Below are 288,358 nucleotides of genomic sequence, written 5' to 3'. Positions count from 1 at the left end.
GGACACAGTTTGGGCCGTGACAGATATGGTATTGGCAGGAAACCCGGCGGAGCAGGTGTCGGCGGGACCCCCAACAGGACAGGATCTGGTGTCGGCAGGACCCTTGGCGTAGCACGTGTCGGCGGGACCCCCAACAGGACAGGATATGGTGTTAGCAGGAAACCCGGTGGAGCACGTGTCTGCGGGACCCCCAACAGGTTAACCCTTTTAAAGGATTTACACACATCTGCCCTATTTAAAACAAAAGGGCAGTGTAGCTCCTGGTCCCTCTGTACCTCCACAGCCCGGCTGCTCTCAAAGCGTGCAAAAAAACTGTTTAGCTCATCTGGGAGAGATGCGCACGCAGACACTCCCGCAGCACCCCCCGCTGCTCCTTTGTAGTCAGTCATTGTCCTTAGTCCCGCCCACATATTCCTAGTGTTACAGCCTTTGAAGTCAGATTCCACCTTGTCTTTGTACTGTCTCTTTGCATTTTTAATTGCTCTCCGGAGATCATACCTAGACTTCCTGTACTCCTCCAAATCTCCCGCTGTGTGCGCGATAGTGCGCGCTTTCAGTTTGCCGCGCACCTCACCGTTTACCCAGGGCTTTTGATTTGGGAATGTCCGTACAGAAACCTTCGGTACCACGTCATCGATGCATTTCCCAATGTAGCAGATGACAGTGTCCGTGTGTGTGTTGATGTTATTGTCCTCAAACACACTCCAATCCGTGGATGCAAAGCAATCCTGCAGTGCTGAATCTGACTCCTCGCTCCATCGTTGTACTGTTCTTGTAATCGGTCTGTCCCTTTTAAGTTTCTGCTTGTACGCAGGCAACAACAGTAGTGAGATATGGTCTGATTTGCCGAAGGGAGGGCGAGGGAGAGCCTTATATCCATTCCGGAAAGGGGAATAAACATGGTCCAGTATGTTTCCCCCGCGCGTCGGGAAGTTGATGTGTTGGTAATATTTTGGCAAAACCTTCTTCATGTTGGCGGTGTTGAAATCTCCGGCCACAACGAACGCCGCATCTGGCCGTGAAGTCTCGGTTTTATCAATAATCCCAAACAGCTGATCGAGTGCCGTGTTGTTGTCGGCGAGTGGCTGCGGCGGGATATACACTGCTGTTATCACAACAGATGTGAATTCCCTCGGCAGATGGAAGGCCCGACATGAGATCATGAGGTGCTCTAGCTGTGCGGAACAGTCCGATGAAATAATCTTCACATCTGAGCACCAGTTGTTGTTAGTCATTACACACACACCGCCTCCCTTACTTTTCCCCGAGTTTGCAGTCCGGTCCTGACGAAAAATAGAGAATCCATCAGGGGCAATGGCGGAGTCCGGGATAGCGGGGTTGAGCCAAGTCTCAGTGAGAATTAACACGTTACAGTTCTTAATGTCCCGTTGAAAAGCAATCCGGCTTCTGAGTTCATCTAGCTTATTTTCAATGGATTGAACATTAGCCAGAAGAATACTCGGAAGAGGGGGCCGATTCTCTCGTTTCCTCAGTCTGACCAGCAACCCGGCCCGGCATCCGCGCTTTGTCCTCTTCTTGCGTCTCTCAGGTAGAACAGCAACAGGTAGCCATGGTGAATCTCCATTGTTTGTCGGAGGGTTATTATTGTCCACGAAGTTTCGCAATTGGAGAAGTTCCTCTCTGCTATATTGTATGGCAGAGTAGGTGCGGTCGGCTAGCATGTTGCGAACCATGTTAAAAGTAAAACGGCAAAAGTAAAAAAAATATGTACAAAATACGAAAATGGGCAAAGTTGGAGAGGAGCACATAGACGATGCGGCCATCTTCACCGGCGCATCTATCATCAATTTGATTGGCTGACGCCTCCGCCTCAGCTTCAAAAGTAGAACATTGCTCTACTTTTGCAGCGAGCACCGCAAGAAAAGCTACGCTTTGCTCCCAGAATGCAGTTTGGCGAATCGTGACGTCACCCCATTCAAAGTGAATGGGCAGAAGCGTTGAAGCGTCAACGCACGCCGCCGTGTGTAGGGGCCGTAACCGTGGAGAAGTCCGGGCTGCGGCCGATAGAGCACACCCTGACGCGCTTGCCTCGCAAAAAAGTGTGCTCAAAAATAGTGCTGAGGACTCCTCTGCGTCTGCCCATAGGCAGACAGGGAAAGTCCGCAGCCCTGTATGGGTTCACTATGCACTCTCCCTCCTGAATCCCTAAAGAGCACGGGGAGAACGCAAGTGCCCCCTATGTCCCCCCACTCAGCCACTGACCCTGTGCAGAGTGTGTAGGGACTATAGTATGGACGGCTCTCCCCCTCCTGGACCGCTGCTATGAAGCTGTGATACTCTCTGGTGACCCGTTCCGCCGCAAAACTCCCCATGAATGGAAGATTTGCCCATGGAGGATCGACACAGAAAGGGCCGATTATTTACTGAGGTACCTGAACGCACAGCCTCACGCTCTCGCGCGCTCCACCATAATGCTGTTCTCACCACTACGGTAAACAGCATTAACCGGAGTTTTTATAGGCGTAGTGTGTTTTTACTAAGGTCCCTGAACGCACCGCCATGCGCTCTTGTGTGAGTGCGGGCTCCGCCATAATGCAGCCTTTACCACTACGGTAAACTGCATTAACTGGAGTCTTTGCTCTAGGCGTAGTGTGTTCTCTGACAGCAATACGCCGGCCATAATGTCCCTGTAACCGCATAGCGCTTTCCTTTAGATAGCACTCCCTGCGGTTCATCCCTCTTATCTGCGCATGCCCACTAGTCACCTCCTTTACAGGAGCTACAGCTGGGGCAGCGAATGGGGAATTTGTACGGTTAACATTGTGTGTAAGTGTAGCATTTGTGAAAACAAAAGACACCTAGATTTGGATACAGATCAACCTCATTTTTATTTAGAAAACGTAGTGATCTGTGCATTGTACAGGGAGGAGGCGGGATTCGCACCTCTCGTCCCGGGCGGAGAGATTTTCTCCCCCCGCCAGACAGCTCCGTAAAGACGGAGCACTCCACCCGGCCGCTCTCTGCTGCTGCGGAGCCTGCCGGGGCTGGGCAGCCCGTCCCCGTGAGTGCCGACTCCACGCCGGTTCCACGGGGTGGGCCGAAGAGGTGGAGGGCGCCGCTGGCACGGGATCTCCGTGCCGGCACCTCTCCCTTCGTCTCACCGTCGCGCTGCGCTCTCTCGTCTGCAAGCCTGTGGAGGAGCGCGCGCCGCAGTGACTCTTCTCTCTACTGAGGTCTTTGAACGCACCGCGGCCCGCCCTCAGGGGAGGGGGGCCGCGCGCGCCGTCACAATGCCCTCTCTTTGAAACGGACATTTATGGGGAAAAGTGGAATTTGTGGAGAGAGATGACTCTTACTCTGGGATAAATGCAACTGTGTTTACTGAATGCATTTTCCCACACACACACCACTCCAGAACTAGAGTTTACAAACGTAAAGCACCGTTCTCCTGCGGAGGTCCCTGAACGCACCGCGGCCACTCTTACGAGGGCCGCGCGCCCACGTATTAACGCTGTATTTCCCATTCAACGGTGAAATGCATTAATCGGAGCTATACCAGGCAAGGTGTGTTTTCTGACAACAGCACGCCGGCAATAGCGTCTCTTGAACCCGCACAGTGCTTTGACAGCACTCGGTTTATCCCACTCACGTGCACATACCCACCTGCTGGCTCCCTATACTGGGGTTTACAGCAGAGGCGGGGAGTGTATGACAGTGTTTCTTCCTCTGGGGATGGGCAAGAAGCAGCCACGCTGCGATTACTCCTTATCCCGTGAGCAAGGAGATCGATCCAAAGAGCCCTTCCGTAAACACGGGGGCTCCCAGGAGATCAACACGGTCCTCTTTGGAAAGTGCCATGCGGCGTGATATCCCAGGGACATCACACGGCAGGCAGCGGCGGCGGCCTGTGATGAAGTAGGGTCGCCCCTATATCATGTGAAGCCACCGAGCACCGGTCCCCCAAAGGGAACCGGGCCTGGGGCAAGGCCCGTGGAGCAAGCTACTTATTCGGCCTTGCGGCCCAATAATCGCTCTGACCTTGTGAGGCGGGGGCATCTCTAGCAATGAGCGAGTAGCCCACACACCCGCCGCCATGATCATCATCCAGGGAGAGTACAGCCCTGGGCGGTGGACTTCCATGGACGCCGGACCCGGAAGGAATGGCGAACGTGAATTGCACCGCCTCGGCCATATCCTGGTCCCCCACACTCGAAGCAGAGGTGGTGGGGATCGACGCCCGCTATTTAATCCAGGGCATGATTTCAAAAAATACTCGTTTTCTTTCTTCCTTTCTCTCAAATAATACGTCTCGGACTCAGTGCTAGGCTATCACCTCCGCTCGCTGAAGAGTAAAGGATGGTGGTCAGGAGGCGAGGCCTCCTTTTATACGGAAGTGAGATGCGCACGCATTCAGGTAGGCCCGCCCCGGGGCCGGCTACGTCTATAGAAATCTCAGTAGGTGAATGCTTGCATGATAAGGTAGTACCCATAGATTCCAGTAGAGGGCGGAGCCTGTGAGAGATATAACCCTCTTTCACTTCATCAGATCGCTGCAGCATCAGGAGGCAGCGGGACTAATAACACAGCAGCCTCAAGTGCTGCACCAGAGCACAGTGTCTTTTACGCACCGCCTTATGTTTACCTTCAACAGATCAGCTAAAGAGCAACTGGGCTTCTACATTAAAACCACAAACACATCAAGACACATTACACTGCTAGATTATTTAGTGGGAATGCTGATACAGCATTCCAACTATATGTTATGCTACGGACGAAAAGTTTATTATTATTATTCCGTCCAATTATTTTGTCCGTCTTCTCCTCCCACATTCAACATCGCAGAAACTCCGTTCAAACATCAAAACGTTCAGCCTGGTCGGGAATCGACTGCTATTACTTTTATCATTCATAACTTTCATAATTCCAGAGATACATCCCATAATACATCCCATTTTTAACCATTGAAGTCTATGGAGATATTCTTCAGACTTCAACAAATCTTCATGCGACTTCAACTGCTAACTGTTCATTCATACTTTCACTCAGAAACCTCATTCCAACTTTAAAATGTTACACATCTTCCTGACATTATTCGTGTAACACAACTTTTAAATCTGATTCTTACTTTTAGAGATATTAAACATTGTTCAGACCTTGTTAAAGAGGTTTTCTTCAGATTTTAATATTAACTAGAGTGCGTGATGTTAGCTAGAGCAGGGGTTCCCAACCTTTATTGTGCCAAGGACCGGCAGATACATTAAAAAAAAATCGCGGACCGGTTGTCAATTTTAACTGATTTTAATATTTACTCACCACCAGCAGGTAGCAACAGAGGCTAATTGTATGTAACAGCCTGAACAAATACTAGAACAATATGCATCCAAAACATATTAACAAAGTTTAAAAAAGAACCGGTGTTGTTTTTTGGTTTTTCGGAAAACCAAAAAACCGACGTTATTCAGTTTTTAAACCAAAACGGGAAAACAGATAAATCAACGTTTTGGTTTTGTTTGTATGATTTACGGATAATCCAGTGAATGCTGGGAAAACGAGGAGAAGGCGCATTATGAAGGAGATGTCCGGTCGCCAGTGTGTGTGTGTGTGTGTGTGTGTGTGTGTGTGTGTGTGTGTGTGTGTGTGTGTGTGTGTGTGTGTGTGTGTGTGTGTGTGTGTGTGTGTGTGTGTGTGTGTGTGTGTGTGTGGTGTGTGTGTGTGTGTGTGTGTGTGTCACTGGCATTTGTTTTCAGAAGATATTATGATAGTGTCGTTCGTTCCGGTGCACTCCCGACAGCATAGCACTACATCGAGATTAAGATTAAACTAATTTATTTTGGGAACAGCCGCATATGCCGGTGTCGGACAGACACAAACACACCGAACACACAGAGCTGAGCTGAGCAGAGCACATACACACACACATCATGCGCCTTGGTGACTGACTGGACATATCCTTCATAAAACTAATAAAAGGGGGAGTAATCGGGCAGTTCGATGTGTGTAGATGTGTGTGTGGTTAACACGTAGCAGCCTGCAGTCACTCTTAAACTGTTCTGATTAAGTTAAACACAGCGAAGGCGGTGCGTAAAAAGGCACAGCTCTTTACCGAGTATACGTCCCGCTGCCTCCTGATGCTTCAGCCATTTCATGAAGTGAAGGAGGTGTTCCTTCTCTAAAGCAGCTGCGGGCAGCAGATACCGTGAGAGTCCCGGACATTAATTCATAGATCAAGGCAGACTGGTTTACTCTCCTGTTTTGCCAATCCGGTGCTTAAACAAATAGCTCCCTCTACACTCCTGGCCGACATGTCCTTAAAATGAAGTCCGAGTTTGAAATATATCTCAAATAATGTATGCACCACCATTTCCCCACATAAACATAACAGTCTGCAATCAAACGGTTGTCTCCTGTGCGCTCCTCTTCCTACTTGGCGCACCGGTAACATGCTCGTGCGCACAAGAGGCTGAGACCTTAGGCTGAGCCGCCGAATCCCTCGGAACATCATAAAAGCCATTTTCAACGGTTTTCTGGTGAAAGATTAACTAGCTACTGGATGAAATAATATGACTGGTGGCATAGGTGCGAAAATTAAACACTTTTTGAAAAAAATATTATGATAAAATATTTTTATATATTTATAATTCTGCAAATATTACGATAAACTCACAGCTATTTCGCGGCCCGGCAGTAACACCTCCGCGGCCCGGTACCGGTCCGCGGACCGGGGGTTGGGAACCCCTGAGCTAGAGGGTAGGAAATCTTGAAATTTCCCTTCATATTTTTTTTTAAAACTGCCATAATTCCCAAACCCTACATTCCTGAGACATAATTTTTCATGAGAAACGTAGGAAAACATATCGTAGCTTGAAAAATGACAAATAATTAAGCAAAAATAATTAAACAAAATGCCTCTTGAGGGCATGAAGTGACAAAAACGTTCAACATGTCTCCATTAAAGCCCATTGTAATTTCAGGCAGATATTTCCTCACAGCAGCAGCCGCACACCTTTAGTTAAACTGCCAAAAAGGCCACATTATTAACCCGAAAGTACACAAAAATTACACTTCAGATACTCAACTTCCTTGACATGCTTCACGTTTTGAAATTTCACAGATATCTGTTATCGTTCTTCCACAAAACGTTCACATGTAACAGGTTCATCTCTCATTCAGAACAATGAAACCTTTGATCTTGTCATAGCTCGTTAGCTCAACTATAAACACCTGTGTAATGGAACACGATGATGTCATCACTCCAACTGACAGCAGTCAGTTCTAACTGCTCTCTCTCTCTCTCTCTCTCTCTCTCTCTCTCTCTCTCTCTCTCTCTCTCTCTCTCTCTCTCTCTCTCTCTCTCTCTCTCTCTCTCTCTCTCTCTCTCTCTCTCTCTCTATTCAATTCAATTCAATAAGCTTTATTGGCATGAATGTCAGGTGAACAATATTGCCAAAGCGTCAAGGATAATACAATTCAATAAAATTGATAAAAATACAAATACAATTCATTCATTAAACAATTTACAACAATATATTATTACAAAAGCGCAAGTATCAAATGTAAAAAGAAAGAAAGAAAAGAGACCCATGAAGTAGAGGAGTAATCAGAGTGAGCTGTGAGGAACAGCTGTTATGTGTTGTTGCTGTCTCTTAGGCTGTGACATGCGCTCACATATTTCGCTGCTTCTATGCTGCTGGCACTATTTTCTCCAAGTACATGTTGCATTTTATTCTGGTCAGACAGTGATTCAAAATCTTGGAGTTTACATGTTATCTTTGTAAAGAACTTTGTTCTAATGTCTTGGTATGTTTGACAGTGCAGCAGGAAGTGTTGTTCTGTCTCCACCTGTCTCTGTGGACAGAGCTGACACAGCCTCTCTTCTCTAGGCAGCCAGGTCTGCCTGTGTCGGCCAGTCTCTACGGCCAGGCTGTGGTCACTGAGTCTGTACATTGTTAATGTCTTCCTCAGTTTGGGATCAGTCACGGCGGTCAGATAGTTTGCCACCGTGTACTGTCTGTTTAGAGCCAAATAGCATTGAAGTTTGTTTTGGGTTTTCGTGGTACATGTCCAATAGTTGATGTAATTTTCTTTTGCTTTAGCTATGATTTGGTTGGGCCAGATTGTGTGAGGGCTGTCCTGAGGCCTTGTCCTGTTAGAGGAGGTGAGCCTCAGCACCAGCTGGTTGAGGGGACTCCTCTCTATGTTCTCCTCTTGGCAATGGAGGGCTTTGTAATGGTAGGAGTTGGGATCACTGGTTTTTAGGTGGTTGTAGAATTTGACTGCTCTTTTTTGTATCCTAATTAAAAGGGGGAATTGGCCTAGCTCAGCTCGGCATCCATTGTTGGGGGTGTTCCTGTGGACTCTCAGGATGCTCTTGCATATCTCCGCATGTAGGGTTTCTATTGGGTGTTTGTCCCATTTATCAAAGTCTTGATTTCCAAGGGGACCCCACACTTCGCTACCATACAGTATGATTGGTTCTATTATTGAATTGAATATTTTGAGCCAGATTCTAACAGGTATATCTATATTTGAAGACTTTTTGATAGCATAGAAAGCCTTTCTTCCTTTGTCTCTGAGATCATTAATGGCCAGATTGAAATTTCCTGTTGAAGTAATTTTGAGTCCCAAATATGTGTAGCTGTGTGTGTGTTCTATGTCAGTGGAGCCCAGTAAGAAGCGGTGTGGGTTCCCCTGACCCCTGGGTCGTTTCTGGAAGACCATAATCCTGGTCTTTTCCAGATTAACTGTCAGGGCCCAGGTCTGACAGAAGCTTTGCAGATGATCCATTTGCTGTTGTAATGCCTCCTTAGATGGAGCTAGCAATATTAGATCATCTGCAAACAGGAGGCATTTAATTTGTGTGTCAGAGAGGGTGAGTCCAGGGATATCGGATTGTTCTAATGATTTAGCCAATTGATCAATATAAATGTTAAATAGGGTGGGGCTGAGACTGCAGCCCTGTTTCACCCCTCTACTTTGGGGGAAGAAATCTGTTTCCATATTGCCAATTTTCACAGCACATTTATTATTTGTATACATTGTTTTAATGATATCATATGTTTTCCCCCCTACACCGTTTTCAATCAACTTCAGGAACAGACCGTTATGCCAAATTGAGTCGAATGCTTTTTTGAAATCTACAAAACAAGAGAAAATCTTCTTATTTTGGTGGACATGTTTATGAATGAGGGTGTGGAGGGTATATATATGGTCTGTAGTCCGATGTTGTGGTGTAAATCCAATCTGACTCTTGCTCAGGACATTATGTTCACTGAGGAAGTCTTGCAGTCGGCTGTTTAGGATGCTGCAGAATAACTTCCCCAGGTTGCTGCTGACACATATGCCTCGGTAATTGTTTGGGTCAAATTTATTTCCATTTTTAAATATTGGTGTGATGATTCCTTTGCTCCAGATGTCAGGGAAATGTCCAATGCTCAGAACCAGGTTGAATAGTTTCAACATGGCAGTGTTGAACTTATGGCTGCTAAATTTCAGCATTTCATTTAAAATGCCATCAGGACCGCTGGCCTTCCTTGGTTGTAAGGGCCTGGGTTAGAGCCAGGAGCTCTTCCTCAGTAATGTCATAGTCTAAAGGGTTCTGGTTGTCTTTAACGACTGATTCTAGAATGTGTAGTTTGTTGAGGAGATCATTTTGGGCCGAATTCAGTGTAACGCTACTATACAGGTTTTCAAAGTGTGTTTTCCAAATGTCCCCATTTTGAATAGCCAGTTCTTCCTTGTGTGGTTTGCTGAAAGAGTGCCATTTCTTCCAGAAATGATTTGAGTCAATGGACTCTTCAATGATTTCAAGTTGGTGCTGCGCATGTTGCTCCCTTTTAGTTCTGAGTGTTCTTCTGTATAGTTTCAGTGTTTCCCAATATTGGAGGCGGACCTCAGGATTGTCAGGTTGTCTGTGTTTTTGATTTGATAAACGTCTGAGGGTTTTTCTCAGATGTCTGCAGTCTGTATCAAACCACTTTTCATTGGCTGACTTTTTTGATTTATGATATTGTGGTTTTTTCAGATTGGATAAATCTGCCACATTGTCAAAGATGCTGTTAATGTCCCATACAGCCTGATTCAGGCCATCATTACTGTGGGGATATGGGGTGGATAGAAAATGGTCTAATTGGGATTGAATTGTTTGATGTCTGATTGCTTTCTGGTAGTCGTCCTTGCTATTGTTTGTCCATCTATAAGGTTGTTTTGTATAGTTCAGTTTACTGGGTTCTGCTGCGTGAGGGTCTGTTACTGTCTTTTTAATGTAGAGTGTAATTTTACTATGATCAGATAAGGGTGTTAGGGGGCTGACTGTGAATGCCCTCAGACAGAAGGGGTCGAGGTCTGTGATGCTATAATCTACTGAACTATTGCCAAGAAGAGAGCTGTGTGTGTAGTGACCAAAGGAGTCCCCTCGAAGCCGACCGTTCACAATGTACAGGCCCTGCGTTCGGCACAGCTGCAGTAGTTGCTGCCCGCTTTTGTTGACAGTTTTGTCAAAGTTGTTCCTGTGGGGATGCGAAGGGAGGGGAATGCTGATTTGGCCAGGTATATGTTTGTCTCCCTGTGGGCTAATAGAATCTGGTTCTATACCTGTCCTGGCATTAAGGTCCCCACAGATCAGTACACTTCCCTGGGCCTGGTACTGATTGATCTCATCTTCAAGAATGGAGAAACTATTTTCACTATAATAAGGTGATTCTGATGGGGGGATATATGCTGTACACATGAATATGTCTTTATCCATGGCGACCACCTCTCTTTTTATTTTGAGCCAAATAGAAAATTCACCTTTTTTGATTAATTCTATTGAGTGTACAAGTGTGTCCTTGTACCAAATCAGCATTCCTCCTGAATCCCTGCCCTGGGTTACTCCTTTGAGTTTGGTGGATGGGAACACTATCTCTCTATAGCCTAAGGGACAACCAGTGGAAATGTCTCCTCTACTCCAGGTCTCCTGTAAAACAATCACATCTGCATCTCCTAACTCTTTGGTGAAGTCTGGGGTCCTGCTCTTAAGGCCAAAAGCAGAGGACCTCAGACCCTGGACATTCCAACATGAAATAATAAATGATCTAGATTGCATTTAACTTAAAACAGAGAAAGATTCAGAGCATTCAACATTAAAATGAGATAAACTCCCAAATCTCTGGTTGTCAATAAATAGATTAATTTAAGAACACATTAGATATATGGGATTTCAATATACGATAGATTTAACAATTTTACATAACATTTTTTTTTTTTTTTTGTTGTCTACTGTATGCAAGCAAGAAAACAAACAATGACTACTGATTGTCTACTGTGGTACCTGGCCTATCAGGTGGGAGCAGAGCAGGCTGAGCATCTGCTGGATGTCTCTCAGCTCGTCGTGTGGGGGGGTGTGGGTGGGTTCAGCGACATGGGTGGTGGTGGTAAGGGTTGGGCCTGCTGTTCTCTTCACTGCCTGAGCATAACTCAGTGGGTCAGGGTGTAGCTCCCGTCGCTGTGGTTGGGGTAGGACCCCTGGGGACAGGAGTGGTTCTGGCCTTGCTTGAGGGTAATCATAGCTGCCCTGGTGGGATCTTAGTGGGGCATGGTGTGGAAGAAGATGAGGATGATCTTGTCTCCATGGGTGTTGTCTGGGTGGTGGTCCAGTGGGGTGCCTTTCTGGTCTAAGGGGGTTTTGGGCCGGGCTGCTCCTTCTGCGGGGTGTGGATTGGTCTCTATTGAGAGCGACGTCTTTCAGTGTCCGGGCGAAGATGGGGACTGTGTTTTTATACAGATGGACGTGGTCGTATAGACAGTTGATATCCAGGGTGGGGTGGTGGGCCAGGTGGACGTTGGGCCTCAGGATACAGTCTCTGGACATGTTGCTGTTGACCCTGTGGATGGTGTCGGGGTGGAGGTCTTTCCTTGGTAGCAGGGTTGACATGACCACTCTGCTGTTGGGGAAGGTGGTGGAGGCTTTCTCTATCACTCCTCTGAGTGACTCTGACACTCTCTCTTGCTGGCTCCTCAGGTCGTTGGAGCCAGTGTGGATGATGATGTGGCTTGGGGATCCCAGCTGCTCCTCTGACAGCAGGTCCATGGCATGTTGGGTGTTTGGACACCAGATTTTAGCCACTGTGTGGGTGGGGAAAAGTTTATTTTCATCAATGAATTTGCCATTGGAGTCGATGAGGATGACAATGTCTGGCTTCCCTCTCTGCTGTGCTGGTCTGGAAGGATGAGGGGTGGTGTTAGTCTGTGGGCTAGGGGTGGTGTTCATCTGTGTGATGGGGGGAGATCTGGGAGTTGGGTTAGCATGTGGGCTAGAGATGGAGCTGGGGGTAGAGGGTGGCTGCTGAGTTGGAGGGTTCTGGCTGCTCTCAATGGGGGTCACAGGGTTCTGGTTGTGGTCTGGGTGTGAGTCCAGCTGCTATTTCAGGGCCTGTGCAACTCTCTCTGTCTCCTGAAGCTCCTCAGATAGAGTAGTCAGTTCTCTCCTGTAGCTCTGTCTCTCTTCTCTCAGCTCCCTCACCTCCTCTGTCAGAGTGGTCAGCCGTGCCATGTGACTCTCTCTGTCCTGCTGCAGCTCTCGAACCTCAGTCCTCACGGTGGACAGCTCTCTCCTGTGGCTGTCTCTGTCCTGCCTCAGCTTGGTGAGCTCTGTGCTGATGGTAGAGTCTTGCTGGACCGTGGTGTCCTGGGTTGGCTGTTGGCTGATCAGCTCTCGCAACTGTACGAGCTCTCTCTCCAACTCTGTGAACTTCACCTTCAGGTCAGTGATGGTGTGGTTCAGCGGGGGGTCCTGGGCCTGTTCTGGGCCGGCGGGTTCCCTCTCCTCAGGGTCAGCAGTGGGGCAGCCAGAAGTGGGGGTGGTGTCTGTCTCTGGCAGGGTGTGGTTGTTCTCAGTGGGGGCAGATTTCTCCTGTTGGGCCCGTTCCTTTATAAGGAGAAAGTCCAGCTCAAATTGTGTGAGGTTCCCCTGCACCATGACAGTCCCGTTCTTGTACATGTTGACTGTTGTCATGACAGTGTCTGGGTCTTCTACCTCTTTAATTTTTAGTTTCCAGCCATTGCAGATCCCCTCTTTCTTCACAGAAGGGTAGTGGGCACTTATGGCGCCGTGCCATGCTATTGGCTGGTCTGTGAGGAAGATCAGATTGCTGACTTCTCCACTCTTGTACAGGTCAGCAAAGAGCGTCTCTGGTCTATCCTTCAACTGTTTTAATTTGTATGCCTTCCTGGCACTATCATTTTTGACCTCTTGTGGGAATACAAGAGGAACAGCCTCTGTACAGGCTGTGGTTGAAGCCATGGGGCTCTGCTGCTGCTGAACTGCTGCTGTTGTTACTACTGAATTCCTCTTCTTAGCTTGGTGTTAGTTAGCTAGCAGGACAGTTAGGCTAACCGTCAGTTAGGCTAACCGTCAGTTAGGCTAACCGTCAGTTTGGCAGTTGGTTGGCAGTTGGTTACATTCTCTGTTGGGTTCTTCAGTTGAACAGTGTTGTTAAGCTCAAGGGTGTAACTTTGGTTTGAGAAGTGGGGGGGACACAAAACAGGGGTCCTCGGCAATGAAACATTTTCTCAATTTAATTCCATTTCCTGCCTTTCTACAAATATATTAGGGACTATAGTGTTAACAAATCCAAGAAAAATGTGTAGTGTATATAATGAGTGTGCACACTTATCTAGTATCCTTTCCATGTGAACCTGTTTTATTTGAGATGACCTTACCTCCTGTTGGGGGGTCCGGGGGCATGCACCCCCGGGAAGATTTTTGTCTTTAAATTGAAGTTGAATGCATCAATCTGGTGCACTTTGAGGGCAACATTAAGAGATGTATGGATACAGCTCTCAACACTCAAATGAAACAGAACTGTATATATTTCAATAATCAAAAAACCATTATAATATGCTCACAAGCAATAACACATCATTGATAAACTCCTCTCTATATCTTTATTTTACCTAGTCTGCATTCTTTCTTTTTATTTATGCATATTTGACTAATCAATCCCCTTTCAAACTGTGTTTTTTATTTTTGTACTGACCTATAGTACACATTGGAAGGATTTCTTAACTTATTTTATATACAACTAATATTACATAGATGGAAATATTTGTTTACAGAGATGACCAAACCGTTTGAGACCCACTGAGATAATTTAGACTACAGTTTACAATCGAATCCCTCAGAGAGTCCTTTAGCTCACTGAGCGGACGTGATCTCTCTCAGTCACCCAGGAGAGAGCTCTCCCTCTCCTTACTGTTGAAACAGTTTATAATCTCCGTTAGCTCCGAGCTAGCACCAGATGCTAACAACAACCCACGTAACTCTCTCAGTCTCTCTCTCTGTCCCTCTGTCTCTCTCTCTATTTCTCTCTCTCAGTCTCTCAAAGTCCGACAGGAGAGAGCTCTCCCTCTCCTTATTGTTGAAACAGCTACTAATCTCCGTTAGCTCCGAGCTAGCACCAGATGCTAACAACAACCCACGTAACTCTCTCAGTCTCTCTCTCTGTCCCTCTGTCTCTCTCTCTCTCTATTTCTCTCTCTCTCTCTCAGTCTCTCAAAGTCCGACAGGAAAGAGCTCTCCCTCTCCTTATTGTTAAAACAGCTACTAATCTCCGTTAGCTCCGAGCTAGCACCAAATGCTAACAACAACCCCCGTAACTCTCTATGTCTCTCTCTCTTTCTATCTCTCTCTCACAAAATGCGCTCGTGCCACACACACAGACGCTCCTCCGTGACGAGGACCGCTTGCGTAAAAAATAAACACATTTGAAAAGTGGGGGGGACACAAACGGGATTTTGAAAAGTGGGGGGGACATGTCCCTCCTGTCCCCAGTGGAAATTACGCCCATGGTTAAGCTAGCAGGACAGTTAGGCAAACCGTCAGTTTGGCAGTTGGTTGGCAGTTGGTTGGCAGTTGGTTGGCAGTTGAACCGTATTTTCCCAAGTTTCTTGCCGTTTCTTGCCGTATCTCTTTCTTTTTTTGTTTCCAGGTAGGTCAATCCGTTCAACAGGTGTTTCTTCTTATCATTTTGTCAGAAAAGTTTAAGTTTATCTCATTTTAAAAATAGAAAAGTTGAAATCTGCAGGAGCTCATGATGATGCTGCTGCTTCAGGAGCTCATGATGATGCTGCTGTTCTCATCAAATGCGCTCTCTCTCTCTCTCTCTCTCTCCTCTCTCTCTCTCTCTCTCTCTCTCTCTCTCTCTCTCTCTCTCTCTCTCTCTCTCTCTCTCTCTCTCTCTCTCTCCGGTCCATGCCTCAACAGCTCTACGCCAAATCTGAAATCTCACCATATGCCGTTTCCATGGAAACCCCTATCCCTCGCCATAAAACACGATGTCCCTTTAACTCCTATGAAAATGTTCAAAAAGTGCTCAAAATTCACATGTGTGCTAACAGTCTATGGGGGTTATTCCCTATCTTTATTCAAGAGCGTGGTATTTAAATTTGAGAGCATACTTTATTGATTTCTTTCCCTCAAACCCTGTCCTCGCACTCAAATAGTGCCTGCTTGCGCTTAGATTTGCTCTGCTTCTGCTCAAACTGTACGCTTGCACTCAGATATATTGCTGCTTACAGATTTCCTGTGTTCCAGCTTAAAACCTTCTCCTCGCACTCAGGCTGTTTCTGTGCGCTCGTGAAATGTCTGCTCTCAGATTTATTCTGTGCGCGCTCGGATCTTTTGTGCAACAATCCTGTCAAAATCCCTCAACCAATAAGAGGCCAGGTGTCCTTGCGGGTGCGTTCGCTTTACTTATGGTTTATAAACTACCGCCCTCCACGGCTTTATCACATTTACTTCACTTGTTTTTTTTGGGGGGGGGGGTAAGCACAGTTAGTATATATTTATAAAACGGACAAGTCAAATCAAGCAATCTGATGTTTCTTAGCCGTGATATAATGAGCGTATATCCCGGGTATAATTGTAGTTACTTTTCACAAGTCAGTATCCCTCCGCGTCTGAGAAAAGCTACAACCAACAGCTACAACTGTTACATTACGTCCGTTACGAAACTAACTAACAAAGCTTAAGATGGAAACATTTAAGGTTAACTTCGACCTCCGGGGTGGCCTTACTATGGAGGAGTGGATTGAGAAGTGCCTATCTCCAGAAAAAAAAAGCACCTAAACGACGACAATGCTGTCTGTCTAATATGTTCGCTAGCTGTTATTTTTGTTGCATAGCAACCACCTCGCACTATGTTTTGTGCAGAAGGCAACGGAGGGACTATTTTATTTTGAACATCATTATTTAATAATAAAAACTATTTAAATTGGAGTGTGTATTTTTCTATTATATTGCCAGCCACACGTGGTAACCGTTTTATAAATGCAATAGCTCACTTCAGGCTGTGATATATGAATATCTATATACAATAGGGGGTTGTCGACCCTCCGCTTCGCGTCGGGCCGAACCAAGCCGTAGCACACCGTGCTGGAGCAGAACAACAGTCTGCAGGATCGCTGTCCAACATGGAGCAAAGTCAAGGACCCCAAGTAAGTTTTTTTTTGTTTTTGTGTGTGATATCGTTTTATTTGCCATACTTTTTACGCTGGCAAGGGTGTCGTGAATCAACCACGTCAGGTCTTGCTCATTGACAGCTGCATGAACTAACATGGCTATTAACGTTAGCTTAATAGCCATATTTTAAATGGCTCTTAAATACACGCAATACAGTAATCGTAATGTATGCTTCTGTGAGTTTCATTGTCCCTTCATCCATGGGTGTAGCGCATGTCCTGTTTAAGTTTAATCAGTGTGGCTACATAAAAGACTTGCATTAATAATTAGGGATGCTCCGATTGATCGGCCGCCGATCGTTATCGGCCGATATTCACTCTTAATAGTGTGATCGGTGGTCTCTATAAAGGCCTACCCCTGGAACAACATAAACTAGGTATACATATGTTTATTCTTAACTGTCGGATGACGGTCTCTCATTACTGGATCAGTGAGCTGCATGAGATACTGACGGGCTGTCAGGGGAGAGAGAGAGAGGAGCGCTTCCGTTTATTTCTCCCGTGTTATTATCCAAAGTTAATGTAAACTTGAATAATGTACTTCATTTGAATGTAATAATTATGTTGGTTGTTGTTTGTGGAAGTGCATCATGTATGGAAAAATGAATCTGAACTTTTCGATCCGTTACGATATAAACTGAAGCATTATAAAAATGAGCCCCATTAACTGAGTTTTAAACATCACTTTAAATGGAAGATCCCCATAGCCCCCACCCACCCTATGATCGGATCGGCGATCGGTAAAAAACCCAAAAACCCTGATCGGAGCATCCCTATTAATAATGCACAATCCTACACCTACAGAGAAGCACCATCGAAGAGGTGGCAAGAAGCCTGGTTTCTCTGCTGGGCAGCCAGCTACAAGCTGGCAGTCAACAGCATTCAGCACCGCAACAGCAGTCAGCACCGCAACAGCAGTCAGCACCGCAACAGCAGTCAGCACAGCAACAGCAGTCAGCACCGCCGCATCCTGGAATTCAACATGAAATGGCCAGGTTCTGTACATGTAGCATTCACCTACTCGGTGCATTATATGGTTAAGACAACCAATATGTATCATTGAATAACTCATGTTTTAAAATTAAGATTGGGCCTAATGAATATGACTTTATGTAAATCCACAGGTCATTTCCAGGCTACTTCTCAAAAGCGCCTGCAAGGGGAAGAAAAAGATTCCGGTCTCCCTGCAGGGTGGTCGCTAGCAGTGGGAAGACTGTAACCCTGCAGTTCTATCTGTTGAAGGGAAACACAGACAGGACACCAACAGCAAGCAGCGAATTAACACTCCTCCTTGCTGGGATGGGGAGTCGCACCATCACACTACCCGAGTCTGCTGACCACTTTGAGGTAAATTAAGCCCACCTGGATTCATTAACTAGTGTGTTTTTGTACAAAACAAACTTTAAGAATCGAAAATGTATAATGTGTCCTTAATATTTGAACACGTCTACCTAAAATGTGGTGTATACCCTCATGCAAAGCTTTCAAACATAGAATATGGATGAAAGGTGTACTTCTTTCATATGATGGGTGTATTGTGTTTTGTACAGATTTCAAGACTCCTGACCAGTCAGTACCCGAAACTTGAGACTATATCAGGAGGCTGGCTGCTGTATAAAGCCCTCGGTATTGTAGATCTACAAAAGCTATGTACTGAATCATTTATTTATGTTTTTAGTCTTCATTTATTCAGTTATTGCTTGTTTCAGGTGGATCGGGACAACGCAAACTCTCAGTTATCCCCCCAGAAACTGAAGGTTATAATGGCCACTTTCTCAAAACTGTGACCGGAGGAGGAAAGAACACAATATACATTCTTCCACTCCAGGATGAATTGGATACATCCCCTCTTCCTCCAGATGCAAATGAGTTTCAAAAGATGCCTAAGGCGTCTTGTAGAGTCTGTGGATCTTGCATGCCATTACAAGTATTGGCTGCGCATGTGAAGTCCTGTGTGGAACAGCCATCATCAGGAGATGACTTTGATCTTCATGGAGGGGTAATTCAAAATTTGACCAGCTTTTGATTGTTCTCATAATTTATATATAATATATAAGTGTAAAACCTAATACCTTTGTTTAGTCTTCCCCTGAAGTGACAATTGTTGCTGAGTCCATTCCACCAGAATCTACACCAGGGACCAGTAATACCATGAGACCAAATTTGGTAATACAAACACATTTAATACCAGCCTATAAAGATACAATTGTCATGCAACCAATAGCAATTATTTAATTAATGTAAGTGGTTTTCTTGTCTTTCCACGTTACTGCGTTTGCATTTAGGCTGCCTGTCCAGTATGTCTGATTGAATACCCACTGGATTATTTACAAGTCCATGCCAGCTCATGTGGAGACAGGTGAAAATAAATACATCATTTTTTCTCTGTAAGAGATAAACAGAAAATGTCTATTTGCAATGTGTAACATTTTAAATAAAGGACAGGATCATTACAAGTTAAAGTACTCAATGGAGAAAATTGTGTGCAATTAGTATATATAACATAATTTAAGCACTGTTCTGACTGGTTATTTTGATCTCATTAGAATCTGAATAAAAAGTACAAATTCTGGGAAGCATTTAGTAATTCAACAATACAGAGGCTCCCCGGTAATGTTAATTGTGTTCCCTTCTACTGTATACTTCTACAGCAACATAAAGGCTTTAATGGAAACTCTTTGCAATTTACATTCACATGTACATAATGGTAATTTGTAATCCTTGTGTAATCATGTTTTACTTGACAGTGTGGAGGAAACGCCCTCCAGGATGCAAGATGCCTCTAAATCAACTGAAGATGAAATTGAAAAGTATGTTTTCACTCTACATTACATTTTGAATAACAATGAAAAAAAATCACTGCTACAGTACTCCAGGCATCATCAAAAACAAATACATAGCTTGTATTTACCTATATTCATGTATTTTAAGTTGTTATTACACTTTTACTGTTAAGGATACATGTAAAATATTGATGTCATTTATTAATTGGACTGAAATATTTTAGAAATGCATGCAGTATCTTTGGAAAAATAAGATGCACTGAACAGTTTTTAACTATTTCTATAATGTACTGTATATAATTACCAATACATCTAGATATGGTTGTATCACTAGCCACCTCAATCATATCACATTCAATCAAAAATGAATTAATTTTGGCCCTAAAAGTGATATGCTGCACCGTACCCAGCCCTACTGTTTGTACCCAAGTGTGGGTCATAGCATCTTTAACTCGTCATTGACTTGAGTATTGAATGAGAGATTTGAGATTTGACTAACACTTATTTTCCTTTCCTTTTCCCGCTCTTTAGTCTTGATGATGTTATCCAGGCAATTGCTGATGCAGTATCAACAGAAGGCAAAACCTTTGACATCACAGTGTCCCGCCAGAACATGTTGGAGAGGGGCCTCGTGCAATGGCAGTGCCAAAAGAAAACATCCCCAACTAACCAACTGAAAGTCATCTTTTTAGGCGAAGCTGGTATAGATACAGGGGCTCTCCGTAAAGAATTTCTAACAGGTATGTGTGTAGGATAAAAAAAAAAGGTTATGCCATCAGAATAATTTGATGGTTCTATAGTCACATAAAAGTTCTACTTTAAATATTGTAGTTATGCAAGATGTCTGATTGTGCATTTCATCAGGAACGTTAATGTAATGCATAATTCTAATGTCTAAGGAATGGTGGCGGGCATTGAAGAGCGGTTCTTTGAGAAGGGCACCCATGGCAGAAGACCCAACTATTCACTGTCTGATTTAGACAAAGGCCATTTCAGGTATGTGCTTTATGATCCATTTCAGTGTCTGGTATCTGAATTGGGTTAATCTGGGCAACCATTGACTACTAATAATATACTTAAACCTGCAATTCGCCAACTTGGGGGCAGCAGAAAATAACTGGCATATCACCTTTTTAAGTTGATCATTTTTCTGTCCACCTGGTGAATGTAAGTCCTACACTCATTTTAGCGCTGTTTCTGCTCTCTACCAACTCCTGAGGGAAATATCTGGCTCTTTAGCTGCTAAATGCTCTACTAGCTCACCAGCTAGTCTGCAGCTAACTGTGTGTGTTTGCCATTTGGTGCTGAGCAGGTAGTGTACATTAGCCGCGTTCACACCGGAGTACTTTTCACCGTACTTTTCGCGTTTAGTTCCGTGAGTACCCCTTATGTCGCGTTCACACCAAAAATCGTACTTAATCTCGGGTACTTTTACCCCCATTTTTAGAGCCCGCTGGGAGAGCGTACTTTTCTGTGGGTGAAAAGTGCCCCAGTGCTGATTGGCTGGGCGAATTGCAAACCACGCCCGTACAACTGTGAAAATGTTGTGTGGAGACGCCATTGTTTTTCCTCGCTACAAAAACCCAACGCACCAACGGAGCGTTGGGTTTGTTTTTGAAAGCAGTTATGGCAAGCATCAAGAAATGATGAGGAGGTGTCGGCGCTTCTGGAGATCTACGCCGAGGACGCGACCCAGGGAATGCTACTGAAGCCAGTTCAGTAGCTTTCACTCGACCTGGGAATCGTGCACAGCCGGCTAAAAATAAAGAAACTCAGGACTACAAACGGCGGATTCAGTGGCCAACGATGACTACCACGACGAAGGTAAAATCAACTACATGCACTGGGGTTTTAATCTGCACAATAATGGTCTCAGATGTACTTTTATTTGCTCAGTAGATCAAGCTAGCCATGCTAGGCTGAATAGGCTAACACCGGCCCCGAGCTAGCTACATCTAGCTAGCTAGATATTCTCGGCCGCTATGAAAACGTTTTGACTTGTGAATAACTGTGCAGTGTTTCTGTAATTTGCTTCACTAACTCATGGCACTAATCGTCTGTTTCAGGCGAGGATGGACAACTCTCGGGATTGGAAACAAGCGAGCTTTGCATTCTAGATCACAGCGCTTGGTCGTCCTCCTTACCAGCAACCAAACGCAAAGGTACACACACTGTAACTTTGTCTTGAAAGAACGTTACGCATCGAACTGATGTTCACAATCATGTTTATTTCATAATATTCATCATATTTTATGTTTAACTTGCCTCAACAACATTAAACAAAGTTCAAGCATACATGAAGCACTCTTCAAAAAGGAACAATCCTCCGTGTTTGAACCTCTTAAATCGCTGCATAGCCGATTTATTTGGACTGGATTATCCCAGAGAGGCCAAACATTCTTTATAACACAGTTTCAGATTTGTGAAACCGTTAATTCTATTTGTGAAAATACAAAAAAGAGAGATTTTAGTGCTTTTTCGCATCCTGGCCACATTAGACCAGGTCCTGATCTAAAACCACTATACCTAGACTCATCAAATCTGGACTGGATTATCCCAGAGAGTCAAAAGATTCTTTATAACACAGTTTCAGATTTGTGAAACCTTAATTCTATTTGTAAAAATACAAAAAAGGGAGATTTCAGTGCTTTTTTACATGTAGACCACATTAGACCAGGTCCTGATCTAAAACCACTATACCTAGACTCATCAAATCTGGACTGGATTATCCCAGAGAGGCTAAAAATTCTTTATAACACAGTTTCAGATTTGTGAAACCTTAATTCTATTTGTGAAAATACAAAAAAGGGAGATTTCAGTGCTTTTTTACATGTAGACCACATTAGACCAGGTCCTGATCTAAAACCACTATACCTAGACTCATCAAATCTGGACTGGATTATCCCAGAGAGGCTAAACATTCTTTATAACACAGTTTCAGATTTGTGAAACCTTAATTCTATTTGTGAAAATACCAAAAAAACATTCCCAGTATGTTGTAAAACTACATGGCGACTAAACAGATCTTGTATCTTGCTTATTTTCCCCTCTTAGGAAAGCGGACACGGGATGCGAATTTCTTTGACACCGCCCAGGCGTTGGAGGACCGGCGTGCCGTGGTGAAAGAGTCGATGCACGGGGATCAGATGGTGCTGTTCACCAAGGCCCAGGAAACGGAGGACAAGATGCTCACCAGTTCATTTTATATTATTGTTATTACTGTTATTATATAGTCTTGATACAACTGACACTTTATTTTATATTGATAATGTTAATTTACATGTACAACTTCTATTTTATTTACATTAAAAATGTGAACTTCTATTTACTGTTAAACAGATCCTGTAGCTTGCTTATTTCTCCTGACACTTTATCTTTAGTGACCGTAGCATCCTATACATCACATGTAAGTGATTATTCTGATACCATCATGTTTCATCGGTTATAAACTGGCAAAGCTTTATTTGTCATTTATTTATCATCAATGTTGCAACCTTGTGGAGGAATGGCAGGGGCACATACACAAATATGATAATTTATATAATTTTAAATATTATTTGACCTAAAACTAAATGTTTTTATGATTGTCCTCTGAGGAGGACATGGGGATTTGCAAACTTTTAATTCCCCCCCCATTTTACACAACACAAAATGGAGTCCACTATGGGCCGAAACTAACATGTATGTTTATGGCAGACGGATGCAGTGGGTCTCAGGAAGATAAATAATAACGGTGGGTTTGCTGCTGAGCCTATTTACTGTGCATACAACACACCTGGCACAGTTTATTGTTATTATATTGCCACACTGTACACTATTGTAATGTTGCCTGTCTTGACTGGAAAATAAAAGAGAAACAAAAGCACTGTACAAAAGATCATCTTTATTGTCAAAATGTTTACAATTTACACGCTGTTCAGATGCCTCATAAAGCTGGGTCGCCGGTAAGGCAGTCCATTCGTCCCTGTACTCATTACTTTCACAAAGGTTATGTAATATGCAACATGCTGCCACCTGGAATGTGATCTTGTCCATCTTGCAGTCGTTTCTTTTCATCAAGCACCGCCACCTGCCCTTCAGTCTGCCAAAAGTGTTCTCCACCACCACTCGTGCACGGCTTGTTTTGTTATTGTACGCAAGTTGCTCAGGCTGCATTAACTCCGTTACAAAGCTGTATAACATGAGCACAAACAGCACAACTTCAGTCGACTCCATCTCCATCATGTCTGAGGTCGGAAGGTAAACAACAGACGCCTAATGTACAGCGAGTGGGTGGGCGTCGCAGTATACGCGGGAAGTTTTTCTTCTTCTTCTCTTGTTTTGCAGCGGATTGCAAACAACTTTAAGGTGCATACCGCCACCTACTGTACTCGCCGTGAAGTGGCCTGCCAGTAAAGCCAAAGCAGAAGAAGAAGAAGTGACGTCAGCGGCTCATTTGCGTAATCTTCCCTCAGGGAAAAGTACTCCGGTGTGAACGCGATCTGTACTAAGTGCCCTGGGGTTAAAAGCGCCGGGGCTCTTAGTGCCGGAACTAAGTACAGGAAAGTACTTGGTGTGAACGCGGCTATTGGGTTTTGAGAGCTTTTTCTCTGAAAACAGCTGCAGCCAAAAACAACACTATGAGTACGCTGAGAGTGAACCCAAACACTGAGCTGCAAGAGGAAAGTTCCGTAGAGCTCTGGGGAATTTAGGAGTTGTTGATAGTTTTATCTCTGCGTACATCACTACGAGCAACAACAACCAGGTACATACATTTTTAAAAAAGCACTTGTGCCTTTGTTGTTTTTTCAGGACTGTGGGAGAAATAATGGCTGCCAGCTTGGCCCAAGGAGGACCAGCTCCGAATTTCCTGATGCCTTGGTGCTACAAGTTCCTGTGCACTGGGTCCCTGGACTTGGGAAACTTGGACAAAAGCGATGTGGGAGATGATCAATATACTGATCTCTTATCAAAAGTAAGAACATAAACACTTAGTTGGCAGCCTAACCTTAATTACAGCAACATTACTGACCTGACAGTTGCAGTCTTTGTAACATGAGCCTTTCTTGACATAAAAAAAGCAAAGACTAATCATCAGTCTAGATCTGACAAAGCACGGAGACAACCATGATATGATCACACTTTCTTGATCACCAGGAATACAATTTTAATTTCAGGTGGAGGCAGCCACTGACACAACAATTCAAGTTCTCACAGAGGAGATCTTGAACTGTGGTTACACAGGATTAATCAGCTTGGAGAAAAAGGGAGAAATAATCCGGTATGTTGGAGATGTTGGTGCTTAATGTATTGTTTCAGAATACAAAATGTGTGTGTAATGTGTATGAATGTTTATAGATTTGATCTAAAAAAACATAAAAGCTACAACTCCACATTTTGGCATCATCACCTGACAACATGGTGAAGCTATAACAATCCCTTTTTCATTGTGGTCTACCATTTAACCATACTCCCACTGAGAAAAATCATTATGTCACTGTATTATGTATATGCTCTGGTCATTATTGCCCGACCTTGCCATTGTGCCATAATTGGGTTCCATGTTTTGGGGATAAAATGGCCTTTTTTTAATGAAATACCCCAACCTTGGTTAAATTAATTGTATTCCCTAATAAAACATTACACATTACATTCCCCATAAAGTCATAAAGTTTTACGTATTTTGTGATTAATCATGTTTATTTTTGTTTTACATGTTATGTTGTTTGTATTTGTGCATGTGTGTGTGCATGTCATTTATTACAAAAACAGTGCTATTGTCCTGCATGCAAACCTGAGGCTGTTCCCGATTCTGCTGCAGATTAAGGATGGCTTGAACCTGTATGGCTTGTGCAATATCATGGCCAAATACCCTGATATCTGTCAGCCTTTGTTTGTACCAGGGGTAGAAATGACAGTAAGTGCACCATAGATACAATTTTAAGATTGTAGATTGAGTTGAAATGGTGTGCTCTGTGTGTGTCAGTTAGTCTGAAATGCAAGAGTGACAAGTGCTCAACTCACTTGTTTTGTGTAGATCAGACTTCTTACACAGGAAACTTCAACGTAATTAAATACCAAAAGATAGGAGAGGTAGGAGAACTTATCTCCAGACAGAGTATCACTTCAATGGGATCGCAAACCAGAAAAACATTTGCATTACTTGGGGATGTGGCAGGATCAGTGTTAGAAGTAAGTATGATTGCAAGGGTCACATTTTATTTGAATAAAATACAATTTTAACCTCTCCCTCAGCACAAACACAATTCCAAAATTGTGGAAGTCAGCGTATGTCCTGCCTCTACTAAAAGGTGGGGAGGCCACTTTATTAAATAATTATAGGCCCATCTCTAAATTATCAGTTCTGGCTAAGGTTCTTGAACGCCTAGTGAGTGAGCAGGTAAAGGTGTTTTTATGTACAAATGACATCCTGTCTAAACATCAGTCAGGCTTCAGAAAGCAACATAGCACCATCACTGCCACAATGAAAGTGGTGAATGATGTGGCGAGTATTTTAGATAATAAGCAGAGTTGTGCAGCTCTATTTATTGACCTTTCCAAAGCGTTTGATACCGTCGATCATCGCATCTTAAAGCAGAGGCTACTCAGTATTGGCATATCCAGCCATGCAGTGGGGTGGTTTGTGAACTACCTCTCTGAAAGGTCCCAATGTGTTCATTTTGATGGGCTGTCTTCTGAGTGGTTAAACATTACTAATGGTGTTCCTCAAGGTTCTGTTTTAGGTCCACTTTTATTCTCCATCTACATCAATAGTTTAGGTGAAAATGTCGATGGAGCAACCTTACATTTTTATGCGGACGATACCGTTATGTACTGTGCAGGTCCCTCCATTAAGGAGGCTGGTGTTGAATTGCAAGCTGCTTTTAACATTATTCAGACTCAGCTCTCTGAACTAAAGCTTCTTTTAAATGTTGATAAAACCAAGGTAATGCTCTTTTCAAAAGCTAAAAAGACACCAGAGCCTGTTTTAGATATTGTAACTACGCAAGGAATAAAACTTGAAGTGGTTGCCTGTTACAAATACCTTGGTATCTGGCTTGATGATTGTCTCACTTTTAAACGTCATGTCAATAACCTGCTTAAAAAACTGAGGGTTAGGCTAGGTTTCTTCTACAGGAACAAGTCCTGTTTCTCGCTCGAGGCCAGAAAAAGGCTAGTCTCTGTGACCTTTTTACCTGTGCTGGACTATGGTGATCTGATTTATATGAATGCACCTGCCAATTGCCTGGTCAAGTTAGATGCTGCGTATCACAGTGCACTGAGATTTGTGACAAACTGTAAAGCATTAACCCATCACTGTACCCTGTATGCAAGGGCTGGTCTGCCTTCACTAACTGTACGGAGGCTCAGTCACTGGTACATTTTTATATATAAAGCCATGTTAGGGAAACTTCCATCCTACATCTGCTCCCTGATCTCACGGCGAATTGTAAGTGGCTACTGCCTGAGATCGCATGCTGTGGTTTTATTAAATGTGCCAACTGCTAGGACTGTCTTAGGGAAGATAGCATTTAGATGCGCAGCTCCACTGTCCTGGAATAGTCTGAAATTGAAATGGAAACTGAGCAATCTGGTGCCACTAAATGTTTTTAAAGCTCGGTTGGATGCTACTGAATCGGAAGCTGTTGGTACCTGTTCATGTGGATAGTTATGTAAATTGTAATCCCTGTAATGCTACTGTATGATGTCCTTTTGTTGCTCTGTTTATGTTTTTAATGTTTCATGTGGAACCTACTTGAGCAGGTCTCCCTTGAAAAAGTGATCAATGATCTCAATGGGATACAACCTGGATAAATAAAGGTTTGAAATGAAATGAAAAAATAAGATGTGACCAACTGATTGATAAATGATTAGCAATCAATTGATTAGATCTGAAATATTGTAGATGAGATGTGTCATTGCATAACTCAGTTTGTATGCATTGCTACATAACCATGAATCTGTCCAATGGTACTATAGACATTTAACCTTTCTCAAGAGGTTCTGGTATGGCGATGAGATTGTTTTTATATTAAATCTTTATATATACACTGAAAACTGGATTGTGCTAATGGGTGCTCTGCTTTCATTTGAAAGGCTGATGCAGACTTCATCATATCTGTGTGCCAAGCAGAATTCAGTGAGAGAGGCTCAAACAAGGAACAGGTGGAGGTGACTTTAATGAATCATCTGCAGGATTTCCTCCAGGAAATTGAGCAAGGTAAAATAATCTGCTGTTCTGTGACTGAAATGTAACCGTCTTTATTGGTTCATAAAATCAAATAACACATTTACAATATCTCTTCCTCTTAAAATATATATCATCTGCAGTACAAAAGTTGTGCCTGAAAATGTCATCTTAAAATGTTAGTTATCTTTATTGCCTCTAATTTCAGACAAAACTGATTCAGGGATGGAGAATGCTGCACTTCCCTCATTGTCTCCAAAAGCATTTCTTCAGTGGATAACCGGGCAAGGCCATGTTCCTGTCCTGCAGGAAGAGAAGAGACGTTTCAAAGTGAATGTTAAATTCAATCATCACTGCCAGTCACATTTTGGGGAACACAGCATATGTTATCCATCTGTTGCAGCTTGCAGTAGAACCATCACCTTCCCTGTCCAACACATGAGATCATATGCCGATTTCAAAGTAGTCCTGGTGGAGGCGTTCCATCTGGGACAAGAATTCTCACTGGTGTAGATGAATAAGTTATTCATGCAACTGTTGTGGCTGGTTTAGTTCACTTTAAAAGTTTTAACTTTTAGTTTTTAAGACTGCCACAGATGAAAAACATTTAAAACAGGAAGAAAACATTTGTTCTATATAAAAAAATGTTTGAAACTTTGACTTGGTCTTTTTCATATGTCTACATGTATATGGCACAGCAGGTGGTGCTCAGACTTACCAACATGACAGTTGCTCACTGGAAGATTTGAAGACAACGACAGTAAATGTCTCGATCATGGGAGTCGGATGGCTCTGTAGGGTCCACAGCAGCTTGAAGGTCTGCCATATCTTGCTCATTTATGGGCGTGGGAAATTCTGGAACAACAAGCCCAGACTCTTGTAGGGACTCATCACAGTAAAGGGCACTCTCCCAATCTATGTCAAGTTCTTGCAGATCCTAGGATTCAAATAGCAGTTTAAATAAAGCATACATTTTACAGTGCAATAATCAAGAATGTACAGCTTGAATCAATGTATGTTCAACAGAGATAATTGTACAAAAGTAAGTGTGCACCTCAACATTCTCAGCCTCATCCGTGCTGTTTTGCAGTAGGCCCAACTGCCACAACTGCTGAGGGGTCATGTTTCCCTCGGTGCGGAGTGGGTGATGGTTCCAGCCCTCAGTGAAGGTGTGAAGGTCGCTGCGGAGACGGGGTAGGAACACAAAGTGCACCAGGAAGATGTGCAACGTGTTTGAGATGTCCAGTTGTCCCTCTTCTTCAAGAGTGTGCAGGACATCATAATATGTGGAAGTTACTGCAGTCCACACATCACGCCAAAGCCGTTCGATTCTGTCGTGGAAAAATTGTAAAGTTATTGGGCCGCAGGGTACAATGGAGCACAATAAAGGCAGCTATGCACAGAGTAGATGCAGCTGGGATTCTTGCTTGTTTGACACAGTGAGAAGCACCCCTTAGTTAGTTGTTTTCAAATTGTAAATTAAATGTTGACATCCAACTGCATACATTCTGTCAATGCTGACTCAAGGTTAATGTGAACTTGCTAAACATTTGATTATATTTACCTCTGGTTGTGGACACTTTTTCCAGAAATAAAACTTGCCCGGTCAGTTCCTCGCACAGTGAACATGAAACGAGCAATGTCGACATTCTCCACACCTTGATCACATCTGACCCTGCGATACAGAGTATATGTGAAAAAGTTATACAGGTATATAATGATAGTTCTGATAACGTGCATGTGATGCATATCAGACTGCACGGCCTCTTGTACATACCTTGAAGGCAAACCATTCCTCTCACAAGAGGTCAGGAAAAAGGTGAAGCCAGTAGAGGCCTTATTATTGTTGGCAGGTTCCAGGTACATGATCTGGACACAAATATAATAATTAAATATAGGAAATATCAGCCTTGTGTTAACCCTGAGTGTAAGTCATTGAAACAGCTGCATTTGATAGTGTTATATGCCACCTAACATGGGAAAACTATCCAACAATCATTGTGATAACTGTCACACATATATATTATTTGAATCTAAGTACCTTTCTGGAGAAGCCATCAATGCCCCCAAAAATGACTATGTTATACCTGTTTAGGAGAAAAAAATGTTTAGTGTATGTATGTTTGCTCCGCATTTATTTTACAAATGAAATAAAATAAAAAAATGTACCTTATGAGTTTGTGGTTAGTATCTACATGCACAAGAGAAAGGGGTGCCCTTACAGAGTAGGTTCTCCTCACAACACAGCCTAACTGTGTCAAACGAGCAAGAATCCCAGCTGCATCTACTCTGTGCATAGCTGCCTTCATTCTGCTCCACTGTACCCTGTGACCTAAGGACCTTAGTCTTCCCAAGACTAACCTGTAGCCAATCTGGGGCATCTGAGCTTTGATCTCAGAAACTAACATGTCAAGCTCCTGGTCTGACATTGTACTGTATGACCCTGACACAGAAATTCCAAATTCTGCCATTCGACGGAATACTGTAACTTCACTGACTCCCAGCAGTTTGGCTACGCAAGGTATGGGCAACTGGGTGTCTATCAAGGCCTGTAACTTGTCCTGTTGAATGAGGAATTTGGGTCGCCCCCTTGCCCCTTGCACTGCCTGTATCTCAACAGATGGAATATGTTGCTCATTTTCCACCTGACGTCTAACCAGGTTACACAGTTCTCTAAGGGCATTTACTATATTCACTGGCAATTCTATCTGCTCTGCCAATGTGTCAATGAGTATTAATTCATGGGTGCACATGAAATCAAGATAGTCGAGGTCGACGTCAGTACGGCTGACCACGTACTGCATCTTGCTTTGCAATCTCTCCAAGATATGACGTCTAAGCAGGTTCTGTAGGAAAAGTAGGCAATAAATATAGGTACAGTTCATGTTACACAATTTATTGGGCATTTGTGCAAATGTAGTGAGGGCAACATATGATCTTACATTAAAAATGACATGAAGAAAACTGTATATTTCCCTTTTCCTAAACAATTAAATAAGAAACACATTTTGTTGTCAGTTGCCTAGCAACAGTGTTCACGTAACGTACAAGCCAATTATTATCATAGATGTGCCGCAAATATGACTACCAAATACATTTGAAGGAAGTAACGTTAACGTTAATAGTACCATTAAAATAAAAAACTTACTTGGGGTCCTTGACTAAGCTCCATGTTGGACATGGGACGTCCGGTACAGAAGTGGGGCCGGTCGAAAAATTCACTAGCAATCGCCCCCCCCCCCCCCCCCCCCCCCCCGTTGACAATTTACTAGCGATAACGAGGGCCGGTCGAGATTCCCGGGCTGATTTTTAGTCCCAGTCCGCCACAGAACGTAGCTATTATGTAAGGTGCTGGTATATATATACTAACTGTGCTTCCCCCCCCTAGAAGTTGTAAATTAAACAAGTGAAGTACATGTTATAAAGCCGTGGAGGGCGGTAACCAAAGAGTAACCGCCCTTACGGGACGCTCTAATAAGTAAAGCGAACGCACCCGCAAGGACAACTGGCCTCCTATTGGTTGAGGGATTTTGACAGGGTTGTTGTAGAGATGGCAAATCCGGATCCTTTTACGGACTCAGGGTCTTCTGAGTCAGTCATTGAAGAGATCCGGATCATACGAGTCATTTGAGTCATATGAGTCAGCATCACCAAGACCTTAGAAATCCTATCGGTGAAACCGAAAAGTTGTTGCATTTCACGAGCATATTATTATTCCATATATTTTGAATATATATATATATATATTTGTTTATATATATAATATCTGCATGTATATTTTCTATTTCGACATGTATATTTTATATTTTATATTTTATTTTATTTTTCTTTCTATTCTTGTATATTTTGTAGTTTTGTTTTATTGTAAAATGCCTTTTATGCTGCTGTAACAACAACAATTTCCCAATTTGGGATCAATAAAGTACTATCTATCTATCTATCTATCTATTAAACTGACGTTATATTAACCTACGCTACACAGTGTATTTTGCTTTAATAAAAAATGTTGATCACAAAAAAAAGGGTTATTTTGCGATTTGGCAAATCTGAGTCTGCTGTTGACTCGTGCATGAGGACGAGTCTGCTGGATCTCTGGATCTGCTGCTATATACGGCTCCGAGTCCGCACAAGTCTGATCCGCTGTGTGTTGCACACACAGTGAGTCAGGATTTGCGAATCCGAGTCTGCTGTTGACTCGTGCATGACGACGAGTCTGCTGGATCTCTGGATCTGCTGCTATATGGTTACGGCTCCGAGTCCGCACGAGTCTGCTCTGCTGTGTCAGGATTTGCGAATCTGCGAATCTGCGAGTCTGCGAGTCTGCTGTTGACTCGTGCATAATATAGCGTGGGAGCCGGGTGCTGGAGGAGGGGCTATGCTCGTGCACATGACGAGTATGGATCTCTGGATCTGCTATGCTATTACGGTTAGGAGCCGTCGGCTCCTCTGAGTCCCCACGAGTCTGCAGGAAGTTTCACTGATCCGCGTCCCCTCCCCTGAGCCAAACGATAACTTCTGGCAGGCAGCTATCCTGTGACTGTATACTTGCTAAAGGGTAGGCAGATGGACTGGGGTACGTTGTAATGTGATTTTACATGTTATAAAGAGAGTAGCGAGTGACGCAATTTATAGTTTTAATTTGTACGTCACACCAAGTGTGGGACTCAAGGACTCGGGTTAATGGAGAGGGGAGACTCGTCACGACCAGCTCATTTCTAGGATCCCCTGAGTTCCCCAGCCGCGGCCTTCGCCCTCGAGCCCGGCCCCCTGAGTTCCCCAGCCGCGGCCTTCGCCCTCGAGCCCGGCCCCCTGACTCTTCCAGCCGCTGCCTTCGCCCTCATGCCCGGCCCCCTTAGTTCGCCCGCTGTGGCCTTCGCCCCTTTTTGAACTCTGCCTTGCCCCTGTGCCGTCCGCCCGAGATATCCTCCATGAACTCTGCCTTGCCCCCGGGCCGTCCGCCCGAGACCCCTTCCTGGTCCTCTGCCGTGCCCCGGGCTGTCAGCCCAAACCCGTCCTCCAGACGAGAACAGTTGTCGGTCATTCTGGTCGCCGCTCGGCGTCGTGGTACGCAGAAGTGACACAAATGATGGTGGGCCAGCCCTGGACCGTCCCTCAGTTCTGGGGGGCGCTGTCTCAGGAAGCAGGTGCAATAGGGGCGTTACCCACTCTGGGCCAACCTCTCCAGGCTTGGCTCCTGAGAGGGATAGGCTGAGAAGGGGTGGACTGTCTGACAAAGTTATACAGACTATCCAGGCAGCAAGAGCGGGATCCACCACAGCCTGTTACAGGACGAAGTGGTTGGGATTCCTATAGGTACTGGAACTGGTGCAGCCGGGCGATTGGTTCACAACCATCGACCTGAAGGACGCTTACTTTCATGTCGAAATTGCTAGAAAGCCAAAACACAGGAAGTATTTGCGTTTTGCCTTCCAGGGGATAGCCTACGAGTACAACAGACTACCGTTCGGCTACTCCCTGTCCCCACGCACGTTCAGCAAATGTGTGGCCACAGCGCTTTAGCCGCTTCGCGACCATGGCATGAGGGTTTTATTTTATCTCAACGACCTCATAGTCATGGCCAGGTCCAGGGAATGGGCAGACCACACAGCCCAATTGATCTTACACCTAACCAAGTTGGGGGTTTGCGGTCAATTGGAAGAAGAGCAGTCCCATACCTCACCAGCAGGTGGGGTATCTGGGGATTTTGCTCGATGCAGCCCCCATCGAGAGCGAGGGGTATGCCCCCATCGAGAGTGAGGTGTACGCCCCCATCGAGAGAGAGGTGTACGCCCCCATCGAGAAAGAGGGCAGGCTACGTGCCACTCTGTCAGAGAACAGACAGACGTCCCTGCTTCAGGCAGTTTGCAGACTGAACGTGGTACGAGGAAAGGAGTCTAGAGCCTATGTCCAGTACATTGGGCTCTATTCTATCCTATATACAGCTACTGGTGGACAAGGGGCTTGCTCATGCCACAGTCAAGGTGTATGCAGCAGCCATCTCGTCCTGTCATGAGGGATTTGGCGGCAGACCAGTCTTTAGCCAACCGCTTATGAAGCGTTTTTTGCAGGGGATCAGGAGACAGCGCCCAGTGGTGCATGTCTCCACCCCAAAATGAGAACTGCCATTGGTGCTCGAGGCTTTGGTTACGGAACTGTTTGAGCCTCTGGAGCTCTCCTCCCTGAAGGGTTATACAGCTAGACGGCTTTAGTCTGGCTCTCCACTGGGGTCCGTGCACACTCTACACTGGGTTTTCCCATGCTCCTTAGGGACCTGGGAAACGTGGTGCGCAGTGTTTAGGCACTTGCGCTGACACGTGCAGGGTTGAGCTATGGGCTTATTCAGACCGATTAGGCTCTACCCAGCCAGGTAAGCTGCGGCCCCGACTTCTCCACGGTCACAACCGGGTGGTAGGAAGTTGGGGTGCGATGGCTGTCATCCAAAGGCCGGTCAGGAGCAGTGTGGTGGGTCGATGTTGTGGGGCGACAGGGCGTTTATCCACCGGGGCTCCACCCACTGTACCCATAGAGTCCAGTAGAGGGCGGAGCCTGTGTGAGATAGAACGGTGGGTTACGTATTGTAACCCTAGTTCTATAAGCATAGGTGGAGCCCTCTACCTAGGGGCCCTGTCTTTCCTATGCCGCTCGCTGAAGAGGGTGTAGGTTGACAGTCAGGAGGTGTAGCTGCCTTATATACTGTGAGGCCTGCGCTCGCATTCAGATAGGCTCGCCCTGATTGGCCGGCTACGTTTATGCAAATTCAGTGTGTGAATGCTTGCGTATCATTGATGAAGAGTAGTACCCATAGAGTCCAGTAGAGGGCTCCGCCTGTGCTTATAGAACTAGGGTTACAATACGTAACCCACCGTTTCTGCCAAAGGTAGCAAAATTGATCCAGCTGACACCATCTCTGTGAGAGCATTGAAAGATAAGAGACCGAAAAATGTGGGAGAGCTTCGAGCTATCATGGGCTTGCTAAGCTACTACAGACAATACATACAGAACTTTTCCCGAATTGCTGGGCCACTTTATGACTTGTTGAAAGGTACAGCAGAAGACAACAATGTAACAGAAAACAGGAGAAAAACAAGACGAGTCACAGAAAAAAATAAAGGAGTGCCGTCACACAAACCAATTGTGTGGACTGAAGAACATCGTTGCATCCTGGAATGGCTAATAGACTGTTTGGTTGAGCCCCCAGTCCTCGGGTTCCCTGACTTCTCACTGCCATTTGTCCTCCATGCAAGAAAGAGGTCAAACGTTTAGATAACACAAATATCTTTATTCTTTTAAGCTTTAACTGACATTTTTACAAATAAAAAATATACATGCAATACAAATGTATTGCACAATAGCTGTGCCTTATTTTAACTGAGCTATGCCTGTGGCAAGCTATTAACAGGCATTACACTGTGCCTTGTCTTTTTCTTTTTTAGTGTTTAGCCTCACTTTAGAGCGTTTACCGCGATCCATCTTTGGTGTTATGAAGTGACTGAGCTCGTGAACTGTCTACGGGAGGGCGGGGGGAGCCTCGCTGCGGGGCAACTGTGGACCTCTGTCGCCTGTCAGCGCAACTTACATGATGCCGTTTTAAAAAATGGCGGGCGGTGCCGGCCGTCAGCGTACCGAGCCGGCCGTCAACGGCTCGCTGACGACCGGCCGTTCCGTGATTCTCCAGAACACACAGATGGCCAGTCCCCGTATTCCACCGGGTCACTGCGGCGCCGCGGTGCAGACGGACCCGCGGCGCAGATGGACCCGGTGGAATACAGGGTCTACCGCGTTTAGGAACCGTTAAGCTGAACCGAAATTGTGTATTTTGTACGGGTACCCGGTACCCGGCATTTTCTTATCGGTTCTCATCTGGAACCGAGTTTCGGTTCCCAACCCTACTCATACCTCATTCACACCAACGCAACTCCGGTTCAAGCTCCGTGCTAGAGCTTTTCAGGTTCAGAACCGGTTCTTCGTTTAGCTCCGGCTCTTTTCACACCGCCCAGAGTCCGACTGGTGCTGCGTCATTGCGTCGTGCCTGCTACTCGTTTTGGTTTTGCTCTGTCGAAACGAAATGGAAGAAATGGGACGACTTTACTACCAACTTTACAGTCGTTCTGTTCTGCCGGGGCTCCTGCCAACCCCATGTCCTATTCCGTTGGGGGTTCCGCTGGGAGTCCTGCCAACACCATATCCTGTCCTGTTGGGGGTCCCGCCGACACGTGCTACGCCGAGGGTCCTGCTGACACCAGATCCTGTCCTGTTGGGGGTTCCGCCGACACCTGCTCCGCCGGGTTTCCTGCCAACACCATATCCTGTCCTGTTGGGGGTCCCGCCGACACCTGCTCCGCCGGGTTTCCTGCCAATAACATATCCTGTCCTGTTGGGGGTCCCGCCAACACGTGCTCCGCCGGGTTTCCTGCCAACACCATATCCTGTCCTGTTGGGGGTCCCACCGACACGTGCTACGCCGAGGGTCCTGCCGACACCAGCCCTTGTTTAATCGGGAACACCTGTCCCGGCAACACCGGTGATTATCCCGCTGACACCTGTTCCGCCGGGGGTCCTGCCAACTCCCTGTCCTCTCCTGTTGGTGGTCCCGCCGATACCTGTTCCAGCGGGGGTCCCGCCAAAATCTTGTCCTGTCCTGTTTGGGGTCCCGTTGACACCAGCCCTTGCTCCGTCGGGGGTCCCATTGACACCAGCCCATGTTCCGTCCAGGGTCCCGTCTACGCCTGACCCGCCAGGGGTTCCACCAGCTCCTGCTCTCGATCCCAGTGCTCTGGCGATCCAGCTGACACTGGAGGGGTCCCATCGCGGCCTACGCCGTCTTCCTGCCCGTCCTCCGGAGCTGTCCCCTCGCCGCCTTCTTGTCCGACCTTGTGCCCGGCCTCCTGAGTTCCCCAGCCGCGGCCTTCGCCCTCGAGCCCGGCCCCCTGAGTTCCCCAGCCGCGGCCTTCGCCCTCGAGCCCGGCCCCCTGAGTTCCCCAGCCGTGGCCTTCGCCCTCGAGCCCGGCCCTCGCCCTCGAGCCCGGCCCCCTGAGTTCCCCAGCCGCGGCCTTCGCCCTCGAGCCCGGCCCCCTGAGTTCCCCAGCCGCGGCCTTCGCCCTCGAGCCCGGCCCCCTGACTCTTCCAGCCACTGCCTTCGCCCTCATGCCCGGCCCCCTTAGTTCGCCCGCTGTGGCCTTCGCCCCTTTTTGAACTCTGCCTTGCCCCCGTGCCGTCCGCCCGAGATATCCTCCATGAACTCTGCCTTGCCCCCGGGCCGTCCGCCCGAGACCCCTTCCTGGTCCTCTGCCGTGCCCCGGGCTGTCAGCCCAAACCCGTCCTCCAGACGAGAACAGTTGTCGGTCATTCTGGTCGCCGCTTGGCGTCGTGGTACGCAGAAGTGACACAAATGATGGTGGGCCAGCCCTGGACCGTCCCTCAGTTCTGGGGGGCGCTGTCTCAGGAAGCAGGTGCAATAGGGGCGTTACCCACTCTGGGCCAACCTCTCCAGGCTTGGCTCCTGAGAGGGATAGGCTGAGAAGGGGTGGACTGTCTGACAAAGTTATACAGACTATCCAGGCAGCAAGAGCGGGATCCACCACAGCCTGTTACAGGACGAAGTGGTTGGGATTCCTATAGGTACTGGAACTGGTGCAGCCGGGCGATTGGTTCACAACCATCGACCTGAAGGACGCTTACTTTCATGTCGAAATTGCTAGAAAGCCAAAACACAGGAAGTATTTGCGTTTTGCCTTCCAGGGGATAGCCTACGAGTACAACAGACTACCGTTCGGCTACTCCCTGTCCCCACGCACGTTCAGCAAATGTGTGGCCACAGCGCTTTAGCCGCTTCGCGACCATGGCATGAGGGTTTTATTTTATCTCAACGACCTCATAGTCATGGCCAGGTCCAGGGAATGGGCAGACCACACAGCCCAATTGATCTTACACCTAACCAAGTTGGGGGTTTGCGGTCAATTGGAAGAAGAGCAGTCCCATACCTCACCAGCAGGTGGGGTATCTGGGGATTTTGCTCGATGCAGCCCCCATCGAGAGCGAGGGGTATGCCCCCATCGAGAGTGAGGTGTACGCCCCCATCGAGAGAGAGGTGTACGCCCCCATCGAGAAAGAGGGCAGGCTACGTGCCACTCTGTCAGAGAACAGACAGACGTCCCTGCTTCAGGCAGTTTGCAGACTGAACGTGGTACGAGGAAAGGAGTCTAGAGCCTATGTCCAGTACATTGGGCTCTATTCTATCCTATATACAGCTACTGGTGGACAAGGGGCTTGCTCATGCCACAGTCAAGGTGTATGCAGCAGCCATCTCGTCCTGTCATGAGGGATTTGGCGGCAGACCAGTCTTTAGCCAACCGCTTATGAAGCGTTTTTTGCAGGGGATCAGGAGACAGCGCCCAGTGGTGCATGTCTCCACCCCAAAATGAGAACTGCCATTGGTGCTCGAGGCTTTGGTTACGGAACTGTTTGAGCCTCTGGAGCTCTCCTCCCTGAAGGGTTATACAGCTAGACGGCTTTAGTCTGGCTCTCCACTGGGGTCCGTGCACACTCTACACTGGGTTTTCCCATGCTCCTTAGGGACCTGGGAAACGTGGTGCGCAGTGTTTAGGCACTTGCGCTGACACGTGCAGGGTTGAGCTATGGGCTTATTCAGACCGATTAGGCTCTACCCAGCCAGGTAAGCTGCGGCCCCGACTTCTCCACGGTCACAACCGGGTGGTAGGAAGTTGGGGTGCGATGGCTGTCATCCAAAGGCCGGTCAGGAGCAGTGTGGTGGGTCGATGTTGTGGGGCGACAGGGCGTTTATCCACCGGGGCTCCACCCACTGTACCCATAGAGTCCAGTAGAGGGCGGAGCCTGTGTGAGATAGAACGGTGGGTTACGTATTGTAACCCTAGTTCTATAAGCATAGGTGGAGCCCTCTACCTAGGGGCCCTGTCTTTCCTATGCCGCTCGCTGAAGAGGGTGTAGGTTGACAGTCAGGAGGTGTAGCTGCCTTATATACTGTGAGGCCTGCGCTCGCATTCAGATAGGCTCGCCCTGATTGGCCGGCTACGTTTATGCAAATTCAGTGTGTGAATGCTTGCGTATCATTGATGAAGAGTAGTACCCATAGAGTCCAGTAGAGGGCTCCGCCTGTGCTTATAGAACTAGGGTTACAATACGTAACCCACCGTTTCTGCCAAAGGTAGCAAAATTGATCCAGCTGACACCATCTCTGTGAGAGCATTGAAAGATAAGAGACCGAAAAATGTGGGAGAGCTTCGAGCTATCATGGGCTTGCTAAGCTACTACAGACAATACATACAGAACTTTTCCCGAATTGCTGGGCCACTTTATGACTTGTTGAAAGGTACAGCAGAAGACAACAATGTAACAGAAAACAGGAGAAAAACAAGACGAGTCACAGAAAAAAATAAAGGAGTGCCGTCACACAAACCAATTGTGTGGACTGAAGAACATCGTTGCATCCTGGAATGGCTAATAGACTGTTTGGTTGAGCCCCCAGTCCTCGGGTTCCCTGACTTCTCACTGCCATTTGTCCTCCATGCAAGAAAGAGGTCAAACGTTTAGATAACACAAATATCTTTATTCTTTAAGCTTTAACTGATATTTTTACAAATAAAAAATATACATGCAATACAAATGTATTGCACAATAGCTGTGCCTTATTTTAACTGAGCTATGCCTGTGGCAAGCTATTAACAGGCATTACACTGTGCCTTGTCTTTTCTTTTTTAGTGTTTAGCCTCACTTTAGAGCGTTTACCGCGATCCATCTTTGGTGTTATGAAGTGACTGAGCTCGTGAACTGTCTACGGGAGGGCGGGGGGAGCCTCGCTGCGGGGCAACTGTGGACCTCTGTCGCCTGTCAGCGCAACTTACATGATGCCGTTTTAAAAAATGGCGGGCGGTGCCGGCCGTCAGCGTACCGAGCCGGCCGTCAACGGCTCGCTGACGACCGGCCGTTCCGTGATTCTCCAGAACACACAGATGGCCAGTCCCCGTATTCCACCGGGTCACTGCGGCGCCGCGGTGCAGACGGACCCGCGGCGCAGATGGACCCGGTGGAATACAGGGTCTACCGCGTTTAGGAACCGTTAAGCTGAACCGAAATTGTGTATTTTGTACGGGTACCCGGTACCCGGCATTTTCTTATCGGTTCTCATCTGGAACCGAGTTTCGGTTCCCAACCCTACTCATACCTCATTCACACCAACGCAACTCCGGTTCAAGCTCCGTGCTAGAGCTTTTCAGGTTCAGAACCGGTTCTTCGTTAGCTCCGGCTCTTTTCACACCGCCCGGAGTCCGACTGGTGCTGCGTCATTGCGTCGTGCCTGCTACTCGTTTTGGTTTTGCTCTGTCGAAACGAAATGGAAGAAATGGGACGACTTTACTACCAACTTTACAGTCGTTCTGTTCTGCCGGGGGTCCTGCCAACCCCATGTCCTATTCCGTTGGGGGTTCCGCTGGGAGTCCTGCCAACACCATATCCTGTCCTGTTGGGGGTCCCGCCGACACGTGCTACGCCGAGGGTCCTGCTGACACCAGATCCTGTCCTGTTGGGGGTTCCGCCGACACCTGCTCCGCCGGGTTTTCCTGCCAACCACCATATCCTGTCCTGTTGGGGGTTCCGCCGACACCTGCTCCGCCGGGTTTCCTGCCAATAACATATCCTGTCCTGTTGGGGTCCCGCCAACACGTGCTCCGCCGGGTTTCCTGCCAACACACATATCCTGTCCTGTTGGGGGTCCCGCCGACACGTGCTACTCCGAGGGTCCTGCCGACACCAGCCCTTGTTTAATCGGGAACACCTGTCCCGGCAACACCGGTGATTATCCCGCTGACACCTGTTCCGCCGGGGGGTCCTGCCAACTCCCTGTCCTCTCCTGTTGGTGGTCCCGCCGATACCTGTTCCAGCGGGGGTCCCGCCAAAATCTTGTCCTGTCCTGTTTGGGGTCCCGTTGACACCAGCCCTTGCTCCGTCGGGGGTCCCATTGACACCAGCCCATGTTCCGTCCAGGGTCCCGTCTACGCCTGACCCGCCAGGGGTTCCACCAGCTCCTGCTCTCGATCCCAGTGCTCTGGCGATCCAGCTGACACTGGAGGGGTCCCATCGCGGCCTACGCCGTCTTCCTGCCCGTCCTCCGGAGCTGTCCCCTCGCCGCCTTCTTGTCCGACCTTGTGCCCGGCCTCCTGAGTTCCCCAGCCGCGGCCTTCGCCCTCGAGCCCGGCCCCCTGAGTTCCCCAGCCGCGGCCTTCGCCCTCGAGCCCGGCCCCCTGAGTTCCCCAGCCGTGGCCTTCGCCCTCGAGCCCGGCCCTCGCCCTCGAGCCCGGCCCCCTGAGTTCCCCAGCCGCGGCCTTCGCCCTCGAGCCCGGCCCCCTGACTCTTCCAGCCGCTGCCTTCGCCCTCATGCCCGGCCCCCTTAGTTCGCCCGCTGTGGCCTTCGCCCCTTTTTGAACTCTGCCTTGCCCCCGTGCCGTCCGCCCGAGATATCCTCCATGAACTCTGCCTTGCCCCCGGGCCGTCCGCCCGAGACCCCTTCCTGGTCCTCTGCCGTGCCCCGGGCTGTCAGCCCAAACCCGTCCTCCAGACCCCCTCCACCCACCTTTTTGGCCCTAGTTGTGCGCTAGTAAAAGGCCCTAGTAAAATCCTCCGTTATCCAATGGGAATGGACGCTCACATTGCCTTTAACTGCCGCTGACATGGACCGATGCGGTGCTTCCCTGAGCGTCAAATACCGCCGCCGATGGGAATACATTGCAATCAGTTGAAAGCTCTTTGCGTCCGTTTATGAAGCTGAAGGAGACTCGGTGCATCACAACTGCACGCCAAAGGACCCTGACCAAGCGTCGCTATCGGACTATCAGGGAGTGAGACTGTGTTGGATCACGCACACCTGTGCCTTATATACCCGTGCGTGCCAGTACTACTGGTGTGTCTTACATAATTATCCATGTCATCTGTCAGGTGGGGACATATGGAATATGTAGCTGGGTGGAGAGATAGTCTGTTCACTCAGAGAACAACGGTTACAATGTAACCTACAGTTATCTGCCAGCCAGAGGTGAGCTGTTGAAAAGTGCATTGTATCTAGAGTAAGCCAGCTGTTAGTGACAATCCCTGAAAGTTTCCATATATAATTTCGTGGAAGGTAATATATTTTTTTAAATAAACATTTTGACCCAAGACCACAAAAAAAACTGTCAAGTTTAGTCCTAAAAGTGAATGTCAGCTCTCAGGTTTCAGGCCCGCTTTTTGTGATATTATATTTGGTTATTTAGTGTTTATTCTACTTCTATCATAGATACATTAAAATTATTAATGCAAATTTAGCACATTCACACTAAACCTGCATGGAAGGTGACCCAATCTTACTAACATTTCACAAAATATATTCTTGCAAAAATAGTTCACCAAGGCAAACGTTTTGGACAAAAAACTGCCGATCTTTGTAATTTACTGTACGTATAACATTAAAGTTAAGGCAGGGGGCCAAACATAGAAAGCTTGATAGTTTATTAATTCCCATAATCCTCAGCTGCACTGATAATTATCTAATCATAACCACATCATAACTTTATTTTATTTCATTTTTATAACTATTATTATTTTTGTATTGCTCATGCTCTTATTGTTATTATGTTATGTTATTATGTTGCATTGTTGGAGAAGCCTGTGACATAAGATTTTCAACTGCATAATTACTCTGTAGCTATGTCAGATTGACAATAAAGAACCTTGAACTTGAACCTTGAACCTAATGTTAGCATGCTTAAAGGTTTAACATGTTCCAAATTGCAAACAATAGCATTTCATTTAAAGGGGACCTATCATGCAAAATGCACTTTTGTACGTCTTTTATACATGAATATGTGTCCCCGGTGTTCCAGGGAACTCACCAAGTGTCAGAAAACACAACCCTCTCTATTTTCCTCTATACCCAAATCTCTAAAAAAGGGGCTGCAACGGATCTGATAAAACTGATCCAGATTTGAACACTGTCCTGACGTCAGGACGGTGGCGCTACGGCTATTGGGCCAACTCCACCAATCAGGAGGAGACTGCCACGGCCATTGCCGTTCGAAAGCGCTGGAGACGCTGTAGTACATATGCCAGGCCAGTAGATGGTGCTGTTCTCACTGAATCTGCCCTTGCTAAAACAGAGTTAGAAATTGTCAAATTGAGCAAAATGAGGCATGGCTAAAATGCATGATCTGTTTGGTATTTTGAAAAAAAAAAAGTATAAATATGCCTTATATAGGTATGGTCCTACACTATATTATTCAAATATAGCATGATAGGTCCACTTTAAGTAAAGGTGAAAAAGCAGGGACTCACACGGCTGTAGACTGTTGTTTATTGAATATATTACATCATCATTACATTTTCATTATAGTAACAAAGAGTGAATGAGTCACAACAAAATATTAAAACACAATAACAACAGTAAGTGGTTTAACACCACAATGCCTAACATACAGTATACCTCAAATCCTGTCAAATCTACTTTTTATGAGGATATTTAAAAAATAAAACATTTTAATATTGACCTTAAATATGCATGAAGAGGCAGCACATAATATGTGTTCTAACTTTAAATCTATTACATTTAACAGAATAGTAATATTTTAACATTTGAGGGAAATTCAAGCCAAATCTGAATTTTAAATCAAGCATATACAATATTGTTGTTGTGCTTTATGTTGATCTCTATCTATGCATATATCCCTTTAACATAATTATTATAGGAAACACAATCTAACATGGTCAACATATTCCTTTATATTTCAGCAGCAGGACCCTTCTTCAGAAATCTTAACACGACTCCTTTGATTTGAGGCAGACCCAGGCCATAAACGATAGGGTTATTGAGGGGGGGAATGATCAGATACGCTAAAGACAAAATAACTGTGATGCTTGGATTCAGTTGATCAGCCTCAAATCGAGTCAAATACAACTCGCAGAAGAGAGAGATGGAGTAGGTCAAAAAGGAGATGATGTGAGGCAGGCAGGTTTGTAACGCCTTTCCTCTGAATTCAGACGAGCTCCTCCTGCAGACCAGCAGAATCCGTAGATATGTGTACAGGACGAAGAACATGGGGATGAAGATGCCGGTCACTATGGTAAACTGACCAGTTATGTTGTTTGGAGTGATGTCCACACAGGAGAGCTGCAACACAGGCCAGTTAGAGCAGAAAAATCCTGTGGCAGTTTTATTTCCACACAGCGGTAATTTAACAGTAAGATAGACACCAAAGCCAATAATAAACACTGGGTAGAAAACAGCAACGAGCACAAGAACCTGCACCCATTTGAACGTCATTTTACTGTGATAGTGTAAGGGCTGACAGATAGCAATGAATCTATCGTAGGCCATGATGGTGAGGATGGTCAGCTCACAGGAAGCACAGGTGTAAATAACATACACCTGAATAAAGCATAATGGACGTGAGACCAAATGAGAGTCAGAGACGATGTCCTGCAGGAACCTGGGGAAGAATCCAGCTGAGCCAAACAGAGAGTTTAAACACAGACAGCTGATGAAAATATACATGGGCTGATGCAGAGACTTCTCCAGGAACACTGCCAGAATAATGGCCATGTTAGCAGAGACTATAGTCACATAGATGAACAGACACAAGATGAAGAACAGGTATCTGAGGGGCCCAAAGTCTGCAAACAGAGTCAACTGAAAGTAGGGAGGGTTCAGGCTGCTGTTGCTCTCATGTCTGCTCCAAAGAGAGGAACAATACAGGAACTGTAATGAGATGTGTTAGCTACATTTCAGATATTAATACAAAATCAGCCTGCATGCAATCTCCAACAGTTGTATGTGACCATGTTAAATATAACATCTGGGAAAATCTCACCTCCACATACAGTAGTTCACAGACTTATTCAGGCTCTCTATATCTGCGAAGAAAGGGGGAATATAAATGCACAATAAGGGAAATGTTCAAAGGAAAATGTCGTAATTCAACACCTACAGTAATACAAAAACACAATAAGCCTGCGTGCATGTGAATTGCAACCTTCCTAACACTTGTACTTGACAATATTGAATTTAACTTCAGGTAGCTGGAGAAGAGAAGCACACAATGAAGGGCAGGAAAAAAGTCTCATAAACTACATGAACCACCAAGATGGTAATTCGCATTGATTTAAACATTATTTCACACTCTACACATTGCCTCCTTCATGTTTGCAAGTTGGCCTAAACAGAGAACACATTCATAGACAGAACAAGAGTTATAGAAAGGAGATGCAAGACTTAAGGAAAGGTCACAAGCAGACAATAATCAATATAATCTAATTTGAAGTAAGTCAAATATAAGTGAGAATATATTCTTTCCTTATGTTAAATACATATATGTGCACAAATACTTGCATGCAGAAGCAGTATACACATGTATACAGTATGATTATCTACCTGTGTCAAGGTACTAACAATAAAACAACATGTTACTCAATATTAATATATTAATATGAATACAAAATCAGCCTGCATGCATGCATGTGAATTGTAAAATCTCCTAGGGTTGTACGTGACAATATTGTGCTGGGAATATCTCACCTCCACATACACTACATGCAGCAAAGATCTGGCATGTCTCAGTTATTCAAACAGGAGTTCACAGACTTACTCACTTTCTATATCTGGATAAAAAGGAGGGAATATAAATGCAACATGTCCTAATTCAACACATACAATACTAAAAACCACAATAACCTGCATGCATGTGAATGGCAAACGCTCACAGTTGGACCTGACAATAGTAAATATAAATTCGTAACTGAAGAAGTGATGTACACAAAATAAGACCTTCTCATAAACTACATGCACCACAATCCTGGCATTTCTCAGTTATTTAAACAGTATTTAAGTCACATTTAAAATGTTTGTGTTTGCACCTAAAGCAAAAAGAGAGATGCATTCAAAGATCAACCGGTAAAGGAAAGGAGAGGAAGACCTGAAAAAAAGGCTAAACTTGCCCTAGCCAGCATATAGTATCATCACATTGAAGGATAATGTAAGTGAGAATAATCCATAGCATATACACTATGTTAATCAATGCTTGCATACGAATAACAGATTAAATGAATTCAACACTCTCAGTACATCAGCAATATAAATCACTCATACAGAATAATTATTGACTTACTGATTCCATGCGTGAAAGTGTGCTGTAGGAACATTCACATATCTTATACTTGTGTTCAGATCAGCACGATAACCTTGAAAGCATTCAATAGTCAGTAGTGTGTTTTACAATAGTTAGACAACTGAAACAACCATCAACAATTACGTTTTAAGATTCAACGTGGGTACTAACAATAAACAACGTATGTAACACAGCATGTTAGTGCTTTGACATGATGAGAGGAAGCCTCCACCCCTGTAATGATCCACTCTGAAGAAGCTGGACACTTTAGGTTGTCTGCTGCTAGGATGCAAACGTTGCATCATGTTACTGAGAGGCAAACACGTGTGTGGTTGTGTGTGTGTGTGTGTGTGTGTGGTGTGTGTGGGTGTGTGTGTTGTGTGTGTGTGGTGTGTGGTGTGTGTTGTGTGTGTTTGTGGTGTGGTGTGTGGGTTGTGTGTGTGGTTGTGTGTGTGTGTGTGTGTGTGTATGTGTGTGTGTGCCCACTAATGACCCTCATTACATCAGCTTCTGTGGACACAGCTCTCATCTGAAAACATTGCATCATAGTACTTAGACAGACACACACACACACACACACACACACACACACACACTCTTACATCACTTTAGGTCATTTCTGATAACGATATCACCATATCTTGACCTCTTTGACCTTAGAGTCTAACACACACAAGACTTCTGTTTGTGACTTCCTGATCTCTTCTGTCACATTTCTTAATTTTCCATCATCTGCATCATCTGAGTCTTTTGTGTGTGCAAAAAAACAACAAGTTTTTAACCTTTCAAATTTTAAATACCACTTTATTTTCCTGTGATGAACATCATCAGAGAAACACAGAGACAGAAAGCAAGGACATAAAGCCCGGCAGGAAAGTGACTCTAAATGCTGCAAAAGGACAGATATGTTGTCCTGCATAATATCACCAGCACGCAAAACACGTGAATTAAATGCTAATCAAACACAGAAATGGCCTCCACCCTTAATCATATATATATATACATTTATATATAGAGTCTATTTGAGTGAAATGTCTCCAAGTATTCAGCTCTGAGTTAAACCCCCTACAAAACAAACACTCCTGAAGTGACAAATAACATATTAATATAGGCTAGATAATAATGAATATTCACTCCTTTATCCTTTATTATGGAAGAGCAAATCTTGAAACTTGTTAAGCATATTTGTATAAGAACAAAGTCATGTTTCAGTTCATGTGTATGACATCATCAGAATGTGCCTGAAACGTGGTGATGCTAATGAGCATGCGCAGATGTAATAAACGGTCAGTACTCCAGGCCAAACTCAGTGCGATGTGGTCGTGTGTTTTTTCTGTCCGTTAGCATACTTACAAACTACTTTGGTTGACTGCAAACGTGGAGACTTCTGCTGAATATAATGTCTCACGCAACAAAACTGAACAAACATATTAATATAGGCTAGATAATAATGAATATTCACTCCTTTATCCTTTATTATGGAAGAGCAAATCTTGAAACTGAACAAAGGCAGATATTGTCAACTATTTTAGAGGTTTTCACTTGAAATCTGCTTCAAAGACAATTGGTAAAAGAAAGCGTTGAAGTGTCATGAGTTGCTCTTTCATAAACACTTGTGGAGTTACTAAACTAAAATATAGCACAAAGCATAGCACAACAAGTAAGGAAATGTGTGTTTGGTAGATGTTTGTTTGTTGTAACAATGCTTCTTGGCAGTAAATCATATATTGTGGAAAGCTTGTTTATTTCCCTTTTTGAATGGTACTACATTTATGAGGAACATGCATTGGTGGGATGCTCAGAATCCGTGTATCTACCGTCCAATTGTTTTTCTTTATTAAACAAGTAAGCGGAAGAGCGTCTGAGAGGCGTTTTTGCTTTTTGCTTTTTACCTTACTAAATGGTCAAAATGGTCCTTGGAGCGAGGGGCGGGGCGAAACTCACGGAAGTGATTTCAAAACAAAAGCACTCGTTTGCTAAAATCACACTTCACATCCTGCTGAAGGAACGGTGATTATTATAAACAAGGGGAATTTAGCGATCACAACGAAACGGCCAAGACACATATTGAGCCCAGAAAATGGATGTTGTTAAGGGCTGTAAAAATAATAAGCCTGTGTCTAAAATGGACAACATTGTTAGGAGATTTAAACTATACAGCGATTCTGCACTCCGGTCAACTCAGCCGCCTCTCGAGTTTGTTTTTTCAAATCAGCTGCTCTTCATTATTCCTGCTATATTAGACGAGTGATACAAATATTTTTTACCACAAGTTCTTAAGGAAACTGACACTCTTGGACTCGGTACTAGTTCAAGGTTCAAGGTTCTTTATTGTCAATCTGACATAGCTACAGAGTAATTATGTAGTTGAAAATCTTATGTCACAGGCTTCTCCACAATGCAACATAATAACATCATAATAACAATAAGAGCAAGAGCAATACAAAAAGAAAAATAGTTATAAAATAAAAAAAGTGATGATGTGGAATAGTGCAGTACGAGTCTATATACAAGTTATTGAATGATATATATATTAGGTATTAGATACATACTACTGAGTAGCAGATGAATGTTTGAAGTTGTTTCAACAGTTCCATTTTTTAACAGTCTCACTGCCCGCGGGAAGAAACTGTCTCCGAATCTTCTTGTCCTTGCCAGGATGCTGCGGTAACGTCTGCCAGACGGCAACAGAAAGAACAGTTTGTGGCTGGGGTGATGGGGGTCTTTGATAATCCGTAGTGATTTCTTCCTGAGCCGCTGGGAGTAAAGGTCCTCCATGGATGGCAGCTCCGTCCTGGTGATGTGCTGTGCAGTTTTCACCACCCTCTGTAAAGCCTTACGATCGAGGTCGGTGCAGCTGCCGTACCAGGCCGTCATGCTGCCAGTCAGGATACTCTCTATCGTGCTACTTCTCCCTGTAGAAGTTGCAGAGTATCCTGGAATCCATTTTGAACCTCCTCAACCTGCGGAGGAAGAAGAGCGCTGTCGAGCTTTCTTGGTGATGGTGGTGGTGTGAAGGAGACCAGTTAGGTCCTCCAGTGATGTGGACCCCACGGAACCTGAAGCTTTTTGACTCTCTCCACCGTAGTCCCATTGATGGCGATGGGGCGTGTCCCTCCTCCCTGCGCGTTCCTGTAATCCACAATCCAGCTCCCCTTTGTTTTGCTGATGTTGAGATGGAAGTTGTTATCCTTGCCACCAAGATGTCAGGTTTTCGACCTCCTCTCTGTACGCCGTCTCGTCATCGTCTGTGATCTGGCCGATGACGTCATGTCATCAGCAAACTTCACGATGGTGTTGGAGCTGTGTGTGGCCACGCAGTCGTGGGTGAACAGGGAGTAGAGGGAGAGGGCTGAGCACGCAGCCTTGAGGGGCAACCGGTGTTGTTTAGAATCAGGGTGGAGGATGTGATGTTCCCACCCGCACTGCCTGGGGTCTGCCCGTCAGGAAGTCAGGATCCAGTCACAGAGGGCGCTGTTGAGCCTGAGGTCTCTGAGCTTGATGGCCAGCTGGAGGGCACAATGGTATTGCATGCTGAACTGTAGTCAATGAACAGCATTCTCACATATGTGTTCCTGTTCTTCGGGTCCAGGTGTGAGAGGGCAGTGTGGAGGGTGAGGGCTATGGCGTAGTCTGTGGACCTGTTTGCTCTGTAGGCAAACTGCAGGGGGGTCCAGAGAGTTCAGGGAGGGAGGAGGTGATGAATGATTGACTAACCGCTCAAAGCACTTCATTATGGTGGAGGTGAGTTGCTACTGGGCCGGTAGTCGTTGGGGCAGGTGATGATTGTCTTTTTCGGGACAGGAACGATAGTGGAAGTGTTTTGAAGCATGTGGGGACTACAGACTGCAGCAGGGACCTGTTGAATATGTCTGTGAACACCTCTGCCAGCTGAACTGCACACACCCTGAGAACACGGCAGGGAATGCCCATCAGGTCCAGGAGCCTTGTGTGGGTTAACCCTTTTAAAGGATTTACACACATCTGCCCTATTTAAAACAAAAGGGCAGTGTAGCTCCGGGTCCCTCTGTACCTCCACAGCCTGGCTGCTCTCAAAGCGTGCCAAAAAAACTGTTCAGCTCATCTGGGAGAGATGCGCACGCAGACACTCACGCAGCACCCCCCGCTGCTCCTTTGTAGTCAGTCATTGTCCTTAGTCCCGCCCACATATTCCTAGTGTTACAGCCTTTGAAGTCAGATTCCACCTTGTCTTTGTACTGTCTCTTTGCATTTTTAATTGCTCTCCGGAGATCATACCTAGACTTCCTGTACTCCTCCAAATCTCCCGCTCTGTGCGCGATAGTGCGCGCTTTCAGCTTGCCGCGCACATCGGAGTTTATCCAGGGCTTTTGATTTGGGAATGTCCGTACAGAAACCTTCGGTACCACGTCATCGATGCATTTCCCAATGTAGCAGATGACAGTGTCCGTGTATGTGTTGATGTTATTGTCCTCAAACACCCTCCAATCCGTAGATGCAAAGCAATCCTGCAGTGCTGCATCTGACTCCTCGCTACTGTCCTTGTTATCGGTCTGTCCCTTTTAAGTTTCTGCTTGTACGCAGGCAACAACAGTAGTGAGATATGGTCTGATTTTGCCGAAGGGAGGGCGAGGGGAGAGCCTTATATCCATTCCGGAAAGGGGAATAAACATGGTCCAGTATGTTTCCCCCGCGCGCTCGGGCAGCTGATGTGTTGGTAATATTTTGGCAAAACCTTCCTCATGTTTGGCGGTGTTGAAATCTCCGGCCACAACGAACGCCGCATCTGGCAGTTGAAGTCTCGGTTTTATCAATAATCCCAAACAGCTGATCGAGTGCCGTATTGTTGTCGGCGAGTGGCTGCGGGGGACATACACTGCTGTTATCACAACAGATGTGAATTCCCTCGGCAGATGGAAGGCCCGACATGAGATCATGAGGTGCTCTAGATGTGCGGAACAGTCCGATTGAAATAATCTTCACATCTGAGCACCAGTTGTTGTTAGTCATTACACACACACCGCCTCCCTTACTTTTCCCCGAGTTAGCAGTCCGGTCCTGACGAAAAATAGAGAATCCATCAGGGACAATGGCGGAGTCCGGGATAGCGGGGGTTGAGCCAAGTCTCAGTGAGAATTAACACGTTACAGTTCTTAATGTCCCGTTGAAAAGCAATCCGGCTTCTGAGTTCATCTAGCTTATTTTCAATGGATTGAACATTAGCCAGAAGAATACTCGGAAGAGGGGGTCGATTCTCTCGTTTCCTCAGTCTGACCAGCAGCCCGGCCCGGCACCCGCGTTTTGTTTTCTTCTTGCGTCTCTCAGGTAGAACAGCAACAGGTAGCCATGGTGAATCTCCATTGTCTGTCGGAGGGTTATTTTTGTCCACGAAGTTTCGCAATTGAAGAAGTTCCTCTCTGCTATATTGTATGGCAGAGTAGGTGCGGTCGGCTAGCATGTTGCGAACCATGTTAAAAGTAAAACGGCAAAAGTAAAATAAATATGTACAAAATACGAAAATGGTAGTTTGACTTCTACCAGAAATAAAATGAAGTACTTTTACTGGGTAAAACTGAGCTTTGGGTAGATGTTAGTGCTGGACAGAACAGAGTTAATCAACAAAGCTGCAATGAACATGTACATAGGCTCATGGAGGCTTTTGTGAATAACAATGATGCGCACAATAGTGGAATTACTGCAGATGATCAGAACATAAACTGTAAACATGATCACAAAATACAGATATCTATATCTCTGCACTTCCACATGCCCATCAAAAGTTATGTCACATTGAATTGAGCATCCATCAGTAATGCAGGCAGATCATATGTTAACTCTCATGAACAATACCTGAACAGTCTCACTTGCAGTAACATCCAAGCTGTGATGAAGAGTGCTAATGCTTCACACAAAGAGTGCCAGAAAGTGTCTGAGTCTGTGGGAGGTTTTTTATCTGACTGCTAACTCCTCTATGGATCTCATTAAGGAAAACAAAAGTGCAAATGCTCAATGGGTCAATGAATGCAGAAGAACGCCCAAAGATCCAGGGAAGATCCGAAGAACATAAAGATAAGATCCAGGGCAGACAAAGGAAGATCCAGGGACGGTAAAGGGAAGATTAGATTAGAAGCATTTTATTGTCATTACTAAGTGCAGCGAGAAGAGTAAAGCTAGTCCTTTTAAGATCTAGTGAATATCCAGGGAAGGTAAAGGGAAGATTCAGGGAAGACCCAGGGAAGATCCGGGCATTTTTGTTCTTGAGAGTCAGCGCCAACTCGGCTCATGTCCCACTCACCAACTCTCATAGGAATGAAAGGGGACCAGCCTTCAGCGCTGTATCCAGTTTTATGTATGCCTCCATGATTTGCCCACCGTATGTGAAGCACTCTTTGTCCACCGAACCCCAGCCTGCAAAAGTCAAAACACAATGAGACATGGAAGAGCTCGAACTTGATGGCAAATACTAAAGAATTGATTGGAAGTTACGGCCGGAGAATTGACAAAGACATTTGCTGCAGCGATAAGGTGACACAGCTCCTGCCCAACCGACTCTGAAGATCGCCCAGACGGTCCCATGTATTTTAGCTGGTTCAATAATCAACACTCTGCATGACAAGACAAAACAAACAAATCACTATAACACCTCTATCAGCTGATGCCAACGGGCAGGAATAAGGAGACAAAAGTAAGAGAACGCAGCACCCTAAGGTTGCAGGCCTGTGCTCGGTGAGGGGAAAGTAGGAAGTGATAAACTGGGTCCAAGGTATGGGCCTAGGAAATATGTTCCTCAACAATTGCTAGGGATAAGGAGGCAGAGTTTTAACAGGACAGGTAGTGTTGGATATTTGTTGCTGGCCTTGGGCGAATTGGGTCCAGTGACACCGACAAATGCATGGTGGAAACCTGGTTCTTGCAGAAGGCTGTGTCCCTGAAGAGGCAGCTGAATAAACCTCCACCAAACCTCCTCTCCTTATATCATTTTTATCTGAGTTTACAGTTAACTCTCACAGTAACGTGATCAATCCACGTTACATCAAACATTGCCTTTGTATTCAGTACAATTCAGTTTGCTGAAGCTCTTCACGTGTTGATGGAGTTTAATGAGCTCCATAGAGGAGTTAGCAGTCAGATAAAAACCTCCCACAGACTCAGACACTTTCTGGCACTCTTTGTGTGAAGCATTAGCACTCTTCATCACAGCTTGGATGTTACTGCAAGTGAGACTGTTCAGGTATTGTTCATGAGAGTTAACATATGATCTGCCTGCATTACTGATGGATGCTCAATTCAATGTGACATAACTTTTGATGGGCATGTGGAAGTGCAGAGATATAGATATCTGTATTTTGTGATCATGTTTACAGTTTATGTTCTGATCATCTGCAGTAATTCCACTATTGTGTGCATCATTGTTATTCACAAAAGCCTCCATGAGCCTATGTACATGACATTACATGTTACTTGTTAGACGCTTTTATCCAAAGCGACTTACATTCTCAATACTGTGGGCAATCCCCACAGGAGCAATTTGGGGTGAAGTGTCTCAGGGACACAACGACATGCTGACTGCAGTGGGGTTTGAACCTGTGACCCCCTGATCCCAACACCAACGTATATATGTAAACCTCTGCAATATTCAACCATCATGAGAAAAAGAACTGTCAATGTCTGTCTGGTTTTGTCTTGGCTTCTGCCGACTTGTGAGACTGCAGTGGGATTTATTCTTTATTCTAATAGCAAACTCTGCATTTTTACTATTAGGGGGATTTTTGTAACAATTCAATTTACAATCTTCAGTGTGTGAGCTCAAGCGCTCTCCTCTGTATATGGAGTGTTCATGTTGATAAATATGTCACTTCTGCCTCTTATCTTCATACTTTTTACATACACCAGGATACTTATACTATCATATCAAAATGGTAGAGAATACAGGAGGAAAGCTGCACAGACCTGTTTACCCCACCTGTTGGTTTTAATCAGCTTTTCCTGTTTATTTTATTTAGATGATGTTATAATTCGTCTAGGATTAAATATTCCCAAAATGACACGTTTGATATTGACTTTGCAAATGGTTTCCTATCACTCCCTCTTCAACCCAATCATATACGGACTGAAAATGAAAGAAATCCCTAACACCTTAAATTGTTGTTGTGTCGGATCAAATCACACTAATGTTACCTGGGTTGGGGTAAAGATTTACTAAACATAGCACAACAAGTCAGGAAATGTGTGTTTGGTAGACGACTACCTTTTTTGTAACAATGCTTCTTGGCATTACATTTCATACCGTTGGAAAGCCTGCTTATTTCTCTTTTAAATGGAGCCACATTTGTGAGGAACAAGCGTTTGTGGGATGAGAAGCAGAGCTGAGTATGTGGGTCACGCCATGAATAATGTGCCAAATCTTCTCTGCCAATGCCAAACAGCTTTGTATTGCTGTTGACTCTTTGTTGGTGTTGTTCGAACAATTAAGAAATCTGACAGAAGAGATCAGGAAGCTGCAGCTTTAACAGCCGCCCCCTCAGAGACAGATACTAACAATTACAAAGACGAATCAAAAATAATATTTATCCAACATAATGTAAAAATTAAAGTATACAACAAAAGCCAAAAGCCTAATAGCAATAATAAGAGCAACTGAAAATAAAAGTTCTTCTTCCCACAATCCAATCTGTGTTGTCTTATTACGATGTGTATGTGTATGTGTATGTGGTGTGTGTGTATGTGTGTGTATGTGTGTGTGGTGTGTGTGTGTGTGTGTGTGTGTGTGTGTGTGTGTGTGGTGGTGTTGTGTGTGTGTGTGTGTGCCTCTCCAGTAACATGAGCCCAATGTATTCAGATGACAGCAGTGTCCACAGATGCTGATGTAATGAGGGTCTCCCCCTCGATTAAAAATGGTCAATGAATCTGCAGAATATCGTTCTTGAATGTTCCTGAGCTTTTGGTAAACATAGAGAAACGATGTATTTGTGGCCCTTAAAGAGACCAGAAGGTGTTCCCAAAGACAGGAAGAACACGAGGCAGAGTTTTCTATATGCCTCTTGTTTGGTAGTTTAATTCAAATCAGAGCTTGGTCAGAAAGGAAAAAGCTGAGCTTTTAAAGGGTCCACTTCCTGTTTGGTTAGAGATGATCACGTGGGAGCAAGTTTTGTATTGAAGTTAGTCTGTAACACTGCACAGCATTTCCAAGTGTGGTCATCTCAAACATCCCTAAAACTTCAAGTTGACCTTTCCACGATAACATGTGTGTGAGTTAATGATGATAAACCAACCAAATGAGTTTTACAATCCACCTCTCTCCTCCTCAGAAGTCTCCACGTCAGTGTCCCTTACTGTGCATCATTCCTCTGCATATTGTGAGGCTTCTTACACACACAGACTGCCTATCATTTAAAAGCTTAAAGTGGACCTATCATGCTATATTTGAATAATATAGTTGTAGGACCATACCTATATAAGGGCATATTTATACTTTATTTTTTTTCAAAATACCAAAAAGATCATGCATTTTAGCCATGCCTCATTTTGCTCAATTTGACAATTTTCTAGCTCTGGGCAAGATTCAGTGAGAACAGCACCCATCTACTGGCCTGGCATATGTACTACAGCGTCTCCAGCGCTTTCGAACGGCAATGGCCGTGGCTGTCTCCTCCTGATTGGTGGAGTTGGCCCAATAGCCGTAGCGTCACCGTCCTGACGTCAGGACAGTGTTCAAATCTGGATCAGTTTTTATCAGATCCGTTGCAGCCCCTTTTTTAGAGATTTGGGTATGAAGGAAAATAGAGAGGGTTGTGTTTTCTGACACTTGGTGAGTTCCCTGGAACACCGGGGACACATATTCACAGAGGTGGGAGTAAGTCCTACATGTGCAAGTCATGAGCAAGTCTCAAGTCTTGACCTACAAGTATCAAGCAAGTCCCAAGTCACTGTGGTGAGAGTCAAGCAAGTCAAGTCAAGTCATTACTCAGGTCAAGTCAAGTCAAGTCAAGTCATACGAAATTCTGATGAATAAGCCCAGTTTCCACATTTAAATCAGTTAAAGACAGTGGTTATGAAAATGGATTCAACCCACACTATGATCTTCATTACATACACAGTTAATCATTTGAAATCTAATTTAGACCGATGACAATGATATTAGATTAATATTAACCCTAGAACTGCAGACAATATAGCTAGGACTCAGTCAAAAAGTATGTTCAAAAAGGCAGAATTCCAGGTAAGAAAATCATATATGGCATTTGCCATTACACATATTTAATTTAAATTTCTGTTAACACTAGAACCGCCAACAGCGTCAGCACCCTACATAGATATCATTTTCAAATCATTTAATTTGTTCCCTCTCATAATTTCCTTATAAAACTAAGTAGGACGATTTAAACTCAGTTAATTGGGTTAATTTTGAGCTCAGTTTATCATCTAACAGATCAAAAAGTTCAGATTCATTTTACAATAAATCAAGAAATGATGCACTTCTACAAACAAAAACAACATAATTAAAACACTTTTAAACAAACTACACTAAAAGTAGAATGAACTACATTATTCAACAGTTTACAGTAACTTCTGATAATAACACAGGGGAAATAAACGAGGCATTCTCTTTTCCTCTCTCTCTCTCCCTCTCCTGAAGCCTTGTCAGTATCGGGGTGGTTAGTAAAAATGAATCCCCTTGGAGGTGGTCTAGTGTTAATTACCGTTTTGTCTTCTCTGTGCCAATGCTTAATCGATTTGAACCAAGTCTGACGTAGCTTAACTTAAACGTTAGCTTTCTAGCTAACACAACACATTCACGCACCTTTCTCTGTGGGTTTTTTTGTAGTGACGAATGAAGTTGGATGTTGTGGTGGTCGTGTCACTGATCTTTATGCTGCAGACCCTGCATACCGCCTGTTCTCTTCTTATTAGCGTCATCGACAACATAATCCTTGAATCCAAACTTCACTATTTTTGGAGAGTAGTAGTAACGCTCGCCGCTGCCATGTTAACTGACGATCCTGCCCGTCTAGTGGGTTGCCACGTTTGCGCGCACGGCGCTTATAATCACCCAATCACATTTTTCGAAAAAACTAAACGTAATATCTCACTACAAAAACAAACGCAAATATTTAATTTTAACAGACAAGTCCTTTCAAGTCATCCGTCTCAAGCTTAAGTCAAGTCTCAAGTCATGAATACCAAGTCAAAGTCAAGTCAAGTCTTTCATCAATGTTAGTCAAGCAAGTCTCAAGTCCAAAAATATGCGACTCGAGTCTGACTCGAGTCAAGTCATGTGACTCGAGTCCCCCACCTCTGCATATTCATGTATAAAAGAGTACAAAAGTGCATTTTGCATGATAGGTCCCCTTTAACATATAATGTACCTGTCACATCCTCATTATGCTGATGGCAAACACTCTACCGATGCAATAGGGAACGTTCTGAATGCCTCATCAAATGGCCTTCATAAAGATCTCATTTGCACCAGAATCAGAGTCAGAATCAGAAGTCCTTTATTTGTCCCGCATCGTGAAATGTTCATGAACAGCAGATCGTGCAGGTAAGGTCAAGAAAAAATAAAAGAATGGCACACGTTATTAATAACACAATAGGTCAAAAACAATATAACAGACATGTACGCCATGTTAATAAAAGTAGCAGTAGGAGGGTAATTGCACAAAGTATTGTATATTTTTAATTGGAGGATAAACAACCTCTTTATTTGTCACAAATACATTTAAAAGCCACACACAGTGAAATGTGGTCTCTGCTTTTAACCCAATCCTAGTATAGCTATTGAGTGGGCCCTCTCCCAGCAGTAGCAGTCCACACTCCATTTTTAGATCTGTGCGGGGACTTGAACCGACAACCCTACGGCAGTTATTGCACATCAGAAGTCTGGTAGCTCTGTGTACAATGTGCAAAATAATCTGAGGGTTGTCTGAAGATAAAAAAAGTGAACATCTCGTTTAATATCCAAGATGTACAGACATATTTTAGCTGTATAAGTTTTGACCTTCTTGATCTCTAACGAGGGGTTACGTATGGTAACACTTGTTATATAAGCACAGGCGGAGCCCTCTACTGGACTCTATGGGTACTACCTTATCATGCAAGCATTCACCTACTGAGACTTCTATAGACGTAGCCGGCCCCGGGGCGGGCCTACCTGAATGCGCGCGCATCTCACCGTATAAAAGGAGGCCTCGCCTCCTGACCGTCATCCTACACCTCTCTTCAGCGAGCGGTATAGGACAGACAGTGCCCCGAGTAGAGGGCTCCGCCTGTGCTTATATAACAAGGGTTACCATACGTAACCCCTCGTTAAATCCTCTCACAGGCTCCGAAGCCCCGATGTATACACACGCTGTCGTCCAACAACACCGTTCCACCTCACTGTCCCTGACCGGCTTTAGCAGCCGCTGCGCCCTCACTCACCTCTCCCTCGGTTGTAACCGTGGGAAAAGTCCGGGCTGCGGCTGACCAGAGCCACACCCTGACGCGCTTTCCTCGCGGAAAAGTGTGCCCGCCGAAACAGTGCTGAGGGCCCTAAGGCAGCACGGGGAGAGCGCAAGTGCCCCCATGTCCCCCACACTCAGACACTGACCCTGTGCAGAGTTGTGTGCAGACTATAGTGTGGAGGGCTCTCCCCCCTGCCCCCAGGCATGGTGAGGCGAGCCCCTCCAGCCCCGTTAAGGGCCCAGTGCCCACTACGTTCCCCCCCGCGACCCTCCAGGGGCCCGGAAAAAAACGTAAACGCATTTACGCCCTCCTCACCAGTCCAGTGTTGCCCCAGCAAGCACAGACGCGGAGAAAGAGCCAGGACATATCCAAGAGATAAAACTTTATGAAGGGGCCTGGCGTTGACCCAAGACGCCTCCATGCATATATCCTCCCACACTCACACCGTTGGATAAAGCTGTTGACGCAGCCACAGCCCGTGTGGAGTGTGCACGGACCCCCGCGGGCAGGCTCTCCCCGCCTGTCCGTAGGCGTGTGCAATGCCTTCGCAGAGCCAGCCTGCCAGGTGTTTCTTGGACAAAGCTTTTCCAGTTACCCCACCCCCGAAGCACACGAACAGCTGTTCAGTGCGTCTAAGGGCAGCCGTGAGCTCCACATAACATGCTAGCGCGCACCGGGCAGAGGAGGTGCAATTAGCTTCCCTGGCCCCACTATGGGTGGAAGACTAAAACCCCCTAACTGAATAGCCCTCGACCTGAACGCAACTCCTTAGGCTCTTGGGCACAAAGGAGGGGTTCGGTCTGAGTGTCGCCCAGCTCCGGTCACCCCGAATCAACAGGCAACTCGGTGCTGCACCGACAGAGCGGTTTAGCTCGGACACTCTCTTGGCTGACGTTAGGCAAGTATCAATGCTGTCTTCCACGACAGTGCTTTCAGGGAGGAGAGCTCCAGAGGCTCAAATGGTTCTGTGACCAGAGCCTCGAGCCCCAGCGGCAGGTCCCACTGCGGGGCGGAGGCGTGCACTACTCCTGACCCCCTGTAAAAACCGCGACATTCAGTGGATGAGAAAAGGCTTGACCTGCCGTCAAATCCCTCATGGCAGGACGAGATGGCTGGCTGCATACACCTTCACCATAGAATGAGCAAGCCCTCTGTCCACCAGTAACTGTAAGAAGGATAAATAGAGCCCAACTCACAAGATAGGGGCTCTATTCTCTGCTCCTCACACCATCGCTGGAATCCAAGCCACTTTGGGCCTGTCACAGGCTGTGTTGGATCCTGCTCTAGCTGCCTGGATAGACTGAAATAACACTGTCAGACACATCCACTCTGTCTCAGCCTGTCCCTCTCAGGAGCCAAGCCTGAAGAGGACGGCCCAGAGTGGTAACGCCCCCCGATTGCACCTGCCTCTTGAGACATCGCCCCCCCCAGAACTGGGAAATTGCCCAGGGGCTGGCCCACCTTCATCTGTGTCATCTCTGAGTACCATGCTACACCGACGCGATCCGGTGCTACTAGGAGACTGCCAGACATTCTCACCCTCACTCTCCCCAGGAGAGGGAGAATGAGACGCAGCGGTGGCGGAAAGGCGTGGAGCAGCTTCCTTCGCCATGGCTCATGTGCAAACGCGTTCCACCCCCAAGGGCGGGTCGTCGGCTCAGAGCCATGGAGAGAACACAGGGCACAGTGCGCTGTTGGCCGGCTGGCGAACAGGTCCACTTCCGCTCTCCCGAACTGGGCAAGATCTGCTTCACCACCTCCGGGTGTGCAGCATCCCTCGACATGAGGTCGGCCCCCCCACAGTTCTCCAAGTCCCGGAATGTGGAGGGCTCTAACCACAATTTCTCCAACTGTAGTGAACAAGCGGCGGAGGGACTCGCCCTGCTGTTGATGTAGCCACTGTGGTGCTGTTGTCGCTCCTGACCATTACATGTCTCCCTTGAATTAGGGGCATGAAATGCTGGAGGACCGACACTACCGCCTGTAGCTCTAGGAGGTTTCTGTGCCGTGTCTCTGTTAGAGACCAGCGCCCACCTATAGCCCTCTTCAGGCAGGTCCCTCCCCATCCTGTTCTGGACGCGTCCGTGAACACTGTGATGTAGGAGGTCACCCGTCCCAGTGGACGTAAGGTAAAACCGTGTGTTTAGTTTGCGGGGAGCAGATCGCCGTGTTTAAGGAGTACAATGTGAGTCGACATTACGAGACGAAACACGCGGAGAAATATAAAAACTTGACTGACGCTGGAAAGGGCGCGGACATCGGAAGCTTTGCTAGCTAAGCTGCAAAAGCAGCAAGGCTTTTTTACCAAGCTTCACACATCCAGTGATGCAGCAACCATGACCAGCTTTGTGATATCCCACAAAATTGCTAAAAACAGTAAGCCGTTCTCGGAGGGGGAGTTTGTCAAAGAGTGCTTGGTGGACTCTGCAGCACTAATATGCCCTGAAAAAAAAGCCGCATTTGAGCAAGTCCCGCGTCCAGGCGAACCGTGACTAGAAGGATCGAGGACATTGCGGGGAATCTGGAGCTTCAGCTGCAACGTGATAGTGGCAAGTACGACTTTTTCTCATTGGCTTTGGACGAGAAGCTGTGATGTCCGCGACACAGCCCAGTTACTCGTATTCGTCCGCGGATAACACCGGACTTCAAGATTACGGAGGAGGCTGTGCAGCAATGCGGTCGATTGAAAGGGACGACGACCAGGGATGCGATCTGTTCACGGAGGTAGGTAAACGAGTGCATGGACACGCATACATATGTGAACAAACATTTTCAATTATGAAGTTTACGAAATCCAGGTATAGATCCTCTCTCACTGATGATCATCTGTCAGCTGTGCTTCGCATCTCCACCTCAGACATTCAACCTGACTTTGATGCACTCGTTTAAAGCCCCAGCAGAGAACTAGATTTTCTCTCACTGAACAAGAAAAGAGAAACTTAAAAACACCAAATGAGGTGGTTAGACTACAAATGTTGGCATGTAAAGGCACCAACTAGCAGTGAACTGGGACACTTTCTTTGGAAGCCTTTTTCTCAAAATCACAGTTCAGTGATGTTTAGTGACAGTTCAATATGATGTATCTTGCTTAATATTTGGAGTACAAAGACAATATTGTGATGTCTTTAGAATGCTAAGAACCTCTTTCCAACAGTAAATGAAACTCAAAATGTGTTGAGTGAATGTGACTGAAAATGTTCACTAATATGAGTCACAAATGGTGAAAAAACGTTCATTTGTGTTTACCATTGTTTTGGGAAATTTGATTTAATAAATGACATTTTTTTGTAAGGCAACTTCACTTTTTCATGCTTAACTAAACATATACTCTTACCAGCTTGTCAAAACAATGCTATTTACTGCTTTTTATAAAGAAATACAATTAATATTATGCAGAATTGAGTTCAGCCTTTTGGCCGGCCCTCACAATATTTTCAGTTCTTCAGTGGCCCCATGGAAAAAATAATTGCCCACCCCTGATGTAGATGGAGAATAAAAGTGGACCTAAAACAACAGAGTAAAACTCTAACACAGAAGAAAATACCTCCCCAAAAACGCCTCGTTGGAGATACTGTCACTGCCCATTTGATTCTTCTGGGTACCGCCTGATGTCATGCGGTACCCGGAACGAAATGGACCAATCCCGAAGAGCTATGGCCACACCAGCAGCGGCGTGTTCCTCCAGAGGTCTCGAAGAACCGGCATTTTCACAGTACGCAAAGCTTCCAAAACATGCCCAGTTGAGGCCGGATATGCACAGCTTGGTTGGACCGTTGGAGCAGGGGAAAGATCCGGGTTTACACCACCCTGTAAGTTTGCATTGTTATTTTGTGTATTTATCAAACAAGACTGTTTTAAATGTGTAAACTGTGTTGGACTGCTAAGCCATTGACCACAGTGCTAAACTGTGCTAACCTAAGTGCTAGAGTTTCCATATATCAACTCTCATATCAGCAGATGCCTTGCATACATGTATCTCATAGCAGGAGAATGTCTGCATTCACACACAAAATACCTATTGACAGTACTACTCCGGGTGATTTGCCGTCGCGGTCCAGTCGCGAAACGTAATTACATTATAGCTGGCGTAGCGTGTATGCAACCGATCTAACACACGGAGCTAGAGCTAGAGCTAGGTTTGGTCGGAAAAACATTTTTGTGATGCTACGTTGCTAGCGTTTAAATATATCAACTACAATGTCCAGCAGATAGCCTTACATGTTTGTCATGGCAGGAGAATGTCTGCAGTCACACACACGGAATACTCATACAGTATACTCCGGGTGATTTACCGTTACATTGTGACAGTACATATACTGCATGTATAGCTCGAGGCTAGCTGTATGCTAGCCCAAAACAATGTATTCATGACCGTTACAATGTATGACCGAACGTAGCAGACTACCCGTATAACATTGCAATTATAAACACGTTATTGCTAGCCTAATATGAAACCACTAGCTTTTGTTCATAGTAGTTTTATTACTCTACATTATAGTTGCCGTTCCTCAGAGCTAACGTTCATATCGTGTTAGCTACCAAGGTAAACAAAGCTAGGTTGTAGCATATTAGCTGGCAAGGCTGTTCATTAGATTGATTAGATAGATCCACACTCCTACACAACTACTACTAACGAATCTAAAACAACTAAGTTTCTCTAATATTTTGTGATTTGTCATTCTGATTTCGTCCAGCCAGATCCTGCCGGACAATACATGACGGGGACCGGACTACCACACTGAGGCCTTGTCCTAAAAGCCCCGGCTGCTATAGGCAAGATGCCGACAACGGGGAGTGATTGACGATATACCGTGTATATATGTATATTTACGTTCATTTTGTACATTTCTAAAAATTAAAGTTTAATGGAAATACTATATATAGCAAACCATGCATTTGATTTCTCATCAAACAGTAGTAGTTTATAACGGGTTTAAAATAACTTACTCTTTGTTATGACCGGCTCGTAGGCCACAACGGAAAGACAAGGAGACAATACACGAGTTTACAAAACCACGGCACATCTATTGTGTAAATGCAGAGATACATGGTCAGGGAAGAGGATGCTGTGCTGCTTGGAGGAGAGAGAAGAGAGGCTGCCGTGTGACTCCCGGCCAGCTGGCTAGCAACTCGGCTCCGGCCAGGTGTCCGTGATCGCGCTGATTAGCCTCTTCAGCTCCAACCCCATCGTAAGACAAAAGGCCCTGGGGCCGTCACACTCTTCCTATAACAACAGTTAAAAATATATATATGTATAAAATATACGGCTGTACCGACGCCATGATAAGACTGATGTTCGGCTGAGAGCAGCCGTTTAGACATGGCGCAGCCTCTCTGGGGTTGACTAATCAGAACAGAGTGGCCGAGCTGACCAATCGGAGCAACACTAGGCTCACAGGGAGGGCGGGGGGCAAGAGCTCCAACGAGTCGTTTAGTGGAGAAAGTGAATACTGCTGAATACACATGCTTGACAGAGATGCTGTATGCGAAACCAATGTGAGTTTGGAAAATTGCACAGTATAAATCTATTTTAGTATACCTCAACAATGTAATTATGATCAGTGGAAATGGCTATGACATGGGCCCTTTAAGTAAAGGTGAAAAAGCAGGGACTCACACGGCTGTAGACTGTTGTTTATTGAATATATTACATCATCATTACATTTTCATTATCGTAACAAAGGGTGAATGATTCACAACAAAATATTAAAACACAACAACAGTAAGTGGTTTAACACCCAATGCCTAACATACCAGTACACCTCAAATCCTGTCAAATCTACTTTTTATGAGGATATTAAAAAAATTAAACATTTTAATATTGACCTTAAATATGCATGAAGAGGCAGCACATAATATATGTTCTAACTTTAAATCTATTACATTTAACAGAATAGTAATATTTCTAACATTTGAGGGAAATTCAAGCCAAATCTGAATTTAAATCAAGCATATACAATATTGTTGTTGTGCTTTATGTTGATCTCTATCTATGCATATATCCCTTTAAATAATTATATAGGAAACACAATCTAACATGGTCAACATATTCCTTTTATATTTCAGCAGCAGGACCCTTCTTCAGAAATCTTAACACGACTCCTTTGATTGAGGCAGACCCAGGCCATAAACGATAGAGTTATTGAGGGGGGGAATGATCAGATACGCTAAAGACAAAATAACTGCGATGCTTGGATTCAGTTGATCAGCCTCAATCGAGTCAAATACAACTCGCAAGAAGAGAGAGATGGAGTGGGTCAAAAAGGAGATGATGTGAGGCAGGCAGGTGTTTGTAACGCCTTTCCCCTGAATTCAGACGAGCTCCTCCTGCAGACCAGCAGAATCCGTAGATATGTGTACAGGACGAAGAACATGGGGATGAAGATGCCGGTCACCATGACAAACTGACCAGCTATGTTGTTTGGAGTGGTGTCCACACAGGAGAGCTGCACCACAGGCCAGTTAGAGCAGAAAATCCTGTAAATATATATCGATACTATATATCGATATCGTTTAACATTGACGCTCTCCTGAAAATGCAATATCTGTGCATTTTCAGGAGAGCGTCAATGTTAAATAATATCGTGCAAAATGACTGGCTTAAAACTCTCTTCCAGACATTTAAAAATACTTTCCCCGACCATTTAAACATTATTTCTGGCTGTAAAGTGCAGTTATGCGCCCCTGGAGGTATATTATACTATTCAAACAACTTTTCCCCGCCTTGTGTGTGAGACAAGTGAACTGAGTCAGCCTGCTAACAACCACCAGTCTGCTGCTGTCATTTGAAACATGTTCCCCGACTTTTTTAACACACTTTTTACCCATGTTTTTGAGCACTTATTCCTGGCTAAATGTGTTATCTTTTCACCCTGGCCTGAATTAAAACAGTTCCCCCCGACTTTAAACACTAAGTTGCCAATGATTCAGACACTTATTCCTGGCTAATCTGTATTCTTTCCCCCCTGGTGTGTGGTTGAGACAAGTGAACTGAGTCAAGCCTGCTAACAACCACCCAGTCTGCTGTCATTTGAAACATGTTCCCCCGACCCTTTTAACATACTTTTTACCCATGTTATGCCACCCTGGAGGTATCAGACTATTTTTAACAACTTTTTCCCCGCCTTTCAAACACTATTCCTGGTTTTAGCCAGTCATTTGCACGATATCATTTAACATTGACGCTCTCCTGAAAATCCACCATATTCTGTGCATTTTCAGGAGAGCGGTCAATGTTAAATGACTATCGTGCAAAATGACTGGCTAAAACTCTCTTCCAGACATTTTAAAAATACTTTCCCCGACCATTTAAACATATTTCTGGCTCTGTAAAGTGCAGTTATGCGCCCTGGAGGTATTATACTATTTTCAAACAACTTTTCCCCGCCTTTCGAACACTTTATTCCTGGGTACAAGTGTTATCTTTTCCCCCCTGGGTGTGTGTGAGACAGGTGAAACTGAGTCAGCCTGCAACAAGCAAGCAGTCCTGCTTGTCATTTTAAACAGTTCCCCCGACTTTTTTAACACACTTTTACCCACGTTTTGAGCACTCATTCCTGGGTCACTGTGTCATCTCTTCACCCTGGTCCTGAATTAAAACAGTTCCCGACTTTTTTAACACACTTTTACCCACGTTTTTGAGGCAACTTATTCCTGGGTCGTATGTGTACTCTCTTCACCCTGGTCTGAATTAAAACAGTTCCCCCGTACTTTAAGCACTAATGTGCCCATGATTCAGACACTTATTCCTGGCTAAATGTGTTCTCTTTTCGCCCCTGGGTGTGTGTGAGACAAGTGAACTGAGTCAGCCTGCCAACAAGCAGCAGTCTGCTGTCATTTGAAACATGTTCCCCCGACTTTTAACACACTTTTACCCATGTTTTGAGCACTTATTCCTGGTAAGGGAATGCTCTGGTTTTCGGACAAAATTAACATGGGATCAGTCCGGTCACTGGACGTACTTCGTCTCACTGGAATATTAACGGTCATAGTGAATATAAAATCGTCCCCATGTATCTGGCCAATGACGGGAGAGTTTTGAAAGAGATAAAACACTGTTCCATACATTTAAAAACACTTAAACAATTAAACAATGTTTACCCAGGATTCAGGCACCTTCCCTGGCTTGTAAAGTGCAGTTATGCGCCCTGAAGGTATTATACTATTTACAAAATGTATACCCAGGATTCAGGCACCTTCCCTGGCTTGTAAAGTGCAGTTATGCACCCTGGAGGTATTATACTATTTACAAAATGTATACCCAGGATTCAGGCACCTTCCCTGGCTTGTAAAGTGCAGTTATGCGCCCTGGAGGTATTATACTATTTACAAAATGTATACCCAGGATTCAGGCACCTTCCCTGGCTTGTAAAGTGCAGTTATGCGCCCTGGAGGTAATATACTATTTACAAAATGTGGCACTCTAATTATTTCACACTTCCAGGAGAGACAACGGGAAAATCACCTCTCTTTGCCCGCTCACAGACCCCCAAAGTACGGCCTAGAGACCTCCAAGAGGTGTCCCTAACAGTGGCACTCTGTTTATTTCACACTTCCAGGAGAGAGTCCGGCAAAGTCCCGTCTCTTTGCCGGCCTACAGACCCCCAAAGGACGGCCTAGAGACCTCCAAGAGGTGTCCCTGAAATGGGGACTCTGTTTATTTCAGACCTCCAGGACAGAGACCGGGAAAATCACCTCTCTTTGCCCGCTCACAGACCCCCAAAGGACGGACTAATGACCCCCAGCATGTCCCCATAACAGTGGCACCTCCATAACCTTGCACACCGTGAGTCCCCGGGCCCCCGCAGTTAAGCACTCCCCCACGGACTAAACCCAGGTATTCACACCCACCAGAACCTCGTGCCCCTGGTGACCCTAAAGGGGGGTGGATTTTGTGGTGCTTTTATGTCCGCCCATCAGCATCCAAATTCGGCCTTCTTATTGGCACCACCACCCCCCTTCTGGGCTGGAGGTTCAAACTTTTTTTCACCCTCCTCTGGCTTACACCTCCTCCGCCAACACTTGAGCGCTCATCACAGGGTTCAGCACCAAGGAGAGTGCCTCCCCGGTGCTGATGGAACGTGGCACTTTATCTGCCCCTGGGAACCTTCAAGGTTATATTTAATTTTTATTTAATTATAACAATTTATTTGAACAAAAACAGTATACACAGTATGCATAACAAAAACTATTTACACGGTACAAACTATATACACGGTAAAAACTATATACACGGTATAAATATTCACAATGTTTAGCGGGGTTCCGGGGACCATATTAGGGGTCTAATTCGTACGGTGCACCAGGGCAAACAGGTTGAGTCCACGGCCCCTGCCCCATCCTCAGGAGTGTCAACCGGCCCCGGTCCCGACTTCATTGGCCTCTTTCCCTCCCGCTTCCGCTTCCGCTGCTTCTGCCGCTCCAATGACCCATCAGGTTGCTCATGCTCTGAAGAAGAGGTATCGTTGGGGTCTTGTCTGCTGCTCTCAGCCCCGGAGCCCTCTTCGGAGGTCTCCCCATCTGACAGCGGTAGACATCCTTCTGATGCTGATGCAGCTGCTGCCGCAACCGATGACGCCCTGAACATGGAGCGGATTTTCAATGCCTCCTTTACTTTTGGAAGAACCAGGCAAAAGGGGTGAAAATGAGAAAATTGTATCCGAAAATAGTGCCTCATGACCCCGCAAGAGTCCCCTGTCGACTCCCCTGGCATTCCTCCATTGGCACAATAATCAGACTCAACTTTTGTGAGAACCAGGCAAAAGGGGTGAAAATGAGAAAATTGTTTACTGACCAACTTGTAAACATATAAATGAAACTCTAGAGGCATGTGGACACCAACCGGGAGGGGGGGGGGGGGGGGGGGGGGGGGAGGGGTTGTTTTTTGCAGGCGGCAAAACAAATGCAGGCATGGAAGAATAAAATGCTAAAAGCAGTTATATCTCTCACAAGCATTCACCTACTGAGACTTCTATAGACGTAGCCGGCCCCGGGCCTACCTGAATGCGCGCGCATCTCACCGTATAAAAGGAGGCGTCACCTCCTGACCGTCATCCCTTTCTCTTCAGCGAGCGGAAGTGATACTGAGCAGAGACGTATGAGAGAAAGAGATTAAAAACATTTAGAAATGGAACCACTCCTGGAGCACTGAAACTGCCCGACATGCCCTGGCCTGATTGCGGGGGCTGACCTGCACCGCCAGTGTTTCCAGTGCCTGGAGCCGAACCACGCCGAGGAGGGCCTAGGCCAGCCGCCGGCCTGTATTGCTTGCCGCACGATCTTGCCTTCGTCTCGCCCCCATTGCCAGATATCTGGCAGTGTGTGGAGGCGACGTGGCTGCGACCACTGAGGACGAAGGCCCCCAGTAGCAGCGATGACGGGCATCATCAGGGTGCAGGGCCTCTCGGACACGGCGTGTCCCGGTGTGCCCCCCCCCTCGATGAAAGCCTGGCGGCCCATCTGCTTCCGCAGACAGCTGGCTGGGCGGAGGGGAAGAAACCTCTGCCCCCGCTGCCGCGGGACCGAGATACCCTGGAGTATTTAGATAAAATGTTCAGGCTTGGTGCACAGATGGTGGCCAATAATCTCAGCGTGTTGGGCGTCTCTTTGATTACTCCTCAAGCAGACGCCCCCCGCCCTCCCGCCTCAGGACGAAGTGATTATCCGGACCGCTGTATAGGTCAGATGAACAATCTGATCCATGGAGTGGCCGCCGCAGCGGGGCGGGTGATGTCCTTGGCCACAGTGGCGTCGCGTCACGTGGGGCTAGGACTCACCTCTCTATCCAAGAAGGACAGAGAGGATCTCCTTGGAGCCCCGTGTCCACGGAAGGGCTCTTTGGATCGATAGCCTCGGTCACCCAGCGCTTCAGCCGCCTAGAGGAGGAAAGGGTGCAGCTTAGCCGCATGCTACCCGCTGGCTCCTCCTCAGGCGCCGGCAGCGTGCAACGGTGAGACGGAGGGAGAGGCGCCGGCACGGAGGTCCCGTACCCACAGCGCCCTCCACCTCTTCGGCCCACCCCGTGGAACCGGCGTACCGGCACTCACGGGGGCGGGCTGCCTGACCTCGGCAGACTCCGCAGCAACAGAGAACGGCCGGGCGGGGCGCTCCGTCATTGCGGAGCTGACTGGCGGGGGGAGGAAGCGTCTCGACGGGGGGAGAAAGTCTCTCAATGCAGGAAGTTCTATCAAAGCGCTATGCGGGTACAGGGGCATTATGGCCAGCGTATTACTGTCAGGAACACACTGCGCCTAGAGTAAAGACTCCGATTATTGCGCTTTACCTTAGTGGTAAAGGGGACATTATGGTGGAGCGGTGCGTCAGGGACCTCAGTAATAATCGGCCCTTTTCTGTGTCAACCCTCCATGGGCAAAACTTCCCTTCACGGGGGGTTTTGCGGCGGAACGGGTCACCAGAGAGTATCACTAGCTTCATAGCTGGGGCCCCACAGCTGAGGGCTTGTCCCCTAACACAATGTTATGGGGAACGGAAACTTAAGCTGTGTGTTAACTGTGACAACCCTGTGGTTTGTCCACCATGTGGTGCTGTTGTAACCTGGGTTTTTTCCTTGTAATTGTGACAACCCTGTGGTTGCTCCACCATGTGGTGCTGTTGTAATCTGGGTTTTCCCTGTAATCAGGAGTGATGGGACCCACCTGTGGAACCTGGTTCCAGTATTTAAGAGGGCTGCAGAACAGGCTCTCGCTCTCTCTCGGCTGCCCTGCTCGGTGCACCAGGCCAGCGCTCCTCTGTGTGTTGAATGTTAGTTGTAAACCAGTGTGTTGGGATAAATGGTATGAATGTTTTGGGCAACTCCTGTGTGGAACTGTTGTCCTTTTGTTACAAGCAGAGCCAGCTTGTAACATAACAAAGTGGATGGACAGGACACTAAAACGTCCTGTCCATCACTCCAGTTTTGCAGCATCCCACCTCCAATCAAAGGCATGCGAGAGGTAAATCTGTCATCCCAGGAGGAGATGGGTTTCCCTCTCAGCAGTGATTCAGGCTCTGGTGCAGAAGCAGGCTGTGTCTGTGTGCACCTTCAGCACAAAGAAAAGGGTCTTTATTCCATATATATTCCATGTACTTCCTGGTTCTCAAGAAGGACAGGGGAATCGGCCTATTCTAGATCTCCGCAGCCTGAATCGCCACATTAACTATAAACAGTTAATGGGGCTGGTGCAACCGGGCGATTGGTTCACCACCCATAAACCTGAAAGACGCATACTTTCATGTGGAAATTGCTCCAGAGCACAGAAAGTACCTGCGTTTTGCCTTCCAGGGAAATCCTACAAGTAACAACAGATTACCGTTCCGCTACTCCCTATCCCCACGCACGTTTCAGCAAATGTGTGGCCACTGACGCTCCAACCGCTGCGCGTCCACGGCATGAGGAGTTTTATTTTTACGTAGACGACCTCATAGTCATGGCCAGGTCCAGGGGAACAGGCAATGCTTTGCACAGTGGAATTGACCATACACCTAACCAAGTTGGGCTTTGCGATCAATTGGAAAAAGAGCACCCCCATACCTCACCAACAGGTGTTGTATTTGGGAGTGGTGCTCGATGCAGGCGCGCTGTGCACCACCCTGTCAGAGAGCAGACGTGCGTCCCTGCTCCGGGCGGTTCACAGGCTGCGACAGGGGGCGACAGTGACAGCTTTAACTGTCATGCAGACTCTGGGTCTCATGACGGCTGCTCACGTTGTGGTTCCACTCCACTCGGGTACTGCATATGCGCCGCCTGCAGAGGTGGTCTCCAGCCTGCGTTTGGATCCTAAGAGGCACAAACAACGTCTGGTGACCATCCCCCCCCTCAGTGGAGGGAAACCTCCGGTTCTGGGGGTCCCCGGATCACCTCCAGAGGGGGTCTCCACTGGGACGGGTGACCTCCTACATCACAGTGTTCACGGACGCGTCCAGAACAGGATGGGGAGGGACCCTGCCTGAAGAGGGCTATAGGTGGGCGCTGGTCTCTAACAGAGACACGGCACAGAAACCTCCTCGAGCTACGGGCGGTAGTGCTGGTCCTCCAGCATTTCATGCCCCCTAATTCAAGGGAGACATTGTAATGGTCAGGAGCGACAACAGCACCACAGTGGCATACATCAACAGGCAGGGCGGAGTCCGCTCCGCCGCCTTGTTCACTACAGCGGAGAAATTGTGGTTTAGAGCCCTCCACATTCCGGGACTGGAGAACTGGGGGGCCGACCTCATGTCGAGGGGCGGCCCCCTGCCAGGCGAGTGGATGCTTCACCCAGAGGTGGTGAAGCAGATTCTGGGCCCAGTTCGGGAGAAGCGGAAGTGGACCTGTTCGCCAGCCGGCGCAACAGCCACTGTGCCCTTGTGGTTCTCCATGGCCCTGAGCGACGACCCGCCCTTGGGGGTGGACGCGTTTTGCACATGAGGCCATGGCCAAGGAAGCTGCTCCACGCCTTTCCACCGCTGCGTCTCATTCTCCCCTCTCCTGGGGAGAGTGAGGTGAGAATGTCTGGCAGTCAACCTAGTAGCACCGGATTGCGTCGGGGTACCGTGGTACTCAGAGATGACACAGATGAAGGTGGGCCAGCCCTGGGCAATTCCCCAGTTCTGGGGGGCGATGTCTCAAGAGGCAGGTGCAATCGGGGCATTACCCACTCTGGGCCGTCCTCTCCAGGCTTGGCTCCTGAGAGGGACAGGCTGAGACAGGGTGGATTGTCTGACAGCGTTATTCAGTCTATCCAGGCAGCTAGAGCAGGATCCAACACAGCCTGTTACAGGCCAAAGTGGCTTGGATTCCAGCGATGGTGTGAGGAGCAGAGAATAGAGCCCCTATCTTGTGAGTTGGGCTCTATTTTATCCTTCTTACAGTTACTGGTGGACAGAGGGCTTGCTCATTCTACGGTGAAGGTGTATGCAGCAGCCATCTCGTCCTGCCATGAGGGATTTGACGGCAAGTCAGCCTTTTCTCATCCACTGATGTCGCGGTTTTTACAGGGGGTCAGGAGTAGTGCACGCCTCCGCCCCGCAGTGGGACTTGCCGCTGGGGCTCAAGGCTCTGGTCACAGAACCATTTGAGCCTCTGGAGCTCTCCTCCCTGAAAGCACTGTCGTGGAAGACAGCATTGCTACTTGCCTTAACGTCAGCCAAGAGAGTGTCCGAGCTAACCGCTCTGTCGGTAAACCTGAGTTGCCTGTTGATTCGGGGTGACCGGAGCGGGGTGACACTCGGACCGAACCCTTTCTTTGTGCCCAAGAGCCTAAGGAGTGCGTTCAGGTCGAGGGCTATTCAGTTAGGGGGTTTTAGTCTTCCACCCCATAGTGGGGCCAGGGAAGCTAAATTGCACCTCCTCTGCCCGGTGCGCGCTAGCATGTTATGTGGATCTGTTTGTGTGCTTCGGGGGCGGGGTAACTGGAAAAGCTTTGTCCAAGAAACGCCTGGCAGGCTGGCTCTGCGAAGGCATTGCACACGCCTACGGACAGGCTGGGAGAGCCTGCCCCGCGGGGGTCCGTGCGCACTCCACACGAGCTGTGGCTGCGTCAACAGCTTTATCCAACGGTGTGAGTGTGGAGGATATATGCACGGAGGCATCTTGGTCAACGCCAGGCCCCTTCATAAAGTGTTATCTCTTGGATATGTTTGGCTCTTTCTCCGCGTCTGTGCTTGCTGGGGCAACACAGGACTGGTGAGGAGGGCGTAAATGCGTTTACGTTTTTTTCCGGGCCCCTGGAGGGTTCGCGGGGGTTGAACGTTAGTGGGCACTGGGCCCTTACGGGGCTGGAGGGCTCGCCTCCCCTGCCTGGGGGCAGGGGGGGAGAGCCCTCCACACTATAGTCTGCACACACTCTGCACGGGGTCAGTGTCTGAGTGTGGGGGACATGGGGGCACTTGCGCTCTCCCCGTGCTCCTTAGGGACTCGGGAGAGGTGGTGCATAGTGAACCCATACAGGGCTGGGGACTTTCTCTGTCTGCCTATAGGCGGACGGGAGGGAGCCCTCAGCACTGTTTCCGGGCACACTTTTCGCGAGGAAAGCGCGTCAGGGTGTGCTCTGTCAGCCGCAGCCCGGACTTCTCCACGGTTAACAACCGAGGAGAGGTGATTGAGGCGCAGCGGCTTCTGAAGCCGGTCAGGGACAAGTGAGGTGGAACGGTGTTGTTTGGACGACAGCGCGTGTATACATCGGGGCTCGGAGCCTATGAGAGATTTAACGAGGGGTTACGTATGGTAGCCCTTGTTATATAAGCACAGGCGGAGCCCTCTACTCGGCGCACTGTCTGTCCTATACCCGCTCGCTGAAGAGAGGTGTAGGATGACGGTCAGGAGGACGAGGCCTCCTTTTATACGGTGAGATACGCGCGCATTCAGGTAGGCCCGCCCCGGGGCCGGCTACGTCTATAGAAGTCTCAGTAGGTGAATGCTTGCATGATAAGGTAGTACCCATAGAGTCCAGTAGAGGGCTCCGCCCTGTGCTTATACAACAAGGGTTACCATACGTAACTCCTCGTTGGAGATCAAGATTTTCATTATTTTATCTGTTACTTTTCACTTTAGTTTTTCTGAGCAAATGTTCTGGAGACCCAAAGCTGTATCTACAAATGTTCTGTCTTCATACAGGTCAAAACTTATACAGCTAAATATGTCTGTACATCTTGGATATTAAACGAGATGTTCACTTTTTTTATCTTCAGACAACCCTCAGATTATTTTGCACATTTGTACACAGAGCTACCAGACTTCTGATGTGCAATAACTGCCGTAGGGTTGTCGGTTCAAGTCCCCGCACAGATCTAAAAATGGAGTGTGGACTGCTACTGCTGGGAGAGGGCCCACTCAATAGCTATACTAGGATGGGTTAAAAGCAGAGACCACATTTCACTGTGTGTGCTTTTTAAATGTATTTGTGACAAATAAAGAGGTTTTTATCCTCCAATTAAAAATATACAATACTTTGTGCAATATACCCTCCTACTGCTACTTTTATTAACATGGCGTACATGTCTGTTATATTGTTTTTGACCTATTGTGTTATTAATAACGTGTGCCATTCTTTTATTTTTTTCTTGACCTTACCTGCACGATCTGCTGTTCATGAACATTTCCACGATGCGGGACAAATAAAGGACTTCTGATTCTGACTCTGATTCTGGTGCAAATGAGATCTTCACATGTTGATGGAGTTTAATGAGATCCATAGAGGAGTTAGCAGTCAGATAAAAAACCTCCCACAGACTCAGACACTTTCTGGCACTCTTTGTGTGAAGCATTAGCACTCTTCATCACAGCTTGGATGTTACTGCAAGTGAGACTGTTCAGGTATTGTTCATGAGAGTTAACATATGATCTGCCTGCATTACTGATGGATGCTCAATTCAATGTGACATAACTTTTGATGGGCATGTGGAAGTGCAGAGATATAGATATCTGTATTTTGTGATCATGTTTACAGTTTATGTTCTGATCATCTGCAGTAATTCCACTATTGTGCGCATCATTGTTATTCACAAAAGCCTCCATGAGCCTATGTACATGTTCATTGCAGCTTTGTTGATTAACTCTGTTCTGTCCAGCACTAACATCTACCCAAAGCTCAGTTTTACCCAGTAAAAGTACTTCATTTTATTTCTGGTAGAAGTCAAACTAGTACCGAGTCCAAGAGTGTCAGTTTCCTTAAGAACTTGTGGTAAAAAATATTTGTATCACTCGTCAAATATAGCAGGAATAATGAAGAGCAGCTGATTTGAAAAAACAAACTCGAGAGGCGGCTGAGTTGACCGGAGTGCAGAATCGCTGTATAGTTTAAATCTCCTAACAATGTTGTCCATTTTAGACACAGGCTTATTATATTTACAGCCCTTAATAACATCCATTTTCTGGGCTCAATATGTGTCTTGGCCGTTTCGTTGTGATCGCTAAATTCCCCTTGTTTATAATAATCACCGTTCCTTCAGCAGGATGTGAAGTGTGATTTTAGCAAACGAGTGCTTTTGTTTTGAAATCACTTCCGTGAGTTTCGCCCCGCCCCTCGCTCCAAGGACCATTTTGACCATTTAGTAAGGTAAAAAGCAAAAAGCAAAAACGCCTCTCAGACGCTCTTCCGCTTACTTGTTTAATAAAGAAAAACAATTGGACGGTAGATACACGGATTCTGAGCATCCCACCAATGCATGTTCCTCATAAATGTAAGTACCATTCAAAAAGGGAAATAAACAAGCTTTCCACAATATATGATTTACTGCCAAGAAGCATTGTTACAACAAACAAACATCTACCAAACACACATTTCCTTACTTGTTGTGCTATGCTTTGTGCTATATTTTAGTTTAGTAACTCCACAAGTGTTTTATGAAAGAGCAACTCATGACACTTCAACGCTTTCTTTTACCAATTGTCTTTGAAGCAGATTTCAAGTGAAAACCTCTAAAATAGTTGACAATATCTGCCTTTGTTCAGTTTTCAAGATTTGCTCTTCCATAATAAAGGATATAAAGGAGTGAATATTCATTATTATCTAGCCTATATTAATATGTTTGTTCAGTTTTGTTGCGTGAGACATTATATTCAGCAGAAGTCTCCACGTTTGCAGTCAACCAAAGTAGTTTGTAAGTATGCTAACGGACAGAAAAAACACACGACCACATCGCACTGAGTTTGGCCTGGAGTACTGACCGTTTATTACATCTGCGCATGCTCATTAGCATCACCACGTTTCAGGCACATTCTGATGATGTCATACACATGAACTGAAACATGACTTTGTTCTTATACAAATATGCTTAACAAGTTTCAAGATTTGCTCTTCCATAATAAAGGATAAAGGAGTGAATATTCATTATTATCTAGCCTATATTAATATGTTATTTGTCACTTCAGGAGTGTTTGTTTTGTAGGGGGTTTAACTCAGAGCTGAATACTTGGAGACATTTCACTCAAATAGACTCTATATATAAATGTATATATATATATATGATTAAGGGTGGAGGCCATTTCTGTGTTTGATTAGCATTTAATTCACGTGTTTTGCGTGCTGGTGATATTATGCAGGACAACATATCTGTCCTTTTGCAGCATTTAGAGTCACTTTCCCTTTATGTCCTTGCTTTCTGTCTCTGTGTTTCTCTGATGATGTTCATCACAGGAAAATAAAGTGGTATTTAAAATTTGAAAGGTTAAAAACTTGTTGTTTTTTTGCACACACAAAGACTCAGATGATGCAGATGATGGAAAATTAAGAATGTGACAGAAGAGATCAGGAAGTCACAAACAGAAGTCTTGTGTGTGTTAGACTCTAAGGTCAAAGAGGTCAAGATATGGTGATATCGTTATCAGAAATGACCTAAAGTGATGTAAGAGTGTGTGTGTGTGTGTGTGTGTGTGTGTGTGTGTGTGTGTGTGTGTGTGTCTAAGTACTATGATGCAATGTTTTCAGATGAGAGCGGTGTCCACAGAAGCTGATGTAATGAGTGTCATTAGTGGGCCCACACACACAACACACACACGCACACAGACACACACACACACACACACACACACACACACACACACACACACACACACACACACACACACACACACACACACACACACACACACACACACACACACACACACACACACACACACCACACACACACACACACACACACACACGTGTTTGCCTCTCAGTAACATGATGCAACGTTTGCATCCTAGCAGCAGACAAACCTAAAGTGTCCAGCTTCTTCAGAGTGGATCATTACAGGGGTGGAGGCTTCCTCTCATCATGTCAAAGTGCACTAACATGCTGTGTTACATACGTTGTTGTATTGTTAGTACCCACGTTGAATCTTAAAACGTAATTGTTGATGGTTGTTTCAGTTGTCTAACTATTGTAAAACACACTACTGACTATTGAATGCTTTCAAGGTTATAGTGCTGATCTGAACACAAGTATAAGATATGTGAATGTTCCTACAGCACACTTTCACGCATGGAATCAGTAAGTCAATAATTATTCTGTATGAGTGCATTTATATTTACTGATGTACTGAGAGTGTTGAATTCATTTAATATGTTATTCTTATGCAAGCTTTTACAAGCATTGATTAACATAGTGTATATGCTATGGATTATTCACACTTACATTATCCTTCAATGTGATGATACTATATGCTGGCTAGGGCAAGTTTAGCCTTTTTTTCAGGTCTTCCTCTCCTTTCCTTTACCGGTTGATCTTTGAATGCATCTCTCTTTTTGCTTTAGGTGCAAACACAAACATTTTAAATGTGACTTAAATACTGTTTAAATAACTGAGAAATGCCAGGATTGTGGTGCATGTAGTTTATGAGAAGGTCTTATTTTGTGTCCATCACTTCTTCAGTTACTTATTATATTTACTATTGTCAGGTCCAACTGTGAGCGTTTGCCATTCACATGCATGCAGGTTATTGTGGGTTTTTAGTATTGTATGTGTTGAATTAGGACAAGTTGCATTTATATTCCCTCCTTTTGATCCAGATATAGAAAGCCTGAGTAAGTCTGTGAACTCCTGTTTGAATAACTGAGACATGCCAGATCTTTGCTGCATGTAGTGTATGTGGAGGTGAGATATTCCCAGCACAATATTGTCACGTACAACCCTAGGAGATTTTACAATTCACATGCATGCATGCAAGCTGATTTTGTATTAATATTAATATATGAATATTGAGTAACATATGTTGTTTTATTGTTAGTACCTTGGCACAGGTAGATAATCATACTGTATACATGTGTATACTGGTTCTACATGCAAGTATTTGTGCACATATATGTATTTAACATAAGGAAAGAATATATTCTCACTTATATTTGACTTACTTCAAATTAGATTATATTGATTATTGTCTGCTTGTGACCTTTCCTTAAGTCTTGCATCTCCTTTCTATAACTCTTGTTCTTTCTATGAATGTGTTCTCTGTTTAGGCCAACTTGCAAACATGAAGGAGGCAATGTGTAGGAGTGTGAAATAATGTTTAAATCAATGCGAATTACCATCTTGGTGGTTCATGTAGTTTATGAGACTTTTTTCCTGCCCTTCATTTGTGTGCTTCTCTTCTCCAGCTACCTGAAGTTAAATACAATATTGTCAAGTACAAGTGTTAGGAAGGTCGCAATTCACATGCACGCAGGCTTATTGTGTTTTTGTATTACTGTAGGTGTTGAATTACGACATTTTCCTTTGAACATTTCCCTTATTGTGCATTTATATTCCCCCTTTCTTCGCAGATATAGAGAGCCTGAATAAGTCTGTGAACTACTGTATGTGGAGGTGAGATTTTCCCAGATGTTATATTTAACATGGTCACATACAACTGTTGGAGATTGCATGCAGGCTGATTTTGTATTAATATCTGAAATGTAGCTAACACCATCTCATTTACAGTTCCTGTATTGTTCCTCTCTTTGGAGCAGACATGAAGAGCAACAGCAGCCTGAACCCTCCCTACTTTCAGTTGACTCTGTTTGCAGACTTTGGGCCCCTCAGATACCTGTTCTTCATCTTGTGTCTGTTCATCTATGTGACTATAGTCTCTGCTAACATGGCCATTATTCAGGCAGTGTTCCTGGAGAAGTCTCTGCATCAGCCCATGTATATTTTCATCAGCTGTCTGTGTTTAAACTCTCTGTTTGGCTCAGCTGGATTCTTCCCCAGGTTCCTGCAGGACATCGTCTCTGACTCTCATTTGGTCTCACGTCCATTATGCTTTATTCAGGTGTATGTTATTTACACCTGTGCTTCCTGTGAGCTGACCATCCTCACCATCATGGCCTACGATAGATTCATTGCTATCTGTCAGCCCTTACACTATCACAGTAAAATGACGTTCCAATGGGTGCAGGTTCTTGTGCTCGTTGCTGTTTTCTACCCAGTGTTTACAATTGGCTTCTGTGTCTATCTTACTGTTAAATTACCGCTGTGTGGAAATAAACTGCACAGGATTTTCTGCTCTAACTGGCCTGTGGTGCAGCTCTCCTGTGTGGACACCACTCCAAACAACATAGCTGGTCAGTTTGTCATGGTGACCGGCATCATCATCCCCATGTTCTTCGTCCTGTACACATATCTACGGATTCTGCTGGTCTGCAGGAGGAGCTCGTCTGAATTCAGAGGAAAGGCGTTACAAACCTGCCTGCCTCACATCGTCTCCTTTTTGACCTACTCCATCTCTCTCTTCTGCGAGTTGTATTTGACTCGATTTGAGGCTGATCAACTGAATCCAAGCATCGCAGTTATTTTGTCTTTAGCGTATCTGATCATTCCCCCCCTCATAACCCTATCGTTTATGGCCTGGGTCTGCCTCAAATCAAAGGGAGTCGTGTTAAGATTTCTGAAGAAGGGTCCTGCTGCTGAAATATAAAAGGAATATGTTGACCATGTTAGATTGTGTTTCCTATAATAATTATTTAAAGGGATATATGCATAGATAGAGATCAACATAAAGCACAACAACAATATTGTATATGCTTGATTTAAATTCAGATTTGGCTTGAATTTCCCTCAAATGTTAAAATATTACTATTCTGTTAAATGTAATAGATATAAAGTTAGAACACATATTATGTGCTGCCTCTTCATGCATATTTAAGGTCAATATTAAAATGTTTTATTTTTTAAATATCGTCATAAAAAGTAGATTTGACAGGATTTGAGGTGTACTGTATGTTAGGCATTGTGGTGTTAAACCACTTACTGTTGTTATTGTGTTTTAATATTTTGTTGTGAATCATTCACCCTTTGTTACTATAATGAAAATGTAATGATGATGTAATATATTCAATAAACAACAGTCTACAGCCGTGTGAGTCCCTGCTTTTTCACCTTTACTTAAATGAAATGCTATTGTTTGCAATTTGGAACATGTTAAACCTTTAAGCATGCTAACATTAGATAATTATCAGTGCAGCTGAGGATTATGGGAATTAATAAACTATCAAGCTTTCTATATTTGGCCCCCTGCCTTAACTTTAATGTTATACGTACAGTAAATTACAAAGATCGGCAGTTTTTTGTCCAAAACGTTTGCCTTGGTGAACTATTTTTGCATGAACATATTTTGTGAAATGTTAGTAAGATTGGTCACTTTCCATGCAGGTTTAGTGTGAATGTGCTGTTTTGAAAAGAAAGTGTTTTGCATTAATAATTGTAATGTATCTATGATAGAAGTAGAATAAACACAAAATAACCAAATATAATATCACAAAAAGCGGGCCTGAAACCTGAGAACTGACATTCACTTTTAGGACTAAACTTGACAGTTTTTCTTGTGGTCTTGGGTCAAAATGTTTATTTTCAAAAATATATTACCTTCCACGAAATTACATATGGAAACTTTCAGGGATTGTCACTAACAGCTGGCTTACTCTAGATACAATGCACTTTTCAACAGCTCACCTCTGGCTGGCAGATAACGGGGGGTTACGTATTGTAACCCTAGTTATATAAGCACAGGCGGAGCCCTCTACTGGACTCTATGGGTACTACCTTATCCCGCGTGCATTCTCCCACTGAGACTTCTATAGACGTAGCCGGCCCAGGGCGGGCCTACCTGAATGCGCGCGCATCACACCGTATAAAAGGAGGCCTCGCCTCCTGACTATCATCCTATACCTCTCTTCAGCGAGCGGAATAGGACAGACAGTGCCCTGAGTAGAGGGCTCCGCCTGTGCTTATATAACTAGGGTTACCATACGTAACCCCTCGTTAAATCTCTCACAGGCTCCGCCCTCTACTGGACTCTATGGGTACAGTGGGTGGAGCCCTGATGTGACCGGCTTTTCTGGTCAGCAGCTGCTGCCCCACCTTCTCCTTTAACCCGGTTGTGACCGAGGAGAAATCTGGGCTGCGGCTGACAGAGCACACCCTGCTGCGCTTACCTCGCAGAAAGTGTGCTCAAAAAACAGTGCCGGGGGACCCCCCCCCCCCCCCCCGCCCATAGACGGATGGGGAGAGCCCCCTCGGCCCCGTATGGGCTTACTACGCACCTGCCTTCCTGAATCCCTAAGGGTAACAGGGAGAGCGCCAGCGCCCATGCCTCACACTCAAGCACTGACCCCGTGCAGAGTGTGAGAGGACTACAAATGTCCTGCCTCTCGACAGGAGGGGGGGAGCAGCCCCTCCGCCCCGTAACGGGCCAGCGCGCCCCTTGCCTATCCCGGGACCCTCAGAGGGCCCAGGAAAGGCGAAGGCGCATCACGTCCGGGGAGGGGGTCAGATGCCAACTGACCCACAACCCCCCCCCCCCCCCCCTACAAATCCTGTGTTGCTCCAGCAAGCACAGACGAGGAGAAAGAGCCAGACATGTCCAAGAGATAAAACCTTATAAAGGGGCCTGGCGTCGACCAAGACGCCGCTGTACATATATCCTCCACACTCACACCGTTGAATAAGGCTGTTGACACAGCTACAGCCCGTGTGGAGTGCGCACGAATCCCCGTGGGGCAGGCTCTCCCTGCCTGTCCGTAGGCATGTGCAATGCACTCGCAGAGCCAGCCTGCCAGGCGTTTCTTGGACAGAGCTTTCCCGATCACCCCGCCCCCGAAGCACACGAACAGCTGTTCGGTGTGCCTAAGGGCAGCCGTGTGCTCCACATAACATGCTAGCGCACTCACCGGGCAGAGGAGGTGCAGTTTAGCCTCCCTGGCCCCCCATGGAGGGGAGACTAAAACCCCCTAACTGAATAGCCCTCGACCTGAACGCACTCCTTAGGTCTTTAGGCACAAAGGAGGGGTTCGGTCTAAGTGTCGCGCTGCTCTGGTCACCCCGAATTAGTAAACAACTCGGGTGCACCGACAGAGCAGTTAACTCGGATACACTTTTGGCTGACGTTAAGGCAAGAAGCAAAGCTGTTTTCCACGACAATGCTTTCAGAGAGGAGAGCTCCAGAGGCTCAATGGTCCCGAGGCCAGAGCCTCGAGCACTAGGGGCAGGTCCCACTGCGGGGTGGAGACGTGCACTACAGGGCGCAGTCTCCTAACCCCCTGTAAAAACCGCGACATCAGTGGTTGATTAAAGGCTGACCTGCCACCAAAATCCTTCATGACAGGACGAGATGGCTGCTGCATACACTTCCACTGTGGAATGCGCCAGCCCTCTGTCCACCAGTAACTGTAAGAAGGATCAAATAGAGCCCAACTCACAAGATAGGGGCTCCATTCCCCGCTCCTCATACCAATGCTGGAATCTCAGCCACCTTGGCCTGTAACAGGCTGTGGTGGATTCTGCTCTAGCTGCCTGGATAGACTGAATAACGCTGTCAGACAATCCACCCTGTCTCAGCCTGTCCCTCTCAGGAGCCAAGCCTGAAGAGGACGGCCCAGAGTGGGTAACGCCCCGATTGCACCTGCCCCTTGATACTTCGCCACCCCAGAACTGGGGGATCGCCCAGGGCTGGCCCACCTTCATCTGTGTCATTTCTGAGTACCACGGAGCCCCGACGCGATTCGGTGCCACCAGAATGACTGCCAGACGTTCTCGCCTCACTCTCCCCAGGAGAGGGAGAATGAGACGCAGCGGTGGAAAGGCGTATAGCAGCTTCCTTGGCCATGGCTCGTGTGCAAACGCGTCCACCCCCAAGGGCGGGTCGTCGCTCAGGGCCATGGAGAACCACAGGGCACAGTGGCTGTTGCGCCGGCTGGCGAACAGATCCACTTCTGCTCTCCCGAACTGGGCCCAGACCTGCTTCACAACCTCCGGGTGAAGCACTCGCCTGGCAGGGGGCCGCCCCTCAACATGAGGTCGGCCCCTCTGTTCTCCAGTCCCGGACATGGAATTCCCCTGAATTAGGGGCATGAAATGCCAGAGGACTAACACTACTACCCGTAGCTCTAGGAGGTTGCTGTGTCGAAACTCTGTCAGAGCCCAGCGCCCACCTATAGCCCTCTTCAGGCAGGTCCCTCCCCATCCTGTTCCGGACGCGTCCGTGAACACTGTGATGTAGGAGGTCACCCGTCCCAGTGGAGACCCCCTCCGGAGGTGGTCCGGAGACCCCCAAAACCGGAGGTTGCCCTCCACTGAGGGGGGGAGGGATGGTCACCAGCCGTCGTTTGTGCCTCCAAACGCAGGCTGGAGAACCACCTCTGCAGGCGGCGCATATGTAGTAACCCCAGCGGGACCACCATGTGAGCAGCCGCCATGAGACCCAGAGTCTGCATGACAGTTAAAGCTGTCACTGTTGCCCCCTGTCGCAGCCTGTGCACCGCCCTGAGAAGGGGCGCACGTCTGCTCTCTGACAGGGTGGCACGCAGCGCGTCTGCATCGAGCACCACACCCAAATACAACGCCTGTTGGCGAGGTATGGGGGTGCTCTTTTTCCAATCGATCGCAAAACCTAATTTGGTTAGGTGTGTGATCAACTGTGCTGTGCAAAACATTGCTTGTTCCCGGGACCCAGCCATGACTATGAGGTCGTCTATGTAAAAGAAAACTCTCATGCCGTGTGCGCGCAGCGGTTGAGGCGCTGTGGCCACACATTTGCTGAATGTGCGTGGGGATAGGGAATAACCGAACGGCAGCCTGTTGTATTCGTAGGCTATTCCCTGGAAGGCAAAACGCAGATACTTTCTGTGCTCTGGAACAATTTCCACATGAAAGTACGCGTCTTTCAGGCCGATGGTGGTGAACCAATCGCCTGGCTGCACAAGCCCTAGTAACTGTTTCACAGTTAACATGTGGAATTTCCTGCTGGAAATATGACGATTCAGGCCCCGGAGATCTAGAATAGGTCTGAATTCCCCTGTTTTCTTGAGAACCAGGAAATACATGGAATAAAGACCCTTCTCTCTGTGCTGAGGATGCACAACAGACACAGCCTGTTTCTGCACCTGGTTCCCCAAGGCTCGATTCTGGGCCCCATCCTTTTTCTACTGTACATACTGCCCCTAGGTTCAATACTCACAAAACATAACATTCCCTTCCACTGCTACGCCGACGATGTACAGATTTATCTGCCTCTCAAAGCAAATGTCACACACTCACTACAGCAGCTGATGGACTGCTTAGCAGAGATAAAATCCTGGCTGAGCAAAAACTTCCTCAACCTCAACGAGAGCAAGACTGAGGTCATCTTTTTTGGACCCCAACCTCCAGCCTCTCCGGTTGATATTCTGGGCTCTATCAAAAAAAACATCCTCCCCTCGGTCATGAACCTTGGAGTGACCTTCACTAGCACTTTTAAATTCGACAAGCAGGTCAGCACCGTAGTAAAATCCTGCTTTTTTAAAATAAGACTATTGGCCAAAACCAAGTCGTAGAAAGGGTTATTAACGCCTTTGTAACCTCGAGACTGGACTATTGTAACGCTCTGTATGTGGGTATGGACCAGGCCTCAATCAAACGCTTACAGCTAGTCCAAAACGCTGCTGCACGTTTGCTGACTGGCCACAAAAAGCGCGACCACATCACCCCTATTCTGGCCTCACTACACTGGCTTCCAGTTCGGTTCAGAATTGATTTTAAAATCCTTTTATTTGTTTTTAAAGCACTAAATGGGCTGGCTCCGGCCTATATAGCTGAACTGCTCCAGCGCTACACCCCAGCCAGAGCTTTAAGGTCTGCTGACCAGCTGCTGCTGGTAGTGCCCAAGACCAGGCTAAAAACCCGAGGGCACCGAGCCTTCGCAGCAGCTGGCCCGAGGCTCTGGAACACTCTGCCCCTCCATGTGAGGTCGGCCCAGACCCTAGGGGTTTTTAAATCAAAACTAAAAACACACTTCTTCTCTCTGGCTTTCTAGTTAGAGCGGAGCACGACTCCTGACTTTTCCGTGTGTTTTATTTTTATTTTGTTTTTAAGATATATCTGTTGTAATTTATTGTCGTTTATTGTGATTTGTAGTAATGTGTTTTTATTACATGTACAGCACTTTGGCTCGACCAAAAATCGCTTTTAAATGTGCTATATAAATAAAACCTGATTTGATTTGATTTGCACCAGAGCCTGAATCTCTGCTGAGAGGAAACCCATCTTCTCCTGGGAAGACAGATTTACCTCTCGCATGCCCATAAAAGGAGGTGGGATGCTGCAAACTGGAGTGAATAGCCCCATTTCAGCGTCCTGTCCATCCACCTTGTCAGTACACAGCTGAGTTTCCATTCCCCATAACATTGTGTTAGGGGATGTGCAATCAGCTGCGGAGCCGCAGCTATGAAGCTGTGGTACTCTCTGGTGGCCCACTCCGCCGTCAAACCCTCCATAAAAGGAAGTTTGACCCATGGGGGGCTGACACAGAAAGGGCCGTTTTTCTATAATGCAGTTTCCACTCAGAGAAAAAAACGGCAGATTTTTCACTGAGGTCCCTGAACGCACCACGGCATGCTCTCGGGGGGGGGGGGGCGCGCGTCGTCATAATGCTATTTTCCTCACTATGGAAAACAGCATTAACCGGAGTTTTTACAGGCGTAGTGTGTTTTACTAAGGCCCCTGAACGCACCGCCACGCGCCTCTTTACAAGTGCGGGCGTTGCTATAATGCAGACCCTATCACTATAGTAAACAGCATTATTTGGAGTCTTAGCTTCAGGCATAGAATGTTTTCTAACAGAAAAACGTCGGCCATAATGTCCGTGTACCCGCACCGCACTATAACAGTGCTGCCTGCGGTTTATCACTCTCATCTGCGCACTCCCACTAGCCTCCTCCCTAACGGGAGCTATAGCTGGGGCGGTGAGTGGGGAATTTGTACAGTCATCAACATGTGCAAGTGTATTGTGGAAACAAAGGACACTCAGACTTGGATACAGATCAACACCATCTTTATTTTAAAAGTTTTGACAGGGATCTGAGCATTAAATAGGCAGTTAACTCCGCGAAGATGGAGCTCCCCACCCGGGTGCTCTGCTGTTGCGGAGCCTGCCTCGGTCGGGCAGCCCTTCCCTGTGACTGCCGGTATGCCGGAGCCACGGGGTGGGCCGTAGAGGTGGAGGGCGCCGCAGCTACGGGACCCCCGTGCCGGCGCCTCTCCCTCCGCTTCACTGTCGCACTACGCTCCCTCCCCTGCATGGCAACGCGAGGGGGGCACGTAGCGGGGCCTGAGGAGGAGCCAGCGATAGCATGCGGCTAAGCTGGACTCTCTCCTCCTCTAGGCGGCTGAAGCGCTGGGTGACCGAGGAGACCGACCCAAAGAGCCCCCGTGGACACGGGGGCTCCGAGGAGATCTTCTCGGTCCTTCTTAGATAGGGGCGATAGGCGTGCAGTTGTGATGCACGAGTCTCCTTCACTGATTGCAATGTATTCCCATCGGCGGCGGTATTTGACGCTCAGGGAAGCACCGCATCGGTCCATGTCAGCGGCAGTTAAAGGCAATGTGAGCGTCCATTCCCATTGGATAACGGAGGATTTTACTAGGGCCTTTTACTAGCGCATAACTAGGGCCAAAAAGGTGGGTGGAGGGGGTCTGGAGGACGGGTTTGGGCTGACAGCCCGGGGCACGGCAGAGGACCAGAAAGGGGTCTCGGGCGGACGGCCCGGGGGCAAGGCAGAGTTCATGGAAGATATCTCGGGCGGACGGCCCGGGGGCAAGGCAGAGTTCGAGGAGGGGGTCTCGGGCGGACAGCCCGGGGGCAAGGCAAAGTTCAAAAAGGGGCGAAGGCCACAGCGGGCGAACTCAGGGGGCCGGGCTTGAGGGCGAAGGCCGCTGGGGAACTCAGGGGGCCGGGCTCGAGGGCGAGGGCCGCGGCTGGGGAACTCAGGAGGCCGGGCACAAGGTCGGACAAGAAGGCGGCGACGGGACCGCTCCGGAGGGCGGGCAGGAAGACGGCGACAGGACCGCTCCGGAGGACAGGCAGGAAGACGGCGTAGGCCGCGATGGGACCCCTCCAGTGTCAGCTGGATCGCCAGAGCACTGGGATCAAGAGCAGGAGCTGGTGGAACCCCTGGCGGGTCAGGCGTAGACGGGACCCTGGACGGAACATGGGCTGGTGTCAGTGGGACCCCCGACGGAGCAAGGGCTGGTGTCGACGGGACTCCAAACAGGACAGGACAAGATTTTGGCGGGACCCCCGCTGGAACAGGTGTCGGCGGGACCCCCAACAGGACAGGATATGGTGTTGGCAGGAAACCCGGCGGAACAGGTGTCGGTGGGACCCCTAACAGGACAGGATATTGTTAGGATTATGTTTTAAACAGGACCCAGGCGCAGGCAATGACTGAAGATGTTCAAATGGTTTATTGTTCGGAGACTCAGGCAGGTTTGGAGACTATGGAGGTCCGGAGTGGAGGTAGGCAGTTCAGGCTGGACTGAGAACAGGGCAGGCAGGTATGGTGAAGGAAGAAGCAGGCAGGTTGGCTGGAAGCTCTGGTGGCCGATGGCTGAGGGATTGCACTGGAAGCACAAGGAGAAACTAATTACAAAAAGTACAGAATAACACGCAGACAGGATAATTGAATTGAGCAGCCAGGAGGATGCAATACCACTGGTGTAGAAAACAATCTGGCGGTGAGTTGCTGGGAGACTGGAGTAGATATGCTGTGTCCTGATTGGATTGATGAGGGACAGCTGAGTCGGTCGGCCAGGTGAGTGCAATCAGGCTGCTGCCTGCAAGGGAAACCACACCCCCTCCACACACACACAGGGGAACAAACAGGGACACACAGGGACACAGTTTGGGCCGTGACAGTACCCCCCCCCTCAACGGGAGCCTCCAGGCGAACCACCAGGCTTGTCTGGGTGGTCTCTGTGAAAGTCCCGAATGAGAGAGGGACCTAGAATGAGCTTGCGGGACACCCAGCTCCTCTCCTCAGGACCATAACCCTCCCAATCGACCAGATACTGGTACCCACGGCCCCGGCGGCGAATGTCCAACAGCCGTCGGACCGTGTAGGCCGGGTGGTCATCAATAACAAGGGTGGGTGGAGGGGAGATGGCTGGAGGGCACAAAGGGCTGGAAAACACTGGTTTCAACTGGGACACATGAAAGGTAGGGTAAATTATCATGGAGGGAGGCAGCTTGAGTCTAACAGCAGATGGATTGATTATGCGCTCGATCACATAGGGACCAATGAAGCGTGGTTTCAACTTCTTAGACTCAGCTTGTAAAGAAATATTTTTAGAAGAAAGCCAAACTTTCTGACCTGGTTGGAACTGGGGAGCTGCGGTCCGGTAGCGGTTTGCAATATGCCGATTGCGTTCAGCGGAGCGGAGAAGGGCAGAGCGGACATCCTTACAGATCCTCCGACAACGACGGAGATGGGCTTGGACAGAGGGAACTGCGATCTCGTCCTCTTGGGCTGGGAACAAAGGGGGTTGATATCCAAGAGAACATTCAAATGGGGACATACCGGTGGCAGCACTAGACAGTGAGTTATGAGCGTATTCAATCCAGGGCAGATGTAAACTCCAGGAGGTGGGATTCCGGGAGGTGACACAGCGAAGTGCAGCTCCAAGGTCCTGATTGGCTCTTTCGGCCTGCCCGTTAGTCTGAGGATGATAGCCTGAGGAGAGACTGACAGATGCTCCAAGTGCTCGACAGAATGCTTTCCATACCTGAGATATGAACTGTGGCCCTCGGTCGGAAACAATGTCTGTTGGAATGCCATGAAGCCGGACCACATGATTGACTAGGAGGTCAGCAGTTCCAGAGGCTGTGGGGAGTTTAGGAAGAGGCACAAAATGAACCGCTTTGGAAAAGCGATCGACAATAGTGAGAATGGTTGAGTTACCCTGTGAAACCGGGAGGCCGGTAACAAAGTCTAGGCCGATGTGACTCCAGGGACGACTAGGGACTGGGAGAGGCTGGAGTAGACAGATAGGAGCCTGGTGTGAAGACTTGCTACGGGCGCAGACAGTGCAGGCCAGCACAAAGGCTCGAGAGTCCGCTTCCATGGAAGGCCACCAGAAGTGTCGTCTCAGGAGGGACAGGGTCCGATTCACACCCGGGTGGCAGGCAAAGCGGGAAGCATGGGCCCATAGGAGAACCTGTGAGCGGACAGAGTCAGGTACAAACAAACGGTTATCTGGACCATTTCCTGGATCTGGCTGGTCTCTCTGTGCATTCCTCACTGAGTTCTCAATCTCCCATGTCACAGCGCCCACCACTCTGGTAGCGGGGATTATGGTGTCAGGAACTATGGGGTCCTGATCCACTGTAAACTGCCGGGACAATGCGTCAGGTTTAAGGTTTCTAGAACCAGGTCGGTAGGTAAGGGTGAAGTTGAACCTGCCAAAAAACAATGCCCAGCGTGCCTGACGGGAGTTTAGTCGTTTGGCAGTTTGTATGTAGACCAGGTTCCTGTGGTCTGTCCACACAATGAATGGATGTTCAGAGCCTTCCAGCCAGTGCCTCCATTCTTCCAGCGCAAGCTTTACAGCAAGCAGCTCCCTGTTGCCAACATCATAGTTGCGCTCAGAGGTTGTCAGTCGTCGGGAAAAAAAAGCACAAGGGTGAAGCTTTTGATCGGAGACTGAGCGTTGTGATAGAACAGCCCCCACACCGGTGTTGGATGCATCAACCTCAACAATAAACTGAAGAGATGGGTCAGGATTCGTAAGAATAGGAGCCGAGGTGAAACGTCTCTTCAGCTCAGAGAAGGCAGCCTCAGCCTGAGTAGTCCACGAGAAGGGGATTGCTGGGGAGGTGAGTTGGTTGAGAGGACCGGCAACACGACTGTAGTCTCTGATGAACCGGCGATAGAAATTTGCAAAGCCCAAAAAACGTTGGAGCTGCTTCCTGGTGGAAGGTTTGGGCCATTGTGCCACTGCTTGTACCTTCTCTGGGTCTGTTCTCACCTGACCTTGCTCAATGATGTAGCCCAGGAAGTCCACTGAATCCACGTGAAATTTGCATTTCTCTACTTTGACAAACAGCTTGTTCTCGAGGAGCCTTTGTAGAACCTGCTGCACATGTTGGGTGTGTTCCTCCATGGTCTGTGAGAATATCAGAATATCATCCAGATACACAAATACTGAACGGTTCAGGAAGTCACGGAGGACATCGTTCACAAGAGCCTGGAAGACAGCTGGGGCATTGGTGAGTCCAAAGGGCATCACTAGATACCAGTGACGTGCGGTGAGGTTCATGGCTGGTGAGGCACTGACTCTTTCAGAGTCAGATTTACAAATATTATAGCCTATTTTGACCTTAATCGAAATATTCTGTTATTTTCAAAAGCTTTTTTAGTCTGATGCTATGATTAATTTTAAACAGACCGATCAACAAAAGGATACCCAAAATCTAAATATTGGATTGTTCTTTCTAAGTAAGATCCCATTTTCATTACAGTTGTGGTCTTACCTTGACTTGAAGATGAATAGAAGTCCATGCTATCCTTCTGGACAACAATCTCTATTACTGTTTTGTAAAAGTCGTCCTTATCTTCCTGTAGTTTCAAAAGTCGAGTTTGTTGTTTGCGGTAGAATAACAGTAGCAACAAGAACCTGTGGGCTCACGTGCGCCCCCTTCAGTGCGGCAGAGGTTATGGCTGCCTCCCCTTGTGATTTTTTCATTGCCGTTGTATATGTGTAGCGAGCCTAAATATCATATATACGTGAAATAAGTTATTTAGAGACTATGGATGGCGAGGATAAATGTAATAAAGGGATCTACAAACATTACATTGGTGACCTACAGTGAGATGGGAACAGGCATGCGCTTAGGGTTCGCTTTCCAGCCAGTTTCTGTGGGGTGACGCATTCTGAAGTGAGGCAGATCTCATCTGTGCCTCACCTACCCCACAGTAAATGGCTTGAGCGCGCTCACAAAATAAGTGGCCGCGCTAAATTAGTGCCCGCGCTCCAGCAAGTTACTGTGGGCTTACGAGAGGCAGAGCTCGTGCCTGCCTCACTTCTCATCGCTCCCGTAGCGGAGCTCGGCAAATTTGCTGATTTTGACTATAAAATGCGATTGGAATCATACAGAAATCACATTTACACAAGATCAGTGGAGACATTTTATTATTATTATTATTTAGTTTTTCTTTAATTGTTTTTCCGTTACATTGGAGTATGACAGGTGAGGCTCTGCCTCCCCTGCCTCCACTGACTGCACGTCGCTGCTAGATACTCAAAATGGCCTAGTGGGGTGTTGAACGCGGTCTTCCACTCCTTGAGGTCGAGTTTCGAGAAAATGGTGGCCTTCTGTAGGGGTTCGAAGACTGAATTGATGAGGGGCAGTGGATACTTGTTCTTGATGGTGATGTTGTTAAGGCCCCGGTAGTCAATGCAGGGGCGCAGGGAGCGGTCTTTCTTGGATACAAAGAAGAAGCCTGCTCCGACGGGGGAAGAAGAGGGTCTTATGATGCCAGCAGCGAGTGAGTCTTTGATGTATGTCTCCATGGTATGGAGCTAATTTCCTGCCATAACTCCACAAACAAACTAAACAGGTTTTACAAATGCCTTATGATTCACTAACAAACACAATGTGGTTTGCAAATACAAAACACCATCTACAAACTAATGAATTTAGTTTTGCAAAGAAAAAACGTATCTAGCCAGAAAATAAATGTTATTAGGGGCTGTAAATATAATAAGCCTTTGTCTAAAATGGACAACATTGTAACTAAAGAGATTTAAACTATATATACAGCCAGGGGACGTTCGGGACGAATCCCGATGGGCCGGTACTGAAGTGGGCCGGTCGGATAAGTCACTGCTCACCCCCCCTTCCCCCCCGTCGACAATTTCCTCGCGGTATTTACTTGCGGCACCACCGAGGTGGGCCGCTTACTTGCGGTACCGAGGTGGGCCGGCGGTACCGAAGTGGGCCGGTCGAGAGTCCCGGGCTGATTTGTTGTCCCAGTCCGCCCCTGTATACAGCGATTCTGCACTCGGTCAATCAGCTGCTTTTCATTTTTATTCCTGCTATATTCAATGAGTGATACAAATATTTTTTACCACAAGTTCTTAATAAAACTGACACTGTTGGACTTGGTACTAGTTGACTGCAACCAGAAATAAAATGAAGTACTTTACTGTGTACTTTGTGAGTAATCCTCTGTCAGAGTCCCCTCCATAGTACATAATGCATGTTTTTTGCTATCTTTGATGAATGATAAAAATAAAATGTTACCATTAGTTCTTAATGAAATTGATACGGTTTGACTTTGTATTAGTAAGCCTACTACTAACAATACATTGAAGTACTTTTACTGTGTATTTTTTGAGAAATACTCTGTCAAAGTCCCCTCCTGTGAACAAAATCAAGCCACTTCTGCTAAGTTTGATGAGGGAATTCTTTTTTGTTGCCATTAGTTCTTCGTGAGATTGATCCTGTTGGACTCAGTACTACTGATACTACCCCCACAAGTACTATGAAGTACTTATTGTGTACTTTTCCAGTAATCCTCTGTCAATGTCCCCTCCTGAGTACAAGAATGCATGTTTTTCTTTTAATAAGTGTTAAAAAACATTTCTTCCTGAGACTGATATTGTTGGACAGAGTATTTTAAGAGGATGGTAGACATGATATCAGCAATACTTCCAGTCAGTACTCCGGCAGCAGCATTTTCACACCTTGGAAAGTCTTTAGAGTCTGGCCTGGAATGGATAGCTGGTCACAAATATCCTTCAGCAAAGTAACACACTCTGTCACATGGTTGCCCTCTTATGATGCTGCTGTCTTTTAATATATAATTATTCCTCTGCCGCTAGTTCGTTCCTCGCAGATTCTTCAGTCTCATCAGCCTCATCCTTCCATCAGTCCCAGTTAACGCCTCCAGCCCACTTCCAGTATCTGACTCCATATGATATTGTCCTGATGCTGTAAGGGTGATGCCCCATGATCACAAAATGACCCCTCTAGAGTGCCAAGGACCTCATATTATGTCTGTCATTAATGTTACATCACCCATTAAATCACCCAAAAAATATTTTTTTCCCTCATCAAACTTAGAAGAAGTGGCTTGATTTTGTTCTCAGGAGGGGACTTTGACAGAGTATTTCTCAAAAAAATACACAGTAAAAGTACTTCAATGTATTGTTAGTAGTAGGCTTACTAATACAAAGTCAAACCGTATCAATTTCATTAAGAACTAATGGTAACATTTTATTTTTGGGTCATTCCAGAATTGGAGGACATTTCATGTCCCCCATATAAAAAATCTAATAATCCATGCCCAAAAAGCTAAGACATGCACTTGTTGTGTTAAATATACTTGTCTTGAGACAAGATGCATATAAAGTTGTAGAAAAAGTGGTTTCAAAATATTATTTAAAATATCAAATAGCTCTCGAACACCCCCTAAAATTGCCCTTTTCTCTTGTCCCAGCTTCTTGGTGACCAACTTGCATGTCAACTATAACATTTAAAATAGGGTTTTTATTTACTTTTTTGGTATTATTCTATTGATATATGTGTCTTGTAATGGTAAAATCAATTTGTTAAATCATAAACACATTTTAAATAACAGTAATTTTGCACAGAAGGTGTGTCCCTCAACATGCGCGCAACCCTGTTACCGAAACCTTTTTAGCTTGGCAGAGGAAGTGAAAAAACTGTTTGTCGCATGACACAGTGGAAAGGACATCAGCAAGCCATGTGCTACTACCATGGGTAGACCAAAACTAAGTCCTCTCTTTTATTTGTAATATATTTCCAATCTTGTCACTCTTGAAGGAGTGTGGCACTCATACAAACGCAACCCTGTTACTCAAATTATGAAACAAAAACAAATTAATTTCAAATGTATCTTTCTTTTGTTAAATATATATAAATATAAATATAATATAAAGTGTGTCCATTCCTTGACAATAGCATTACATTGTGCAGCTAGCATTAATTCCTGAGGTAAAAGCTAAAATTAGCATTGATTTTCAACCCTGTTACTTGCAACCCTGTTACTATAATTAGAGTAACAGGGTTAATTCTTCATTGGAAAATATACATTTGATGCCTTAGCTGGGCAAATCACTTTTTTTTATGGTTTATTATCTGTTTTTCCTAAATACATAACAAAAAATAATCAAATGAAAGGTTCATTTTTCAAAAATGTTGGTGTCTAAATTGTCCTCCAATTCTGGAATGACCCTTTTATCATTCATCAAAGATAGCAAAAAACATGCATTATGTACTATGGAGGGGACTCTGACAGAGGATTACTCACAAAGTACACAGTAAAGTACTTCCTTTTATTTCTGGTAGCAGTCAACTAGTACCGAGTCCAACAGTATCAGTTTTATTCAGAACGTATGGTAAAAAATATTTGTATCACTCATTGAATATAGCAGGAAAGAAAATGAAGAGCAGCTGATTGACCGAGTGCAGAATCGCTGTATAGTTTAAATCTCCTTAGTTACAATGTTGTCTATTTTAGACAAAGGCTTATTATATTTACAGCCCTAAGAACATTCATTTTCTGGGCTCAATATGTGTCTTGGCTGTTTTCGTTGTGATCGCTAAATTCAGATGCTGGATCGCTAGAAACACCGCTGTCATGATCAGGCTGGCAAGAGCTGTTCCATGCTCTGCTCAACCTCCCGCCTTCCCAATGGACTCAGTAGTGCCCCCTGCTGCCGTGGAGCATGTGTGAGTGAGCATGTGTGAGTGTGTATGAGCACAACCACGGCGGAATATTACTGCCAAAAGTCACGTGACTCAGTCACGTGACTTTTGGCAGTAATATTCCGCCGTGAGAAGAAAAAGTTTTGTACTTGTAAAAAAAAGTTTTGTAGTTGTAAAACAAAGTGTTGTAGTTGTAAAACAAATTTGTGCACTTGTAAAAAAAAGTTTTGTAGTTGTAAAACAAAGTGTTGTAGTTGTAAAACAAATTTGTGCACTTGTAAAAAAAAGTTGTGTACTTGTAAAACCTAAGCTGAATTTGTCTCTGAAACATGATTTATTAGAAAAATGTTATGTGTTTGTTTGATAGATACGTTTTTTCTTTGCAAAACTAAATTCATTAGTTTGTAGATGGTGTTTTGTATTTGCAAACCACATTGTGTTTGTTAGTGAATCATAAGGCATTTGTAAAACCTGTTTAGTTTGTTTGTGGAGTTATGGCAGGAAATTAGCTCCATACCATGGCCTCACGCTCAGTTCGGGAGAAGTTAAACAGGCGACTGGATGGGAGAGATGCCCCAGGAAGAAGATCTATTGTGCAGTCGTAAGGGCGATGAGGGGGCAGAAAAACGGCTCGCTGCTTGCTGAAAACCTCTCCCAGGCTATGATAAACCGGAGGGACAGCGGACAAGTTGAGTGGCTCCTGCTGAACTGGGGGAATACCGACCTCTGCTGGGGGAATTGCAGACCGCAGGCATGAAGAGTGACAAAAGGAACTCCAACTCCTTACTTGATTCTCCGACCAGTCTATGTGGGGGTTATGCAGTCTTAACCATGGCTGGCCCAGAACTAGGGGTGTGTGAGGGGAGGACATGACGTGGAACTGAATCATTTTATGGTGATTACCGGACAGGACGAGATGTAGGGGTTCGGTGACATGGGTAACGTGTGCCAGGAGCTTCCCATTCAGACCTCGAGCATTGAGAGGAGCCGTCAGAGGTTGAGTTGAGATGCCGGCTGAGGCAACCAGTTGGGCATCCAAAAAGCTCTCATCAGCCCCAGAGTCCAGTAGGGCAGGCAGAGAGAGAGACTGTTGGTTTAACAACAGTGTGGCTTCAAGTGGCTTGCAGGTCTGGGGGGTTGAGGAAGAAACAGCCTTGCCACCTTTACTGGCGAGCACCCTCTTTTGGGCGCTGGGGGCATGTGTCCACGAAATGACCGGAGTGAGCACAGTAGACACAAAGTCCTTCTCTTATTCTCCGGAGACGTTCTTGGGGAGTGAGTCGGGCTCTGCCTAGCTGCATCGGTTCCTCTGAAGACAGGAGAGGAGAAAAGACTTCAGATGGGGCACTGGGACTTGGGAAAGTTTCCGACCTGAATCTTGCGAGAGGAGACGAGACAGGGCGAGAGGGGGGTGACCCAGGAGATCGGCTAGCTCTTTCCCTACGGCGCTCCCTAAGGCGGTTATCCAGTCTTATGGCTAGAGAGACCAACTCATCCAAGTTAGCTGATTTTGTCCCTCACTGCTAACTCATCCTTAACAGAATCAGTTAGCCCTGTTTGAAAAACCCCTTGAAGCGCTGTGTCATTCCAACCCGCCTCTGCAGCTACACTACGGGAGCCCTGTCGCAGTGAGAGGAGGCGTTTAGTAGCGTCCCTACCGCTGACGGGGTGGTGGAATACTTTCTTCATTTTCTCTGCAAACTCTGGATAAGAATTACAAAGGTTGGACTGACTCTCACATACAGCTGATGCCCAGGCTAGGGCGCTACCTGTAAGTAAACCTATCATATAACAAATCTTAGCTCTGTCGTTAGCATAAGTAGACGGCTGCTGCTCAAACACAAGAGAACACTGCATTAAGAAAGACGTACATGTCCCTAAGGCACCTGCGTACCGCTCTGGAGTGGGAATATTAGGCTCACGTGAAGGGAGAGCGGGCTGGGCTGGAACCGGTGCTAACTCTTGTGGGGGAGCTGGATCCTCAGGAGCAGGCGGAGTAAGATGAGTTGAAACCAGGTTGAGGTGATGTCCCATCTGTGCTACGTTGGCGGCTAGTGATGCAAGGTTATCCATAACCTCTCTGAGCATCTGGTCATGCCGGCCCACGAGGACGCCTTGGTTGGAGAGAGCCTCACGAATTGGGTCCGAGCCTGCTGGGTCCATGGTGGCCAGATTGTTCCGTTAGGATTATGTTTTAAATAGGACCCAGGCGCAGGCAATGACTGAAGATGTTTAAATGGTTTATTGTTCGGAGACTCAGGCAGGTTTGGAGACTATGGAGGTCCGGAGTGGAGGTAGGCAGTTCAGGCTGGACTGAGAACAGGGCAGGCAGGTATGGTGAAGGAAGAAGCAGGCAGGTTGGCTGGAAGCTCTGGTGGCCGATGGCTGAGGGATCGCACTGGAAGCACAAGGAGAAACTAATTACAAAAAGTACAGAATAACACGCAGACAGGATAACTGAATTGAGCAGCCAGGAGGATGCAATACCACTGGTGTAGAAAACAATCTGGCGGTGAGTTGCTGGGAGACTGGAGTAGATATGCTGTGTCCTGATTGGATTGATGAGGGACAGCTGAGTCGGTCGGCCAGGTGAGTGCAATCAGGCTGCTGCCTGCAAGGGAAACCACACCCCCTCCACACACACACAGGGGAACAAACAGGGGCACACAGGGACACAGTTTGGGCCGTGACAGATATGGTATTGGCAGGAAACCCGGCGGAGCAGGTGTCGGCGGGACCCCCAACAGGACAGGATCTGGTGTCGGCAGGACCCTTGGCGTAGCACGTGTCGGCGGGACCCCCAACAGGACAGGATATGGTGTTGGCAGGAAACCCGGTGGAGCACGTGTCTGCGGGACCCCCAACAGGAAAGGGGAATAAACATGGTCCAGTATGTTTCCCCCGCGCGTCGGGCAGCTGATGTGTTGGTAATATTTTGGCAAAACCTTCTTCATGTTGGCGGTGTTGAAATCTCCGGCCACAACGAACGCCGCATCTGGCCGTGAAGTCTCGGTTTTATCAATAATCCCAAACAGCTGATCGAGTGCCGTGTTGTTGTCGGCGAGTGGCTGCGGGGGGACATACACTGCTGTTATCACAACAGATGTGAATTCCCTCGGCAGATGGAAGGCCCGACATGAGATCATGAGGTGCTCTAGATGTGCGGAACAGTCCGATGAAATAACCTTCACATCTGAGCACCAGTTGTTGTTAGTCATTACACACACACCGCCTCCCTTACTTTTCCCCGAGTTAGCAGTCCGGTCCTGACGAAAAATAGAGAATCCATCAGGGACAATGGCGGAGTCCGGGATAGCGGGGTTGAGCCAAGTCTCAGTGAGAATTAACACGTTACAGTTCTTAATGTCCCGTTGAAAAGCAATCCGGCTTCTGAGTTCATCTAGCTTATTTTCAATGGATTGAACATTAGCCAGAAGAATACTCGGAAGAGGGGGTCGATTCTCTCGTTTCCTCAGTCTGACCAGCAGCCCGGCCCGGCACCCGCGTTTTGTTTTCTTCTTGCGTCTCTCAGGTAGAACAGCAACAGGTAGCCATGGTGAATCTCCATTGTCTGTCGGAGGGTTATTTTTGTCCACGAAGTTTCGCAATTGAAGAAGTTCCTCTCTGCTATATTGTATGGCAGAGTAGGTGCGGTCGGCTAGCATGTTGCGAACCATGTTAAAAGTAAAACGGCAAAAGTAAAATAAATATGTACAAAATACGAAAATGGTAGTTTGACTTCTACCAGAAATAAAATGAAGTACTTTTACTGGGTAAAACTGAGCTTTGGGTAGATGTTAGTGCTGGACAGAACAGAGTTAATCAACAAAGCTGCAATGAACATGTACATAGGCTCATGGAGGCTTTTGTGAATAACAATGATGCGCACAATAGTGGAATTACTGCAGATGATCAGAACATAAACTGTAAACATGATCACAAAATACAGATATCTATATCTCTGCACTTCCACATGCCCATCAAAAGTTATGTCACATTGAATTGAGCATCCATCAGTAATGCAGGCAGATCATATGTTAACTCTCATGAACAATACCTGAACAGTCTCACTTGCAGTAACATCCAAGCTGTGATGAAGAGTGCTAATGCTTCACACAAAGAGTGCCAGAAAGTGTCTGAGTCTGTGGGAGGTTTTTTATCTGACTGCTAACTCCTCTATGGATCTCATTAAGGAAAACAAAAGTGCAAATGCTCAATGGGTCAATGAATGCAGAAGAACGCCCAAAGATCCAGGGAAGATCCGAAGAACATAAAGATAAGATCCAGGGCAGACAAAAGGAAGATCCAGGGACGGTAAAGGGAAGATTAGATTAGAAGCATTTTATTGTCATTACTAAGTGCAGCGAGAAGAGTAAAGCTAGTCCTTTTAAGATCTAGTGAATATCCAGGGAAGGTAAAGGGAAGATTCAGGGAAGACCCAGGGAAGATCCGGGCATTTTTGTTCTTGAGAGTCAGCGCCAACTCGGCTCATGTCCCACTCACCAACTCTCATAGGAATGAAAGGGGACCAGCCTTCAGCGCTGTATCCAGTTCTATGTATGCCTCCATGATTTGCCCACCGTATGTGAAGCACTCTTTGTCCACCGAACCCCAGCCTGCAAAAGTCAAAACACAATGAGAGATGGAAGAGCTCGAACTTGATGGCAAATACTAAAGAATTGATTGGAAGTTACGGCCGGAGAATTGACAAAGACATTTGCTGCAGCGATAAGGTGACACAGCTCCTGCCCAACCGACTCTGAAGATCGCCCAGACGGTCCCATGTATTTTAGCTGGTTCAATAATCAACACTCTGCATGACAAGACAAAACAAACAAATCACTATAACACCTCTATCAGCTGATGCCAACGGGCAGGAATAAGGAGACAAAAGTAAGAGAACGCAGCACCCTAAGGTTGCAGGCCTGTGCTCGGTGAGGGGAGTAGGAAGTGATAAACTGGGTCCAAGGTATGGGCCTAGGAAATATGTTCCTCAACAATTGCTAGGGATAAGGAGGCAGAGTTTTAACAGGACAGGTAGTGTTGGATATTTGTTGCTGGCCTTGGGCGAATTGGGTCCAGTGACACCGACAAATGCATGGTGGAAACCTGGTTCTTGCAGAAGGCTGTGTCCTGAAGAGGCAGCTGAATAAACCTCCACCAAACCTCCTCTCCTTATATCATTTTTATCTGAGTTTACAGTTAACTCTCACAGTAACGTGATCAATCCACGTTACATCAAACATTGCCTTTGTATTCAGTACAATTCAGTTTGCTGAAGCTCTTCACGTGTTGATGGAGTTTAATGAGCTCCATAGAGGAGTTAGCAGTCAGATAAAAAACCTCCCACAGACTCAGACACTTTCTGGCACTCTTTGTGTGAAGCATTAGCACTCTTCATCACAGCTTGGATGTTACTGCAAGTGAGACTGTTCAGGTATTGTTCATGAGAGTTAACATATGATCTGCCTGCATTACTGATGGATGCTCAATTCAATGTGACATAACTTTTGATGGGCATGTGGAAGTGCAGAGATATAGATATCTGTATTTTGTGATCATGTTTACAGTTTATGTTCTGATCATCTGCAGTAATTCCACTATTGTGTGCATCATTGTTATTCACAAAAGCCTCCATGAGCCTATGTACATGACATTACATGTTACTTGTTAGACGCTTTTATCCAAAGCGACTTACATTCTCAATACTGTGGGCAATCCCCACAGGAGCAATTTGGGGTGAAGTGTCTCAGGGACACAAAGACATGCTGACTGCAGTGGGGTTTGAACCTGTGACCCCCTGATCCCAACACCAACGTATATATGTAAACCTCTGCAATATTCAACCATCATGAGAAAAAGAACTGTCAATGTCTGTCTGGTTTTGTCTTGGCTTCTGCCGACTTGTGAGACTGCAGTGGGATTTATTCTTTATTCTAATAGCAAACTCTGCATTTTTACTATTAGGGGGATTTTTGTAACATTTCAATTTACAATCTTCAGTGTGTGAGCTCAAGCGCTCTCTCTGTATATGGAGTGTTCATGTTGATAAATATGTCACTTCTGCCTCTTATCTTCATACTTTTTACATACACCAGGATACTTATACTATCATATCAAAATGGTAGAGAATACAGGAGGAAAGCTGCACAGACCTGTTTACCCCACCTGTTGGTTTTAATCAGCTTTTCCTGTTTATTTTATTTAGATGATGTTATAATTCGTCTAGGATTAAATATTCCCAAAATGACACGTTTGATATTGACTTTGCAAATGGTTTCCTATCACTCCCTCTTCAACCCAATCATATACGGACTGAAAATGAAAGAAATCTCTAAACACCTTAAATTGTTGTTGTGTCGGATCAAATCACACTAATGTTACCTGGGTTGGGGTAAAGATTTACTAAACATAGCACAACAAGTCAGGAAATGTGTGTTTGGTAGACGACTACTTTTTTGTAACAATGCTTCTTGGCATTACATTTCATACCGTTGGAAAGCCTGTTTATTTCTCTTTTAAATGGAGCCACATTTGTGAGGAACAAGCGTTTGTGGGATGAGAAGCAGAGCTGAGTATGTGGGTCACGCCATGAAATAATGTGCCAAATCTTCTCTGCCAATGCCAAACAGCTTTGTATTGCTGTTGACTCTTTGTTGGTGTTGTTTGAACAATTAAGAAATCTGACAGAAGAGATCAGGAAGCTGCAGCTTTAACAGCCGCCCCCTCAGAGACAGATACTAACAATTACAAAGAAGAATCAAAAATAATATTTACCCAACATAATGTAAAAATTAAAGTATACAACAAAAGCAAAAGCCTACATAGCAATAATAAATAAGCAAAATAAAAGTTCTTCTTCCCACAATCCAATCTGTGTTGTCTTATTACGATGTGTATGTGTATGTGTGTGTGTATGTGTGTGTGTGTGTATGTGTGTGTGTGTGTGTGTGTGTGTGTGTGGGTGTGTGTGTGTGTAGGTGTGTGTGTGTATGTGTGTGTGTGTGTGTGTGTGTTGGTGTGTGTGTGTGTGTGTGTATGTAGGTGTGTGTATGTGTGTGTGTGTGTGTGTGTGTGTGTGTGTGAGAGTGTGTGTGTGTATTTTAGTGGGTGTGTGTGTGTGTATGTGTGTGTGTGTGAAGGTGTGTGTGTGTGTGAGAGGTGTGCCTGTGTGGATGGTGGCTGTGTGGGTATGTGTGTGTGTTGTCTGTGTGTGTGTGTGTAGGTGTGTGTGTGTAGGTGTGTGTGTGTTGTGTGTGTGTGTGTCTGTAGGTGTTGTGTATGTGTGTGTGTGTGTATTGTGGTGTGTGTGTGTAGGTGTGTGTGTGTATGTGTGTGTGTGTGTGTGAGTCTGTGCTGTGTGTGTATGTGTGTGTATGTGTGTGTTGTATGTGTTGTGTGTGTGGTCTGTGTGTGTCTGTGGGGTCTGATTGTGTGGTGTCTGTGTGTGTGTGTATGTGTGTGTGTGTGTAGGTATGTGTGTGTGTAGGTGTGTGTGTAGGTGTGTATGTGTGTGTGTGTGAGTGTGAGTGTGAGTGTGAGTGTGAGTGTGAGTGTGAGTGTGAGTGTGAGTGTGTGTGTGTGTGTGTGTGTGTGTGTGTGTGTGTGTGCCTCTCAGTAACATGATGCAATGTATTCAGATGACAGCAGTGTCCACAGATGCTGATGTAATGAGGGTCTCCCCCTCGATTAAAAATGGTCAATGAATCTGCAGAATATCGTCTTGAATGTTCCTGAGCTTTTGGTAAACATAGAGAAACGATGTATTTGTGGCCCTTAAAGAGACCAGAAGGTGTTCCAAAGACAGGAAGAACACGAGGCAGAGTTTTCTATATGCCTCTTGTTTGGTAGTTTAATTCAAATCAGAGCTTGGTCAGAAAGGAAAAAAGCTGAGCTTTAAAAGGGTCCACTTCCTGTTTGGTAGAGATGATCACCGTGGGAGCAGTTTTGTATTGAAGTTAGTCTGTAACACTGCACAGCATTTCCAAGTGTGGTCATCTCAAACATCCCTAAAACTTCAAGTTGACCTTTCCACGATAACATGTGTGTGAGTTAATGATGATAAACCAACCAAATGAGTTGACACATCATCAAAATGAGTAATAAAGAGCCTTCACTTTTACACTCTAAGGTCAAAGAGGTCAAGATGTGGTGACATCGTTATCAGAAATGACCTAAAGTGATGTAACTGTGTGTGTGTGTGTGTGTGTGTGTGTGTGTGTGTGTGTGTGTGTGTGTGTGTGTGTGTGTCGTGTCCACATAAGCTGATGTAATGAGGGTCATTAGAGCCCCTCCCCCCACTCTCCGGACTACAGCCAGTGTACATAGAGCTAATTATGACCCAGTGGTCACAGTGAGTCTCAGGGGCGGGGGGGGGGGCTCTGTTGTCACAAACACAACACACACTCACCTGAGCTGCTGAGTAGCTGAGGTGATTATCTCAGTAATTGGTCCGAGGCGCTCAACAAAAAAGGTTTCTCCTTAGTCCTCTGAGGAGAGAAACTTTAACACATTAACAACAACTTTATAAGATCATTTAATATAAGAAATGGTTATATAATATACAGAGTAATACAAAATAATATGATGTAACACGTTATAATAATTAACATAAATAATAATAAAGTGGGACTTAATGATGTTTTCTGTAATCCACTCAAACATCCAAAATCCATATTAAGGATTACGTTTTACTGTCTTTGTCTGTCACACACACACACACACACACACACACACACACACACACACACACACACACACACACACACACACACACACTACATCACTTTAAGTAAACAAACTCCTCAAAAGTTAGCATTACATAACTCTTCATGAACATATTTAAACATGACTTGTCAGAAAACTTGTAATGTAAAAGATAACTGTGTTAATGTCTGTAATGGCATCCAAGGTTTCCTTTGATGCCACTATAGAGCGGGGTTGACGACACGCAATCCAGACCAATAAGCAGCCGAAGGTTTTCAGTCAAAAAATGTAATTTATTAACAAAAAAGGTATTGACTTAAATAGTCTCAAAATAACAAATCTAACTAATAATTTCGGCGATATACTTTCCTATATAAACTATACTTTGCAGTCCAATTTGCAACACTAATTTCATTTACAATTTGCGGTCGAAAAACTGTTCCGCTCCCCGTCTCATCAGGTCTCAGAGCACCGCGGCTGTCCTCAATTACCTCACTTAAATAAACACCGGAAGGTACAAGGAAACAGATCATATTTACGATTTGAAATAAACAATCATTTCATCAAAAGATATTCACCATGGCAATATAAATCATTTTACATCATTAATTCATTTATCAAATTATGAATCTAAATAATAACTTTGACTTCATTGTGGCTCTAACAATGTCCGTAATGAAGTGGGGGGGTTTCATAGTGATATCTGTTAGTTTATTGTTTACCCTATTCTCCTGTAGTGTGTACAACATGTATGAGTTTTACAATCCACCTCTCTCCTCCTCAGAAGTCTCCACGTCAGTGTCCCTTACTGTGCATCATTCCTCTGCATATTGTGAGGCTTCTTACACACACAGACTGCCTATCATTTAAAAGCTTAAAGTGGACCTATCATGCTATATTTGAATAATATAGTGTAGGACCATACCTACAGTATATAAGGCATATTTATACTTTATTTTTTTCAAAATACTAAACAGATCATGCATTTTAGCCATGCCTCATTTTGCTCAATTTGACAATTTCTAGCTCTGGGCAGATTCAGTGAGAACAGCACCATCTACTGGCCTGGCATATGTACTACAGCGTCTCCAGCGCTTTCGAACGGCAATGGCCGTGGCTGTCTCCTCCTGATTGGTGGAGTTGGCCCAATAGCCATAGCGTCACCGTCCTGACGTCAGGACAGTGTTCAAATCTGGATCAGTTTTTATCAGATCCGTTGCAGCCCCTTTTTTAGAGATTTGGGTATGGAGGAAAATAGAGAGGGTTGTGTTTTCTGACACTTATGGCGCATTTCCACCACACGGTCGGCCTCGGCCACGCTCGGTACTGCTTGGCTGCGTTGGGCCTTAACAGGGCCGGCTCACTTCATGCTGCGCTTCCATTACAGTTTAGGAACTGGGGTAGTTACTATAGTAACGCAGTGTAGGCGGAGCCGTGACGTCATCTTCAATGAGAACCCCAGAAAAACAACACAGCCGTTAGCTGTTAGCACTCAGAGCTCACAGCTCCTTATATATGTTCAGAAACTCGACACAAGTTAAACAAGTACACACCACAGACTGCCTGTGTCATGGCGAGTACAGTCGCTGCTTTATTTATGTCTGTATAGGCCGTTGTTGTGAGTGTGGACGGTCGGAGCATATATTGAGTTAGCTTAGCCAATCTCCATCTAGAAAACACGCATTTTAAAAGGTTTTTCACCTACCGTCTGTCTGCAAACTTGCCAAAGCATTAATTCATGGTTTTTACTAACCGGTATCAGTATGTTGTTACTTCGGCATCATTTTGAAACGTGTATTACAATTAAATCACGGTCAAATATGTTCATCTTGTTGTAGTTGTAGCCTCCTTGCCAGCGATTCTCTCTCTAGTTTAGCATACTCAGCCCGACTCAGCCCTGTTTGTTGGCCCCGATAGAACCACAATTTTGTCGGGCCAGAAAAGAGGTGAAAAAGTGGCCCCGGGCCGGCCCGGGCCGTAACTAGGCCTAGTGGAAGCGCAACCAAAAACGGGCACGGCACGACACGGGACGCTTAAACCGCGCTCCGCGCCATGGTGGAAATGCGCCATAAGTGAGTTCCCTGGAACACCGGGGACACATATTCATGTATAAAAGACGTACAAAAGTGCATTTTGCATGATAGGTCCCCTTTAACATATAATGTACCTGTCACATCCTCATGATGCTGATGGCAAACACTCTACCGATGCAATAGGGAACGTTCTGAATGCCTCATCAAATGGCCTTCATAAAGATCTCATTTGCACCAGAATCAGAGTCAGAATCAGAAGTCCTTTATTTGTCCCGCATCGTGGAAATGTTCATGAACAGCAGATCGTGCAGGTAAGGTCAAGAAAAAAATAAAAGAATGGCACACGTTATTAATAACACAATAGGTCAAAAACAATATAACAGACATGTACGCCATGTTAATAAAAGTAGCAGTAGGAGGGTATATTGCACAAAGTATTGTATATTTTTAATTGGAGGATAAAAACCTCTTTATTTGTCACAAATACATTTAAAAAGCACACACAGTGAAATGTGGTCTCTGCTTTTAACCCATCCTAGTATAGCTATTGAGTGGGCCCTCTCCCAGCAGTAGCAGTCCACACTCCATTTTTAGATCTGTGCGGGGACTTGAACCGACAACCCTACGGCAGTTATTGCACATCAGAAGTCTGGTAGCTCTGTGTACAAATGTGCAAAATAATCTGAGGGTTGTCTGAAGATAAAAAAAGTGAACATCTCGTTTAATATCCAAGATGTACAGACATATTTAGCTGTATAAGTTTTGACCTGTATGAAGACAGAACATTTGTAGATACAGCTTTGGGTCTCCAGAACATTTGCTCAGAAAAACTAAAGTGAAAAGTAACAGATAAAATAATGAAAATCTTGATCTCCAACGAGGAGTTACGTATGGTAACCCTTGTTGTATAAGCACAGGCGGAGCCCTCTACTGGACTCTATGGGTACTACCTTATCATGCAAGCATTCACCTACTGAGACTTCTATAGACGTAGCCGGCCCCGGGGCGGGCCTACCTGAATGCGCGCGTATCTCACCGTATAAAAGGAGGCCTCGCCTCCTGACCGTCATCCTACACCTCTCTTCAGCGAGCGGTATAGGACAGACAGTGCGCCGAGTAGAGGGCTCCGCCTGTGCTTATATAACAAGGGCTACCATACGTAACCCCTCGTTAAATCTCTCATAGGCTCCGAGCCCCGATGTATACACACGCTGTCGTCCAACAACACCGTTCCACCTCACTGTCCCTGACCGGCTTCAGAAGCCGCTGCGCCTCAATCACCTCTCCCTCGGTTGTAACCGTGGAGAAGTCCGGGCTGCGGCTGACAGAGCACACCCTGACGCGCTTCCCTCGCGAAAAGTGTGCCCGGAAACAGTGCTGAGGGCTCCCTCCCGTCCGCCTATAGGCAGACAGAGAAAGTCCCCAGCCCTGTATGGGTTCACTATGCACCACCTCTCCCGAGTCCCTAAGGAGCACGGCGAGAGCGCAAGTGCCCCCATGTCCCCCACACTCAGACACTGACCCCGTGCAGAGTGTGTGCAGACTATAGTGTGGAGGGCTCTCCCCCCCTGCCCCCAGGCAGGGGAGGCGAGCCCTCCAGCCCCGTAAGGGCCCAGTGCCCACTACGTTCACCCCGCGACCCTCCAGGGGCCCGGAAAAAAACGTAAACGCATTTACGCCCTCCTCACCAGTCCTGTGTTGCCCCAGCAAGCACAGACGCGGAGAAAGAGCAAAACATATCCAAGAGATAACACTTTATGAAGGGGCCTGGCGTTGACCAAGATGCCTCCGTGCATATATCCTCCACACTCACACCGTTGGATAAAGCTGTTGACGCAGCCACAGCCCGTGTGGAGTGCGCACGGACCCCCGCGGGGCAGGCTCTCCCAGCCTGTCCGTAGGCGTGTGCAATGCCTTCGCAGAGCCAGCCTGCCAGGCGTTTCTTGGACAAAGCTTTTCCAGTTACCCCGCCCCCGAAGCACACAAACAGATCCACATAACATGCTAGCGCGCACCGGGCAGAGGAGGTGCAATTTAGCTTCCCTGGCCCCACTATGGGGTGGAAGACTAAAACCCCCTAACTGAATAGCCCTCGACCTGAACGCACTCCTTAGGCTCTTGGGCACAAAGAAAGGGTTCGGTCCGAGTGTCACCCCGCTCCGGTCACCCCGAATCAACAGGCAACTCAGGTTTACCGACAGAGCGGTTAGCTCGGACACTCTCTTGGCTGACGTTAAGGCAAGTAGCAATGCTGTCTTCCACGACAGTGCTTTCAGGGAGGAGAGCTCCAGAGGCTCAAATGGTTCTGTGACCAGAGCCTTGAGCCCCAGCGGCAAGTACCACTGCGGGGCGGAGGCGTGCACTACTCCTGACCCCCTGTAAAAACCGCGACATCAGTGGATGAGAAAAGGCTGACCTGCCGTCAAATCCCTCATGGCAGGACGAGATGGCTGCTGCATACACCTTCACCGTAGAATGAGCAAGCCCTCTGTCCACCAGTAACTGTAAGAAGGATAAAATAGAGCCCAACTCACAAGATAGGGGCTCTATTCTCTGCTCCTCACACCATCGCTGGAATCCAAGCCACTTTGGCCTGTCACAGGCTGTGTTGGATCCTGCTCTAGCTGCCTGGATAGACTGAATAACACTGTCAGACAATCCACCCTGTCTCAGCCTGTCCCTCTCAGGAGCCAAGCCTGGAGAGGACGGCCCAGAGTGGGTAATGCCCCGATTGCACCTGCCTCTTGAGACATCGCCCCCCAGAACTGGGGAATTGCCCAGGGCTGGCCCACCTTCATCTGTGTCATCTCTGAGTACCACGGTACCCCGACGCGATCCGGTGCTACTAGGATGACTGCCAGACATTCTCACCTCACTCTCCCCAGGAGAGGGAGAATGAGACGCAGCGGTGGAAAGGCGTATAGCAGCTTCCTTGGCCATGGCTCATGTGCAAACGCGTCCACCCCCAAGGGCGGGTCGTCACTCAGAGCCATGGAGAACCACAGGGCACAGTGGCTGTTGCGCCGGCTGGCGAACAGGTCCACTTCCGCTCTCCCGAACTGGGCCCAGATCTGCTTCACCACCTCTGGGTGAAGCATCCACTCGCCTGGCAGGGGGCCGCCCCTCGACATGAGGTCGGCCCCCCAGTTCTCCAGTCCCGGAATGTGGAGGGCTCTAACCACAATTTCTCCGCTGTAGTGAACAAGGCGGCGGAGCGGACTCCGCCCTGCCTGTTGATGTATGCCACTGTGGTGCTGTTGTCGCTCCTGACCATTACATGTCTCCCTTGAATTAGGGGCATGAAATGCTGGAGGACCAACACTACCGCCCGTAGCTCGAGGAGGTTTCTGTGCCGTGTCTCTGTTAGAGACCAGCGCCCACCTATAGCCCTCTTCAGGCAGGTCCCTCCCCATCCTGTTCTGGACGCGTCCGTGAACACTGTGATGTAGGAGGTCACCCGTCCCAGTGGAGACCCCCTCTGGAGGTGATCCGGGGACCCCCAGAACCGGAGGTTTCCCTCCACTGAGGGGGGGATGGTCACCAGACGTTGTTTGTGCCTCTTAGGATCCAAACGCAGACTGGAAAACCACCTCTGCAGGCGGCGCATATGCAGTAACCCGAGTGGAACCACAACGTGAGCAGCCGTCATGAGACCCAGAGTCTGCATGACAGTTAAAGCTGTCACTGTCGCCCCCTGTCGCAGCCTGTGAACCGCCCGGAGCAGGGACGCACGTCTGCTCTCTGACAGGGTGGTGCACAGCGCGCCTGCATCGAGCACCACCTCCAAATACAACACCTGTTGGTGAGGTATGGGGGTGCTCTTTTTCCAATTGATCGCAAAGCCCAACTTGGTTAGGTGTATGGTCAATTCCACTGTGCAAAGCATTGCCTGTTCCCTGGACCTGGCCATGACTATGAGGTCGTCTACGTAAAATAAAACTCTCATGCCGTGGACGCGCAGCGGTTGGAGCGCAGTGGCCACACATTTGCTGAACGTGCGTGGGGATAGGGAGTAGCGGAACGGTAATCTGTTGTACTTGTAGGATTTCCCTGGAAGGCAAAACGCAGGTACTTTCTGTGCTCTGGAGCAATTTCCACATGAAAGTATGCGTCTTTCAGGTTTATGGTGGTGAACCAATCGCCCGGTTGCACCAGCCCCATTAACTGTTTTATAGTTAATGTGGCGATTCAGGCTGCGGAGATCTAGAATAGGCCTGAATTCCCCTGTCTTCTTGAGAACCAGGAAGTACATGGAATATATATGGAATAAAGACCCTTTTCTTTGTGCTGAAGGTGCACAACAGACACAGCCTGCTTCTGCACCAGAGCCTGAATCACTGCTGAGAGGAAACCCATCTCCTCCTGGGATGACAGATTTACCTCTCGCATGCCTTTGAATGGAGGTGGGATGCTGCAAAACTGGAGTGATGGACAGGACGTTTTAGTGTCCTTTCCATCCACTTTGTTATGTTACAAGCTGGCTCTGCTTGTAACAAAAGGACAACAGTTCCACACAGGAGTTGCCCAAAACATTCATACATTTATCCCAACACACTGGTTTACAACTAACAATTCAACACACAGAGGAGCGCTGGCCTGGTGCACCGAGCAGGGCAGCCAAGAGAGAGCGAGAGCCTGTTCTGCAGCCCTCTTAAATACTGGAACCAGGTTCCACAGGTGGGTCCCATCACTCCTGATTACAAGGGAAAACCCAGGTTACAACAGCACCACATGGTGGACAACCACAGGGTTGTCACAATTACAAGGAAAAACCCAGGTTACAACAGCACCACATGGTGGACAACCACAGGGTTGTCACAGTTAACACACAGCTTAAGTTTCCGTTCCCCATAACATTGTGTTAGGGGACAAGCCCTCAGCTGTGGGGCCCCAGCTATGAAGCTGTGATACTCTCTGGTGACCCGTTCCGCCGCAAAACCCCCCGTGAAGGGAAGTTTTGCCCATGGAGGGTTGACACAGAAAGGGCCGATTATTTACTGAGGTCCCTGAACGCACCGCTCCACCATAATGTCCCCTTTACCACTAAGGTAAAGCGCAATAATCGGAGTCTTTACTCTAGGCGCAGTGTGTTCCCTGACAGTAATACGCTGGCCATAATGCCCCTGTACCCGCATAGCGCTTTGATAGAACTTCCTGCATTGTATAGAGAGGAGGCGGGATTCGCCCTGGCGTCCCGGGTGGAGAGACTTTCTCCCCCCGTCGAGACGCTTCCTCCCCCCGCCAGTCAGCTCCGCAATGACGGAGCGCCCCACCCGGCCGTTCTCTGCTGCTGCGGAGTCTGCCGAGGTCAGGCAGCCCGCCCCTGTGAGTGCCGGTACGCCGGTTCCACGGGGTGGGCCGAAGAGGTGGAGGGCGCTGTGGGTATGGGACCTCCGTGCCGGCGCCTCTCCCTCCGTCTCACCGTTGCACGCTGCGGCGCCTGAGGAGGAGCCAGCGGTAGCATGCGGCTAAGCTGCACCCTTTCCTCCTCTAGGCGGCTGAAGCGCTGGGTGACCGAGGCTATCGATCCAAAGAGCCCTTCCGTGGACACGGGGCTCCAAGGAGATCCTCTCTGTCCTTCTTGGATAGAGAGGTGAGTCCTAGCCCCACGTGACGCGACGCCACTGTGGCCAAGGACATCACCCGCCCCGCTGCGGCGGCCACTCCATGGATCAGATTGTTCATCTGACCTATACAGCGGTCCGGATAATCACTTCGTCCTGAGGCGGGAGGGCGGGGGCGTCTGCTTGAGGAGTAATCAAAGAGACGCCCAACACGCTGAGATTATTGGCCACCATCTGTGCACCAAGCCTGAACATTTTATCTAAATACTCCAGGGTATTTCGGTCCCGCGGCAGCGGGGGCAGAGGTTTCTTCCCCTCCGCCCAGCCAGCTGTCTGCGGAAGCAGATGGGCCGCCAGGCTTTCATCGAGGGGGGGCACACCGGGACACGCCGTGTCCGAGAGGCCCTGCACCCTGATGATGCCCGTCATGGCTGCTACTGGGGCCTTCGTCCTCAGTGGTCGCAGCCACGTCGCCTCCACACACTGCCAGATATCTGGCAATGGGGGCGAGACGAAGGCAAGATCGTGCGGCAAGCAATACAGGCCGGCAACTGGCCTAGTCCCTCCTCGGCGTGGTTCGGCTCCAGGCACTGGAAACACTGGCGGTGCAGGTCAGCCCCCGCAATCAGGCCAGGGCATGTCAGGCAGTTTCAGTGCTCCAGGAGTGGTTCCATTTCTAAATGTTTTTAATCTCTTTCTCTCATACGTCTCTGCTCAGTATCACTTCCGCTCGCTGAAGAGAAAGGGATGACGGTCAGGAGGTGACACCTCCTTTTATACGGTGAGATGCACGCGCATTCAGGTAGGCCCGGGGCCGGCTACGTCTATAGAAGTCTCAGTAGGTGAATGCTTGTGAGAGATATAACTGCTTTTAGCATTTTATTCTTCCATACCTGCATTTGTTTTGCCGCCTGCAAAAAAAAAAACCCCCCCCCCTCCCTGTTGGTGTCCACATGCCTCTAGAGTTTCATTTATTTGTTTACAAGTTGGTTAGTAAACAATTTTCTCATTTTCACCCCTTTTGCCTGGTTCTCACAAAAGTTGAGTCTGATTATTGTGCCAATGGAGGAATGCCAGGGGAGTCGACAGGGGACTCTTGCGGGGTCATGAGGCACTATTTTCGGATACAATTTTCTCATTTTCACCCCTTTTGCCTGGTTCTTCCAAAAGTAAAGGAGGCATTGAAAATCTGCTCCATGTTCAGGGCGTCATCGGTTGCGGCAGCAGCTGCATCAGCATCAGAAGGATGTCTACCGCTGTCAGATGGGGAGACCTCCGAAGAGGGCTCCGGGGCTGAGAGCAGCAGACAAGACCCCAACGATAACCTCTTCTTCAGAGCATGAGCAACCTGATGGGTCATTGGAGCGGCAGAAGCAGCGGAAGCGGAAGCGAGAGGGAAAGAGGCCAATGAAGTCGGGACCGGGGCCGGTTGACACTCCTGAGGATGGGGCAGGGGCCGTGGACTCAACCTGTTTGCCCTGGTGCACCGTACGAATTAGACCCCTAATATGGTCCCCGGAACCCCGCTAAACATTGTGAATATTTATACCGTGTATATAGTTTTTACCGTGTATATAGTTTGTACCGTGTAAATAGTTTTTGTTATGCATACTGTGTATACTGTTTTTGTTCAAATAAATTGTTATAATTAAATAAAAATTAAATATAACCTTGAAGGTTCCCAGGGGCAGATAAAGTGCCACGTTCCATCAGCACCGGGGAGGCACTCTCCTTGGTGCTGAACCCTGTGATGAGCGCTCAAGTGTTGGCGGAGGAGGTGTAAGCCAGAGGAGGGTGAAAAAAAGTTTGAACCTCCAGCCCAGAAGGGGGGTGGTGGTGCCAATAAGAAGGCCGAATTTGGATGCTGATGGGCGGACATAAAAGCACCACAAAATCCACCCCCCTTTAGGGTCACCAGGGGCACGAGGTTCTGGTGGGTGTGAATACCTGGGTTTAGTCCGCGGGGGAGTGCTTAACTGCGGGGGCCCGGGGACTCACGGTGTGCAAGGTTATGGAGGTGCCACTGTTATGGGGACATGCTGGGGGTCATTAGTCCGTCCTTTGGGGGTCTGTGAGCGGGCAAAGAGAGGTGATTTTCCCGGTCTCTGTCCTGGAGGTCTGAAATAAACAGAGTCCCCATTTCAGGGACACCTCTTGGAGGTCTCTAGGCCGTCCTTTGGGGGTCTGTAGGCCGGCAAAGAGACGGGACTTTGCCGGACTCTCTCCTGGAAGTGTGAAATAATTAGAGTGCCACATTTTGTAAATAGTATAATACCTCCAGGGTGCATAACTGCACTTTACAAGCCAGGGAAGGTGCCTGAATCCTGGGTATACATTTTGTAAATAGTATAATACCTCCAGGGCGCATAACTGCACTTTACAAGCCAGGGAAGGTGCCTGAATCCTGGGTATACATTTTGTAAATAGTATAATACCTCCAGGGTGCATAACTGCACTTTACAAGCCAGGGAAGGTGCCTGAATCCTGGATAAACATTGTTTAATTGTTTAAGTGTTTTTAAATGTATGGAACAGTGTTTTATCTCTTTCAAAACTCTCCCATCATTGGCCGGATACATGGGGACGATTTTATATTCACTATGACCGTTAATATTCCAGTGAGACGAAGTACGTCCAGTGACCGGACTGATCCCATGTTAATTTTGTCCGAAAACCAGAGCATTCCCTTACCCACACAAGGCTCCTGGACCTGATGGCATCCCTGGCCGTGTTCTCAGGGTGTGTGCAGTTCAGCTGGCAGAGGTGTTCACAGACATCTTCAACAGGTCCCTGCTGCAGTCTGTAGTCCCCACATGTTTTAAACACTCCACCATCATTCCTGTCCCCAAAAAGACAAAAATCACCTGCCCCAACGACTACCGCCCAGTAGCACTCACCTCCATCATAATGAAGTGCTTTGAGCGGTTAGTCAAATTATTCATCACCTCCTCCCTCCCTGAATCTCTGGACCCCCTGCAGTTTGCCTACAGAGCAAACAGGTCCACAGACGACGCCATAGCCCTCACCTCCACACTGCCCTCTCACACCTGGACCCGAAGAACAGGAACACATATGTGAGAATGCTGTTCATTGACTACAGTTCAGCATTCAATACCATTGTGCCCTCCAAGCTGGCCATCAAGCTCAGAGATCTCGGGCTCAACAGCGCCCTCTGTGACTGGATCCTGAACTTCCTGACGGGCAGACCCCAGGCAGTGCGGTTGGGAAACATCACATCCTCCACCCTGATTCTAAACACCGGTGCCCCTCAAGGCTGCGTGCTCAGCCCTCTCCTCTACTCCCTGTTCACCCACGACTGCGTGGCCACACACAGCTCCAACACCATCGTGAAGTTTGCTGATGACACGACCGTCATCGGCCAGATCATAGACGATGACGAGACGGCGTACAGAGAGGAGGTCGAAAACCTGACATCTTGGTTCCAGGATAACAACCTCCATCTCAACATCAGCAAAACAAAGGAGCTGATTGTGGACTACAGGAAGCAGCAGGGAGAGGGACACGCCCCCATCGCCATCAATGGGACTACGGTGGAGAGAGTCAAAAGCTTCAGGTTCCTTGGGGTCCACATCACTGAGGACCTGACATGGTCTCTTCACACCACCACCATCATCAAGAAAGCTCGACAGCGGCTCTTCTTCCTCCGCAGGTTGAGGAGGTTCAAAATGGATTCCAGGATACTCTGCAACTTCTACAGGTGCACGATAGAGAGTATCCTCACTGGCAGCATGACGGCCTGGTACGGCAGCTGCACCGACCTCGATCGTAAGGCTTTACAGAGGGTGGTGAAAACTGCACAGCACATCACCAGGACGGAGCTGCCATCCATGGAGGACCTTTACTCCCAGCGGCTCAGGAAGAAATCACTACGGATTATCAAAGACCCCCATCACCCCAGCCACAAACTGTTCTTTCTGTTGCCGTCTGGCAGACGTTACTGCAGCATCCTGGCAAGGACAAGAAGATTCGGAGACAGTTTCTTCCCGCGGGCAGTGAGACTGTTAAAAAATTGAACTGTTGAAACAACATCAAACATTCATCTGCTACTCAGTAGTATGTATCTAATACCTAATATATCATTCCAATAACTTGTATATAGACTCGTACTGCACTATTCCACATCATAACTTTATTTCATTTTTATAACTTTCATTTTTATAACTATTATTATTTTTGTATTGCTCATGCTCTTATTGTTATTATGTTATTATGTTGCATTGTTGGAGAAGCCTGTGACATAAGATTTTCAACTGCATAATTACTCTGTAGCTATGTCAGATTGACAATAAAGAACCTTGAACCTTGAACCTTGAACCTTGACATCCCGCGTATGCAAATCTGACAGTTCAAGCGCTAGCCAATCAAACCGCGTGTATGCTGAGAGAGCCAGACCGCAGTTCATTTCCTCATATGCCAAAAAATGGAGGAGAAAATAATCGTAGCGGTAGGGAATCACCCGGTGCTTTCAGTCCCTGTTCACCTACCCGGATACAAACCGGAGGAGCCAGGCTTGGAGGGAGGTGGCAGAGACAGTGGGTGAAACTGGTAGGTTTTCGCCTGTTTGGGGAGTTTATATCCAGTGTACTTCGTTTGAATGGACAGCAGGCATAGACAGTATATTTAGCCACCATGCAATGTTGCATAAAATAGCACCATAGACATTAATTAAAAATCGCTTTTTAGACATTAATGTCTATGGTGAGATTCATACACGGGAGTCTTTTTAAAGCCTTTTTACCCCGCTGCAAACAGAAACCCCCCCCCTTCCCATCACAAACTTTACACAGACCCCCCCTTCCAATTATCAACTCCTGTCTTGTTTCCGCAAACTCTTGTGTCCTGCAGCAGCTAAACGTTTTGCAAGCCCCCGTTCGTTTAGTACCTAAAATAATAGACATCGCTTTTTCCAGCTGACAAACCCGACTTTCTGGTCACTTCTTCAATTTTCCAGCCCTTGGGGAGAGACACGGGAGATTCATGTGATTGGTTGTTGGTCGTGTTGCTCGCGTAAACTCCCCAAGCTCAAGACACGCCCACCGCCAAGCGGCAACGCACGCCGCCGTGTGTAGGCTGCGTTACAACCGAGGGAGAGGTGAGTGAGGCGCAGTGGCTGCTAAAGCCGGTCAGGGACAGTGAGGTGGAACGGTGTGCTGGACGACAGTGCGTGCATACATCGGGGCTCCGCCCACTGTACCCATAGAGTCCAGTAGAGGGCGGAGCCTGTGAGAGATATAACGCCGGGTTACGTATTGTAACCCTTGTTATATTAACACAGGCGGAGCCCTCTACCTTGGGGGCACTGTCTGTCCTATACCGCTCGCTGAAGAGTGGTGTAGGATGGTGGTCAGGAGGCGAGGCCTCCTTTTATGCGGAAGTGAGATGCGCACGCATTCAGGTAGGCCCGCCCCGGGGCCGGCTACGTCTATAGAAATCTCAGTAGGTGAATGCTTGCATGATAAGGTAGTACCCATAGAGTCCAGTAGAGGGCTCCGCCTGTGTTAATATAACAAGGGTTACAATACGTAACCCGGCGTTTCATACTATAAAACAGCTGTGGGCAGCAGATACTGTGAGAATCACTGACATGAATTCACAGATCACTGCAGACTGGTTTACTCACTCCCCTGTTTGGCCGAATTATGCTGGAGTGTTAATTCCATGATGTGGATATGCTTGACACACTGTAAAGCCCCCTAGGACAAATGTCATTTGTGATATTGGGCTATATAAATACAATTGGATCTATTCATAGATTGTCCAACCACAGGTGCGCTCCAGTACTTAAACACATAGCCCCCAGTGCTGGAAGAAGTATTCAGATGCAGTTAAAGTACAAATACATTATTGTCAAAATACTACAAGTCCTGCATTCAAAATGTTACTTAAGTATAAGTACACAAGTATTATCATCAACATGTACATAAAGTATAAAAAGTAAAAGTGATCATTGTGCAGAAAAATGCCTTTATGTGTATTTAATATTTAATTATATTTATGTGACATTTCTAGATAATATTGTTGCAGTATTTTAGTGACTTTTCTAAAATGTTTAGATAATTTGACTCTTGTTTGTGACTTAAAGAGTAAGTCCACTAGTTTAATTTTTAAAGATGCTTTTTGTTAAAAGCAGCGAAAGCTGTTGTCACTACAAATGTAGTGGAATAGAATAACATGAATTGCCTTTTAATTATAGTGGAGTAGAAGTAGGTTTAACCTTTAGATTGGATCATGTTCCTGGAGTCATTGCAGTTTCACAAATGAGCTGTTTAAACTGATGCTGGTGTGTTTCATACAGAGAGAAGGAGGGGTTGTTCCTCAGATTCATCACAACAACATTATTTATATTTCAAGATTGAAAAGGTTTAATGTCATATAGGTATAGCAATAAAAGGTTAAGCAATGCATACAAAATATATAAGGCTTTACTTTGATAAAGAAAGTGTAACCATATGGTTAGATATAAGACCTTTCTAAAAAAGGACTAGAAAAGAGTCTGGAAATGATTTATGTTCACTTTTCATTCAAATTCTGTTCATCTTTAAATAGCTTCCTACCAACTTTGTGACATTTGTAATACAAAATAATATTTGACTCTTTATTACAAGTATGAAGCGCTGACAAAATTCCTCAACCACATTGTTGGACTACAAAGAGCTTTTACTTAAAAGTGATTAGAGCATTTACGATATAGAGGATTTATGTTTAAAAATGTGAATTATACATACTTATATTTGTCATAGCAAAGGATCCAAACCTGGGTCGCTCTCCTACGATATCAAATATTCTTCTGCAAAACACATTTTTCTTTCATTTGTAACATTTGCATTAAAACACCGTGTTTTCACATCATCTGTCCACAAAGTAAAGGCTGAGTGGTTGGTCCGGTACCAGAACAGTGCGGTTGATGCATTTCAACTCTCCCATCGTTGGGTCTGGCTTGATTTCAAAGTGCCTGATTACCTAGAGGAAAAATAAAAATATGAAGTTCAGACTGAATAAGGCCATGGGCAAAACACAAATAAAAAACTAACTGTTTCTCTTTCAAATGTGTTAATAGGAACCTTATTTCACCCCAAAAGACGCTGTTCATGTCTTTTTTCAAAGCACTGTTTCTCTGTTGTTTGATGGCATGGAGCTCTACATCCAATCATGTGTAATCTGTAGATGTTGTAAAGGGATTTCCTGTTAGTCACTTACCCGAAACAGAACCATATACATCTCTAGCTCAGCAATCCTCCGACCCACACAGCCCCTCACTCCGAAGCCAAAAGGGATGGAGGCAAAGGGGTTGGGCCTCACATGTCCGTCACGGAGCCATCTCTCCGGTTTAAATGTGAACGGCTCTGGGAATGTCTCCTCGTCATGGCTGATGGCATAGTGGTGAAGCGTGAAAGCGGTCTGGAGAGACAACAGTCAAGAAATACAACAATGAAACTCTGAACAAGTACTCAAAAAGTACAAATAGTTTAATAATGGTTAAAAATACAAAGCAGACCTACTTTCTTTGGAAATGTATATCCACCAATAGCAACACTCTTCTCTACAATGATCCTTGCATTCACAGGAACTACAGGGTACATCCTGCAGAACAGGAATAAATCAGGTCATTTGGTTTAGGCTTGTTCTTGTTGCATGTAGGAAAAGTAAGAATGTACAAAGATACAAGGCTGATGGCCTTTCTGGAAATTGATTTCATCTTAGAACCCATTGGTGTGACAGGAGCAACGGCTCATATTTCTGGGATTCTAGTTTGGCGTGCCGATAACAGGGTTAAGAATGCATTTCCTCAAATGGCTAATGGCGCGTTTCCACTACATGGCCTCGCTCGGCCCCGCTCGGTATGGCTGGGCCTCGTTAGGACTGGCTCACTTTATGGCGCATTTCCATTACAGTTTAGGAACTGGGGCAGTATCTATAGTAACGCAGTGTAGGCGGAGCCGTGACGTGATCTTCAGAGGACCCCAGAAAAACAACACAGCCGTTAGCTGTTAGCACTCAGAGCTCACAGCTCCACATATATGTTCAGAAACTAGACAAAAGTTAAACAAGTACAAACCACAGACTGCCTGTGTCATGGTGAATACAGTCGCTGCTTTATTTATGTCTGTATAGGCCGTTGTTGTGAGTGTGGACGGTCGGAGCATATACTGCGTTAGCTTAGCCGATCTCCATTTAGACAACAAGCATTTTAAAAGGTTTTTCACCTGCCGTCTGTCTGCAGACTTGACAAAGCATTAATTCATGGTTTTTACTAACCGGTATCAGTATGTTGTTACTTCGGCATCATTTTGAAACGTGTATTACAATTAAATCACGGTCAAATATGTCCATCTTGTTGTAGTTGTATCCCCCTTGCCAGCGACGCTCTCTCTAGTTTAGCATACTCAGCCCGACTCAGCCTCGTTGTCTCTGGCCCTGGACCCACGATTTTATGAGGCCAGAAAAACTGTGAATTAGGACCCGCCGGCCGGTACTAGGCCAAGTGGAAACGCAACCAAAGACGGGCCGCTGACGTCACAGCCCTCTTAAACCGGGCTGCGCGCTGTAGTGGAAACGCGCCATAATTGAGCCTGGCTACAAAAGTCTGGGAATCCACATTGAACCCCAAGTGAAAATTCCCAACTTTGTAGCATAATTATACATGTTTACAGGATGGGAAAAAGGTTTTTGGGGTCTATAGCTAATATAGTCTTATATAACTAGTTACTGTTCTACTGCATTACCCGGACCTGCCTCATCCCCGCAAACAGCGAGGATGAGGCAAAGGCTTTAAACAGCTCTTCATATACCCAAGGGTGACATCCGGGAGACTACGTGCATATTTTATACAGTCTATAGTTGAGACTTGAGAATGGACTTGCAGATAAGAAACACCTATTTTAAAGTCGCCGGTTTACACCGTATTTACAGTTAATTTTGTTATCTACAAAAAGCTAAATCCTTGTCAGATAGCCGATGGGTTCTAAGATTGCATTTTGTCTGACACGTTCAACATCTCAGGCACACTAAAACAGGATTGGTTACATGCCCTACAAAAAGACTACAAGGAAAGCATGTCACGTCCAATACCAACATCCTGTCCTGTTACCAGCAGAATTTGTTTTCATATGCAGATATGTGTTTCTATGAACCTTCAGCCATCATGAAACCAAAACCAGTCTCACCTCAGTGCCTCCCTGATAACAGCCTTTAAATATGGCATCCGAGTGACCTCAGCAGCGGAGGGGATCCGCTTTGCTGGCACCATTGTGGACACTTCTTCATAAAGTCTGTCCTGGGTGTGAGGGTTCCTGGACAGCAGGTAAAAGGTCCATGTGAGGGTATTGGAGGTCTTAAGAATAAAGAAGAAAAGGCATTTAATAAACGGGCATAAAGATGCACACCTGTAAAAAAGGTGTACTAACATTACAAACATTTTGAATTTGAGTGGAAGCCCAGCTTAGTTTCTGATATTTGACATGTTTTTTTCAGAATGTCATCTTTGTGTCATACCGTGTCCATCCCAGCTAAAAGGAGCTCAGTGATGCTGCCATACACGTCTTTGGTGCTCATCTGAGTGTTTGACAGGAGGTATGTTAGGTATTCCCCCTCCACTTCCTGGTTGTTCTCCACACGCTGCTGGATGACCTCCATCTTTTTGTCAATCAACTTTTTACCTAAAATAAGTGCAGAGTTTCATGTGTTATTGTTGTCCATGTAAGCTCTAACAACTAAAAGCTCCGGCTATCCGTTTAGCTTCAGCTGAGGTATTTGAGAAAGATGTTTGGTTTATCTTTAGCCTGATTCTTATCCAGAGGACCTGCAAAGAAAATGTTAACATGCATTTACATTGAATTATATGACATTACTGCTACTTCCTCCACGCTACTGTATCTTTAATAAAAAGTGGGCGCAGATTTAGTGAAAGCTGCCAGGTAATGTTAGTATTGATTACATAATTGGATTTGTCCAAAAAGCCCTGCTTAGCCTTGCACCACATTAACCAACACACTCTCACTCCCTAAACGTCCAGGAGCGACGCTTGGTCAGAGTCCCGTGGCGTGCAGTTGGGACGCCAACTGATTGCAATGTATTCCCATCGGCGGCGGTATTTGACGCTCAGGGAAGCACCGCATCGGTCCATGTCGGCGGCATTTAAAGGCAATGTGAGCGTCCATTCCCATTGGATAACGGAGGATTTTACACCCGGAAGTAACTATTCTCCTTACTGTCGATTTATTTTACATTGATATCTGCACTACTCATCAACTCAAAAACACCAGATTATCCTTGTTAATTACACAACATTGATTGGTTTAAATTGTGTGCAATGCTTTTGTGTTTCCTCCTTCGATTCGGAGAAACAAATATTTTTTCTGAGTTTAGGATGGCAGAAGACACTACACTACCCAGAATCCTCAGCTATCGTTTGGGACTACACCATGTGCTTTGTTTGACAAACCCCGTGATCAGTTCTCAAGCTCTGTGATTGGATGTTGGAGTGGCAGTGTGCGAAGTTTACACCGGTGTCAAACAGCAGTTTGAAATGGAATGAAACCCATCGACGGCACACTATCCAAATCAAGACTCGAACGTGTCCTACCCACCCCCCCCCCCCCCCCCCCCCTGAGTCTGGTGGTTTTAGTCCGGATGCTGCGGTACCGCCTGCCAGACGGCAGCAGACAGAACAGTTTGTGGCTGGGGTGATGGGGGTCTTTTATAATCCTGAGGGCTTTCTTTAAGGTTAACCTGGTATTTTTACTACATTTATTTTAGTTACTTTACAGATTTGGATTAATGATGTGAAATATAAACAACCCTTACATCAGACTTTAGTTACACCTGAGTAAAATTCAGTGAAGGTGATTGTCAAACAATCAGGCGAGATATTTGGTAGTGGGTGCTTGAGAAGACTAAAAATGTATCTGCAGATCCCTATAAAGCATATTCATTACTCGTTATTCTCTAATTGTTCATCAAAAACTGTATATAATGGCTATTTTGCACATCCCTTTCAAGATTTCAAGATTTTCAAAGGTTTATTGAAATATCATATACACAACTACGGTGTAGTTATGCAATGATGACAAACTTGGGTCATAGGTTCCTCAACAAGAGATCTATCAATATGTGTGTACCTCCACCATTAAACTGTCATATTCTACACATTTCTTATTCTATCTACATACATCTTATAAGAGTATAATAAATATGTATAATATCGGTTAAAATAAGTGCTTCAACATAGGAAAGTTGATTGTCAAGTCCCAAAACAAACCATGCAATATATTAAACGTTAAGTACTTTGTCAGGCTTAATATAGATACCCCCAAAGCTTTTTGCTTACATGTATTTAAAAGAAGACCTTAACCTAAAGTATTATTTAATGTTTAAATATAGCCTAATTAGTTTGTCTGTTTTGCACATCCTCCTATTAATATCTTTGTACATCCGGCACTAAACTGTTTTATTCTAGATATCATTTACAGTATCTTCTTGATATTTTCTATTCTATATTTCTATCATTGACCTTCTACTTTCCTCATATTTTGTATATACTCTTAATATTTAAATGTTTTTCATAAAATATAACACATTCAAAAGTGCTTTACAAAAATGAAAGACATTAAGAAAAAGGCATTTTAAACAGTCATTAAAAAGCAACACAATCTACCTGCATTGCAATGACTCTAAACGTGTAATAACGTGCTTTAACCAGTAGGAGGTGCGGGTTAAAAAGCTGTCAAGTTTACAGTGTTAACAAAATAAAATATACTGCTGTTTCTGGTTTAGTTTACGACGGATATATTCTGTTATTGTTTTGATATTTGTAACACAAAAGCGATGTAAAAAACCCACAGCAACACAGAAAAGATGGTCTTAACATGACCCAGCGGTCTAGTAGTTGAAAGCTCTTTGCGTCCGTTTATGAAGCTGAAGGAGCCTCGGCGTGTCCCAACTGCATGTCACGGGACCCTGACCAAGCGTCGCTCCTGGACGTTTAGGGAGTGAGAGTGTGTTGCATTAACCCTGATAGAAACACATTAGCTGCTTATATAGTCTGGGTGTTTGGTGTTCAGCGAGTCAACAGTCTGTAAAGCTGCTAACACTTTTTAGTTATAGTTTTTCATAGTTACGACAAAAGGGTAAAAAGATGTTTGTATATTTGGAGAACAGGAAGGTTAACTTCCTAACTAATGTAGCATGTTTATAATATTATGTTCACTTTTTACAATTGCATTACCCTTCAACGATTATACTACATTCATTTGAGGAGATAATCCTGCTGAGTCTCATTTTCTTTATTCCAAAATCCAATGGAAAAACCCCATTGGATTTGTGTCAAGGGAGCCCTTGTGATGCTTACTTCCGGGTCATCCTACAAAAATACGCTATCACTGCACCACTCTATAGGAGGATTAACAAGTGCCCAATATTTAAATAAACATGCACCCTAAACTTGACTTAGAAAACCGCTTTAGTTTAGCATTAACTTCCAAGTTCTCTACATACCCTCAGGTGAGAATCGGTAGAGCTAATTGGATTTAAGATCAACAGTCTGTAAAGCTGCTAACACTTTTTAGTTATAGTTTAATAGAGAACTGAAAAGAACAGAACTTGAAGTTGACTATTAACTATTTAGTACAGCGGATAAGCTCTCATATTATAACAATTGTGCATTTTATGAGAAAAGCATGACATTTCTAACATAGTTAGTGCATACCATAAGGTTTATTTTCAGATGTGGAGGGAAGTCAGATTTGACCTGTGAGGACCGTGAGAGGTCAAATCCAAGATGGCCGCCAGTCTCTCGGGTCAAATGTTCAAACACGCTTAATTTTGGAACCAAACATTGTAGAAAAACATTTAAGGTGTCATATCCAGCTAAATTAGGGATGCCCAATCATTTGGTGATACTTTTGAGATTGCCAGAATTCAAGAAAATGCATTTAGGTGAAGATAAAGGTAGAAATTGACCAAAAATAAGCTGTCAATCAGTTGAAATTTGCGGTGTGTGTGTGTGTGTGTGTGTGTGTGTGTGTGTGTGTGTGTGTGTGTGTGTGTGTGTGTGTGGCAGATGGCGCAGTTATGTATTGTATTTAATTTTTGTCGAAGTATTTCACTAAAAAGCAACCTTAGCAAAACAGGAAATTATGTCAAATTCATATTTTAAGAATTAGCAAGCACCTATCTATTTTCAAACGTTTTATTTAGCTAATGTTGCAATTGTTGCAAAATTGCTACTGTATTTTTTAATGCGAAATATTGGAATATTTAGCATTTTTTTGTTGTTTACTCTCTCATGATTTTAAGTTATTTCAGGTTGAAAATATCCCGTACAACCACAAATTAAAAAGGGCTTCGGTACAGGATTAGTGTAGCATCAGTGTGGACATTTATCATGTCTCCGCTGTTATGTATGGGTTGTAGATCTTAAGAGGATGACTACAAGGGATCCAAATTAAGTTTATTATCAGAGATATTTAAGTTAATTGATTTTCTACATAAAAGGAAGGCTCCTTGCACATTTGCTTGAGCTTGAATTTAGTTCACCTTATAGTATAGTCCCTGTTCATCCCTTTATAACCATTTATTGCCACCACGACAACGAAATGGTGTGCATAATATATATTTTAAAAGTAATAATTCCAATATTATGTCCTGCTCGGATAAAACTTGTTATATCCTTAGAGTAATTTAAAATGAGTTTTGTTCTCCATACCATGGAGTCTAAATGGGTAAACCTTTGTATTTGTAATTGTACAGCCATGCTAGGACAAACAAATCCCCTTTGCCCATGTTCTCTCTGCACTCTCTGTCACACACACAACATACATAACCCTTTATTTGCATGACCTCTAACTGTCCATGTGAGTCACTAAAGAACAGAAAAAAAGCTGCGCTACCTTGGGCGTTTTATAGGTGGACAGGCAGGGAATCGAACCCCAACCCTCTATAAGTGGAAAGGGACAGCGATGAACCTTGTAGTTGACTGCAGCCCTTTGTTATAACAGCGAGGGTTAAGAGAGCTGTTTGTGCTCTACATGGAACTGTTTTCCATCTCCCTCTTTGGTTTACATTCTTTCAGCAGTTTGTCCCTCTCTAAACCTTTCTGTTCCCCATTCTTCTTTCTCCAATAAGAGGTGCATCATTATTTTTCTATTAAATATGACATTGGGGAATAAAACGCTGTTGTTTTGTTGATAGTTCCATCCATTTATACATAGTATATATAGTTCAAGCACTTAGACTTAGAGAGTTGGGCGGGGAACAAATATTATGCTCGTCACAATCATGTAAGTATGTATTTGAAGACAAAAAAAAACCAAAAACAAATGTTTTCTTCAGCATGCAGACTGTGCCAAGTAAAGCCATATTCCTCCAGTCTCTGTATTAATGCTAGCGCTGGGTGACCATAAATCCACTGGAATATACTATACCACATCACACACACACACACACACACACACACACACACACACACACACACACACACACACACACACACACACACACACATTTAGCAAATTTCAACTGATTGACAGCTTATTTTTGGTCAATTTCTACCTTTATCTTCACCTAAATTCATTTTCTTGAATTCTGGCGATCTCAAAAGTATCACCAAATGATTGGGCATCCCTAATTTAGTTGGATATGACACGTTAAATGTTTTTCTACAGTGTTTGGTTCCAAAATTAAGCGTGTTTGAACATTTGACCCGAGAGACTGGCGGCCATCTTGGATTTGACCTCTCACGGTCCTCACAGGTCAAATCTGACTTCCCTCCACATCTGAAAATAAACCTTATGGTATGCACTAACTATGTTAGAAATGTCATGCTTTTCTCATAAAATGCACAATTGTTGTGCTTATCTGCTGTACTAATTTAATGCATGAGCACATTCTGTACTTTGCTTTTGTACTGAATGTCCTAAGTTGTTCCCTTCGGACATTCATTTTGACTCAATGGATTGAAAGAGATACACTTAAGCCTTGTCCATATGTCAACAGATATCTTTACAAACAGCCCTTATGAAACAAAAATATATTGTAATATATTGGTAAATATAATACAATATATTGGATCATACATTTCCATATATGGGAAAGTAGTCCTTATATTTTTAAATATATTGCAATATATGCATGGACCATGTATGGCTATATATTGATACATATAAAAAAAATATATTGCAATGAAAACAAAAACTGCACTATACATTTATATGTAATAGTTTTATTGAAACACTCATTTATCTTTCATGAGTTTACATAAAATTGAACAGATATTCATAAACAGTTATCTCACTTCGTTTTGTATAGTTACCCACTTTATATATGAACATATGTTTGATGGTAGCCTACATATAAAAAAAGTACAAATTGTCCATTGAATGATGGAAAATAATATACAGTTTATAAATATATATAGACACACACATATATGCACGCATATATATATGCATATATGCACGCATATATATATTCATATATGCACGCATATATATATTCATATATATATATATATATATATAAATATATATATATGCATATATGCACGCATATATATATGAATATATGCACGCATATATATCTATGCATATATTACGGCCGACCGGCTATTTGGAGTGGAACGCAGCCCATCCACGGCAGACAGCCCAAACAGTATTCGAATGCGCCACTTCCGGCTGATTTCGGGGAGCCCCCCCCCCCCTCTCCAGCAATAGATTGATCTGATTGGCAGATTCAAATCTGCGTTGCTGCCTCTGTCTGTTGATTCTGTCGCTGAGTGTCAAAGAGAAAGCATTCATCAGGTGCTTCGAAACGGAAAATTAAAAAGAAACGAGAGGAAAATACAGCACCAGAGTCAGGTATGTGTGTGAGCATTTAAAACTATTTTAAATTGAAATAATTCTGCATGTACACTATAAGTAGTCTAGTTGCTTAATCCGTATGTCCCGTCTCTCGGCACTACACCAGCTACATTAGCTAACGTTAGTTAAATTAGCTATGTTAGTTCCCTCGTGTATGAGTGTATAACCGGTCCGCAGCTTTGTGAACATTCAATTTCGAAGATTTTCGATTTTACAGTCAACTGAAGTCGACCCAAAACAGCCAAAAATAGCGGACCTTTAGATCGCTAACATTTTAGCATAAGTCAATGGAGTTTAACATAGCGAAAACTAGCCCCACGGCTAACGGACATTTTCTGACTGGTGACGACGATGAGCTAGTTAATGCCGCGTTTCCACTACACAGCCTCGCTCGGCCCCGCTCGGCCTCCTTTGGCCGCGCCCGGCCTCGTTAGGACCAGCTCACTTTGTGGCGCGTTTCCATTACAGTTTAGGAACCGGGTCAGTATCTATAGTAACGCAGTGTAGGCGGAGCGACGCTGCTTAAAACTGCCGTGACGTCATCTTCAATGCGACAAAGCGACACAACACACAACAATGGAGGATGTTGAGAAGATCGTTGGCTTGTTGCTTGCTGTGTGGTTCTTTATCACAACAAATAGTCAAGAGATGACTCGAAAGAGGCGACTTGTAGCAAGACGAGGTATAGAGGCAGCTGACGCGAGAGTTCTGGCAGCCCGCAGAGACTACTGGAGGACTCTAACTACTACTACTACTACTACTGCTACCAATACTTCTTCGAGACTACAATGCTACTTGGTAAGCTAACGTTCGCTAACTAGCAATGTGTTTAGGCTCACGCTCCCCATACGACCAAAGAATTTCAAGTATTTAATTAATTGTAGCTACCACTTTTACGTATTAAAATATGTATGCTTTTGTTTGTGTATTTCAGAAGTTACTTCGCCGCCCTAGACCATGCGTTTGGATGGTCGACCGAGCTACCGAGTGGTGGAATGTGATTGTTCCATCTTTCACACACACTCAGTGGGTGGAGAACTTCAGGATGTCTGAAGAAACCTACGTCTACCTGTGCAACAAACTGCGGCCAGCGATGGAGAAACAGGACACATCATTCCGCGTGTGTATACCTTTTAAGAAGAGAGTGGCCATCGCACTGTGGAAGCTTGCTACCGGCTGTGACTACAGAAGCATAGGACATCTTTTTCGGAGTGAGCAAGACAACTGTGTGCCGGTGTGTGCAAGACTTCTGTGCTGCTGCAGAGACGTTGTTAGTACCGGAACTAATTCGTTCACCAGACCGGGAGAAATTTGCAGAAATGGCTGCCTACACTGAGAACAGGTGGGGGCTCCCTCAGTGTGTAGGTGCTATTGATGGGTCACACATACCCATCTTGGCACCACAGGAATACCACTGTGACTATTTCAACCGTAAAGGCTGGCACTCCATCATCCTTCAAGGAGTTGTTGATGGTAAGGGACATTTCTGGAATGTGTTTGCAGGAATGCCTGGGAGCATGCATGACGCTCGGGTTTTGAGACTGTCCACATTGTGGGAGTTGGCCAGTCGTGGCAACTACTTTCCAGCTTGCACCAGGAATATTGGTGGGGTGAATGCTGGCTATTACATCCTGGGAGACAATGCCTATCCCTTGCAAAACTGGCTCATAAAACCCTTCGCTGACACTGGACGGCTAACAGAAGAACATGTGACATACAACAAGAAGATTTGCAGAGTACGGGTAGTGGTTGAAAACGCTTTTGGTAGACTGAAGGGAAGGTGGCGTTGCCTCATGAAAAGAAATGACTGTGATGTGAAACTTGTTAAATCAATGGTGCTGACATGCTGTGCTCTGCATAACCTCTGCGAGAGTCATGGAGAGACCTATGATGATGGGTGGGATGCACCAGCAGCAGCAGAGCCAGGGGTAGCAGTGGCACAAGGTGCAGAGGAGGAGGGCAGGGACATACGAGAGGGTCTGATGCGCTACCTGAATCCATAAAGTCATTGTATGGTATTGAACATAAATAAAAAAAGAATGTTTCACATACATGTGTTTGTCAAATTATTTAAACCCAAGAAATGTTATCAGAATTGACTATTTAGTAAATATTTGAATTTCAAGCACCAGTATTTACTGCCCCATAAAAATAATAATAATCTAAGCAAACTATAAACATAAATACAACAGTGTAAAACACAGAACTATATTCAGCTTCAAGGTTTTGTATTTTGTCATACGAACATAGCTACAGTGTAGTTATAGTTTATTTTGTTCTCTTTTAAATATATAAGCAATGTATGAGTCTAGCACAACGAGGGTATTACAATTGAGTAATTTTTACTACATGTATTCATAATACCATTACAAAATATGTAATGTGGATGAAGCTACTTTGCATTTTTATGCGGATGACACCGTGATGTACTGTGCAGGTCCCTCCATTAAGGAGGCTGTTGTTAAATTACAGGCTGTTTTTAACATTATTCAGACTCAGCTCTCTGAACTAAAGCTTCTTTTAAATGTTGAGAAAACCAAGGTAATGCTCTTTTCTAAAGCTAAAAAGACTCCAGAGACTGCTTTGGATATTGTGACTATGCAAGGACAAGTACTCCAAGTGGTTAGCTATTATAAATACCTTGGTATCTGGCTTGATGATTGTCTTACTTTTAAACTTCACGTCACTAATCTGCTTAAAAAGCTGAGGGTTAGACTAGGTTTCTTTTTCAGAAACAAGTCCTGTTTCTCTTTTGAAGCCAGGAAAAGGCTCTGTGACCTTTTTACCTGTGCTAGACTATGGTGATCTGATCTATATGAATGCACCTGCCCATTGCCTGGAAAGGTTAGATGCCGCCTGTCACAGCGCTCTGAGATGTGTTACTAACTGTAAAGCACTTACTCATCACTGTACCCTGTATGCCAAGGCAGGTCTGCCTTCACTTACTGTTCGGAGGCTCAGTCATTGGTACATGTTCATCTACAAAGCCATGCTGGGTAAACTACCTTCTTATATCTGCTCCTTGATCTCACAGAGTGGCAAGTAGCTATTGCCTGAGATCACAGGATGTGTTTTTATTACATGTGCCAAGTGCTAGGACTGTTTTAGGTACTAAAGCTTTTATGTGCGCTGCTCCTCTGGCTTGGAACACCATGCAAAAAACATTGAAACTGAGCATTTTGATTCCCTTGCATCGTTTTAAAGCACGGCTGGATGAAATGTTATTGGATACCTGCAAATGTAAATAGATGCTAATGTATACCCCTGTAATTATGTTGTGATGTCCTCTTGTTTTCTGTTTGTTTTTATATGTGTAACTCAATGTACCGCAGGTCCCCCTTGTAAAAGAGATCGTTGATCTCAATGGGATTTTTTTAACCTGGATAAATAAAGGCTACAAACAAACAAACATGATATTTCTGACTGACGAGGGACGCCTAGATGATGCCATCTTTCTGTGTGATCGCTGTTGGGTGCAATTATTTATCAACAAGCAATAAGATAAGTCACTTTATTGAACACAAAGTGTTTTCTTGCAGCAGCATAAAAAAGGCATGGCATTATACAAAAAAAAAAATGATTGTATTGTATTACAGATAAAAAATATACAAGAAACTACAGCCATAGGTTATTGGTTCACAGAGGCGGAGGAGACTGAGCGGACGTTCCCCCTAGCACCTGGCAAATAGTGCGCATGAAGGATGCATTAAAGCTCTCTACGCGAGCCATCTCCTCCCTTCTCAAGGTGGCTTCCAACAGCCTCGCCTCCCTCGCCTCCACCAGGGACTGGTTCATGTACTGAGCCTGCAGGGCCCGGTCTTCCCTCAGCTCGGCATGGATCTTCTCCTGCTGGGCATGGCTCTTCTCCTGCTGGGCCAGGTTCTTCTCCTGCTGGGCCAGGTTCTGCTCCTGGTGTTCCTTCTGCTGGGCCAGTTGCAGTTCCAGTTCCTCTCGTCTCCTCTTGCCTGGGTGACAAGATAATAATATAAATAATTAGCAATAACAATGAAGAAACACAGGTACAGGTCACACAAGGATATAAGAATAAAATGTATAAACAGAACAGTAAGGATGAATTAAAGAAAGTTCTGGCCCTATATACTAGCTGCTTACTAGCTAGTTACTTTACTTGTAACTAAGCATTCGCACACAGTGGTACAGCTTATTTTACTACTGACGATGGATGGTCTACATTTTATTTTAAAAGTCACAATTCCAGCCTATTTCTTACCTAGAACCACACGCGGTGTCGAGCTGGCACTCGGCGTTGGTGTCTGTGCTCGAGCTGGAGTTTGTGCTGTAGATATGGATGATACTTTAATATTTCGAGTCATCCCGTCGAGCTCCCGCTGGATCTTTTCATCAGATATGTAATGGAGGAACGTCGTGACTTCCTCGACCGACCATGGTGTGCTTTTCTTTGCCATTGTTAATCCTCTGTTGACAAAAATGCTGCAAGCATCGCTATATATATATGCGACGCTAGGGATTATCTCGCGCACGATTGTGACGATTCTCTCCGACCAATCAGCAGCCGAGAGCGTTGACGTCACAAACTCAGCCCGGTTGCCTCTGGCCCTGGCCCCACGATTTTATGAGGCCAGAAAAACTGTGAATTAGGACCAGCCTGCCGGTACTAGGCCAAGTGGAAACGCAACCACAAACGGGCCGCTGACGTCACAGCCCTCTTAAACCGGGCTGCGGGCTGTAGTGGAAACGCGGCATAAGTAATGTAACCACAGTTAGTCTATGTCTTGTAAATTCCCCTTGTTCTCCTTGATCTGCATTATATCGTTCGTGTTTTAGTCAGGCACATTTAGGGACAGCTAAAGTAGTTCAGCTACGGGTCTTCGAGCTGGTTACACATGTGCGTTCAGGACATTATTGCGCATCGTCACATGCATAATTACCATCGTCACAGAGAGAATGCGTTCGTGAAGAATGTGAGCATATATGCAGATCTTTAGTGTTGGTAATGTTATAAGATTGTATGCATAGTGTCCTGCTCAGTCAGTGTGTTAATGAGTCTTGATGTCCCGTTTTTAGTTTCTATGTTGTTCAGGAATTGAGCTAATGCTAGCTAGTTAGCTAAGTTAAGCTATGATAGTGTGTGGATGAGATGCTAACTTAGCTTTTATTAGCCGTGTGTTTGCAACGTGTCTAATGTGTTTTAGCAACAATTAGTATTGCTGTTGCTTATTATTAATAACCATCGTCTGGTTAGTTATTGTAATTTGAACCTTATTTCTATTTCTGTGTATTTTGCAGAAACCATTCATTCATTCTCTACTCTACGTTAGGCTATGTGTTGTGGACTAATGCATTCAAGTTAGTTCACATTTTAGTTGTTATTGCCCCTGCTGACAATTGTGTGGATAATATGTAGCCTACAGTCAATGGCATTTCACATTTTGCTCTCCAGTGTATGTTATTTTAATGTTGACCCATAATACTATATATCTATATATTTTACAGGAGCATTGTTGAAATTCATAGGTCGAACTAAGCCTGCAGAACCACAAGTCAAGAGGACAGAGGAGCCAGATAGCAGTGGTGACTGAGACAGAATAAATAAGGAGAGAGGGCCCATGCAGAGGCAGACATCAGTAGTGAGGAATCAGACCCAAAATATACGAGGACAGAGGAGCCAGATCGCAGTGGTAAGGAACGCACTGTCATTTAATTTCACTGTCATTTTACTTTTCACATATCACTTTATTCACTATTCAGCTTAGTTATCCTTGCCATGAAGGATTGAATGGATGAATGTTCTATATTATTTTAATGACAGATTGAACCACAGCAATATTGTTTTAGAGATTTTATATGTTTAACTGCTATGCCTGTCATCTCTGCTCTGTGTCATTGTGTTGTCTCCTGGGTTCTGTAGTGCCCGGAGTCTGTCTTTTTATTTTTTTCCTCCCAAACCCCATCCCCTCAGGACGCCTTTTGCCTCCTGTCAGGTCATCATTGTAATAAGAATTTGTTCTTAATTGATTTTCCTGGCTAAATAAAGGTTCTACTACTATTTATTCAGTTATTTTATTACTGGTACTGCTAATTGCATTATGGGTATTGTTGTATATTGTATATACGTATGTATTTACTACTACTACTTACAAAATCGAGGGTTGTAGCTTTGTGTCAGTACATATTTCAGGGTTTTTCTATGCCTTTGTTCATCTAAATTCTAATACTCATAGGCGACTACCACTCCTGCCGATGCCGAGGCCCAGTTCTCCCTTCCCACCACCCCAGGCTCATTGTGCTAGGTAAAACTCTCATTCAATAAAAGTAGTCTTTTAAAGGTGGGGTAGGTAATTTTGGAGAAACCAGCTCGAGTGCGCTAGAATTTGAAAATACACAGCCGGAAAAAATCTGCCACTTCCTCACAGAGCCCCTCCTCCAACACACACGAACGCGCACATGACCAATGAGGGCACGAGATAAGTTTGTGCACAGATGGAAGGCTGACAGGCAGGTAGGCCATCCAGTCATTTCAGCCGGGCCGGCTAAAATGATTGGATGTGCTTTTTACAGTACCACGGCTTCCACAGATGATATTTTTTTATGGATTTTTTGTCAAAGCACTTCAGATATTCATTGCTATCGGGATGTTAAGAGCATTCCATGGAATATAACACAAAGTGTATCTCGAGCCGGTTTCTCAAACTTACCTACCCCACCTTTAAAGATGAATGCAATTACATTTAAAAAAAGTTTTAAACAGAACTGTTACAGATGCAGATGCTTGGTCCAAATTCCATAAAATATACCAACCAGTAGCGCCACACTCAGACGAAAATGTACAAAGCCTATTCTTCCACTATTTGTATTCCCACATTATTCACCAAGCCAGCCCATGCTTTAATATAGATATTATGGATATTGTTATAATTCCTGCTGTCTTTTGTGAACTTCTAATTATTTGTAATTGTTCTGTTCCACAGATGCTGTAGTAAACCACCATCCAGGGACCAAGACATCAGATATAAGAACATCCATTAACACAAGAATTTGTGAGTAAAGGCACGAAAAAAACAAGATTGACGATCAAATAGGGTACAAGACTGTTTTTTTGGCCCTGTTCCGGACATTGTTTTAATGAGTGATCAGCTCATGTTTAAAGTTGTCACCAGGTGAAACAAAAAACAAGATTGTTAAATAGGATAACAGACTGCTCTTTTTGGCCCTGTATGAAATAACAATGCATCATTTATTAACTATACCTATACAAAATGTAATACATTTTCCCTTCATTATGTAATAACACCTCCTTTTGTAATAATTTGCCCATTATGTAGTAAACAAGTTCAATGCAAATATGTAATACATGTCGCCACATTTTGAAATATATTATTACATATTGCTGTGGTTATTACAAAATGAGTTGCAAACAATAACATTACAACTGTTTATTTATTTATTCAACCATGAATCATCCTTACTCATAATTTAAAAATACTTCAGTAGAATATCTTTCATTGGCCAAAACTAGATCAAGTGTTACCATATTCATTAGCCAACATGTATATCAACATCAATTTTGGGATATATTTACAGTTTGGTTATGGTTACATAATGAATATTACAGTTTTTTAAAAGGGCAACTCACGCATTTTGTAATAACCATTGCAAAATGTAATAATTTATTACAAAATGCAGGGACATTTATTTTATATTGCGTTCAGGCTGTTACAGAATGCAGCAGATTATTACAAAATGTGGGTTTTATTACATAATTACATAAAAATGTTCTTGAGTCATGACATAATGTGTTGTTTATAGGCCTTTTCTTTTATTCGTTCCTTGTCCTTCTTTTAATGAGTATTTTGATAACTGTTACACATTGATAGAAAAAAACAAATTAAGCTTCTCATTATTCAGACTCAGCTCTCAGCGCTTAAGCTTCTTTTAAATGTTGATAAAACCAAGGTAATGCTCTTTTCAAAAGCTAAAAAGACACCAGAGCCTGTTTTAGATATTTTAATTACACAAGGAATAAAACTTGAAGTGGTTACCTGTTACAAATACCTTGGTATCTGGCTTGATGATTGTCTCACTTTTAAACTTCATGTCAATAACCTGCTTAAAAAACTGAGGGTTAGGCTAGGTTTCTTTTCCAGGAACAAGTCCTGTTTCTCACTTGAGGCCAGGAAAAGGCTAGTCACTGTGACCTTTTTACCTGTACTGGACTATGGTGATCTGATCTATATGAATGCACCTGCCAATTGCCTGGTCAAGTTAGATGCCGCCTATCACAGTGCACTGAGATTTGTGACAAACTGTAAAGTATTAACCCATCACTGTACCCTGTATGCAAGGGCAGGTTTGCCTTCACTAACTGTACGGAGGCTCAGTCACTGGTACATTTTTATATACAAAGCCATGTTAGGGAAACTTCCTTCCTACATCTGCTCCCTGATCTCACGGCGAATTGTAAGTGGCTACTGCCTGAGATCGAATGCTGTGGTTTTATTAAATGTGCCAACTGCTAGGACTGTCTTAGGGAAGATAGCATTTAGATGCGCAGCTCCGCTAACTTGGAACAGTCTGAGCAATTTGGTTCCGCTAAATGTTTTTAAAGCAAGGATAGATACTATCCAATCGGAAACTGTTGGAACCTGTAAATGTTACTAGCTATGTAAACTGTAGTCACTGTAAATATGCTGTATGATGTCCTTTTTTGTTTTTCTGTTATGTTTATATGTATTCATGTGGAACCTACTTGCAGTAGGTCACCCTTGAAAAAGAGATCAATGATCTCAATGGGATTCACCTGCATAAATAAAGGTTTGAAATGAAATGAAAGATTTTTTTTATCAGAACATGCATTTCTCCTCATTGTGAACATATATTGCACTCATGTTCAGAATATATGGTACGTACATGGTCTTTTATAAATCTGAATATATATAGTGCATACATGTCCCCATATAATTGTGAATATATAGCGCATACATATCCCCATATAATTGTGAATATATATAGTACATGTCCCCATATAATTGTGAATATATTCTGCATACATGTCCCCATATAAATCTGAATATATAGAGCATACATGTCCCCATATATTTGTGAATATATATATAGTACATGTCCCCATATAATTGTGAATATATTCTACATACATGCCCCCATATAAATCTGAATATATAGTACATACATGTCCCCATATATTTGTGCATATATATATAGTACATGTCCCCATATAATTGTGAATATATTCTGCATACATGTCCCCATATAAATCTGAATATATAGAGCATACATGTCCCCATATATTTGTGAATATATATAGTACATGTCCCCATATAAATGTTAATATATAGTAAAATGTATGTTCACATATATACACAACCAATATATTATATATATTTACATATATTACTCAATATATGGAAAGCGGCAATTACTGATGTATTATCCCATATATTACAATATATTATCACAATATATTATTCAATATATATATATTGTAATATATTAACACAATATATTATTCTATATATCTTCAATATATTTTCAATATATTTTGTAGATATGAATAAATATGTTTTTCATGTTGATTATTAATCAGTATCACTTGGTGTAGCCAACAGCAAGATTTCCTTTATTAAATCTTTTCAATTAACCAGTAAATCAGAAAACAAAATAATGCAATATATTGATAGTTAATATATGGGGAAATATATTTTCTTTGCGTAAGGGAGAGTATCCCTCTGTGTTCTCAAATGAAATATTGTCCACACAAGTAGTGTGATTTCATAGTCGGACTTTGCCTGTCAAAGTGCTTTGCACACATGTTGTCCTGTCAGGAGATGGACTTGTTATAATAGTAGCACTACAAGTACATGTTGTCCATAACAAAGACAGTCAAACCAGCTGTCACTTTTTCTGCGACTCACCAAAGCAGAAGATGCCCTCCCAGCCTTCGATGTAGCGCCTCCAGTAGGGCAGCAGACTGCGGCTCCACTTGGGCATCAGAAACGCAGCCATGTTGTAGGAGAACATCTGGCCTATGGAGTGGATGAAGTCTTGAGTCCCTGCAGGGATTTCCTTTTCCAGACACCCAAGCCTTGTCTCAAACAGTATGGAGGCGATACCTGAGTGGCAAAGGTTATGATTCAGGATAAGAAAAACCTTTCTGCAGACTTGCTCTCCCTTTGGATTAGTCAAACTGAACTGGTTGTAATGTAACAAAAAAATCTGCCAAAATGTAACCCTATTAATTCAATTTTAATGGCTTAAATATATAATCTTGAACACACAACAAAAGGCATTGTTTCACGAATAGCCAGGTTACAAAATATGGTCTGCAGACAATAGCCGATTGCTATTCAGGCAATGCGGTCCAGCTCTTTTGCACACGTGTTTTACCTGCATGCAACTAAATCCTGCTCAAGTGACTACACTGACTATGAAGGGGAACTAGAACACTTTCAAAACCAAATGTTTGTCCCATTGTCGTCAGATTCTGTATTCATAAATGCAGACATCTGTTTATAAAGACTCTCTCTGTCTCCAAGTGGACAAATGACCTGCTAAAATGACAAGTTACTATGGTCCCTCTCCCATTTTTAACAGTAGGGGGATAGTAGGAAAATCATTTGTAAGCCTTCATTGGGTTCCTTTTTTTGGCGGGAGTGTCCAAGTCCAAAGGCAGAAGCAACAGGAAGCCTTTGGAATGCTAACAATGCTCAAAAGATATTCCAAGTTTCCTGCCGTGTCATATGTTTTGGTCCAGCATTTACCCTTACTCTACAATCCAGCCCCCCCCCCCCTGACCTGGTGGAGCTTAATATGGCTGAAAATATCTTCATTTTCAACTATAGGCTAGATCGGTGTTATGGTGATTAGCTTTTTTTCATAGTCACGACAAAATGATAAAAAGATGTTTGAATATTTGGAGAACAGGAAGGTTCACTTCCTGTTAACTACGAAATGAGGAGGAGCATTTACTTTGAAATGTTCAAAACTGAATAGGGTCAGGTTGGCCCCTAGGATAAAAGAGTGATGCAGCAATGACTCCTAAACACGGAAAAGCATTTTAGAACTTCCAGACTCCCTTGTCTTGTAGTCAATGGTCTTTTGAAAGAGCTTTTGGTTAGATTCCCGAAATAAGGTATTTGGCTAATTCAAGATCTCAAGATTTTTCATGTTTTATGACTTCGACATAAAATATGTCAGTAAATACCCCACTGGTGAACGCCTGAGGCTTTAATGCGTCTTCAAATCAGCGGCTGCTAACAAGTTGATAAAAGAGACAACTAAATGTCAACAAGCCAAACATTAGCCACCTTTAGCTTAGCTTGGTGACATGAAGTCCAGCAACCGCAATGCAGCATGTTTATAGCATTATGTTAACTTTTTACTTCAGTCAATTGCATTACCCTTAAACAATTATACAATTGTTGTTAATTTGAGGAGATAATTCTGCTTATTTCTTTATTCCAAATTCCAATGGAAAAAACCCATTGGCTTTTTGTCAAGGGAGCCCTTGTTATGCTATCTTCCGGGTCATCCTACAAAAATCTGTCATCACTGCACCACCCTAAAGGAGGATTACTAAGTTAAATAAACATGCACCCTTACAGTAACTTTATTAAGCAAACAACTTTAGCTTAGCATGAACTACCAAGTTCCCTACATACCCTCTAGTGAGAATCGATAGAGCTCATTGGCCATGTCAGGCACCAAGTCTTCTTCGGGGCTGCACTGACGGAGGTAGGAGAGCCTCTTGATGAAGTCTGTAACCACGTCATTGATATCATCCCCATACTGTGCGGATTCCTTCGGATGCAGCATGCGTTTGTTCAGCATCACCCTCAGGTTGTACCACCTCTCCCCCTCCCTAGGGACACAAATACAGTCACCAGGACTCAATCACAGCAGCTTTGATTAATATTGCCTATATTTATCAAGTCATACTATATCTGGTGAAAAAATAATGGTTTTCATTCAGATATATAGTCTGTATGTTTGCAGAATTAACTGATATTTCATAGGGACCAAATTAAAAACAATGCTTCCAAATCCAAGGCAATATTCTAAGCTAAAGGTGCAAAAAAGAAAATATGACAAAGCCTGTCTTGCTGCATTCAAATTTAATTTGGTGGGAGTAAAATAATAATTATAATAATAATACATTGTATTTGTCAAGCGCAGTGGTACAAATAAAAATAAATAAAAATTGAATAAAAAATCGAACTAGTAAAACAAAGCTTGGCACAAGGCCACAACATTAAAAAGAACAGTGTGTATTTGGTGTGTGAAATCAGACCTTTACAACCCATCAAGTCAATTAAAAAGTGGACTCAACAAAGGACATTAACAATCTTAATGGTCAACGATTAGGGGAGATTTAAACATCAAACTTCCAATACCAGCTGGTCCCAATCACCCATTCTCTTTTACATGACAAGACTTTGCCCTGGAAACCTCTTAACCCTGTGCCCTCCTCAAATTGTCCTCCTTTCGACACCTTCGTGGCAAAAATGTACACGCCCCAAAAAACTGCTATTACAGAAATGCTCTCTGGAGTCCAGCATTTCTTTGAGTTCCTCTGACCCTTCCTCTGAAAGTGGAGAGGACACTGAGGGTCCGGCACACAGTGAGGGGAGAGAGAACAACGGAGTGTCCAGGGTGTCCTCACAGAGTGTGAGAAGAATGCCCCCCACAGCAGCTGCTGCTACCGTGGTGGTGGATGGTGGACCGGACCCTCAGTGTCCTCTCCACTTTCAGAGGAAGGGTCAGAGGAACTCAAAGAAATGCTGGACTCCAGAGAGCATTCAGTGTCAGACCCCCCCTCAAACCTTGTGTCTTCTTCAGATGAGTCCTGCAGCTCGCTGGCAGAAGAAGGCTGCAAGATTATTTCTGAAGTCTCTTCTGCACTGAAAAGCTTCTTCATTTGAGTTCCTTCTCTTTGCTCCAGGTCTTTCGCCTTCTCTGCTCACTAATGAAATAAGCCCTTGGTCAAACTGCATGTTTATCTTTGTTTAAAACAAATATTGATGTATGATGATTTAATAGCAGTTTTTGGGGGGGTGTACATTTTTGCCACAAAGGTGTCCAGAGGGTGCAAAATGCATCACGAGAGTATACAAAACATGTAAGAGTAAACGACATTGGATTTCAAAAATTTGACTCAAAAGAAGACTTCTTGCAAAAATCCATGCCAAAAGCTGAAACACAGCTGAAATGATCATTAAAAAAAAAGTCCAGGAAAAATGTACAAAAATGCCAGAGGAGGGCACAAGGGTTAAGCAAGTTTCTCAAGTTTTTACAATGTATTGTTTGCACATGGTCCAGTGGTCGTAAGGAAATGTGAATGAAGCATTGCAACAGTTTTTAAGAGTCTTACTCTGTGAAAGGCCCATAGCCGTATCCCCTCATATCCCGATATTCCTTCCACGCGGACAGGTCTCCTCGGGTGGGGAACTTCTCGTCGTTCCTCAGCACTTCCTCCAGCAGCTGTGGAGTGTTCACTGACACGCTCTTCTGTCCCTCTCTGTATATGGGCCCATATAGCTTCTTGTTATAGATCTGATGGTGGGCAAAGTGATGCAAGAAAGATGAGTGAACATAGAAACCTGTGTGTAACCTGATTTGATTTGATTTGATTTGATAAGCAGAGGTAATCCTTTAGGAGCTAAGGAGAAACGAATAAAAGTCAGGGCTGAGCCTCAATCATCAATGTTACAAACAACAGAAAAAAAGGCCAGAAATCTCATGGACTCTGAGCTGAATTTCAATAGTCACATTAAGACAATTACTTACATCTGCATACTACCATCTGAAGGATATACTGTATCTAGGAGTAAAGGACTAATGTCAAAGCAGGATTTGGAGTCTGGATCTTCAGTAGACTCGACTACTGTAATGGTGTCTTCACAGGTCTCACTAAAAAATCTATCAGACGGCTGCAGCTGATTCAGAACGCTGCTGCTCGAGTCCTCACTGACACTCAGAAAGTGGATCACTCCAGTTCTGAGGTCTTTACACTGGCTTCCTGTGTGTCAAATAATTGATCTCAAAATACTGCTGATGGTTTATAAAGCATTGAATGGTTTAGGGCCAAAATATATTTCTGATCTCCTGCTACATTATGAACCATCCAGATCTCTCAGGTCTTCTGGGATGTTTCTGCTTTCAGAACGAGTCAGAACTAAACATGGAGAAGCAGGGTTCAATAAAGGTCCATCTTCTTCATCTTCTTCTTCTTCAGTTATTATGCTCCAAACATCTAGAACAAACTCCCAGTAAACTTCAGGTCTGCTGCAACTGTTTTCAGTCAATGCTGAAGACTTTTCTTCTTGCTGTTGCTTTCGCCTGCTCTTTGCTTCTTCATGTTTTTCATTTTTGTAAAGGACTTTGAATTACCTTATGTTGAAAGGTGGTCTATAAATAAACTTGCCTAAGCAATCTCCTGAGGAAAGGAAAAGAAATAGATGGTTCCATAAAAGCCAAAATGTTAAAATATCCCATTGATCCAATGCACTGTGTTGCGTAAAAACAGAAAGTGTTCCTGCAGACAATCCTCAGTGAGTCAGCTGAGACCGGCTGTTATCTGGAGGTGACTATGGAAACAAAAGTAACATAAGCAGCCTGACATGTTCTATAATGCATTCTTGGAGGTAAATGCACTCAAGCAGGTCAACCAAAGTGAGAGCTTATCAGGGATTTCTGGAATGCATGCAGGGAAAAATAATCTGGCATTACTCTCCTGCTGCCAACCCTAACCCTAATGTGTGTCGTCAAGATATCATGCAGTGCACTACGGCCTACCTGTAGCTCATGCAAACGGTTGTAGAAGCCCTGAAACACCATCCTGTAGATCAGCTCCAAGATGCTGATATTAGGCAGGTCCTCCACAGTCCGAGGCTTGTCCTGGAAGGCAGAGAGGGCCCCGGGGGCAGGAGGGGAGCTTCCCACCGCCCTGGAGCACAATCTGCCCACAGAGTTAGGGTATGAAGGCAACAAGCGTCCATTCCTCTGCACCAGAGCCCGGCACAGCCATGCAGCCATGATGAGAGCAGAATGGAAAACACAAGGCTCCTGTTACATCCGAGAGGCCTGCTCAGCAAGGAGGGGCCAGGTCCCTCACAAGGTTTAACCCTTACAGCACCAAGGGGCCATACAGAATCCCATACATCTGTAGTGCAATATTTCAAGCCTTTTCTTTGGCAATATCTTGTTTAATATAACCTTGTGCTTCCAATAAATCATTGTTGGGAAAAGTGCTTGTGGTTCATATTAGTATTTAATGCCTCTACTGTGACATGTCTCCATGCTTTAATGTACAAAAAGGTCTTTATTTTTCTCATATGCCTGTGCTGCAGCACCTCTTTTCACCCTCTGTCGGGTTAGCTGGCCGGATCTGTTGTGACTATGTTACAGAAGTAAACAAAGGAGCACAATGGAGGCGTTTCAGGCCATCCTATATAACCAAGTTACATACATTTTTGTCCATTTACATGCACAAAAGCCTATATAACAGACTACAGGAAATGGAAAACCCCCAAAACACAAGAGGGCCTTTTTAATGTGTATGTGGTCAAAGCAGCTGAAGTGGAAGCATTAAAGTCATTTCACTGTGAAATGATTTGTGTAAGATGAAAGCAGTTGAAATATAATTTGAAGGAAGAGCGATGAAAGTAATTTAATGTAATAATTGAAGAGATTAGGATAGTTGAAGAGTTATTTAAATGCAAGAGATGAAAGCTGTTGAAAACACAGCCTGAGGTGTGCTCACTGCTGCTCTCTGATTGGTGTGTTGCTTGACCAATGACCCCCGACCTTTGTTTTGTTATCATTACGTGGCTGTGTGTTTAGATGAAAGCCCAGTGGCGATCTGTTCATCTGTTATACTGATTATACAGTAAAGCCATCGAAAATAATATGATATACAATACAGTACAAGTACTTCTGGGTCTCTGTTTCATTCAAGCTCGGCTCTGTGTGTGTGTGGCACGAGCACATTTTGTGTGAGTGCGCGAGCGGTAACGTGGAATGTTGTTGTTAGCATCTGGTTAAGGTGGAGGAGAGTCCTCTCCTGTCAGACTGAGAGGATCTTATAACGTCAGCTCAGTGAGGTAAAGGACTCTCTCAGTGTTTAGATAGTTAACTTTAGTCTAAGTTATCTCAGTGGGTCTCAAACGGTTTGGTCACCATTTATGTAAACAAGTATTTGCGAGGAACACCTTTATATAATCATTATAGTTATTAAAAAATAAGAGAATAAATGAAAAACAGGTATGAAATACTATAGGACAGTAACACAAGAATACAGTTTAAAAGGGGAGTGATTAGTAAAATATCCATAAAGAAAAAGTACATCTGTTTACAGTTCTGTTTCATATGGGTGTTGAGAGATGTATCCATAGATCTCTTAATGTTGCTTTCAAAGTGCACCAGATTGATGCATTTAACTTCAATATTTAAAAAAAAATCTTCCCGGGGGAGCATGCCCCCAGACCCTCATAGAGGAGGTGAGGTCCACCCCCCACCTAAAACATGTTCACATGGATATGATACTAAATACTAAATTTGCACACTTTTTATATGGTGGCCTATGTCCATATGTTTCTGTTTTGGTGGTCGTGCCACAACCGTGCATGTATGCACAAGTCATAGGTGCGCTATAAAATAGCACTACACCCCTGCAATGTGTGTGAAAGACAATCGACTTTACAGCATGTTTTTTTAAATTGAAGTTGCGTTGGTGTTTGTGTGTTGGTTGTTGACGGCAGTGTGTGCCCCCCCGTTCGATTTGTTCTAGAGCCGACCCTGGATAGTGGATAGAAGAATTAAAAAGGACTTAGGAGAAGAGACTGCCGTACTTTAGAGAATCCGACTGCACTTTCACTATCCGACGTGTTTATGATGCGCCAGCGGACATCATAAATGTGCGTCTGCTGCTGTGGGGAAACTATGGAAACTACAGTTTTCTATACAGCGGACTACAACATGGATGTAAAATAAGAATGGCGGACTACTGTAAACTCATATAGAGACTCTGCACCGTGCTCTGATGCTGTTGTTTTATGCTTTATGAACGGGGACAACAGAGAAACATATTCTTCATGACCAAAGTTGGAATTGAAATAAAAAAGGAAAGTGAAACTTATGCTCGTCACCCTCTCCCTCCGGTCCACATTAATACAAATGATCCCAATACGTATGATTGTATGAAAATATCTTAAAATCAATACAAATGTATTTATTATAAACGTTAGTCCTTAACATCTATCAGTGTGTATATCACCATTCAAACATCTTTTAATAGTTGAACAAACCCCACACAGCTCAGTAAAGACTGAAATGTTGACTTTATTTGATCATTTCAGTAAAAACTAACGTTCATATTTCTCTTTTTGATTATAATACTGATGAACGTTCAAAACAAAGCACTTTGGCAACTTACCACATACGTTTTAAAATGCTTAAAGGTAGGGTAGGTACGTTTGAGAAACCGGCTCGAGATACACTTTTTGTTATATTCCATGGAATGCTCTTAACATCCCGATAGCAATGAATATCTTAAGTGCTTTGACAAAAAATCCATAAAAAAATGTCATCTGTGAAAGCCGTAGTACTGTAAAAAGCACGTCCAATCATTTTAGCCGGCTGGCTAAAATAACTGGATGGCCTACCTGCCTGTCAGCCTTCCATCTGTGCACAAACTTATCTCGTGCCCTCATTGGTCATGTGCGCGTTCGTGTGTGTTGGAGGAGGGGCTCTGTAAGGAAGTGGCAGATTTTCTCCGGTTGTGTATTTTCAAATTCTAGCGATCTCGAGCCGGTTTCTCAAACTTACCTACCCCACCTTTAATAAGCACCGTAACTTTCATGATATCATTTCTCGGTCATAATCGGTTGTTTCCGTGAATGGCCGACTGTTGTGTAACGGCAAATGCTGCGGCCGCAAGGCATTGTGGGGCAGCATTTTCTCCTCTCCTTTCGTAAAGGGAGGTTCAGTGGTTCCTAAGCTAAAGGAGGTTATAAAGGAAGTTTAAAACCTCCTTTCCTATCATCTAGAGAATTCTAACGGCTCTTATCATGGCTGCCACTGAGGGACTTCCGGGTAATTTCACTCCGTTAGGAAGGTTCCTAAGCTAAATGGACTATTCGACCGCAACCATGGTCTGCTGGTTACAAGATGAGGAGAGATTAAACAAATGTTTTTCAAGATTAAGAAAGTTCTTTAAACCTTACTTCCTGTTGAGCTCTAGGGAAAGTATGTGCCATTCATGTGATGGAATGCAGTGAAAACTAATGTATTCGTTATAAATCACATACAATTACTTATAAATTCCATAAACTAGATAGAAGTGTAAAAACAGTGTTTTTCACATTTCTCTTTATTCAGTAATCACTCTCCAAACACTGTGCAGTCCTCTGTCATTATTTCATCTGGGCAACATTGTCTATAGATCCTGCGGGGTCCATTTTGTGCAGCAGGAAGTGTCCCTGCACCTGAGCGGCGCTGATCTCAGAGTGCACGGCCAGCGCCTGCTCTGCAAAGCGGTCCGCTTCAGAGGCAGGCTCCTCCGGGTAGAACCTCCAGAACATCTGAGTGAGCTGCCCGTGGGTGCAGTTCCCGATGTACTGCTTCAGATCCACACGGCCGGGCCGGATCAGCGCCGGGTCCAACCTGCAGAGAGTGGCAGTGAACGTCACAGAAAATACTGGGCCAAACTCACCAGGGATGTCAAAGAACGTATTCTTAGGTAGCGACATGAAACTTGTACTGTCCATTTTGAAAAAAAATGATGTTGCTGGTTAGTTGTTATAGTATATATTACTTCAAACCAGTTTAAATATTGTAAAGCTGCTTTTGTATATATTTTAGCCACAAGAGGGTAGCATATGAAAGCTAGAAGCACATTCTTTAACCTTGTAAAGCTGTAGTGTCTAGACTCTATGTGTTAGCAAACTGTTGTTTATACATCCAGTAGACTTAAGCATTCACACACAAGTCACATCACAAAAGAAATATTTAATGGAGCAGCTTTCCGTTTGTTTTCTTTTAGATCAATTCATAGAAATGTCAACCACTTCGTAGTTTTTTTTCTTAATTCATGTTCTACTTATTTTTAAATAGTATTTCCAATTTGGTTTTAGTTTTTTATAGTATTTACAAGTTTTGACAATTGGTAGATCTGACCTTGGAGTCGTTTTGTAAAGGTTAATGACCAAATAGCTGCTGAACAGTTGTTCCTTAGGGGGGTCTTTGTGGACGTCAAAACCATGGGTTTATTTGCATTAAAGATAAAAACAGAAGTTATTTTCTCTGCCATTTGATTTTAGGGCTGTCAAAGTGAATCACCCAAGCTCCAAGGAAGACAAATGGTTTGGAGTAGGATAGCAGCAGAGATAATATGCCCTGTGTAGCACATATTATAAAGCGGCCCTCTGTGATAGCGGCATAGTCGATGCTTCAGCTAAATGTCGGGAAAATAATCGGAGTACATGCCAATATTTAAAAAGAAAATCATGTTTTAATAAAGTAAAAAAACGTCTGATTTTGCTCACCGGTTTGTCATTATTTCTTTATAACAAAACCACATGTACATGTTTTATCTACTAGTAAATACTAGTATTTTGAACTTGTGATTAATCATGGTTAATGACGCAATTACATTTTGTAATCAATCGATGGCACTCATTTTGATCTAAGTGATAGAGATGTTGTCCTGGTTGTTGTTTTTTGGCTTGGACACCAACCCTTGTTTCCCAGGTATAGTGTTAACAAATGTTAATCCAACAGTACCTGTCAATGAAGTTGGTGGTCATAAAAACGATTCTGGCCTCAGAGGAAGCCACTCCGTCCAGAGAGTTGAGCAGGCCGCTGAAGGTCAGTCTGCCCATCCCCTGGTAGGCCAGAGGGTCTGCAGGAGGAGAGGAAAGGGATTCAAAAATATGAAACACAAAGACAGTCTGTCAACCTCAGCTTTTCAATTTGCCGTCAGTCGGTAGTTATTTAAACCTCTTTATACTATAGTGTCTTGCATAATGAATGGAATTTTACAATACATATCTTCAGTGGCTGTTTTTACTAAATGAGTTTTTCCACAGCAGATATCTCCAATTCAGTACACACACACTTTCCAGTCTAATTACTATGTTTATTCAGAAACTTTTTATAGAGGGCTTTGTTCATATATTGTTCATAGCCTGATATATATCACATTATATTCCTAGAAACATGGCGAATATTTATTTTCTGATTTAGTTTTTAAGACATGTACATAATTCCTTCTATTATGCTCTTCTTTATGTTACCGTTGTTTCCTACAAACAAACAGACCCCAGGTCCCTCCCAGCTGCTTACTCTCAGTGGGCAGCAGGTCTCGGCTAACGAAGGCTGCGTCGACGTCCTCCAGCAGGATGATGCTCTGCTGGGGGGCCACGCTCAGCAGGTGGTTCAGCCGGTCGTCTGACAGGCTGCGGTCGCTCAGACTCATCAGACAGATGCTGTAGCCCAGCTCTCCAGCCAGCGCCGTGCTGCAATGTGAAGGGCGAAAAGGTGGAGGGGAGAATTGAAGTACTCAACACAGCCTTCAAAGTCACAGACTCTAAGCAGGAAGGGTGGGAATCCAAAGCACACTCACATAAAGCTGCTCTTCCCACACCCTGGGGGGCCGTACAGCAGATATCCTCTTCTGTAGGGGATGCCTGCAAAGAGAACATTTATTATAGAAGCATGATCTTACAGAACACAGTAAAGGTAAATTCGTTTTTTAAACTTTTTTTCAAAAACATGTAAAATTAGAAAGAACATAATGATACATTCGCTTTTGAATGTTGTGACAATATATTCATAACTTTAATGTGATAAACAACGGAGCATTAAAAAAATCCTGCATTGACACAAAAATGAAAAAACTCAAAATTAAAATGCTCTTTCTGTTTAATAAATGTTTTTTCTATTTAAAAACTTAATATATTTGTTGCAATAGATGCAAAACATAACAAATATTTAGGATGAAAAATAATTTCTACAAACTTGGAAATTGTAATTAATTAACTTAATCATCTTTTTATATAATTCATTCAGTGAATGAATGAAGATCCTCTGTTTTAAAAACTCTGCTCAGTTGATGCATTCAAGTGCATATAGGAAACTGAACTTGCATAACAAGACTCTTAAATGTTGCCCGAACAAGAAGGACTTTATAGACACAACAATGAAAGAAACCATGAATTATATAACCAGGCAACATAAAGATAAATCACTCAAACACTGCTTCCATAAGCACTGAGTGAATATCCCACCTCTGTCTGTGTACCACTTGGGGTTTCCGATGAACTCCTTCACATCGTCTACGATCCGTTCGGCCACAGCCTCCTTCAGCACCACAGAGCTGAGGGGTCGGCGTCGCCGTGGAAACCCAAATGGCCTCCACTCGGCGCCCATGGCTGTGTACATCACTGTCCGTCCCTCTTCCTGCTTCATGGCCAATTCCCTCGCTGCAAAACATGATAGACAACCAGTGGCGTTTTTATATGTACAAAAGTGGTGGGGCACAAACAACTTAGATGTGTATATATAAGCTTCTGGTGCTTTTTTAAACGCATAAACTAAAAATAGCTGTAGGCTATCCATGGTTATATATAAGGAAAACACAGACACTCATCACCGAGGTCACAATATCAATCGATCCAGCAGAGCAATAGCCTATAGGCAAAACACAGAAGATCAACAAAAGATACATAAAATGAACTTAACAAAGCTGAAGTAGATGGTCAACTTCATTCAATTTCTTTCTGTTTTACTGATTTTAATCGCTATACGCTGCTCTCTCTCGTCTCCTCTTCACATCTACACTTTTCGCGGCACATGTACTTTATCAGCTCTGAACTATGAGATTACGTTTTGGTGGGGTTGCCAGCACTTTGCTGTGATTATTTTTTTGCAGCACATACAAAAATACTCTGAGCATGCTTAGACCCACCCATTCATTTCTACAGCAGAGAGAGGGGCTTGCCCCACATCGCTCAACACGGCTCAATAGGCACACTGTGGACACTAATTGGAAGAACATAGACTAAAACATCAATGTTCAGACGAATCAGATGACTAAACATGATCTTAAAATATATTTTAACATGTATTTATTTTTGCATATTTTTGGAATTATTATTTTCATTACTTTCTGCTGACACTAGGTGGGGCTGTGCACCTGCCCCTAATGACGAGTCGCCACTGTAGACAACTGCACTGAATCACCTCCAAATGGAAAAGAGACACAACACAAACCTAGTATTCTGCATCTCTGTTATATGCACACACTGCAGAGCTGCGTACACCTTTACCTTCTTGTAGGATGTTAAAGAAGATTTGTCTGTCCCTGCCTAAAGCAGTGAAGGTTACAGACTCCCACGGGGTGCCGGTGTGCAGATCCACCATCTGCTTCTCCCTGGTCCTCTCCACCCTGATCCACTTCCTGCCGTACCTGCAGAAGACAATACCTGACAGTGTTAGAGGATGTAATGTTGATAGAGAGAAGCCATAGAAACGGAATTAAAGCTGTAAAAATGGTTATCAGTTTAAGTATATTGGTATCATGCTGAAGTTATGGAAGCCCTGATAGGAAAGTGAGAAAAAAAACACTGGTGAAACACTTTTCTACTGTAAGTCTGATTTCAATTATTTTCTCTCCTGTATTTATGATCAGAAAAAGTTTTGTTAGTTTCTTTTTTTCTTATAAATGGGGCGAAGCCTGCGAGCTAGTTCAGGCAGTCAACTCGAGCACTTATGCTGCATTCATACATAATGCCCCTTGCCACTCTACAACCAACCAAACGGAGTCTCCTTAATATGCCGCTCTATTTAACCTGCCAGATATCTCTCTATGCATTGCTTGCTGCTGCTATTGCTGCAGCTACTTCCACATCGCTGCTGCTTGCCTGCCCCACCACCACCCCAGCTTCCACCTGTAGGCTCGGGGGGGTTAGTTATTTAATCATCACTCATCGTGCTATGTATATCTGTGGAGTGATGAGGCCCGAGCCTAGTCGCCAAACTCAACTATATGTTGCTTCTAATAAACATGTTCAAGAAACACGCGAGTTGTCTGAATGAACTTCCTTAATTGTTTTCATCCGTGGAATAGGTTGAGAAAACAAATTGCCACAAGACACTGAAATACACCAGAACCCTATTTTCTAACAGACTAAAAGCATTCATGTTTTCCATAATGGCAGAACATTTCAAAGTGAAAATAAAGACAAGAGAGTAATTTTATAAAACTTTCTAACACACAAAAAACGGTATGTTTTTTGTATCTTGTGTTTTAGTCTTATTTGAACATGGGGAAGTGGTGCACTTCAGCCTCTAGTGGTCTGATTAGGTATTACATCAACACAAAAATGACACCTGCCTTACTTTTTTTTTACCCATTCCACATGTTTATTTTAAAAGAAAGACAAAAATTTTTATTTAGAAAATAAATCCTGGTTAAAATAAATCCCCCCAACCTGTTTCACAGATTAAAAAAAACTATTCAGATACATATTAGAGTGATTAACCTGGCAAACCCTTGTATTAGCCTGTTAATCATGATTTAATAAAGACGGGAGAGAAAACTAATTAAAGAAAGTAATTACTAAATACATCACCAGGTGTTTTTCTAATTTGCCTCTCAGGGCTTCCATATAAAGTTGACTTAAAGGAGGTATATTAAGAGGACTCTTCTGACCAGATGATGTGGTTCCCGGGGCTCGGGTGGAAGTCAAACTGCGTGTGAACCCGTCCGCTCTCATGGGCCAGGTAGGAGGTCTCCACGCTCAGGTGTTGGGTGTGCTTGGCGTGTTTGGTGATCCAGCTCAGCAGCCAGTGGTAGCTCTTATCCCTGCTGGGGACCTCCAGAGTGATCATGTAGTTCCTGCGGAAGAAGATCATCCCAACCTGGGCGCTTTTCCTGGCCACTGCCATGGCTGTCCCAATCCCCACCAGTCCGAACCCAGCCCCGAAGTAAGGGTTGTCCTTCAGGCCGTCCAGAAAGTCTGACAGGGGCATGATGCTGATGTCTGCACAGCCCCAGTGGAACCACACTCTATAGTAGTTTTAAAACCTTTTATAAGCACACACCTTCAGGCAAAGTGCAAACTCATCTGATCTGTGTGACAAACTCATTTGATGACAATCCAGAGACTACACTGATAGTATGATATACATCTGAGAGTAGCTGAAGACCTGATGCCCAAAATGGAAATATTATAAAAGAAATACCAATTGATGCTATTTTCTAATGATAAATTCGGTCATATATAAATAAATAATAAGCTAACATCTTACTGACTTGCCTTATTTGTCTTTATCTCATACTGCCGTTTTAAAGGCTATGGTTTAAGTGTAAACAGCCAACTAAAATCCACATGCGTAGCTACTTGAATGAATGCGACCTCTACTACACTTCCTGTGTTCGGCAAATATAGTTCCGACTGCTCGCTTGCCTTCGAACATTCATTCCGTGTCCCTGTTAGTGTTATCTTAAAATAATGTTGCACGCAAGCTATTGTGACTAAGATAAATATGACCATAAATAACATAGTTTGTGCATTTTTCTGTAGCTTTACCGACCCTACAGGACAATGAGTTGCTCGTAGTAACTAAGAAATTAGCAGTTTGCGACCAAGAGGCTAACTAAGGATAGCTTAGCTAACGTTAACTGCGATGTTGTTACCGTATTATTACCACTTTCTACCATCATAAAGAAGTAAGTGATATTTAGGTTACTACCTCTCAGTATTAAGGAGGACACGTTCCTAACTAACACTCAGATGGGTTTCACGAGCTGGATGCTGTTGGCTGGTAAAGGTGGATGTTGTGTTTGCCAGATAGAATGGACCGCGGAAACCCAGGCAGTAGGTTCCCATTCAGTTTGGAAAGAAAATAACGATTCAATGTCTTACCATGTAGTGGCATTTTGTAGATAATGAACTGACAATCAGAGGGGGAAAGAAGTACTCAGATCTTAGAAGAACCACAGTGTAGGAATACTCAGCAGTGTTACAAGTAAAATACTTCCATTCAAAATGTTACTCGAGTAAAATACAAAATCATAGTCAATATAGTATAATCAATATACAAGCACCAAAAGTACTTATTATGCAGATTGGTCCATTTCAGAATAATATATATGATATGTTTTATAATTATGTATGCATTAAAGTCAAGTGTTATCAAAGCTGGTAAAGGTATTTACCTCTGAATGGTAGTGGTGTAGAAATACCCTCAAAATTGTACTTAAAGGTGGGGTAGGTAAGTTTGAGAAACCGGCTCGAGATACACTTTTTGTTATATTACATGGAATGCTCTTAACATCCCGATAGCAATGAATATCTTAAGTGCTTTGACAAAAAATCCATAAAAAAATGTCATCTGTGGAAGCCGTAGTACTGTAAAAAGCACGACCAATCATTTTAGCCGGCCCGGCTAAAATAACTGGATGGCCTACCTGCCTGTCAGCCTTCCATCTGTGCACAAACTTATCTCGTGCCCTCATTGGTCATGTGCGCGTTCGTGTGTGTTAGAGGAGGGGCTCTGTAAGGAAGTGGGAGATTTTTTCCGGCTGTGTATTTTCAAATTCTAGCACACTCGAGCTGGTTTCTCCAAAAATCTACTTAGTTTCTTTACACCACTGCTCACAATTAATCGTCTTATAAGTTATAAGCTTATAAGTTATACGTCACTGTAGATACTGTAATTGCACAGTTTAGTTTAACACATTCAAGGTTCAAGGTTTTTATTTTGTCATACGAACATAGCTACAGTGTAGTTATGACGATGAAAATCTTAGGTCACAGAAAAGATATTGGTGTTGACTATAAATTAAATGCCAAAAAGGTAGGCTATATGGTTTATTGTCTTATGGGACTTCAAATAATTTAACGGGTGTGAACTTTAACCTTAAAGGTGGGGTAGGTAATTTTGGAGAAACCAACTCGAGTGCGCTAAAATGTGAAAATACACAGCTGGAAAAAATCTGCTACTTCCTTATGGAGCCCCTCCTCCAACACACACGAACGCGCACATGACCAATGAGGGCACGAGATAAGCTTGTGCACAGATGGAAGGCTGACAGGCAGGTAGGCCATCCAGTTATTTTAGCCGGGCCGGCTAAAATGATTGGTCGTGCTTTTTACAGTACTACGGCTTCCACAGATTAATTTTTTTTATGGATTTTTGGTCAAAGCACTTAAGATATTCATTGCTATCGGGATGTTAAGAGCATTCCGTGGAATATAACAAAAAGTGTATCTCGAGCCGGTTTCTCAAACTTACCTACCCCACCTTTAAATAACTGTACAAATATTGGAAATCTGAGATATGTTTCTGATTGCATGAGTAGGCCCTAATGTTGCATTTGAAAAAAAAAAATATATATATATATATAATAGAGCCATTGTTCCTTCGGACCATCCACGCCATCTACACCTATCTGCAGCTCTTATTGGAGCTAGATTGTACTGAAATGATAGGTCCTATGATAACTGACACAAGTGTGGTTGTGAAAATTCCACATGAATCCCAATTGAACACCCTGTCATTTTATACTTTGTATAGTATGTGCTAGATTTTAGTATTATGTATAATATTACAAGCCATTAAGTGCTTAGAATGCATATATAATCCTCACAGAACCACTGTGTTTCTACCATTCTACTCATTTTGGCACTGAATAAATAAAGATTTGCTTGAAATTGGAAATCTAAAAACCGCTTTCACCTATATGATTATAGTGTGCACTTTATAATGATTTTAGATTGATCTGTTACAAATGTGTGTCTTCTTTGTTTCAAAATCTACCAAAACTATATTCTGTACTGTTATTTCAGATAAAATGGACACCGTGGAATCTAATCGAGTTGAAACATGTAGTCCATCCAGCAAAAAACCATTGGGGAACTACAAGTGTTCTCAGTGCAGTGAGGTCTTTTCCAAGCCAGGTGTCTTGAGACGCCACTTCAAAAGCATCCACAGTGGACAACATGACCCTGAAGGCCCCCTCCCCTGCAGTGAACAAGGCTGCCACTTCAGCAACACAGGACGTCAGGAATATCAAGCCCACCATGGTCTATCTCTTATTCCTTGCACATTCAAGGCTTGCAAATATTCATTCCTCACACATGAGGAGATGGAGAGACACTTGCAGGGCCACATGCCCTTCGGCTGCTTTCAGTGTCAGTTTGTAACGTTCAATTTAAAAGACCTGAGGAACCACCTCTTGGAGCATTTCCCACCTAACGCTCAAGGTAAACACAGACACTATAAAGAATTGGTGTTATGTTACAAAAATGAAAAATGTTGTCCTTCTTTCTATTAAAGGTGGGGTAGGTAAGTTTGAGAAACCGGCTCGAGATACACTTTTTGTTATATTCCATGGAATGCTCTTAACATCCCGATAGCAATGAATATCTTAAGTGCTTTGACAAAAAATCCATAAAAAAATGTCATCTGTGGAAGCCGTAGTACTGTAAAAAGTACGACCAATCATTTTAACCGGCCCGGCTAAAATAACTGGATGGCCTACCTGCCTGTCAGTCTTCCATCTGTGCACAAACTTATCTCGTGCCCTCATTGGTCATGTGCGCGTTCGTGTGTGTTGGAGGAGGGGCTCTATAAGGAAGTGGCAGATTTTCTCCGGTTGTGTATTTTCAAATTCTAGCGATCTCGAGCCGGTTTCTCAAACTTACCTACCCCACCTTTAACATGTGCTTGGTTTTAAAAAATAGCACATGTATGGGTTTGTTGGCCATAATTCTACGACTGTGTCACTGAGATGTAGATTTTCACCATTTTGGCACATCTGTCCACAGGTAAAGACACTTCAGCCACTACTGTATGCACTAAAGAAAGCCACAAGCCCCAAATGTCAAGCAGGTCAAAAAGGAAACTGATATCCGACCCATCTTATGAATCATCAATACCAGACGACATGAATAAAGAACAGTCTGAGAGGCAAAGGCAAAATAGGAAAAGAGTGAGAAAAGCAGTGAAAAGAGACAAACCTTCAGCAGTGGACGCTGAAGCACCTCCATCCAAAGGTACGCACACCAAACGGCTTCATATTTCATAGTGAGTAGTTGATATTGTAGTTATTATATATAGTGAAGAGTGATTAATGCTCCAAATAGCAAAGTCCAATAGCATTGTCGGCCGACAGGGGCACATTCAGCAGGACCCTATTACCCATTCTATTAGAATTGTTGTTAATGGCGCCTCTACGGCTGTATGCTTAATTTAATGCCCCTTTCAATAATGGATTTGATATAGGCAACTAAAGCCCATGCTAAGAAGAAATGTCCTCATACGTAAAGCTATATCGTTTTAAACTCCTTTTATTTGTTTTTAAAGCACTAAATGGGCTGGCTCCGGCCTATATAGCCGAACTCCTCCATCGCTACACCCCAGCCAGAGCTTTAAGGTCGGCTGACCAGCTGCTGCTGATAGTGCCCAAGACCAGGCTCAAAACCCGAGGGCACCGAGCCTTCGCAGCAGCTGGCCCTATAGGCTCTGGAACACTCTGCCCCTCCATGTGAGGTCGGCCCAGACCCTAGGGGTTTTTAAATCCTCACTAAAGACACACTTCTTCTCTCTGGCCTTCTAGTCAGAGCGGAGCACGACTCCTGACATCTCCCTGTGTTTTTGTTTTTTATATTTCTGTTGTAAATTATTGTCTTTTATTGTGATTGTAGTAAAGTGTTTTTATTACATGTACAGCATTTTGGGTCGACCAAAAATTGTTTTTAAATGTGCTATATAAATAAAACTTGATTTGATTTGATAGTGTATCTACATTAAGCAGCTATTATCAATACTTGTATCAATATTTCCAATGATGATGTGAAAACAGTTTTGAAGGAATTGATCGGTGCGAAGGACCCACAGAGCACAGGCTTTACAGAGCTTTTAATTCAATTTCAGCTCACTGTTTAGGTGTCCAGCCCTCAAGTTTACATTTTTGTTTCATCCTTGCTTTTATCACAAACTGTGTCACTGTCAAAATGAATTCCATATGTCCTTTTCCCTCAGAGTACCTTGCGGAGGGATCAGAGCGCACCTATCGCACCCACACCTGCCCCAAGTGTCGTCGCTGCTTCAAGATGCGCTCCCACCTGCAGGAGCACCTGCATTTACACTTTCCTGACCCCAGCCTCCAGTGTCCCACCTGCAAGCGTTACTTCACCAGCAAGAGCAAGCTTCGCATACATCGACTCCGTGAGGCAGGTGAGAAGCTTCACCGTTGCCACTTGTGTGAATATTCTGCAGTGGAGCGGAATGCAATCCGGCGCCACCTTGCCAGCGTGCATGCTGACGAGGCAGAAGGCGTGAGTGACAGCTATCCCTGCCCCACCTGTAGTCAGCGCTTTCACCAGAGCAGGGTGCTCAAGGCCCACATGAAGACACACAACATCCTATCAGACAGCAAGCCAGTGGCCTGCTTCCAAGAGGGGTGTTCTTTCCAGAGCTCTTCGCCCAAAGACCTTCTTAAACACTCTGCCGAGGTGCACGGAGTCAAGGTTGTAGAGTGTCGTCATCACGCCTGTGGTGCCATCTTTCAAAGTGACACAGGCATGGAGGCTCATTATCGGACGCACCTGGCCTACCACTGCTCACAGTGTGACTTCTCTTGTTCCAATAAGACTGTCTTCCTCCAGCACCAGAGGAACGGTCACCCAGGAAACGACCGGCTTTGCTGTGACTTTTGCTCCTTCGTCACATTCAACCCCGTGGAGTTTGAGCAGCACGTTGGACATTTGCACGCCAACGAGAAGATCCATCGCTGCTCTCAGTGCAGCTACGTGACCTCGCATAAAAGGGGCTTGAAGAGACACATGCTGATGCACAGTGGTAAGATACAATAATTACATTTTAAGCTATGTTGTTTGGTTAGCTTTAATAACTTTGGCGCAACATATTCTGATTTGTTCTTTTTTTGTGTTACAGGTGAGAAGCCCCACAAGTGTAGCCAGTGTGACTTCAGGTGCAGAGACGAGTCCTACCTCTCTAAACATATGCTCACTCACTCAGAAGACAAGAACTTTATGTGCGCCGAATGTGGATACGTCACTAAATGGAAACACTATCTGAATGTCCATATGAGGAAACATGCTGGAGACCTCAGGTAAATACTTCAGTTGTTTGTCATATAAATGTTAGTTGTGTTTTCATCTTGGTATTATTAATACACTGCTGGGTACACATAATTAACAAAACATTAAGATTAAAGCAGATAGACATTGTTTAACAGATTTTTCTATACAGTGATTTGTTGCTTATTTCGTCCATTTTGAAAAAATTGGTCGAACTCAATTGAAAAATGTACAGTAAAAAAATATAAATGAACATATTTTGCCGCTCCCTTGGCCCACCCGCACACTACCTTGGGAATTACTGATATTATCTGTTCTATTTATTAGTAATGTGTAGTTGTAGATGTCTCTGCTCTGTATATAACATAGGGAAGGTGGTGATATAAAATGGGTAAGGGGTTAGTATAAATATTGATATGACTAATCTTCCTGTCTGCTGTCCTAGGTATCAGTGTGACCAGTGCTCCTACCGTTGTCACCGCATGGATCAGCTCAATAGCCACAAGTTACGACATCAGGCCAAATCACTCATGTGTGAGATCTGTGCTTATGCCTGCAAGCGCAAATATGAGCTTCGCAATCACATGTTGGCCAAACACTCTGGAGAGGAGAAACAGCCATCCGTCTATAAGTGCAAGTACTGCACATACACTACCTGCTACAGGCAAGCCCTTCAGAACCATGAGAACTGCAAACACACCAAGCTGAAAGAGTTCCGCTGTGCGCTCTGCTTCTATTCCTCCTTCAGTAGCATCAGCCTCTTCCTGCACAAGAGGAAAGCTCATGGATACGTGCCTGGGGACAAAGCATGGCTGGAGAACTACGCTGCAAAGGAGAAGGAGAGGAATTCTACCGAGTTCTTGCAGGACTTTTACAATAAACCCTCAACAGCCAATGAGCAGTCTGAACCATCCACCTCTGAAGGACATCCACCTTCTGAAACAGAACAATCCAATATTCCTAACTCAGCAGATCACAAAGAATCCGTAGTTGGTAGACAAACTGTGCATTCTGTGGATGTTTTCGATGTTGTTTCTCGAAAGGTTGTCAATGAAGGTGTTTCAGACGATCCTCCATCTGGGAACGATCCTGAGGAGTACTGTACTCTTGTTTTAACAACACTCTCAACGGCTGACTATCAGAACCCCTCTTTGCAAAATCAAGAAGACAGTTGTGCAAAGAAAACCCCAAGCTTGTCCAATTTAAACTCCAATGTCTCTGACACATCCCAAGAGAAAGCATACGTCTCTACATCTTCCTCAGAGGAAGACAATGTAGCTATGGCAGATGCAGAATGTGAACAAAGTGACTTAGACGAGAATGATAGCAGTCAACCAGTTGAACCTGGGGGGTGTCAAACACCTGAGGTGGAGAATGAAGGTGGACCAATGAGTTCCACGTATCCAGCTGAACAAAATCAGCCATTAGAATCTGAGATCCGTCTAAAAGCTATGAAGAAGCACGACAAGGACCAGGCAGAGGCCATGGTTCTTGAGGGACGGGTGCAGATGCTTGTTGTGCCAACTGAAGACGTTTATCGTTGCGACAAATGCTCTTATGTAACCAGTAAGGAGACCGCTTTGAAGTACCACTGCCAAGCTTTGTGTAAAGGTAGGATAAAGGGACACAAATGCCAAGCCTGTGGTGCACAGTTTAAACAGAGGCGAGGCCTTGAAAGTCACCTTGCAAAGAAGTGCCCAGCCATTCCACGAAAAACAAGGACATTTGTAGGAAATTCAAATAAAGCAGAAGACAACTCTACTCTAGGCCAGGAAGGATCCAAAAAACTAGATGAGGAAACAAATTCCAATCAGACAGAGCTTCTATCTTCGCAAAATAGTCTTTCCTCGGATTCAAGCGATCAGGAATTTGATCAGCAAGAACAAGAAGATTCATCCAGTGAATCAGGACAGCAGCAAAGCACAATTCTGAAAAAAAAGCTTTTGAAAGTTAAACTTTCAAACAAGTTTTCTAGTAACAAACAAAGAAATGTCCAACTGCCGAAGTCCCTTTTAGCTAAAAAAGATGGGAAATTTGAATGCAAGCTGTGCACTTTTTCATCAGTCAGGCTTGCAACAGTCGAACGGCACCTGTCAACCTGCAGACAAATCATGAGTCAGATCATTCCAGAAGTGGAGGATGAGGGTTCTAGCAAGTTGGTCAAAGGAAAAGAGGACTTGGCGGAAGACCACAATGGCAGAACTGGGAAAGTTTCTGAGAAACATCCAATCTTCTCTTGTCCAAGCTGCGCATTTAAGTGCAATCAGAAAAGGGCATTAGACAGTCATGAAAAGAGAGGCTGCCTGAAGCCAGACGAAGTCCAATGCGCCATGTGTTCATTTGTAGCCAAATCTCAATTGTCTATGACCCGTCACATCCTGTATGCCCATGACAAAAAGAAGAGTGGTGGTGCTAAACGTTTGCAATGTCAGCAGTGCACCTTCACCTGTAAACAGGACCGATGCATGACGCAGCATATTGCGCTCAAACACAAAGGCGCACAACCCCACCAATGTCGGTTTTGTCCTTTTAGCACCACAAGGCGCTATCGCTTGGAAGAGCACGAGTCTCTTCACACAGGAATCGGCCGTCACAGCTGCGATATGTGCGACAAAACCTTTGGGGCTGTGACCAAATTGCGCCAGCACAAGATGCGCATCCACGACAAGCAGCCGACACACTTCTGCTCACTCTGTGACTTCAGTGGCTACACGCTTGACGATGTAAGACGTCACAATCTCAGGTGCCACACAGGGGAGCTTCACCACGCTTGCACTCATTGTGATGCTCAGTTTAGTACAGAGGCTGCATTAAGAAACCACTGTAAACGTGTGCACCAGCTCCAGGTTAGTTTTGCATGTAAGCAGTGTGACTACACATGTGGAAGTGAAGTCACATTGAAGACTCACCAAGAGAGCAATCACCTTCAGGTGAAGTGCAACACCTGTAAGGAGTCTTTTCAAACAAAGGAGAGCCTTGTGATACATCAAAGAAGCCACCTGGCACATCAGTGTCAGTTGTGTCCCTTTGCTTCCAAAACAAGGCAGCTGTTGGCACAACACCTTCTGAGCGAACACGAGGACGGATCTCCGGAGGACAAGCCTCTCAAGTGCAGCTCGTGTCAGTTTGCTTGTCGGCATCAGCTGGTGTTAGAGCAGCACCTCCGTTCACATGGAGGCAAGCGCCTGTACAAATGCACAGACTGCGAGTATTCAACAAGAAACAAGCAGAAGATCACGTGGCACATTCGCATACACACTGGAGAGAAGCCGTACAGCTGTGAGCAGTGCAGTTACACCTGTACTGATCCGTCTAGATTGAAGGTACGTTTACAGTATGTTATTTATAAGATAAAAGTGCTGTATAAGAAGCCCTTAGGGCAATGTGAGAGAGGTCTAAAACGGTGTTCTGTCCTGAGTTGATGACGTGAGAATAGGTGATAAAAGGTTTTGCCCGAATACTTTATTTAACGTTCCTTATATTCTTTCATCTGTAAAAGAGGTGGGCGAAATGTTTGTTGTGGTAATACTCACTGTGGCCACATGAAGCTTAAGAGCTCCAAAACATCATGTTCTAAATGGGACTAAAAGCATTTTCTTGCTAACTCAAAATATACATTATATACCTTGTGTAATGATTATATTCCTCTATACTATAATATGAAATTCACTGTATTTCCCAAAACAGAGTGAAAATGATATATACTTTTTTAATTTGTCTATGTTTTATAATAACTTCTACCACAGCTTCACATGCGGGTTCACCAAGAAGAGAAGAAGTACCTTTGTCCAGAGTGCGGCTACAAATGCAAATGGGCGACTCAGCTGAAGTACCACATGACCAAGCACACAGGTATCAGCAGGACATAAAGCTTGATGTTATATGACTTAATCACTTTTGAAAATCATGCAACTACTTAAACATTCCACATTGGCTCTGTCAGCAGTTGTTTTGTTTACGCAAAAACACATTATTATTGTAGGGCAGGATATTTCTGTAAATCATGATGATGTTCAGTAAACTTAAGCCTATACTTTTAACACATAATATCTTTGCTATCATTTTTTGTTGCATGATTTTCACCTGTATTCAAGTCTTTTAATCACTTCTTTGAATTCCATTTTGTAAGTGTAGATTACAGATTTAGTTTTGAGCATTTAATGCTGAATAACTTTTATTTTTCTATTTCAGGGGACAAGCCTTACGCCTGTGATGAGTGTGACTACCGCACTAACCGAGCGGATGCTCTCCGTGCTCACAGGGACACACAGCACTGCGACCTGCGGCCCTATGTCTGCGAGAAATGTGGCAAAGCTTTCAAGACTAGTTTTATCCTGAAAACCCACCAGCGCCAACACAGTGACGATCGGCCTTACACGTGCGGCTTGTGCCAGAAGGCCTTCCGGTGGCCAGCAGGTCTCAGACATCACTACCTCTCACACACCAATCAGCAGCCTTTCAGCTGCCGTCACTGCTCCTACAGAGCCAAACAGAGGTTCCAGGTGGTCAAACATTTGCAGAGGCACCATCCGGAGATGCCAGTGGAGCAGGGGGTGGAGAGGGACTCTGGAGCAGTAAGCCTAACCATTAAGGAGGCCTTGCAGGGGACACTGGATGAGAAAGTAAAACAAATGGTGGAAGAAAAAGGAACAACCGACGAGGAACAGGAAGTAGATGAAGAGGTTTTACAGAGAAAGAAACACAGTGAGACAAAATGCTGATGAGAGGGCACAAAATATGGAGTTGTCATGTGAGGTCTCTACCAACTAAAGGAACAGCGACATAACTGTCGTACTGTACAAGGCTAATAAAACACATTAGTACAAAATACGTATAGGCAGTCAGTAGATATGGTCACCGTGACGTCTCCCATTGGTTTGTGAACTACTGTTTTGAAACCCCAGGTTTGCCTTTCGCATTTTATTTATTTTTGCCAAGAGGGACCATATTTGGATAAGAGAGTGGAGCTGGGGAGGCATACGCATTGTTACGCTCTATCATGATTGGACAGTCACCCTAGTAGTGGCTTGTCAATCACAAGGTAGCACCGCCCTAAAACATACACTGTCTCTTGTTTGTTTTACTCTAAATATGATCCTCATTTACAAAATACACATCATGGTGTATTGAAGAAGACTTGAAATTAGAGATTGAATGTTTTCTGAGGAAATAAATTAAGTGAGCCATTTTCGCATAGACTTCTATACAATTACACTTTTTTTTTTAAATGATGAAATTAATACAAATAATTGTTATCGCACTTACTAGGCCAACTCTAGTCAGTACATGTTATCAAGTGAGAGTGTGTATTGAAAGTAAGTTGTATTTGTGAAAAAATAAACCGTCTTTTTATGAAGTCATTTGATATTTTCTTGTAATAAAGAACTATTGTAGATAAAGTAAATAAATTACCTTGAACAATGAATGTGTCATAAACATTTGCAGAGGACTGAATGTTGAACAATTCAGGAAATGTATTGCATGTTTTTACTGGCCTATACATCTACAATAACATCATTAACAACATTACCTTGTGGGAATTGTACATTAGTGAATAGAAATAACTCAAGTCAATCTCAGATTAACCAACATGATGCTAAATTGTAAGTCATTTATAACATTAGGTTAATAATACTGGTATTTGGCAGTTTTTCACATTCCATTATTACACTTTCAGTTATTTCAGTAGCTCACTTCTGCATACACACTACATGTTAAGGCAGACGTGTATATTTAGATTTTCTAGACATGCAGCACTCTACGTTCCTTTGTTTGCAGACAGCGACATTTTAAAAAGCTCTTAGGCTACTTTCATAAAAAGTTAAATAGACAATTGCACACATTTGCCATAAGAACAGGAATATATACACAATTCATTCAGAACATGTCTATAATACTGCAAGGTATCTTTGGATCTTTAGTAATACTCTAATTGCTCGGCAAATTAGGTAAAGGAGATGCATCAACACTATTTTATAATGATACTAATTTAAATACAATTTAAATAAAGTTCTCTATTAAAGAAATCTAATAGATTATTTTATGGAGTTATGCTGTACACAAAGTCTGATTTCTGACACACTGATTGCTTTTTTAGGTTATCAAAAACCGATAAAACGAATAACTTTTCTGTTCCCCGACCGTTATCCTACTTCCTCCAGGCAAATATCCAATAACAGATTAAAGTTTGATGAAGTTTTTCTCTTGCTTCCCCAGCCAAGACCTCCACCTCCGACTTCATATCCTCAGATCTGACTTCTTCTTGTGAGTTCTGAGATGCTGATGTTGACGAAGAGGGAGGAGGGAGGGATGGCTGTTCCATCTTTAGAGAGTAAATGTATATGACGATATCCTGCAAATGGAAAGACATCGAGAAGAATTAGGTTTAGAAAAAGCAAAAACAGGTGTTGAGTTCTACTTAATGTGGCATTAGTCGTGAATATTCTATGGGATCTCAAACTTTTAAATGACATCACTATGTAACACTCCTGCTTCTATTGGCTAGCGCTTAAACAGATTGTAAGTGATAAGTTAAGGGGCGGGACATCTCTAAGTGGTTGACCAATCACAACAGAGCCGGACAGATAACCAATCAGAGCAGACTGGGCTCTGGGTGTGAAAAGAGGTGCTGCAGCACAGGCAGTGTGAGAACAAATAATAAATAAATCAAGTGGAAAATAATTTAAAAAAAAAATTATTTAAAATAAATGATGGTTTTATTTTAACTACACACTTTGTTAAATACTAATTATAGAAGCTGAATATAAAATTAAAACTGTCACCCTTGCCAAAAGCCAAATCCATGATGACAGCCAAAATCATCAAAATGTAAAGAACAACATTTTCCAAGTGAGGCATAAAGGTGAATGAACACCGCAGTGAGTTGTAACTCTGGGGGTTTCTGTTTCGGCTCACCTGCTTGTATGCTCGTAAACGGTAGAGTGAACTGTCCCATGAAGTCGTTCCTGGATGTCTTGTCGTAGTCCTCCACCTCAAAGCGAACCAGGGCCAGCTCAGGGGTGTGGATGACAAAATTTAGAGTTTCATTCCACACCGGGTTAAAGCCTGCAAGCAGAGGGCAGCAGAGGAGGGAGTATGACCGACTGGGATGTGACTCATCATATCATCAAAACCATCCATGTTAATACAATATATGTTGTTTCTGTTTTCACCATTGTTGTTTATGTGACTTGTCTCTTCTTTGGCCTGGTCCTGTGGCACTCCATAGATCTCCACTCTGACCAGGGGGTCTACTATAGAGCCCTCTTTCTGGTTCACCTTTGGTAGCTGCTGCCCGCTGATCACCTGATAAACACACACATATTCACATCAGATACTTTGCTGTTCTAGCACAGGAGAACCTTTTGCACTGTGTCTCTCCTGCTTTCCAGTCGTTTTCTGACAGATTCTGCAACCACCTGTCTCACATTAACATACTGACATTACAAGTTGCACAATGCAAACACAAATTGACTAAAGACACTCATGCAGTTTTGAACCTGTATGGATAAGCGCATAGGTGTGTAGCCGGGCCGCTCCTCGGGTTTCTCCGGACTGAACTGAGTGTTGCCGTCCCTCATGAAGGCAGGCTTCAGGACGTAGCCACAGCCGGCGTTCTGAGCAAACAGCCCGTCGTTCAGATCCATCTCCAGACCTGCTGTCTGGAAGTTCAGAGCCACTGTGGGGAAGAAGGGACATAATGGAATTATCTGTGTTCTGATTTTATTTGCTCGCTCTATCACATGATTTACCAGACTCAGAGTCTAGATTACATTACATGTCACTTGTTAGACGCTTTTATCCAAAGTGACTTACATACTCAATACTGTGGACAATCCCCACAGGAGCAATTTGGGGTGAAGTGTCTCAGGGACATAACGACATGCTGACTGCAGTGGGACTCGAACTTGCTATCCCCTGATTCAAAGTTCAGCACACTAAGTTCAGCGCACTAGTCCACTGAGCCACAGCCTCAGCCAAAGATAACAAAGTTCTTCCAGTGGAGGCAAAACTTGTAAATTAAATAATAAAAAATACATATGGCTATATCTGGAGTAATTAAAGTTAGAATAAGCTTCACATTAACAGGCTGCAACATTAAAGTGAAGAAAACATAAATGCATTTATAACTATTATTAAAAAATAAAGTATATATTCTTTGGAAATGGGCCACCCTGCATAATACTTTATTTTACTGTTAATAATTGGTTTGTTTGTGAGACTTTTATTTAAGTGAAACTTAATGTTGATGTGACTGTGGTGCACTTTTAACACTGTATTAAAGGAATACATTTTCCACAAAATGACCCATTCTTCCCTCTGAGGCACCTTGAATTGTTAAAGAAAACTTCGTTTTTTTCCTGTGTCTCCGAAGAATCCAAAAATATAGAAAATCCTTGAGGAATTGAAGTGCCTAACACAACCTTTGCTATTTAATCCAAGTCTCATTTATCCAATCTTATGCTCAGCACTTCCCAAACACATGCAATGTCACTAAAACCTTACTATATAACACACTTTCACAAAGAGTACGAATAATTTAAGATAACACCGGGTGAAAAAATGTTATATAAATGATTTTGAGGGGTTGAAGTTTTCCTTTAAGACTGGAAACAGGACATATCAGTGAGTTTAGAGGCAAGGTACCTCCCCCCCCCCCTCACCTATCTGGCAGCCCACGCTCCACATGTCCTGCGGGTTGTAGTTGGAGGAGTCCGTCCTCCGGCCTGCTGGGTAAATCCTGCTCAGCTGCCGTGTGTGGTACTGCACAAAATCTGTCCCTGAAGAGAGCATAAAATATGTATAACGTATTATAGTAACATCAAGGATATAACATGCACTTAAGCTGTTCCCGGCTGTTCCCTCATGATGGTGGTACCTGTGTCTTTAGCAAGCCTCTTGGCCTTGGACTCGGAGAATGAGGACATCTCGGAGCATTTGCCGTATGAGCGGGCGTACTCAAAGCCGTGGAAGTGAACACTCTTACAGTAAACCACCAAGTCTGACAGCTCCTTAGACAGTTTGGCCTTGGATTTCTGCAAAATGGGAGAATACAATTCCAAAAAAAGTCAATGATTAAATCTGAAACCCAAAACTTCAAACATCAACAGCATATATACTGTATGGTGAGCAGTGGCCTCAAGGTTGGGATGTAACCCTGTCAATTAGGCCAGTAATTAAATTACATTTTTAGTTGTCAAATTAAATTGCAACTTATTTAAAAAGTTTAGAATTACATAATAAGTACTTATTTATCTGTTTAAATAATAACTAAAACTTCAACAAAATAATTGAAATTGGTTTTGAAAAATATAAATAAACGAATGATTCAAAAATAATTTGTCCTTAAATTCAACAAAACTCTCAAATCACTCAGTAAGGGCAATGATTACACAATGATATAGCTATTAGAAACTAAATATATTTCATATATTTATTATATAAATGCTTTTGCTGAATTCTATTATTTTCAAGATAATTTCAGCATGCATGGGAACAGAGTCCAAGTTCTTTAGAAGAGATTCTTTAGAATATTACATCAATTCTTTGGACAACAATACCATTTTTGTGATGTCTCAATGTCTGTTGTTACCTCGATTTGACTTGAATTAGATTCACATTTTTCTACAAAACAAAAGAAATAGACTTCCTGTAGTTCACATCATATCAGTTAAGAATTGTACATAAAGCTGATGATATGTATCAATGTTTTTAGTTTACATTATAAATAATTGCTAAACTGATCCAGATTGATGGACACATTGAGTTGTTAGCTGTTCTATTTACATTTGGTACAAATAACTAGGTAATTTTTACACAAACTATGATCACATTTTTGGTTGCAGTTTTGTTTAGCTGTTGACAAAACGTTCCAACTTTTTTCACACAGTTAAATGTTTCATGTCAGCAGTGGACAATTTGCTGAGTCATTATTATTGAATTACTGGACTGTTAATTACATCGTTAAGAGTAGATCAAAAAACAACTCCACATTAATGTTGCTCAATTAAATTAAATCTGGTTAAAACAATTAGGATTCCTTCCATCTCTCATTACCTCTAATTGAATCGTTATTGCCGTTCATCTCTCACTGCCCATGGGGAATGCTGTGGCTGAATTACAATATTTTCAATATCACTGGCTATAAAACAAATAACGAGGTTTCCCCACAGCTAAGAAGACACATATTGGATGCTGTCTCTCATATCTGTCTTCGTTTCCTGGTTCTTTTCACTATCTCCCTTCTTTCTCTCCAGTCTCGCCACTCCGTCTCTTATGTCCAAACCCAGTTTCCTGTCTCTCTCTACAATCAAGCTCCATTCACTCCTGATTTACTATCACTCTTGATACAATTATCTGTGTTTTTCTCATCAACTATCTAACAAAACACTTAGACTTAAAAAGAACAAAGGCTCTTTCTTAGATTCAAAGAGATCAAGACATCAAAGTGCATCAGAGTTTATAGAAAATCCATAAAGTAGCAATAATACCTTCCCATCGTGGTTCAAAGTCCCAGCTGGTGGTTCCTCTGCAGAAAGGCTCTCAGCTTCATGGTTGGTCATCTCTTCCTCATCGCTAATGTCATCTGCCAGGGTTTCATCGAAACTGCCTTCTGTACCGCTTATTTTCTTGGCTTTCAGCAAAATCTTACCTTTCAGCTCCTGTAAGGAACACCAGGCACAGATTGGTGAGAGCAGTTTGTTAACACACTGTCCTGTATTAGATCCTCGCCTCTTCTTCAATTGTTTTATTATTCTGTTGGTTTTTTTAAATTACTGAGTTGATTTCAGAACTTAATCTAATACAGTTACATAAATAAATCCATTAGTGATAGTTGCTTATGGAGGGATTACAGACAGCAGCCGATGGGGCACAGGCACATGTCAGAAAGAGACTGAAAATGCCCAGAAAAGACTACAAGAAACACAAAAGGAAATACAAAGATACTATCACAACTACAAAGGGACTCAAATTGATTGCAAAAATAAACAAAAAGACGGAAAAAGACCAGAGTGACAAAACAGCAAAATGACCTCGAATACACTCAAAATACGAACAAGAAAACATTAACGTCTACAAAGATACACAAAAAGACTACAAGAGACACAATAGGAATACTAGACTAAGCAAGATAACCTTAAAAGAGACAAAATACCCAAAAGGAGACACATAACCATCCCAGAGAGACACAAACCCACAGAGAGATTTGTAACAGAGACAATAAAAAACGGAAATAAATTAGAGGCTAAACAACTATTTAGTCTTTGTGTCTTTCCATTGTCTGAAGGGGGTTGTGGGATCGTTTGCATGTCTTTGCAAACGATCATTGTCTCATAATCTGCCTATGAATGTGCTGAATTACTGTTGGAATGTGGGATACACCAGCATTATATTGACAGGAAACTAAAATGTCCTAGCATTTAAGTACTTAGTCTTCAGTACCCAGACTACTCATGAAGGTGTTCCATATTCCTGCACTTTGCTGTCTCCGAACTAAATGCAGCAATGCACCTCTATTTAATTGACAATATCCTCACTGGAATACCTCATAGCATTTATTTGCCATTACTTTGAGTTAGCATTGATTGTCCTAAGTGCTGTAATGGAACATTGTTTGGAAGTTCGACAATGGATATGCTTTTAGGATGAGTGGAAGATGGATAGCATGGTGCACACTAACCATTAATTTTTGTAATGTATCGGAATTGCTAATGGCTGGGTATAGTCTGAAAACGTTTCAGTTCTATCAGTGAAACACTGACCCAGAGCAGAATGTTAAAGGTGGGGTAGGTAACTTTGGAGAAACCAGCTCGAGTGCGCTAGAATTTGAAAATACACAGCCGGAAAAAATCTGCCACTTCTTTACAGAGCCCCTCCTCCAACACACGAACGCGCACATGACCAATGAGGGCACGAGATAAGTTTGTGCACAGATGGAAGGCTGACAGGCAGGTAGGCCATCCAGTTATTTTAGCCGGGCCGGCTAAAATGATTGGTCGTGCTTTTTACAGCGCTACGGCTTCCACAGATGACATTTTTTAATGGATTTTTGGTCAAAGCACTTAAGATATTCATTGCTATCGGGATGTTAAGAGCATTCCATGGAATATAACAAAAAGTGTATCTCGAGCCGGTTTCTCAAACTTACGTACCCCACCTTTAACTGAAGCTTAATAAGACTTTAACGTTATAATAATGGAGATGTTTACACTTAAACTGCAATATGAAACAACAAGACAGCCATGGTAGCATCTCTGAAAGGATCAATAGGCTAGATGCTAACATGCCAATGCTAACATCCTCACGAAGACAGTGTTAACATGTTAGCATGATGTTCAGGACGTTTATTGTTTACCCTCTTAGCAGTGGCGGCCGGTCCATAGGGGCGCTAGGGGCGCCGCCCCACCTCTTCCCATATTGAAAAATAAATAAATAAATAATAATTAAAATTAAAATAAAAAAAAAAAAATATGTTTAAAAAAATATATATGTTTTTATTTTTATTTTTAATGAACAAGGTAAATATTATATAATTGGTATCAGTAAAATGTATAATCTACAATAAAATCTCGTTTAAAATTGTGTTACGATGTCTAAAGTTACTGATAAGTCACATGTTTCCTGCCTGGCCTTGCCCATGCACCTTCTCTCGTCTGGGCGCTAAGAGAGGAGCCTTCAACCAGTGCAGCAGCAGCCACCAGCAGCTGACTGTTGCTATCTGTAACGTGTAAACTATGCCGCGAAAATATAATTTCAGCCAATCAGCGTCGTCAAAGATGACGGTCACCGGGCGCCAATGTCAGCGCCCAGTGCAGTCTGTGAGTAGTTTGGACAGTGACTCGTATCCGGTTGACGCAGTAGTTGATGAGGATGGCTTCGTGTGCAGGTGGAGTCTCCGGACCTCGGTCCCCGCCTAATTCTGTTCAAGAGCTAATCTCCAATCCTTTCGAAAGGAGAAGTTTGGCAGATAAATTGTTGCTTAAAGACCTTGCACCGGACCAACCCGATTTGAATATATCGCAGCAATCTCGTGAAAAAGACAAAATTTATACACGAGGCTTCACAAGTAGCTGGTACACAAGAAAGGCTTGGCTAGCTGGATGCAAACAGGTAAATGCTGTCTTTTGTTTCCCATGCTTGGATATCACTTTATATGTAGAGAGGAGGTTTCCCATGGTTGTTAGAAGTTTATTAATAAGTGGGCATTTATCACAGAAGTGATTGTTCTGTCTCCACGTTTGTTGCATTGTCTGTGATGTATTTTCCAACGGTTATAGCTCCTGTTCTGTCCCAGCAACACTACACGGTTTGCAGCTCCACCACATTTTTGGTTTATCTTCGGTGTCGCTTAAAATCTGCTTCCCATCGGACTAAAACCTCCACGTAATCTGAAGACAGATACTTGAAGTTATTTAAACCTTTTGCAAACTTTATGTTCTTTCTTGCTCTAGCCTTGCCAGTTACATTGTACATAACACATATATTATCATTATGCTAACTGGTTGTTCGTGTTAGACGATGTAGCTTTTTCATTTCTGAGTTATTGCTATATGTAAATAAGCCTGTTTGTAAATAATCCTCAGAGAAACAAAGAAAAAACACAATTTATGACATTTTGTGCTGTGGTTATTTTTTTTAAATTGCATTTATTCACAGTTCAGTTTGAAATGCTGTAGTGACTTGTATTGAACCACTTAAATATTTATAATTAATGCTACTGAAAAGATGCTATTAATTTTATATCTCACATGCAGTTCACTGTAAAGCTACTTGGTGAAGGTGTTGGTTCATAAAACATGAACAGTTTTAAGAAAGAAAAAAACAGACCAGTTCTGAGAACACAAATTCCTGGTAAAGTAGTAGATGTTCAGGTTGATAAATAATATTTTCCACACTGAAGATTATGGAGGTATTGATCAGTCTTCTCATATTTTTAAGCCTCGATTTCTCCTTTCCCCCCCCCTCTAACATCACCAGAAGTCATCATTTAAGGGGTCATTTCTCGAAAAAAATTTCCGGGGGGAAACCCCCCGGACCCCCCGGGTAGGTCACTTACGGTACGTCAAGAGCCCCACCAAAAAAAAAGACCACCGGCCGCCACTGCCTCTTAGTTTAGTGTGTTAGCAGCATGCTAACATTTGCTATTAGCACAAAACTCAGTAAAGCTGTGCTAATGGGAATGACATATGTTTGCAGGTATTTGGTCACCATTTGGGGTTTTGGTTAGCTTAGAGTAAACCATTCATATCTACATGGTCAGCCAGGATCACAGCGAGGTTCTTTTTTTGTCATAGTAGCCCAGAAAAGACAAACAAAAGGCTGAAAGTTGAGACGGCCTTTCGAGTTTTAATGTTACCTAAATGCCACTTCAGGTTCTCATCCATTTGTAAAGGGAGAGGTGAACTAAACTCACTGCTAGACGCCACTAAACCATATCCACTGCTCCCTTAAATGTGACTAGTGACACTAAATGAAAAGTCATGGGGTCATGAAAGTCAGTAGGACATTTCTCGGGGGACCATGAATGTCTCTATAAAACAAAATGTTATATTGACATTTAGAAATGTGTGTGTCATGATAAATTGTAAGTAAAAATGAATCCCAGGGTGCCTCCCCCTATGAATTTCTTCAAAAAGAAATACAAAACAATCTGATTCTAACCTGTGGAGAAGGAAGCTGTTGAGGGACCTGTCCATTCAGCAGGGTGGTCAGTAGCGTGTCCCCACAGATGACTCTAATGTGTTTGGCCATGACGGTCTGCTGCTCCACACAGCAGTGATTCTCCAGGGACAGAATGACAGGGAAGTCAGATGCCTATCGAAAAGGAAAGAGAAGACACAATAATGGCTTTTAAATGTAATCTGTTTTCTTATTTATAGTGTAATTCTATCAGCTCCTGCAATCTCAGTGGTGAAACTACTGTATTGAATTTCCATTTAGTGCAAGTTTCACAATCCTCTAGAACAGTTTCTGCATTATATCATTCTAAAGTTGGGTAGGAAAGTTTGAGAAGGATACAATTCAGAAGAAGAGACACATGAGAAGTGTGTGGTTGTTTTCCATGTACTGTGGTTCAGTCAGCAGGGGTACAGTTGTTCCAGGGTTTGGGAGGGTTTCCAAATCCATGTTTGCTTCACACTTTTATGGGCACAACAGTACTCAACAGTTGGTTTGCTTGGCACCCAAAAAACATTTTCAATTATTTTAGTTGAGTGCAGCCATGAATACTTTGGACTTTATTAGTATTTGTTTTTCTGGGAATACACAGAACACACTTCCAACAGTTTTAATAGGAATTAACTTCTTCTGTTCCAATGCAAACGTTTCACAGTGAGGTCTTTAACTAGAAAATGTATTCTCTCAAAAAAAATTGCTATTGAATTTAATATAAAACCTGACTGGGCTGCATGGCTGAATACTTCTAGGGGTAACTGATGGAATATTATTTTTAACTGTGAAAAACCCTTTAAAATGCTCACGCTGCTCACCTTGAAGGCGTATTCCTTCAGCGTTGATATGACGTCTCTAAAAAGGATCTTGGAAGTTAAAGTGTGACCGTGATACACAACGGGTTCCCCATCACTGCCATCCCAGCAGTCAACCTCCACACACCGGCAGCCTCTCTTCAGGGCCCTACACACACACACACACACACACACACACACACACACACACACACACACACACACACACACACACACACACACACACACACACACACACACACACACACACACACACACACACACACACACACACACACACACACACACACACACACACACACACACACACACACACACACACACACACACACACACACACACGCAAGCAAACACAAACAAACACAAACACACGTGTATTAGTGTATCTCAGCTTTGTTTAAAGCAAAATCAAACCAAATGTCATTTGGACCGGACATCAAACTGACTATACCCTGCCAGCTGACTATTACAAAAACAGTGTAGTGTTGATTGATTCCATGAATGAGTTGCTCATTGTCCGAAAAGCTTTAATTAAGTGAGCCTGTGAATTCTATCTATTGCGGATGGGTTGAAATCTAGTAGTACCGACATTCAAGGTTGAAGAAGAAAGGTAATTTAGTCAAAGATGCCAAAAAACCAAGACAACGAGATTTGGGGCCTTAAATTGGCGAGGCCCTATGCAGAAAAAATCATAAAAAGACATGAAACATAGTTGTTCGTGACTAAATCATGAACGTGGTAGTGTGGCTGCTATTTAAAAAGCACCCTGTTTTGTCAGAAGGTTGCCTGTCACCCTTTGCCTAACCAAAGGGAGTATTCTCAGTAAGTGAGTAGTGTCTAAAATGGACTAGCTCATGTTGTGTGCTACATGTGTGAATGAACAAGTACATGTGAAAGGGAAACTCTGGAAAATGTCCAAAACGAATTATCTGGAGTTGATATGAGTGGCTTCTAAGTACATTAAATTCACTTCTGTAGGCTTTCTCGTGATTGTCTAACCTCTGGTTCAATGAAATCCAGTTCTAAGAGTAAACCATGTTGCATGCATGTGCAGCAGCCTCACTGGATGTATGCCTCCAGGCTGCTCTGTCCTCGCAGCTGGTCCTCCAGGAGGTAGGTGTTGTGTGAGGAGGAGATGAAGTAGTGGCTGAGCGGCTGGCTCATGTCCTGGTGAAGCTCCCGCAGCTCAGGTTTAAATATGGAGCCCTCCTGGGAGCACAGGTAGATCTGGAAGCCATCTAAGGACATGGCACCTTGCTTCTTGGCTGCACAAGAGCACAATCCAGGTTTAAATGAACTTACAAACAAATCTAAATATACTCCAAATAAAAGTTGACACAATTTTGTTGCATCAAGAAAACAAGATAACTGACTGGTGACCTCGGGAAGCGGAATAAAAAAAACATATTTGCATTACAATATAATATTACAGAAATGGTTAACCCTATTGCTCATGAAGCATTTTGAAATGAAAAAAACGGTTTGAGGTCCACCCACCGCATCCATACAATGTTAATATCAACCCTTTATCACCTGCAACCACTCTCTGGAAAAACACTGAGAGTATTAAATATTAATATCCAATAATGCATTTTTCATTTGAGTAGCTTATACATGTTGCTAATACTGCATCAATCATTTGTGACTGTATTTTAGGGGCAACTGGCCAACTCCTCTTAAACTCCAACCTGTCCTCAGAAATCATGTGGGACGTCAACGAAAAACGCAGTTCTGACAGTCACGGCCATCTTTACCTGATTCTGATGGTTCGTAGCGGTTGATCAGCTCCTGGGCATGCTGGGAACTCTTCTCTCCCTCCTGCTGCTCCATGCTCAGGAAGTTCTCCAGCTCCTCCAACATCAACTTCTCTCCATCTCCAGAGTAGTCCTGGAACACCTTCCACACCTCATCCCGCTGAGTCAGCATCTTGTAGAAATAGACAAACTGCTCGATTTCCAAAGAGCCACTGTCCGACTTGTCTGCCATCTGTGGAAATAAAAAGGCTTTAGTCATTTATTTGTTGCACCTACATGTTTTTGATTTTGTTACATGGTGTCTAGGTTTGGAAATCAAAATTCGGATTATCCATTTTCTAATTTTGATTTGAATAATGTTCTCGTCTGTGTTCATGCCTTCAGAACAGGAGAGAAAAGTGTTTGGATCCTTTGCCTGGATAAAAACTGCATTTTTTCATCTGTTAACAGAAACCTTTGGAAGGTTTCACTTTTTTTGGTCCAAAAAGTGTTTTGTTGAAATACTCATTTTGGCCATAAGAAGCTGGAGAGCTAAAAGTACTTAAAAACACAAAATATAAAAGCGCTATTGGTGCCAATTCAAAACATTTCATGTATCACAGGTAGAGGTGCACTTCAGCCTCTTGGTCAAAGTGAGTCAACACTCAATACTGAATACAACTCTTTTTTCACAGATGAACTAATAATAATAAATCATAGAAATAATTTACTGGCAAAAATATTTTTCTCACCTCGTAAACACAGGAGGAAAACCGATTTAGATCAGACTCAAAAATATATATCACCAAAAAAAAGCCACCTTAGGGAGGCAGGTTCCAGAAGAAGTAACCTTATCCAAAGAAGTTAGAAAGCTCACCGTGAAGAGATGGAAAGCATGGTCCTCATTCATTTCCACGTTCATCATCTTCAGCAGTTTCCGCACCTCTTTGAAAGTCATCTTACCATCTTTGTTTTTGTCAGCTTTCTTAAACCAGTCCCAGACCCACCTGAGAAGATGCTAAGGGAAAATAGGACGCAACAACAATTCAAGGGAGCTCTATTAAGAAACCCAATGAAAAAAACTCCAACTTTGTGAGCTAAAGATTTGCGGTTGTTTGTTTGGTGTTTGTTTTCTGGCTAATTAACATTAGAAAAGAAATAACTGCACATAAAAGCAATCACCTAGCTTTCTTATATAACTTAACCAGGCTTGATTACAGTCTGTAACTTTTATTCAAAGATCATGTCATGTAAAGTAAGGGATGATCAATACCATTTATGTTTCATCATTTTGCTTTTATGTCAATCTATTTGTTTGTCTCTAATAAAGAAAATGTCCCATTCAATGCAGTCCTTTTTTCCCTGTATGGGTCTAGCAAGACTACGTTGCCTTGTTCAGAGAAGACAGCAAATGAGCCAGTGTTGGGCACCAGATAACACCAGACTAAACTGTTAAAGATACTGTCTTATATATGATACCAAACAAAGTAATCCAGTGAAAGGATACTGGTCCAGCCTCTCCTTCTCATCCATGTTTTGAGCCTTGTGGATCAGCTTGCGCACCCCCTGGATCCAGGCCTTAGCTTCCTCTGGCGTCTCAGCCACAAGGTCCAGGTTGCCTTGGCGACCGTGAAACACCAAGGTGAAGCAGAGGTCAGCAGGGAACTCCTCGGCAGTGCTCAGCAGGACCTCCGACTGGTGGCCCTCACGCACTGCCTCCATCTCTGTGACTGAGACTGAGACATGGGGAAAGTTCAGTGTTTGGAGGATTACACTATTTCTATTGCCTAATTTGCACTGCTCATGCTTATACCCAATAACAGATCTCAGATTCAATCTAAAAGGTATATTTGTATTATAGTGATTTATTGTATTTTGTATTTCCACATATCTGTCATAATAACTTTGTATTCTTGGTCAGGAACCATTGTTGTTAGGGACTTTAAGTTCTGTTGAGCTACGTCACAGTTGGAGTTAACTTTAACGGGCCCCCGGGGCAAATACAAATGTGTGTGGCTTCCTCATAACCCAAACAATACATGGCAGCTCCATTACCCTCACAAATGCCTAGAAACAAACACGGCCTGACCCAACACTTATGTTGATTAAGCACTTAAATAAGATTAGAACACAGGGTTTCTCTACACGGGACACACGATTGAGTATTATAGGACCCATTATGGGTGATATTGTACTTTAGAGATGAAAATTAATAAATGTTTTCGCCATAAGCCAAGTGGGGCCCCTGGACGGCCCAAAGAAACAACTTTCATGTTAGTACTGTATGCTTAATATGTCGCTGAACCCTGAAGCATGGCTCTGTCTTTAGGGAACAACATGTGCCTACCTGCATGTCTTACACTTTGTATTTAACATGCTTGTTTAATTAGCACAAAAGCTAATACTGCCCTGTTGCACCTCCCATCATGGAGCTTTATGAAAGGGGTCATGGCTCATATCAAAACCAGCCGTCACACTGATCACCCTCCGATTAAAGTCCCAATCAGCTGTTAACCCCACTTTTGACACAGTAAACTAGGCTAAGCTAATCTATGAAACTGCTAGCTTCAAATACTGTACAGACTTGGGGGTGATCTGTATATCTAACTTTCTGCAAAACAACTTCCCTCGCTTGTCTTTCTCACTAATCACCTGGCCAACATCAGTAATCAGCACACCTACCTATCAATCAAGTTAGCTCCTTCTCTACTGAATCCTGCTCCAATAGCAAGTATCTGCTGGATTGTTGCCATACATGGCCAGTCCCTCTAACTCCTCCAGCCAGTTTGCCAGCTTAACCCCGGACCCCCTTTTTCCTTACAGCAACTTACGTAAGCGTGCTAATAAAGAACATCCCTTTCACCCACTTGCTTGTCCCTTTGACTGTATTTTGGTACAGCCACTGTAGCCCTAACACTTTAAGACTTGGAGAAATGATAGGACCGTGAGGTTGAGTTCCAGATTTTCCAGCAGAAAAAAGTGTTTGTATTCTGTATTTAACATGTCATTTGACCCCCACATTTCCTGGAACCCAATGCATTATAATGTGGACGTTTTATTCAGAGACTGGCCGGATCATATGAATAAAACAACAGTTAATATTTCAGTACAGTAATGCATGCTAACATGTTGAAGCACTCACAGGTGGAGTGGCCCATCCCTGCCCATCTGGACTTGTACCAGATAGTCATGCCGTCCTCCAGGAGGCGGAAATGTCGCTGCTTCTTCCATGAACGTGACTTTACTTTTCTCAGAGTCGACCCTGCCATCATGACCTTGATATGTGGGTCATCCTGGATGCCTGCACACACAGTCATGTAAAAAGTCAAAGGTAAGGATCATGTCACACCTCAGGTACTGTACTGTCATAAGGGATTCAGTTAGGATAAATAAAACTGAGCTCAACTTCTTAATAGCACATAAACCTTCAAACAGATTTCAAAATCATCACCATTTTTCTATCATCAGTCAAAGTGAATAACATTTACTTACGTGAACCTTCAGGATCCATTGCTATTCTTGAATCATGCCAATGGAAATGTGCTGCTAAAGAGAAACAGATGTCGGTGAATTGTTCCAAAGCTTTTCTCTGTTTCCAAACAATGTGGATTTTGTAAAAGCTCTAAAAGCTGGTAATTCAACTGATTCATATACTATCTCAGTACAAACAATTACAGCATATTACTAATCTCCATCTGTCCACAGAGGGTTTGCTGAGCACACTTTCAGCAACACCTGATTCAGAATGATACAGTGTCTCACAAAACTACTATCAGTACAAACATGTATTTATGTAGCACCTTTTATGCAAGAAATGCAGCACAAAATGCTTTCAAATAAGGGAAAATAGACATGTTTTGAACACTAAAGCAGGTATAGAATACCACAATTAAGTGAAAATCAAACATAGTTAAAGATTATAGCAAAATGAAACGAAAAAAGATGGGGAAAAAAACGATTAAACCTATTGAATGATACAAATAATAAAATCAGTAACCATATTTGCAGTATGCCCATTACGTCTATAAAAACTGCAGCAGCGTCAAACGGTCTCCATTATCTTCTACTCTCTTCTGTTTTCTTTTCCACATAGAGAATTGATTTTGAATACATACAACTTTTGTTTTGAGTGCACTTGACAAAGTTTCTGTTCCGCTGAATTGCCAGCTCCAGGTCTGCTTAACATGACCTCCTCTTGAGAAAGAATATATACTGGCACAATGTCCAATGATATTGTGCAGTAAAGGCTGTAAATGCCAAGGAAGGGCGAGTCAGCATTTAGGTCTTAATCCACTCACAATCAATCTTTACTCATTAGACTGAGAGGCTGGAGCATGGCAAGTCCTGCAGTCTGTGTGCTGACAAAGAAAAAAACACATTCAGCATTCTGTGCTCACCTCAGATGTATCTCATAAAATCAATAGAAGACAGATTTTTTACATTTTGATTGACCTGCACGTGATTGAATTGCAATAACTCTTGGATAATGATTTCTAATTGTGGACTTTTATTTTTGATATATGACAAAATGCTACACGAATATACCACAAAAAAAGTGAGCTTTCATGTTTTGGTTATACACAAGAGTAACATAATGTCAAACTTGTTTAGCAATGTTGACCGTGTGGCCCTATAGGGACAGTGATGTTGTTGTTTGTACCAGACTGTATATCAACCACAGGATTAACAACAATTACATTTGTTTCAGACATTCATGGTTCCCCGAGGTTATATCATAATGACTTGGGTGCTGCTGTGACTTGTAATTTAATGCATCATGAAATGTATGTTTCTGTTTTGACAAAGAAAGCCCAACAACTCCGATAATGGATGGATTGCCATTGAATGGGGTACATCCAACATTCCAAATGTAGACGATCATAACATAGCATGTATGGAATTCATCCGCAGATGCTCTGGTTAAAAATGAGACCAACAATTGTGAATCACAACAGCATCCCAAAGCAAACAGTTGTGAAGTGTAAATACAAATGTAGAAGGCTGATGGGACTTCCAAAGCGTTGTGGAGATAACATTTGTGTATTGGATAAAATGTCCGATACACAAAGCCTTGTGTGAGCATGCTTTTAAGACACGTAGAGTGGCATGATTCCAAAAACCTTCTTCAATGCAAGTTCATCGATTCTTCTTTACCTTGGTGGGCCAAAATATGATGAAAACCTAAAGCAATATGTGGGCCAGATAAAAATGTGCAAGGGAGTAACTTCAAAGGAACTACTCTGCTTAGACTGAGTTACACAAGACCATTGTTTCACGAAGTTCAAGTCAACTCCTTCCTTTGGCCAAAAATCATAAATGTGAGTGTTTTGTAAACCATCCAATCCTTTGAACCCTTACACCATCTTTTTAAAAGCCAAGAAACCCAAACAGAATGAGGCAAATGTGCTGCTTATCAGTGAAAGTGGATACACGCCTGCTATCTCTGTTGTTCACTGATAACTGTGGATAAAAGACTTCCGGAAAGGGAAGGTTTTCTAAAGTCTGTATATCTGTATTCCTGTCTGACAGCTATCCTTTCCTTTCATTGTCTCCTGAAACAACAAGATCTAACCTTGGGCCCTGAGTATTTCTAAATCCCCTGTGCCAGCCCTCCCTGGCAAGTTTAAATGAAATTAAATTGAGTTCTCACCACAGTATGACTGACATGAACCAAGGAATGCTTTCACAGTTGTTTCACAATTTAATATCACACTCCTACTGCAAAAACAGACTGACCATGAAAGCGAGAGTTATTTTCCACAGCTATTTGCTCCATGAGCCGTGAGCTTTTATGTGTTGTGCTTTCACTGCAGAGCCGCGTCTAAGACCTTTTTCTTTCACATCCAAGTTTTTCAGATCCTACTCTCAAAAGATCAACAAGCCCTCCTTCATGCATAACGTGCAGACTTCTAAGCTGCAATTAGGTCACGTTATGTTTTATTTTTGGGGCCATGCTGAAGTGTCTCCTGAGGCCAGATGAGTCACACAGGGCCACTTCTTCAGACTGACCACACACAAACACATAAAGACATGACTAATGTGCATAAAGACAGGTTGGAAAGTGGGAATGCACAGCTCAGTCATGAGCACCAACAGCTTGGTATTTTTATCTTGTGTGCTTCTACTTAAAATCAGTTTCCTTCATCACAGGAATGCTTCATTTCCTCTGTAGAGTGAGGATCTGTGTCCTCATATTTACTGCGTTTTTCCTGCACGCAATTACGTGAAGAATTCAACAAATAAGTCAGGCGGCACTGTAAGTCCTCTAAAATCCATATATAACTCCAAACTGCAAGGGGAGGGAGGATAATGCACAGTTAATTAGAACCAGAGGCAGAAATATGAGACAGAAAAGCATCCCTTCAGCAAATCCTGTCTGCAACTGCAGCTAAAACAAGAAGGACTGAGTCACATAAACTACAACTAGCTTTTGATTCATAGGGATAAAGGGTTATACTTACCAAAAGTACAGACCTCACAGGGGTGAGTCCAGAGGTGGGTCCTCTTCAGGAGACAGCTGTCCCAGGGAGGTCCTCAGATACTGAGGGGTAGGACCCTGGATGGCTGGATAAATGTAGGGGTGTGTGTACGTCACACTGGCTCCGTACACTGAGATCCAGACAGTCCAGGGGCTGTTAGCTGAGCTCAGGGTCTTAAAGACTGGGAGTGTCTGAAGGGAAATCTGGCTCTGCCTCCTCTCTCCTCCCTCTGACTGCTGCCTCCAGGAAACCTGATTCCCTAGTCACTGCTGCCGCACACTGGTACGCTCTGCTCCCCCCCCCCCCCCCCCCAAGCCTTCCTTCCTTCCCTGCCACTCCCTCACTCCGCCATCCGCAGACCCCTCTCTGCATCTGGTAAAGGGTCACTCCCCCCTGTCTGCTCCTCCTCACTCTGTCTGTGTTTCTCCCTCATCCTCCGGCTGATAGTTGATGCTCCGCTGAGGGACTGTGTATCAGCTCTGATAACGGCTAACACAATCCTGGGAAAAAGGTCTGCTGTGTCAGGGAAAGAAGCCAAGTCATAGAACAATGAGAAATAAGCTATACTCTGTTGTGCATGATAAAGACTCTTAACATTTGATATCAAAAGATTGCGTCTGAGCAGAGGCTGAGAAAGGGCTACACCGAACAACTTGGCAGTATGCCATTCTGCAGAGAAGAGACCTTATTGGTCATTGGTGGAATGTAATGTACTTTTGATGTATATGTACTTTACTTGACTATTTACATCTCAGAATTTCTTTTGACAGAATGAGTTACTTTGCTTTTTTTTTCATTAATACACAATACAAATCAACTTGATTTATCCCCATATTTACCACAAGCAAAACATTAACATACCTAGATTATAATTCAGAAATAAAACACATGAAATTACTTGCATAATTATTCATTTAACTTTTTGTACTTTAAGTATATTTTTGATGTGAGTATTCTTTACTGGAGTAAGATTTTGAGTGCAGGACCTGTACTTGTAATGGAGTATTTTTACAATGTGGTATTGTTACCTAAGCAAAATATCTGAATACTTATTTCACCCCTGTGATAGACAACTGTTTAGATGTGGTTTTTTATTACAGTGTTCACTTTAAACTATACATCTCTACTGTCTGACGTGCATTTGAAAATGCATTGATTATAGTTTAAATCTGTTTTAACATGCAAATAAATTGGAATTTCAGTGGGTGCGGATGTGGACGTCTGAATCCAAAATAGCAACATAAAAAATAAAACATCACTTTTTATCCACCTTATAATGGCTTCCCACATATAGGGAAAACGCACCAAAAAGCACCTGATACTTAGGATACTTAGGAGCATCTCCCCTGGGGAATGGAACTGCTCACAAATGCAAGGCTCGAGCGATGGAAGCTGCCCATCTCATCTCATGGGGCCTGCTAATGTACTGGTGAAAGGAAAGTAAGGTTCATTAGAGTTAGAGTGAGCACTCAGTGAGCAGGTGAGACAATTTCCCATCAGTCCGACAAAAAATGAACTAAAGATGAACTGAAGATAACTTTTACTGCACTATAGAGCTTCATACAATATTAACCAATTAAAAAGATCCTCTTGAAGCACTTTACATATAGTGACAATGACACCTCTTCAAAATACTGTTAACCTGTAGTGCAGTAAACAGACGCCCTGCAAGGAAAGTGAGAATCATTTTTCCGGTTATCAATTTTCCAAATCCTATGTATAAATAATATACATGGGAGGCGTGTGGCGCAGTGGGTTAATGCGCTGATCTTCGAATCAGAGGATAGCAAGCTCGAGTCCCACTGCAGTCAGCATGTCGTTGTGTCCCTGAGACACTTCACCCCACATTGCTCCTGTGGGGATTGTCCACAGTATTGAGAATGTAAGTCACTTTGGATAAAAGCGTCTAACAAGTACATGTAATGTAATATCATTTTTTCTCCCATGTTTTGCTAAGACTTTACAGGTACAAAGGTTAGGGTTAGTTTTGCCAGTCGCATGTTTTTTTTTTAACCATTTAAATCTTTCTTTGTCCTTTTTGTGGAAGAAAATATTTTCTCGGGTGATTTGCTTTTTGTGTTTGTTGTAATACCTACTTTGGCCTCAAGAAACAGAAACATTGTCCTTGCAGCCAGTTCACTAATGTTTTTTTGTCATTTTAAATCTACGGCGGCTGACATTTGCAAACTCACTAGAACAGCCCAAACGCTTGTCGACGTTCGTGGATTTATAAAGTTGGCCAACTTTCACTGTTGTTGGAAACTTACCATAAATGTTAGTTTTAGTACATCACTTTTCGGTGTCCCCATTTCTGTTTTGTATATGCATCGCTTTTAGTAAACACTGCGCATGTTTTGTAAAGTTGGTTAATGTTTTCTGTGGTGATGTTTCTTCATTTGCATGCGTTTTGGCTCACATGTGTTTTAATATTTGCATTTTTTTTTAAACTGGAGCGGGTTTCTCCAAATGGAAATGTTTAGGGCGCGTTTGCACCCGTCGGCCACCGTAAAAATCAACTAAAAAAAGATTATCCTGACAAAATCTCTCTTTACACTGAAATACAGCTGGGACAATCGATTAGTTAATGGACAGAACCTCCTAGGATGTGTGAAAAACTGTTTATTTATGAAATATCTTCACCAGCTTCAACTCCATTTATGTATTACCGAGTCAACATACTTAAAGCCCTTAAAAATAATATACAGAAATACTTCTTCCGTTCTACAGTAATATCAGCTGACAGAGGCTTAGCAAAATAAGATTAAAAAGTCTGACTTGAAATTCAAAAACGAACAGTTCCAACTTTGAAAAGGAAGGTAACAAAAAGTTACAGAACTAACCGGGAAAAAACAAGAGCTGACCGATATTTTGCAAAACACTTTTTATTGCCGATAATGCAATAATACAGCAATATCAGCAATAAATGTATAAAGGATGCATTTTAATGTACATGTAGCACATATTTGTTTTCTAATTTACATTTTAATGGATTTTTCCGTTGTTATTTATAGTTAATTATAATTTCTAGTGAAATTTACTGTTAAAAAATTCCTTCAATGTTTATAAAAATAACTAATTTAGAAATGTTTTCCTTTTGGATTTTGCCCCAAAAATTAAACTAATAAACAGTCAACATATTATTACTGGATTGAATTTATTAGAAAATATCAGTTATCAGTATTGGCCTTAAAAATCTGCGATCAGACAAGCTCTTAAAAAACAGATTTTTATTGTGTGGAAGTGACATACTGGCAGAAAATAAAGGTGTAAATGATCTATCCAAACATTCCTCTATTATGTCCTTCTCTTTGCAGACAGTCTGAGTGCCACTTTGGCAAAAATTACAAAATCTAGAGAGGGATGAGTCTGTGTAAGCAGTAAACACACACTTTGTTCCTCATCACTGGGGGGCCAGTGGGATGCCTCTGGCGTCGGTGACCTGGCCCTCCTGCAGGTTCTTCACCAGCTGAGCCAGCCAGCGCTTGGTGGTGGTGTCATCCTTCAGAACCTGGGCGAAGGTGCTGTCCTTCAGCTGGTCGGGCAGACACTGACGCAGAGCCTCTCTGGCTCTGAGGAACAAACACAGCAGAAAATAATGTACACTTCTGTAAACAACCGCTTGCGCTAAAAAAAAAAAAAAAGCTTCTCCACTTGGTGGCACCAAAGCGAGAGGCAGTGGTGGAAAGTCACAAGTACATTGCCTCAAAAACTGTACAGAAGCATAACTTTGAGGTAAATCATGCTTGAGTTCCTTCCTGTCTGAACTGATTATTTTCACTTTATGCTACTTTATACTTCTATTGTAAGTACTTTTACTTATGATACTTTAGGAATATGTCGATGCCAATACTTTTAACATCATATTATAGCAAGATTACATACACCTCAGATACGTTTCTGCTATTTATAAAGGTTCTCCTGATAATCATCACGGACTAATATTTGTGACCTGCTCTATCGAAATCAGTCGCATTGACCCGAAGACACATTTTGAGTTGTATACACTGTTGGAAAGAGGAGATTCCCAGCTTTCTAATGATATCAGGATTGTTTTTGTACTCCAAATATTAAGCTAAATATGTCACATTATATAATGACTGTCACAGAGTCATCATTTTGAGAAAAAGGCCTTCAAAGTTTCCTCTTCTCTGGAATCCATCGATCTGATTGATTATTAGCGGAGCAAATGATCAAAATAGTCCGGAGGGAAAATATTTCCGTTTGGATTACTGGTCTGGGGGAAGCTCGCGAGTGTGTGTGTGTGTGTGTGTGTTTGTGTAATTTTGCGTTTGTGTGCATTGTGAGAAACACCGGCTGTTGTTATGCCTGCTGTGACGTCAAGTTACTCCGTTCTCCGCTTGTAAATATGCCGTCACAAGCTTCATAGTTGTATTTATCATCTGAATTTGCCGAAACAAGTTTAATATTCTGAAAGCCAAGACTTTGTTTAATTGAAATCAGATGAAAACAACCTGCCGTGTTATCTATGATTACTATATGCCTTACATTCATAATTTCAGCCGGAGGGAGGGGGTGCGGCGCTGAGGAAGAGCAGATTGCGCGTGAGAGGTGCCTGTCATCTTCCCTTCACAAGCTTCAAACATGTATTTATCGTGTGATTTTGGAAATAAAAGTTTCATATTCTGAAAGCCAACACTTTGTTTATTTAAAATCAAACAAAACACCCGAACCCCGAAAAAATAGTTTTTTACGCAAACCCACGTTTATTTTGAAATGAGCCGTTGCGACTTCCGACTGATTTCGATAGAGCGGGTCACATATGTTACGAGTACAACCATTTTTCTGCAATATGCTTTCCTGATATGCATTATAGCTATAATGTGCTGTATTTGATCTATCTGGTGGGTCGACAAAATATTGGTAGATTTAAAAAAAATCTGCAGAGCTTTCCCGCAGGACAAGCAGAATCCCATGCTGTCTGTCATATACGGTGGAGAAGAGCTGCAATCAAAGCAAAATCCACAGCAATACAAAATAAAGAATACATCGTAGGGCCATTCACATCAGGATGCCACCACCTATTTTTAAGAAATCCAAAGAAAATATAATTGTCATAATAGCAGTTAATGTATTTCCTTACCTTTATCTAATAAAAATATGTGTGCAAACATTAAGTTCTGATCACAGGCTGCTCATGCATTAAACGACAGTCAGCGCACACATTTGTGTAATGGCTCCTCCTAGTGGCAAGTACTGATGGTCACATTTTTGTTCTATTCTCAACCCTGTCTCCAGAGTGGGGAGGGACTGGTCATGTCTTTATACAAATCTCCATGCAATCAAGAGCCACAGTTTAAACAGGTGGCCCCAGACTGTACATCTGTAAAACACTGCTTTACCTGAGATTGTCTGAGAGGCGAAGGTAGCAGCGGACAACGTGCTTCAGCAGGCGTGCGGAGGGCTCCTTAGAGAGCTGGAGAACCATTTTGCCCTGCAAAGAAGAACATGAAATATTAATATACAATATTGTGACAATTGATGCCAAGTGTCACACCTTGCAGAGAGACTTGGAAGGTCAATCTCATCAGTAGGTTTCCCAAAGACTACTTACAAGGATCATGGCCACATGTGAGAAACGTTCGTATGTCTGGCATATATAAGCAAGTCCTGTGTCGTCCAATAGGATCTTCTGCAGTATAAAAGTAGCAACCTGAAAAACAAAATGAAGTCAAAAACACAGAGCAATCAGCAGAAAAAGATGGCCAGGAAGTACAACCTAAAGGGAAGACAGTATGGGCTCTTCCAGTGTTTAAATAGTTGCTGCAGTTCTAGCTGTTGCTATGCAGTATAAAGGACTACTTTTTCTTTGTGGAAGCAATACAGGAATTTATGGATAAATAAAATCCTTTTTAAATCAATATTTTGAGTCAAACTGTTGATGTACAGTATTTAGTGAGTAGTTAGTAATAGCGGGATAATGTGCAGCGAGCTGGTCATTAATGAGAAAAGAAGCCCGACAGTGAGCAGGATCCCGACAGGAGGCACATTATCCCTTACGTATCTTAGTAAGAATCAAGTATGAGAGGTAGATCTTTAGTGCGGAATTGAACCGCTAAACTTTAGAAATTCTTGTGGCACCTGCTTATTCAACAGTTTGCGCTGCTTATGCATCACTACAGCCTTTTTTGTTATCCGCCTGTCGATTGGGCAGAAATGTCAACTTTTTAAACCTTAAGCCCATATTAACATCTGTCCCTAAAAAAAATAAAAAAAAGACTACTGCACTTAATCAGTTGTAATGAAAAGCAGCAGGTTGGAAAAAGTGACTGGTCTTAATAAATAAAAAATGAAATATTGGCATTTGATTGGTAAAAAGTGTAGCCGATAGAGAAAATGTTGTGGTTGGACACAGATTGAATTAAATGTGAGACAGGACTGCATGATAAGTTACTGGAAGAGTTCAGTACCGTCTTGGAGAGCTCGCTCCCTGACTCCATGATGCGGAGACACAGCGGGATGATTTCAGTGGTGAGGAGGAAGTTTATCACTTCTTGTTCATCGGTTTTCACCAAGGCACCTGTGGAAAACACGCAAAGACAGCTTGATGTGACACCGTTTTTTGTTTTTTGAAATCAAGAAATAAAGACACTTGAGCAGGAGTAGAGTTTACCTATGACTCCGAGGCTGGTGAGTCGCAGATACTCAAACGGACGTGTTTTGCTCACAGTGTGCAGGAAAGGGTAGAGGAAAAGAGGGATGTGGGCAGCAAGAAAAGCTGACCTGGAGGAACACAGAAGGAAAAGGATTTGAATCAATGTGAGCAGACAAACACAAATACACAGCAAATATCACACAGAAGCAACAAGGTCACTTTAATAACTTATGGATTTTAATGACATTACAAGCAATTACCTTCACAAAGAAAATGTATTAAAGTCCAAGTTCTTCATTGTTAGACATACTCTTTCATCTACACATTTAAAATGAGTCAAAAGTCATGCCTGATAGAATCATCAGCTGTGAGTAGGCCTGTCGCGATAAGCAATTAATTGACTTATCGTACGATAAATAAAAATGAACTCGATAACTTTTCTGACCTCGAAAAATTGCCGTTTACATGCGTGTTTGTTTACATAAAGATGTGACCGGCCACTCTACCGGCCCGGCGCGCTGTGTCTGCTGGCCAGGCGCGCTGTGAGGGGCGGGGCTCAAAAACAGCCAGGTCAGGACACTCCGCGTGCAACAGCGTAGCAGCCAAATTAATAATATAGAGACAAGCAGGAGACAACGTGTGACATACTCGAGGGGAATTTGAAGTTAAATGGAATTGGTTGCAAAACCTAATACCACATCTCCGGTGTGGGAATATTTTGGATTTAAGCCAAATCAACGAGGAGAACCTACGGACTTGAATGAGCCGGTATGTCGCATTTGTTTTAAAAAGGTAGCAACAAAAGCTAGCAATACGACCAACCTTAAACTGCATCTGAAACACAACCTACCCATTCCGTTTTCCCAGCTGGGAGCAAACACGGCAGCAGGAGATGGAGAGCCCCCACCTTCCCGACAGTTTACAATCAAAGATGCATTTGCCCGACAATGCAAACATGTTGGTGTTCCTTGCTCGAAATCTTTGAAATACAGATTTGGATATGGCCTGTTGAGGCCTCTGGGTCTTTGTATGGACAGTGGACTGTTGTTTTAAAAGGAGTTTTTTTGTGCCTGTGAGACAATGTGTGCTCTTATTTATTTATATATATATATATATATATATATATATATATATATATATATATATATATATATATATATATATATATATATATATATATATATATATATATATATATAGAGAGAGCTCTGTTTTCCAGCCTGAGTCTATTTCATTTATTGTTTAGGTTGTGTGTGATTTAATTAGTTCTATAATTTTATTTATTTATTATATATAATTTATATATTTGAATATTATTTCACATTTCATTTGCAATGTTGAATGTTCAATAAAAAGTTCTGTTTGAAAGGATGTACTTGAATTATTATTATTATCATTATGTCAGTGGTCTAAAATGGTCTTACAACGGTGACGACAATATTATCGTTTATCGCAATAATTTCCGGGAAAATGTATCGTCCAACAAAATGAATTATCGTGACAGGCCTAGCTGTGAGGCATTAACTTTAAAAGCCACTAAATGTAAGAGCCATTGGCAAAACAGTTGAATTTCCTCTGAATTTCATTTGAGTATGAAATCATGGTTTTGGACTATGCTTAGGTTAAGGTTTTAATTGTTTACGACAGAGATGTATGCAGTCAAGCAGACTCTACTGTGCATGTCAAAGAGTCTAAATGGCGTAAAGCCAGTAGGATGCATGGATCGTTTTTGACCGTGTGATAACATGTGATCGTGAAAACGTGTTGAACTGTGTTAAGTCTAGTCGTGTATTTGTTTTAATTAATTAAATGTCTTCAAGTCGGCAGTGGACCGTCAAGATGCCCAGGGGCCTCATTTATAAACGGTGCGTACGCTCAAAAGATGGCGTACGCCAGTTTCTAAGCAATGTTTGGGATTTATAAAAAACAAACTTGACGGGAAAATGTGCGGTCCTCCACGCAAACTCTGACCCATGCGTACGTACAAAAACGGGAGAGACGAGAAACTGCGACATCGTTGGCAGAAGGAAGAATGGAGAGAAATATGTGGAAATAATACCATAAATAAAACGTTACCTCATGTATCATATATGAAGATTAAATTGATGATTAAACAAACGCCTGTTTGAGACTCCTCAGTGCACAAAAACGTAACTTGGAGAAATAAATGATGTTATTGAAAACCACCTCGAATATGTTGTCTTAATGTTATGACATGTATTCTCATAAATGATGCAGTATGCAGAATTACTTTAAACTGAGGCCGTTTTGCTTTTCTATAGGTTGTATAGATACGAGCATGGTTTTATATACTATCATGTTTAATCATGTTTTATGCCGTTTGCTAAGACTGGAGAAGTCGCTCATAAAACACAGGAGGTATGGAAACTAAGAACACCATATATTTGGTAGATTTGGCAGCTGATATAACTCAACACATTTGTTTTATTTCATTTAACTGGTGGATATAGAGTTGCTGCGGGGGGGTTGAGACGCACAGGCTGCAGTGGAGACGCTGCGCACAGCTGATCGACAGCTGGAACACAAACCACTAAATAAAAAAATAAACATGAATTGACTCCACTCCGCAGGGATCCCCCGATACTTTCTTACAGTTTCTCATCATGGGGGGGGTCTCCTGTCCCCGGCACAAACACACTGACACACTGCCTGTGGAAGGTTATGTGTATTTTGTCATTAACTTTTTTTCGGACCACTTATTTATTTATTTTTGTGAAAAATGATCCGACCTCCATGCTGCTACTCTGGTTCAAAGTGCATCCACCAAACAATGCGATTTGTCTCCACCTTCCCAAAAGAACCAAAATCTGACACGGTGTGAAATGTCTTTTTTAGCTGTGCTGTCGTCATTTCCTGCGATCTTCTTCATGCAGTCAGTCAAAATGAATATTAATACGGGGCGTTTCTTTGACTATTTATAGGCAAATATGGGCGTTACGTGAAGCCCTCAAAAGCTGCGCCGCATTTAGAGTTGATTGTGATTTATAAAAGGGAAACGCAGTGTTTTATAAATCGGAAAATGTCTGTGCGTATTTATTTGCTTTGTCCTACGTAAGCAACCTTCACGTGAATCCTACGCAAGGCTTTATAAATGAGGCCCCTGGTGATTTTGGATACTGTGATTTAGTTTAAATAAACCATCAAGACGTACCCGTCTTCCATGACTACATTAGGTCTTCACTAAAGGTTTGAACTTTTGAAACACAATTCAGAAAGAAAATCTCTTTGCAGACTAAGTTGCCTAAGAAATATAACCTTGGATAAAACAGCTACTAGACTAAATATTTATACCCTCATATTAAACATTCAACTCTCACTGAAATTGTTTGCCAGTGAATATTTGACAGTGTTCTGTATAATAATATGAATTAAAAAAATTTTGCGCTTTTCATGTACCCAAGGACACTTATAGATGATAGCATTTGAAGAGAGTTTGCCAAAATTGTGAGCAAATTGTGTCACGGTATTAAACCAAATGTCCCGGTCCTATAGTTTAAGTAGCATTACAAAAACTTTTTTCCGCTATAATAGTGGGGCATATATGCATTGTCTTTAACACAGGAAAACCCGCTTAAAATAGAAAAAAGAGAATTTTCCCTGTGCCAGAAGGCAAGTATCTCTTTTTCTCTGCACCAGCAGTAGGTGAAGAGTGAACATGTTATGCGTGTTCGTTTTTTTGTTTCCGTTACTTATTTAGTCTCTTTTTTAAATGTTCAAAGACAGAGTTATTGATTGTTGAAAAATTCAAAAATGTTAAGGAGTTTTATTTCTGTTTTCATGGCAACGATTAGCGAAAGAAAACTATACTGTTCTGGAGTCAGGTGGCTTTGAGAATTCGTTGTTCTTTGATAATTATAAAAAATGTTCAAACCCCTGTTGTTATATCACCGTGCGCCAGATAGCATCACATTGGAATGAACAGGTCCGCTACAGACAAATCATACTGTGACTACCGCAGAGTCATGTCTCCCAGGAATAAAGGCAGATTGTTACCTTTAACCTGATTTTCCCCTAGGATTAATAAAGTATATTCAATTGATTGATATCCAATGAAGACAGAAGCCATAGGTTAGTGGGTTATTTTGTCCAGTGGGAAAGGAAAGCTTCCTGTCTTCATCAGCATTAAAAGAAACAAATTAGTTACACAGCAATTTTTTATCTAATTAGCTTCCCATTACCTTGTCTCGGGGTGTGAGGCAACACACTGCAGAAGTGCCAGGGCATTGCACACCCTGTTGGACTGGTGAGCTGTAAGCGTAGGTGGGTTTATAGATGGATAGATGTTCACTATTTCCTAATAAAGAGAAAGAAAAAGACGAGGTACAAAATCAGTTAAACGTTCATCAAGGCCACACAACAGCAGATATAATGAACATCAGAATCAGAATCAGAATACCTTTATTCGCCCCACAGAGCGTACATTTACATACAGGTGTAATGACTAATGAGATACTACAGCTTGGGTTGGGATATGGTTCATACCTGCAGCAGGGCAGCAATAGTGCCACAGGAGTGCCAGAGCATCGGTGCCAGGTCTGGCACAGACTCTCGCTTCTTGCTAAGCTCCAGCAAGGCATTTTCTCTGGTCTCTGGACTGGACAACTCATTGATCCATTGGTAGATCTTCTCCCGGTCTACCTGGGCCAGGGCTGTGACGTTAGTTACAGCCTGTAAGGGGAAGGGTAGATATTCAGCAAGTGCATCCATCATCGACAAATGAATTAAGCCTTGGAAACATACTGTGTATCAATGTGATACCATTAGTAAAGACACTTACAACACATATCATATGTATAATATATGTGGGCCCATCCACAATAAGGCACCACATTATTGCTATGAAAATATATAAAAATGTGTCTGATTTTGTGAGTGTTTATTGGGAAGTTTTACTGAGATGTTATTGCAAACTTTGCAGCCAAACATTGTTCAAAGCCACAAACCTTTATTTTCCGCTCTGATTGTGATCCCTATATTTTTAAATATACTAAATGTGTCGGACTGATTTTGGGGAAATACAGATAAATAAATATAAGCCATCTAGATGAATATCTACAATGGCTGAAACGGAGTAACGTTAACCATACAAAAATTGAGTCTTAGAATGAATGCACATATTTTACTCAGTGTAAAGACTGTAAACACAATGTGTATGTATAATAATGTCAGAAATTATTTGTCAAGATGCTATTAACAATCAAAGCCCCATAACAAAAGGGGGATGAGTGTTAAGACGGTTGATAGCTTTCTGTAACGTTATAATGAAATTAGATACTCACAGCTCCCGTGGCCAGCATTCTCTGAAGCTCTTTGTGGTCCAACCGTGTTGTTAAACTACTGCTTCAGCTAACGTGTTGTGTATTGCCAAACTAATGTGGCAGCAATGAAACAAATTTGACGTAATTAACACAAAGTAATGGCAGCTAGCCCAAGCTAGCTGCTAGCGTCAACGTCTTGACAAATGGAATCCTGTAGTTCCGCGCGCACATCAACGTTACAAGCAACGTAACTTCATTGCGGTAACAAAACGTTAATATTTTTGATAATTCTTGATAGAAACCAGCCTCGAGAGTTCAAATTTGAACGTTATTGTACAATAAACATAATCCAATGGCGAGTTTTTTTGCGGGCAATGGTGGCAACCTAAATACATATAATTAAGATATCGCGAGAGCACAGTCGGACCGGATCGGACGCACTCTCGGTTATCATTTCCGTTGTAAATGTTCACATTCCCGCCATCATCGCGCAGTATTGCGAGGCGTCGTGTGCGGGTCCACTGTCAACAACATACATACTGGGAGCAGGTGAATGCCGGCAAAACAAACTTTCTGCTCTCGGAGGACCTACGACAACGATACTGTGAGATAAAAGTTTCTAGAAGAAAACACATAATTGACAGGTAACGAACAGCGCAGGTTTAACCAAAGGGTGACACTGTTTTCATCCCCAAATTACAATCAGGCAAATTAGCCAGTTAGCTAGTTCCCGCTAGCCTGCTAGCCGACTAGCTAATGTTGGCCTCCCCCATCCATTCAGCGTCTATAGATGCGGGGACGACAGCTACATCCCAGACATTCGGCTTGGCTGTAATGTCACCCTAGGTGCTTCTTTGTAACTTTGTCCGGTAGCTCAATTGTATGACGTTTATTATTGTAATAATTGTGTCAACCAAGAAAATAGTAATGAGTGCCGGTCGCAGTGTCGTGCATCTTCGCTTTGCTGGGCTAGTTTGAAGGCTAATGCATACAGCTGCATTGACTCTTACTGAAACCGCTAGCCAGCTAACATAAGTGGTGTGAGTTTTCCCACTTTGTGAGACATTCACCCCTGTGAGTTAAATATTTGCCGTGAGTTTATCATCTGTGTTAATATGAGCTGTTCAGCTGTTGTGCTAACGGTATGTGTCTTGTGGTCGACTTAAGTTTGTTGTGACTTTCAACAAGCGCTCAGTTGTACAACGTTGGCCATAGCGGGCTAGCTTGGATGCATTATAAATAGTTTATTAGCTGATGAACATATGTATACGTAACACAAGTTTTTTAACAACAGGTGCAATAAAAGTGCTTAAGATGTATCTAAATCAGGTATGGTTTATCATTGAGTTCTTGCCTCCTTTTTTAAAGAAATGGATGGAATAATAACGGTTTTATAGTGGCAAGGTGGTTAAAACATGTCCCTTTAATACTCCACTCTATATAAACATGAACTGTGAGATGGGTAATATATGACACAATGTGGTTGAATAAACTAATTTAATTGGATTTCCTTCTTGTTTTAGGATTTGTTTGGTTACAAGTCCAAGCCTCCAAAGTGCACCAACTGGATAGTAAGCCATGTCAACCATAGTGCCCAAACTCTCCAGCGGTGGCGCCAGTGTGAAGATCCGCCTTACCAGCCTTGATCTGGGCACCACCAGATGGAAAGAGGGAGCTTTTGAGATTCTGGAAAAGGACAACAAAATCAACCTATGTCTAAGATTTAACTGTGGTGGAGCCTCCAAAACTTTCCAGGTATTATTCAAACTCTGTTCTTGGTGGTTATTCAAAAATGACAACGGCAAATGACTTAAACATAACGTTAGATTCTGAAGGAGTACCCTTTCTTAAATGTTTCAATGTTATTTTTTGAGATACAGCGCTATCCAGACATCTGTCTCACCTGTAGAAATGTCATCAGAGCAGTAATGGATGAATCTCCCTTCAACCACTTATCAAAAGACTTTGGAAAAACAGTTGATATGGTAGCTGTTGAAGAGAAGCTTGTATAGCAAGCAATAACATACCACCTTACTCTCTGCCTGTTCCTTAACTCTGCCGTTATTTACTTTGTCAATCTCAATGTTTTTAACATTTGTATCAGCAATACTGTAAAATGTCCAGGAATGGAAGGTACAATTTAAGTTAGGAACGCAATACAAAGACTACATTTCCCACATATACATAAGAATTTCCACCAACATTTAGAGATATATTTTAGTCTGGACTTTTGACAGTCATGGGGAAGGACTTATACATTTTAAGAAATGACAGTCATAAAGGGAAACACTTGCACATAAGTGAACCAAAACATGACTTAGTTAACTTAGTGTTTAGACTTAGTTTTTGTCTGGCTAATAAGTGCTGCAATTTGCACAGAAATCCAAATACACTTTGAAAAATGCTAATTTTGGATGAGAAATTTAAAGTAAACAAATGGCTCGGAGGAAACATTTTTATTAAGTAGAATATAAGTAAACTGTTAAATGCATGGATAAAACCATGTACATTACTTTCAGCATAACACTAATGGGCTCCTAAAGTATGCAGTTATTATTAATTGGAAAACATACTAATTGAATAAAACTACAACCAACGTATCTTGTATTGTTTTCTTAGCTGAACCAGAACTTGAAGACCGTTAGCCAGAACCTGAACCGTATCATGCTGACTTTGAAGGACAACAGTGTCATCATCCTGGATAAGATTCCTCCGACTTTGCTTCAGAAGACTAAAGAATTTTTGGACAAACTGAAGACTGGAAAGCCAGGTAATTACGCCACTGCTCATTTTCTTTTTGTTCAAAGAAAACCAGGGCTCACGGATTCCTTCATTTTCTTATTTTGAGCTTCCGCTATTCGTGGTTCTGTCGTTACTTCTAAGCACAACACGCACACTTAATGGCAATTATTTGCTTTGTAGACTCCCATGGGCCAATCGTCATAATACATCAGATTTCAGTTGCAGATGTTTTTCTGCTTTTTTGTGCCGACTAAATGCTTTGTTTTACGGTGGTTGAACTCAATATTTTGAAGCAATTCAAATCAATTGCAATCTTACTCAATAGGTTTCTATACTGTAAACTTTTTTTTGCCACTGTAAAAAAGCCATGCACAAAACTGGACTACAAAAGAGAATACTAAGTATTGTTTCAGTTTGACCTTAACTCAGCCTTAGATAAAGAATGGCCGGATTAGATACCTTATTGAAAAAGGTTTATCCTGTTGCATTTCATTCTGATGACGTTTGTCCTGTTCCTTCTGCTGCTGCTACTGTGTAGTCTCAGCTTACATTTTGATTCTCGCTTTGTTCTTAAAGAAAATGGGTAAGTCTAAGGTTAAAAGGAAACGGCACTGATCTTCTCTGAGTGTATCTAGCGCCAATTTCTAAAAAAGAACCTTTTTATTATTTATGTATTGTATTCAGAATTTAATTTGAGAAAATCATCATACATACTGGCCTGGTGTGGACTTTATTTTTGGACACGTACACACAGTTTTTCAAACTTTTCAACAACTTTTCAAATTGAAATGAGCACACAGTAAGTCAGGACTAATATCAATGGTGTAGTTACAGGTTGTACAAGCGTATAAATACAATGTAATTGCTACTTAATTGATCAAGTTATCATTTCATTTCCATGCTTTGTCCTGAGCGGCCATTTTTCCTTCTTCATTTTGCAGTTTTAAAATCGTCCCACGGAAGCGCAAACCTCAGTGTGCTGGGAAACCGCTCTTTGAAAAATGACAGTAATCCTTCGGGGGAGAGACAGGTAAGCTAGAAAACAAAACCACACTTAAACTTTGAATTTAGACATTGTACCCTTATAAGATTCCTAACGTCTTCCAGACAACCCAGAGGCGTCAGAGTACAGAAGGCAGAGAGGAGACGACGCCACGGAAACCCCTGGGCAGCCCGAGCAGAGCCACCTCCACTCCCACCCGCACGGGACTCTCTGAGAACAGGTAGGATGGAAATTCATATTGCTCTTTATGGCAAGTTGTGTTTTGTTAACAATTTGTATATTTTTTTTTAAAGCAGCCAAATACAAGGCTGTGTGTGCTCTATCCTCATTGGAGACAATTTTAAAGGGTGCTTTTTGGACACTGGCCTTTAAACTGAGAGTCTTTCTTAATGCAGACTTCAAAACATCCCATTTTGTAGTTGTTATGTTTCTCAGTTACTCAGTTAAGTCATGCTCAGTTCATGCTTGTGACATAAATTGTTGCTTGTCACTGTTTTTCAGGAGTGAGAAAAGAAAGAGACTCATCACCTCTGAAAGTGACCTGACTGAAGACTACCCCAAGGAAAATGACTCGTCGAGGTAATCGCAACATCACTGCCCACATTGAGCTGCAGGGCTTGTTGGGATACACATGAATCCACCTGACTTCTGTAGCTTTTTGTCAGATATGGTATCTATGTTTTTTTTTTTTTCTCATCAGACGGTTACAAGAATTTAAATATGTGCCGTGTTGTAATTAGTTTTATATCCGTATATTATTTTGCTCGTTTGCTAAACAGAAACCTTAAGGTTGTTGATCAAAATGCATAGAAATGTTTGGTAACTTCCAAACATTTTTTAGCAACAACAAGGCCACTTCGGATCCATCCAGGAAGTTTCTACTGAGCTGCAAAGACAAGCTGAAGCAGTCTGAGGAGAACAGGAGCTCAGGTAAACTTCTACAGCAACACTGTCTATAAACTGCTGCTTAGGACCTCACTGTACACTAACTTTCAGTGGTGCAGTGATGACCTCCTTTTGTAGGCGTGGTGGGTTGTCCGTAGGTGTTCGGATCAGGGGGTCACAGGTTCAAACCCCACTGCAGTCAGCATGTCGTTGTGTCCCTGAGACACTTCACCCCAAATTGCTCCTGTGGGGATTGTCCACAGTATTGAGTATGTAAGTCGCTTTGGATAAAAGCGTCTAACAAGTAACATGTAATGTAATGTAATGTAGGCCACCCAAAAGTTAGCATTGCAAGGGCTACCTCGACAAAAAGCAATGGGAATTTTTCCATTGGAATATTGTAGAAAACAAGATCTTTGACAAACACACGTTTAAGATTCTACCACATTTTTTTCAGTAGGAATATCACCACATGCAATGCATTGCCAAAAGTAAATGTCTAACTTAAGGCTATAAACAAACTGAGTTGGTCAAATGCTAACTGTTCCGCGTTTTAAGACTCATTTCTGCACCACTCTATTTACCTTTTTCTAAACCTATTCATTCAGACCCAAACTTTTGGTCTTTGACTTTACTTTCAATCACTCCTTTATTCCTCACCGACAGCTTCACTGAGTTCAACTCCCCTTCAGCCAACGTCATTTTACGGCAGCCGATCTGTGACTAAAGACTACAGCCAGAGCCACTCTTTCCTGGACAGGTGAGTTTCTGTAGTGTTCAGCTGTAAGGCACAAGATACCTGTTTTAAACCTACTTAAATCTACTTCTCCATGCAAATATACTAGAGCTGTGCAAACGGAACTCTTTTTTAGGTCAATTGCACTTGTTTATACAATTGAATTGAGAAATGTAAAGAGCACTTCAATATAATTGTCTAGTTAGAGCATGAAGTCATTGTGACGCCAGTGAGTCACATCTGTATAATATTGACTACAAATCCACACAGGCCATGCAGTACAGCACAGAGCTCTTCAGCCAAGAGGAGCCTCATGCTGCCAAACCACTCCACTCCTTTCAAGAAGGTCCGGCCCACTCTGGACTACGGTGGCTGGAACAAGCAAAGGCTGTCCACGCTGGCCCAGCCTCAGCCCCCCCTGCAAGGGTAAGGAGAAGCCAGATGTGCTGCACTAAACGTGAGCATACGCAGTCGGTTTGTAAAGAGAAACTGGATTTCATTTATTTCGACGTTGTATGCAAGGGGAAACAAAAAAAATAGCTGTTTATGCCCTCGTTTTGAGCTATGGCAAAGAAAAAAAAGGTTCCAACGTTTTTTAATTTGTAACCTCACATACAACTGCAAATCCTGCGAAAGATAGTGTCACAAATGATCTTATCCCAACCAAATTGAAGGCCTTGGTGAGAGTTTTTCTTTCCCTTTTTATTATCATCCTAATGTGTAAATCCTTTCTATCAGATTCTCCAACCTGGGCAACACCTGCTACATGAACGCCATCCTGCAGTCCCTCTTCAGCCTCCCCTCCTTCTCCAATGACATGCTGAGGCAGAGCATCCCATGGAAGAAGGTCCCCATCAATGCACTGCTCAGGTACTACATTAGGCCGTGTAGATGGATTAAAGGGAGACCTGAGGCCTGTACTACGAAGCAGGATTTTCGCTTAGCCGGCTAACTTCAGGGAAAACTCTGGATTTCCGGTCCTACGACGCTGGTTCACTTCTTAGGGGGCTAGATCTCCACGGTAACTTATGCTGAACGGCAAACCTGCTCCGGAGCAGGTTAGGTTGCAGGATAAGAGATCAACTCAGTGAAAGCACCGCCTGCTGACCAATCAGAGCTCCATGTGCGGAGTTTAAAGCGATCAATTCATATTACAGAATAGAGGAAATACAGTTTAAACTGCCGTTGCAGGAAAGACGGCCGGCAAAAATCAACTGACTGTGTGAACGTGAAAATTAATAGAATATCCCCTCCCATCTTCAGAGCAATCTGACTATTATAACATTAGCGTTAAGAAAGCTTACTTGAATATCTGCCACGACATAAGTAACCGGATCAGAGTAACATTAAGTACAGTCCGCGGCACTGTGAGTGCAGACGTCGATGTGTCCCATTATCATTCATATCATATCACATCATAATGTATCATATATTTCCTTATTTGAGTCAGCTTCTTGAGCCGTATCTGGCCGTGCAACACTCACAGTGTCACATACTGTATGCAGAAGTATTATTTTAAGCAACACATTAAGTTGACGAAACACTCGAGTCAAATGTAATTAAAGTCAGATCGTGTCTTAGACGGGGCAGCAGTGATATCATAAACCTGTTAATGTACGCATTCAAACGCTTTTTCTTTTACCAGCAGTATTCACCTTGCAGGTGCAGCTATGTGGCTTTTATCCTGGATAAAGTGTTTAAGTCATGGATGTTTAAAGTTTAACGTCTAATATTATAGTTTCATTCAGGAAGTATGACGCGCTGCGCTGTCAGTACGCGGCTTGTACATGTTTGTGATTGGTCGATCGCTCCAAATACCACCCCTTTTATGTGAACGCACACCTAACTAGATAGGGTACGGTTTGAGTAATCCACTTGATAACCCGCGTCGTAGGACTGCTTAGTGAGAGCGCGTTTGTTTTGGATTAGGTCAACCGGCTAACTCAAACATATCCAGGATATGTTGAACTAGATTCGTAGTACAGGCCTCTGTAATGATGTGCTTTGCAAACCTATCCCTTTTTTTTGTTTCATTCTGTGGCATCTCTTCACTGCCTGCAGGCGGTTTGCACACCTTATGGCCAAGAAGGATGTGGGTTGTCCAGAAACAAAAAAAGACCTGTTGAGGAAAGTGAAGAGCGCCATCTCCTCCACAGCTGAGCGGTTCTCTGGAAACATGCAGAACGTAAGATCTCTGTTGTGAGCAATTTTTCAATTCTTCACGTACCCTAATATTTCAAATGTCATGTGGTTGTTGCAGATGGATGACATGGCACACACTTTACCAGGAAATGCTTTGTTTATAGTGCTCATACACATTTTAGTGCAAACATGTAATAACAGATGTCAAACAAAACAAATGATATACTAAAAAATATATATTTTGTATTTGTTAACTAAGGGATTGGACACATGCATTTCACACGTTTTTTTTTTATTATCACCTTTTGATAGCCCGTAATATATGTAATTTATGGTCTGTCTCAACTCTGTGTTTCTGAACACTGAAGCGGAACATAACCCACCTTTTGTATTTATTCTTTATGCTTTGTAAAGTCCATGTGTATCACATTATTCACCAGGATGCTCATGAGTTCCTGAGCCAGTGTTTGGACCAGTTAAAGGACGACGTGGAGAAAATGAACAAGAACTGGTCCAATGAAGCGGCAGCGTCGTCCTCTGTGGCGTGTGAGAGCGGCCAGGAGGGAACGTCCTCAGCAGCTAAAGCAGAGCCGGGTGAAGAGGCAGACACGTCCCGCATCTACACCTGCCCTGTGGCGGTCAACATGGAGTTTGAGGTGCAGCACACCATCACATGCAAAGGGTGAGCCTGTCTCCTGCTTATTTATCTGAAAGCCAAAACTCTATCTGAACCTGGAGAATAAAGAGTGTTTTATGCCTTCATGTTCCTTTACAGGTGTGGCGAGGTAGTGAACAAGCGAGAGCAGTTTAATGACTTGTCCATCGACCTCCCACGGCGGAAGAAAACGCTTCCACTCCGCTCTATCCAGGACTCTCTGGATCTCTTTTTTAGGGTGAGGGTCTCTCATTGACAGCTTATAGTACTGATCAATTTCTATGAATGATTAATCTTCAGCCACTTTTCAAGTGTTCACTTTGTTTTGCAATTACCTTCAAGTGAAAAGTCTAAACTACACATACCATTTTTGAATGTGCAATGATAGAAGTTACTTTTTCTTTTTCAGATGGAGGAAATTGAGTACTCGTGTGAAAAGTGCAATGGGAAATCGGCGACTGTTACACATAAATTTAGCAAACTGCCCAGGTGTGTACACACATCATTTTTCAGTTCTCATGCATGAGAAGCGGTCACACTTGTTGCTAACTGAACACTGCATTTCAAACATAAGGCATGAATCACAACAGGTACTTCCTGTAAGCATCTGTTGTTCACTAGTAGACACAGTTCTGATGTATGATGTTTCCTCCCCACAGAGTGCTCATCCTCCACCTGAAGCGCTACAGCTTTAACGCCCAGCTGTCACTGAACAGCAAGCTGGGCCAGCAGGTGGTGATCCCCCGGTACCTGACCCTGCTGTCCCACTGCACTGAATCCACACGAGCCCCCATTAGCCTTGGCTGGAGTTCCCAGTCCTCCATGTAAGACATCTGTTGAGCTATTGACTTGACTACGATGCATAACACTATTCTCATTTGGTTGAGAGATTAAGTGAAATATTTAGGTTTCTAAACGTTTTCTTTGTTGTTCTCAAGTTCCAGAACACTCAAAACGTCGCAGTGTGTCAACTCGTCGACAGCTCCTCTCCGGTAAGTTCTGGAGATAAGAGTTACAGTTACATTGGCAACAACATTAAAGCTTTACACTCAAATGTGCAGCAACATGTTCTTTGCTCAGTCGGATTCAATATTAAAACATACTCTCAAGGTACAAGAAAACAAAGCTTGATGAAGCGGGAGGGCAGTAAGATAGCTTATAAAAAAATAGCCCACCCGTGAGTCATCCAATCACATAAGCTTTGGTCTGAGCTTATTACTGTGTTTGTCTAGAAGGATTGGAGGCAAAGCTGCCAACTCGAGCTGCACGTCTAGCCTCCTGGACTCTGATAGTGAAGAGGAGCCCAACAGTAAAGCAACGGTGAGCCGCAAGCGACGCCTCAGCAGCTGTCTGCCTGACGAGGATGAGCGACCGGAAGAGGTACCGCTGATAGACCGTCACAGTTATGATTACGATCATTTTTCCCTCTGTTTGTGTTACGACACTGTTTTGATGTGTCTTCAGCGAGGAGCAGCCATAGATTCAGCAGACTTCAGTGGCATAAATGATGAAGAAATGCTGGCCGCCGTGCTGGAGATGAGTCGTCAAGAGGCCGGGCTCTCGGCCCCGCCCCCAATGGAGGATGAGCCAACCAGCAGCCCCGACACAGGCTTCGGGGACACAGACGCTCATGACCTGGCCTATCACACAGATCTGCTGGAAACAGACAGCAAACAGCCTGCAGGTAGGCTAACATGTTAAATAACGAGACAAGCACACATTCATCAAATAAGTAAGCATCCATTTTATTCATATAAAAGCAGCCAGTAATAACAAAGATACGTTTTAAAAATAAGATATATGGGGCTCTCTAGATATACATAGAAACTGGGTTGGCCAAAATGCATGTCTTAACCAGTTAAGCCCCATGCCCCCGGTACCGGAAACAGCGTCTGAGGGCTTCTTAACATTTAACAAACTATGAATGTGTCATACCCACTTAACGGTGAGAAACTCAGCTAGCAGACAATATGAACCATTTTTAGCTAAACGAAACACAAGGGTAATAACAAGCCTCTGAATTAGCCCTGAGTGAAAAAATGCTAACGCACTTGGCACAGAACTCACGGTAGAAATATTGTATTACTTATTGGATCTGCACAAACAGATTAGAGCTGAGATTCCACAGGTTCTAGAGGTATAAGTATCATCACTGTGCGATCAGAACTCAGGGCAGCGAAGGCAAACCCAGACATCACACAACGTAGCTTTACGGAGCCAAAACGGCGATATGGCAAATCCACCCAAATGACCCCAGAAGTGTTTTTTTGTTGTTGCTAAATCTCTCTAAAAAGGTCACATGTCACTTGTTTTGCATCAATCTTGATACAGGGTACTTATTATGTTATAGTTTGGATTCCTAAAGCTTTTAGTCTACTATCCCATCATTCAAGGGTGGTTTTCACTATAAGTAATGTTTTTATTTTGATCGGACACTATAATTTACATTTATTTACTATGTTCAATCTGAATTGACTTTAAAATAAAAAACTTCTATAATGATTCTGACTTTTCTACATCCAACTCACAGGTTTATCATTGCTTTGAGAAAAAAGATTATTAATTTACCCTTTTTAGAAGTGAAGATATAGTCATTTGTTCTGGGAATGTCATTTTCGAGCCTGAGACCTGAAAAACAGGCCCAGGGCTTAAGAGGTTAAGGAAACTAACATTGTAATTATTAAACTTTGGTAGATTGAGTTGATATAACTTAAGTTTAACCTTTTGAAAATAATAATTTGTATAATTTTCTCACCCTTTGTTAGATGCCTCCACTGGAAATAGAGAATTGAAAAACTGAAAAAAGTCTTGAAGAACTAAAGTATACAGGGTCCATGTTTAATAACAGCGATAGGATTTCAAAACTTGTAATTGAAAAACAAATGGTCTCTTTGTGGGTGAATTATTCCTTTAAGTGAACTGACCTGTGTGTTTATCTCGCCTAGATGTGCTGGACTCCCTGGACCTGACCATGGACGAGAACAAGGAGAACCAGACTCCAGAGGGGGGGCAGCAACAGGGGGAGCTGGACTGGGTGCAGCAGTACAGTCTGGATCAGGATCAGGAGAGGGAGGAGCAGGAGCTGCAGCAGGCGCTGGCCCAGAGCCTCCAGGAGCATGTAAGAGCACATCTGGAACAAGGGTCCTGCATCTAAAGAATGTTGTAGCACCACAATGCCATTATATGATAACCGTTATCTAACAGAGTGAAGTCTGTTCTTTTTGAGCAAGCAGACAATAAACACCAGACTAAAAAATGCTATTTGTACATTTTGTTCACTGAATTTCATTGTCTCCACTTTTCCCCCACACAGGAGGCCCAGGAGTTGAGAGAGGACGATGATCTGAAGAGGGCTACCGAGCTCAGCCTGCAAGGTATCATTGATTTCATGTTGAGTAGCTGGCTGTGGAAACTCTTGAACGTTGATATCACTGAAATGCAATCGTTTTGAGTTGAGCGTCTTTGATGGAAGGAATACCATTCATCATGTTTTTGCGATGTCCATCCCTCCCATTCTTTTGTACATGATACCTCAAGACTGCTTGTAGCTAATATCTTCAATTTTATGTCAAAAGTCCACTTGGAATCAAGGATGAACTGATTTGAATTTGGTGGTTAAGTTCGCTGGGACGGCACAAAACCTGTTTTTGGCCATAACCCGTGAATCAAAATGCTGTTTATGACAATAATATAAAGTATTGACTGGTTGGTGGAGGAATGCAACCTTTTTCAGTGCCAGGTAATGGCGAGGAAGCAGAATCTGTTGGATGGTGAAGTGGTAGTCAAGAGGGGAAGACATCTTTGACTGACTTTTTCCCAATTTCAGTTTCATTTTTCACTCAAGCAAAAATACCCCTGCTTTACATGTATTTGTGCAAAGCAAACAAACACAGTATCATATGTTCTCAGTGAAGGTCTCAGAGCACTTAATAACACTGTTAAATCTGACTCCGTGGTGTGGAAATGCCTGACCAGTATCAACATCTTCTCCTTCCCCAACACCAGAGTTCAACAACTCTCTGCCAGAGTTACTGTGCTCAGACGAGGATTCAGGCAACGAGGACGTGTTGGACATGGAGTACACTGAAGCTGAGACTGAGAACCTGAAGAGGAACGCTGAGGTACTCAACATCTGCTCTGTGATTTTAAATAAGTAGAACAGTCGAGATACATTTTTCTCATTCATTTCTGCAATAAACTAAAAATCAACTTCCAAATACTTTAAATATATTGTATAAAACCTTCCTTCACAAAAAAAGGATATGTCGTTTACACTGGATACACGGAACTGCCTTTGTTCATAGTAACCTTGGATACGTTTTATTCCACAGAGCGGAGACTTGGCCAACTCTTTCCGACTCATCAGTGTCGTCAGTCACATCGGGAGCAGCTCCTCCTCCGGTGAGCACTGTGTGCATTTGTGCTTCTGTCCACCATGTAGCTGTATTAATGCATACTTACCCTACTCTAGTTCATTTAATGATGCCATTTTGCAAAAAGAGCAAATTGGAACCCTTCAGGATGTCAGAACTCCTGTCGGCACATGATACCTGAGCAGCACAGTGCCACGTTTGTGTAGAAGACACTCTTAACCTCTTTGAATGAGTGGTAAATAGTGTAAAAGAGTGGTTTGCATGTTATGACTCATTGCCTGAGCAGATATGTGATAAAGATTCATACCGGTGCATACACTAGGGCTGTTCCGAATATCATTTTTCGGGCTCCGGATATTCCGTAGTAATCAGCAGCGAATATTCGGCCCGCGCGGGGGTGGGGGGGGTTGCGGCGTAGTAGTAATAATCAGCAGCGAACCGCTTCAACACGTGTATTTTGGTTTATTCACGGCATTCATTTTGTTATTCTACAGTATTGTTGTTTTATAGTTATTTGTTAATGTAACCCAATTTGTGTTGAGGAAATTGAAAAGGATATTGCATTGTGTTTGTTACTTTCGTTGCAGTTGTATACGTCTTAAGTGTAATTTGGCTTGGCTTCCTATTTTGTATGGACATGCTTTTATTTTTGAAGGAGAGTTAGCGCTGTTGACAGGAAGTTGTTGTTGCTATGGAAACAACGTGACGGAGATTAATGGAGAAAAAGTAATATCTACATATAAAGACGGAGAAAGTAAACGATAACGTTTATGGTTAAGTGTTAGCACCCCCCGAAGAGGCACAAGCTCTTACGTTGATATTGGAGTTTTCAAATAAATTAAAAATAATTAAAATAACGAAATTGAAACCTGAATATTACTCGAACGAATATTCGGGTACAGCCCTAGCATACACTCAATTTAAGCTGCTGCACAACTCACACCAGTGAGAACAACTGGAATAGTTTTAGTTTGAGACCTTTTCCTAGTGTTCAAAACTAAGTGGTTTATTTTCCTCCCTAGGCCATTACATCAGTGACGTGTACGACATGAAGAAGCAGTCGTGGCTGACCTTCAATGACCTGGACGTGTCGCGCACACAGGAAGCGGCCGTCCAGAGGGACCGCGACCGCAGTGGATACATCTTCTTCTACATGCACAAGTGAGTTAGAACAACCAGAAGGCTCTCTGTTAAACAACCACTGTGTAGGGTGAGGGTCTCTCTTTGACAGGGTGAAACAAACCAATCATGACCACCTTCTTTGATCCTGATTAAGACGCGTTTTGTTTTGTTTAAAGGGATGTTCAGATGTTTTGAAGGGGTTGTTGAATGAGGTAGTTATTCATTGTCGCTGTATAGCAGAATGTGGTTGACACGCCCCCAGTCAGGAGAATATATGATTTTTCATCTATGTACATATGTTTTAGCATACTATACTGTGCCTTTTGTTTTTTTGCTGGATTTTGTTTATAAGGTTCTATGTTTTATACTAAACTGACTTATTTCATTTTTGACATACCGGTACTTGTTTCCGTTTTTGGAAAAAATATTTCCTATTTTTATACTCTTGATCAGGCATGGGCAAACTAAGGCCCGCGGGCCATATACGGCCCGTTGGGCTTTTGAATCCGGCCCGCCGAATATTGGTACAAAATTGTCCAAATTATAGTAAAGACCGCATTCATTTTGCCTTTTTCCTGCAATACCCGGCATTTCAGTTGATCCCACTAGATGCCGCACTCTAGACACAATTTACCTTTGCTGGAGTCTGGTCTATTCTCTCAGCTGGCCCCACTCGGCAACCCGGCAAGATCCAAGAACCAAATACGTCACGCTTACATTGGAGGGGGTCGAGATTAACCTGAGCAACAACAGTTCATGGCGAGTACGGCGAATACAAGTTGTAACAAGCAGTAGCGCTGACCAAAGTGACTAGAACGCGACCACACACTTACAAAAAACACTAATATAAAGTCAGGCAACACTAACCAGGCTTAGTGTGATTCTGTTTATTTGACCTTACTTTAATGACCATCCGTTCACTGTTATTGACCATTGTGAAGAGGCAGACGTTTTCCTTTTGTTTTATATTATTGCAGCTATCGGATGGAATCAATACATGGGCTACATGTGGCCATCACAAGTAAAATCATAACGAAAACTACGCCGGTAAAATATGCGTGTAGAAAACGGCTTGTGCCACAATATGATAGCAACAAGTAGTCAAGATAGTCTGATTAGCTTCGGTTGCTATGCTAACATCACCTGTAGAATGCCAGAGAAACTTTCATAACAGCGTTGTGATGCCAAACAGCGTTCAGACTAAAACACATTCACTGATGGGGATGGGGGTTATTTATCAGCTGCTTGTGTGACAGTCAGACAATGAAAACTTTCCAGCGGCCGCTGCCGCGAGTTAACGGGAGAATAAACTCCGGTAGACGAGCAGCGCTGCAGCGGGCAGTAATGCAGCTGAACCACATTAATAAACAATGCTCCACGGCACTCTGGAGAATGGTACAAGGTTGGAGAAGTAGTTCTTTAATTTAATCTGGCTTCGTATGGTTAAAAACTACCCGACGCAGTCCTCTATTGATGTTGTTGTGAGCGGTGTTGCGGAGAAAATCAGCGACGTAAAACGCTGTGTGGGTCATAAGAAGGCACGTAAATGTTTACGTCATGACGCAAACGATGACGCAATGACGCAATAATTCACCTTTGAACCCGCATCTGTAACAATGAGTGGACCAAAGAAAAGAAAAGTCAACATTGAGTGCCGAGTGTATAATGAGGAGTGGACAGCTAAATATTTTTTTTATCGATCTGCTACTGTCAAATTTAAAACTCATAGTGGCCCCCGAGCCAGAAAGTTTGCCCACCCCTGCTCTTGATACTCTTTTCAACATGATATACTTTCACTTTTTTTATATTTTTAACTTACTATAGACATATATTTGACTAAGCTTTATATTACTAGCATGTTTGTGTTTGATGTCAGAGGGCATAACATGCTCTGACACACTTCCTCTCGTGTCTTCAGGGACATGTTTGAGCAGCTGTCTGATATGGAGAGATCTGGAGCCAGCAACCCTTCAGAAGCAGGGAGGAACGTCCTGCAGCCCCTCTGAGCGCTGCACACACACCCACCGCTGCACCCTAACAGATGGAGCTCTCCTCTGAACAACCTGGAAAACCACTGATTGCTGTCCTTTTGTGGTGGTCTTCAGGCACTCCTTTCCCTCTACAGATCACTAAATGCCCTGTTAAATTAGCACCTGTACATGCCAACACGGGTGCTAAAGACTATTTTAACACACCAGAAATGCAGTTACAAATGTTCAGTGGATCAAATGTTGCCTCCATGTTTTTGGGGCCGGAGTCTTTGTTTGCTATGATTTTTATCAAACAAAGGTTTTGTAAATGTTTTTTTATTTGTTTCTCGACAATGCCGTTCTTTCGGACTTTCTCTTAAAAGCTACTTTCACACATCAGATGCTACTGGTGCTTCATGACTTGTATGTTTTGCAGACCCTTTATTTCCCATATAAACTAAATAAAGATATATTCTATGTTGGAGTATAAGCTATTATAGAGTTAGAGGGGGTGTCGTATTTAGCGGGTACATTTGGTGCAATATTTATGTTTGGCACAAACTGGCCAATTCAAATCCGCTTTCTGTCTGAGTGTGTAGAGGGTTCACTGTTGCTTTGCGTGACTGACCAACTCATCTGTGTGTTTGTCTCAATATTATAGATTTCGGGGGAAAAAAGCTCAATAACAAAGTCTGTTTTAACTGAGCTTTTCTCAGTAAAGCCTACTTTTCTGTTTTGGGGATTTTGACTTTGTGCCTCCCAAGAAAACTTTTATAAATATGTATACTAGCTTTACTTTGAAAGATGCACAACCTTGTCGCTTTTGAAAATGTTTGTCACAATGTGTAAGTCATATCTCCTTTATAAAAAGCCAACAGATTTTCTATTTATTGCAACATCGGGTTGATTTCCTTTGAATGAACCTGTGAAGATATGCCACGGCAAATACAAGTCATAAATACTAGACCACCAGGGAAGCTAGCTTTAGCCTAATGTCTTTAAGCGCATCATCTTTAAGGCCAGTCTACAGAGCGACACTCTGTTCATATAGCTCCTATGAGGCGTGCTTGCTTATAGAAAGATTTAAAAGTATTTTGTTATTCCAATACTAGACACTGGTTGTACAGCTGTTTTTGTGACCACTGTAAAAAATCAAATCACATTTTAGTTCACCATGGCTAATGTGCAACGTTAAAACATGGTGTCTGCAGAGTTCCTCCCAACAGAAGAAAATCTATTTAACAGCTTTATAAAACATGGGTTATAACCAGATATTGATACCTGCCATATTAGTGGGATTTATTAGGACAGTATTGACGTTTACCTCCGCAGGCAAAAGTGACTTGTTCCCATTTTTTTTTTTTCGTCAGCCTTGTATTTACATTTGTCCCAGATGCAGTGTAAAGAGGGTTTGATGTATTTGTGAAGTAAAGATGAACAGCTTTTTCTACCCTTCATACACAACTGACTCTTCCTAAAGCAGATTTTAATAAAAAGATTCTGGTGAAAGTGCAGAGGCTTTTTCATTTGATGTTGAAAACACTTTAATAACACTCAAATCCAGTGTTGGAAAAGGACATCCACAATCATGCCACTGTATGTGTACTGCCAGGCGGTTCAAGTCCATGGTTGCAGGGTAGTGAAAACAAAATGAAGCACCAGAGAGTGAAGAGAGCCGCCTGCTGTCACCTGTCCTGACTGCACCTCTTCATCAGAGGCTCCAGGCTCCTCCCTGTCAGTCTGTTGTACTCACTGAGGATGTAGTTCTCCCTCTGCAGCATCTGGAAACATTTCAAAACATATTAGCCCCTATGCTGCCATGCAAACAACCTTCAGATTCACTTTTTTATCATTTACTCATTCATATAGTGCACATAAACACTTTCAGCCATTTTCTTACAGTATGGGGCTACTGTATTTTCCTTTAATATCATTAAATTCAAAAGACTGCCCAAAGACTAGTAACTTATTCTAAACATTCTTACAGATTTTTACGAGCCAGCACAGAAAAATGGGTTCCAACATACTAAATGTGTTTGGATTTATCGGATTAAACCAAATGCATTTTAGAGATGGATAGTGGAAAAATGCTGGAAAAAAATGTATAGTATCTTGTTTGTGCCCTTTTGTGGAAAGGGTCAGTTCACTCAAATTTCCAAAAAAGATCTCTTGCTAATCAGGTTTATTGCCAAGTAGGTTTGCACATACAAGGAATTGGCTGTGGTGTACTATTGTGCACAAACACAGTAAGAGGAATTAAGTACAAAAAGATTATCAAAACCTTTTTTTTATTAAAAAAATATTTTTGAATTAAAATATACAAAAATCATGTACAATAAAAATATGAAAAATACTGTGTGCAGTATATCAGAGATGTATCTTTATTGTTTGTTTAGAAATGCCTATCTTTAAGGTTTTTCCCCCAGACAACAAAAAAATGTCTGGCTTAAGAAATTACAATTGAATAATACAACATCCAATTCGCAATCCCAAAACCTTTCTGGAACTACTTGTATTACCAAAGAAAATGTCCCATTCTTTAGATTATCAAGAGTAATGAGGAGAGTGCTATGGAAAGACATTTCGGACAAATATCTTCGATTAAAAAATCCCAGAGGCGAGTAAAAAAGACATACGAATCGCCTCAATTGTATTGTTAGTGGAGGCAGAAATATAGGACAATTACAACTCAGGAGTTAAGACAGAAAATGTTACTCTGTATTTTGATAAAGTGACTCTTTAAATGTGTTTTTCACATCAAAATCCTTTCCCCATGTGATCCCCACACTCACCTCTGTCCATTCTTCTTCTGTCTCGTGTCTGTAGCCTAACAGGTGACAGATCCCATGTGCCGTGACAGCCTGAAACACGACCAAAAGAGGAGCAATATGAGCTATTGTCAGACAAAGTCACTGCAAGCAGGATTGTGAAGTCATAGTGTGTGAAATAATCAGCCTGCATTTCTAAAAACTTGCCGTAACTGAATGTGATCTGGCCGGCGTACAGAGAACTACTCACAGTGAGGGTCTCATGCAGATCCAGAGATTCCTCCCGACACTGCTTCATCACATACTCCACCCCCAGGAAAATGTCCCCAAGGTTCTGCTCGTCCCTGTGAAGGGGGAGGGGCATCTTGCCAGGCCTCAGGTCCTAAACACGGGTCAAAGTCACATTTCAATTGGGATTGTGTCAAGAAGTCCATCAAAAACTAGCAGAGGAATGATCTTATCTTATATAATAAAACTAATTAAGCTGAGCAGCGTTTTTCAATTCAACGGAATAGGTTTTATTGGCAAGACATTTGACACAAGAGAGACTATTAAGATTTGTAAATAGAATAAATTAGACACTGAAATTAGTTAACAAAGTAGATGGTTTTGTTACAATTTCATATTTAACTCTAGACAAACTAAAACAAACAAAGTAATAATAAAGGTATAACACAAGACTACGGAAGAGGATTCAGATTAACCTTTATTGATCGGCCTAGTGGGAAATGTAATTTTCCACTCTGTTTTCCACATATTTTCAGTGGTGTAAAGTACATTTACTCAAGTACTGTGATTAAGTGCCCCTTTACCAGCTTTAATGCATCAATAATTATAATCATATCATATTATTCTGAAATGTACCAATCTGCATAATGAGTACTTTTACTTTTGGTACTTTAAGTATGTTTTGATATTAATACTTGTACCTCCTTGTACTTTTACTCGAATAATATTTTGATTGCAGGACTTTTACTTGTAACAGAGTATTCCTACAGACTGGTACTTTTACTCAAGTACAAGATCTGACTACTTCTTCCACCTCTGCATATTTGAATACACACACACACAGTACAAATACACACATGCATTTTTGTTCTGATAAGTCAGTTGTTTTGTTTTTTCTTGCCCTTATCCTTATCTAAGACATCTTATATTTAGAGAAAATAAGAAAAAACTAAAGAGAATTCAATGATAAATAAAATAAAATGTTAATAGTTGGAATAATACAGGACATAGACCATTTTTAATCTATATTTACGAAAATATATAAAAAAAGAGGAGATGGTAGTAGGTGGAATATGGCATGTAGAAGCACATTTATAAATGTGTATCTATCTATCTATCTATTAACATGTAGTGGTATTTACCTCGTAGAATGGAAATGAGAGGACATCTGTTGGCACATTTTTCTTTCTGTATATGTTATTAATTTGCTGGATCCTGTGGTTATCCACGCAGACTATGCCCAAATCAAACTTATGGATGCCCAGGATGTGTCGCAGTGTCTCCACATCCTTCCGCAGCCGGGCTCGGCGGAGGGGGACCTGCTTTTGGAGGTTCCGTAGTATTACTCCCATTTTAGAATTCGGCGTAAAAAGATCTAAAGAACAAATAATTATTTAGAAATTCCTTACACATGTGTCAACGGTAAAACTCGCTTCCGCCGACGGACAGTTACAATAATTATAATACGGTGGGCTTATGAGAACGGTTGATCAGCTTTGCGTTAGCCACGAGCGATGTTCAGCCATTCCGGTCAACAGAGAGCAAGGTGACACGTCCCGTGAGTAACGATAGCAACAAATAGGTCCCCAAAAATATTATATAAGCTTCTTCTGGACTGTGGAATAAGGCAATACTGTCAATACATTAAAACAGTTCTTTCGTTAATGAAAGTGGTCCCTTGACCGTTCACAGCCGGTTAGAGCAGTAAAACGGTCGCAATGTTTTCCGGGGGACCTAAATATGTGTCGGACCGGAACCGGATGTGGCAACATGAGTTTAGGTTTGAACCGAACTGAACCAAAAGTCAACAAAGCAAACACAAACTCTGAGCGGTGAGTTTTGTTTCTTTTGAAATGTGCCTACTTTTGCATTATATCCTAAGGGTTGTGTTGTTGAGTCGATATAAAAACATTAATGGCGACGGAACAAGCTAAGTTAAGTTAAACAATGTTTGGAGGGTTAGCTTATGCTAGCGACTGTGTCATGTGTTGTTATCTGTTCCTGCCTTGAAAGTGTTCTTTTCACTTGTACGCGTCAGGTTGTTACACGGAAGAACCTGACAGACGAGGATGGTGTTATAGTTCGAAAGCCTGTATGAGAAACATAGCGTTGAACAATTAGCCAAAGATAGTAAACATCCGCTAATACTTGCGCCATGAATCCATCCAATCCGTTTGGAAGTCCACAAGGTGGAGCTTTCCAGGCCCCAAGTAACACAATGAAGGCTGGTTTATTCCCATCATTTGGACAGCAAAGTTCTAGCAATCAGCCCCAACCTATGGGCTTTTTCCAACCATCAGCGTTTGGACAACCTTCTGCCTTAAATCAGCCCCCGTCTCAAGGAAATGCCATCTTTGGACAGACCCCTGCCTTTGGACAGACATCAACACAGCCTCCCTCGCAGCCAACAATCAGCCAGGCTCCAGCATTTGGACAGCAAGCGTTAGGAATGAGCAGCTCAGGCTTTGGAAGTGGCACTGCACCAGCTTTTGGACAGACTGCTGCACAGAACCAGAGTTCACCTTTTGGACAGACTGCTGCACAGAACCAGAGTTCACCTTTTGGACAGACTGCTGCACAGAACCAGAGTTCAGCTTTTGGACAGACCGCCACACAGAACCAGAGTTCACCTTTTGGACAGACCGTGACACAAACCCAGAGTTCACCTTTTGGACAGACCGCCACACAGAACCAGAGTTCACCTTTTGGACAGACCGCCACACAGAATCAGAGTTCACCTTTTGGACAGACCGCCGCACAGAACCAGAGTTCACCTTTTGGACAGACTGCCACACAGACCCAGAGTTCAGCATTTGGACAGACTGCCGCACAGAACCCAAATTCAGTCTTCGGACAGACATCTTCTTTTGGACAGGCGTCTGCTTTTGGGCAGGCTCCGGGATTTAGCCAACAGCCCTCTGCGTTTGGAAACTCCCAGATGTCTGGCTCCACCACTACCATAGGACAACCTCAGCCCCCGGGTTTTGGACAGTCTGTGTTTGGACAACCTTCATCCACAAGTGTCACCACCAGTGGATTCGGCACCACTCCGAGTGTGACCCAGAGCCGAGAATTTGGATCATCCAAATCCACGTTCAAGCCAGCCAATGAGGCACTTTTCAAACCCATCTTCAGTGCCAGCCCCGAGCCTGCTAACCCCCAAACTACTGCTATGACCAGCTCACCTTTTGGCAGCACTGTGTCCCAGACAAGCTCCAGCTCCATGGGCAGCAGCACCCCCGCCTCTGTCTTCTCTACGACGACTGGAGCCCAGCCTGGGCCGCCGGGCTTTAGCTTCTCCCAGCCGGCTGCAGCCCCCTCCATCACTACTCAAAACAATCCCCTAACAACTGACACTAGCAACGCTCCTTCCAACCCGCTGAAGTTCACCTTCTCCCAGCCAGCCGCGCCCTCCAGCTCCAGCACTCAGGCGTCTACCACCGAGCCCACCACCCCATCCACTTTCAGCTTTTCAGCCACATCCCTCCTGCCCCAGGCCGCACCACTTTTTGGAGGGACCAATTTTGGTCAGCCCCCCGCTTATAGTGACACCAGAGCTGAGGCAGAGGAAAAGGGGAGCAATTTAGGAGAAACAAATGTGTTTGCACGACTTGGCAAAGGCACCAAACGAAAGGAAGATCTAACGGCCCCCAGCACCGGTCCCGAGAAGCCTGCAACAGGAGAGGAGGGGGAGGAGGAAGAGGATGTCCATGGAAGAGATTCACCGAGGCAGCCTTCAAAGAGGCCCCTCATGAGGTCCCGCGGCCCACCAGTTGGCTTATTTGGTAGGGCACTAAACTGTCTTCGTAAAGATACTACCCACCCTGTGATGCGAGAGGCCACAAAGGAGACGGAGAGCGTCCAAGCTCAGGCTGACGAACGTGCTGCTACACCCCCCGCAGTGCAAGCACCAGTCAGAGATGAGCTGGAAACAGCTGAGGAGTCAGGTAAGAGGGACAAATCATAACTACTGCAGTACCTGCATTCTGATCTGAAAACAATTACTGATTACAATTATTTTTGACAGAGTTTTGCAGTTGCGATATGATTCTATGAATTCTAAGAATGCTAATTATTGAAACATTATTCACATTATTGTTGGAAAATATATTAAAAACTATGTTACACTCGCATCTCTGTTGGCTAGTGCTCTAAAGCTGGCTACACACCAACCCGATTTTGGGAGTCAGAGGCAGTCGGGCATTCGCGGCGCCCTACTCAGGTTGATGTGTCCCGCACAGTCGTCTCTTTACGGCACCTTTTCACACCTCCCGCGGCCGATTCAACATGTTGAATCGGCCGCAGGAGGTCAGAGAAAGTCGGCCCAAGCAATCACTCTGATTGGCTGTTCACAATACCGCTGCCTGCTGGTAAGGACGGTTATTGCCACTCGTCGACTGAAGTATTTGCGGTGTGTTCGTAGGCGGGCGACGCAGGCGACGTAGCTGACGTAAAAGTCGGTACGCGTTCTTTGGTCTCAGGTGGGTGTGGGTGTGTAGCGGCCTTAACACATTAAGTGCTAAGGGGCAGGACATCTCTAAGCGGTTGACCAATCACAACAGAGCTGGCCAGCTAACCAATCAGTGCAGACCGGTCTCTGGTTTCAGACAGAGGGTGAAAAGAGGTGCTGCAGCACAGGCAGTATGAGAAAAATAAAGAGCTTGTTGAACATTAAAGCATGGAGACATGTCACAGTAGAGACAAAACACAAACATGAACCGGAAAATGAACATAATAGGGTCCTTTAATTTTTTTTTACATTTTTGATGAGGAGTTTTGAGGGGTACCAATATTATATTTGCATAGATCCAATTTGTTTCCTTCTACCGATGTTATGACCGTCACAATATTGTTTGGTTTTCATGAAGCACAGGGACACAGATAGACATCCTGCAGATTAACTAAATATCCTAAATTAATTTGAGTGATTTCCTCTTCACAATATACTCATCTTGTCGTCTGCCTTTTACCCATCAACCCTCTCTAGACTTACCCAAAGCCCCAGACTCGGCCCCCGGCGGCGTCACCACCCCTGTGAGACGCGGCTCCCGCAGGGATAGCACGGAGAGCCTGGGGGGCATGTCCCCCTCCGACTGCACCGTCCTGCAGTGCAGGAACGTTCCTCCAGCCCTCAACAAGAAGGAAGTGATTGAGAAGCATTTTGGTCGTTTCGGGAAAGTCCGAAAGGTTTACTGCCGACCCGGCAAGAATCTGGCCATCGTTCACTTTGATGATCATGTGAGTTGGCTCTATGTTACTACGAAATTTAAGTTATTAAATCAAATTAGCCAAATGCATGAACAAATATGACCTTTTTTACTTTGAACTCAACAGGTCAACAGTTTCGGTTATTTGAAAACCTTCCTTTGGTATTCATCTACAGATTGTAAATTGAGTTTGATCAGCGTGTTGGGATTTGAGACTCCTTTCACAAAAATATATGCTGGTTGGAAACTCTGATATTTGGGTTTTTCTAAATAAATATAATACATTTACCAACTATAGATACTATACAGTAGCCTTCAAATGTGAAAATGTAGTTTAAAAAGGCTACTGTCTGGTAGCGGACTTGTTCTTCTGCTGAAATCATAGATAAAGAAACAATGATACATCATTAGCCTCTACACTTCCTCCTCAATAGAGCATTCAAGATCTGCTTGTAAACAAATGCAGAGTTTCAGAACAGTATATCTGAACCCATTTTTATGACGTTTGTGTCAAATAAACGTGAGTAATTGTCTAGGTGAGTAAGTGTCTATTTTTCAGTGTCTAATCTGCTCTTTTTTTGTAAACATTGACCTTCTGACCAACCTCCACTTCCTGGGTGACTGCAGTCTCCAATTCATGCCTCCGATCTTATTTTTCATTACTAGATCATGTTAAACACATTTATTTATTATTATTTGAAATATTTGTCATTCAAATCACAAAAATGTTTGGCTTACCGTCACTGTTCACTATCTTTCAGGCATCAGCAGCAAAGGCAAAGAAGAAAGGCAAACTCCTGCACAGACATGAACTCCTCCTCTTGTGGCAGAGAAAGAAGCAGAGTACGTTCACTATTCTACAGTTGGCATATCATTCATATGGATATAATTGCTAGCACCTAGCATGCCCAGTTCCGCTGTATAGATATGACAGTCTATCAGTACGGACCTACAAGCAAAAGTGAATTTAACAACTTATGTAAAGACTTTTGAGCAGGTATCTTCTTCTTTTCTTTTACACGTGTCCTGCATATCCTTAAAAGGCATTGAATTAATTTGTCTTAAAATAAGACCTTTAATTGTTTTTAAAATGTCTGTTTCAAAGCTCTTTATAAAATGTATTTGAGGCAGGATTTCTCATGTTGTTTTCTGTGCCTCAGGTCAAGGGGACAAAGGGAGCAGAGCTACAGCAGAGAGAGGGGAGGCAGAGGGGGGGAGTCAGGAGGACATGGAGTCCAAAGATGTTTCCTCCCCCCTCAGGAAGGCTGCTCACAGAGGTCCTACAATCAGCAGCCTCATGTCCTTCAGCCGCAGGTACACTGATACACTCACACCGGCTTCACAGTGTTAGTCTTACCAGGACTGTTCAGAACAAACTGAAGCTCCATTCATAATGTTGGCATTTACATTCTATACCAACATTTGAGTATTTTCAATGCATTTGTATTCATTGGGCTAGCGCAAAAATACTTTTAAGATAAAGTTAACACTAAACTAATATTGTTAGTGTCATGATATCTTAGAGTTTTTAAGTCCAAACATCAAAACTTATTGAAAAAAGGCAGATGGAATCATTTCCAAAGTTCACAATGTGTTTTTATCTGATAACATATTTTGTTTCTAATTTATATTTGTTGGCCCTTACTTTTTCACAAACAACATATTCACTATGTGCTACAAACTGATGGCTCACACACTCATTTCATTAATTAAATCAGTTTTGTTTTTAGGATTTATTTTATTTGAAAACCTCGATAAAAGCTACAATTTAAAACAACATCCAGTAGAGCCCTAGTCATCATTGTACTGTTTAGTTTTAACTTGAGTTAATGCTAACAAGTGTGGACCAATGGACACAAGCGAGTATAGTTAGAAAGAATGTTTCTGTGATGCTGTGACTGACTGCCCTGTGTCTCTTCCTCTGTCAGTTCTCCTGTGAAGAAGTCGTCATTAGCCAAAGCTCTGCAGTTTGACACAGAGCCGCAGAAAGAGAGCAGCTCAGAGGCCCCGGGGTCTGAGCGCCCCGTCCCCTCCTCCCTCCTCCACCTCATGGGACAGCTGGCTCCCACCGCTGAGGACAAGTTCCGCCTGCTGGAGCAGCGAGACAAGATCCTGCGCCAAGGTGAAGCCGCCACTCGGCCATCTATCGCAGTCTTTAACGTGACTTAAAAAAACGAAAAGGCATTCTAACTGTGTGCTCAATGTGTCCTCACAGGTCGGCCCCGGAGGACGGACCTGGTCCTCTCCAAGGTGTTTGTGGGGACGTGTCCCGACATGTGTCCGGAGAAGGAGAGGTACATGAGGGAAACACGGAAACAGCTGAGCGTCTTCGAGGTCTTCCCAGAAACTGAGATGGTAAAGCTCCGTTACTACATATATCAGTTATTCTAGACTATTTCAAAATGAATCTGTAGGTTTGCAACACATGCTACAGTATACCCCGTACATGAAGAGAGAAACCAATCATTAATAAAAAGAAAAAAAGTCTTATTGTGCACAAATAAATGTATGGAACAAGATCAAAGGGATGTTACATTAGTAATGTATATCAAATAGTGTTTCTACAAGTGGGATCACTTTAGAGAAATAATGAATCTGCCACCAGGTGGATCACTCGGCAGCCATCAAGGAGTACAGCCGGTCGTCAGCGGACCAGGAGGAGCCCCTCCCCCACGAGCTGCGGCCCCTGCCTGTGCTCAGTATGACCATGGACTACCTGGTGTCTCTGATCATGGACCAGGGCCACGACAACTACCGGGACTGGTACGACTTCCTCTGGAACAGGACGCGCGGCATCAGGAAGGTAAGAGGGTTCCGTCTCACAAACATGACTGTTGTCTTCAAGTAATTCAATTTCATGCGTTTGTATTGTATAGCAGATATGGGCTTTCGAAAAAAGCCCCGAGGGACTAAACACGAGAGAGACACTGTGACGCAGGAGAATAATTGCGTTGCATTGTGTGTGAACATTTATTATTGTATGTTTACGGAATGAAGAAGCAAAACAAAAGACTAAATAAGGGCTGCATTTTAACAACAGGAACATGTCCAAACACCTGTTCACAAACGTGTGCAATACTCCTGCAGTATAATCTTAAATTCTACGTTTGAATAGCTCAAGATGCATTTCTGAATATCTGATTGGTGCACACACGTTACAGATATTGAGTTGTCATAGCAGCAAACACATTGTTAAACACACTTTCTGGGTCCAGTTGTATCTTTGCAGAGAGTAGAACATGTTTTGGAGCCTGATGTGATTCCTCTCCCCCCCCCACAGGACATCATCCAGCAGCACCTGTGCTGCCCTCACACGGTGTCTCTGATTGAGAAGTGCACACGCTTCCACGTGCACTGTGCCCACCACCTCTGTGAGGAGCACATGTCTACTTTTGATGCCAAAATCAACAACGAGAACATGACAAAGTGCCTGCAGAGTCTCAAAGAGATGTACCAGGACCTGAACACACGTAACATCTACTGCCCCCTGGAGGCCGAGTTCCGTCTGTACAGCGTGTTGGTGAAGCTCAACGACGGGGACATCCTACGGTCAGTCCAGCAAAACACTGATACACAAACTGTTACTGATGGTGGTGAAATGTCACTTGATTTCTTTGCAAAGCCCCTGTTTGTGTTCCTGCCTTTTTCCAGAAATCAGTACATTGAAATGACATCTTTAGAGGTTGCTTCCAATCTTCCAAGAAGTGAGCTGGGAATAGAAGCACACTTTTCGTAGTGGCCAAACAGTTGTACTTCAACTTCCGTGTCAGTCCGTGATAAGGAAATACTCATGATTTTGGATTAGAATGATCACAAGTGGGAATGGGAATCAATTAGTCAATTAATAGAAAGTATTGTCAAATACTTTGGTAATCAATGAATCATTTGAGTCGGGTCTTCTTTAAAGGAAATGCAAAACCTTTCCTAGTTTGAGCTTCTCAAATGAGAAGCTGCTCTTCTTTGTTTCATATGATTGTAGAATGAAAGGAACGGGGCCCCGCCTCAATGCTGTATCCAGTCCTCTTAATATATCCATGGTTACTTGACTTTGTTTATATCTGATGCTTTTTCTCTAACCCTTCCTCACACTTCCTGTCCACACAGTGAAGTCCAGCAGTTCCGTGACGAGGTGCGTAACTCCCCCGAGGTGAAGTTTGCCGTGCAGGTTTTCACTGCAGTCAACAGCAACAACTTTGTGCGCTTCTTCAAGCTGGTGAAGGGAGCCTCGTACCTGGCCAGCTGCCTCCTGCACAGATACTTCAATCAGGTCAGGAACTCCTCCTGCTGTAATGACTTCAACTGAGAGAACATTGAAATAAATGCAGAAAATCCAGGGAATAGTCATTGTCCTGTTTTCACGAATGAAACAATAACAAGGGATACACAAATATATAGGAATGAATGGAGTTAGAGAAAGTACCTCGAACAGTCCTGTAGGCAGCACAATCAAGGCTTGACCCCCAAATCAAAACTTTTATCATCCGGCACTAAATGTACTTTCACCATAATGTACCTCATTTGGACTTGACCTACCTAATTAACATGCCTATCATTTTAACATATTCATTATTATCCAAGTCTTTATATATACAAACACCTTTCATTTGACAGGACATCCTTAAGTAACATTTTGTTATTCTTAATATCCTTGTGTGAACTCTTACCTTTCCTATTCTGTGCTTCACCCTTACTACTGTTGCCGATATGACACCTGATTTTCATTCGGGTATAAATAAAAATGTATCTTATTACAGAAAGGTTAAATAGGGGTTTGTTAAACATAGGACTGCAATAATATACATGATATGTTATGCTTGTTCTTACCACACACAGCCTTTGTAATGGTAAAGTAGTAGATGCTAATAATATCTGTCCAGATAGAAGTGGGAGTTGTTCATTAGTAATATTTGTACAAATGTGTGTGTGTGGTTGTGTGCGTACAGGTCCGAGCTATGGCCTTGAAGATCATGAACACGGCTCACACTGTGGGTCCACGAGCCACCGCGTTTCCAGTGGAGGATTTAGTTCGGATGTTGATGTTCCGCACCACTGAAGAGGGAACGGACTTCATCCAGCAGTACGGCCTCAACGTCAACGAGGGGTGAGTTTCTACTGAGGCTCTGAGTTTGAGTTACTTCATGTTATTTCAAGTCTTTGACTGGACAACACCTGATATTCAAGACAACATTCTTCATATATTCATTGGATGTCGTTGACAGTATGGTAGAGCTGAGTCGGATAGCCTTTCAGGAGCCAGAGCTGCCTCTGTCCCAGAAGAAGTCGCCGGTCATCCTCGCAAAGAGAAGTGTGCTGATCGGAGAGGTGGTGAACGGAGGCCCCCTCCCTAACCCCCCCCAGCACACCCCCGCCTGCAGCTTCGACCCCCAGAACAAGTACAGAGGAGAGGGCCCTCTGGCTGAGCCCACACAGAGCCAGTTCAAAGGTATGCCCTCCTTTTTACTGATCTAAACACTCACAAATAGTTTTTATTTCTTCATTTGCAGGACTTGCTTTTGCTTAGGACAACAGTATTTATATTTATATGCAATGTTATAGTAGATCCCATATAACAGTCTGTATTGGTGATGATTGTAAAGTCTGACTGCTTCATTACACCTCCAACAACGCAGACAGTCAGTGTGTTTAAGATCAGCTGATATGTTTCTGTATTGTCTCAGCTATTGCAGCCAAGGTGGAGGTGAAGGCCCCCCCCAGCGTAGAGTTTGTAGCGCAGGTGGTTCCGGATGTGGCCGCCATGTTTGGGTTCCCTCCAGCTGGTCCTCCTGAGGTGGTGCCACAGTATCACAGCCCGGCCCCCCCTGCAGACGCCCAGATGTTCCAGCCCATAGCCCAGCCCCAGCCTGTCAAACCCCCGTCACCTCCACCCAAACCTCAGCCCGTCTACAGCAACGAGGTGAGCAAGATCTCTACGCTCTTCATCTCAGAACACATCAGAGGTCCCTCTAGAGGACGGATTCATTCCTTAGTGGGTTGCCTGCAATGTATTTGGAATTCACTTCTCCAGCCCATGAGCAATACACAGCAATACAGTTACAGTATGACACCATATAAGGTCTATTAAAGCTTTAAAAATGGATTAAAAAAAAATCACAGAGCTGCGGTAGGGGTAATATTAAAGCTTTACATTTAGGAGAGAAAAAAAATGAATATTTTCAGATATTTAAGAGGAAAGAAAACGAAAATTGTGGGTTTCCTTTAATCAAGAATGGTTCCTTGATTTATTCTTTGGATTTGGCAATAAGGAAATACTCCTGATTTTGGATTAGAATGATCACAAGTGGGAATGGGAATCAATTAGTCAATTAATAGAAAGTGTATTGTCAAATACTTTGGTAATCAATGAATCATTTGAGTCAGGTCTTCTTTAAAGGAAATGCAAAACCTTTCCTAGTTTGAGCTTCTCAAATGGGAAGCTGCTCTTCTTTGTTTCATATGATTGTAGAATGAATATTTTAGTGTGTTGATCCGTTAAGGCACCAATAAACAAAAAATAACCAACTAAAAAAAAAACCTAGTCTCAATATTGCAGTCTTTTGCAATAAAAGAGACGATATATTGTGCAGCCGTAATCTGATTTTAGAAAATGAATATTTGATAAAAGTACTTGTTGGAGGATTGAAGTGAAATGCAGGCTGAGCTAAAAGGCCAGCGGGAATTAAAGAGTTATAATTGGGAAAACAAAGAATCTGAAGATGGCATCCTGGAAGAAGATAAAGATGAATTGAGAAAATCCTCAGATTGATCAATAGTGACAAAAACATGACTAAAATATAGACCAACAATAAACCAAAATATCAAAGGCCTCAGCCTCTATTCATTGCAAGTCCTTACAGCAACAGTGACCTGGCTGCCCTAGTGTTAGTGTGTTCCTGACAGTAACCCCTGCTGTGTCCCGCCCTGCAGGAGATCGTGGCTGAACTGGACAGCGTGGTGGAGGAGGTGGTTGGAGCAGCAGTGATGGAGGTGGCAGAGGCCGGAGCCAGCTACGCCACTACAGCTCTAATGTAAGTGATTTTATACATCCAGCTTTTCTTTACCAGCTTATCTTGTGCTACATTTAAATATACTGCTGATTTATTTGAGTGTTTAAAGGCAGTGTAGGTCTGAAGAATGTTCTAAGTTGTTTAACTGTCCTTTTGACCTCGGCCCTGCAGGGAGAGCGGTGTGCAGGTGGAGTCTCTGCTGGGCGAGGTGTTGGGACAGATGCTGCAGGACGTCTCCTCCACAGAGATCAGGCTGGAGCAGCAGCGTGTCACCGAGGAGAAACGGAAGCTGGACGAAGCCAGGTATGTCTGCTGAGGCTTCACTGCAGCCTGATAAAGACCTGCTGCTTATATAATATTTAATCAAATGTATTTTCTTATCAAAGGCGCAACAAAAATGCAGATTTCATAATCACTGTATCCTGCCAAATGCACACCTTTATCATACACACAATCAAAGTTCATTTGAAAAGCTGGTAAAACACGGTGACAGTATTTATCAATTGCGATGACTATAAAGTCAATCTGTAAATGTCATTTTATATTCAGTTACAATGTAGGTGTGAAGATAAAGCTGTGAGAGTCTGGAATTGTTTAGTTTGTTTTGAATGTTACTCTTCTGAAGCTGTATAAACTCTGTTAACAAAGCAGCTGTATTTGCAACACCCCATTTCCTTTGTGTGTGTGTCAGGAGGAAGCAGGAGCACGAGGCCTTCCTGGTCGACTTCAGCTTCTCTCTCTGCTCAGAGCTCATCTATGAAGTTCTAGATGAGACCATCAAGGAGACGGCCACCTCTGAGATCAAGTAAGCTTTCAAACTCGTATCCTTTTTTTTGTGATAACATTTATATTTATTTAGGCAGAAACACAGAACAACATATTACTAAACGCATACATACCACGTGAAGAACATACAAACGGCTCCCTTACAAAACTTTTTTTTTTTTTTAAAACCCTCCCCAGGACCCCCGTGTCAAACACATATCCTAATGGGGTCCGATGCAAAGTGACGTGCCTTACAGGATTACTTCAAACCATTATAAGATGCTACAGTTAAAGAGTATTGTCATGAAGTTTAATGTCTTCCAGTGGGGCACTCTATTTTAAACTCTGCTATACTGCACATATGTTATTTGCCATTCTCATATTGGACTTACTTTTTTATATATTTATATTTCATGTAAACATTTATTTCTATCTTTTAAATTCGTTTTAAAAATAATTTTCACTATAGTTTTATTTGTTATCCTTTTAAAAAAAAACACATTTCTCTTCCTGTGCTTATGACCAATGCAAATTCCTTGTATGTGTAAACCTACTTGACAATAATGCCGATTTTTATTTTAGATGGGTTTTCCTTATTTAAGACTCTTTTTGTTTTGTTCTCAGAGAGGCGGTGAATGAAAAGGCTGACCGTGTGGCTAAATGCACGGAGCAGGTGTGCACCTCTCTGGTTGAGGACACTCTGGATGCAGACATTGCTCGGTTGGTTGAAGCCATCCTTGAAGATGAGCTGCAATGCATCCACAAGTACATCAAGAGGTAAGAACCAGAAATATCATGTGATCAATAATCTGATAACAGGCCAGTATTCCATTCTAACTGGCGCTGATGTAGCTTAAATACCATATATATGTTTATTTATGTATGATTGAAAATCAATTGTTCCTTTACTCATTATTCCCCTTCTCCCAGGTGGCGTGATGTGGTGGCGGTGCGTCGGCAGCTGAAGAGACAGATGAGAGGTTTCCCTGCGGCCCCGTGCTGTGTGGACCCTCGGTTCAAACTGAAGGCTCTGGCCCCCAGCGCCCCCGCCCAGCCCTCCATGGCTGACCTGGCCCGAGGTGTGGTCGACCTGGGAAACTCCGGCACGCTGGCCCTCTCCAGCACCAGGTACGTTGGCCACAAGGGTGATTTCAAAGCACGGCCTAACCCTTCTGCATCAATATGATTGACTTTTGAAATTAAATTGGGCTTTTTTTCAATAATTTAAGCATTTTTGGCAAGGGTGTAAATCCAATTTTGGCTCCTATAATAAGTTTAAGATTATACAGAGTCAGACCTGTAAGGACATACATTGTTACCATTTAAACCGTATGAAATCAATACAGCCATAACAGCATAAAATCATATATTCTGTTATTTATTTTTACTTTTATTCTAAAGCCCTGGCCTCAAAATTGTATATTTTACTATTTTCAAACCTGATTGAGCCATTTTCTTATGCTATCTTCCTCGTTACGACTGTCCTCTGTAGTTGTGCATCAAAATCAATATTGATTTCGTATACAGAAAAAACTATCAGAGGAATTATGTAAACATATGTGACCCGCTCTATCGAAATCAGTCGGAAGTCGCAACGGCTCATTTCAAAATAAACGTGGATTTGCACGGGTGTTTTGTTCGATTTTAAATAAACAAAGTCTTGGCTTTCAGAATATGAAAGTTTTATTTCCAAAATCACACGATAAATAAATGTTTGAAGCTTGTAAAGGGAAGATGACAGGCACCTCTCACTCGCACCCGGCTCTTCCTCAGCGCCGCCCCCCCCTCCCTCCGGCTGACATTATGAATGTAAGGCGTATAGTAATCATAGATAACACGGCAGGGTCCGTTACAGTTTGTTTTCATCTGATTTCAATTAAACAAAGTCTTAACCCTTTCAGAATATTAAACTTGTTTCGGCAAATTCAGATGATAAATACAACTATGAAGCTTGTGACGGCATAATTACAAGCGGAGAACGGAGTAACTTGACGTCACAGCAGGCATAACAACAGCCGGTGTTTCTCGTGAGTGTTTTCCCCGGGAAACAAACACAATACACACAAACGCAAAAATACACAAATACACAAACACACACACACACTTGCGAGCTTCCCCCAGACCAGTAATCCAAACCAAAATATGTTCCCTCGGTTACTACTTTGATCATGTGACCCGCTAATAATCAATCAGATCGATGGATTCCAGAGAAGATGAAACTTTGAAGGCCTTTTTCTCAAAATGATGACTCGGTGACAGTCATTATATAATGTGACATATTTAGTTTAATATTTGGAGTACAAAAACAATCTTGATATCATTAGAAAGCTAGGAATCTCCTCTTTCCAAGAGTGTATACAACTGAACATGTGTCTTCGGGTCAATGCGACTGATTTCGATAGAGCAGGTCACAAATGGGCAATGTATGGATTACCATTTTTCTTTTTCTTTTAAAAACACAAATAAAGAAAGAACATTTATGAATATTGGTATTTTATGATCACAACAAGATGTTGTTTTAAACATTGAACTCAATGAAAGTGGAAATATTAATTTAGAATTGTATCGTAGTATTTTGACGGAAATATTTGTCTCTTTTAAGGACAGCAGAGCAACTGTTTTGTAGATTAATAACAAGGATTGATTTAATGAAAATCTGGTGAATATGCTACTCTAGTATATCTGTTAAGGTATTTTGTTTTATATTCTGTCAAGGTTGCTGAAAATGAGAGAAGAAGCGATCCACCAGATGAGAGTCCACTTCTACTACCAGCAGCTGCTTGAGTAAGTCATGAGAGTGTTTATTCAGTCAGTAATCTGTATCACACAGCAGCATTCTGACCTCTCTGCCTTTTCTCTCAGTCAGTCAGTGTGGGCTCCACTCGACCTGCCGGCACTGGTGACAGAGAATATCCCCAACCCACCGGAGAGAATCTTCTGGAAGGCTGTGCTCCTCCTACCCAGCGACCATGACAATGAAACCAGCCTGGCAGACCGGTGAGCAGCTGCACAGAAAGATGATGAAAGGCGAATGTTTGAATACCTTTTTTAGATTTTAATAAAAACAATTCCGCGTGTGTTCTCTCCGGTGTGTGGCCTTCAGGATCCTGTCAGATTGGCTGGAGGTGAAGCTTGGTGGGGGTAAAGACTCAGAGGGGAGGGATGAGCAGCTGGACGGCGCACTACAGACCCTCTGTGTCACCAACACACTCCAGGATAGAGGAGAACACACCCACAAAGTTCACATCAGCATCAAGGTGAGATCCTGCTGACACAGACGGCTGCTCTCAAGAAAACAAAAGCGATAACTGTTACTTAAGCCAACAAATATTATAAATAAATGAAGTGTACTGACAAAGTACATTCTAAAGTCAAGTTATTTTTCTTTAATGGATTTTAACGAGGCCCTAGGCTTTTAGGGTTTTATCATTCTTGTAGTGTATTAATATAGGTTTTAGTGCATGTAAATGGTCTGCAAGGTTAAAATCCTAAATGACATCACTACATAACACTCGCGCTTCTTTTGGCTAGTGCTCCAACACATTTTACGTGAAAGGCTAAGAGGCGGGACATCTCTAAGCTGTTGACCAACCAGAACAGAGCCGGTCAGCTATCCAATCAGAGCAGACTGGGCTCTGGTTTCAGACAGAGGGTGAAAAGAGGTGCTGCAGCACAGGCAGTATGAGAAAAATAAAGAGCTTTTTGAACATTAAAGCATGGAGACATGTCCCAGTAGAGACATTACATACTAATATGAACCTGAAACTGAATAAATAGGGCCCCTTTTATAGGTTGGTTTAAAAAAAGATAAGCTTACAGATATATTTCACTATATATTGAGACTCTGTAAACACTCACGATGGTATTGAGAAATGTGTTTGTGCTTTACCTATATGAAATTGCATGTGCGACAGCAAAATGGTATCTATTTTGGGATATTTGGAGAAAATAGGGGTTAAGTATCTGGTCCAAGGACACTTTGACATGTTCACTACAGGGGATAGGGAACAAACCACTGCCTCTCTGATTGGTAGAGGCTCATTCAACACTTGAGCTACAGCCGGCCATATTTCTGTACATATATCTCTTGTTTAGATAGATAATAACATGAAGTACCTTGCGTAGTCGCTCAAGTTTTCTGACCCGTCTTCTTGGTGTGTCTTCCAGGCATCCCGGGGCCCTCTGTCTGAGGATGGCCTGTCCAAAGCAGAGGGGCTCAGTGAGCTTCAGGGGACAGCCGCTCTGATGGTGCTGCTCCCCGCCATGCCCCTCACGGAGCAGGAGGAGCAGGACATCCCCCTGCTCTCCGCCCTGCTGCAGCTCAAACAGCTCCAGCAGGCCAAAGGGAGCTGGCACTGCCCGCTGCCTCTGGCCGTCCTGGTGCCAGGGCCGGCCGGGGGCCCCGGGGACACACAGGAAATCGAAGAAGGTAATTAGTAATGATCACAATTTCATAAACAGATGTTCATGGTTTTAAGTTAATCCTTAAAACTCATTATGTAGTGTTATACTAATCTCAAACTCTTACCGTGAGACTTGAATTCATTATTTATTTTTATTTTAAACTTATTTTTCATAAAGTTGTAATTATTTTGCCAAAATATTCCAGATAAACTAAAATTGTACCTATTCATATCTTATACATATCTATACATTATTCAATTTAATGCCAGTTATTTACATCATGTCACTTTTTGTAGAAACATTTAAAAGCCACAAATGTCCCTAGAGATGTGATAGGGACACAGTTATGGTCACTAGTACAAACACAACCTGGGATATTCAATAAGCCATTCATGAAATGCAGGTGATTGCATTTGTTTGTGATCATTTAAGTTACATTTTCTATCAGCTAGTAGTTATGTAACAGCAGCTGAAATTTGTTTTAAAGGGGACCTATCATGCAAAATGCACTTTTTGATGTCTTGTATACATAAACATGTGTCCCCGGTGTGTCAGGGAACTCACGCAGCGTCAGAAAATAAAACCCTCTCTCAATTCCTCCGTACCCAAATCTCTAAAAACGGGGGTACAACGGAGCTGATCCAGATTTGCGTCCGATTTGACGTAATATCGGAAATGTGGACCCACGGCACTATCAGAAAGTTGCTATCAGAAACAATGCCCGACTATTTTGGACATAATATGGTCTGTGTTTACATTAGCATCGCTAACACTCAGAGCTAACCTGTACTGGAGAGCATGTGTGTGAAGAAGCAGGAAATAAAAAGGAACTCGCCTTGTGAGAGAAAGAGAGAAAGTCTTTGAGCTCCATACTGTTTCAGAAATAATCCTTGATAATCCATGATATGGCGTTTCATCACGGCAGTATTTAGTTTAGACGGTAGCTGCCGGGTCCCGCATGAGCTCAGCCCCCTCCTTTATTTTTTAAAAGCTTTATACCCCAAATCAGCACTTTTGAAACAGGAAGTGAAATAGAGGGATATGAGGCATGGCTAGAATGGGTGATCTGTTTGGTATTTTGAGCAAAACACTTCATAGACATGTTTTTATATATTTGTATATATCTGAGACCTATGCTATTGCCTAAAAATAGCATGATAGGTGACCTTTAAGCAAATGTGTGAACCCTGATTTTTCCCTGTCCCTCAGCCCTGATGCTGCACACACTGGTCCAGGAAGGCCTGATCTCAGAGTTCACCTTCTTCTTCATACTAGAGACCACCAGTGAGCTGCAGGGAACCAAACAGGTATCACACATTCATAAAAAACTGAAGACACCTGAATCTGCAGCTGCCTTTGGCTTTATAGTGAAAAACAAGATAGCTGTTAAACATTGTGGAACCTTTAGCCACTGAAGAGCCAGATATCTTCCTAGGTGGAGACCAAAACGGAATTAAATACACTAAAGCGAGAGAGGGGGATGTGCACGGATGTGCTACTCTTGATTTCTCTTTTTGTCTTTTTAATGTGACTTTTCTATGTACAGTATGTTTTTTTTAAATATTGTACAGTTTTGCACCGTCTGGTCTCTAAGAATTTGTCAAATAAAACAATTTAAGAAATGTTAGGGAAATATGACTTTTTGGTGCTCATTGTTCACATTATAGGATGCAATCTGTGATAAAGTAGACCCTCCTTCATTGTGAGCCAGGTTTGGAATCACTGATGTAGATGTTTTATAGTTTGAAACAGATCTTCTCTATCTTCTGTGTCCTGTGTGTTTCCAGCTGAGCCAGGCTACACGCTGGCTGCTGGCCCGTGCCCCCCCGCTGCTCCCTCTCTCCTGTCAGACCCTGGTGCAGCTGGTGGAGGACACGCTGAGTCGTGAGTTCAGCCCCAGAGTCTACGCCCACCACCAGGATCGCGCCGCTGCCCTTCTCCCCTCCCAGGAGCCAGCGCCTGTCATCCAGCTGTACAACGCTGTCCTGGCTCACCTTGCTGACAAAGTGTCGTCTCCGGACCTCAGCAGACTCTCCTGGCCCCCGGGCGAGTTCTGCCTGCAGGAATCCCAAGACTTTGTCCCTCATCTGGGCTGGAACTCTCCCAAGCACCTGGCCTGGCTCCGAGAAGCCATCCTCAGCCTGCAGCTGCCCAAGTGGGAGCAGATCTCTGCCACAGGTCAGTGACTGAGATAGAGAATTGTCAAAAGAAATCTGTTCAGATGTCTTTTCCACTGGCAACGTATTTATGTCATTAGTACGTAGTAATTAGTTATCGATATGCGTCGGCCGTAGAAAAACTACAATGTTCTGTATAAAGACTACTAAAAGTGCATCTTGATACATCTCTGTGCGTTCTTATAGTTTAATGTTGGCTGTATAAACTTGGACAACAGTGAAAAATATATGAATTCCTTTCTACGACTGGAATTCAAATGTAAAAAGGAAAGTGAAACTAAAGGGTTGCTCGCACTCACCCTGCTGTCCACTCTTGATTTCCAAGTAGTATGATTGTATGAAACTATTGCAATAAATAATACTTTATGCAAAATATACAAAACTTGTAAGGCCTATACATCAACTACTGTGCATATCACCGATCAAAAATGATGTGAAATAAGTATAACTAAGAAACAGCATCCAAATCTGTAAACACTGTGAAATGTTTACTTTATTTGATCATTTGACAGTAATTAGCATTATGTTCATAGTGCGCCTCTTTGTTTAACATATTGTTGAAAGTTCAAAACATATAAGCACTTTGTCAATCCATGCTTAATAACTCATAACTCATAACTAACATGATCTGACTTTTTCTATCACAATGGGTAGTTTCTGTCAACAGCTGAATAATGCATAATTTTAAATGTTGCGACCGCAAGGAATTGTGGGACAGCTTAATCTTCTTTCCTTCTGTGAAGGATGGTCCAGTGTATCCTATGGTAAAGGAAATAATGAAGGAAGCATTGTAGCTCATTTCCTTATCAACCAGAATTCCAACAGCTCTTATTGTGGCTACCACTTAAATTAAAACCTTTATTGATCCCTGTTAGGAAAGCAGCAACAGGAATACAATTACACAACACAGTCTCACGGCATTTCATGTTATAGTCACGAAATTAATCTATTGATTCGTGTTCACCAACACGATTTTCCCATTTTTTTCGTGTCACACAGAACGATTTTAAAAGCAATGTAAATAATAACAAATTAGAAGGAAAAAGAGATTTAAAAAAAATACAGATTTCAGTATTCTGACACAGAACGATTTTTAGAAGCAATGTATTTATATTGGTAGTATGTTTCGTGCCTGCACCAAATAATAACAAATTAGAAGGAAAAAAAGATTTAAAAAATACAGATGTCAGTATTCTGAGGCTCTGAGCCATTTCTTTTCCTCGCGGACGGCAAAAAAACTCCGACATTATACAATTTAAAATAAAAGGGTTAGGGTTAGGCTTAGGGTTAGGCTTAGGGTAAGATATTGAGTAAGAAAATGTTTTTATGAACCACACAGCTTCTGGTCTTCCAAGACCCGACCGGACAAAAAGACGTGGTGCAGGCACGAAACATACTACCAATAGAAATACATTCTTTTTAAAATCGTTCTGTTTGACACGGAAAAAATGCTAAAATCGTGTTGGTGAACAGGAATCAATAGATTCAATTAATTTCGTGACCATAACATGAAATGCCGTGAGACTGGGTTGAATTACAACACAGGACACATGGGACAATTAGGTACTTTCCCTCATTTAAGAACCCTTCTCGACAAAAAGGCCTATTTGACTGCAACCTAATAATCATTGTATTATTCTCCCTCCCCACTGCTGTATTATCCCTCTCTCTCTCTCTCTCTCTCTCTCTCTCTCTCTCTAGACTCGTGGCCTGAGCTCTGCGCCTCCATCTTCCACTTCTCCGCTCAGATCCCAGTCTCCCGCCGCAGCCAGCCCCTCCTGATGTCCCGGCTGGAAAACCTCCTGGAAAGGGTCAGGGTCAAGGGTCACCGTACCCGAACCTCCAGATCCAACCGTGGCGACGAGGACGTGTGTCCGACCTTCAGTCAGATCCCTTGGGACGACATTCTGGTGATCTGCATCGACCACAAACTGAAAGACTGGCAGATCCCCGAACCCCCGGTCTGTGAAGGTGAGGACATTCTGAAGGGAGGCTATCTGGGAACTTCTCTTGATTTCTGACGTGTATTACAATACTTCATTATTTGTTTTGTTGTTTTAGATGCTGTTACAGACGATGGGGAGATCCTGGTTTACCTCCCCATTGAGACCCTGAAGGGGTTCAGGCCCCCTGGGGAATGGACTGAGGTCATCAGACAAACACACAGAGAGAAGCAGCAAGAGGAGGAAGGGTAAGAACATACTAAAAGAGACCAATACAAATAGTAAAAATCACATGTTTTCCGTTTACCTGTAGTGATTTATATCTATCTAGATTGTTTCAGTGGTAGTTGCCCAGTGTGGGAGAAATCAGCCATGGAGGCGTCTGTCTTCTTTTCAATTTAATAGAAAAAATAATAACTTAAAAATTCAAAAGCAATGTATTTTCCTTTAAATCATGATCCAGTTACTTGGGATAATCCGAAGACCTTAGTGAGCAGTTTCATATAGGAACTATTTTCTTTCTACCACACTACTCCCTCCAACTATATCACTGCACAGAAGCAAGCGTGCATCTGCTCAGCGCGTGTTCACACACTGGCTGATATCTGGGGGTGCTTATAGATTTCTAGATTTCAAAGCACATACCGGTATATCTTACTTTCAACCTCTTATCCTCAACTGCCCGCCCTTTTCTTCCTGTTGGATTAGGATTTCTATTTTTGTTGTTCTTTTCTGATTGCTTGTAAAGCGTTTTTGAGCACTGGGAAAAGCGCTTTATAAATATGATGTATTATTCTTAATATTATATGAACAGGAGTTGTCATATACATTTTGTATATTGTAATACAATGTGCACAATTTTTACTTCAAATGTTTATATGAATATTTTTTTGCATACTTTATTTGAATTTTATTTTTTATTGGACATTTTACTTTAACCTGTTATTTTTGTATACATATCTTTATTTTTATTTAATTTGAATCTTTCCATCTTATATAAATAAGATTAATCATTTATTCATCTTTTAAATATTTCATGCTAAAGCGGAGCACAACATCCAATTTGACCCAAGGATAAATAAAAGACTCTGATTCTGAAGTAGCAAGTCACCACGTCCCAGATTCATAATCACAATCCTCTTTGCCCTCTCCTTTTCCTCCTTCCTCCTTCATCCACAGGGCGGGTGCAGCTGTGAGTGCCCCCCCCAGCAGTCTGTCCATCAGACAGAGGTTGTTCGACAGTCTGGCCCCTGAGACAACAGCAGCCCCTCTGGACATCACCCATACTCCCACAGCAGGAGAGCTGCTGGCCCACAACGTCCTCCAGAGCTTAGAGAGGGAGAAGGCCGCGAGCCAAAGGTAAAGCTACGGCACTGCTGTTAGAGGTTTTCATTGCATCGAGAAGTTGTATATGCAGAATACGCCCATATAATAAAGAAAATGTATTGAGAGGTGTCTGGCTCAATGAGATAGATATACATAGCTCACTGCCCATGATCGTTTATTTAGGGATTTTATCAACCAAACCGAGTTCTTAAAGAATCAGAATCAGAATCGGGTTTATTGCCAGGTAGGTTCACACATACGAGGAATTTGACTTGATGTCGTGGTGCAGACATAAAATATAAAACAAAGAATCTCCATATAAAACAAAAAATCTAATATAAAACAAAAAAATCTTTAAGGACACTGTAATAAAATATAGTTAAATAGCAATAAAATAAAGCAGTAATTTACAGCGAAATAGAATGTAATGAATTATAGAATATGACATAAGAATATGAATATTCTTAAAAGGTCACCTATCATGCTATTTTTAGGCAATAGCATAGGTCTCAGATATATAAAAATATATAAAAACATGTCTATGAAGTGTTTTGCTCAAAATACCAAACAGATCACCCATTCTAGCCATGCCTCATATCCCTCCATTTCACTTCCTGTTTCAAAAGTGCTGATTTTGGGTATAAAGCTTTAAAAAAAAAAAAAAGAAGGGGCTGAGCTCATGCGGGACCCGGCAGCTACTGTCTAAACTAAATGCTGCCGTGATGAAACGCCATATCATGGATTATCAAGGATTATTTCTGAAACAGTATGGAGCTCAAAGGCTTTCTCTCTTGCCGGTTATACCACAAGGTGAGTTCCTTTTTATATCCAGCTTCTTCACACACATGCTCTCCAGTACAGGTTAGCTCTGAGTGTTAGTGATGCTAATGTAAACACCGACCATATTACGTCCAAAACAGTCGGGCATTGTTTCTGATGGCAACGTTCTGATAGGGCCGTGGGTGTAAAGCCAGCCCACATTTCCGATATTACGTCATATCGGACGCAAATCTGGATCAGCTCCGATCAGAGAGAGGGTTTTATTTTGTGACGCTGCGTGAGTTCCCTGACACACCGGGGACACATATTTATGTATAAAAGACATCAAAAAGTGCATTTTGCATGATAGGTCCCCTTTTAAGACTATTGCAATTATTATTTGCCAAAAATAATCTAGAATCTACGTTTTGATGTTTACAGGAGCATGGAGCAGCTTCAGCGCTGGCTGGATGGCGACGACTTGGACCATTTGTCCACACCGCTTTTCATTCCCTCCTCCACCCTGTTGTCCATGCCCCCAACCATAACACGTGGGGACTCAGCCAAGACCCCAGATGACCCTCTCACACAGGTACATTCCCCTTCACCTAACTCAGTGATCCTAGGACAAGTCATGTCCTTTTTCAAACAGTCATTGTGGTGGTCTTATTTTTGGCTGCAGAGATTCATTTACAATATTTTTTAAATGTTCAGTCATGATTTTCAGTAATCATGCATGTTCACTTGTTTTCACTTTCCAGCCTTCAGAGCCTGATGATCTGTCGGACAAAGTGGACTCGCCTAAAACCACGCCTGTGTCTATGTCATGGCGAATTAAGGAACTTGAGCGACAGATTTTGGCGAGTCATGGGGAAGAACTGGCTTGGAAACTTAAGCTGAGTGGTCTGCTGAGCATTGTTGATGACTGATGAACTATTGGAAGGAAAATACTAATAATGACTCTATGGCTTTGCAAACCATTGAAAGCTGAGGACACATTACATTTTTGTCTAGTCTTTGTTTGTAAAAGTGTATAAGTAGATCAACATTTTATTTTTGGTTTTATTATGTACCATAGATGTTGCAATTTTAAATGTCAATGTGTGTTTGTCTGATACATAGAACTAATAGTGTTTATGAGTGTTTCAAATGTGTGGCTTGTTTGAACCAAATGTTGTACTGCTGAGAAAAAAAAATTAGTAAAAGTGTTATTTTCAAATAAATTTCCCATTGTGCCCAGTTTTCATTCAGTAGTTTAAAGGTTCAGCCATTGAATAGTCTCTATCAGTGTGTGAGCACATGTGTAGTGTGTGTTATAGCAGCGCTCTGATTGGAGAACTTCGCGGCACACCCGCCCATTCCCCCGCCCAGCCGTCTTGTGATAGGACAATTGGGTCTCTGCTCATGTCTCTCCATGGTGAGAACTCCTCGGATGGCACCGCAAGGACCTCTGGGAAGTGAAGGGTGAAATTAACCGAACGGTAACCTATAGTTTCTACAAAGCACTACATTTCCCATGAAAGTGCAAAATGGGCAGAGCTTTCCAGAGCACCTGAAAATAAATATATTCATCAAGTTCAGCGGAGGATTCAACTCTACTGTCAAACATGACGGAGGGAACGTAAGTATTTTTGTTTTATTTATTAGATAATGTCGCCGAAACTACTTCCGATGTGACTATTTGAAAGGGATGGAGGGTCAACAGTTTGACAGAACCTGTTAGCTTAGTATGAAAGACTAAATCGTAGATACAACAGTGCTGTCAAATGTTGTATCGCTGTTGTTTTTACACTTTTCTATCACTTTGAGGATCTTTCTCTGGATGAGCGCGTTCTTTAAAGCAAATAATGCAGTTAGTTTTGGCTCGTGTCAAATTGGCCGAACAGACCATTAAGTAATTCTCTCGTAAAAATTCTCTCATGACGTTAGTTGTGCTTTTTCCTCAACTAGTTTGATAATGCACTGCATATTTTCAATGCAGAAGTGGAAAAGAGTACATATAATTGATGCTACTTTTTTACTCTCTTTAAGTGGGAAATTCTGCATATTAAAAAAATCTATGTTATGTAGTTATATGATATAATATAGTATATGATTAATTGTTACCAGCTACAAAAGTATAGCTGCTTACATGGCATGCCAATGTTCCTGTTTAATTGCTTGTTCCCATCTGACAGGATATCATACCTGTATTGTCCAACAGATCACTGACTTAAGTTATGTTTAAAACAGTGTGAAGATTCCCACTTCTAATAATGCAATATAATGCAACATCAAATTATTCAACACTTCAAATACAGCAATACAATAAAGGCCAATTGTAAGCTTGTAGAGAGGTTCAAACACGCTTTTTGATATTGTATCAGACATGATGTGTACAAAGTTATGAACAAATCTATATTTACTCGTACTGATGACTAGCTGAGTGCAGTAGGTAAGTATCATGATGTGTCTGACCAAATGTCTCAGTGTATTGTGAGTGACTAAATGTTAGGGGTTGACCTTTGATACTTGCACTAAATATTTTCACAAAAAAGGTTTTGATAAATAATAATTAGTAATTTGGATGAAATGTTTAAGTAGGTCAAAGTAAATAATAAAACGGGTTACCAAACTGTAATTTCAGAAAAGGTTAATGCAGCTTTTAAAACCAGGAAAATACATCATATATCACAGCCTTAGAGTAAACATTTGTATTTAGTGAGACGTTAAACTAATAAATATAGTAGACGAATCCAGTAGCATACTAAATATACAAATCCCCCTTCCTTGTGAACCCTGTTGGGGTTCCACAAGTTTCCATTATTGGACCATTACTGTTTTCTCTGTACGTTAATGACTTGCCTAATGTGTGTCCTGAGTTGAATGTGCAAATGTATGCCGATGATGCGGTCATCTTTGTACAGGGGAAAAAGACTGAAATAATCACATCCTTTTTCTCAAATAATTTGGACAAGGTTCAACACTGGCTGAACAACATTTGCTTACAGTTAAATGCAAAAAAAAACAGTATGCATGATTATCAGTAAACAACCAGTCAAAATCAAAGGATCCAATGTGTTTTTAAACGGAGCAGAAATAGAACTAGTCTCCCAGTTCAAGTATCTTGGACTCGAACTTGACTTTTAAGAAACACATTAAGAAAGTATCCAATACCGTTAAATTCAACTTGCACAATTTTAAACAAATCAGACCTTTCTTAACTGTCAATGCTGCAAAGTCATACCTCCACTGTATGATTCTATCCCACATTGAATACTGTTTGACAAACTGGTCGTTTGCTTGTGCCACAAACCTGAAACCTATAAAACAGCTGTACAAGAGAGCTATCAAGATGTTTGACAGAAAGCCAAATTCATACCACCACTGTACCATCCTTTTGACAATTTTAAGTCTTTTTTAAAAAAAAAAGTAAAATGTGTTTTTTTTATAAATGTTTACATGGACTGCCCCCCCTCCCTTAGGGGAATTCATCCACACAAAACACACTGGACGCTGCACTAGGTTAGAAACCAGAGGAGACTGTGAGGTCCACCGTAGACGGACCACTTTTGGACAAAATGTCCTCTCCATTAAAGGCAGCTCATTGTGGAAGAGCCTCCCTACTGAGATACGGGATTGTCCCACTCTCAATAGTTTTAAAGGTCAACTCAAAGAATGGTTGAGAAACAAACAGACGTGCAATCACCGCTAAATGCACTTTAACACAGGGGTATCTCCTCTTGCACTTTAGGTAGCTCTTGTATCATCTCTTGCACTTTACATGTCGTTGCTGCTATAGTGTACTGCCATGTGGTAAATATGTGTGTATGCTGCTCTTGCTCTTTTGCACTTTTTGCATATCATGTATTTTGTTTTTACCATGTTTGTAAAATGTAATTTTCTTCAATGTTTTATGTGAGGAACTGCGGATGGAAATTAGCTCAAAGCTAAATCTGGCACTGTTACGCTTGATACATTTGAATGTTTTAAGTGTTCATTACTGTGCATTGTCTCTGCCAAATAAACGATTAAATAAATAAATAAAAATAAACAGTTAGATAGTCCATCATTAAAATGTTTCCTGTATCTGTTAGGCACCTGCGGAGGAGGGGGGGGCCGTACAGGACGGAGCCAGCCACTGACCTGAGCCGCTGGAGGCTGAGTAGTGTGGAGGGCCGGCAGACATGGCGCTATGTGGAAGACCAGGACCCTCCCGACAGAGAGCAGACCATGCTGGAGGCACATTCTCTAGGCCTGGACACGGTAGGCTTTGAATATTTATTCTTCTTGTTTTAAATGGCACGAAAGGGAGATGGGTTTGTGATTGTTATGCAACACGTTTTGCATTGCACTCTGGGTTCATTTAGGTTGATTATTTCTTGACAGTTTCTACAACAGTATAAAACAGAGACACTCAAATATGGTATTATACAGTGACAATGAAACATTTTAATTAGGGCTGCACCAGTTGTAAAAAATAACTAAATGCAATTATTTTTGACTCATTGCGATATGATCCGCTATACAATAGGATGTTATAATTTCTGAAACATTCTACCCATTATTTTTTGATAAATATATTAAAATGATGTGTGGTGTGTTCTTTTAAGAAGATGTTTACATATTTTTGCCTTTAGCAAATATTGCAGATACTGAGATTTGGATATTGTACATGTCCATATTGATAACATTTTTATAAATGTGTGCAGCCCTAGTTGAAATAGCTTATGAATTCAGGTGTAGCCCTGGAGATATCCTTCACATCAAGCAAGGAACGAATAGACTTCTGTGACTTACTTGTTTTTACTGGATAGAATAAAAACTTGTATTGGTTCCTGTCAATAGATGCCAAAGTGGTTGAAAGACCCCTGAAATGTATCGCTTGAAACTGGTGTTAATTCAGGTGTTCTTCTCTCCGCAGAGTCAGTTTGTGTCTGAGTCCCCGGCTGCCCACACGGCTGAAGAGGCCGCTCTGAAAGGAATGCACTTCTACAGCCAGCTGCAGGCAGAGGACGGTCACTGGGCGGGGGACTACGGCGGACCCCTTTTCCTGCTGCCAGGTAAACCAAATCATCCTCCTCCAGGTCCCTATATGTGACACTTTTCTCTTCAGCAGCTTTTCCTGTGTCTTTTCCTGTAAGAGATACATTTCATTTAAAGCCACAGTGTTTATCATTTGGCCTTGTAATCTTTTTTAAGACAATGTGCCAGACAGAAAACTGAAGACATCAGGGGAGATGATTTCTGAAAATTATAGAACACATTGTAAAAAAGAAATTATCTCTATGTGGTATGTAATGATGACAAATATCTTTACATCATTTATTATTACTTTAATTTATTATGTTTGTTTTAATATTTGATTGTATTCTTAAATGAAGCAACTGTCCAAATTCTGATTCTGATTCTGGTGATCAATTTTCCAAGTCTGATCCCCAAAACATTTCTCATGCCTTTGACTTTGTGATTAACATGTTAAACATTTTCTGTCACTGAAAAGAGGTTCATATTTCATCTGTCAGTGAAAATAGTAATGTCATTACAGCAGTAATCTAGAAAGGTATTTTAATCTGGATTCATCTTCAAATAGGGAAACATGAATGTTTTTAGTCCTATTTAGAATACAGGGTAGTGGTGCTCTTAAGCCTCTAGTGGTTGAAATAAGTGTTACAACAACAAAAGATGTTTTTATCAGCTCTAAATAAAAAGGAGAGAAAAAAACTATTAAGAATCAGACTTAGAAAATATCTCAAAGAGGATACGTTTTTGTTACGCTATAACACTAAATAAAATGCAGCAGGTGATTTTATGACACCTGTTTGTGTTCTTGTGTGTCTCTCTGTCACTGTATTGATGTTCATGTCTGTGCTCAGGTCTCCTGATCACCTGCCATATCGCTAAGATCCCTCTGCCCTCTGCCTGGCAGAAAGAGATGGTGAGGTACCTGCGCTCTGTGCAGCTAGCAGACGGAGGCTGGGGTCTGTAAGTACAAATATCTATATATAAGCATTTGACATGCCATCTCATTCAAGTGCTTTTACTTTAACATGAGGTCACGTGTAAGTGAACTGCAGTAGGCAAAGGGTATTACGCTTTGCCTAGTACCGTTTCATTAAAGGGGAATTGTGTCAATAATCTATCATAGTCTGTCACTTTCCATTATAGGGTCAGTCTTTATCATGAAATATAACGTTTATAACACATACTTGTTAATAAACTGTTACAGGAAGTGTCCATTCTTTCCCACCGCTGAGACAAACCTCTAAAATTCATGGTTAGACTCTCTGAAATATATTTATTATTGTTGATGTGTTTTGTTTTTCCCAGACACATTGAAGATAAGTCCACTGTGTTTGGCACGGCGCTGAGCTACATCTCACTAAGGATTCTGGGAGTAGAGCCTGATGATCCAGACATGATTCGAGCCAGGAACAACCTGCACAGCAAAGGTGGGAAGTGGGAAATAATAAGTGGAAATCATCCCTAAAAACACAATGTCAGTTATCGTCTCATATATAATTATATCTTTATATTTGTACATCTCAGAGACTGTAAGAATAGTTATATAAATGCAGTCCATAGCAATTTTATGTCTCATTGGTTATTATTGAATTGTCGTATTTTAAAAGAGGCAAAGAATTATTTTGAATACAGTAACTATATTTGAGCAATACACAGTATATCGGCCATTGGCTGGCCTCTTCTCTAAGTATAGCCAGCAGCCATTGTAAAACTCATATTGATAGACTACTATTAACCATGTCAGTTATTTATGTTAATAGTTGAATACTGACGCTGTCTGTGTTTTTTATTTTTCTACAGGTGGCGCTGTGGGGATTCCCTCATGGGGTAAATTCTGGTTGGCCATTTTAAACGTGTACAGTTGGGAAGGAATGAACACACTGCTGCCAGAGATGTGGTGAGTTCTAACATCCCATAATGTCCTCTCATACCCACCAGGCATGCTAAGATGACACTGAAAAAGCTTCAGGATCTCAGTTCAGGTTAGAGTAAATACTCAAAATACTTTTCTTGCATTTTCTGTCACTAAACAATAAAAGGAGATGTTCATTCACTGAAAATTGCAACCTCTCTTCATCTCCGTTATTCATGCAGACAAAATAATGCAACATATCACACAAAATACTACCGTTATTTCAAAGCAATTTACTAAGCACATCAAAAAACACACGCTCCCCTAAGAAAGGGCTGTGGCCATAAAGTGATGCATTTGTTTTGACATATTTACAGGTTGCAAAACACATATTTTTTTAAATAATGATCAAAATATATCACAAACAGTGTACAGGTTTGTCAGCAGGTGGAGACATACTATCAAAGGAGTGGAGAAGAAAGGGTCCTTTTTGTTTCTCATTTAAACCGTAGGGTGACAAAGTTTTCTATGTATACAACGTTTTTTTCTGGTTTATCAATTAGTTTCTTTCAACTCTCTCATTGCTACATTTCTGCGGCTATGTTATGTCTGTAACCACTGTTTGATGGTGTGTATCTCCATAATGCCTTCATGTGATTCTTCTCCTTCAAAAAAAAAAATAGATATTGCAAAGAAAAATACATGTAAATGTTTTAATGATGTAATACTTATCTGTCTCAGGCTGTTCCCCTCTTGGATGCCTGCCCACCCCTCCACCCTGTGGTGTCACTGCCGCCAGGTGTACCTCCCCATGAGCTACTGCTACGCTGTGAGGCTGTCTGCAGAGGAGGACCCGCTGGTCCTCAGCCTCCGACAGGTGCAGACCCTTCTCCTCCACCAGGGGGCGTAATGAGCTCAATGGTTTAACACTGTCAGAGGAGGGGCTTTCCATTCCTTTTTTTGTTGTGTATTTAACTCCCAAAGCTAAATGTAGATAATATGTTTGTTTTTTGTCCAACAAATAGCAAAAGATATTTGATCTACTCAGAGACAAGCTGGAATATATACATCAGCAAAATTGACTTTTTTGCTCTATAATTATTCAAATGTCAGCAAAATTGTTGCCAATTTATTTAGTTACTTTAAAGGTGGGGTAGGTAATTTTGGAGACCAGCTCGAGATCGCTAGAATTTGAAAATACACAGCCGGAAAAAATCTGCCACTTCCTCACAGAGCCCCTCCTCCAACACACACGAACGCGCACATGACCAATGAGGGCATGAGATAAGTTTGTGCACAGATGGAAGGCTGACAGGCAGGTAGGCCATCCAGTTATTTTAGCCGGGCCGGCTCAGATGATTGGTCGTGCTTTTTACAGTACTACGGCTTCCACAGATGACATTTTTTAATGGATTTTTTGTCAAAGCACTTAAGATATTCATTGCTATCGGGATGTTAAGAGCATTCCATGGAATATAACAAAAAGTGTATCTCGAGCCGGTTTCTCAAACTTACCTACCCCACCTCGTATTCAATAATTTACAAGTTACTTTTTGTTTCAATGGTAGTAAAAGTATATGTCATGTTGTTGTTGTCAGTACTTATAGTGCGAAAGTGTCTTTATACAAGGATTAAAGGATCATTCTCTGTCATTCTGTAAAACAGGGTTACTTAACGAAATGCGGATGCGGTCTATTTATGCTACACAAGAAAACCATGACAAAACAAAGTGGAACAAAACAGTTCCTGTGGCTCATTTTTCGCATTTTTTCAAAATCCTGCCTCTGAAAGATGTGATAAGGCTTTCTTTATTCTAAGGACTTCTTTTGAGTTGACACTTAAACAGTTATTTAGACAGTCTTGGTGTGAAATAAGATATAAACCACTTTTTCTTTAGATATAAGATGATCACAAGAAATATATGTACATTCGCAATATGTTTATTCACATACACAAACAAATTGCTCTTTGTTTTTTCTAGGAGCTTTATGTCCAAGACTATGCCACCATTAGCTGGCCCGCTCAGAGGAACAATGTGGCATCATGTGACATGTACACCCCTCACAGCACGCTGCTCGACGTCGCCTACAGTAAGTGTCACCACACTGGGCAGCAATAATAAACCAACACCTACACAAGCACGTAATGGCCCTTTTCCACTGCTTAATGTCATTAAAACTACCATGTGTAGCTGATTCAACACGTTTTAGCATAACAGGAATACAAATAAATAAATACAAATAAAATAATTTAAAAAAAGACTAAAGTACAAACTTTAGTAAATGCACCTTTTTACTTTCCACCACAGCCATAAATACAGGATAGAAAAACAATTGATATCAGACTTAGAAAATGGATTACCAGATGTTCAATTCTTCTCACTTGCATCTCAGTCAATCAATCAATCAATGTTTATTCATATAGCCCAATATCACAAATGTTACATTTGTCTCAGTGGACTTCACAGTTTAAACAGAATATCAGTATGACAATACGACACCCTCAAGTCCTTGAGGCAGTCTTGAATTGTATTTAGATGATTGGATTCATCAGGCTTGATGGATAAATATAGTTGAGTATCATCCGCATCACAATGGAAATGTACAGAATGATTCCTTATAATATTGCCTAGCTAAGCAATGCACTCAAGTTAGTAATAATACAGGGAATGAAAATATTTGGCATATTTCTGGCAACAAGATGTTTTTTCAGACTGATAAATGAAGAAGTGTTTTTAATGGGAATTTCCCTAAGAGTTGCTCTGTAAATGACCCCCTAACCTTGTGACTCTGTCCCTGTGTCCCTGCAGTGGTGCTGAATGTGTATGAAGCCCATCACAGCACCATGCTGAGAGAAAAGGCTGTCAAAGAACTTTATGAACACATCGAGGCCGACGACCGTTTCACCAAGTGTATCAGCATTGGACCGGTAGTGTATACACAGATACACCAAACACAGATTGAATAGAGTATTGGATATGTGTATGCTTGACACAGGATCAAAAACACTAACTTATTTCCAAAAGTGTTCAGATCACCCTATATGAACCGACATTTAAAAAGAAATAAAGGGTGTGAAAATGGAGTATTTCATTGTTGTCTTCAGATCTCCAAGACCATCAACATGCTGGTTCGCTGGTATGTGGACGGGCCCTCCTCTCCGGTCTTTCAGGAGCATGTGTCTAGGATCCCAGACTACCTATGGTCAGTCAGTCCATCTCTTACAACTGTTTTACTAACTAAACACACTTCTGTTCCACAACTGATCAGAATAAGGTGTTTATGTGTATGCCTATAAATGAAAGTGTTATATTAAAAACTGTCCGATCCCTAAAAACTAACATTAAATCCTCTGTGTTCCAGGTTGGGATTAGATGGAATGAAAATGCAGGTGAGAGTTAGTTTTCTGCTCCTTTTCTATATTGGGAGTTAGGGTTAGTTTTGAAGCTGTATTAAGTAAAATGATAGGGGTGTCTTGCCATAAATGCTCATGTTTAGGAACAGTTGAGCTGCTCAGATGTCCTGTAGGAGCTCTTGGTAAAAATACTGCTTAGCCGGTTAGGGTGCAGTTAATTGGCGGAAACATATGGATGGACTTAAAACATTGTTAAAACTCAAATCAACTTTTTACCCTTCAATTACATTCTTTTTATTTACTTGCTGGTTCCATACTTTGTGTTTTATCCTGCAGAAATAGTTTTAGTTCAAGTTTAACTTGAGTGTTTGACCACTTTCTCCTTTTTTTCTTGCATAGGGGACCAATGGATCTCAACTCTGGGATACTTGTTTTGCTGTACAGGCTTTCCTTGAGGTAACACACCTTGAAGTAGTAGAATTTGTACCAAAATAAAAACTAGGGCCAGAAGATGGTTAGCTTAGCTTAATGCAAAGACTGGAAAAGAGAAAAAAGCATTCCTGGGTTTTTCAAACACAAAACAACACTTACCATCACCTCTAAGTCACTCATTATTGTGGTTGGAATTGTTGTTTTTAAAGGAGACATGTCATGGCCATTTCCACTGATCATAATTCCATTGTTGAGGTCTACTAGAATAGATTTATATTGTGCAATTTTCCAAACTCACATTGGTTTCTCATACAGCATCTCTGTAAACTACGTGTATTCACTGAATTTCACTCTCTGCCTTTAACGGCTCGTTGGAGCTCCAATAGCTCCAGCCCCCACCCTCCCTGTGAGCACAGTGTGCTCTGATTGGTCGGGACGTTGTGAATCGCGCTGAGCTCCGTGGAGCTGTTGTTTCCTTGTTTAGAAACACAGCCAAACACAGCCAAACTCATCCTGAGCACACACAAAGTCACAGCCGAAGTAAAAACAATAAGTGTGGCTTGATATTGAGTAAGAAAAAGGTTGATAAACGCTGTGAGAATGGGTCTGCAGAGAGAATGGGTCTGCAGAGAGAATTTCGCCGCGATCCCAACTGTCTGTTATCAGCCTGCAGCCAGGGAGGAGAAATCAGCAGAGCTGCCTGTGTGTGAGGAAGTCCGTGGATTGGTCAATTTGGACCAATCAGCGGGGGCTTAACGTAACGGCTCCGTGGACGTAACGTAACGGCTCCACGGATTGGTCCATTTCGTTCCGGGTACGGGATTACATCATCCCGTACCCGGAAGAATCAAATGGGCAGTGACGTATCTCCAACGAGGCGTTTTGGGGAGGTATTTTCTGTGTTAGAGTTTTACTCGCGACAGGGTGTACTTTGAGGGTTTTGACTCTGCACACCGTTTACATGCATAAAAACCTTCATAACACACAAGGGGACGGGTAATAACCGGAAAAGCATGACATGTCTCCTTTAAATTGCGATAGGTATAACTATGTATAACCAGAGCAATTAAGACAACATCAAACATTTTTTCTGGATGGCCTAGAAAAAACATGTACCACTTGACTAAAACTGCATTGGGCCCAGTGGGATCCCTCGTGTCATTTTTCATAGATATAAAATTCCCTGGTAAAACAGAATGTTGTTGTCCCTTAAGGTCACGACAACTTTCTGAGCCAGAAACAAACAAACTGCACTTACACAACTCATATTTCTAAACATTTAAATATCACAATAAATACTAGATCTTTGGTCAATGTGTCATACAGACCTTGTTGAGATGTTTCCAAAAGCAGTATCTGACTATAATGAGTTGGGATTTTCAGGCAGGAGCCCAGAATAACTCCACATTAGCCGGGTGCCTCCGAGATGCCCATCAGTTTCTCACCATCACACAGGTACCAGCAACATCATTAAACACATTGCTAGTGCTTATTTAAGCTTCTGTTTTTTTTCCTGCTTAAAAACGTGTTAATATGAATTCAATTGATTTCCGCTTTTAACAGATACCTGAAAATCCTCCCGAGTATCAGAAGTACTACAGACAGATGAACAAGGTATTATAACACATGAAAAGACAGCAAGAATGGCCTCTGACAAAAGTGAATTTCCTAGCCTGTTGGCATGTATGTGTGTGCAAAAAGTTGTATCCCTTTGTTTTTCTTTATCAGGGAGGTTTCCCCTTCAGTACCCGGGACTGTGGCTGGATCGTGGCTGACTGCACAGCGGAGGGTCTGAAGTCAGTGATGCTGCTGCAGGAGCTCTGCCCCTCCATCAGCCAGCCGCTCCCCTCAGAGCGCCTGTGTGATGCTGTCAATGTGGTGAGTCTGCAGTCCATCAACCACTGATTCATTCCTTAAGTCTTAAGTCTTATTGGTAGTGTTATCCAAAAGAAAAATAATGTATCTTTTGGTAACACTGATAAATACGCATTTTCTTCCCATTAATTAATACCACTGTCATATCTAACCATATGTGTAAAGCTATGCAGAGTGTGAGGTAACTGAGAAAATAATGGACCCTGTAATTGTAACATTGTGTTAGGTGAACTCAGTACAACACAGGTGCATGCTTCAGTGAACTATAGTTTTGCAATCCTGACAGTATCTCACTTGTTTAACATAATGAATTAATTAATCTGCATTCTGAAGATGATGATAAATTAAATCCATTATAACTCTTGGCAAATGGGCCACATTTATCTAAAATGGTTCCAGTCTTTACAACCCCTAAAAGTGCTCTACATATACAACACATTCATATAGACTCTAGAGGAAGAAGATGCCATACAAGGCCCCACCTTTTACTTCCAATTAACGGAAGACAGCTCTACCTCCTAACTCATGGGACACATACTGCATGACAACTTTGGTAGTCAGGGTTCACCCAGACCCACAACATGCTATACCGAAACTAAAGACACTGTTAACATGGCAGATAGGCAGGCAGAGGTGTTACTACCATAGAGCGTCCAGGCTTGTGCTGACTGAGGCATGGACAACACCATAATATACATTTGTCAGGTGTGAATAACTCAGCATTTCACATTGAAGATACTGCACTGGTACCAATTCCAATATGAATATATCATTTGAGACTCAGTTTTCAGGCTCAAAAGTGACTCCAACCTTTCCAATAATCCAGAAGTGAGAAAAATATATGAAAAAACATGCATATATAAAAGAAATTCATTCAACATCTTTCCACATTGATGCATGTGCCTTCGTGTATGTGTTTTTTTCAAGAAAAGAACAAAAACGTATTTCCTTGATGGAACAAATTAATTATGTTATATTAGAATATGGATTTCCTTCTTCGTGAGACTATTTTAAAGGTAAGATAACAGCAAAAATATGAATAGACACAGGTTTATTTAGAATCTTCAAAGGTTAGAAAGTAAAGCAATGAATTAGCTGAAATGCTAGCTACTTACCTTAACCTACACCACCTGTTAGCTTGTGTCATACACTAGCATAGTGAGGACACAAGCTGCTGCGATAACAGGATTGAGGCAGGCAGACAGATGCTCAACTAAGGTTCATTATTTATTTACCTTAATCAAGGTTAAGACACGGTAAGGTCCATTTCAGGGATTTCTTTAATCATTTCAATTCATTACAATTACAGGTACGAAGGATTTGTAAATCTTTCTTCTGCAATGTTAGCGTATCACAGCTCCTTCACCATGTGTCTATCTTCTCCTTGAAGCTGCTGAGCATGAGAAACTCTGACGGAGGATTTGCCACGTATGAAACTAAGAGAGGAGGGAGGCTGCTGGAGCTGCTCAACCCCTCCGAGGTGTTCGGTAGGTCTGCTGCTCTCACCATACACTCATGTGCAATATACCTTGGGTCATTTATTTACAATCTGTTCCGTATGTAGTAAACACTACCAGCTATTTCTATAATTTGATATGGTCCCTTTTTTTTATAAATACTGTTACTTTTTTAGTATGCAAGTCTATTCTCTTGACTTTATCTGCACTATACTTCTGCTGTTGTTATAATGTCAATGTCCCCGTTGCGGTACAAATAAAGGGATTCTGATTCTGATTCTGATTCATACTCTCTGAACCCATATGTTAACCGCAAGACATGTTCAGGCTTAAAAGAAAAACAACTATCGATTTGATTTTATATCATTATAAATCCATTGTTTGACGATTCACAAGGAATGACGTTAAAGGTCCCAGAGTTCTTGGAAACACAAAGAAGGTTTGCGTCATAACAGCATAATGGTGCATGGTGCCTATGAACTCCTCCGTGGTTACACAACCTGCAAATATGCAGATGTGAAACATGGAAACACATTTTAAACGTGACATTTCTATCTCCTTTCAACATCCAAAATCTGTAAAAAGCTATCCCGTACCCTCCTGATATGTGCAATGTAATGGCATTTTAAAGAGATTTTTAAAGGCCAATCAGATCATGTTTCCCTGTTGAAAAGAGGATGCAGTGAGTGTTGTGAAATGGGATGTTTTAAGCAGCTCTGCGTGTTTTCTCCTCACACACAGGTGACATCATGATCGATTACACCTATGTGGAGTGTACCTCTGCAGTAATGCAGGCTCTCAGGCACTTCCAGACGGCCTACCCAGAACACCGTGCAGAGGAGTTAAGGTATACTGGTAGAATATAGAATAGAATAGACAAACTTGATTGATCCCAAGTTGAGGAACTGTTTTGTTACAGAGCATTGCACATGAGTTGAAAATATAATAAAATATAAATAAATATAAACAGTAAATACATACATATCAACATTAGAATTATAAATATCAACAATATGAAGTATACAGAATAAGTTAGAGAACACTGTCATAGGCCTACTTACTATTAAATAAAATACAATATACTTACATATGACTTTTTTTAAATTACATTCTACACACATACTTTATACATTTTATTTACTCAGTTCCTCATAAATGCTTGGCTTGCCAAAAAGATTCAAAATAAGATATTAGCACCATATCTACAGAAAAAAAGAAGTAATAGAAAATCCAATCTGTCAAATTCATCTTTAACTTTGTTTATTGTGCGTTTTGAAGGAAATACGAGTCTGCAACCACAATTCTACATTTAAGAGGCACAATTAGTTACATGATATTATGTATCATCAACATAATATCCATGAATTAGATTTTTATCCTCAATACCGGTACAAAGCTACCCTTCTCATCGGATAGAATGAGTAAAACATACATTAAAGGTGGGGTAGGTAATTTTGGAGAAACCAGCTTGAGTGCGCTAGAATTTGAAAATCTGCCACTTCCTTATAGAGCCCCTCCTCCAACACACACGAACGCGCACATGACCAATGAGGGCACGAGATAAGTTTGTGCACAGATGGAAGGCTGACAGGCAGGTAGGCCATCCAGTTATTTTAGCCGGACCTTCTCAGATGATTGGTCGTGCTTTTTACAGTACTACAGCTTCCACAGATGACATTTTTTTATGGATTTATTGTCAAAGCACTTAAGATATTCATTGCTATCGGGATGTTAAGAGCATTCCATGGAATATAACAAAAAGTGTATCTCGAGCCGGTTTTTCAAACTTACCTACCCCACCTTTAAGTTATAAAAAGCTTCAAACTAAGATGGCTAAGTTCAGTTCATAAGTCTGAAAGTGCTTTAAAAACAAGTGAAGGCAGAGATCCATTATACTGGGAAAAAAGATATGCTCACACAAGCACATTCTTCAAAATCAATTCTCCTGTTTAAGTTTTAGAGGAATCTTTGAAACTCAGTATGAGAGGGGCAAGATCTCTGTTGATGTTTATTGATTTGTTTCTCAGGTCCACTCTACGAGAAGGACTGGAGTACTGCAGGAAGGTGCAGAGGCCTGATGGATCATGGGAAGGGTGAGACTACAATTCCTTTTTTACTACGGGATATCCTAACTAATTGACAGTTCATGTTTAATGAAATAAATGATTTGCTTATTCTTAGGTCCTGGGGAGTGTGCTTCACATATGGAATATGGTTCGGCCTTGAAGCCTTTGCCTGTATGGGTCACGTCTATCAGGATGAGTACGTTTTCCAAACACTGAACAATTAGTATCACTTTAACAAACAGCCACACTATGCTCCTTCACCTGACATCCATCCTCTCTAAATCGACATACTTAATCACACTGCTGTGCCTCTGTTTCCAGCCATGTGTGCGAGGAGGTGCAGAAGGCTTGTCAGTTCCTGCTGGACCAGCAGATGACAGACGGAGGCTGGGGGGAGGACTTTGAATCATGCGAGCAGCGGCGCTATGTCCAGAGCAGCAGTGCCCAGATCCACAACACCTGCTGGGCTTTGTTAGGCCTCATGGCTGTCAGGTAAAGCAGCGTGACAACTCAAAGGCTGGGTGGTTACGCTGGGTCACAATGCAACTGGCACATGTATACAGTGTGTGGAAAATACCACATTACAATTCACATAGCACTGTAAGGGGTAGGATAGATAAGATTACAATATTTGTTTGTTTGTTTGTAGCCTTTATTTATCCAGGTAAAAAATCCCATTGAGATATGTTTAGTGTATTAAGAATAAGAGAATGCTATGGAAAAAAGATATGTCTCAACATTTAGTTTCAAAGTCATGTTCGATTGGTGATGTCCTCACTTCTTTTGGCAAGCTATTCTAGAGGCGAGGTCCATAGACACTAAATGCTAAAAGTATTCAGGCACTAGTCCATGGAGTGGTTTGAACACTAATATAAAAGGATCTTAACATCTATTCTAAATTTGAGGGAAAACCAATGAAAGGAAATTAGGATAGGTGAAATGTCTCTTGTCTTAGTTATTAAACTTGCTGCTGCATTCTGCAAGATCTGAAACCTAACTTCGAAAGGCCAGAAAGTGACCAAACCAGTTATCTAGTCTTTCAGTTTCTGCCTGGGAGAAAAACAGTTGAACGTTAGCAATATTTCTAAGGTGTTCAAAATACCTTTTTGTTGCATTACTGATGTGAAATTCAGAATGCCAATTCAGATCTGAAACTTATTCCTAGGAACTTGACATCTAGCGCTGATAATTAGTTAATGAGTAATTAGGCAAATTTCTCTCTGGATCTTTTGCTCTGATAAATGCATTTAACCAGGAAATCTTTAGGGCTGATATTATTTAGTAATACAGACAAGTAAAGTTGTGTATCATCAGCATAGCTAGGAAAAATAATCCAGTGTTTTCTGAGGATTTTTCAAGTGGCAGCAAATAAAAGAACACAGGTCCAGAAATAGAGCCTTGAGGAACCCCAGATGGGTGATATTTGCAGCTGTGGGTTTTTTAGGCACTTCAACAACGGCAACTCAACTCTGCACTTATCTTGCTAGTTAACGGTTAATGATCTATTTAAAATGGATCAGATCTTATTCAGAATTATCCTTTTTTTATATCAGCATTCCTGCACGATAAAAAAATGAATAAACCCCAGTTTTTCCTTTCTTATGTGCCATCTTCAAATAATGCCCCTTTCACACCGGCGCTTTTCCAGCTCCTGCTGGGAGCTAGAGCCTGAAAAGCGCCGGTTTTTCCTGTTCACACCGCAGTGGCGGCGCGTCATAGCTCCGGAATGCGGTTCACTTCCAGCTCCAAAAACTTGTCGGTCCAGAGGCAAGAGCTTTGGAGCTATGACGCGGCGTCACTTACGTCGAGGCGTGCAGGAAACCTTACTTTGACCATCCGTTCGCTGTTATTGATCATTGTGGTGAGCAGGCAGACGTTTTGTTTGTTATTATAGCAGCTATCGGATGCAATTAATACATGGGCTGCACAGGTTGTCATGTCCGACTATCACAAGTAGAATCATAATGAAAAATACGTCGGTAAAAAGTGCCTGTAGAAAACGGCTTAGCAAGTAGTCAGTTTAGCTTCGGTTGCTATGCTAACATCACCCATGTTATACCAGAGAAACTTTCATAACAGCGTTGTGATGCCAAACAGCGTCAATTCAGACTGACACACATTCACTTAAGGGGAACTGGGGATATGTATCAGCTGCTTGTGTGACAGTCAGACAGTGAATACTTTAGAGCCGTGTGAGCTAACCCGGAGCTAACGGGAGAATAAACTCCCGTGGAAGAGCAGCCAGCACTGTAGCGGTCGGTAAATGCCGCTGAAACACATTAATAAACAATGAACCACGGCACTCTGGAGAAAAGTATAAGGTTGGAGAAGTCGTTATTTAATTTAATCTGGCTTCGTATGATTAAAAGCAACACGATCGTCGACCCGACGCAGTCCCCGGCCCGTTGTTGTTGTGGGAGAAAATCTCTCGGCAGCTCTGGGCAGTGTGAACAGAGCGGGAGTTGAAAAGGGAAACCGGAGCTGAACCAGAAAAGCTCTCGCTAGGAGCTAGAAAGGGAAAAGCGCTGGTGTGAAAGCCGCATAAGTGAAATTCAACTCTTCTTTGATTGGTTTTGCTCTTGTTTATTAGGTGTTGCCTTTGATTGCATGTATGCTGTGCTCTTTAATGTGCTATGCTACAAAACAGAACTTTCAGTCAATAGTCAAATGTAATCAAATTGAATTGAACTGAATCCAAACAAAAGTCATTCATTTCAACCCTCTTGTGTGCATAACCAGACATCCCGATAGGCGGGCCATTGAGAGGGGAGTGCAGCTTCTGATTGACAACCAGCTGCCCAATGGAGACTGGCCACAGGTGGGTCAATGAGTCGCATACATCTTCATATACACTGCTTTCACTAAGCTTATACCAGTAATATCACAACTCATAACAAATCAATCCATGAAAGAATGAAATATAATGAGACGTTTATTATCTAATGTTTTTTTATTGTCCTCTCCAGGAGAATATTGCAGGTGTGTTCAACAAGAGCTGTGCCATCAGCTACACCTCCTACAGAAACGTCTTCACAGTCTGGACCCTCGGCCGCTTCTCAACACTTTATCCCAGCAGTCCATTGGCTGGAAAGGTCAAGCTGTGAATAATTGTATTTAAAACGTATCGGACTATGTGCCACAATAAGAATTGTGAATGCCTTGAAAGCAAATACCACAACAGCCATGAAGTTCAGACCATCATTGAAAATGGTTGTTTTATTTGTCAGCCTATAGGTTTTATGCTCATTTCTCACCTTCATTGACATTTGAAAACTTCTGCTGTGTTCTCAGAGTTTAATCCATCTGATAAGGAAACACATTTCATTCTTTGAATTACTTTCTGTGTTGACATTCCAGCAATGCTTTTCCAACAGGGCTACTCCCTACAATCATGTTGTAATAGCCTGCTGCTATCCAAGGATGTGCTTTGAACCTGTATGTCTATGTTGCCTGAAATCCTCAGTCACTTCCCTAGCATTTCCATTGAGAATAAATACTTTTTCTATAGTATAATCATGACTTGATGTGTTCTCAATGAATGTTCTTGACCATGTGACATTTTCTTGTTTGTGCTAAGAACATTATCAAACTGTAGTGCATACACTGTATGGATATTTGAGCAATTCCTCAGAACGCATTTAGCTGAACAATAATGTTTTTTAATTGTATTGATGTTTTGAGTGTGACAGCGATGTTTTAACCTTCATTCAGACTCTGAAGTAGTGAGTAGGTTGACAAAGCAGAACTTTTTTTTTCTTTTGGTGAAGGAACTGGGGTTACGTATTGTAACCCAGCTTCTATGAGTATAGGCGCAGCCCTCTAAGGCTATCGCTATTGGGTAATCCCACTGCGCATGCGCAGCACTGACAGACTTAATCCACGCCCACCTATGACGTGGGCCCCACCTACGGCCTCACTTCCGTATAAATAGGAAGTAGGCCCGACCAACTGCTCCCACGCCAACAGCTTTTCTTCAGCTATTCACGGAGCCAGTGGGGCCCGAACCTTAGAGGGCTGCGCCTATACTCATAGAAGCTGGGTTACAATACGTAACCCCAGTTCTATTTCGTATAAGGCTTCGCCCTCTAAGGCTATCGCTATTGGGTTAAGGGCGAAGCAGGATGTAGTCCACGCCCCACTGGTCCGTCCGTTACCAGGAGCACAAAAAACACACCTACTCAATTTAATAACCCATGTCCATTGCGCCATGCGTAATGGAGCATCACAGTCCCTGGAAATGTAGCATTTAAAATGAATATTCTCCATGAAGGAATGAAGGTGAATACCTGTCGTTATAAAAAGTAGAGACCAAAGTCCCACTTGTTACAACGAAAAAAGAGAGGAAACAGGGCAGCTCTCTGAGTGCCGACAGGCAGGAGAGAGGGCACACAGTTGTGTCCCCGACCTTACTCACTCTGACAGGACATTCAGTACTGAGTGTGTCAGAGAGGAATGGGAGACATCCCTCAAATAAAAACGAATAAAAGAACAGGGGGAAGACCAAGAAGCAGCAGTGCAAATGTCTTCCACTGTCGGTCCTCCGTGCAACACCATAGAGGTTGATACAATTCCTCTGGTGCCGTGCGCTTGATGTTCTCCGGAGGATCCGCCCCAGAGGAGACATACGCCTGTGACACAGCCTCACACAGCCAGTGTGACAGGCGTTGTGCAGACAGAGGCTGCCCCATTGAGCGCTCTCTGTAATGCACAAACAGACGCTGGAAACTGCGCAACACAGCCGCGCATGCCGTATAGCATGACAGCGCGCGCACGGGACGGAGGAGATGAGATGTGGCTTCCTCCTCTGATGTGTGAGGAGGAGGAAAAAAACCCTCCAAAGTTATCACTCTTGATCTAAAAAAGAGACCTGCGATAATTTTTGGCATAAAAACCAGGCTAGGGCGCAAAACAGCTAAGCTGCCATCTCCTTGGATCTGGAGACATGACGGAGCCACAGAGAGAGCAGACAAATCACTCGCCGCTTTTAGCTGATGTCAGAGCCAAGAGCAGAGCTACTTTGGCTGACAAGAACTTTTAGGGGGACCTGATCTAAAGGTTCAAATGGAGCTTCTCTCAGTGCGCGTAACACTAAAGCCAAATCCCATTGAGGCGCCAAAGCGCGTGACACCGGTCTGAGTCTCTGTACTCCCCGTAGAAAACGTTTTGTCAGAGGGTGACTAACACCGTGCTGACACCAAACCTACGTGGCAAGATGAAATGGCAGCAGCATATGTTTTGACCGTGCTATAAGCCAGTTCCTGTCCAGCAACAGCTGGAGGAACGACAGCACGTGAGGCAGGGTGACCGTAACGGGGTCCAGGCTTTTCCCTACATGTCAAACGGAACGCTGTCCATTTGGCTGTGTAGGATGCTCTGGTGTGTGAAGCAGCTGCGCTGATCGTACACCTCCCTGGCGATTTATGTAGGCCGCCGCTGCTTTGTTGTCTGTTCGAATCAACACATGTTGATTGTACCGCAACGGGGCGAAAAAATGCTGGATTACTCTCCATACGGAGAGTAATTCCAGCACGTTTATATGGAGAGACATATGAACCGGCCACTGTCCCCCCCCTGCCTGCGACATGCACGTTCCTCAGCCTGCGAGAGATGCGTCTGTGAACACTGCGGTGTGTGACGTCACTCTGCTCAGGGGCACCCCCACTGACAAGACGTGGAGATTTTTCCAATAGGTTAAAACCAAACCCACGGAAGGAGGAATGTACACCATGCGTCTCCTCTGACGCACAGGGTCGATGCGCAGGCGAATAAACCACCTCTGGAGTCTCCTCAAGTGAAGGAGACCCAGGGCGATCACCACGTGACCAGCTGACATCATGTCTAAAAACGGTATCACGGAGAGGGCTGTCACCGCCCCGCGGGGTGTGACGCGCCGGAGGAGAGCTGTCACTTTCTCCCCTCTCCGCTGTGAGAGTCGCGCTCTCATGCGGGCTGAGTTCAATTCCACTCCCAGTTAAATGATAACCTGGGAGGGAAGAGGACAGCTCTTCTTCCATTTGATAATGAAAACCCAGGCTTGACAGATGCTCCAGCACCTGTTTGATCGTCAGCACGGGAAAAGGCCATTCCCTTGTTGAACACTGACAGATCGAGGATGGGTCTCATTCCCCCCGCCCCGTCTCCTTCGGGACCAGAAAATAGCGGGAGTAAAAACCCCTGATTTTCTTCCCCTTGAGGAACCCTGGAAAAAGGCTTCCTTTAACAGAGTTCCTGCCGCTCTGCACGGAGCGCGAGACACTGTTCCTGGGATGATAGGGTTCCCTGTTATCCCGTAGAACTGCGGGGGGGAGAGGCGAACTGCAGAGACTACCCTCTGCCCATCCGCCTCTTATCCATCTGTCCATCAGACACACACGCCGCCACCCTGAGTAATACTCTGATAGCGCTGGGTGTACATTCTCTGGATGTGCTGTGGTTGGTGGCAAACCACGCCAGAGCCCTCCACACACTGCATTTCACACAGGCTCTCATTATGTCGCCGTTTTTAGGAGAAGTCTCGTAAACCGCGCGTTCACGCTCAACACCACTAAGGGATGAGCGGAGGTGTGTGCAGTGCTGTCCCCACGAAGCGTAATAATGGCCCCTTTGATCCATTAATGGAGGGGGCGTAGTCATCCGACTTGTGCCCTCCACTCGGACCCAGGACTCAAGGCTTCGTCCACGGAGTAAACCTCCTGGACTGCCCAATCATCCTCGACCGCAGCAGCAGCAGCGAGAGCGTCCGCTCTCTGCTGTTTGAGGGCCAGAGGGAGATGGGTACCTAGTGAGCATGACACCTGGGGGGCGTGAGCTCATTACGACCGTGGGTAGGAGGTACGTCTGAGACAGAGGAAAAATCCGTGCTGCCTAATAACCGTACGGTTTAAGGTAGACGAATTGAATAGTAAGCCCTGCTGTTTTATTAACTGATAAGTTTAAAAAACCCAGCCGGCTTAAGCAGCGAGCCATGCTGCCAAGTAACCAATAGGATATTGGCAGCCGGCTTAACCGGGGAGCCTTGCTGCATATTACAGTACTTCCCTCTGTCCATCGAACACACGCGCCGTCCACTCAGCGCGCGAACCTGTTCTGGATGTGCTGTGGTTGTCATGGTGACGAGCCACGCCAGAGTCCTCCAGACGCTGCATTTCACACAGACTCTCATTTATGTCACGTTTAGGAGAAAAACTCGTAAACCGGACCTTGAGGTGCGTTCACGCTCAACACCCCTAAGGGATGAGCGGAGGTGTGTGCAGTGCTGTCCACACTGTAATAATGGCACTCGTGGGCTTATTACAACCGTGTGTAGGAGGTAGGTCTGGGACAGAGGAGAAAAACCGAGCTGCCTAAAAACCAATAGGTTTTAAAGACAGCAGATTTATGCAGCGAGCCATGCTGCCTATAACCGAAAGGTTAGGGGCAGCCGGCTTACCCGGTGGGCCTTGCTGCATAATATTAACCATCTGTCCACCGAACACACGCGCCGCCCTCTGAGTAATACTCTGAGAGCGCGCGACATGCTCTGGAAAGTGCTATGGTTGTCATGGTGACGAGCCACGTCAGAGCCGGAGGGGGCCTCCACACGCTGCATCTCACACCGGCTCTCACCCTGTCTCTGTTTAGGAGTGTTAAGGCTCGTAAACTGGACATTGAGGCGCGTTCCCGCTCAACCCTGCTGAGGAATGAGCGAGGTGTGTGCAGTGCTATTCACACAGTGCGTAATAACAGCCCTGGGCTCATTACGACCGTGTGTTGTAGGCACATCTGGGACAGAGGAAAAAACCGTGCTGCCTGCTAACCGACAGGTTAGGAGCATCAGGTTTAAACGTCAAGCCCTGCTATCTAATAACCGCCTGGTTAAATACAGCATGGCTTGTGCCGCGAGCCCTGCTGCCTGCTAACTGACAGGTTACAGCCGGCTCAAACGGCGAGCCCCGCTGTCTGTTAACCGACCGGTTAACCCCAGCTGGCTTATGCACCTCCACACGTTGTATCGCACAGCGGCTCTCATCATGTCTCCGTTTAAGAGAAGGCTCGTAAACCGGACATTGAGGCGCGTTCACGCTCAAACTCGCTTGAGGAATGAGCGGAGGTGTGTGGAGGTATATCTGTGACATAGGAAACAAGCCCGTGCTGTCTAATCAACCGACAGGTTTTAAAGACAGCCGGTTTGTGCCGCGAGCCCTGCTGCCTAATAACCGATAGGCTATGAGGCAGCCGCTTATACAGCTTTTTTATGTCATCCGGAGGAGAGCTCTCCTGAACCGGGGGAACGGGGAGATCTCATTAGGCGGCTGCCTTTCCGATGATCTCCGGGAGTTCCTGGAGAATACCGCCTATACGGCAGCTCCGAGATGGCGGATAGAGGGACCCGGTGACCCGGTGTCAGCCCGGCAGCCGAACCCATAGGCTCGGCTGTCGGGCTGACAGTCTCCCCCGTCCGGAGGAGAGGGAGGATGGGGCCGGGGGAACCACATGGTGATCCGTGACTGCTGCCCGCCACTCGGATCCAATAAATCAAGGGCTTGATCCACAGAGTAAGACTCCTGGACTAGCCAATCATCCTCAGCCGCAGCCGCGAGAGCGTCCGCTCTCTGCTGTCTGTGGGCCAGAGGGAGACGGACACAATGAGTGCACGACACCTGGGGAGTGAGAGCCGCGTTTGCGTGCTCCCATCCCCGGCAGTACTTACCTGTATCGTCTGTGTAAAGCCGCTTCCTTTCTCCCTGGAGCGAGCCAGCCACAGCCGGTCGTAACTCATATGTCGGGCTGACCCCGAGCCCCCGCCCTGTCTCCCCCGTCCGGAGGAGAGGGAGGATGGGGCCGGGGGAACCCCATGGTGATCCGTGAATGGAGGGGAAGGAGTCGCCTGACTGCTGCCCGCCACTCGGATCCCATAAATCAAGGTCTTGGTCCACGGAGTAAGACTCCTGGACTAGCTAATCATCCTCGGCCGCAGCAGCGAGAGCGTCCTCTCTCCGCTGTCTGTGGGCCAGAGGGCCAGTGCTTCTGCAACGGAGTGCTGAAGAAAAATGGGAGCAGTTGGTCGGGCCTACTTCCTATTTATACGGAAGTGAGGCCGTAGGTGGGGCCCACGTCATAGGTGGGCGTGGATTAAGTCTGTCAGTGCTGCGCATGCGCAGTGGGATTACCCAATAGCGATAGCCTTAGAGGGCGAAGCCTTATACGAAATAGAAGCATAAAGGATTCCTTTCAGTCTGGTTCTTTAACTTTAATGTGCAGGGTGTGTACATTGCGTCACCTCAACAGAGCCCTTAAAGAATGTCTTCTCTGTTTCTAATATATAGGCTACTCTGCCATTTTAAACCCTTATGTATTCTGTGAAGAACAATGAGTTGCCCTTTGACCACTTTCCCATCTGTGACACACCTAGTTAGAGGTGTGCTTGTGAGGAATGTTTTGATACAAAATACGTGCGCGTGTCAATTCTTACATAACGGCAGTCATCAAATAGCATGGGCGAGTTTTCCGTTGTGTAGCTGCAGTGAGGGGTGACACAATGTTGGTCATCCTTGTCACAACAGCGATAACATCTGGAGGATGACAAATCTATGTAACTGGTTATGCCACTGTTATTTTAAAAACAGATTGTGATGAAAATGTTTTGAATCACCTCCCCCACCTTTTTCCTATGTCCTCTTCTGGATTACACATTTGATAGCACAGTGTGGATCAGTTGATTTCCAACGTTTGTCAGCTGAGTGAAAGTGTGACTTTCTGAACCTCTTTTAAGCCTATCTGTGGCTCTTCAAGAGTACAAGGTACATGTGTAGGATATGCCAACCTTTAAAACATAAAAAAGTGAAAACATAAAACAAATGAACTATCATTATCAACCAAATTCTTATAGGTGTTGTGTTGCATGACATCTACTGAAATTGGCATGATAATGATTTAGCCCATCATATCCCGTAATACCTGGTTCCTCTAGTGGTGACAGTGAGTCTCTGTGGTGCCTCTGACCAGAGGGAGAAGAAGTATACGTAGCTTCACTGACTTTTATTAATATAACAGCCGCAGTCTTTATCTGTTTTATAGTAGAGTAGAATATTTTCAACCTGACGGGAATGAGAAAACGTTTCATAGCCTTTCACTCACAGCCACCGGGAGGCTGTTTCGCGGAAAAGAGTGCTCTGCAGCCACTGATTACAGACATGGCTTCAATTAGCAATTTGTGGTTTCTTTGAATTTATCCAATGAGTGAGGATTTCATACCTTTCACCAATGAATCCACAGAAATCTAAACAAAACATCCTTTATGCAGACAACCTTCCACTTTACCTAAATCTCTTCTCTTCATTATCCAAATCCATCCAACTCATGAAGGCTTATCAAATCCATCATTATCCCACTCAGTATTATTAGCTTATTAGCTGGGCTGTAGCAGTACAAACACCACCTCTCTCTCTTTAAACTTTTACATATTTTAGAATAAACATTTCCCTATTATAGTGAAGGGGATATAAGTTCAATCCAGTCTTATACACAGGTCCTGCCCTCTCTTAGTATTGATTTGGCTCATGGTAAGAATTAAACTGTTGTTGGTTGTTACGGTTCTCCAAAGACATTTTATCCCCTTTAATGCAAATATTATCTTGATTGCACTAATTGAGTTTAATAAGATATCGGGATTGTTCCGGATGGTAGTGTTCTTAGTTATTTGGTGAAATTATTTATCAGGCTGTCAAAGTTGTAGCTATTTTATGGTTTTTGAAATGTGGATGGTTTGTAATGGTGAAGTGGTTGAATAGTAAGTCTGAAATATGGATGTCTTGCATATTGTTTCCAATAAAGCTGTTAAGGAATTGTCGTTGGGCAATGAAGTAATGGAGAGAGTTTGGTACTTTTTCATTTTTTATTAAGGGGATCGTTTTTCGATTCTAAGTTTGTTCTGTTTGGCTTTGAGGGTTGGGGCTTGATCAGGATCATTGACAATAATTTCTTTATCATAAGTTATATGGTCGATTTAAGTGAAGCATTTCTGGCTATGAAAACAGCATATAATATACAAGTAATACTTTTAATAATTGAGTTTTAAGAGTGGCTTTGAATCTAATGAAGTAATATTTGATCAAGCAGGACAACCACACTGCAGTCATTCTTTACATAAGATTTATCCACATACTTTAAAATCCCAAAACAGTAACAAATATTACAATAAATACGAACAATAAATGTTCTATGCTATATTGGTCATCCAATGTTGAAGGAAGTTGAAAGTGGAAAGAAGTTGATACCCATATTTTATATGAACCTTAATCAGAGGCGCGTTCACACCAAGTACTTTTCCCACAATAGTTCATGAGAACTCAGTTCATGAGAACTCTTTTAGTTCTGATGAACTAAAGCAGATCGCGTTCACACCGAAATGAGTTCCTGGGGGTGGATTAGGCAAATGAAGCCGCTGACGTCACTTCTTCATCTTCTGCTTTGGGTTTAATGGCAGGCCGCAAACAACTTCACGGCGAGTACAGTAGGTGGCGGTATGCACCTTAAAGTTGCAATCCGCCAAAAAACCGACAGAAGAAGAAGAAGAAAAACCTCCCGCATATACTGCCACGCCCACCTGCTGTATATGAGGCGTCTGTTTACCTTCCGACCTCAGACATGAGCTTCGTCTGAGTTATTTAAGCAAACACAAATACAGATCGTCGACCAGTCAAATGCAATAGCAATGCTGATTCGGAAGCGACGGCGGTTAAGAAGGATTGACAAAAGGATTGGACGAAGACATGCACGCGCTATGGATTGCGTAACCTGTGTGAAATGAATAAACTGTGCCAGGTGTGTCGTATGCACAGTAAATAGGCTCAGCAGTTAACACACCTTTATTATATATCCTCCTGAGAGCAACTGCATCCGTCTGCCATGAACCCTACAGAAACCTACGTGTTCGTTTTGGCCCATAGTGGCCTCCATTTGTGTCGTGTACAATGGGGGAAATAAAAAGTTAGCAAATCCCCATGTCCTCCTCAGAGGACATTCGTAAAAGTTTTAGTTTTAGGTCAAATAATGATTACACTGCTCTGAAACTCACGACACTAACTCCTAAGATGTTCCCTTACTATAATTAATTAAAATATTGAACTGACAACACTGGTAATTACAAACTTAACCATTTCTCTTTCTATAAATAAATAGTGCTTGTGTTGATGGACGCCATTTTGAAATACAATGAAATTATCTTTTTCAAAGCCACATATTTGGGGTGGGACACAATAAATAAAGCTTTGCCAGTTTATAACCGATGAAACATGATAGTATCAGAATAATCACTTACATGTGATGTATAGGCAGTGCTTGAATTGGGCCGGTACTCACCGGTACGCAGTAGCCTACCGGCCTTTCTGATTTTTACCCATGTGGTACCGGCACTTCTTACCCACTGAGTACCGGCAAGGTGCCAGTACTCATTGGGTGTTTCTCAATCGTGAGTAAAGCTGCTGCAGAGCCACTATATCAAGCATACTACGTCATCGAGTGCCGCCGAAGTACTGTTCCAATCTCCAGCATAGGCTACTTGGAAATCTACCGAGCCCGGCATACTTCGTTAGGAGAAATTTAGAGGCTGCACATGTGTAGACTCTGCGGTCTTAAAATCTCCACAATGCTTTGCGCACGGACCAATTTCCCCAAATCTGTGGCGGAAAATGTAAGGCGGGGCCTCTCATATGACGCACACCTGCACACTTGCTAGCCTGTTCCACTCTTTGTTTTCAGGAAGTATTCTTGCCTCGCTTCTGAAGCAAGATGCTCGGCAGACATGTGCTACCAAGCAAGCGTACTCACGATTGAGAAACACCCAGTAAGATGCCGGTACTCAGCCGCCGGCCACCGTGTTTTTAGTGCTGATGAGCTTATCTCCATGTTTGACTCGACATGTACACTAATACTGGATTCTGTTGCTCCTTTTACGCTTAGACGCACCAAAGTTCTCTCAGAGCCGTGGCTCAATGACTGTACTCGCGCTCTTAGAAGCACCTGCAGGCGTGCAGAGAGAAAATGGAAAAAGGATAAACTCCATGTCTCCTTAGAAATCCTTCGTGCTTGCCTTTCCAACTACCAGACGGCAGTCAAAGCAGCCAAAACAGAGCACATTTCTCTGCTAATCTCCAAAAACAGCCATAAACCTCAAGTTATTTTTAATGTCCTCAACTCGATCATTAATCCATGTGATGTTCCTCCAATTGTGCCATCGACTACTCTCTGTGATAAGTTTCTTACATTTTTTATGGAAAAAGTATCTGCTCCACACTAGTGCTACCCCAGATCCTGCTCCTTTTCTGTGCATTGCTGTCCTCGACCACTTTGAGCCTGTATCCCTCTCTTCTCTCTCGGATGTAGTCAAGCACCTGCGGCCGACAAACTGCACCTCAGACAGCATTCCCTCTCGCCTTCTCAGAGATGTTTTAGGATCAGTTGGAGCAAGTATTTTATTACTTATAAATACCTCTCTTAGCTCAGGATGTGTCCCAGCTGCCTTCAAACATGCCGTGGTTAAGCCACTACTTAAAAAGAAAAATCTTGACCCTTCCATTCTCGCAAATGTTAGGCCCATCTCCCAGCTACCTTTTTTATCAAAAGCCCTGGAGCGAGTAGTCTACGCCCAGCTGCAGTCTTTTTTAACCATGCATGGCATCCATGAAAAGTTTCAGTCTGGCTTCAAACCCATGCACAGCACTGAAACAGCCCTTTTAAGAGTTTTTAATGATCTGCTCCTAGCCGCCGACTCAGGTAGCCCAGCTGTCTTGGTGCTGTTAGACCTGACAGCTGCCTTCGACACTGTGGACCATAGCATCCTGTTGTCACGGCTTGAACAGTCCGCTGGCATCACAGGCTCTGCCCTTGCATGGTTCAGGTCCTACCTGACAGACCGTAGCTTCTCGGTGCAGCTAGGTGCCTTCTGCTCAGCCATAGCCCCTCTTACCTGTGGGGTTCCCCAAGGCTCGATTTTGGGCCCCATCCTTTTTCTACTGTACATACTGCCCCTAGGTTCAATTCTCACAAAACACAACATCCCCTTCCACTGCTACGCCGACGATGTACAGATCTATCTGCCACTCAATTCAAATGTAAACTCATTACAGCTATTGATGGACTGCTTAGCAGAGATCAAATCCTGGCTGAGCCAAAATGTCCTCAACCTCAATGAGAGCAAGACTGAGGTTATCTTTTTTGGACCCCAACCTCTAGCCTCCCAGGTTGATATTCTGGGCTCCCTCAAAAATAATATCCTCCCCTCTGTCACGAACCTTGGAGTGACCTTCAATAGCGCATTTAAATTTGATAAGCAGGTCAGCAGCGTAGTCAAAACCTGCTTTTTTAAAATACGACTATTGGCCAAGACCAAGTCGTTTTTATCGTTTGAGGACCTGGAAAGGGTTATTAACGCCTTTGTTACCTCGAGGTTGGACTACTGCAACGCTCTGTACGTGGGTATGGACCAGGCGTAAATTAAACGCCTGCAGCTAGTCCAGAACGCAGCTGCACGTCTACTCACTGGCCACAAAAAGCGTGACCACATCACCCCAATTCTGGCCTCACTGCACTGGCTTCCAATTCGGTTCCGAATTGATTTTAAACTCCTTTTATTTGTTTTTAAAGCACTAAATGGGCTGGCTCCGGCCTATATAGCTGAACTCCTCCAGCGCTACACCCCAACAAGAGCTTTAAGGTCTGCTGACCAGCTGTTGCTGATAGTGCCCAAGACCAGGCTCAAAACCCGAGGGCACTGAGCATTCGCAGCAGCTGGCCCGAGGCTCTGGAACACTCTGCCCCTCCATGTGAGGTCGGCCCAGACCCTAGGGGTTTTTAAATCTACTCTTAAGACACACTTCTTCTCCCTGGCCTTTTAGTCAGAGCGGAGCACGACTCCTGACTTTTCCCTGTGTTTTTTTAAAAATATCTGTTGTAATTTATTGTCTTTTATTGTGATTATAGAAATGTGTTTTTATGTGATTGTAGTTATTACATGTACAGCACTTTGGCCCGACCAAAAATCGCTTTTAAATGTGCTTTATAAATAAACCTTGATTTGATTTGATTTGATGACAACAAATATGCCCAGCGTACCTAGAAGCGTCATGAGATGCCGCCGGCCGCCGCGGTTGTCGCCGGACAAGGAGCCGACTGCAAATACAGAAAATGCTGTGCCTGTGTTAGAAATTGTGTCTGACGGGGAGCCTTCTCGAGCCTCCTGCTCCAAGTTCTGCATCCCATAAACCACCGTCTGGATTCCCCTGTGTCCTCCCTGGCAGCTCCATTGATTCCCTCTCTCCTTTCCTGCTGAAAGATGAGTGTACTCAGGGACGAGGAGTCATTTAACCAGCCGCCAGTAGGAGTCAGGCTTTACTTTCTTTTATATCCATAAAGAAAAAGTAAATCTGTTTACAGTTCTGTTTCATATGGATGTTGAGAGGTATCCATATATCTCTTCATTTTGCTCTCAAAGTGCACCAGATTGATGCATTTAACTTCAATATTTAAAAAAAAAATCTTCCCGGGGGAGCATGCCCCGGACCCCCCTAGAGGGTGTCAGGTCCACTCCCCACTTATTAAAATAGCACTTTACCACCGCACCCCCTCTAATCTCAGATGCACCCTGAGTCATTTTGTTTAAGTACAGTGAGCCTTTCTAAAATATACAGTAAAGAGACAAACCCACCAGCATTAGGATATACTATGACTTTGAGCCAAATACTTGTTTTTGGGCTGTATAAATAAATTGACTTGAAACAGTTGCTGATTTAGAGTACTGGCACCTTTTTTATTCCAATTCAAGCACTGTGTATAGGATGCTACACAGGTCACTGTAAAGATAAAGTGTCAGAGGAGAAATAAGCAAGATACAGGATCTGTTTAATCGCCATGTAGGTTCTCTTTTATTGCACACTCAAGACAATATCAATAACGGCATCACGCTGTCCCAGGTGTGTCGTATGCATGTAAATACAAGTTAAAAGTTTTAATGTAAATAGAAGTTAACATTTTCAATATAAAAGAAAGTGTCAGTAGTATCAAAACAATATATATATATATATATATATATATAATAACAATAATAGGTAGGCTCAGCAGCAGACACACCTTAGTGCAAAGTGAAGTGTCAGTATTAATAACAGTGGCATATATATAATCACAATAATACAAAATGAACTGTCCCAGGTGTAGGCAATTTGGGATGAAGTGTCTTGCCCAGGGACACAACGACATGCTGACTGCAGTGGGGTTTGAACTTGTGCTCCCCTGATCCGAACACCAACGCACCAGACCACTGCACCACACGCCTCCCAACAAGTCATTGTACAGTTTATCAACGACGACAAGTTTTTTTTAATTTTTTTATTGAAGGCCTGTTGGATTTAATCAGCTCGCTTAGCACTGCCAGAAGCCCAGCCTGAAAGGTATTTTGTTGCTCCACCTGGCGTGCCGCCGAGTCAGCATGGCGCGGCATCACCATGAGCAGCTGGTCGTCCGATTCCTGGGCCTTGTGTGAATGCAGCAGCCATTCGTCGTGCATCTCTTTGGCACGCAGGTCCTCATTCTCCTTGCTGACCATGGCACGGCGGTCCTCCATCGCCATGATGGTGTCAAGGAAGCTGTCATCCCGTGCCCGCTTTCCTAAGAGGAGAAATAAGCAAGATACAAGATCAGTTTAATCGCCTAGTAGGTTGTCAACAGAGACAACATTGGACATGGTGCAGGCAGGGACAGTGTACAAAATGCAGGTGTAAAGTAGAAGATAAGATAGGATCAAATAATATCAAATAAAAAATAAATATCAAAGTGCCCTAATGTATTGTTTTGTGCTTAATGTATGCTTGAACTTTGTTTTATAAGGATTAGTGGACATCAGTTCGATGAGTAACCTTCTTTCAAGGCCAGAGTAGTTACAGTGTAAGTGGATTGACATCTAACATAACATGGCAGAGTAAAATTATAACAATCAATAAGAAAAAGGAAAAATAAATTGAATTTCAATTACATTTTTACTTAAATGTGCAAAATATTAGAACATCAGTCTTTGTGGCATGCAGGTAATCAACTGTTTAAGCTTGTACCATTAACATGTAGAATGAATGTTGCAAATGACACATGAAATTATAGCAACTACCATGTAAGTTATTTTTTACCTCTCTATTCATTCAGTGTAGCCACAGAGGTAGCATTATGTCCAGCTAGCATGCTAATTGCTAACGTTATATTATCGTTTTTATCCCGGAGGGGAAAGCTCACTAGTTTCCAATCCAGAGAGAAACACCTCGCCTGAAACACACGATTAGTGCCATGAGTTAGTGAAGCAAATTACAGAACATTGCACACTTATTCACAAGTCAAAACGTTTTCATAGCGGGTGAGGCTGAGAATAGCTAGCTAGCTAGCCAGCTTGGAGCTATGATAGCCAGTTCAGCTAGCATGGCTAGCTCGATCTACTGAGCAAATAAAAGCACATCTGAGACCAGTATTGTGCAGATTAAAACAGTGCAGTGCATGTAGTTTATTTTACCTTCGTCGTCGTTCCGGCATGACTTTGCGCTGTGGACGGTTCCCAGGTCGGCTAACTTTGCTGAACAACGCTCCTACATTTTGCAGTTGGAAACTGCCTTCAGTAGAAGTTTCTGGATCACGTTCTCCGAGTAAATCGCCAGAAGCGCCGACACATCCTCATCACTCCACCGCTCCGATGATTTATTTAGTGTTGCTATAATAACTGCTTTCACAAAAGTAATCTCTTCGTTGGTGCGCTGCGCTGAGATTGTAATGCGAGCAAATAAAATGGCGGCTTCACAAAGGTTTTTGGGAGTTTTACGGGGCGTGGTTTGCATTCCGCCCAGCCAATCAGACATATGAACCTTTTTCTCCCACGAAAGTCCCTGCTCTCTAGCAGGGACTGAAAAGCGGGTAAAAATGGTTCTGATGAACTAATTTAGTTCCGGGGGCTTTTTGGTGTGAACGCAAATATATCGTAGTTCTGATGAACTATTGTGGGAAAAGTACTCCGGTGTGAACGCGCCATAGACTCGGAGTGCCAAACAACAGTTAAATTGGAAGACGGCGATTAAACTCATAAATGCATCATACCGAACTGACTTGCAATTGTCTTTAAAAATCATAGGACTTGATTTTACCGACTATTTTGCATAAGAGTACATAAAACTAACAAAAGCAGAAACCCTACTCCATTAAGTCAATATGGCTCATGTTGTTGTCCTGACTACCAGCCTAGTATTTCGTTGTTGAGTGTGTGTTCGAAAAAAACCAACTAAGGGTATCGTTTTGTTGCGTTTAGGCACACAAAGAAAACTGACAGCTGAAACTAAAGGTATGTCATCACTCTTCAGAAAGTCTTATCTCCTGATAACATCACACTGTCTGTAAAACACTGACTCAACACCTCAACAAAATATGTTAGGTACCTCGAAGCTTTAACATTCCATCGAACCGTGAGACAGAAAGAACATGCTGTCTTTTGTGATAAGGTGTAGTGCACATGATTCAGCTGGTATTCCTATTGTGTAGCTATTTGTGATTGACACTGACACTCACACACACCCTTGCAAAACAAATAGTATCTGATAAGAGAGCAGGGACCGCCCCGGCCTGACGGACCGCTCACCTTCAGGTTTCGCTACATTTAAAAGGAGCAGCAGCTCACAGTGAGGCTGAGGATCTGCTGCCCAGTACACAGTAAGTGAACCTTTACTGATCATCTATGCATATATAAATACATTGAATATTTTTAGTAATTTTGCATTGTCACACCTCAACACGCCTTACAGTTGCAATCCCATTTGAATCTCAGGTGTGTGATTTTAATTTGGTGTGTGAATTGTTTTATCTTTTTGTACAGGGGATCTGTGGAAAATGTCTGGACACCACGGTAAATAACTGTTTTGGTTTATTCTCATCCCTTTGTAACAAATGCATTGGATGTGCATCACATTTACTAAATATTGATTTATAACTTCAATAACAGGGGGACACTGTGGAAGAGGAGGCCATGGCCATGGTGGTCATGGCCATGGTGGTCATGGACATGGTCACGGTCATGGACATGGACAATGTGGTCACGGTCATGGACATGGACAAGGACAATGTGGTCAAGGCCATGGACATGGACAAAGTGGATGCCATGGAGTGAAGCGCAGGTGCAAGCCCAAGCGTGGACGCAAGCATATCAAATGTCACAAGAAGGGAAAGGAATGTCACGGGGTAAGACTCAACAGTGCAGTTTTTTCCACAGAAAGTTATTTTTTTCAGAATTCAGATAAACATGATAAAAGATGTTTTTGTAATCCAATTTAATGAAAGCCGGAATGATATAGTATGGATTAGTTATTTTATAATTGATTGCCATTTACAGGAAACTAACAATACAAATCACCTTGAGATTTGGCTTCACTTGACATACAAATTAAATAGAATACGCTCACATTTAAAAACAGTAAAAATCCTTGCTCAGGTATCAATAACTCATATAATAATAATAATACATGGGATTTTTATGGCGCATTTCCACTACAGCGCGGAGCGCGGTTTAAGTGTGCCGTGCCCGGCCCGTTTTTGGTTGCGTTTCCACTAGGCGTAGTTCCGGCTAGTGGGTACTTTTTCACAGTTTTTCTGGCTCTCCAAAATCGAGGTTCTTTCTGGGCCAACAACCGGGCTGAGTTTGCTAAACTAGTGAGAGAATCTCTGGCAACTACAACAAAATTACAACATATTTTACCGTGATTTAATTGTAATACACGTTTCAAAATGATGCCGAAGTAACAACATACTGATACCGGTTAGTAAAAACCATGAATTAATGCTTTGACAAGTCTGCAGACAAAACGGCAGGCGAAAAACCTTTTAAAATGCGTGTTTTCTAAATGGAGATCGGCTAAGCTAACGTTGTATATGCTCCGACCGTCCACACTCACAACAACGGCCTATACAGACATAAATAAAGCAGCGACTGTATTCGCCATGACACAGACAGTCTGTGGTTTGTACTTGTTTAACTTTTGTCTAGTTTCTGAACAGATATGAGGAGCTGTGAGCTCTGAGGGCTAACAGCTAACAGCTGATGTTGGTTTTGTGGGACGCTTATCCCTTTATAACCTCAGGCAGTTACGTGTTCCTTTGGGTAAACATAGTTTTTGTAGCCATTAAAATGTTTTGGGATGATTATGCATCCGATTATTAGTTATTAATTTCCCTGCAACCATCAACACAATGCACAGTTTATAACACATTTTTGTGGTAAAGAGATGTTCAGGTAAATCTTACGGTGGCCGACAGGTGCAATCCTGCTCCAATGGCCCAAAACACAATTAAGGTTTTTTTAAGGTTAGCTTTAAATCCAGCAGTAGGAAAGGGTATGGAAGCAAATGAGAGAAAAAATCTCAGTCATCCAAGTCTGATCGAAATGTTTCACTCTCTTTTGTTTTTGTTACTAATATTACATAACTTGTTAACTCACAGTATACATTCTGTTTAGAGTGCATGCAGAAATTCTCCTTATAAGAAAAAATAAAATCTTCACATTAGAATTAGATTTACGCAACTTAGAAAAGGTATCCTAGCAAGACATTTATTTTCACCTGTGTCATAAGCCCAGGAGATAACAATATAAAATGAAACGTGCTCTCTTCTGAAACATCTTTTCCAAGAGAAAAACCCAGTCCAACTCTTTTGTCAGAAATGTAATGATAAGCATTGCTGTTTGAATTGTTGATTTAATTATTTGTTTGTTTTTTTCCTGTTCTCCTGCTGCAGTCCTCCAGCAGCTCCTGCAGCAGCAGCGACTCCAGCAGCAGCGACTCTGACTAGATGAACGTTCCTGGGCAGGAGAAAAACAACACAAGTTACCACCTGCAAATCTTCAATTTGAAAAGTTATTTGTAACTCATAAGCATTTATATTCATCTCACAAACGTCAACAAGCTTTTGTCAAAACTGACTTGTTCACTGATTGTAAGGATTTTTATCAAACTAAATAATAAAGTGAAATCAGAGCTTGGAATTCTTGGACTTTTTATTTTAAGACAAGTCACTGTATTTCTCTTAACCTGTTGTTAACCGACGCACCCTCGCCATGGTCGGCACCTGGCTGGTACCTGTCGCTGACCCGACTCAAGAGCTCCATGTCCTGCACCCCCAGTGGTCTCGCCTCTCCCCCCCTGATGGAGTGAACCACCGCAACCTTCGGTCGCTGGGCCGTGAAACTCACGCAACTGTTGTCCCGGTGTCGTTGTCATCTCTTAGTGACATTGTTGCTAAATTAAAACCCTCATCTTGTCCCACAGACCCAGTCTCTCCTCGACTTTTTAAAGAGATATGGGACACTATTGGATCTAATGTCCATAAAATTATAAATAGCAGCATAGAGTCCGGTTCTGTGCCAGTTTATTTTAAACAAGCGGTTGTGGCACCCCTGATAAAAAAAAAACGAATCTGGACACTTCTGTCTTCTCTAATTACATTACATACTAAAAACATTTCATTACATTAACACAACATATTCGAGGTGGTTTTAAATAACATATCCGTATTTATTTATTTCTCCAAGTTATGTTTTTGTGTGCACTGAGGAGTCGCAAACAGGCTTTATGGTATTATTTCCACATATTTCTCTCCATTCTTCCTTCTGCCAACGGTGTCGCAGTTTCTCGTCTCTCCCGTTGTTGTGCTTAGTGCGTACGCATGGGTTAGAGTTTGCGTGGAGGACCGCACATTTTCCCGTCAAGTAGAAACTGGCGTACGCCATTTTATGAGCGTATATCCCTTTATAAATGAGGCCCCTGATCAGCTGCTGTTCTGACGGAGACAGGCAGGTCCCTCGATTAAGAAGGCGGTTGTTAAATTACAGGCTGTTTTTAACATTATTCAGACTCAGCTCTCTGAACTTAAGCTTCTTTTAAATGTTGATAAAACCAAGGTAATGCTTTTTTCAAAAGCTAAAAAGACACCAGAGCCTGTTTTAGATATTGTTACTATGCAAGGACAAGTACTAGAAGTGGTTGCCTGTTACAAATACTTTGGTATCTGACTTGATGATTGTCTTACCTTTAAACTTAATGTCAATAACCTGCTTAAAAAGCTGAGGGTTAGGCTAGGTTTCTTTTTCAGAAACAAGTCCTGTTTCTCACTTGAGGCCAGGAAAAGGCTAGTCACTGTGACCTTTTTACCTGTCCTGGACTATGGTGATTTGTTGTATATGAATGCACCTGCCCATTGCCTGAACAAGTTAGATGCCGCCTATCACAGCGCACTGAGATTTGTCAGAAATTGTAAAGCACTTACACATCACTGTACCCTGTATGCCAAGGCAGGTTTGCCATCACTTACTGTATGGAGGCTCAGTCATTGGTACACATTTATTTATAAAGCTTTGTTGGGTAAACTCCCGTATTATATCTGCTCTCTGATAACACAGAGAGTTGCAAGCAGCTATTGTCTGAGATCGAATGATGTAGTATTGTTAGATGTGCCAAGAGCAAGGACTGTCTTAGGTAAGACAGCTTTTATGTGCGCAGCTCCACTTGCTTGGAACAATCTTCAGCAAGAATTGAAACTGAGCAATCTCATTCCTCTGCATGTTTTTGCACGCGGTCACTGTCATGGGCACAGTCACGGGCACGGTCATGGCCATGGTCATGGTCATTGTCATGGCCACGGCCACGGCCACAAACACGGTCACAAGAAAGGAAAGAAGGGACACGGGGTAAGATCCAGTTTTATTGAATCATGCATAGTGCAATTCATGGAGACTCAATTGTAGCAAATGTTTGTTAAAGTGAAATTAAAAAACTTTCAATTTCAATTATGAGTTCCCAGTTTACTGGGTACAAGAAGCTCAAACGTTTTGGTTCTATTACAACAGTTCTGCTATACACACTAGCTTCATTGAGGTTTTAATGTGGATTTGTTTGAGGGAGGGGTCTTTAAAAAGATCTTACCTTGACTATATCGGTTTTCCACCCTGATTTTGATTAGATTTCTTGTGGCCTTTCTAATAAGTCATCAGTCTAAAACGGCTTCCACCACTAAATTGAGCATTTAAATGCCACAAATATGGCTACACTCTGTATATTTTAGATTAACAATGCATCAATGTGTAAAATTAGACCTGTTATGAACTCAGAAAATATATATCTTTACAGCTCCCTTTGCCTCTACAGAGACACGGTTTGCTTCCGATTCAAGTTTAATGTTAATTGTGGCCCAAACAGAAATCACAAATAGTAAACCACAAAGAAGTTATTGAATAGAACATGAAAGGTCCTTTTCAAAATGGATTCCTAAATCTAGAAATATATTCATCATTCAAAGACACACTAACAACACTGAATTCATTTACTTTACAAACTTTATCAGTTTCTTTGCAGTATTATGTTTGTATCATTTATTGATGAATTCATACATTAAATTACAATTGTTCCTGATTTAGTCCTCGGGCAGCGACTCCAACTAGATGAAGATGCAAGAAGAAACAGCTGGAAACCTTCATCCTGCTACCTGAAGCTCTGGCCCCCAACCCGGGGGTCTGCAGGGCTTCATGGGGTCGCAAGGCATTTTACATTTTAAGAGTTGTAACATAACTAATACAAAAACTGAAGAATGTGCCTATGTCTCAGAGTTTAATCCTTTTTTGGAAAGAACATTTAAATAATTGGGTAGAGTTTGGATTATTATTTAAAGTGGACCTATCATGCTATATTTGAATAATATAGTGTAGGACCATACCTATATAAGGCATATTTATACTTTTTTTTTTTTCAAAATACCAAACAGATCATGCATTTTAGCCATGCCTCATTTTGCTCAATTTGAAAAATGTTAGCTCTGTTTTTGCAAGGGCTGATTCTGTGAGAACAGCACCATCTACAGGCCTGGCATATGTACTACAGCGTCTCCAGCGCTTTCGAACGGCAATGGCCGTGGCTGTCTCCTCCTGATTGGTGGAGTTGGCCCAATAGCCGTAGCGCCACCGTCCTGACGTCAGGACAGTGTTCAAATCTGGATCAGTTTTTATCAGATCCGTTGCAGCCCCTTTTTTAGAGATTTGGGTATGAAGGAAAATAGAGAGGGTTGTGTTTTCTGACACTTGGTGAGTTCCCTGGAACACCGGGGACACATATTCATGTATAAAAGACGTACAAAAGTGCATTTTGCATGATAGGTCCCCTTTAAGATATAAAGTAGTTTGAATAGTTTTTTTGTCAGGATAATTTAAATTGTTTGTTGTTGTAATAATCATTCTGGCCACAAGAGGCTGAAGTTCTATTTCTACATCCCTGTGCATCTAATCACGCCACCAAGTGTTGAAAATAATATTGCAAGATAAATCTAAAAATAAAACTGACATGCAAAAAATAAACATAATACTCCTACGTCATCAGGCAGTCTCCCACACAATACAATCTATGTACAGTGGGTTTACAGAAAATTGATTGGCAGCCATTTTGGTAATTGCTCAAGTAATAGAAAAACAAAAAACATTTTACAGATCCAGCTAGTACTTGTAAGGAAGTATGTTTTTAGTGTGTATTTCTACCTAGGTCAAGGATATGTCAACTTTAACCACCACTGATGATACAGTATGACTGATCTACTCCCCCACCCCCCCACTGTCCATCATTAAAGCTAGTATTTCTTACAATGTCCTGCCTCTTAACTCTACATTTCATTTGACGTCATGGTTTCGTATTACACTATGTGTGTTATCTTTCACTGTGCATTCATATTACCTTTATGTACCCAAGGAGTGTTGAGCGACCTTTGTTTGGCATTGACTTTACTAATAGCTTCACCCTGTTACATTCACATGAACCTAGATTTAATCACCTGCTCATTCATACAATTTTTTGTCTTTTAATAATGCCATTTCATCTTTGACACATAGATAAGTCTGATAAGTGTACTAACGAGGGATTAATACAATATTAATTGATGTTATATTGCTTTCTGCCTGATTAAAGTCATCTATATGATTGTCGAGAAGGGATATGTGCAGAAACTCAGCTTATATTAACACAATCTCAAGATTAAAATGTATTTAAATATTTCAAGTGTTATGAGATTGCAAAGGGTCAAATATCTCTAACTGGTGGACCAAAAGATTATTTGTAAACCTGATTTTTTCTTGCAAATTCAAATCGTTTGGGTGTGGGAATCCATATCTCAGACTGCACATGGTTCCTATTGACTGTATGTTAAAGATTACACAATCACACCCATTTAGCTCACAAAGCAGAAATGTCCTGATGGGTGTTCTGGCTCTGCCCCCTGTGAGGTGGCCTGCAGATAAAAAGGAGGTGGAGGCGGTGTGATCTGCTCTCCTGCACACAGTAAGTTCACCTCCGAAACTCAGCTGAGGATTCTCTGTAAGGTTCTGAAATACAGAATGATTGTATATATGTGTGTTACCTAAATTAACTGTGCTTTTGTTTTCTGTTTTGCTTTAGGAATCTTTATCTGAGGTTTCAGAATGTACGGAAACAACCAAGGTAAGTATCAAAATCACTGTCTATAAAAAAAATATGGATTACAGACCTGATGTTTAGTTTTGCTAAGTCCTCCTCCTTGTGTTTAGGAAACCAGTACCCTCCTGGTCACCCGAACCATCCTCAGCAGATGCCGGGGGGATACCCTCATCCTCGGGGCTCTGTCCCACCACCAAACTACCCCCCTCAACACGGAGGCCAACACGGACCAGGACCGGGTTATGGGCCAGGACCGGGTTATGGGCCAGGACCGGGTTATGATCCAGGTTATGGTCAGGGAACTGGAGCTGGTTGTGGACCTGGTTTTGGTCAAGGCCAAGGACAGGGCCATGGCCAATGCCACGGTCAGGGTCATGGGCACGGACACGAACATGGGCATGGACAGGAACATGGACACGAACATGGACACGAACATGGGCATGGACACGAACATGGGCATGGACATGGACCATGTCCTGGAAAGGGCCATGGCCATAAACACAAGCATGGTCACAAGCATGGCAAGTGCCACAAGAAAGGAAAGGACTGTCACGGGGTAAGATTCAAACATTATTTTTATTAATGCATGTTGGTTATATTTACAAAAAAATTGAAAATAACTCCTTTTTGTATTCACACTTTGGTTTTTGCAATTTATAGGATCAAGGATCAGCTGTTTAGAAGAAAAAAAAACATTGTATCTATAAAAAATAAATATAAATTAAAAATGAAAACTTAATACAAAATAAAAAGTAATATTACATACAATACAATCCTATCAATGTAAATGCATAAAAAAATGAATGAAATACAAAAAGCAATACTGATATTCCCAATATTATATATATATATATATAAAAAAAGAAAATCTGAGTGTATCACATGATATCAAAGAAGTATTGTATTTTTGAAAATAATTCAAAATATTTTTCAAGAAATAATGACACTTTCCTTACATTGTGTGTGTGTGTGTGTGTGTGTGTGTGTGTGTGTGTGTGTGTGTGTGTGTGTGTGTGTGTGTGTGTGTGTGTGTGTGTGTGTGTGTGTGTGTGTGTGTGTGTGTGTGTGTGTGTGTGTGTGTGTGTGTGTGTGTGTGTGTGTGTTGTGTTCTTCCCCCCTGCAGTCCTCCAGCAGCTCCTGCAGCAGCGACTCGGACTAGATGAAGGTTCCTGATTGGATGAGAAGCAAGACAAGCTGGAAACATTCTCCTCATACTATATATTACAATCAATATATTACTGTTAAATAATTCTTCATGTATCATTTAAAAATAGATTATGTATCGAACATTATTGTATCGCTGATAGTGTTTGTGTGAATGTAAAAGTGCATATGAAAATGCTAGTAAAGTAAACTTGCAATGGCTTAGTTTTTTCGTTTGCTTTTTGTAAGGAACTATTACAGCAGTGTATGCTTTTGATATATTATTATTTGAGCGCTCTCTTGTGTTTTACATTTCATCTGACCTCATGGTTGCATATTACACTGTGTGGGTTATCTATCAGTGTGTATTCATATTATCTTATTTACCCAGGGAGCGTTGAATTAAGACCTTTATTCTGAGTGATTTTGAAATAGTTACACACCCTGCGGCTCCCCATTGCATTCTCATGAACCAGGTTGAAATTAATTTAAACTCATGTCCTAAACTCTGACATTTTGAATTACATCTGATCAGAGTGGTCAACATACATTTCTGAGAACCAATTACTGATTTCATTTCAACTTTCAGTCAAGGTTATGAAAAAATATCCATGACTGACATCGAGTGCAAATGAGACGGAGGGGGGGAGGACTTCTAGCTACAGTGTTGAGAAAGGAAATGTGCAGAGTTTAACAAAATCTCAAGATCAAAAATGTATTCAAATGTGTTTCTAAACCAAAAATATTTGTTCTAGATTTTTCAAACAAGTTTTTGTTGGGGGGCTGGAAAACTAAATGATTAATTTTGACTCTAAGTTAAAAATTACACACACACACACACATCCATTTAGGTCACTAGTTGTGGCACGTCCCCCTGTGATGTGAAGTGGACTGCAGATATAATGATCAGCAGCAGGAGGCTGGGTCAATGGATCTGCTCTCCTGCACCAAGTACGTAACCTCTGTAACCCTCATGAGGATTTTATGTTAGCTTCTTAAAACCAGAATGATTGTACATGTGTGTTAGACCAAGATTATCTGTTTTGATCAAGTTTAAAGTGATTTTGTTTAGTTTTTTCCTGAAGGATCTTCCTTCGAGGTTTCAAAATGGACAGATACTACCTAGGTACAGTGCATCCGGAAAGTATTCATACCCCTTCACTTTTTCCACATTTTGTTATGTTACAGCCATATTTCAAAATTGATTAAGTTCATTTGTTTTTTTAACATTCTAGACACAATACCCCATAATGACAAAGTGAAAAAAGTGTTTAAATAATATTTTGCAAATGACTTAAAAATAAAAAAATAAAATATCACATAAACATTCACACCCTTTACTCAATACTTTGTTGAAGCACCTTTGGCAGCAATTACAGCCTCAAGTCTTCTTGAGTATGATGCTACAAGCCTGGCACATTGGGCAGTTTCTCCCATTCTTCTTTGCAGATCATCTCAAGCTCCATCAGGTTGGGAGCGTCGGTGCACAGCCATTTTTCAAATCTCTCCAGAGATATTTAATCCGGTTCAAGTCTGGGCTCTGGCTGAGGCTCTCAAGGACATTCACAGACTTGCCCCGAAGCCACTCCTTTGCTATCTTGGCTGTGTGCTTAGGGTCGTTGTCCTGTTGAAAGGTGAACCTTCGCCCCAGTCTGAGGTCCAGAGCGCTCTGGAGCAGGTTTTCATCAAGGATCTCTCTGTACATTGCTGCATTTATCTTTTCCTTGATCCTGACTAGTCTCCCAGTTCCTGCTGGGTTCCTCCAGACATGATGCTTGGCATTCAGGCCAAAGAGATCCATTTTGGTTTCATCAAACCAGACAATTTGGTTTCTCGTGGTCTGAGAGTACTCTAGGTGCTCCATGGGGGCTTTCATGTGCCTTTTACTGAGGAGTGGCTTCCTTCTGGCCACTCTACCACAAAGGCCTGATTGGTTGAGTGCTGCACAGATGGTTGTCCTTCTAGAAGGTTCTCCCATCTCCACAGAGGAACACTGGAGCTCTGTCAGAGTGACCATCGGGTTCTTGGTCACCTCTCTGACTAAGGCCCTTCTCCCCCGATGTTCAGTTTGGTTTGGGCGGCCAGCTCTAGGAAGAGCACTGGTGGTTTCAAACATCTTCCATTTGCAAATGATGGAGACCACTGTGCTCGTTGGAACGTTCAATGCTGCAGACATTTTTCTGTAACCTTCCCCAGATCTGTGCCTTGATACAATCCTGTCTCTGAGATCTACAGACAATTCCCTGGACCTCATGACTTGGTTTGTGCTCTGATATGCACTGTCAACGGTGGGACCTCATATAGACAGCTGTGTTCCTTACCAAGTCATGTCAAATCTATTTAATTTACCACAGGTGGACTCCAATCAAGTTATAGAAACATCTCAATTTTCAGTGTCATAGCAAAGGGTGTGAATACTTATGTACATGTGATATTTCATTTGATTATTTTTAACACGTTTGCAAAACATTCTTTAAAAAACGTTTTCACTTTGTCATCATGGGGTATTGTGTGTGGAATATTGAGAAACACAATGAATTTAATCCATTTTCAAATAAGGCTGTAACATAACAAAATGTGAAAAAAGTTAAGGGGTATGAATTTTGCTGTGCTGCCTGGGGATGCTCCAATCGTTAATTTTTGAGTCACACTCAAAAATGTGACTTTGCGTTACGTATTTGATGTACTACTTCAGCTGCAAGCACTGAAAAACACTACAGTTGCATGCATGGATTAGGAAGAAAACAAGATGAAAGACACACCCTAATAAACACACACACACACACACACACACACACACACACACACACACACACACACACACACACACACACACACACACACACACACACACACACACACACAGGACTATATAATACATCTTCAGCAGATGCTTTGCTCCATGTGGTGGTGTGCAGTAGAATCACATGTCTGGAGATGATGTTGTCAGCAGAGGAAAAGAGTGCTGTTGTGTGTGTGAGTGTGTGGGATTTTCGAAAAGGCAAGGCCACGATAAAGAGCAGGAGGAAATGAGACGGCAGTTCAATTGCATCAGATTGGCTATAATATGAGGGGATTGATGTGTGTGTGTGTGTGTGTGTGTGTGACACAACACAATAAGGTGAAAAGCATTCAGGATCAAACAATGCTGGATGTTTGAATAAAAAGCTTTTGATGCATTACTGTATGATTGTGTTTGTGCTCATGTAAAAGTGCTTTCTGTGCATAACAAACACCAGTAGTAACTGATTTGTAATTGTTGCTTGCCTCCATTCTTCTTAATAAACAACTCTGGCTAATGTCAAGGTGTGCTTTTTATTTGCCATGGGAAGGCTGCCATCACCCTGGAACTTCCAGTGCAGTACTCTGATCTCAGTGTGGCAGCTTAATTTCCAGTTCAGTTTGAGTCGCTGAGAGGCTAAGCTTGGCTATACATGTAAACTGTGACGCGTTTTTGAAGAGAAAGTCCATACTGAAGCAAGATAGTTTTAGGATATTTAATAAACAAAATCAAAACACAGTAACTATGGACAAAACGGTCAACAGAAAAAATGACAGCACAAGCTCACCCTCTGTCATCCGCACTCGACAAGAAACAGGTGACTTATATAGACAAACCACACCCTGACCCATGTGACAATTACCGGAAGTGCTCAACAAACAAATAAAAGTGACGTAAACAAATAATAATAATACAAATAATGAACTTGGGCTAAGTAGCATTATGGCTCCTACACTCAGTGTGATAGCCTGTGCAATCAAACACTTGTTAATGTTTACATCCACACTTTTACACAACAAGTTCACAAGTGGTTCTTTAAGAGCCACCACTTCTTGTTTTTCAATACATGTTTTATAAACTCCCACAGTATTTTCAGTGACTGGTGGAATATGCATTGAAGTACTTAGATTATCTATAGCATAGTATAGTATAGTATAGTAGTAATAATAATAATAATAATAATAGATTTATTTTACGGGTGCTCAAAGTCGCTTGACAGAGATAGTGAAAAGAAAAGAACAACAAATAAATATAGTTAAAGTCAAATTAAAATCAAGCAATACAAAAACAATCACACATTAAAAGCCAGATTGAAGAGGTGAGTTTTTGTGAGTTTTTTGAAGGTGGTGAGGTCAGTGCAGTCTCTGATGGGTTGTGGGAGTGAGTTCCAGAGGGAGGGGGCAGCGACGGAGAAGGCTCTGTCCCCCCAGGTCCGGTGATTGGTGCGGGTGGGGATGGATAGGAGGTTGGCTTCTGATGAGCGGAGGCAGCGGGAGGGGGTGTGGTGGTGCAGCAGGTCTGTGAGGTAGGGGGGGGGGGCTGGTTGTTGTGGGCTTTGTGAGTAATGAGGAGGACTTTGAAGTCGATTCTTTGACGGACGGGGAGCCAGTGGAGGTTCTGGAGGACGGGAGTGATCTGGAGCGGGTGTGGGTGAGGAGGCGGGCAGCAGAGTTATGGATATGTTGGAGTTTATTGAGGAGGTTGAATGGTATGCCGTAGAGGATGCTATTGCAGTAGTCGAGTTGTGATGTGATGAATGCATGAATCAGGGTTTCAGCAGCAGAGGAGGAGAGTGATGGGCGGAGACGGGCAATGTTTTTGAGGTGGAAAAAGGCGGTCCTGGTGATGTGATTGATGTGGTGATTGAATTTGAGCTGACTGTCGAAGATGACTCCGAGGTTGCGGATGTGAGGGGGGGGGGGGGATGTAGAGTGTTGCTGTCAAGGGTGAAGTTTAAATTCTGGATGGTTTTGGTACGGGATGGTTTTGGTACGGGATAGTATAGTATAGTGTAGTATAGTATAGTGTAGTATAGTATAGTATGGTATTGATAGTAGGCTATAGTATAGTATACAGTACAGTATAGTATATAATATAGTATAGTATAGTACAGTACAGTATAATATAGTATATAATATAGCAAAGTATAGTATATTACAGTATAGTATAGTTTGGTATAGTATAGTGTAGTGCAGTATAATATAGTAAAGTATAGTATAATATAGTATAGTATAGTATAATATAGTATAGCATAGTATAATATTGCATAGTATAGTGTAGTATAATACAATATAGTATAGTTTAGTGTACAGTAGTATCGTATATTATAATATAGCATAATATATCATAGTATAGTAGAGTATAGTATAACATTATTGCACAGTATTAGTAGGTTATTGTATAGTATTATTGTATTGCATAGTCAATAGCCTGTGCTGGATTCCATTGTAACGAATCTGGGTGTACGAATTGATCGTGATTTTAAACTAGACAAACAGATCAATTCTGTGGTAAAATCCAGCTTTTTTCAGCTAAGAATTTTAGCAAAGGTCAAGCCTTTCCTTTCTTTTAATGACTTTGAGAGAGTAATACATTGTTTTATATCCACTAAACTGGATCACTGCAATGATCTGTACATTGGGGTAAGCAAGGCTTCCCTGTCTCGCCTACAGCTGGTCCAGAATGCTGCTGCACGCCTCCTTACAAGGACAGGCAGACGTGAACATAATACGCCTGTACTCGCCTCTTTACATTGGCTACCAGTCAATTTTAGAATACAATTTAAAATGTTATTGTTTGCATACAAAGCCCTAAACGGTTTAGCCCCACCGTACCTGGCAGATCTTTTAAAACCATACACACCCACACGGTCACTGAGGTCTGCTGACAGATTACTTCTGGTAGTCCCAAAATCAAGGTTGAAGCAGCGAGGAGACAGAGCCTTTGCTGTTGCCGCTCCAACATTATGGAAGGAATTGCCCCTCCAGAGGCCTGGGGGCTATACTACGAATCAAGATTTTCGTTTAGCAAGCTAACTTCAGGGGTTTCCGGTCCTACGAAGCTGGTTCACTTTTTAGCGGGCGAGGTGATAGCCAGCGTCGTAGGACAGTTTAGCGAGAGCGGTTTTTGTTTTTGGATTTAGTCAGCCGGATAACTCAAAACATATCCAGGATATGTTGAACTAGATTCGTAGTATACCCCCCTGTACTACGAAGCTGGATTTTCGCTTAGCCGGCTAACTTCAGGGAAATCTCTGGCTTTCCGGTCCTACGACGCTGGTTCTCTTTTTAGCGGGCTAGATAACTTATTCTGAACGGCTATCATCCGGAGCAGGATAGGTTTCAGGATAAAAGCACTGCCTGCTGCTGACCAATCAGAGCTCAGTGTGCGGAGTTTAAAGCGATCAATTCATATGACAGGAGGAGAAAGGAAATACAGTTTAAGCTGCCGTTGCAGGAAAGACGACCGGCCAAAATCACCGACTGTGTGAACGTGAAAATTAATAGAATATCCCCTCCCATCTTCAGAGCAATCTGACTATTATAACATTAGCATTAAGAAAGCTTACTTAAATATCTGCCACGACATAAGTAACCGGATCAAAGTAACATTACGTAGCCTACAGTCCGCGGCACTGTGAGTGCAGACGTCGATGTGTCCCATTATCATTCATATTATCACATCATAATGTATCATATATTTCCTTATCTGAGTCAGCTTCTTGAGCCGTATCTGGCGTGCAACACTCACAGTGTCACATACTGTATGCAGAAGTATTATTTTACGCAACACATTAAGTTGACGAAACACTCGAGTAAAATGTAATTAAAGTCAGATCCACTCGTGTCTTAGACGTGTTGGAGTAGAATACCTCTGCTACGCGCCGTTCGTTGGATGAGGCTGGATCTATTAAATTAAGAAAGGAATTGAAAACACCGGAATCAAAGTTATAACAAATTATCTGAGTTTACTTCTAGTAGGAAACCAAACACATATACAAGTTATACAGAGTACCCCGGGTACTCCGGGCTTTTAGATTTGTGATGCGATTCGGATAAATGCATCGGGATCAAACCAACTCATCAAACCAAAAAGAAATTGGACTTCAGGTCTGTGATGCGATTCGGACACAGATATCGGGATCAAACCAACTCACCAAACCCAAAAGCAATTTTACACACACAAACGTCAGTATTTCTATCTGTCTTTGGGGCGGAGATTTGTCGATTCTTCCTTCCCACTTTTCTCCCAAGCGAATCAGAGAAGCCCTGGGGAGGAGCTGTTTAAACTGACCACCTCCTCCAAGTGTCCTGATTGGCTGGATTCGCTTCTGGCCGAGGTCAATCAGAGTTTCGAACAGAGTGAGACCCCAAACCACACTAGGTCAAAAGTCAATGTTATCTCCGTCCCGATCTCCCCTCCCTACCTTTTCCAGGGGATCTTTTCTTATTTTACGATGTCTTTAACGACTTAGAAACAGCATCTGGCTCTTAGTGGTGATAAGGATCAATGTTGGTGTGTGAAACACAGAATCTCTAAGTCAGTGAGTTTGAAAGTGAGAATAACATTCCTATTCTATATATAATTACCCAAACCGTTGTGATTACATAAAACAGTTCAAACAATACATGTTTACTTCAATACAGTGTAGAATCATATCTTCTTACTTCAATCCCTCTTTTGATCTCACCTCACGAGATCAACATATAGCATTTGAAACATTACCACTGTCAATTTTCTTCTTACTGTGTCTGTCCCAACATTTATATAAACCCATCAGAAGTTGGGATATAGAGCACTTTAAACCTTTAGGAACAGTCCACAACAACAACTTATTATGACAGTGGAGGGAGAATAAAATATGTCTAAAAAGCAAAGTCCTTGTCAGCTGAGTCATCTTTACTCTTCCCTCAATGGTGGAACTGATGAGTCTAACACACAGTGAGCAGATACAAGGCACACAACAACAACCACATGTCACTAAAATGGCAATAGAAGTAGCCACAGAAATCAGAAAAGACATTATCATACTTTTCCCTCTTTTGGTAACACATAGTTCTGTAGAATAAAAAATACAAATCCCTTACATTATGGGATATAAAAATAAAGTTGAAAGTTCCTCAAAAAAAATGGATTGTTCAGACAAAGTTCCACACCGGCTATATCAACCTGTTTCAGCGGGAAATGGAGTTCCCTGTGCCGTCTTGGTTTGCCATATCTTCGTCCCCCCAGCCCGCTGACGGCGGCTTCTGGGGTGCCTGCTAGAGAGATGTGGCCTGATTGTCCTCCCCCGGCCCGCTGATGGCGGCTTCCGGGTCGACTGTTGGAGAGATGTCCTCCCGATCCTCCTCCTCCGGACTGCTGATGGCGCCTCCTGGGTCGACTGCTGGAGAGATGTCCTGATCCTCCTCCTCCGGCCCGCTGATGGCGCCTCCTGGGTCGACTGCCTTGACGAGAGCCAGATCTGTTCTGATGTCGTCCAGGGTCCTCGCGACGAGGGCCAACTATGTCCTGATGTCGTCCAGGGTCCTCGCAGGTGTTTTTCCCGACCGCACACTGGCTCCAGTGGTACCAGTTGTCTCCCTTTCCATCTGAGCGGACGGCATGGGAGGTCCCCTCCAACCAGACGTAATCTGCTGTGTTGGCCTTGTGTTTCTCGGGTCCCCCTTTTAACGTCAGCAGCCTGTGTGGAGAAGTCTCATACCAAGCCCTTAAGTTGCTTTTGTATATGGTTTTGAAATCATCTCAAAAAATAAAAATCAAAAATCAAAATCAAAAATCAAAATAAAAATCAAAAATAGAACAAAAATAAAAATAAAACAAAAAAGGAACAAACTAACAAAACAAAAAATAACCATAGCTAGATTATTTTAACTGTATCAATTTCTCTTAAAAGCAACAAATAAAACAAAACAAAAAATACCATAACTAGTATTTTAAATTGATACATTTCTCCTAAAAACGTAATAATCTCACATACATATTGTCTGATGTATATCCTATCCTTTTCCCCCTTTTACTGAAATAGAACGCCGTTAACGGTGTTCCCATTTTCAGAAATATCGAGCCTTATACATCAGTTATTTAATATCAGCTATATATTTATTATTACTATTACTTATATATCAGGCATGAAATGTCAGCCTTCTTCCATGATTGACCTCGTCTACATTATCTGACTTATATTGATACGTGTCTGTTTGTATTTATTTAATATACTGGGCAATTATCTATAACTTTTTGAATCTCCCTCTTTTCTTAACAACTTGAGTTATGGCTATTTTGAAATCTGACTTGGTTAAGAGATGATTTGTTTATTGGTGAAAGGAACACTCTTCCCCTCAATGGTGTGGGGGGTGGATATTCAGGGAGAGTTCCTTACAATCTCCAGATCTTCCTCTCAGTGTAGAGGCCATAAAACCTTTTAATGGGCTCTGTGGTCTGTTCAGATTTTAGATTTTCTTCCTCTCCAGAGGTCACGCCTGTCTTTGACCCTGTATGCTGCTTTGAGTCAGCAGCACCTCACGACAGAGAAAGGGAGATCTCTTCCCAAAAGTGTAAGTTCCCTTTGAGCAACATAGCTCCACATTTAACACTCCCTGACTTGTTTGTAAAGCGTTCTTTAAGGCCTGAATCGAGTCTTCCGTTATGTAACGGAAAATCCCATTTCCAAAAAGGGTCAGTTTAATAGCCCTTATCATATTACCGCTCTGTGCTTGCATGCTAGGACCTATTGTCTTTGCCAGAGCTGCTGCTAGTCTTTCTACATGTATTAGCTCCATATTAGCAGGGTTCACTAACATGGTTGGTTGATCCAGTTTAAGATTTTTCAATATCTTCCATTACTATTTCCAACATTCCTTATCCCTGAATATCAGGCCTAACAATGTGTTTCCTTTAGGAGTATTAGATGGGATACTCATAAGTGGCATTTGTGAGCCCTTATCTCCGTAGGGTGGAGGTAGGGTCTCAGACATTATACCACCTTCTCGTTGCTCTCTGTCTCTCAAGTATTACACAGATTTGACTTTAAAAAAATCACACAGAGCTTCTCATACCTTATCATATCACATTCAGGCACATTTTTATTGTGCGATGTTTATTTCAACAGATAGCGTGACTTCCAGAAGTAGGCTTCTACAATCTCCTCACGGTGATTGCAACTTCAGGTCAAGAGTTAAAAACTCAGTCAACAAAATCTCTTTATCGTCACGTTTAATGAGCCTGATTATCCCCACAACAGTTTTGTGATGAGATACGGTCGTTCCAAATAATTAGTTGGAGGTCGCGTCTCTCTCCTCCTCTATCACCCACCATATAACAATTACAGAAATTTTATACATTTAAAGCACCACGAAAGGTAACCGCATTAATCAATCTTATCATGATCTGCGGGGAATGTAACCCTTCTTTTACAGCCTTACAGTCTTTAATGAAAGCACTGTAAGGTAACCGTATTCATCAATGTTATATTGACCTACGGGGAATTTAACCCTATTTTGACACCTTCGTTAGTCTTTAATTAAAGCGTTGCAAGGTAACCGCATTAATCAATCTTATCATGATCTGCGGGGAATTTAACCCTCTTTTTCTAGCCTTGCAGCCTTCGTTTTTGCTCTAGATCCAGGACTCAAATACCCTTCTCTAAGCACTATTAATCTAATTTAACTAGAATATGTATTGTATTTCCCACCGTGACTAAGAACACTGAGAACGCTGCTGACAACTCTAAAGTTTTAGTATAATCAATCACAGATTTTTGATATTCAAAACAGGTGTCTGCTCACCTTTTGTGTTATAGCGCGCTTGCAGTTGTCAACAGTGTCTCTTTGTCCTCCCCCTGGACTGGATTCTGTCCCCTGGCTATCGGTGTTCCTTTCTAGAGATCAGCTCACAAACGTCGGGAGTCACCACTTGTTGGAGTAGAATACCTCTGCTACGCGCCGTTCGTTGGATGAGGCTGGATCTCTATTAAATTAAGAAAGGAATTGAAAACACCGGAATCAAAGTTATAACAAATTATCTGAGTTTACTTCTAGTAGGAAACCAAACACATATACAAGTTATACAGAGTACCCCGGGTACTCCGGGCTTTTAGATTTGTGATGCGATTCGGATAAATGCATCGGGATCAAACCAACTCATCAAACCAAAAAGAAATTGGACTTCAGGTCTGTGATGCGATTCGGACACAGATATCGGGATCAACCAACTCACCAAACCCAAAAGCAATTTTACACACACAAACGTCAGTATTTCTATCTGTCTTTGGGGCGGAGATTTGTCGATTCTTCCTTCCCACTTTTCTCCCAAGCGAATCAGAGAAGCCCTGGGGAGGAGCTGTTTAAACTGACCACCTCCTCCAAGTGTCCTGATTGGCTGGATTCGCTTCTGGCCGAGGTCAATCAGAGT

At 43.2% G+C, this 288,358-nt stretch overlaps 12 protein-coding genes and 3 pseudogenes across 23 annotated transcripts; 9 read left to right on the top strand and 6 right to left on the bottom strand.

Moving 5' to 3' along the window:
- Positions 1-43,186: 43,186 nt before the first annotated feature.
- Positions 43,187-44,606, bottom strand: LOC117485865 (olfactory receptor 51L1-like). The gene is made up of 3 exons (XM_034134568.1): positions 44,591-44,606; positions 44,277-44,319; positions 43,187-44,135 (listed from the first exon to the last, which is right to left on the bottom strand). Exons 1-3 carry the CDS (start codon positions 44,604-44,606, stop codon positions 43,187-43,189), a joined length of 1,008 nt encoding a protein of 335 aa, XP_033990459.1.
- Positions 44,607-52,822: 8,216 nt separating this feature from the next.
- On the top strand, positions 52,823-53,751 carry LOC117485864 (annotated as a pseudogene).
- Positions 53,752-78,401: 24,650 nt separating this feature from the next.
- LOC117485863 lies at positions 78,402-79,339 on the top strand (annotated as a pseudogene).
- A 20,582-nt stretch (positions 79,340-99,921) lies between these two features.
- On the top strand, positions 99,922-100,790 carry LOC117485861 (annotated as a pseudogene).
- Positions 100,791-117,108: 16,318 nt separating this feature from the next.
- On the bottom strand, positions 117,109-142,642 carry LOC117485949 (sterol 26-hydroxylase, mitochondrial). Its single transcript, XM_034134656.1, has 9 exons — positions 141,380-142,642; positions 139,956-140,137; positions 138,247-138,446; positions 136,501-136,698; positions 120,228-120,391; positions 119,900-120,066; positions 118,235-118,316; positions 117,933-118,133; positions 117,109-117,695 (listed from the first exon to the last, which is right to left on the bottom strand). Exons 1-9 carry the CDS (start codon positions 141,617-141,619, stop codon positions 117,582-117,584), a joined length of 1,548 nt encoding a protein of 515 aa, XP_033990547.1. The 5' UTR covers positions 141,620-142,642; the 3' UTR covers positions 117,109-117,581.
- A 2,293-nt stretch (positions 142,643-144,935) lies between these two features.
- On the bottom strand, positions 144,936-150,616 carry LOC117485662 (mitochondrial chaperone BCS1). The gene is made up of 7 exons (XM_034134288.1): positions 150,297-150,616; positions 148,912-149,051; positions 147,871-148,065; positions 147,207-147,270; positions 146,927-147,099; positions 146,366-146,483; positions 144,936-145,246 (listed from the first exon to the last, which is right to left on the bottom strand). Exons 1-7 carry the CDS (start codon positions 150,614-150,616, stop codon positions 144,997-144,999), a joined length of 1,260 nt encoding a protein of 419 aa, XP_033990179.1. The 3' UTR covers positions 144,936-144,996.
- A 19-nt stretch (positions 150,617-150,635) lies between these two features.
- znf142 (zinc finger protein 142) lies at positions 150,636-162,060 on the top strand. Of its 3 annotated transcripts, none has more exons than XM_034134281.1 (8): positions 150,636-151,316; positions 153,439-153,855; positions 154,420-154,647; positions 155,636-156,454; positions 156,551-156,728; positions 157,142-160,019; positions 160,443-160,548; positions 160,888-162,060. In XM_034134281.1, the coding sequence occupies exons 2-8, from the start codon at positions 153,444-153,446 to the stop codon at positions 161,415-161,417; spliced, it is 5,151 nt and encodes a 1,716-aa protein (XP_033990172.1). In that variant the 5' UTR covers positions 150,636-151,316; positions 153,439-153,443; the 3' UTR covers positions 161,418-162,060. The 3 variants fall into 3 exon arrangements, with proteins under 3 accessions (XP_033990172.1, XP_033990171.1, XP_033990173.1); XM_034134280.1 differs by having other exon boundaries at positions 150,636-151,464; XM_034134282.1 differs by lacking the exon at positions 154,420-154,647 and having other exon boundaries at positions 150,636-151,464.
- Positions 162,061-162,146: 86 nt separating this feature from the next.
- LOC117485660 (1-phosphatidylinositol 4,5-bisphosphate phosphodiesterase delta-4-like) lies at positions 162,147-180,565 on the bottom strand. 5 transcript variants are annotated; one of them, XM_034134283.1, is made up of 16 exons: positions 180,376-180,565; positions 177,407-177,460; positions 177,057-177,215; positions 175,422-175,650; positions 174,792-174,921; positions 173,936-174,167; positions 173,245-173,446; positions 172,185-172,329; positions 171,358-171,510; positions 167,187-167,357; positions 165,575-165,731; positions 165,360-165,476; positions 164,196-164,374; positions 163,869-164,001; positions 163,612-163,761; positions 162,147-163,048 (listed from the first exon to the last, which is right to left on the bottom strand). In XM_034134283.1, the coding sequence occupies exons 2-16, from the start codon at positions 177,423-177,425 to the stop codon at positions 162,942-162,944; spliced, it is 2,283 nt and encodes a 760-aa protein (XP_033990174.1). In that variant the 5' UTR covers positions 177,426-177,460; positions 180,376-180,565; the 3' UTR covers positions 162,147-162,941. The 5 variants fall into 5 exon arrangements, with proteins under 5 accessions (XP_033990174.1, XP_033990175.1, XP_033990177.1 ...); XM_034134284.1 differs by having other exon boundaries at positions 177,407-177,457; XM_034134286.1 differs by having other exon boundaries at positions 180,389-180,565.
- Positions 180,566-183,603: 3,038 nt separating this feature from the next.
- Positions 183,604-192,658, bottom strand: cnot9 (CCR4-NOT transcription complex subunit 9). The gene is made up of 8 exons (XM_034134526.1): positions 192,307-192,658; positions 191,510-191,695; positions 191,206-191,321; positions 187,025-187,134; positions 186,822-186,931; positions 185,966-186,064; positions 185,754-185,845; positions 183,604-183,962 (listed from the first exon to the last, which is right to left on the bottom strand). The coding sequence occupies exons 1-8, from the start codon at positions 192,322-192,324 to the stop codon at positions 183,794-183,796; spliced, it is 900 nt and encodes a 299-aa protein (XP_033990417.1). The 5' UTR covers positions 192,325-192,658; the 3' UTR covers positions 183,604-183,793.
- A 63-nt stretch (positions 192,659-192,721) lies between these two features.
- usp37 (ubiquitin specific peptidase 37) lies at positions 192,722-209,425 on the top strand. 5 transcript variants are annotated; one of them, XM_034134525.1, is made up of 24 exons: positions 192,722-192,929; positions 193,809-194,040; positions 194,905-195,055; positions 195,969-196,057; positions 196,135-196,250; positions 196,532-196,609; positions 196,872-196,960; positions 197,582-197,675; positions 197,922-198,077; positions 198,390-198,521; positions 199,713-199,836; positions 200,234-200,475; positions 200,569-200,686; positions 200,858-200,937; positions 201,108-201,272; positions 201,393-201,440; positions 201,684-201,828; positions 201,913-202,132; positions 203,394-203,566; positions 203,762-203,822; positions 204,454-204,569; positions 204,780-204,849; positions 205,844-205,982; positions 207,862-209,425. In XM_034134525.1, the coding sequence occupies exons 2-24, from the start codon at positions 193,864-193,866 to the stop codon at positions 207,947-207,949; spliced, it is 2,871 nt and encodes a 956-aa protein (XP_033990416.1). In that variant the 5' UTR covers positions 192,722-192,929; positions 193,809-193,863; the 3' UTR covers positions 207,950-209,425. The 5 variants fall into 5 exon arrangements, with proteins under 5 accessions (XP_033990416.1, XP_033990415.1, XP_033990414.1 ...); XM_034134524.1 differs by having other exon boundaries at positions 201,681-201,828; XM_034134523.1 differs by having other exon boundaries at positions 201,387-201,440.
- A 7-nt stretch (positions 209,426-209,432) lies between these two features.
- Positions 209,433-212,320, bottom strand: ybey (ybeY metalloendoribonuclease). Of its 2 annotated transcripts, none has more exons than XM_034134527.1 (4): positions 212,052-212,320; positions 210,932-211,063; positions 210,706-210,774; positions 209,433-209,694 (listed from the first exon to the last, which is right to left on the bottom strand). In XM_034134527.1, exons 1-4 carry the CDS (start codon positions 212,259-212,261, stop codon positions 209,599-209,601), a joined length of 507 nt encoding a protein of 168 aa, XP_033990418.1. In that variant the 5' UTR covers positions 212,262-212,320; the 3' UTR covers positions 209,433-209,598. The 2 variants fall into 2 exon arrangements, with proteins under 2 accessions (XP_033990418.1, XP_033990419.1); XM_034134528.1 differs by having other exon boundaries at positions 209,437-209,694; positions 210,889-211,063.
- Positions 212,321-212,656: 336 nt separating this feature from the next.
- mcm3ap (minichromosome maintenance complex component 3 associated protein) lies at positions 212,657-235,729 on the top strand. Its single transcript, XM_034134520.1, has 29 exons — positions 212,657-212,741; positions 212,948-214,856; positions 215,897-216,147; positions 216,878-216,959; positions 217,277-217,430; positions 218,045-218,238; positions 218,332-218,471; positions 218,722-218,919; positions 219,397-219,665; positions 220,221-220,383; positions 221,060-221,217; positions 221,336-221,559; positions 221,795-222,030; positions 223,041-223,141; positions 223,292-223,423; positions 223,812-223,925; positions 224,510-224,662; positions 224,816-225,013; positions 226,601-226,669; positions 226,748-226,882; positions 226,989-227,142; positions 228,053-228,314; positions 229,499-229,596; positions 230,077-230,467; positions 232,168-232,437; positions 232,528-232,657; positions 233,589-233,768; positions 234,936-235,086; positions 235,256-235,729. The coding sequence occupies exons 2-29, from the start codon at positions 213,065-213,067 to the stop codon at positions 235,421-235,423; spliced, it is 6,567 nt and encodes a 2,188-aa protein (XP_033990411.1). The 5' UTR covers positions 212,657-212,741; positions 212,948-213,064; the 3' UTR covers positions 235,424-235,729.
- A 261-nt stretch (positions 235,730-235,990) lies between these two features.
- On the top strand, positions 235,991-254,053 carry lss (lanosterol synthase (2,3-oxidosqualene-lanosterol cyclase)). The gene is made up of 22 exons (XM_034134519.1): positions 235,991-236,115; positions 238,571-238,739; positions 239,398-239,536; positions 240,350-240,458; positions 240,804-240,925; positions 241,299-241,395; positions 242,092-242,227; positions 243,332-243,440; positions 244,160-244,278; positions 244,456-244,553; positions 244,713-244,740; positions 245,104-245,160; positions 246,520-246,591; positions 246,700-246,750; positions 246,865-247,014; positions 248,402-248,498; positions 249,210-249,315; positions 250,496-250,561; positions 250,650-250,730; positions 250,856-251,026; positions 253,274-253,352; positions 253,501-254,053. Exons 1-22 carry the CDS (start codon positions 236,102-236,104, stop codon positions 253,636-253,638), a joined length of 2,208 nt encoding a protein of 735 aa, XP_033990410.1. The 5' UTR covers positions 235,991-236,101; the 3' UTR covers positions 253,639-254,053.
- Positions 254,054-269,160: 15,107 nt separating this feature from the next.
- Positions 269,161-271,559, top strand: LOC117485557 (zinc transporter 7-B-like). The gene is made up of 4 exons (XM_034134136.1): positions 269,161-269,239; positions 269,403-269,432; positions 269,529-269,764; positions 271,313-271,559. Exons 2-4 carry the CDS (start codon positions 269,417-269,419, stop codon positions 271,364-271,366), a joined length of 306 nt encoding a protein of 101 aa, XP_033990027.1. The 5' UTR covers positions 269,161-269,239; positions 269,403-269,416; the 3' UTR covers positions 271,367-271,559.
- A 4,241-nt stretch (positions 271,560-275,800) lies between these two features.
- On the top strand, positions 275,801-277,230 carry LOC117485556 (holotricin-3-like). The gene is made up of 4 exons (XM_034134135.1): positions 275,801-275,886; positions 276,004-276,045; positions 276,132-276,577; positions 277,145-277,230. Exons 2-4 carry the CDS (start codon positions 276,027-276,029, stop codon positions 277,178-277,180), a joined length of 501 nt encoding a protein of 166 aa, XP_033990026.1. The 5' UTR covers positions 275,801-275,886; positions 276,004-276,026; the 3' UTR covers positions 277,181-277,230.
- Positions 277,231-288,358: the final 11,128 nt, after the last annotated feature.

Source organism: Trematomus bernacchii, unplaced genomic scaffold (assembly GCF_902827165.1).
Source record: "Trematomus bernacchii unplaced genomic scaffold, fTreBer1.1, whole genome shotgun sequence".
NCBI lineage: Eukaryota > Metazoa > Chordata > Actinopteri > Perciformes > Nototheniidae > Trematomus > Trematomus bernacchii.
Note: the sequence above shows the minus strand (reverse complement) of the source record. Positions and strands in the feature narration are given on the sequence as shown.

What these genes read in the sequence shown, in the direction of transcription:
- LOC117485865 (XM_034134568.1), bottom strand. An exon ending in GTGAACTACTGTATGTGGAG is followed by an intron (nt 44,136 to 44,276) that starts GTGAGATTTTCC and finishes TCTTTGGAGCAG; the next exon opens with ACATGAGAGCAACAGCAGCC.
- LOC117485949 (XM_034134656.1), bottom strand. Translation starts at nt 141,619, where the DNA reads ATGGCTGCATGGCTGTGCCGGGCTCTGGTGCAGAGGAATGGACGCTTG. An exon ending in CTATCGATTCTCACTAGAGG is followed by an intron (nt 136,699 to 138,246) that starts GTATGTAGGGAA and finishes TTTGCCACTCAG; the next exon opens with GTATCGCCTCCATACTGTTT. An exon ending in GATATACATTTCCAAAGAAA is followed by an intron (nt 118,134 to 118,234) that starts GTAGGTCTGCTT and finishes TTGTCTCTCCAG; the next exon opens with ACCGCTTTCACGCTTCACCA.
- LOC117485662 (XM_034134288.1), bottom strand. Translation starts at nt 150,616, where the DNA reads ATGCCCCTGTCAGACTTTCTGGACGGCCTGAAGGACAACCCTTACTTC. An exon ending in CAAGTGGTACACAGACAGAG is followed by an intron (nt 147,271 to 147,870) that starts GTGGGATATTCA and finishes TTCTCTTTGCAG; the next exon opens with GCATCCCCTACAGAAGAGGA. An exon ending in AGACCTGCTGCCCACTGAGA is followed by an intron (nt 146,484 to 146,926) that starts GTAAGCAGCTGG and finishes CTCCTCCTGCAG; the next exon opens with ACCCTCTGGCCTACCAGGGG.
- znf142 (XM_034134280.1), top strand. Translation starts at nt 151,422, where the DNA reads ATGTTGTGTTTGCCAGATAGAATGGACCGCGGAAACCCAGGCA. An exon ending in GGACCGCGGAAACCCAGGCA is followed by an intron (nt 151,465 to 153,438) that starts GTAGGTTCCCAT and finishes CTGTTATTTCAG; the next exon opens with ATAAAATGGACACCGTGGAA. An exon ending in TGAAGCACCTCCATCCAAAG is followed by an intron (nt 154,648 to 155,635) that starts GTACGCACACCA and finishes CTTTTCCCTCAG; the next exon opens with AGTACCTTGCGGAGGGATCA.
- LOC117485660 (XM_034134283.1), bottom strand. An exon ending in CTACGAACCATCAGAATCAG is followed by an intron (nt 173,447 to 173,935) that starts GTAAAGATGGCC and finishes GCTCTTGTGCAG; the next exon opens with CCAAGAAGCAAGGTGCCATG. An exon ending in CTTTGAACCACGATGGGAAG is followed by an intron (nt 165,732 to 167,186) that starts GTATTATTGCTA and finishes CCCATTTTGCAG; the next exon opens with AAATCCAAGGCCAAACTGTC.
- cnot9 (XM_034134526.1), bottom strand. An exon ending in CACATGTGGCCATGATCCTT is followed by an intron (nt 185,846 to 185,965) that starts GTAAGTAGTCTT and finishes TCTTCTTTGCAG; the next exon opens with GGCAAAATGGTTCTCCAGCT. An exon ending in CGCCTCTCAGACAATCTCAG is followed by an intron (nt 183,963 to 185,753) that starts GTAAAGCAGTGT and finishes TTTGTTCCTCAG; the next exon opens with AGCCAGAGAGGCTCTGCGTC.
- usp37 (XM_034134521.1), top strand. Translation starts at nt 193,864, where the DNA reads ATGTCAACCATAGTGCCCAAACTCTCCAGCGGTGGCGCCAGTGTGAAG. An exon ending in CCTCAGCCCCCCCTGCAAGG is followed by an intron (nt 198,078 to 198,389) that starts GTAAGGAGAAGC and finishes CCTTTCTATCAG; the next exon opens with ATTCTCCAACCTGGGCAACA. An exon ending in AGACAGCAAACAGCCTGCAG is followed by an intron (nt 202,133 to 203,393) that starts GTAGGCTAACAT and finishes TATCTCGCCTAG; the next exon opens with ATGTGCTGGACTCCCTGGAC.
- ybey (XM_034134527.1), bottom strand. Translation starts at nt 212,261, where the DNA reads ATGGGAGTAATACTACGGAACCTCCAAAAGCAGGTCCCCCTCCGCCGA. An exon ending in TCTCATTTCCATTCTACGAG is followed by an intron (nt 211,064 to 212,051) that starts GTAAATACCACT and finishes ACCCGTGTTTAG; the next exon opens with GACCTGAGGCCTGGCAAGAT. An exon ending in CAGAAGAAGAATGGACAGAG is followed by an intron (nt 209,695 to 210,705) that starts GTGAGTGTGGGG and finishes AAATGTTTCCAG; the next exon opens with ATGCTGCAGAGGGAGAACTA.
- mcm3ap (XM_034134520.1), top strand. Translation starts at nt 213,065, where the DNA reads ATGAATCCATCCAATCCGTTTGGAAGTCCACAAGGTGGAGCTTTCCAG. An exon ending in GGAAACAGCTGAGGAGTCAG is followed by an intron (nt 214,857 to 215,896) that starts GTAAGAGGGACA and finishes AACCCTCTCTAG; the next exon opens with ACTTACCCAAAGCCCCAGAC. An exon ending in TCTTCCCAGAAACTGAGATG is followed by an intron (nt 218,472 to 218,721) that starts GTAAAGCTCCGT and finishes ATCTGCCACCAG; the next exon opens with GTGGATCACTCGGCAGCCAT.
- lss (XM_034134519.1), top strand. An exon ending in AGTTTCTCACCATCACACAG is followed by an intron (nt 246,592 to 246,699) that starts GTACCAGCAACA and finishes CGCTTTTAACAG; the next exon opens with ATACCTGAAAATCCTCCCGA. An exon ending in CACCGTGCAGAGGAGTTAAG is followed by an intron (nt 249,316 to 250,495) that starts GTATACTGGTAG and finishes TTTGTTTCTCAG; the next exon opens with GTCCACTCTACGAGAAGGAC.
- LOC117485557 (XM_034134136.1), top strand. An exon ending in AGGGAAAGGAATGTCACGGG is followed by an intron (nt 269,765 to 271,312) that starts GTAAGACTCAAC and finishes CTCCTGCTGCAG; the next exon opens with TCCTCCAGCAGCTCCTGCAG.
- LOC117485556 (XM_034134135.1), top strand. An exon ending in AAGGAAAGGACTGTCACGGG is followed by an intron (nt 276,578 to 277,144) that starts GTAAGATTCAAA and finishes TCCCCCCTGCAG; the next exon opens with TCCTCCAGCAGCTCCTGCAG.